This window comes from Megachile rotundata, chromosome 9 (assembly GCF_050947335.1).
Source record: "Megachile rotundata isolate GNS110a chromosome 9, iyMegRotu1, whole genome shotgun sequence".
NCBI lineage: Eukaryota > Metazoa > Arthropoda > Insecta > Hymenoptera > Megachilidae > Megachile > Megachile rotundata.
Genome location: NC_134991.1, coordinates 3389081 through 3677438, shown reverse-complemented (window position 1 = coordinate 3677438; position 288358 = coordinate 3389081). Strand labels below are relative to the sequence as shown.

At 31.6% G+C, this 288358-nt stretch overlaps 1 protein-coding gene and 1 non-coding gene across 7 annotated transcripts; both read right to left on the bottom strand.

The window, feature by feature from the left end:
• Positions 1 to 54543: 54543 nt before the first annotated feature.
• On the bottom strand, positions 54544 to 54627 carry TRNAL-UAA (transfer RNA leucine (anticodon UAA)). Its single transcript has one exon. It is a non-coding gene; the product is annotated as a tRNA-Leu (tRNA).
• Positions 54628 to 67806: 13179 nt separating this feature from the next.
• On the bottom strand, positions 67807 to 271486 carry kn (EBF transcription factor knot). Of its 6 annotated transcripts, none has more exons than XR_013039289.1 (14): positions 270289 to 271484; positions 254085 to 254238; positions 240197 to 240260; positions 223314 to 223369; positions 201948 to 202021; positions 200557 to 200625; positions 98338 to 98419; positions 91662 to 91794; positions 82773 to 82927; positions 81805 to 81931; positions 80697 to 80999; positions 78873 to 79115; positions 74826 to 75063; positions 67807 to 69843 (listed from the first exon to the last, which is right to left on the bottom strand). XR_013039289.1 is itself a non-coding variant. In XM_076535291.1 (13 exons), the coding sequence occupies exons 1-13, from the start codon at positions 270357 to 270359 to the stop codon at positions 69838 to 69840; spliced, it is 1551 nt and encodes a 516-aa protein (XP_076391406.1). In that variant the 5' UTR covers positions 270360 to 271486; the 3' UTR covers positions 67807 to 69837. The 6 variants fall into 6 exon arrangements, 3 of the variants coding, with proteins under 3 accessions (XP_076391406.1, XP_012146592.1, XP_012146594.1); XR_013039290.1 differs by having other exon boundaries at positions 69753 to 69857; positions 270289 to 271485; XM_076535291.1 differs by lacking the exon at positions 74826 to 75063 and having other exon boundaries at positions 67807 to 69857; positions 270289 to 271486.
• Positions 271487 to 288358: the final 16872 nt, after the last annotated feature.

The window sequence follows — 288358 nt, the reverse complement described above, 5'->3', positions numbered from 1 at the left end:
GTAAATAAGATACTCATACATTAGGGAGCTAAAAAAGTAGGAATGCACGGAATGTCGGTGGACATATCATGGGTTATACAGAAGTAGACGTTTACTGGGAGACCTCCACGATGGTAGCAGAGAAGCCGACGATCGTTGAAGATTTATAGGAAAGGAAGGAACATCGATTAAGATCGATCGATCAAGTGATTAAGACATAAACTCATTAGTCGGTGTCTATGTACACAGAGACTTGGTCGTTTCTTCCATATTGCCACGTTCCACGTTCACGGCTACCGACGTGCATTCGTTTTCGTTCTGTAATATCTGGTAGAAAGGGGATTGCCAGCGGATAATTTATTAGCATTCCAGACGAGCGCGAAGTTTATTGGCGACTTTAATGCATTTCTCGAGCAACCTGCTGCTTATCTTTGGCCTACCATTTAAATGCATATCTTTTTGACGAATAATTCAAATTATCGATATGTGCACATAAATCTTATTTCCAAAAATATATTAACGTGATAATTGCGAGTAATATGGACCATTTGATTTAAGTACCTGTTAATAATAGAATAAATAATTCCTATTTCGTTAAAAGTACCATGAAAACATGATAAAATTATTGCAAGGCGGAATTAAATAAACAGTTGCATAAGTATTAGAAAAGGAAAATATTAAGAATTAGTTTTGTAGGCAATTACTGAATCTTCTTGAATATTCATTATAGTACAGTTCCAGTTTTTGCATTTCTTCGTCGAAAAATTTTGTTCAGTTTTCAAGTAATTATTCTCACAGCGTGGAACATTTTATTGACGTTCTTTAAAATTTTTTCATCAGAACGAAAATATAAAAATCAAAAAGCGAAAGGTCTTCCTTTCACCTTCAATTATGGATAATTTTCAGTAAAGTTGCTCCTTTTTGCATATAGAAAACGAGGCACTGTGCAGATTTCCAAGTTGGCCATCTTTTACGACATAATTTGCGATAAGAAATTATTTTTTGTAGGGCAGTAAATAAAAGCGTCGAGAAGTAAGAAGATAAAGTCGGAGATCAAATCATTAAATGAATTGCAAATTTGCAACATCATATTTCATTTAATAATTTCTTGCTGGGTAAAGGATATTTGATTATTTTAATGTAGGTTTATTTTGTATCACTTTCCCTTGAAAATATACGATATTTTTCCAGAAAATGATTAGCAATTCTGTGTGTAATATAGATTTCCTTTGTTACTATAATTCATCTCCAACTTTGGGTTATTAATTTTTGGACATTTGAACCACTCAAATTTTCAAATGAAGATATGGTAAACCTTACGTTTAAGGAGGCAGCTTCGATGACCTTCACATGTGTTGTCAAGGTGCTCGTTTTGTATTAGAAATCTATAAAAATTAAAGTGAAAGTAAGACGTTATATCTATATTTATTTATCCATTGTTAACTTCTGAATTTTTTACAAATGTGAAATCGAAAAGATGTGAATTCGCATGTCTTATAGCATCACGCAATAGAAAGAAGACAAAAGGAAGATAAAAAGAAGTCGTGGAAAAAAATGAAGTCTCTAAATTAATTATGTTTAGGTACCTATTTCGTGTTCCACGCTTAGCTCACGTGCCTTTAGAATTGGACAATTATTGCAGCATTATTAAATTTAACGACTGTTGTAAATCAACTAAGCAAGGGTACAGGTAATAAATCCATCTAAAATTTATTTCGATGACGTACTCGTTAAATCTCATGCATCTTCCAATTCCATTACCTTAAAGAACCATCCAATTACGCACAGCGTAACACAGCAGTACAAATCATTGACGTGAAATCTCCTATCACATTAGAAGAAACATTCTATCGGTATTATTAACCAGAGGCGCCTTCTTCGTTTCTTTTTTCTTCACTTATTTATGAAAGAACGGTGTTTTGTTACGGATTGCACAACTATATGACACGATCCTCGTTAACGCCCAGCACGTCGTCCTATTCGGTACCGATTTTAAAAATAATCGCAGCCACGTGGGACGTTGGACCAGGGCCAGTCACGCCTAGAAGAATAAATAACAATGGTGTCCCATTGAATTCGATTCCCTTCGAGTTTATCCGGTCCAGCTTGTCCGTTCTGCTTGTGGGTGTGAGAGAAATTCGAAGGTGCATCATTGACAGCGAGTTCTTTCGCCAAGAAAAGTCTCTTCCTCTTATTCAATTCTTTTTTTTAGTTTTCTGCGACTTCCGGTGAAAACTACCCCCTTTTTCTTTAAGTTAAGTTAATTTGCTTCTGGCATGAAACCAACCGGATATGAATCCTTCTCGACAAGTTCCTTGAACATCTTCGAATTAAGAACTCGTCCTCCAATAAAAGAATTCAATTCCGTGTTACCGAGCTTTTTATTTCCTTTTTAGTGTCACGAGGAATTTTCTTCTTTTGCTCGCTTCCGTTTTTCTTATTATTTCCATGTTACGAAATAAAATTGCGCTGCGAATAATGGTGATGGTGTTTAATTAGTCGGAGATTTAATTATGACAGGTTTAATTAACCAATAATTTATTAGACAGAACTTACTTTTTTCTTTCTTTTATAATTCAAGGTCACATCGACTTCCACTTGATTGACTATACTAACAAAATTGGCGTGGTTACAATGGATGTTTAAATTATACTTGAATAAAAAATTCCGCGTTTTATAATTTTAATCTATACAATGGAACACATATTTTTGTTAGCATGTTACAATATTATTTTTAAAAATAATATATGTATTTAAACTTAAAATTAAATATTCAAACATAAGTCGAACACTATATTATAGAGTAAAATTTAATTATTTAATATTTATTACTCCGTCACTTAAATTTAAGTTAAGACTTTCGTCCAACCACCAACAGACGTCCGAATCAAAGAATAACTAACATAATCTTATATCCAGACATATGTATATTGCAGGTTACCAATATATTATGTATCAATAACATTATTAAATTAATTAAAGCTGCATCTTTCGCATATATTTAAAAAAATACCTCTTCAGTATAATAACTTGGCCACTACTGTGTTTTATTAATATATTGGGTTGTCGGAAAAGTTAGGACGCATTTTTGCAAACAGATGGACCTAATTAATTTCTGAGGTACTACACTCATTTGTTTCCATCTTTTTTGTTGTTATGCGATAGTCGGTTGTTCTAGCTTCATTCTAGAAAAAAAATACAGTTTCAGAGATTTTACAGCCAGAGAAACATGGAGGACCGCAATCTGCATTTTGCGCCACATTTTATTCTATTACTGCTGTAAAGGGAAGAAGGCACATCAGGTTTGTGCAAAACTTCAAAAAGTTTACGGTGAAAGTGCTCTTAAAGAACGCCAGTGTCAGCGGTGGTTTGAAAAATTTCGTACTGGTGATTTTGACCTCAACGACACTCCTCGGTCAGGGAGGCCCATTGAAGTTGATGACGATCAAATCAAGGCATTGATCGAATGAAATAACCGTTACACTACACGGGAAATTGCCGAAATGTTAGACATTCACCACTCAAGCGTTCATGACCACCTGAGGAAGCTGGGTTATATAAGCAGGCTCGATGTGTGGGTTCCTCATGAGCTTAAAGAGGTTCATTTGACGGCGCGTGTAAGCATCTGCGACACGCTCATCAAACGGCAAAAAAACGACCCTTTTTTTGAGACGGCTAATAACTGGCGATGAAAAATGGATAGTTTACAACAATATAATGCGCAAGCGGTCTTGGTCTCAACGTGAAGTACCGCTTCAAACGAGATCGAAACCAGAGATCCACCAGAGGTAGATTATGCTCTCTGTGTGGTGGGATTTCAAAGGCATAGTGTTTTCCGAACTCTTATCAAGAAATCAAACGATCAATTCTGACGTCTACTACCGGCAATTAGAAAGTTTGAAAGAATCAATTGAACAAAAACGCCCAGAACTAGCCAACCGTAAAGGAGTTGTGTTCCAACACGATAATGCGAGACCACACACAAGTTTGGTCACCCGCCAAAAATTGTTGGAGCTTGGATGGGATGTGCTGCCACATCCACCTTATTCGTCTGACATTGCACCTGTTTCAGGCATTACAGAACTCCCTCCGTGGTGTAACTTTTAATTCTGACGAGGCGGCACATCAGCACCTTGTTCAGTTTTTTAACCGACTTCGAAACAGGAGGAGGTTACTCAATTCGATCAGTATATTTTTTTTTTCTATGTGTACCCGCCGATTACGCCTAACTGGATGGACCGATCGGAACGAAACCTTTTGCATCTGGTAGGTTCTAACTCCCCATTGGTACCATTATCAAAAAATTTTTCATTTTTTAATTACAAAGTATTGTTATTGCAAAAAAACCGACAACTTTTGAAATAAAGTTTTCTCGATTTTAGTGCGCTTTTAATATCTTATCACGGACATGATTTTGAACAATTTTGTTCATATACAAATTTCGCGGAAAGCTTTAGTTTTCGAGATATTAGCGAAAAATTAGAAAAATTGTCCTTTTAATATATTATCAGGGCCACGATTCTGAACAACTTTTTCTTTATCCGCAATTAAGGAGAAGCTTTAGTTGTCGAGTTATTAGCGAAAAACTATTGTTACTAATATATTGAATTCTACTGGTGGTGTATGAATCAACATGCAGTCGCCGATTTTCTACTGTTTCTACAAACACGTCTTGTCGGCCGATAAAAAGCGCGAAATAAAATAATTTTAAGAAAAAAAATACGCCGACTTCGAAATGCACTAAAAAGTATAAAATAATTTCTATTTCCTAATGAAGTAATTTCTATTTCATTCAATCATACAATTACGTAACAGATATGAATGAAATCTATTTACTCGTTAGGTAGTATATTAAATACATTTGAACCTTTTCGGAGACGGCGGAAATTATTTTATACTTTTTAGTGCATTTCGAAGTCGGCGTATTTTTTTCTTAAAATTATTTTATTGCTGATAAAGACAACTCCTTCTACAAACGGGGGATCATGAAGCTACCCGAAAGATGGCAAAAGGTTATACAACAAAACGGGCAGTACATCATAGAGTAATTTTTGCACTGTATTCGAATAAAACATCATAAAACACATAGAAAAAATGCGCCATGACTTTCTCGACAACCCACTTATAGAATACGTCAATATTAATATTAATAATATTTTTGGATTACTATAAGAGCGAAATGCGAATCTAATGTGCAAATACACGCAATAAACATAATAATGCATGAAAATAATTTATTCTTTTAATCTTCTGTTAATATAATTTTGCGACCAAGGTTTCGTAACCAATAAGAGATGTATCCAAGAAATCAATACCAATATTTTTATTCTGTTATTCCGATAACAGTTTAATAGCTTAAGATTGCAATCAACAGAAGAATTTTAAGACTGGTTTATAGTTTGGGTCATTTCAATATTAATAGTTATCTTGTTTGAATTTTTTATTATCAACAATATTATATTTTATCTCTCTATACACTAAATTTAAAGTAATTCGTTATAAAACCAATCCGCAAAAATGACAGCGTAATTTCGTTTTAGTGGTTGTCGAAGTAATGCTCGTCGTAATAATCCTTTAACATCCACTTTAATTTAACTTATAATAAATTTACTTACATCATACATTTCGACTAGTGTTATTCTTTCGCGTTTTGAAGGTATACATATTTTCTTGGAATTTATAATCTACAAAATTTTATAACGATAAATATTTGTGAAAAACTAAAGTTGTACTGTGAATCGTGTCCACCTTTAATATCTTCATTCGATTCAATACCAATCATATTAGTCATTCTTAAATTAACACGTTCACGCCGACGTGATCCACCGGTGGGTCACGCTTGATTGTTCCGTGGGGCGGCGTGAATAAAATAAACTTATTTTTTAAAAACCCACCTGTGATGCACGTCGCCCCACGGGACAATTAAGTGTGACCCACCAGTGGGTCACGTCGCCCCACGGAACAGTCAAGCGTGATCCACCGGTGGGTCACACTTAATTGTCCCGTGGGGCGACGTGCATCACAGGTGGGTTTTCAAAAAATAAGTTTATTTTATTTTTTGTCAACATTATAAACAAAAATTGAGTATTATAAGCATGAACATTCAATATTTTAAATTGATAACAATTATTTATTTATAAGCATGCAACTTTTTAAAACATTCTAAACATAATGCGGGCTGGCCCTTACAACTTTCACAATATGTTCTTACTTCTTTACTTTTTTTCGCGGCGCATAATCTACCTAGTATTTTCGATGATTGTTTGTAACATTCTTTACATCGTTTTCTTGTTTTTCTGGCAGCCCCTTTGAACGATTTTAGAAAATGTGTGTGTTTTCTTGACCGTTTCTTCTTTTCTATTTCACATTCTTTGATTTCTCTGTGAAAAATTCAAAAAGGAAAAGTGCTAACCGCCCCTGTAGAAGAAAAGATAATTTTATCTACCTTTACACTTGATGCAAGAAATATGCGTTCTGAAAATCAATGTCAAAACTGTTTTGATTTCGTATTTAGCGCGTTCGGAGCTTCGAAGGAGCAACAACGTCGCGCCACCCCATGAAGCGAAACGTAAATATTCGCCCCGGCGTGAACGTGTTAATAATTCTATAGAATAAGTGAATTTTATTTGTAACGACTTAGTGTATTTTTCGCAGTGAATAGCATATTTTGAATGTGAACGGTATAGTTTGAAACTTCCTATTATTATACATTCGGTAGAATTCTAATAAACATACATGTATATAAACTGATTAAAATTATCTTCGTTTTTTAAATTACTCTATTTTGATTATAAATGGTCTACATGTATTATTGGTCCGTACTTCGGATTGTAGGTATTTATTGGTTTCCTATTGTTTGTGTGACCCGTTAATCATTATAATTATAATCGTATAATCGTATAATCATTATAGTTATTCCTTGAGGTGTGAGCGGAGTAAATGGGGGTTGGAAGTGGTGACGTGTGTTCGTTGAAAAACGCATCATTGCTGTGAATGTTCGTTAAATTTTCAGTCAGTCTTATGTTATGCTTAAACAGTTAAAAACGTGTGTAATTTCCTTTGAAAATCTAATTGAATGTTTTTAAAAATTGTTCTGTTAATTAATGTCCATTCAGTTAAAAGTTTCTACAGGATCACATAACAAGTTTTCTGTAAATCACCCTTTATTTGTTACTGCGAATAATAATATGTATTATGTAATGAAATTCTAATGAATTGTATAATGATATGCTTGTTTTATCAATTGCGATTCACAATTTTATTCAAATACATGATTTAAAAAATTGAAATGGTTAGGTATCACAAACACACTTTGTTATGAAGTTTCTTGAAAATTCAACTGAATGTGAATAATAATAATACACATACCTTAATTGACTTCAAAAAGACTATTTACATCTAAACTGAGATTGTTTGAAATCATACTATTGAATATACATATAAAACATAGAAAAAACAAATTAAAGTGTCTTCAAAAACTAAACATTTATAAAAGGACATCAAAACAAATACTTCAGAAAAATTAAATCAATTTAACATCTAATTTCATTTCTCGACCATAGTTTATATTTAACGATTGTCGGAAAAAAATATTTATTTTTTGTTTATTTTATAGTATTGAAGAGTTTCATTTATTTCGTACCATTATTATAATGAAAATTGTATTTTATGCAATGAATTTTTTAACTGAAATTTATCATATTTACAGTGCTTTAACTTCTCTATTTAACTGTCACGGTACAACCACCTTAATGAACATAACATAAAAACTGACTCAAGATACAACATTTTTACGTAACTTGTACCCATACTTTAATTATATTTTAACTATTACTTAATTGCAACAGAGTCCATTTTTTCAAACCTCATTTTTCCTCACTTTGGCATGACAAGTAAACTTATACCCATAGTTCACTGCCATTCTAAAGCAGTTAAAAATTTGATTAGATGGTAATTTTTATTTTTAACGAATCTTACTAAGCATTTTCACAACATTTTTTTATATTTGTTATTCACAGTTCTAAATACATAAGACGAAAATTTCCAATAAAGTAAGTGAAAGTGAAATTTAAACGCCATCCATATGTGGCATATCACCCATATATGTACACATATTAATATAACAAAGTGTAAATAACACTGAATTTTCAAGATGTTATTATAGTACATCAACGTAATTTGCTGATTATACATATAAGTGCAGTAGCACCCATAGGGTGTCCCAGTTTTTTACCGCCAAACTTCAACATATTCTATTTGTAAAAGTAAGAAAAACTGTAATATTAAAATAAAGTTTGAAACACTTTATTAAAAGACTATAACGAAAATACAAAATGTCAAAGACTTCTTTGATGGCCGATGTCACATGTAAGAGATTTTAATTTTACCCGTATATGTATAATTTGGTTATCAATTTTTATGAATAAGAAGAATACGAGAAAGTGTATATAAACATAAGCTCTTGAATATATTATTAAAAATTATTCAAAAAATATGAACGTCGATTATTCGCATTATTAAAGAAGAAAAACATCCATTTTTATTTCGTACATTCTTCGAACAAACTGAAAGACACTGTATGAGGCATTTAAACACAAAGCTGACCGAAGTCGTTTTGTACTTTTGTTATAATTTTTTAATAAAGAGTTTAAAACTCTATATTAATATAATATCGTTTTCTGATCTTTGCTAATGAAATATGTTGGTGAAGTTCAAGTCCTACATTAACATATTTTTATTTTCGTATGTGGAATATGATGATACAGTTTAACGGTAAAAACTGGAACATGTTATAGATAAACAATTAGATTCATGAATATGTTCGAGCATGCATTCATTACTGAATTTGTAAATGTCGATGAATGATTAGAAAAATGAAAATCGTTAAATGTGAATTCAATGAATGAATTTATGGTGTAGGTAAATGATTACAATATATCAGTAAAATTTGTCAGTAAAAAATTAAGACACCCTGTATATTATGTTGCAAAAATAAATTTCATTCTTCTGATTACACAACAAAATGAGCATTATAATGTGTACAGAGTCTGAAAGGGTTAAGTAATCTCCTTTTACCCTAAATGCAGATATGCCCAGGTAACTTACACAGCTAATAAATACACTGTTAGATAGGAAACAGTTGCTCTTTTCACGTGATATGTAGGTCCAAAGCGTATCAGCGAGTACCGAGAATTCAATTACCGTTCCGAAGCTCGACGCTCCGGAATTCGCGATAACAGGGACGATACAAAAAGAGCATTCTCTCTCTAAACCCTAACTGGAGATAGGTGAGACCATAGGTAGATGTATACCTGTATTCACCTGCGTAGGGAGTCTGCCAGACTGGCGCTTGATAAGCGGTTGTCGGGCGATAAGAGAGAACGATACACGAGGGTAACGCACTTAGTTCGCGTATGTATCTACTATAGAATGTTTCATGCTGGAAATATTTCAGCGAATATCACGGGCAATAATGTCGCGTACACCAGGTGCACATTCTGTAAGTAGAATGGGAATTTACGCTGTTTACTCAATTTATCATATCTTTGAGAGGTGGGTCATTATCGTATCTCATATTTTCAGTTCTCCCCAAATATTGTAATAGGTTAATAAATTATGAATCTGTGGTAAAATTCAATCTTTCGTTCTATCTACATTCATTTACTCCTTACTACGTAATTAAACGTAAGAGCAATCTACATGAAACATCTATTATCGAATGTGTATCAAGAATTTTTGCAGGAAATTATACAAAATCTGCAACTCGATCTTTTATTATCTGTTAACCGATGTTCTACTTCAACAATGGATAGAATAAGTAAAAGTAGAAGATGTGTACGGTGCGTGCATATTTCGAATTTAATTTAGAAAATTGGAGATTTGAAAATTTAAGAATTTACGCAAATATGGAAATAGAACTAAGGGATTTGGATGTTTCGAGATTTAGAAATATGGAAACTGAAGAGTTTTAGGATTTAGTAATTTAGGAATTCAGGTATTTCACAAATTTCGAAATTTCGAAATTAGAAAATTTGAGAATTTAGATATTTAAAGGTTTCAATACTGGAAAATTTGATTTCTTCATTCAGGAAATGAAGATTTGTAAATTATGGTATTTGTAGAATTTAAAAATATACAAACGCAGAAATGCAGAAATATAGATTTTGAAATTAAGAAGTTTGAAAATTATGAAATTAATTGTCAATTAAAATCCTGTTCTACGTAGATATTCTTCCTTATACAATGAAAACAAAATGATCATATTTCCTATTCCAAATTGGTGTTCTCACAAGAAAATGAAACAGAGATGTCATTAAAATCAAATAATTACAAAATGAGTATATACTACAATTCCGTTTGTGTTTCCTGTCATTCGTAAAAAATGATAAACTAAAATTTTTAGATATTAAATAGCACTAATGCAAAATCTGCAGCAATGAAAAATTTCAGGTTATATTATAAATTTCTAAATAGCATTTCTGTAAAAAAATTGCAATGTATTACTAAATAATAAACATATTGATTAAAAACAACGTGATTTTGATCAATGATTCTTATTTGTTACTCATTGTCAGTGCACTATCGCGTTTATGTTCCAAATTGATAGGTCGCACTAAAATTTTTGTGTTACATAGTGTTACCAAATTTTGTGTTATCAAATTTTTTTATATTACAAAATCTTACTAGACCTGTCATATGATAAGTTATTATATTCAATGTAACCCTTTTAATATTTAGAATATTATTTTACAGTATTCTATAATATTTGACAAATACTTTTACACATTTTGTATTTGGAGTATTAACAAAAAGTTTCATCAGTTATTTTTTTCAAAGCTTAGGACTTAAATTAATAAATATCCAGCACTATTTTGTAATAATTTTATGTTGTCATATTCTACCAAATTTATTATACAATCTTCTATACTCCAATTTTAATATATTAAAACACAGAACGTTATAATGTTAAATACTGTACATTGAACTAATGTGATGTTGAACGTATTTGATGCATGCGGCAGTCAACACACTAAGAAATGTTAATTTATTTGTTTTATTCGTTTGGTGTAACTAACAGTTAGTCATTTTATATGAAGATCATTGACGAAATAGTATAACTCTTGGGCTCCAAATTAATATCCCTTAGTAATTATTTTGCGTTATTTTAACAGTGAACCTACCAACGCGGTCATTTAGACCATTAACAATTATTTTAAGTTTAAAAATTTGCTAAGGTGGTTTTCTTGAAAATGTCGATTTTCAAAAAGATGTGCATTAATATACGCGTTACCATTCGATTACTTATTTTTTAACTTCGCTTTTATTTTCACAGCAAGCATACATGATACGTCAGTAAGTTTTGTATTAATGTCATTAAACTTTATTAGACTTTTTTGAATATATTCATAATATATTATCATTAATTATTTATTGCAGTCGACAATCAAATAATTCGTATTTATAAGCTTAAAGTTTACACTCGCATATGATACGTGCCATTTTGCATTATTTATACGTTATCAAATCACAGCAGACTTTCCATGTTTCGAAATCAGTCATCTGATATGACAGAACCTGATACCGATCTATGTTTGCAGCAGTCTATCATTCTCTACACTGTTAAGAACAAATTCCTGTTAGCATCGGCCAGTAAATAATTTTGGTGTACCGAGGGAAAATAAGAGAAAGCAACAAACGGACAATCAAAAAGACGTGGAATGAGGCTGAAGAAAGGATGGTACCTAAAGTGGTCACGGCGAAATACTGTTATGGAGTCGAGCGGTATAGTGGTCGGTTTGTAAGCGTGGGTGTATAGATGTAGCAAGATTACGCCTTGACTCTGAGTCGCGTGGCCTTCTCCCTTCTCCTCCCTTTTTTAATCTGACAACTATCCGTTTCCTTTTCTCTCGTAACCCTTTTCATTTCTTGGTACGCACTCAGTCTCCCTCAATTTCTTCTCCTCGTTCCCTTATTCTGTCCTCGTTCTTTTCCTTTATTTTTTTCTTTCATTCTTACAGTTTCTCTCGTCCTATCTTCCCTCCACCGGTACATCTCTTTCCCTTTTCTTTCTCTTGCACCGTGTTCATTCCTACTACCGGTCTGTGTTTCGTACCTTCTCGCGACGTTGCCCACCATCTCGCGCGCATAAAATACAGTCAGGAATTTTAATAAGCCCGCCATTGTGCCGCGCGGTCCCGGTTCCCACAGATTATTTCGACCCGGCTTAAGACCACTCGTGTTTCGGGTGTAAACGGAACTTTACGGTGCAACGCAACCACCCGCAGTTTTACGTGCTCGCAGGAGTTAGTTAAATTGTCGCGGAATTTTACGACGAGTCAAATATTTCTGGTTCCTGGCTTTTCCCGTAATTATAGACGTCATTCAATTACGGTTGACTGCAACCGAATACCGATCTATAAACCTTTAATTTGTGGTCCATTTTCAAAGTGAAACCACTGTTGAAATTTAACATACGGACGGTCGGATAGTATGTTTATTTTTAAGGAATATTATACATTATCTTTACACTATTTTTTAGCAATTTCTAAAAGATTTCTGAAATAGACGTCATTCAATTGCGGTCTACAGAATTTCGACTGTAACCGAATGCCAATCTATTAATGTTTAATTTGTGGTACATTTTCGAATGGAAATTATTGCTGAAATTTAATGTATTCAGAGTCGGACATTATTTTTATTTTTAACGAATCTTATTCACTATCTTATCTCTGTATAAGTCGCGTGTCAGAGCGGTAAAGCTTAGTTAGTGTTTTGGTACAGAGCATTGTAATTGCTCTTTCTTGTCTTTCCCGTACACAGCACGGGGCGTTCCATTAATATTAATAACAATAGTTTTTCGCTAATATCACGAAAACTAGAGTTTTTCGTCAATTATGCATAAGGAAAAACTCGTTCAGAATCATGCCACTAATAACGTATTAGAAGGACATTAAAATCGTTCGAAGTTGGTTTCAAAAGTTAACAACAATTTTCGCTAATATCTCGAAAACAAATGCTTTCCGCAAAATTTGTATATGAACAAAATTGTTCAGAATCATGTCCGTGATAAGATATTAAAAGCGCACTAAAATCGAGAAAAGTTTATTTCAAAAATTGCCGGTTTTTTTGCAATAACAACACTTTGCAATTAACACGTTCCGTGCCACGTGTACCACCGGTGGTACACGGTAAACTTGATCGTCAGGCCACGTGTACCACCGGTGGTACACGCAGTCATATTTATTCAATGTGCTGAAAACATATATTTTATTACAAATATAATTCTGTAAACTATATTTCTACCTAAAAAATGAAGCATTATACAAGATGCAGTATAGAACAAAACACATAAGTTTATTTAATTGTTATATATACAATAATTAATAATTACATTTAATGGTGCATTTTGTTGAAGCAAGGGAGGCATAGAGACGTCTTTTTCGGGCAATCGCTGTAAAACGTTATTACTCTTATAGTTTTTTGTCTTGTTACTTCAGTACCGAATTTTTTTACATTTTTTTTTATAGCAAGAAATGAAAATAAAATAATAAAAGAAAAATAATAGTAATAATGAAGTAAATAATAGAAACTTGTTTTCCAACAGAAACAAATGAAAAACAAAAAATGTTATCTCCGTATATTTACCTACTCCTTCTTTTATTAAATAATTTATTTTATTTCTCTCGTTTTTTATTCAACAAATTCGAATGCAGCAGATTTTTTACTAACCGAAAAGTTTCGAATTGACTGACTTTTGCACTCGAACTGATCGCAGCGCCACGTGTACCACCGGTGGTACACGATGTGATAACTGCTCTAAACAAGAGAACTACTTATGTATTGATGATATAATGAAATATTGTGTGATAATATATCGATCTTTAGTCAAAATATCAAATGGCCTGAACGACAAGTCAGGCAAAAATGGCTTGGCACGGAACGTGTTAAAAAATGAAAAATTTTTTGATAATGGTACCGATGGGGAATCAGCACCTACCATATGCAAAATGTTTCATTCCGATCGGTCCATCCAGCTACGCGTAATCGGCGGGCACACATAGAAAAAAAAATATACTGATCGAATTGAGTAACCTCCACCTTTTTCGAAGTCGGTTAAAAACTCACAAATATTCGATCTATAACGTGCTCTGTACATAGTATGAATAATATGTTTACAAACATTATTTCAGTCAGCTCCTGGAACCTGGAAACATCAGAAGTACGGCAAGTGTCCGAATATTTTCGTGACATGAAAATAAGCATACTTATCATTTTTGTTTAATTATTTTTGTAAACACTAATCGTAAATAAATATCTTTTATATTTTTGTTAACTGTACACTGCATAGTAACATATGTAAATCCTTTTTTTTGTTCCTATTGTATACATTTCTGAAGTACGGACTATAATAGTCAAAACTACAGTGGTGTCCGAATATTTTCGTGACCGACTGTAAATACGCATCTAATATAATTACAATCTGATTTCTGGTCACTGATGTTATTAATGCAAGTAATAAAATATAACATTCACAAATTTTCGCACAATTTACAAAAGGGCCATTTTAATCGCAATAAACAATAATTTAATAAAATAACTATTTCCCTTAAATAATTTTACTCTTTACCTGAATGCTTCAACATAAATATAAAATATATTTAGGATTTATTTAGAAAAGAGTATTAGAAGACATATAATTTACTAAAAAAAGCTTAAAGAGTTTTTTGAAAAAAGAATGGCGAAAAATTATATTAAATGCAGCGTAAATTTTACACATATTATGCAGAGATAATGAAAATGTGTATAAATTGAAACTAAAAATATACAGACAACAAGAAATGAAAATTAGTGCACAGACGAATGGATACCCATTAAAATATTGCTATAACCTATAATCTCAAAAGAAGTTTTTGTAGTCTGTTATGAGATATATAATTCGTTCCCTTTTTACATATTCAAATATTTCTATGTAATAACACGTTGTAAATTAATTTATAGTATATGTATGTATATTAACACGTAAGTATATTGTTTTAAGAAAATATTATTTATATTAATTAAGTAGGATTTTCTACGGGATGCAGAAAGAGTTCGAAAGAGCGAAAGAGAGCGAAAATATTAAATAATATTATTTATAATTTATTAACATAATAATATTTTTTTCTAATACTTGCAGATTTACTTCAACCAATTTTAAACATGTAAACAACTGACAACTTAGCATTTACAAGTAACAGTTTTATTAAAACATGTGATAAGTCAATCACATTATTTAAATTCCTAAAATATTAAATTATACATTGAAGTGCTATACATAAAAGAATATAAATTCGATAAATCGAAAAATGATATAAACAACATAATATAGAATAAAAAATTTTTAATAAGTATTGATACATCCTCCACACAATTCAAATTTTACAAACAATCATAAACTTTAGAATCTTCGCTTTTATATTCAGTTAAATAAATTCTGTCGAGCAATAATTTTCATTCTTAATGTTATAATATTGAGTGCCTAACAGATAATTTCGTTCTGAACATATGAAATATTACAGATGTAAATACGCAACATCTCACACAAATGCATTTGTTAATAATAATAAGAAACACTGCATAGAATATTTCTCTAGTATTAAATTTCCCTATTATTAAAGAGTATTAGTACAAGAACTATTAAACTATTAAACTATTAACCCCAACAAGAATATAACAATAGCCGAAACGTCAATTAAAATTAGGTAGTTAACATTTATAAGATGAAACAAAATTCTCCTATTTTTTACAACAGAAATTGCAACGCTTCCTTGAAAAATATTTCAACCAATAATTTCGTTCCATTGAATCTAACATTCGATAAAAACTATAATGTGTGACTTCCATACATTTTCAGCTTTTACTTCAACTTAAATTCAATGGACCGACCATGATTTCATCACTCCAGGATGCAAAAAACGGCACGCAGAATCAATTCTTCCCTCTCATTAACAGACCCACGTTAATGTCAAGTTGGATAGGAAGGAGAAGGCAGTTATGCCGTTCCGGAAATGCCGGTATGTCGTTGTGGCGCCAGAACCGTATATCGGCACACGACGAACCGCAAATCAATTTACACGTCCCTTTCAACCACAGCATGCCTCGTCACGTCGTTTCCTCGCAAGATTGAAATCGATGACTACGAGATAGTATCATATCTGAATGCTGTCATCGCAATTGCAGACGCGGAATGAGTAAAGCGATACCGGAAGACGAATGTGGGGCAAGTCTTGTCTCCTGATTTTGTAATGCGCGACTCAGGAAAAATATAAAGGCGTATTGAAGTAAATACAGTGTGCATTTCTGTCACTGCTTTTAAATTCTAACTGATAAGAACTTCGTAAACTTTCAAAAGACAAATTCCTCTTGGATTTCAATAAGATGTCGCGTATTAATAATTCATGTTATTAATCCCTCTATGATTTTTGCCGATAGCTTAAAATTCATAATTAATAACAGCATAATATTCACTAATCCTACCGGCATATAGTGCACATGATATACAATTATATCGGTTACATGGGTTGCTATATTTATACAATTTCATGAATAAATAAATGTTTGGAGAGGACTATTACATTTAAAACATTACAAGAATAGAAAACAATACGAGTTTATAACCTCTTCAGTTTTCCTTAAGAAGGAAAAAGAAATTGTAAATTAATTTATTGTACTTAATAGTTAATTTTTATATTTATATTTTTATATTTAAATGGCTTCAGATTATAATTCCCCTAAAACAGAAATCCGTTACATCACTGCTGATAGTCCTGGCGTCAACATTGTTATTCTCGCATTGATATAGGTATCGTGATATAGGTATCGTTATTCGTGGTTAACAACAGAGCTATTCGACGTCGAGTGATAATCACCTTTTTTTGAGTGGATGTGATTTAAGAAAACGACGTTAAAGACCATGGGTGGTGGTGATTCAGAGGGATGCAGCTGGTCCTGGGGCTTCTGGAATTTCGGACGGAGGTTGTTCGCGTCCATCGATCTTTCCATTTCAGCTCTTGAATCATCAGAGACAGTAGCTATCGGCAGAACAGAACAGAAGCAGTCTTTCTCCAAATGGAACCGGTAAAAAAACGAATGAAGGGGAATACAAAGTTCGTAAGGACGAAAATGGAAGGCTCAAATGATTAACTCGCGGCGCCGTAGAGGATCGTAAAGCCCGGAGGCTCCTGATGAACCTATTCGCAAGAAGCAGTGTTCCTTCATATTCAACAATCACCGTGGTCTTTGTTTCGACCGTAACGAACAAGATGTTTCGAATGAAAGCCACTGCAGTCAACTGTATCATATTAGTGGCAGTAATTACAAATCATTGGAGAAACTGGAACTGGCCATTCAACCTTTTCAGACTGCCGGCTTGGTAAGGATGATTTCTACTCGTACCTTCGTTTCTCTTTGTATTTTTTTTTCAGTTCGAGTACAAAGCTTATGTGCTGGTTTTGTCATCACTTATTGTGATACCGATAACAGTAGAGATTTATTGGAACTGAAAGAAGAGAATAAGATATGGTGTTATTTCGATTTTTCGGATTTATCTAAATCATATACAGAGTGACCCATGCAAAAGTAATAGTTCATAGTGTTTTTATAGATAGGCAGATATTGAAGTTATTTCAAAATCAGTAGTAAATTTTGTTGGTAATTTGTAAATAATTATCTCTTACCAAATGTTATAAAAATTTTAATTTACTTGAGATTTTTAATCTATATGAATGTTAACACTTAGATAAAAGGAATTTAGCAAAAAAAGTTTACTAAATGAATTCATTTGAAGAAGTTATTTAAATGTCTTCTTATAGTAATTTTATGTGTATTGACTTATGATGTAACTTTCTTCTGAAGCCGCATATGGTGCGCCGTTGGTGCATACGAATAACTATTATATATATGTATAATACACTCGACGCGTTATTAGTTTCGAGCAGATTAAAAAAAAACAGTTTCCTTTCCCATATCAGCCAAGATTAGGCAAACCATGAAATGTATTTGACTTCCTAATTTCACGAAGTAGATGTTTTTGTACCTTGATTTATTTGATTAAAGAAATAAGCGGAATATGTGAAAAATTCGCAACTAAATTGGCTTACAGCTGTATACCTAGAATAATAAACTTACTGAATGCACATTCATCTAATAATTCAATATGAAATGCAAATATCTTCCTGCTTGTACAAGATTTCTTAATAGAACAGAAGTCCTAAACAGGTATATTATAGAAATGCAAAACACAAGATTTGTTAAAATATCTAACTTTCGAATAATGTATGCTAAATAACGATTTCAATTCTTAAGATGACCTTCAACTTTGAATAAATATGAATCAATTGCCGTGTTTGAAAGAGATTATTCCTATGTTTTAGGCAAAATGTCAGTTCCTATTTCTTAAAAGTACCAGGTCTAAAATAATTCTTCGATAGTCGTGTTATAAATTGAAATTAAAAATAGATGGATAAAATTTACTTTCATGTGTTCCGGCTCCAAGAAAGAAATTGTGTCATGTTGCTTCGTAGACAGTATAAGCATAATACAGTATAAAATAATTAATAAACTACAGTACACTTAATATGTTGTTTCTTGTTGTTTTATATGCAAATATTAGATAAAAATTAATTTTTGTAAAAATATCGTATATGTATTTTGCCCTAATATCTATAAGTTGGAAAAATGAGATTTATTTTACAATATTTTAATCTTAACGCTTTTTAGCATAACAATGAAAATAGCGATATAAAAGCTGGTTACTTATAAAAGCTATAAATAATTGTAATAAAACATTAATCAATATTTACTAGTACTGACTTTCATATCAATATTCTTCTAATAAATAGAAAAAACGTTGTAAAAATGGCACTTATAATTCTTTTATTTCCACTTTTTAATTCATTAATTGCAACATATAAAAGAATTAATTGTAAAATTGAATAGTAATTTAAATTTTCCTGACAATAACAGCTAATTCTTTGTAATGCAGACAATAAAAAATGTTTATTAATTAAAAAAGTAATTATGTACTTATACATAATATGTCACATTGACATATACTATTAACATTAACATTCAAATTTTTACTCAATAAATCTATTAATATACATTTTAATACTTCATTGTCAAACAAATTAATTTGTTTAACAATCTAATAAAAAGTATAATTATTGTTATCTTCATAAATATTTTTGAATAAGATGTCCCTATCTATTATGTTAATCTCTATATAATAATAAAGCCAAGAAGTTGTCTAGCTGCGGCGAACGTGGTGAGATCCCCTTCCTGACTTTTGTTTACATTTTGTTTTAGTAGATTCTTGTGCTTCACCACAATAACAATAACAATATTAACAAACAACTATATAATAATACTTACACCACCACACACATTTTTATAATATTCCTCCAAATCCAATATTATTATTTAATAATTATTATCATCATCACCATCGCTCGCTACCTACCAGACCACCAAAACTACACTACTGCTGAAGCAAATAAGCACACACACTTACAACAACAAACAAGAACAGAGAGCTCGGCGGCAAATATTTTTATTTAAATTACATTGATAAATGATAAAGGCGTAATAGATGATTTTCAAAAATTTTGATAAAAATAATGTTTTTAATAATTAATATGTACTTTTTAATGCACAATCTGAAAGAGCATAAAAAATTACACCATTTATGATTGTTTTTATAGTTTTAACTTTTTGTAATTTAAAAATAAACTCTTTTTAAACCTAATCGGCCTACTAGTTATACATAAGCATCTGATAATTTCTTCTTACATTTATTTTATTTTGTTTCGTAAAACCAGTAACCTTAATGAAGGCTTGTTACAAGGGCTGAATCGCTGACCAACATTAATTAACAGCATGCACATAAGACTTGAATGAAATTGAAAATAAGACAGAAAATTCTTATTTTTTACAACTCTGTGATATTATTTTCTTCCGATAAGAATATTATCGTCTGAGACGATAATCATTCTTACACGAAATGCCGCAACATTTTCAATTAATATCATTTTAAATACTAAAAATTATATCCCAATTATAGTTTGTAGAATTATAATTAGTCTTATTCCCTTCCTCTTTATCATGTCTTATTCTTTTCCCAATATTATCATCTCAAATAATAATATTATTATCTCGGCATTAGATCTACGAACTACGATACTGATAACGTTGTCCCGGATAAGCATAGAAATGTAATGTCTATTAATATAATGAAGTTCAGATTACAGCCGTACCAAAATATATGCTCATCCATGAAGTGGTATTTCAACACGTTTACACATGTTTGAGTATCAAGATTCAAGTTTCTTGATAAAAAATTCCATTAAGAGAAAACCTTGACATTGTAAGCGGCGAAGGTTTTTATTGTCCCGCAATAATTCGTGACATTTGTTTCTCCAAGGAAAAGTGATTCGACGACGAAACCGGAAGCCTCGAACTTTACCATTGGTTTTCCCCGCATTGACACCAAAAATGGAATGTTTCTTCCTTCAGTAGAGCCTGACAAATGCGGCCTATTTGTAGCGGGTTGGGTTAAAAGGGGATTGATTTATCGGTTCGCATCTTCTCCCTGGTGATTTTTCGTATCGGCCACCGTATTTATGAGATGATACCGCATCGTATTAATGGGTCCTTCTGTACGGTACCAGCCGGTCGTATCGATACCACGATCTTGTCTCGAATCTCGGCCTATCGATACGTTCCAATCTGATCGTCCTACCTGCGATGGCCACCTTCCCACGCGACAACTCTGTATCGTCAACCCATGCGTACCTACAGTACGTCTCACAACAGCGTGTATGTTAGATTTACGAAATCTAAACAAATTGGGTTATTAGAAATTTACATTTTTTTCTGAGGTAAATGATTCAATTATCGGATATACGGACACCTAATACCAAAATACCTACTGTAAATATTTTTATAGTGTTTTGCAATTTTAATACAAACATATATAAGGAAATAATATTTCCTAGGATCCATGCTTCTATGGCAACCATAATTATTTACCAGCGTTCTCTACCAGCATTCAGCTGCAAAATCTTTCATTATGAGTAACTCACTTTTTCATATAATAGAGCGAAATATAATACTAAAATAATATACTATATAGAATAAATTACTTTGTATTATACTATTTGTAAATTGTATTACAGAACTTGTTTTTTACATATTTTAAAGTATGTAAAAGAATTAATTATCTCGTATGGGAAATTGAAAATAAAGGTCAAACATTATAATTCGACATTTTTTTATTTTAAATTTTAAAAACATCATTTTAGGAATTACAGAGAATACAAAATTTAATTGATTGTTCAATTCGGTATTAATATTATCGTATAATAAAATGTTTTATTGAAATTTAGTGAAAACCATTTTTAGCAGTCAATTTTTTTGTAAGTTACCATTCTCCTTGCCATGAGTGCTTTTCTGTATTTATGTAAGTAATAATAAGTTATTTGTGCAAATAATAGCAGATATTAATAAATTAATACTTATTATGCGAGTAATATTATAATACTAAGTTATTATTATGTTAAGATTTATAATTATAATTATTTAATTAATATAACTTACCTAAGTAAAAAATAAACAATAGTATGTAAATAAAAATTGATGATGTTATTTTAAAAACAATAATATGGAGTAGCCCAGAAATAATGGCGCAAGTGCCTAATATGGTGAGTCTGCGTACCAAATTAAACTAAAAAGAAACAAAAAATAATAGTTCCCAATATTCTTTTTCATTCATGAAAAAAATAAACTTCAACATTTTTCGAAGTACTGTCAGTTTCCCTAAAAATAAAACCCATTATGAAGAAATGTTACTTTCTCTTTTCGACTTCTTCCGAATAAAATCAAGGTTATTTTCAGCCCGATTTTTAGGATATGTATATTGAATATCGATGTAAATAAAGTTTTATTATTACTATTACTATTTAGTAATAGTAATAGTAATATAATGTATTTACATTATACTATGGATTAGTTTTTATTGTTTAGTTGATTTAATAGGAGTTAATTCAATACAGCATGATTTATTTGATGGTGAGTACTGATTTTTTATTATTTTTATGTGCTTTAATAAAAGACTGATTTGTTATTATTCTTACTCCTCTTAATAAAATAAAATATTGATTATGATGTAGATGTTCAAATGCTTTTGGTTCATTATTTTGATATTAACTTTGTTAATAGTAGTTATGTAAGTCAAGTTGTACAATAGCGTTTGTTATAATTAGCTAATAAAATTGAAAGTATTTTAATTCATATTTGTTGTTAAGAAATGTTATTAATCTAGAGTAAAAATTCCACTTCTGCGTAAATTATTTATCTATAAGAAATCGTTCGTGACCTTTCGGAAATTTTGATACCATCAATGAGAAAAAAAAAACAAAAATCGTAGTGCTGATAGCAATTTTGAGTACTTAATGTAATAAATAATTTATTAAAAATAATAGTTTGTATGACATATATTTAATTTTCCTTTTCAGAAAATTTTAAAACTGACAAAAATCTCAATAAGTGTTCATTGCAATAATGTTCTAGCAACTATATCTGCAGGAACAGTACTATAATTTTTATTTCCACTAATTTTATTTTTACTAAAGACATTTACATGTATCATTGTAACTATTTTTGCAGATAGTAACTTAAAAAGAAACTACATTTCGATTTTTTTGAGAAGAACAAGTTATTACTAAATAGAAAGAATTTAAAAAAAAAGTTACATTTATGTTCTTGTTATTCTAATGAAACGGAACAGCAGATGTAGAAAATAGAGCCAAAAAACTATAAATTGACTTTCTGTGAACTTAATATGAACCAGTTACAATATTAATCACACAGAGTATCGAAATAATAATGGGATCATTTTAAGATAATCAATGTTTATCAACATATACAGATTTTTGAATAAAATATTGATTAATGTTAGTTCTTTTGAGGTTTTAAGTAAAATCAGTATTCAAGTATAATCTTGAACATTTACCAAAAAAATTGTTAATAAATATTACTTTTAGTGTAGTGTCCCATTTATTAACCACCATATCTTATATTTACAAAAAGGAAGATTTATATTTTATTTATTATTATTTCATGTATTTTATGAAATCGAACAAATTGCCTTATAGATTCATTCATTTAATGGCCGAAATCGATGAGCTTTAAAGTACAGATGTATTTAGAAACTTATAAAATCGATAATTATATTTGTTAACAAACATTTTAGTGGAAGAACTGCCTCTGAAATAATCATATTATAATAATATTATAAAGATATTATAAAATAAAATTTTGCAAGATAAAGCCATCCTTAAATTCGCTATCTGTGTTGTTTGGATTATGTGGTGCAAAGTTTTTCACTTTCAATCTATGATAAACCCACGTGTCTTTTTTTCTTAATATATTTCTACGAAATCTATTTAAATTTTGAAACTGTAAGTTTAGCGTATTTGCCTCAGTACAAAGACTTACAATTAGTATTATACATGAAACATATTATAGTTTGTTAGGTATCGTTCGGAGTTTGTTCGTGAAAATTCCTGTTTTTGTTAACAACATAGGATATATATTCATTATGATATCAAAAACAGGATATAATAAAAAATACCTGAAAGTGAAATCGTCTTCTTATTGCACTTTATCGTTTAACTATACGTATTTCGCAATGCAGTGAATGCTGAAAGCAGCAGGAATGGTTTTTGCAAATGTAACTAAGTACGTATAAGTTGAAATAATATTTTAAAAAGATATGACTAAAGACAAATGAAGAAACAAAATGTTTCGTTAATTTTTCACAGAAATCCTTAAAGTGATTAATTTTCGGTACAAGAACCTTCAATACTATTGATAAGAGAAGTTTAATTTTGATTGGTAATCAAAAGCAAATGATATTATACTCGATAATAATTCGATAATAACGAAAAGAGATACTATACTCGATAATAACTATTTTTGAAAATAAATTTAAAATAATTTGAAGTGAATTGTATAATATTTAATAAATAAATTGAATAATAATTGGTGAAATATTTATTATTTAAAGTTGGAGTTGAATGATCTATAAAATATTTATTATTTATTATTATTACTATTTTATTATTATCAATTATTATATATAAAACATTGTTAATATAAAAAATCCTTAAAATACGACAAATACAACTCAGTAAATGTACAGATTAGATAAGTAAACTAAAATATAGAATTCCTTTGAATACATACGTAAAGTTGACAATTATAATATTTCCAAATTTTATAAACATTCAATTTTTCAAATCTTCAAATTCCTAAATTTGTAATTTTCCAAATCCTGAGTTCTCGAAAATTTCAGATTTGCCAATTCCTAAATCTTTGCATTTCCAAATTAAAAAATTGTTTAACTTTTATATTTTCAAATTCCTTAAATTCCTAAATTTTGTAATACCTGAGTCCTTTGTTTCCATATTCCTATATCACTACAGTACTACGTCGACATTGCATTAAAATTAAATATCAAAGATGTTAAATGGTTATATACCTATTTACGTAATACAGTTCGCTGAAAAATACGCAAAATGTTTTGGAATTACCCAATACGTTTGATCCATATATAGGGTGCTCCATGCAATTGAGAAAGATATGAAAAAAAGTTGAATGGTATTTTCCTATAACTCCGTAAACATAATTATTTGTATCAACTTCTAGAAATATTTTACGTAAAAGAAAATATTATATAATAATTTCAAAAATAAACATGTCATCTGGAAAGCGTAGTGATTTGGAGTTAAATTATATGATTTAAATCCAAAACAAATCTGTCGCAAATAATTGATTACAATGAATGTATTTAACTAGGTTGATCTGTATCATATACATATATCTCTTATTATTTACATATTATAATATTCTTTAAATTCATTGATATTAATATACTAATTTATGTAATAAATCGTCAATAATTAACTACTTTCATTTAAAAAAATTAATTACCTCTATTTTATTTACTTTAACTTACCTTTTATACATACGTCCACCATCAATTTCTATCTTAAAATGGATATATTTTTTTAAATCAGTTCTCATCAATATTTCAAATTTTTGCCTGATACTTCTTTCAATTTCGAGAATGCTTATAACTTTAATTTATTAGGTATACAAATGAATAATCCAATTTTTTTTGCTTCATTCAAGGTTTATTTTAAAAGTTACTAAATTGAATTGTTCAATCAAAGTAGTCGCCATTTCTTTTTATAACTTTAAGCCATCTTTCTGGTAGCTGATGAATTCCATCTCGGAAGAATGTTACGTCTTTAGACGCGATGAAGTCGTCAAGGCATTTTCGGATCTCGTCCACTGATTGGAAGTGCATATCAGATAAGGCGTGTTGCATCGACCGGAATAGGTGATAATCTGACGGAGCAGTGTCCGATGAATATGCCGGGTGCTGCAAAACATCCCATCCAAGACTCATTATGACATCTTTTGTATTGGAAGCAATGTGTGCCCTCGCGTTGTCGTGCAACAGTTTCACTGGTCGTTCTCCTTTGCCAGTATACGGTCGTTTTCTTTCCAATGCTTGACTCAAGCAGATTAATTGTCGCTGGTAGCAATCTGCAGTAACTGTTTCACCTGGTTCTAACAACTCATAGTAAAGCACGCCCTTGATATCCCACCAAATGCATTAATTTTATAACAGCTTAAAATAATTTGGATTATTCATTTGTACACCTAATATTTAAAATCCAGTTTTTCATTCATACAATACAAAAAATAACCTAATAAAATTTTATTCTTTCGCAAATAACTATTAATACATTTCTATTTTTTCAAATTTTTTTCTTAATCAATTTAATAACTTATTAATAAATTAAATAGTATTAGTGTTATCTCAAAAAATATGAGATATTACGCGAAATATTAATTTCTTATTGCACCTCAATACTATTTTACATAGAATATCCCACCAAGTTAATGCAAGTAAGAAGTAATATGCAATTTCGTTAAAAAAGAGGCTCATTGGTATTTTTAGAGTACGTCGTATTTATTTACGAAGATAAATAGACATGATCATATCATTTAATTTTTCCTTCAACAATTTTTTGGTAATGCTGACCAAATTTGAGGCATAACACGTTCCATTTGCATGACATACTCTGTATAACATTTTACACGAGAGATAAATTTCCACGGAGACATCGTGGGCACGCTGTTGTGAGACAGACTATAAGTACACGTAGAGACCTCCTGGTAGCGTGTTTTATCGCATTGCGTTATTTCACAGCGAATGACACCCGGGTATATCGTCTCCACATTAATGACGTTCTTACCGATTGTGAGATACGTCTTGTTTTCCATTCTCGCGGCTCTCCCCGTTAGACGTCCGAGAAGAGATTCGATAACGGGTTGGCTGGCTCCTCCACGAGGTGGTCATCCCGTCCTTACCAATTTCGGAACAACTCTCAATCACGAAGTTACATTGGTCGTGCAAAGGGAAAGGCCATACTTTTTCTCGGTTTTCAGGATCTGAAAACGATTACTCGAGCTAATGTTATGACTGAAGCTTATGAATATTCGGTTAACCTTTAATTACTTGCTAAATGTTCACAATTAGTAATGAATACCTGGATCCCGCCAAGTTATTCTATACATAAGTAGAAATCCAACGTAACAGTTATTTTTCAAATTTTTATGGAAATACTTATTGAATAAAAAAAAATTCTTATGTGAGCGAAAGATAATTTTTGTGGAAAAATTTTGGCTATCGATATTGGTTAGGTGATTACCGACAAAAATTTCTAGACACTGATACTAATTGCTAATAATCAAAATAAAATTTTAGTCGTCAATAATGGTTAACTAAAACCAAATTTTTGTTATCGACAAAAATTATTGATAATCGAAATAAAATTTCAGTCATGCAAATTTCGATTAATATTAACCAAAATTAAATTTCTGTGATTAATAGCTATTTGTCACTACAATTAATTCATCTCGTAATGACGGTTTAAAAAATATTTTAATAATTCATAAACGTATTACATCGAAGATCATTTTATTAAAAAGATTAACTGTTGTGCAATGACCTTGATAATTTTTGTTACAACATTTCTGATGTCTGGAAATACGAGATACTCTAGTGCCTAGACGTTAAATATTGTTCAATTATAACAAAATACAATCTTTTATAATTATAATACGTTCTAAACTTCTATAGCAAAAATAAAATACTTGAATAAAAATATCGTTAACAATAGTTATATCAAAACAGTTAAAAATAAAATTTTAAATTATCTAAATCATATTAGAATTAACTTGTATATTATACTAATTTTAAATTATAAATTGATTGATTCGTTACTTCATTATTAAAAACCAACAGATCAAATTGCCATAAGAATATTAAATACAATTGTTATAATTATTTTCACTAAATTTTAAACTCCAAATTGTTATAGTATAAATTCTATTTTACCAATACATTTATATTTTCAAATCGGATACAGTTAGCTAACCATTTCATGTTAGAAACATTAATAAATGATGTATTATTTTTATATGATATATTTTTTCAAAACTTTAAACTTTAAATAATATTAATCATAAATATTATAAATATTATTTTGGTGGATACACTTGTCAAATAGAATGTCACCATATTAACACTGTACTATCACATAGACTTTCTGTTTCAAAATTGGCCATTGATGCGATATCATCTATTATAATTTTAACCCATACGTTTCTAAATTATACTATTTTGTACGTTATGCGACAGTTTGAAATGAATCCTGTCTGCGTTAAAAGCAAATAAAATGAAAATCGTACGAGAAATCGTAACTTCATTGTACGTTTAATAACAGTATTGAACGCATTAAAGCATAAACGCGGTAGTATTGCCAGTTTTCTACCAAAATCGGTTTATATCTTTACAACACATCTATTTACAACCGCAACTGTTTTACAGATTACAAATTCAAATGAAGGTAACCTTCAAATAGTACAATACATTCGTTTCATAAATGACGAGGCGCCAGATTCACATAAAATTTAATACTTCTTTTCAAGAAATTATTTCATAAAAAACTTAAATGAGCTCAACAGTTTCATAAGTCTTATTATCTATTTTCAATTTTATCAGAAATATTTTATCGTAATTACTGTATGAAACAGTATAAAAGAAATGTCAAATAAACCTATTTATGAAGACTATTTTATTATTGTATCAGTTTATGTGACAGTTATTTCGTGTGACTCGAGTCACACGAAATGTTGTTTAAATGTTTATGCTAACAATGAATTATTTGAGATTTCACACAATTTCAATATTGTATTATTCTTCAAATGTCACCTAAAATTAATAATAAAATTACTTATTTTTATCACTGTAGGTTTTCATGTACAGAAGATGTTTATCCAAAGCAACGAACACAAAATCAGTTTCTTACTGGCACTACTATCTCACTGTTGTTGCATAGAGTTTTCACATCATACAATATCAGACATTTCACAATACTAAATTTTAGCAATACAGTTTAACAATACTAAAATTTTAGCCCTATACGTTCGTAAATAAACGAAAACGTTAGGTGACGCTTTGCAATGCTATTTTTTTATCGAGGTGAAGCAATCCAGACTATAATACATAGTTTGCGTAACTAATTACAACACGAAGCTGCGTTTCGAGTCGAAGCTAATTCAAGACGGCGCTAATTTACCGTTGTATTTGAACGTACTATTAGACACGCACGTGCTGCGTGTAATGCTCACGAGCGGATTCATCGGACTCGATGACACGCGTAAAACATTCCTCGACCACTTGAACTTAGAACTCTAAATTTTACTGGCAATGTACATAGAATATATATACATACTTACATACTGTTGCTTATGAAAGTATTCTTATAGCTTACTTAGGCATTAAACAATTGTCTACAATTATGAAGCTCTGGACGTTCATTAGTTTAGGTTATTATAAAGTATACAATTTTTTGGATAAAACAGAATGTACCCTTTCTTATTTGTGATACTTGTGAAATAAGATGTATCAAATGTACAATGAAAAAGAATGTCAATAGGTAAAATAAAATACAGTAAAATAAAATAGTAAATGAAATACATATAGAGACATAGAATAGATACCAAATATTATTATTTGTGATATATGTGAAATTAAAATGTTCATATTTAAATTAATTGATTAAAAGTTTTATATTTTGCAAATTAAATTAATTAAATTTTACTTGGTATTAATCTTTTATTTGATATTAATTTAAAAGTTTTCTAGTAATTTCAATTTTTAATTCCTATTGAAAACAATTTTTTGTAATCATGTAAGGAATAATAGCATTTTGTAAATAATTTTTTAAAATTTTCTTAAAGCCTATGAGAGTGTTTTAAGTAAATGCAGAAAATATCCATTTTTGAGTTTTTCTAATAGAATGTTAGTTGCTTTTGTAATAAACTACATACCAGGAACAAGTGAACGCCATATTCGTTCAGCGTGTAATTACGATTTGTTTTTACAATGGTTTCCTAGTGCGTTGTTTACCAAACGTTTACGATCAACCTTTATGGAAATACAGAAAAGATCATTACGTTTACAGATAAACTCAATATACGGGGTTACTGGCATCGTACCAACCATCACTGAAGATTATAGTTCATATGCTATTTGTACACAAACGAACATTCCTATAATATAATACCTTATATAACTATATTTAACACTATTTTTCTCACATAATGTTAATATTATAGTATTTCTTACATAGAATACTATGAAAAAATATAATGTAATGTTTAGAACTATTTTGAACTATGCGCTGTTGTTCGAAAATATTGCACTACGTAGATTTTTCAAAAATGGAACAATATAACTTGGCTCCATTAGGTCGTTATTTACAATTTAGAAAATCAGAAAACTAGAAAACTAGAAAACTAGAAGACTAGAAGACTAGAAGACTAGAAGACTAGAAGACTAGAAGACTGGAAGACTAGAAGACTAGAAGACTAGAAGACTAGAAGACTAGAAGACTAGAAGACTAGAAGACTAGAAGACTAGAAGACTAGAAGACTAGAAGACTAGAAGACTAGAAGACTAGAAGACTAGAAGACTAGAAGACTGGAAGACTGGAAGACTGGAAGACTGGAAGACTGGAAGACTGGAAGACTGGAAGACTAGAAAACTAAAAGACTAGAAGACTAAAAGACCAGAAAAGTAGTAAACTAGGAAACTAAAAAACTAGAAAACTAGAAAACTAGAAAACTAAAAAACTAAAAAGCTAACAACTAAAAGACTAGAAAAGTCGAAAACTGGGAAAACAGAAAACTAGAAAATTAGAAAAGTAGGAAATGAGAAAAAAAAGTTAGAAATTAGAAATTAGAATTTAAAAATTAGATCTATGTGCCTTATATTTAAATATTTCTATAAAATAATATCTAATAAAATAATTTTCAGAAAAAAAATACACCGACTTCGAAATGCACTAAAAAGTATAAAATAATTTCTATTTCCTAATGAAGTAATTTCTATTTCATTCAATCATACAATTACGTAACAGATATGAATGAAACCTATTTACTCGTTAGGTAGTATATTAAATACATTTCAACTTTTTCGGAGGCGGCGCAAAATTAAAAGATTTTCTTGAACATGTCAACCTTTGGACAGCCGAATATAGGCAAAGCTTGTATAGCTATTTTTTTTTCTATACATATAACTCGGTAGCACGCCGCGAAGTAGGTGTTAGTGCGTATAGAATGTAACTATGGTCTATCTAGCCCTTTGCGAACGGGACGGTTCGAAGTGAACCGTACCGTGGGGCCGAGCTCCTGCCGCGATAGTCATTAAAAATTGCCAGCACATATTTCTGCTTAAACGCGGTTTTCGTTCAAAGCATTCCAAGTCAAATTCTGGACATATTATATGTACATGCACAGATTTACGCGCATGCACACATGTACGCGTTTCTCGGCTTTATCAGTTGTTTTCGCGGAACGCATAGTTGTAAGTTTCTCGGCCATACCCACGCATTTACGTGGGACACATATATGCCTTTCTCGGCTCAATCAACTGTTTTCGCCAAACGCATATATGAGTTCTTCGGCCAATTTGATGATTTACGCAGAACGCATATATGCGGCGGTAGTCCGCAAAAGGCTAGATTCATAGAATATGCGACGGAAAGACTCGATCGCCGCATATACTATAACAGGGGTGGCCAAGCTCCTTGATAGTCCAAGCCATTTTTCAAAATTTGAAATGTTTCGCGAGCCGCAATTTTCGATGGCGCAGTTTTCGATGAGTCATATCATTCTTAACTTGGACGGAAATGAAATTTGTTACAACGTTGCACTTAGTCTTTCATATTTGTCGTCAGTAATTTCAAAGACATTTTGAAACACATACGGAATGATAATAATTTTTTAAAATATAGTAGCACAAAAATGAAAAGGAAATTTGGATACATTTATCGAGAGCCACAAATAATCCTTCAAAGAGCCGCATGTGGCTCGCGAGCCGCAGGTTGGCCACCCCTGTACTATAAAGATAGAGCCCATCTGCCGCAAATTTGGTAATTCCCGCGTCGTGAGCTCCGTTTATAGGTTCTTAGATCCATGGCTTCCACATGCGAACGAAGTCAATTTAATTTCATTTATATCAGAAACGTTGCAAAATGAAGATGCAGTCGTTTCATTTACGTATATTACCAGATATATCTATAATGGTACGTATTCTTTCTCAGGATTTATTAATTTCCAATACGCCATAGCACAATCAACTGGTTATTGGCAGGAACGTTTAGTGAGGTATTTTTAATTTTGCGCCGCCTCCTAAAAAGTTGAAATGTATTTAATATACTACCTAACGAGTAAATAGGTTTCATTCATATCTGTTACGTAATTATATGATTGAATGAAATAGAAATTACTTCATTAGGAAATAGAAATTATTTTATACTTTTTAGTGCATTTCGAAGTCGGTGTATTTTTTTTCTTAAAATTATTTTATTTCACGCTTTTTAGTGAAATGGGGAGAATTGTATAGAATACTGTGAGACAGTTCTTCCGGGCTTTTTTTTGTCTGCGTAAATGCCATGAGCATAATTAAGTAAAAGACAACATGGATATTCGTTTTTCAATTTTTTTTGCAACAATAATCCTTCGGAACTAAAAAATGAAAAAATTTTTGGTAATGGTACCGATAGGGAGTCATACTCTACAAGATGCGAAAGGCTTTGTTCCGATCGGACCACCCACCTAGGAAAAAACCGGCGAACATGCATAGAAAAAAAAATAAGGGACACTCTTTCAGGGACAAGTGCAAACTCATTACATCATGATTAAGGGTTCTTCATCCATTTGTTCTTTGTTAACTTTCTTTGCAAAAATTTATTGCGCATGTGTATCTCTGACGGTTTAGGACTGTGCAAGGGTCAAAGTATCCGTAAAATAATAGCAGATCCTGCGCAACAAATTTTCTAACAAATCAAATTGATGCATTTTTAGAACGATACGGAGACTGTACCAAGCAATGGGAATAATACACCATCGTCAACGTGAACTCATCTTGCTGTATAAGTCGCGTGTCAGAGCGGTAAAGCTTAGTTTAGTGTTTTGGTACAGAGCATTGTAATTGCCCTTTCTTGTCTTTCCCATGCATTGCGCGGGGCGTTCCACTAATATTAATAACAATAGTTTTTCGCTACTATCACGAAAACTAGAGCTTACCGCCAATTATGCATAAGGAAAAACTCGTTCAGAATCATGCCACTAATAACGTATTAGAAGGACATTAAAATCGTTCGAAGTTGGTTTCAAAAGTTAACAACAATTTTCGCTAACATCTTGAAAACAAAAGCTTTCCGTCAATTATGCAAGAGGAAAAAGTCGTCCAGAACTACGCCCCTAACAACATATTCGAAGGACATTAAAATCGTTCGAAGTTGATTTCAAAAGTTAATAACAATTTTTCACTAATATCTCGAAAACAAAAGCTTTCCGCAAAATTTGTATATGAACAAAATTGTTCAGAATCATGTCCGTGATAAGATATTAAAAGCGCACTAAAATCGAGAAAAGTTTATTTCAAAAGTTGCCGGTTTTTTTGCAATAACAATACTTTGCAATTAAAAAATGAAAAATTTGTTGATAATGGTACCAATGGGGAGTCAGAACCTACCCGATGCAAAAGGTTTCGTTCCGATCGGTCCAGCCAGTTCGGAGTAATCGGCGAACATACATAGAAAAAAAAAAAAAAAGAAAAAAAAAAGAAAAAAAAGAAGAAAAAAATACTGATCGAATTGAGTTACCTCCTCCTTTTTCGAAGTCGGTTAAAAATTTTGGAAAAGCTTTCTTTCAATTTCTTTTAGTTTAATTCTTAATTACAATAAATGTTAACGAACATGCAAAAATTAAATGGTTAAATATTTGTGTAATCAAGAATAAATGAAATCCTTGATCGATCTTTCGAATCTTTGAAACAACACGTAAACAATATTGAAACATTGTAGCAGATGCGTAATGAAAAAAGTATAAATAAAGTTCAATTATTAACCGACTTCGAAAAAGGAGGAGGTTACTCAATTCGATCAGTATATTTTTTTTTTTTTTTTTTTATCATATAAGATAAGGCTGAAGTTAGATTTACTCTACGACTTTTATCATAAAAGAATTTAATCGCGTGAAAGGAGGTACGTATAATTTTAGCGCAGCTATCAAAATCGTAGCAAATCATTTGTCAGCTAATAATCACAAAAATTATTTGCTGTTAGCATGTTATACTTTTTAATGTTTAAGTGTTACTGAATTTTAACGCTTAAAAGCTTTACTTTTACATTTAATAACAACTTCCAAAAATAACTCACATTTGAGAAATAATATGGAGGAATATCAAAAGTGTTCATACGAAAAGTTAAGCTTACATTAAGATGTTTTCAATACATTATTAAATAACTTCTTGAATGCTGAAAAAGAATGTTTTTTCAATACCTTGTTAAATAACTTCTTCAATGCTGAAAAAGAATGTCTTCTAGAAGTCTCATAAGCGAAAATAACAATAAACAAAAAAGAACTTTCTATCGTAAATATGTGTTTAAGAAAAATTATACATATATTTCAAATTTGCAATATAAAAAAATAGTAAAAGAAAAATTATGACTTTCAATTATAAGATATATTATTAATAACTTCATTAATTATTAAATTTGATACTTATTTATATTTAATAAATGTACGGATTTCATAGTACATTATTTCACGTAGCATATTCGCAATAATGTACTGAAAGTTGCATTAATAAAGACTTTTAATTTAACAATGTATGTAAATTAAGTATATTCAAGTACAATTGACGAATGAAGTGGTTTTTTAGCTACTCATGTAAGCCACGTGCCAAAACCTATTGTAAACAAGCGAATGAATGCAACAGACAGCCACCAATGTTAGAATACATTATCTTTCTTTACGAACATTTATTGTACGTGTGAAACATGTTGGGTGTAGTAAGAATTAGCTAGATAAATGTTATCCAGTATTGTAAATAATGATTACATTGGAATTAAGAAAATTAACCTTAGAGTATTTGATTATATCAAATCGATTTTGACACCCATAACAATAAAGTTTCATCTCAGAAAAATACTACAAATTAACGTCTTGATTTAAAATTTAAGCAGTATCCTTCAGCAATATCTTTAACAAAAAATGGCTGCCAATCAATAGATTTCTATCACTGTTTTGCATGTAAGATAGGTAAATAGAGTCTGTCAGAATGTAATGGCAAGAGTATCTCCGAATGGTACTTCTACTTTGCTAATTCAATGGCTAATGTTTGACCAAAATAATTGTCTGAATCCTTCATTAATTTCATGGACGTAAAATTGCAGTTTGAAGCAGAACATAACTACATCCAAAGTAGATAAAATCGTACAGGATTTGGGGACATAAAAGTATAATAAAATGGCACTTGCGGCATAGTAAATTAAAGTTTAAAATTTTGTGAAAATAATTACATAAATATGTTATGAATTCTTCTGGCAATTTAAGAATTCGTTTAGCTACTTGTTGGAATAAAAAACAAACACCCAATTAGGAAAAGAGATAGTTATAATATATATCAAACAATAAGTTAAACATTATAGTTTTTTCATATACGCGGTGCTCCAACGAATAATTATAATCTGCCAGATTTTAGTGACATAACAAATAAAAAATACACTGTTACTTTGATATATAACTAGTAAAAAATTGGATACTCGTTAATGAAAAATTTCCGACAATAAATTGTATGATACAGCTAAATGTTATAAACTTTAAAGTTATAACATTTGATTACACTTCTTATGAAGCAATTATCTCAGAAAACAGTTCTGAAATTCAATTGAAAATCAATAGTTTTGTATTTGTTACACTAGCAATAAGAAACATTTTGCATAATTTCAGAGTAATATGCCGTAAACGCCGTTTTACGGTACTTTTACGACATCAAATCTTATCGACCTTTCTGTATTTTGCAATCCATCATTTGATGTGCATTGGCCTAATATGTGCGTATTACTGTGATTGATTGGAAACACTGCCAATGGTGGTAGTTATAGAAAATTAATGGGCAAATAAATGTTCGCGCGAGAGTTCACTGGCATCAGCGTGGAACAAAGAGAGTGCTAGAGAATCCTCGTTTTCACTTCTAAATAAATTTTTAGATTGAAAAATTTAGAAATTTACGAATTTGATTAATTTTAAATATAGGAATTAAAAATTTAGATTTTGGAATTAAAAGTTTAGAAAATTTAGAAACTTAGAAATTTAGAAATCTGGAGATTCAGAAATTTAGAAATGTAGACATATCGGATTATTAAATTTACAATTATGCACATTTGGATATTTGAAAATTTAGAAATTTAATCATATATATTTAATGATTTAGTCATTTATCAAATTTACAAGTACACAAATTTGGAAACTCGGAAAGCTAGAAATCTAGAAGTTTGATTTGAAGATTCAGAAATTTAGTCATATATGTTTTTCAATTTTACAAATACGCAAATTTGAAAATTCGGAAATATATTAATCTAAAAGTTTGATGACTCGAAAATTTAAAAAAAAAAACAAATTTCAAATTTGGATATACAGCAAATGTCTATCCGTGAGTACGAGTGAACATGACTTTTCAACCATAATTGTGGAATATATAAAAATTCGAATGGCGAAAATTTTGAAATTTCTACGTTTCCATAACCCCACCTTAGCTCACTCTATTCTAATATAGAAAACAACAAAAACGAAAGGAACATGGTGCAATGGTTTTGCTGTGAATTCCAAGGAGCTAGGATGATTCAGAGAAAAACCTGAGCCTGAAGAGTAATCGATTTTTGATTCAAGGTGGAAAGCAATAGGTTAGCCATAAGAGGCTGCACGTAATTATACCATAGAGTCCAGTTTCTCGAAAGTGGCCTCCGTTTAGGAGGTTCCGTTTCGCGCTCCCGACGAAAGGAAAGGAGTGAAACTCCTGATGGAACGATGTGGGAGGTCTCTCCCACACCCACGTGTGACCACCGAAACCAGCGCTTTGTTTCGGATTAAAAGAATCGCCCAAATCCATATTGCGTTACGTCTCCAAGGCACGTATAATCACTGTGTAACGTGAAACCAAATTAGCATGGATTCTGATCCATTTACTGTCGCACGGCTATCGTCCTTTGCACTTACACTTTCACTGTGACAATACACGTGTTTATCTGAAATATTTATTATCCTTCTCTGTTTCACGAATTGTATTTGTCGCACTATTGCTTGTAGTTCTGCTAATATATTCTGTTATGCTTATTTTTTCGCACCTAAGGTATTTCCATATCCATGGTACTCTAGTGTAATAAATAAAGAATAAACTATTTTATTTACCATCAGTTTGTTTGTGAATAATTTTACTAACTATGGAAATCTGTATGTATTTGTTCATCGAGTTTATAATTTTTGTAATATATGAGTAACACAATATATCAAGCAAAACGAGAGGATAACATGTTTGTAGAGTTCTGATTGAAATAAGGTGTAATTTCCACAATTTTAATTTTGAATTAGGTGTTTAATGAAATCAGTTACTTTATAACATAAACTATATGTAATAACATTACTTGCATCATAATATGTATAATAATAACAATTTTTAGAAAACTGTTCAATTATTTGTATCAGAAATAAATTTTCTGTCACTGTGACCATATAGCTGCACACACTGTTTAAATAAAAATAATCCTGCAATTTTTTATAGTGTCATGGTTAGTAATAAGGGACAATGTATAATATATTGTATTGTAGATAATAGATAGTATGACGAATATTTCTTATTGTTAGACTTGTTACAATAAAATTACCACGGTCACTTAAAAAGTGAGAAAATTATAAGAATAGCAATGAATCGTAATAAATCTTTCATTGTATAGTACAATAAATGGAATTTTATTGAAATCAAAGATTATTGTAAAGTTTTCCTATAAGATTATTTTAAAGTGAAGTGTAAAGTGAAGGGTAACTTCGTAAATGGAGCAAGTGCGTATACAGGCCATCTTTATTACAATATGAGCGAAATTTCTCCATTTAGTAAGTTTGTTTCTTTGTTTTGTTTCACTATATCTCCTTTTATATTTCAGCTAAAACTACTTGTTTGCATTATAGAGTACTTGCATAATGCAGTAAAAAGCATTTTATAGCAGATTTGTTAATAATTCTACTCTTGCCCCATTACACCTAAAATAAAATTTCAAAGTATTTTAACTTCAAGTTACGCTCTTACCCCATTTTCGAGGAAGGCGCAGAGTAGCTGACGTTTTAAACAATTTTCTATCAAAATCAAAATATACAAGGAAAATTAAAGTCCTAGTTAATATTAATTAAATAGTAGTAATTGTGCAAAGCGTTCGATATCGACAGCATTAAGTATTTACGTAGCAGACTGAAAATACTTACGTTTAAATACCAACTTTACAAAAACCAGTCTGCACTTACCCCACTTTACCTTACCCATAAATATGAGGAATTATAAACATAAAAGTATTACAAGTAGAATTATTAATGAGGTAATAAAATCAAATTAGAGAAATCGATGTAGGTAGACAATCTATTAAAAGAATAAAATACACATATAATAGATATTGTCCCACAAAAGATATGAAATATTTATTGAGACATATAATGTTGTGAAAAAGTCTTCGAAACATCTTTTATTTCACAAGAAGTATAAAAATAAATCTTATTTCGATTTATAATCAATTTATTTATAGGTAATTCTACTGATTATCAAGAACTATTCGTACTTTCTTATCATGATTATATTTTTTTCGCAAAATATATAAATGAAATAACAGATCAAACAAAACTGTTTCTTTGAATTATGTAAAAACTGCGGTTTATCTTCAATAAATTCATTTTTAAGATGTTATCTATTCGTAAATCATAGACCCCTTTAATGTTAATATATCTGCAATCAATCGTAATATTTTGCCTTTTATTACAAAAAAAATCAGCAACGAATATTAATGACTTAAATTTAATTATAACAAAATTTAAAGGTTTTCAATAAACTTCCTCTTGTTCTGCTATTGTTTTCATTATTTTTTACATGTTTGTTGTTGTAGCATACTTAGCCGGAGATTGCGTAATTTATGGCTCGATCGTGTTTACGTAATCGGGTTTTATTAATATCGTAGGGCGATAAGTGACAAACATACCTTGTAATACATTTCCACGTTTTAAAGTAAATATTTTAAAAATATGATGCTTCAGCAATTTTTAATTATAGAATATTTTAGTGCACGCATTTGGTAAAATTTGTATATACATATATATCATTTATTTTATTGTAACAATAAATTAAAATAATATTTTCTGCGATCTAATTATGCTTCATTTTTGTATGATCTTTGCCTATATTTTCCATTACAAGTTGCGATTACAGATTTCGAAAATAAAACTAATTGATTCTCAAAAACCTTTGTAACTGATTTTCATTAACAAGGAACATCACCCAACTGATACACGCCGATTTTGATGAAATTTTTATATGTTATAGAACTCGAAAAAATATTTGACACTTATTTTTTTTTATCGGCAAACATCCACTCTGAAGTGGTGAGAATAACCCTTAAAGTTGGGGTTGAAAAAACTATTTTCGCAAATATCTCGGGAACTATTAGGCCTAGACAAAAAATTAAAAATGCAAATTTTTCTGTTTTTAAAGGCCAATAATATGGCCTAAGTGGAGTTTTGAAAAATTTATTTATTTAAAAAATATGTTAAAAATTAACATTATTTTGCAAATTTTTTTAATAAAACGTTGTACCATTTTGATCAAATTTCACATACATAAACTATGGGTCCGAAGAAAAAATACGGATAAATTGGAATTTTTAATTTCGCTTGCGGAAAAAATATTACTGTTGAAGTTTCGAACAAAGAAATTCTTTTTTTAAATGAATTAGAATAAAAAATATAATATAATACAATTGCCAGAATACTATGTATAGATGTCAGTCGTGAACCGAACGGAAGGTATAAAATGTACGTATAACTTCAACGACAGTAATATTTTTTCCGCAAGCGAAATTAAAATTTATCCAATTTATCCGTATTTTTTCTTTGGACCCATAGTTTATGTATGTGAAATTTGATCAAAATGGTACAACGTTTTATTAAAAAAATTTGCAAAATAATGTTAATTTTTAACATATTTTTTAAATAAATAAATTTTTTAAAACTCCACTTAGGCCATATTATTGGCCTTTAAAAACAGAAAAATTTGCATTTTTAATTTTTTGTCTAGGCCTAATAGTTCCCGAGATATTTGCGAAAATAGTTTTTTCAACCCCAACTTTAAGGGTTATTCTCACCACTTCAGAGTGGATGTTTGCCGATAAAAAAAAATAAGTGTCAAATATTTTTTCGAGTTCTATAACATATAAAAATTTCATCAAAATCGGCGTGTATCAGTTGGGTGATGTCCCTTGTAAGTGCAATACAATATTCGTATTACTATTCTTTTTTGTTCAATATATTAACAGTTCTCCAATTCTGTTGAAAAACGGAAATAACTTGTTCTAATAAAAAAACGTTTTCAAACGAAAACAGCCGCTGGTAGTGCACGAAACTTGCTGAATACACAGCTATATGAGAGATAATTTAACAGAGTGTAGAATGAAAACAAGCATAAAATCGAAACTTTGCAGCGGTATCGATATCAATGTTGACATGGGATAGCGAATATACAGAATGATTTCAGGAATTGGGACAAGCTATAACTTCTTTTCGAGTAAACATCGTATGTACCAGTAAAATCTATCAAATCGGAAAATTGACTAGGCAGTATATCAGTTGTTTTTCTTAAAAGCGAAACAGATTTTTCCATCGGTTGAAGTATTAACCTATCATGGCTGATAGGAAATATATCTACAAGATGTTCTAGGCATCTGAATAATATTTTTAAAATTATTGCAGATACAAAGAGCACGAGAGAAAAAAGCCATATGATGTAATGTATTCGGTCTTTTCATATTAAATTTATTCTTACTTATTTTGCCATTTGTAAAGATACAAAAAACATTCTTCAAGAACAAGCTGGTACATTTCCCTCCTACAAATCGACTGTTAGGATAAAGATCATTTCACGCAGTTTTATTGCAACTCTTGTTTTGTAAACGAAACTGCATGTTTCCTTTATTAAATAAATTCTTTAGAATATTAGTTATTACATTATATTAACTTTTTAATTATTTATTACATATTAAGTTATTAAATTATATCTTCAAAGTTAAGACGTTATCCATAGTGAACAGGTTAAATAGATCAAGTCAGATGAGATTCTCCGTACATTCTGTGCTATTTCACTTAAGTCTATATCTAAAGGAATAATAAAAATACGACTTTCGTCAGTTCGTAGCAATTGTCAGCTCGTTTTTTTATCTATATGATTTATTTTACAGGTACTTTTCAAGACATGATGAAAAAAAGTATTTGCGCCCTTAAGTATTTTTATTCAAACAATATCTTTAAAAATTTTTCCGATTCTGCTAACATTTTATTGCACACTACAATGATCTTTAGTTTCATCGTGATTCATTAGACATAGAAATTTATAACACAGTCATCAATAATCGTATTTCTAAATCATTTACATTTTGGAATTTAATATCCGTAAATTCGAGAATATGACCATACAAAAGTTGCAAAAAGAATAATTATTATCCGTTTAAACAATTATTCCAAATTTTGTCAATGTAATTTACTTTTCTTAAACGGCAACATTTTTCAACAAATGTCATATGTATCTTCAAAATAAATTTAAATATTAAATATTTAGCTTTAAATAAGCAATTAAATAATATACATAATTCTCGTTTAAAATAATGAAGTATTATAATATGAAATATGAAATAGCAAATCATGTAAGATGATATGAAATAAATCTAATTGCAGACCAAAAATATAATGTAAGATAATTCTACATGCAGCATCAATAAAAAATGTACAGTGAATATACATATGTATAATTTTATTCTAAAAAAAATTGAAAAAATGTGATGAAGTGTTTTTAATAGAATTTGTTCATTCTAATGAGATGACATACAATGTAATCTCCCGTTTAAGTTATTAGACATGTTATGAAAAAACGTATACGAAGAAACTGTCGTTTTTTAAAAATAACGTATTATATTATTTTCGTGTTAACTTGAGTATTTCTTTAATTACACATGTCGTATTATTAAAAGTGTATATTTTAATGTATACAGGGTGTTACCTGTAACGCTACTCACGATTTTTCTCCCACTTGCAGCCACCTTACGAAAAAAAGTTTACAATAAAATTTGCAGGGTATGAAGTGCACAATAGATATTAGTAAAGCAAATTTTGAAAACAGTTTGTTCTCTTGGCAAAGTCAAGGTCACCTTGGGTTTTTTAAATAGGAACATACATTTTTTTTTATTCATAGCTTTGGAGGAAATCGAGACGAATTCAAAACATATATTACATAATATTTTTATTAACATATTACTCGATTTACAGAAGTGGAAATGTGAAGTAAAAGACTGGAATATTACGTGATGGAAGGCGGCATACATTTTGAACATGTAATTAAATAAAGTGTATTTTTCTTATATTCTAATCGCGTGTTTACATTCAGTAATCTCTTTGGAACCAAATAATGGTTACCCTACCAAAGTCAAAAGCTAAGTACTTCACATTTTTCCACTTCTGTAAATCGAGTAATATGTTAATAAAAATATCATGTAATATATGTTTTGAATTCGTATCAATGTCCTCTAAAGCTATGAGTAAAAAAAAAATGTATGTTCCTATTTAAAAAGCCTAAGGTGACCTTGACTTTGCCAAGAGAACAAACTGTTTTCAAAATTTGCTTTACTAATATCTATTGTGCACTTCATACCCTGCAAATATTGTTGGAAAATTTTTTACGTAAATTGGCTGCAAGTGGGAGAAAAATCGTGAGTAGCGTTACAGGTAACACCCTGCATAATAAGACAATTCGTATTGCCTACGAATATCATTCGAAGAAGAACGAAGCTGTAAACACATTGATTATCTAATGTAGTCACTAGCAACCAATGGTGCTTGCAGCCTTAAAATCAATAATTACAGCGATTCGTTCAATTATTTAACAACGAACACATATTCTAAATTATAAATAATATTACTGTATTATACATTTAGTCAATATTCTTTACAATATGATTACTTAGTACTTGCTTCGGCAGTACATATACTAAATATGATTACTTGCACACATACTTATTAACAATTTTAACTAAATCTGTTACCTTATATACTAAAGCATCAACAATATCGTGCAGGATGCGTACCTTTTAGAAAACGTAAGAATTATATGTATTAATTTATAAATTTCATTAATTGTTAAGTCAACAGAAAAATTATCGAAGTCATTACATATGCCGTAAACAAATTACAAATGCTTTAAAAAAATTTTGAATGTAATTTTTTCGCAAAATAATGTTGCGTAAGAACTTTAGGTCTATACGTGAGAGTTCTTTCACTCTGGACTTTTAATTTATTTTTTTCTCATCTTCCCTTCACCAGTTGTACTATCGGTTATGAGACATTCTGTACAACTAAGAATTCATTATACTTTGATGGCTAAAGTTCAGTAAAATTTAAAAAATTTTCCTTAGTTAATTAAGCCAAATGAACAATTAACATAATTAAATTTTGGTGTACATTTCATTAAGAACGTTTACATTAATAACGCGAGAAGTTAATTCGTTAATTGACGTAGATAATTTTAAGAATGTCGGTTCGCCACGCCGTTACCGGTACGTGTTTCTGTCATTACCAAACATAGGATGTCTTCGATCTAATGGTACAGAAAGGAGAAAACTACGTAAAAGAGTAAGTCGAAAATATACCATGGCATTTTCTCATACAAGCCTTCATTTTCGAATAAATCGGTGTTACAGATTCACTGATTACGCATACATTTTTCACACAATTCCACCTACGCCTACACATAACACGCATCAGATGTGAGATATATAGCAGATTCATTACATTAGATAATAAGGAATAAACAAAGAAGTAAAATTATTTTTTTAATTAACACAGATTTCTAGAAATCGCTTTCATTTCTTGCCAATATAAGCGTGTAAAAATATTTATGCTTAAGGAATGTTCAAAATTTATTTATTTGAAGGTAAACAAAGTCCTATAAGTTAAGTGTCATCCTATATTTTCAACTTATTTCTTCACACAAATTCATTTGATTTCCTATTGTATCATCAGATAAGAAACACGTTGTACGTAAGACCACTTCAAGAAGTAATTTAGTACTTGAACACAATAAAAATATTCATAATTAGGTGTTGTAATTCACATTGATTAGTGTTGTATTAAATACAAGTGTTTCAACTTATCGCCATTATTATCAATTAGTTATACTAAAAGCTATAATCACCTTTCGTGTATGATTGATAATAAATATGATAAAAGGAAAATTCTCGTTAAAAGTAGTCGTTTCCAGACTATTCATATTTATTAAAAATGGTTATTATAAATAGCGATATTCATAATAGGCATTCATATATATCTTATTTGATTTTATTTTATTTTGTGAAATAAATATTTGATAAAATTTAATACCTAATTACTGTGTATATTTATGTAAAGGCACGTTTACACAAATAGTAGGGCTTGAACAGGATTCAATGTTATTATTAAATGATTTTAAAGATATGTTTCTTATTTTGCATACATTACAACTTTAGTTATTTATTTTATACGTCGTATGAATATTAATTTTGTGCTGTAATGACTCAAAGAACACTACCAAAATACATGGAAATGTTACGAAAGTGTTACAACAAAATGGAGAGTGAAATTGCGGTGATGGTGCCATTCCATTTACCGCGTGTCAATTTTACTGAAAAATTTTAGGATAAATTGAGAAGAAGCGTTCTAAAATAGTATTCCACGTTGAAGAAAAGATATGTGGCCATAAAACACGCAGAATCTATTTCAGCCATCGCATCGTTGCTAACTAAAGAGCGTACATTAAACTTACACTTATTAGAAAAAAAAGTATCGTATGCTTAAACACAACAATTCATTTCTAATGTTTTTCTAATAATGTCTTTACTGAATCAATACTATTTATTTACTATACATATTAGTTCTATGGAACATTACACATAATTAGAATAAATATTAGAATATCGTATTAAAAAATACAATTCATAAAACGTTTCAAAATTTTTTGATTAGTACCTGACCAAATACAAATATTTTATGAACTATTAATTTTTTAATACTGTAACCTCTTAAAGTTGTACGCATAATAATTGAACAAATTGAACTGACAATTAGTTATAATTCGAATTTTTTATGCTGTTTTCATCTAAACAAAACATCTATCTTGATAAAATATCTGCTTGTAATAGTATTGTGTTACGTTCTTTTAAATAAAACAATCTTACTTGTAACACTCGAAGGATATAATTATAATATAATTTGAAGGTAATAACACATATTCAATAAATTGGGACAGCTTGTATAAATATACATCTAATAAAATAATAATTCAAAATGGCAGAAAATCTTCCTCGTATTGACATTAAAATAGATGTTAAAATTTGAATAAATTACACTTATGAGTATACAATATGTATGTATTTATTTCATTCTCAAAAATAGTATAATATTTCTGCCCAACTAAAGTTATACTATTTTTATTTGAATTGAAAATTGCTTACGGTCTGTATTAAATTTGTAAAAATATTGCTTGAGAATAAACAGTTCTGTCTCATGTATGATAGTATTTAATACAAACATACATTGTTACGCTCCTGTCCCGATAATTTACATGCTTTGTGATTCTGTCCAGTAATATTATTCGTCCGAAAAAGGAGACGATAATTTATACTGGAAATTTGCGGATCGCAATTTGTCTGATCGATCGCGGCGTAAACATTTTCCACACCAGCTCTTTGTACAATGTTGCGAGAGAATAATGTTCTTATTAACGAGTCTATTACACGGTTAATTTGTCGTAATTGCCAAGGAAGCGGATTGCGTTCGTTGCGCGAACAGCGGCCCGATTTGACGTCTCGACATGATTTACACGCTGGAGATAAAGAGTCTTCGATTAAAGCGCGCCTCTCATCCCGAGGGCGTATTCAAGCGTTTATAATGTAATTACGTTTCGTCTCTGTCCTGACCTTTCCCCGCGGCCTTCTGTGATCAACATTTTCTCCTACTGTGTCATTCGGAATGGGTAGCTTTATTGCTTTATTGTGATTTGCTACAATCTGCTTCTTGTTACAAACGACTCTAGACGATTAAACGAAGTATCACAATGTTGACGTGCAAGGTATTAATCTACTTCAATCAATTATTCTCATTTAAGGACATGGACCTAAATCTTATTTATTATAGGGGCGAAAAGGGATCGATGAATAGAGAACATATATAATTACAAATGTGTTGTTTCTTAATATATTGTCAATGTACGACCACATTTAAGCATAACGTTTATGACAGTGCAACATTACAATTTGCTATTTTATTAATAATCATTTGCAATAATGAATTAGATTAAAATAATAATTGCTTATGCATCCATATTCATTTGATAGGACTAAGGTAGTTATTCTGATTTTTACTTTCAACTTCGATATGTGAAATACATTTCATTGTTGACAAAATATTAGATTTAGATAATTGTACACTTCAAAACTGATTGTCCACAGGAAATATTTATGACATCCTTATTAAGAGATAATGTTTAAATTCAATTATTATAAATATTTCTTAAACATTACAAATTATTATTTCTGGGCATATTAAGTAATCTGTGCATATCTTTATTCAGGGAAAATATTTATTATCAATAACTGAAAGTAGTTTTTGTTTATGAACTGCTTACAATTGAATTGACAATAATATAAGAATCCTTACATAAATAATGAAATGTAAACTTGGTTATTAAAGAAAAATTGGGTAGATAATATTGAGTTTTATTAGATAACAGATGAAAAAATTAAATAACTATTAGGTCGAGTCATAAGTAACTTCCGATGCAGCTAAATAGATTTTATTGTGTGTATGGTGAGATTATGAAGGTATAAGTCATCACGAGTTGTTGAAGTCAAATTTAACGACTACTGCGGATAAATACATTCAGCAATTGCAAAGAGTGCAAGAGAAACTCCTAGAAAAGCGCCCTGCACTCGTCAATCGCAGAAATGTCATTCTTTTACACGACGACGCGCGACCGCATACAGCAAGGGTGACTCAAGAAAAAATTTTTGAGCTTGGATGGTCTGTTTTACCACATCCACCTTACTCCTCAGATCTTGCCCCGACAGACTACCACCTTTTCTGTTCCTTACAAAACTTTTTAAATGGAAAAACCTTCAATTCTGAAAAGCAAGTCAGGCAGGCTGTTGAAAGCTTCTTCCAGTCCAAACCAACCACATTTTACAAGGAAGGAATTGATAAACTACCAGGAACATGGGAGAAGGTTATAGAAAATAGTGGTGAATATATAATAAAATAATATAATTTTGTTGTTTAATGAGAACGAAATAAATGTCTGATAAAAAAACGGAAGTTACTTATGACTCGACCTAATATATAACGTAAAAAAAATTGATAATTAATCGTTAAAGGTTGTAAAATAGATACGAATCTATGAATAAAATTTTGAAAGCAAATATGAGTTCTGTTCAATAAATTGCTTGATAGAAGGGGACATTTATATAATTTTTAGATAATGTGTCACTTAAATTTTCATAAAAATTGAATATATATTTATAAATTTTGTTACGACAGTAATTAAAGAATTAAAAAAAAAATTCTATATTTCTTTAAAAAATTGCAATATTTCATAAGTAATGTTTATATATTGATATTAGATAGATGTTCTTTTACGCGATTTTTGTTCGTTTATTAATCTTTGCACCAATCGCGTTCCTTAATCCTTTTACGGAAGTAAGGATGTTTCAAGAGTCGAAAATGCCTTTCCTTTTTTTTATAAATGAAATAATGCTTGAAATGAAAAACTGGAACTCGATTGATAAATGGAACTGCTCTGATCGCTAGACGAAATGCAAGTGATCGTCACTTTGAAAACCTTTTCACTCTGAATGTGTCTGTTCGCTATAGATTGCAATAGTAATATGCACAATTGTCTGAACTGAACTTGTTCTCTTATTAGTTTCTTGTAAACTGATTCATTTCTCTGTCCTGTCCAATCTGATTAGCGATTGAGCTTCCGGAAGTTGGTCTAGCATGAATGTCATCAAAGGTAACCAATCAAGTGGTTGTTTGACCTTTGAAAAGATATGACATTAGTTTTGATCAGCCGTAGACACTTCCATTGTATGCCCGCCATAAATCCTGCTGCTGTGGTGCACGTGGTAACTAGTATATGGTTCAAGCCCGATACATAGGGAACCCACGTCCTTGAAGTATGCTTAATGAGAAGACCTCTTGATAGGTCTCGTCTCTGACTTCACAGAAAGCACCACAGGAGGTTTGGTGAAGACACGGGACAGAGATTCAGAGATGGTGCAAGTCAGCTCAGAATTGCGAGTATCAATTTCTACATACGACGAACAAGACAACAATTACAGAGATTAAATAAATAACAAACATGAGTGGACTGTATTTCATGTTAAAACTATATATTTATAGCTCCACGGAACAGATAGATATTAATCAAAGTTTAATGGATTGGAAATATAAAACATTAATATAGCAGTAAGAATGTACGACAAAAAGGTTACGAATAATTTATGAATTCATGATTTTATAATAATACTTACTATTTATTTAAAATTTGACTACATTGTAATTCCGTTACATATTCTATTCAAACACTGTATTATTACAAAAAATATCGAATAATACTGCTTTATCGCTGGAGCATTTAAGTTTCAGTGTCTTCAAAACTCATATCATTTGCCGGTAAAGAAAATTATACAGTCGTACAAGCAATGTATTAACTACACTTGATAACACATATATGAGATCATAAATATGTATACATTTTTTAATTATTTATGAAGTATTGTGACAGCTGTAACATACAAAGTGTGTACACTCTAGTTTTGATTTTCTGAGGAAAATAGCAACTCAGGAAAACAGGTAACCATCACCTAAAAGAACATTCACTTCGTCCAATTCATTACAAGCATTTTTGAAATCGATAAATGACCAAATTTTTGTAAGAACATGCTTGCTTTTAAAAACAAGTTGTTCTAATGCACACATGATGTTTCAAATACATGATTTTAAAAATCACATCAGAATGTAACTTAAAATTTTTTATAATTAATTTTATATTTACAACAAAAGTACCTGAAAGGTTTAATATGAAAAAAGCAACTTATTATAGTGTAATTAGTTAAAAAATCTGAAAGTATCTTGGAAGACTTACTCTTAGGCCGCGTTTATATTACGCCAGTAAGCCGTGCCTGAGAATCGTGCAGTTAGGTAGTCGAATTTTTGCGTTTTTTACTTTGCCTGAATCTTCACATTTGCGTTAGAAAAGGACGGGTAAAATGACGTCGCGACGTATGTCCTGGTGGAAGGAAGGCAAGAAAAAACAGAAACCATTTTTCTTTTCCAACAATAGACCTGGTACATGCAAAGTCAAAAACGCAAAAATTCGACTACTTACTTGTTCGGGCCTGTGACACGACATACTGGCATAATATAAACGCGCCTTACTTTAAAATTCATATTTTCGCATGCGCTGTCCGAAATCAGTATATCTAATGCTATCTACCGATGAATTATAGAATTAACTGAATTAAAAATAGACGTAGAATTTAGAATGAATAGAAATTAGAAAATGATATTCTTATGTATTGCGGATGCTTGAAAATTGCTCAATGGACACCAAAACGATTAACAATATAGATTTATAATGGGTTTGACGTTTTATACTTTAAAATTAAATAAAATTGCACTTATGGACTTGTAGCTATCTTGTAGATAATATCAATTCCTGTTTTCCCTCAGTAGATAAAGTCAAAATGAAATTAATTTTATAATTTCGTATTAAAAATTCCTTCATTGTTGAATATGATATTCTTTTTGAAACCAGTTAGTTAATAACGATCCATCATTCTGAAAGCATCCAAAATATTTAGTATCTAACAAATAAATTAATTTGTAAGTAGAATTTAAGATTTCATATTTATACTTTAATAAAGGTAATTTGACTAATTCAAAATATAAAAGGAGCATAAATTTTGTAAATAAATTGTTAATTGAAATTTACGTCATATACTGAAAAATTTTTAAACAGCTACATGTAGGAAATGAGAAATAATAGAGCCAAGGCATTGATTGCAGATTCAATGACTAAACTTTGAATATAGTTTAAAGTTATTTAATGTTGCATTCCCAAATATACTGCAATATTGAAGAAAATCAATATTTATGAAACAGTAATGAAAGCTATAACTTGTGCCATCTGACAGTGAATAGTGGAGATAACAAAATAGGATATGGCCATACTTCGGAAAATCACCATGTTCCGATTCTGGCCAAATTTTGCAAACATGCTCCTTTTTTCAAAAGGAAACATCTGTAAAAACGGTTTTTGGCGACTCGAATGAAAATTTTGTACTGTTCCCATATTATTCCCAATATTACCGACGAAACATAATACAGAGGGCAAGCTGTTCTGAACAAATAATCCACATCTTCAGACCCGCGGAACACACATTTCAAACAGCATTTCTATATTGACAATATATACGTTAATGGTACTCAATATTGACGCCTCCACCAAATACTACACCGGACATAATCAGACAGTGTTCCTGCAGTTCCTAATAAATTAAGCAAGTATCTGAAATAAAAGATCCTTCATTTGCAGCTTTCTGGACTGTCACACTGACACACACGACTGACTCACTGACCGTTTTCCGAAATTTCGCCATATTTTTAAAACTATTTTCCACAGGTAGATAATATCAAACTCTGTTTTATCATACTTATATCTACTGGTAAAATCAATTTTTAGTTTTAGGAAATTAATTATGTGACTTTATAACTTTAATTCTTTTGTTGTAAATTACGATACTTTTCCTGTAAATAGTTAGTTAGAAAAATATCACTATTACGAAAACATGTAAAAATACTTTTAAGCTCATTAACACTTTAACGACCGCTCACACAACACATGTGTGATAGCCGGAACAACCGTTCACGACCGCTCACACAACATGTGTGTGATGCTACCGCCGAAGGTTGTTGTCCAGTGCCACACTTTCTGTGTGATAATTTATGAAAGTAAACAAGTGTGGATATTGCTATTGGCTTCGTATTTCATCGCCACGTCTTTGATTTTAGGTAATTATTGCCTATTTTTAATTTTACATTTTACACTACAGTGGTGTACCATGTAAATTATGGAGCAAATGTCGGCGCTCTACGAAATATTAAATTTGTTGTTAAATTGTTGTCGTTTTTTGTTTTATGTTAACTTTTTCGTGAATTTAATAAAGTTCTTTTAAATTAATTCTTCAAAAATACTGCCGGCCCCTGGCGACGTTTGACTGTGTAAACGTGCGGTCGTTAAAGTGTTAATCAATTAACTAATTAATTTGTAATTGGAATTTAGAATTTTACGTTTAAGTGTTAAAATAATTGATCTGCTTAACTTAAATTATTACAACAAAAAGTGCTATAAGCAAAAATTCTTAATCAAAATGCCCGCCAAAATCCTAAAAATGCTTAGTCATCTAATGGAACTATGAACTAATAGAAACAAATTTAAAATACATTATCATCTGAAACACAGACCGTTTTAATATATTAGACAATAGAATGCTTTAATAGCGCTATAAAATGGTTTTAGTGTTTCTCATGTATTTACTACATATATTTTTTTTTTTATATACTTCGTGTAGTTCTTTTATATCAAAGGTGTATAGAGCGAAATATTTTTCATTTTCCTTTTTAACGATTTTAGCGTCTTATGATAGTACACTTCCAGTCCTACTGATGATGCGAAATATTTTATTCGTCTCTGAAATCGTTAATTTTCAAGGAAACCGCAGTGTTTTACTAATACCGTCATTCACTGCTCTTAATGCTTTCAAAAAAATTCAATTAATATTGATTGATATATGTCAAATTGTTGCGAGAAGCAATATACATATAGTAGCTAAAATTGTATTGGAAATTTAGTTTTGTTAGTTTCGACCTTCCACTGCTGAATTTTTATGTTTACGTATATAGTCCTTCAAATCTACTACAAAGACGTTTTCCTGACTTTGTTGTGCCCGTAGAACAATTTGCAAACATCAACAAATTGTTAAATTTTATTCTATAAAAGAAAGGGAATTCTGTCGGTATATCAGTTCAACGTTTGACCGCCAGATGATACTAGCAGTACTGTTTTCAAACATGCTCGTGCCATGATACGATAATAAATAAAATTCACATACAAATGAAGCTTGCACATTGCTTGTAACATTTAAATTAATTACTTTACAATATGTTATTGTATTTATATCTTTCTGCGCATTAAATCGTTGAGGGATTTTCGTAATGAAAACAAAATATAATTACAAACCTTAGCTTACATTTTGATATACATAGTTCCTAAAATTACATTACTGAAACATAAAGTGCGTTACAAAACAACTTTTTGTTAAAAGTTAGCATATAATTGCGGAAATTTTATTATTTATTGTTTACAAAAATACCTTTTATAAATTAGGTACTGTTCATGTCATTGCCTTAAATATTGCGGATGGTGGTTAAATATGTTCTCGCTGCCATTTTTTTCCAAAGAAGTAAAATTTAAATTTTAATGTATAAGGTATACTATAAATGTATAATATATAGTTTATAACATACAATATATGATGTAAATATATAATGAATAATATTATACAGGGTGTATAAAAAAGGTCGGAACCCTTGAATTTTTCGAAAAATATAAGTTTTATCAAAAAATGGTTCAGACAAAAGTTGTAGGGTTTAAAAAGTTCTATTTACTGGCAATATAATTTTGACCTTGAAGGGTCACTGGAAGGTCACGTTAAGGTCACTTCAATTTTTTTAAAATGGAACACCCTATATATTTTTGCATACTCTTGTAGCTTACCTCGAGAGCTTTTTAAAACACTATGATAAAGTATTTTTTAATTAAAAACTTTTTGAGTTATTAAGGTTTGAAAGTTCCAATAATTTTGACAAATTACAAAATATCTTACAAAATATTCATTTTTCAATAATCTTACCCTAATACTTTTATGCACAGAATAATGAGATAAATTGACTGGCGTAAAGAAAATACACAATTGCTTAAAAAAAAATAAGTAAATAAATTTTCAAACAATTTTTTTTAAACAATTGTGTATTTCTTTACGCTAGTCAATTTATCTCATTATTCTGTGCATAGAAGTATTAGGGTAAGATTATTGAAAAATGAATATTTTGTAAGATATTTTGTAATTTGTCAAAATTATTGGAACTTTCAAACCTTAATAACTCAAAAAGTTTTTAATTAAAAAATACTTTATCATAGTGTTTTAAAAAGCTCTCGAGGTAAGCTACAAGAATATGCAAAAATATATAGGGTGTTCCATTTTAAAAAAATTGAAGTGACCTTAACGTGACTTTCCAGTGACCCTTCAAGGTCAAAATTATATTGCCAGTAAATAGAACTTTTTAAACCCTACAACTTTTGTCTGAACCATTTTTTGATAAAACTTATATTTTTCGAAATATTCAAGGGTTCCGACCTTTTTTATACACCCTGTATGTGTAGTACAGTATTCATTCCGTAAATGTTAAAAAGATCTCTACCGTAAATGTTAAAATTCTATCCCCACTACTGGGGGGATCCCCCTTGAAATCAGTCAAGAATGAAACAAAATCAATCGCCGAAACGACGAGGATCGAATATCGGTGAGACGCATCCTAATGCAAGCAAAGGAAAAGATTGTAACTTTCTTACTTCTTACTATTTTTTCATGAAACTTTTACTGTTCTTTTTGTCTAGATTTCCTGATTAAAATGACACCAAACATGATATAATTACGTTAACAATTGCGTGTGTAACGAGTGATTAACGTTTTTAACATAAAAGAGGATGGCGAATGGAAAAGAAAGAGAGGCAGAAGGTTGAAGCGTTCGGCAAACATGAAAGACTCGTGCGTGTTCTGTCTTTTAAATTTAAAAATCAAAATTCTTTATTTTTGGTTCTTCGCGAATGAAACTTTGATTATCGTATTCGTCTCGTTTTTCTGATTAAAATGGTACCAAACACGGTATAATTAAAATCACAATTACTTGCATAGCAAGTCTTTAGAAGGAATTCGCACCTCTACCGTAAATGTTACATCCCAAACTTTTATGGCTTGTTACAGAAGTAATTACGATCGTAATCATATCATGTTTGGTGTCATTTTAATCAGAAAAACGAGACAAATACGATGGTAAAAGTTCCATTGACGAAAAACCAAAAATAAAGAATTTTAATTTTTAAATTTAAAAGACAGAACACGCACGAGTCTTTCATGTTTGCCGAACGCTCAAAATTCTATCCCTCCTTGTCTTTTGAATCGCTGAATCTTTCTACGTTCAGCACACTACAAAAAATGTAGGACCTCTACCGTAAATGTTACAATCAAGACCGGCAAGAGTAACATTTATGGAGTGAATACTGTATACAGTAATGTACAATGTATAGCGCATAATGTGTGATGTATAATGTGTAATGTATAATATGTAATGCATAATAAATAATGTATAATACATAATGTATAATACACAATATATTATACAATATAATATATATGTAATGTAAAATGTGGACAATGTATATTATATCATTTATACGACAAAAGTACAATTTTTTACAATTTTCGCCAAGTAAAACATTGTACTATCTTTTAATATTATAATACTTAAGAGGAGTGTTAGATATTATTTGTGTGTACAATATATACGGAATTCAGGAAAAAAAAATGTTTTTGCCAGGTGTGGGGTTCGAACCCACGCTCCCAACCGGGAACCAGAGCTTAAATCTGGCGCCTTAGACCGCTCGGCCAACCTGGCTTGTTGGTGACAGATTTCTTGTAATGTTATATCCAGTACAGTTCAACAATGACGAAATACCTTTATTATTTATATATTTAAATATCAAACGTAATAAAGTATATATATTACGTAAAAAATTTTCCTTTCCTACATTTGTACAATTCTGTACATTTATAAACTTTTTTATGTTGTGTAATTAATCTCTTTAAAATATCGTGGTTGACTACTATTTCATTAATAATTAAGTATTATTTATTTTCCATAATATTAATCAAATAATAATATTCATAAATAATAACTATATTTTAAATGTATAGAAATTTTGTTGCATATAAAGGTTATTTAAGTTAGTGACCGTATGTTATACACTGCGGTGCAGAACTATAGCACCACTTACAATTTTAGAAGATTCTAACTTTGGAATAACAATACATAAAAATCATCTATATGAAATTGAAGGGTATAGTGAACGATGAACTTTAGTAAAAATTTGTTGATATTATTTTACTACATATATATGAAAATATAACATGAAAATTAATTTTTTCATCGTTGCATAACTATAGCACCATGTGAATAAATGTCAAATATATACACGATTTTAATATCTTGTAGGGCCTCCTTGTTTTGTTATAAGTTGGAAAATTCTATCTGACATGCTTTCGATGTGTTTTTGAAGAATTCGTTAGCTAATTTCATTACATGCTTTTAGTATTGCGTTTTTTGTTTCTAAAATATTTTCATACTGTCGATTTTCGACATAAACTTTTCGAACAATAATGGCTCAAATATTTTCCATCGGGTTTTGGTCTGGTGGTCATGCTGGCCATTTAATAACATTAATTTTGTTTCTTTCCAGCCATGATACTGTTTTCCGATTGGTATGTACAACAGCGTTGTCCTATAAAAGTCTTATAAAAGGTAACAAATTGTCTGATAAAATTGTGGTGTACTCATCACTACCCTTTTTTTTCGATGGAAAAGCCAATTACAACATGCCGTCAATGCAAAAGGCACCGCAAACCATAACACTTCGTCCGCCAAAATTTCTCTTTGAAAAGTATTGTTGCTCTTTTCGGAGATCTCGCCAATATGAATTATAGCCATCCAGACCATCAAGATTAAACTTTTTTTCATCCGAAAATATAACCTTATTATCAATGATAAAAGTTTAAGCAAATTGGTGTAAAAAGATTTTGACATCTAAGGTTAACTCACGCTTTTCCAGTCGCGATACATGTTCGCTCGAGCGTATTCAAGCCTCGCAACATTATGCCGTGGTAGAAGTTTTGGTGCAGATTTTAATTTCTGCCTCACCATGTTAGGATTACTTTTCAAAACTCGACGTACTGTCCACCGAGAAATATTTAAGTTGAGTTCCTTCTTAATTTGGTTACGGCTGTTTTGGCTGTTACTGGCTGCTTTTACAATTGCTCGTTCGGTGCGGGGACTGAATTTTTTCTTTGAACCATCCTTTTTATTATTACCATAATTAACAGAATTATTTAAGAAAATCAAAATGACTTTATGTAAGCACCCTAGCCTATGGGCAATTTCCTGTACACTAATTGTATCTTCCTTAAACGTAAAAATTTTACCCTTCTCCTCTTCGGTCAAATATTTACCACGTGGCATTGTTCAACAAAGAGTATTGTCAAATTTTAATTTGTACTTTAATAAAAAATGTAATTATTTAGCTTCAGTGAGTTTGTAATTGAACTGGATGGAGAAAAGTTAATTTAATAATATTGGTGTTATAGTTACGCAACAAGCCAAAATCACATTTTTGATTATATCGTTTCTAATAGAAGAACAACTGCAATGATACTTAATATAAAATTTATTGCGACCCATACCATTTCATCTCCTGCAATTGATTTTTTGCATTTTAACTCTGAATTACAGAACAACTAAAAAAGTAGATGGTGCTATAGTTATGCACCACAGTGTAGGTGGGTGAATAATTGCTTTTTTTGATACAGTCATTTATTTTAACATATTTGTAAAAAATAATTATTATATTTATACAAAATATGAAAATTGTTATCGCTGTTAAGACAACTAACATTCTTCAATTATATGTTAATTTTGTAGTAAATACGAAATTATGAAATAAAGGATGTTGTAACTGTAATTATTTAAAATATGATATTTTGTTTTTCAATTAAAAATATCTTCCAAGTTTCACTTAGAATTGTCTTTAAATGTATTTCGTTATAACTATTACTTTATGTAAAAGTAGTTGTTGAAAACGTAAAGAAAATAACAGAAACTAACAAACAGAATTGGGATTAATTTTTTATTTATTAACGAAAACAAAAGTATACAATTCGTAATACAGTGACGACGACGATAGTTAACAAAAATAATTGACGACATATAATATATAATAAATATAGTAAATATATAATATATATTATATATAATAAACGATCACAATACGTATTTTCAATAATATACCAATTAATAATAATACAATAATGAATAAATATTAAATAATCTGCAATAACTATGAAATAATAATTATGAAATAATCAATAATTTGTGAAAATAAGGAACGCAATACTTCATCAACAATAATAGTGAAAATTGGAAAAAGAAAATTAAATTTGTATCGCTTTGTATATGTCGAGTTCGAGGCGCGTGAGGACGGAACGACCGAACCGAGCGGCGGCTATCGAAAGAGTGATAACGGGTCTTAATCCATCGCGGCTCGGACCCCGCCGAGTCACGTGGACCTTCCCCCACTACGGACAATACCGATTCGAAAACGATTCGAAAACGATTCGAAAACCTAGTGGCTTTGCTCTTGGGTTAGCCTGAACATCTTGAAAAATTACCGAAGTAATTTCCGTCCGTCGACCCTCACAACAAGAGATGCCTAGTATCTCCCTAACGGAGTTTCATGAGGCCTCAGAGGGACGTTGTGAACGCCCCCCCAGCCGCGGTTTGACGGCCCCAGGTTCGCATAAAGCGCCCCCGTGCACGCAAAGAGATCACCTACCAGTCCATCAATTAACAATAAATTATAAACAATTAACAATTTAACAATTTAAATGCCTCTCGTTTCGACTCGTTATTCCTTCGTATCCTTCACAAACGTCCCCATAACTCAAATTATTATATTTAATACCAAAATCGCAATAAAATTAATCAATATCGGTAATTATAATATAAACTAAATGAAATATTCAAGCGTTCCTGCATTCAACAGTAGACATTAAATTTAGACATTTTTGTTTATCGATAATAGATATTTCGTCATTTTTAAGTAAAAAGTTTAATAATTATGACCAAATAATTTTTCTACTCAAAGAGCCAACAGAATTGTTAACGACGTAGAGATAAATTATAATACTTAATTATAATTATTATTCTAAAATCATTTTGAACACTTCCATAATAATGACAATGTTCTCTAACAATTGACAATACTGCTGCCATGGTGTTGAAAAAATAAACATAGAAAATATACAGTGAGGAATGCATGGATCACTAATTTTCATCTTTACCCAAATTATAAATGTAAATATATTAATGGATGTAGTTTGCTGTACGTAATTTTTTATACAACTTCAAAAGCATTAATGTAATGAAATAAAATATGTTAAAAATACTTCAAATTAATATATGTATATTATTAAATATATAATAATATAATTTAACATTGTTTTTGTATTGACCTAACAACTGAAAACACACGATTCATTTGAACGCATTATAATACAAAGGAAAACATCTAATTTAATAATTAAGTTATTATAATCGAAGAAAACATATTGAATAACAGAACATCTATCTATCTTTAGAAAAGAGCTATATTAAACATCACTTTTGTAGCTATTTGAAACTCTGAGTATTGCGTAAATTGCGTTACACATGTTGCGTAAACTCGCTATCGGATATACATCCAATAGTCAGATTCATTGATTATGACTATCAGTGACAGTATCTCCTGTTACATTTTATTTTTTTAGCTGAAAACGGAATGTCCATTTTGTAATTTTCTTTTATAGATTTCTCAAAAAGATCGATTCTTTCGTGTAGTACAAGTAAATTCTGCCTCTGACCCTTAATTTTGTAAATTCAACTAAGGAGTATCTCAAAAAGTGGTGGGTGACGAGTATTTTACTTGCTTTAAATAATGTTTTAATACATTTAAATATTTATTACAAAAATACATGTTTTTGTACATATGTATACAGGGTGTTCAGAAATTTACTAGCCAACGTTTTTTTCGTAAACGACTGGTACGAGAAAAAAATGAAAGAGGAAAAAGTGGTAGTGTTTTTTATAATCAACATAAAGAAGTATATATTTTTTTTGTGTTTATGCTATTTTTTGAGATTTGAAGGTAACCTTCAGTTTTTTAAATGAAATGGTATATATTTTTTTATATCATACGAAAGGGCGTATCGAAATGAATTCAATGATGTGTAACGTCCCGTGGAACCTTTTCTTTTTGTACATTACCCACCAACTGGAATGATTCATTTATCGACAGTACATCAGGTATCTATTACCATATCTATCAAATTCGACAGTCGGTAATCAGTATATATTATATATATTCATTTATAATAATTATCTTATGATTTTGATTTAGAGTAGGTAATATTTCCCGTAAAAGTAATTGAATATTAAGTTAGAATGCTTAAACCAAGATTATGTATTATTTTATTTTAATTCTAATAAATAGTTTTGTATGAGAAATTTCCGTTATGCTATGATGTGCCTACGTGCCGCGATGCACGCCCCGAAATCCTTGAGATCAGCGCTAATCCTAGAAAAAGATACAGATACTATTTCTATTTACGGCATTATTGGACATTAAATTAATTAATTAACTAAATCAATTTATATACTTAAAATCAACCAGTACTAAACTATTCATGGCCGGAACCAAAATTATTTCCTTCAATTAAAAAGCTGTAAATCGGAATAGATTCGGTTCACGTGGAATTCGTACGCAATTGATTAGAAAAGGACAGAAAATGTATTTTTCGCTAAAACACCATTTTACTATTATTTTAATACCGAATTGTTAGCCAGAAATTAAAAATCGACATTTAAAACATAATTAAACCATCCGATTTTATAACTAATGTATAATAACGAATTTATATGAAAATTTAGATATTCTGACGTCACAGAAATTTCAGGAATTCGGCGAACCTGCGAGTATAAAAGGGCGAGCGAAACCCGTCTACAAGCAGAACAGTTTTCGAAGTCGAGCTATTCACAAGTCTCTTTGATAAGAATAACTAGGAACAGTTTTCGCTGTCAAGAGCCGCAACGAATCTTGATACTTGATTGGTCAAACTGGTATACGCCATTTGGATACTTGGTCGTGGGTCGTTTTAGTAGCAGGCTAACGCAGGGCTCCCCATTCAAACGTTCTCGTATCTGAAACTCCTTTGGGAGAGAGCTATACTTAGCGCCAAGAAAGGCTAAGATATCAAAACGATAGCTCTCAGCTACTCATATTTGATTTTTCGTCGGATTGCTAACGCGCCTTCAGATTCTCGGAGCTCGCTCTGGGCTCCGCATTTGAGCGGCTTGGTCTCTGAAGCCCGTGTTTTTTGGGTAGCAGTTCAGCAATCACGACTTTATGTTAGAATCAATTGATTTGCTACCCTGTCAGACTTATATTGTTCACCTAATTCTGGTATCGTTGGGTCGTTTTAGTAGCTGGCTAACGCAGAGCTCCCTAATTAAGCGACCTGGTTTCGGCTGTCAGTATTCGTTTTGGCTAAAAGGGTCATGGACCATTAGTTGTCGAGTCAAATCATAAGAATAATTGTTCCGAAGAAATAATTCATTAGATACAAATAAATTTTGGTAGTTTGGGTTAATAAAAGAATACTGTTCTCACTCCAGCATAATCTTTGTAGTCGACTACACCACGTTAGATTTTGCGGAAGCGTATTTAGGTACACTCAGAGAATCACATTTAGGTCGGATTCCTCGCAGCGGTAGACTATATAGCGCTAATATTAATTTATATGTATAAATCAATCGTACAAGTCCAGTTAAATTTCGTCATTGCGATAGCCTCAAATACAAGAATCAAATATAAATGTATAAAGAATACCAAATTTAGTTACCTTTATAAAAGTAAAGTTAGCTTTATCAGAGATCAGATTTAGATACGATCCAATATAAAGTATTAATCAGCGAGTTTCATTTCGTTAAATTCACGATTATCTATTACATTTTGTTTAAATTCTCAAATTCTATTATTTCTATTATTATTATTATTATTCCAAAAGCTATTTAATTCTTTACTCTGATTAATCATTTATAATCTATATTATTTCTTTATTTTGTTGTTATTGTTGTTTGTTAGTTTCATTTCTTATCGTTTATTGAATAAATCTAATTGTTGAAAGATATTGACCTGTGGATTTCACTCGTTAACCGCACACCACACGAATCCCGCAATCTTAATTTGCGAAAACGAGTCGTTCAGTGGGTAAAAGCCGCTCTTTACCTTCCTAGCGCTTGTAACTATCTGAACCTAGGTTCCAGGGACGTTACAGATGTACCATATCATGACCTTGAGACTCATTCAGAGTCAAAAACAAACGAAATATTTCAAGTATTTCGTATTACTGTACTTACCGATAATTTTTACTGATATGTTTACATTTCGTGTTCAATGTGATTTTCATTAGCTAGAAAGCATATTTGGTGGTTTTATATTATGATTAAGTCATGATAATGGTGTTACGATAATGGAAACCACATTGAACACGAAATGTAAACGTATCAGTAAGAAATACCGGTAAGTACAGTAATACGAAATATTTGAAATATTTCGTTTGTTCTTGACTCTGAATGGGTTTCAAGGTCATGACATGATACATCGTTGAATTCGTTTCAATACGCCCTTTCATGTGATATAAAAAAATATATACCATTCCATTAAAAAAACTGAAGGTTACCTTCATATCTCAAAAAATAGTATAAACACGAAAAAAATATATACTTCTTTATGTTGATTATAAAAAAACACTACCACTTTTTCCTCTTTCATTTTTTTTTCGTACTAGTCGTTTACGAGAAATCTCTGAACACCCTGTATGTCATTGAAGCTAAACAGAGATATTTCCTAGGAACAAAATTTTGATAATTTTTACAATTCATGCATAAGAAATTTTTAACTTGAAAATTTGACTATTTTTTCAAGATATAATATATGAGAAATGAAGGGTGATATACAGAAACAATTTGTGTCTTCGTAATCAGCGTATGAAAATTTATAAAAACCATTTATCGAGTATTGCAAATCAGAATAAACATTGTACAGTGTTATCTAATTACCGTTTGCGTTGTGTGCGTAATGAAAAGGAGGTAAAACAGATATTTAAAGAGTTGTCTGCAGACCGTCGTAGGAGTTGAATTAGCGAAGGTCACTCAATAGAGCTGAATAAGGATTACCGGTAATCAGCAGATGGTAATATTCTTTTGTATCGATAAAAACACAATGGATTCGAAGGGTAACGTTGCCAGGGTACACAAACAGAATTCAAATGGAGCCGAATTCGCCGAAAGAGCAGATCTTATCGCGGTGAACTGTCAAGGGTGCATCACTGGATTGCTCCTATCCCTGCCGAGCTCGGCGGTTCATCCCCTTTGACGGCCGACTCAAATTCTACCCCGATATCGCTGTGACGCAAAAGAGCATACGCAGTGGCGTGTCAATATACTTTCACTATTCGAAATGAGCACAACAAAACTTAGATACATATATTAACATTTTTCATACACGAAAAGTAATTCACCGCTTCAAAAAATTTCTGTTCATGCAGAGCAGAGTTCTCAAATCACAGAGTTTTAAATAGGAATAATCTTTGTTAGATAATTTTTAAATATTGACTTTCCAATCATTTTTTTTTATCGATAAATTCATTTAAATATTTCATATTCAGGATAAATAATTCGTATTGAATTCATTACTTCGGTGCAAGTGGCGGATTTCAAGATATAGAAAATCTAGTATAATTTGATGATATAAAAGTATTATAAAATATCAAAATAGGAATCATAATTTTGGGCTTCTGTTATGTCGAAATATACTATTATGTCAATTATGTAATTGGGGAAATATACTATTATGTCGAATAAATGCCATTTTGAAATCCACTATTTAATATACAACAATCTAATACAAACGTATTTATTATTTACGATATTTTCGTATATGTATGATGAAATCGGTACAGACTCACCAAGAATTAGAAGAATCTATCATGGCCGAAATCATATAATATAATTCTTTATGCCATGATGCATTTGTAATTACTGAAAGCCGTTAGATTGGAAACATTTTTGTGGAATATCATTATTGCCGCGATTATGTTACCTAACTTATTCAAACTGTTCGTTACGTAATAAAATTGACATATAACTTTAACTGTATAAGTGTTTTGTTATAACCTATACAAATTGAATAAAATTAACAGCTATGTATAACGCAAATATAATTGTCTCTCATTTATTCTTAAAAGTAACATTGACTGATAGTGGAATATCGCCCGACATGATATCGTGCGGTGGGTCAGCGAGCGCACACGCGTATTGTATATGTATAATAAAAACTATAGGAGGCAATTTCATATCAATAAATTTAGAATAAAATTGTCTTCACTTTTTGTCATTATGTAAATTTGAATAAATTGTAAAATAAGCTTATGAAATATTTGTTTGTTATAAATATATTGCATTTTGCCCAATTTGTTAACATCGCGTTGTTATACGCAAAAAACCGTACAACCTAAGCGTACAACAAGACTAACTAAGAAGGTCAAAATTTCAAGAGATCGTTTCACCCCATAAACCGTCGTCTCAGCCGATAAAAAATACGTTCCTTATTTTTGGGTTCCTTCAGTGTCTTCCCTTGTTAGTCCATTTAGAAAAAGCTAAAATTAAGTTCACAAAGAAAAGTCATTTTATTACAATATATTTTTCGATGACTTCATAGTTTTTCTAGTAAAAATCGAAAGACTTTTTTTAAGAAAGGAATCGAACGATTGCCTTTACGCCGGCAACAAACGTTAGAAAATAATGGAAATTATTTTGTTGATTAGTATTTAAAATTTTTTTAATAAATAAATGTTTTTCGCCAGCAAACGAAATTTTGATTACTTCTCGGTCCCCCTTACTATTTAAGCATAGAACCTGAAAGAACCTAAAATAACAAGTTATTCGGTTTGAAGAGAAAATTAAAAAAAAAATAGTGAGAATAATACTTACAAAATTTAAGAAAGAACATATTGTGAAATATGAAAAGTGTATAGCAAGTGTTGTTAACGATAAAACGCTGTACGACGTTAGAACTAGTAATAGGGGTAATCAAATAACACACAAAATATATGCTTGCAAATAATTTAATTTGAAAATATACACATCGAAATATGAAGATTAAATATTTCAAAACCAAATTGATTGTTATATACAATACTCAACTTACTACAATAATATATACAATAATATAACATTTACTAATAAAAAAACGTTATCGATGTATCTACGTTGAGGAATCGTTAAAAAATTTCATCGTTTTACAAACTTTCCATAAAACTGTGCTCTTTGCTTTTTTTCCAGATTCCAATTAGATCGAGCACGATACGCCTCGTATGGAATTTTATGGGATCGCACGTGCCAAAAAACTAAGCTAACGGTTCGTGGTGAATTGGTGGGCAACAGGGTCCATGTTGTTTGTATATACCAGAGGGTAGAAACAACTGAGCGAAAAAGCCTATTAGTACCTACACTCAAATATAAAATGTACAACGTAGAAACGCTACAATATCATTTCTACAGCAATTTATTTGTTACTTTTTTTATCGATAAAATGCAATTTCAGTTACACAAATAATAAGTATTATTAATATTTTATTATGGTAGGTAACTTCTAATGCTACTTTCGATGTAATTTCAAAATTTAAATTAGAAAAGTAAGTTTCAAAGCACCCAACTGGATCAAAAATCACTGGATGATTTCTTTTGTCTATAAATTTTGTCATTACCATCCAGAATCTTAAATTTTAGCATAATTAATGATTTGAAAACAGTTTCATTTCAGAAATTGTAGAATGACACAATAATGAAGCTCAAATTATATTCTATATCAAATAAATTTTTATTAAAATAAATAAATATTAGATAAAAAATTATAGTGTTTATTTGAAAATCGAAAAAAAGAACAAGAAAGATGAAAATAGAAGCGTGAAAATAGGAGGTGACACGATTTATAAAATCTTTTGATATGGATCGTGTACGCAGGTAATTCTTATCAAACATTTATTATACTAATTTTCTCAAAGCTATTTAAGAAAAAATTACAGTTATATACTGTTAACACACTTTTACGCTTATACACTGTTATTGAAATAGTTTTCATTTATAAAACTGAAAGGATTAATCTTATTGATAGTATACATATATTTCAAAATATTTCCAACTATGTTCACCAATAGGGCACTAAAATAATTTATTCTGTAACAATGGTTACTAATCTGCAGTAAAAAAAGTAAATGTAACATAAAGTTTCATCGAAGAAATGATTCATAGTCGTGTTAATTAATAATCATTGATTGCGTCGGTAGCTTGTGGTAAAACAATAGCAAAATGACAAGTAGTTGATGAAAGAACATGCTTTTGCAAGGGCTGGCAAGGAAAGCAATACATATTACGAGAGAAACGATTTTATATTGTGCACGCGTTGTAACGTTTGCAATGAGACACGTGCCAGCCATGCTTTGTGCCACGTGCCGACCAATCTAAATCTAATAACACAAACAGCCTTACAATAACGTGGGTCGTATGTGCTACCGTTTGGCGGCCAGAGGCAATAGGACACCATGTGAACTAATCGCTCCGAAGTGGTCCTCGAGATCCTGTTTCGCTATTTGTTGATCCTGACGTATTCTCTCGTGGGAGAAGCCATACTCGAACAGAAGGTGTTCACAACGCTACGTTGAACTTGACATAATCGTTTTTATCGAAATTTTGTTTAAATAATAACAATATTTGTTGGACTTTTTGAGAGGTTTACTAAAACATACCACTCTGTTACTTAGGTAGCATATTGGTATATTTTTGCCACGCTTTTATATAATAATTTATTATTTAAAAAGAAGTTTAATCAGATATTAATTAATTTTACTTATCATCACTAGAGTTTATATCTTTAATTTTATAATTACTGAATTATATAAAATCGAAAAAAACCGAGAACAGAAAATTATTCACTTCACATCTTATATACCAACATAGTATATTATACCAACACCATTGTAATTAGTAGTGCATAATTTAAGTGCGATATTTCAGATTATTCTTTAGCATATATTTAACAGTATTCAAACAAACGAAGTCTGGCACCAGAAAGTTCTTGGAGTTACGTTCGATTGAAAAGAAGATTTAATTCGTAACATAATATTACCTATATTGTTGTTCTGTAATTTGGACACATCAATGTTTCATTAAAAAATAACAAGAATTCAATATGCTGGATTTCGTTAAAAAATGAACTGTTTTAACATTAAACTTACCGACGTATAATACACACTTATATGTGTTAAAGTTGTTTTCCCAGTGTATTTTTGATATTTAGTTTATCTTCTTTACAAATAAGCACTTTTATATAAATTTATTTTAACAGAAATAATGTCGCACGTGGTACATTGTTCTATACATACATTTGATCTAATCAGCTTACCCTACATAACATTAGACGGCGCTCTATGACATAGGTTTTGATCGAGAACTTGCGATGTCGCTACTTCACAACAATATGGAAATAAAAACTAAAAAAGAAAGATAAATGAACAAACGGAAAAATATAAAGTAATAAAACATGTAGTTCTTTATCTTTACAAAAATCGTCATAGACTTTAAGGAAAGCTTCTTAAATTTTGCAATTTGAAAATAAACTTGTAAACCGCTCACTTTAGCTGGTGCGGTAGTTACTAGCACTAAAGTGAAATTATTAATTTATAAATAGGACTCTAATAATTTGATTATTGATTTCTAGTCACTTGGGTTAATCGATTAATTACATTAGTACATGCCAATCTAGTAATTATAGCAAAAATATGATAATTTAATATCAACATCATAAAAAATTTTATTTCAGATCATATAAATAAATTAGAACTTTAGCATGCACGTAGAATTACTTACCATTAATTTTAAATAAAGTCCTCCAAAATTCAGCAACGAACAACAGCAAGGATAGGGTACACAAGAAACTAAAGACAATCGATTTTTAATTCTCAAAAATGTAAGTTTAATTTATTTTAATATACACCGACGAGTGTTTGTACGCGCGTATGCGTGCTCGTGTGTCTCCGCATGCATACAAGAACGATCGCGCCATGTAAAAGATGACAATATGTGATCGAACAAAGGTCATAATCAATATTATAATTAAGATCACAAGATCACAGAGCGTGTGGCTCCGGGACAAAGAGGGTATCTTCCGTAATGGAAGTACTTGTTCACCAAGTCGATATGCAAAAAAGGAACTCTTTACAATAATAATTTCTTTTAACGACACTCGTTCCGAAAGAAACAATACAATCTACGCTGCAAAATCTGGACTAATCGGAGATTTCAATTTCTTGCAATGGTACATATTTTCGTATACTTTCGTTAGATTCGTTTCGTGAGAAATTCCTTTTGGGCCGGCTTATCGAACGATTCAAATCAACTATACCGTTTATACAATTGTTGCGAACGACTCGAATTTTTTAACGTTGTTCTCCAATTTATAATTCTATCTTCCCATCTTTCTTTTCCATCATTTAACAATGCGAATTTGTGTGACATTGGAGAATACAGAGAGTTCCATGTAAATGTCGTTTTCCATGAAATTTCAACAGTTACAATAAATTCGACAAAAATTTGTGTCGGATAAATGTTCACTCGTATTTATGTGTATAACTTTCGTGAATTAGTGAATTCAAAAAAATAGTTCCTTCCATATTTAACTTCTTTATCTTTTGTACAATATTTTAAGAGTTACATACAAAAAAGAGGAAGTGTCTATTTAATTTTGGGTGTCACACCTTTAAGGGGCAGATGAATATAGTTAATGCATATTATAGTTCTTATCTTGAATTATAAACTACAAAGTTTAACTTTGCTGTAGAAAATATAAAACAAAATATATACACATATAAGACAAGATATAAAGCAAAATTGACTGTGACACTGCACAAATTATATTGGTTCGTTTATTTTTTTTTTTTTTTTAGTACTTACTAATATTTTCAGTATTAAATTTAACAATAAGTATTTACAGTATGCTACATTTTTATTTAAACAATATAATTAAATAACATTCCAGATTTAAAAATAATGCAAATAAGGAAATTCTGATTTACAAAAGTTATACGAATTTAACTATAGTTTGAATATTATTCGACACAATTTTTTGTAAAATTCATGGCAAAACTCTGTATACAGGTTAAAAAAAAATCGAATCGCCGCTTTACAATCATACAGATCAAGCTACGACGCTCTACGATTATTTACACCTATGTATAATTACTCTTCGCTCTACAATCACGTTTAATATCGTTTCGTTGGATTCCTGGAAATAGTTTTTGTTTTTTTGTACATCGCAACAATATTTACAAGAAAATTTACAAGTTATAAGTTAGCCGTTAGAGTCTACCTAGTCGATATTGGTTAGTCTCTTAAAACGTACTGGTAGGAAGTTAAAATTTCAAAGTTGAAAATGCTTTCTAAAACTATCATGTTTGTTATTCAATGATAAGCGATATGTCCGTCTTCTAGTGGTTCCTACAGATGCTACTATCAATAATGATATTAATAAATATTGATATTATCGGTATATCGTTAACTCGGCGAGCGTTATATTAAGATATATCGTCATACAAATTTTGAATCCGTAGATTTCGAAAATTATATCAAATTATTCTCAGCATTCAAATTATTCTCTATTTGTAATTTCTCTATACGATTCATTTCTGATTAAATAACAAATTATGATATCAATAACCACTTTATAATAATAAATTATTTATTTAAACTTTGTTATTTGTTCGTGAATTTTATTCTTAAAATTTTCTGAGATGTATTAGTAAAAGTAGTTATTTCTTTAGATATTTGTGTTGTTTTTTTAGCTTTGATTCAGCAAAACAATCCAAGCTAACTTTAATGAAATAACTTAATTAACTCAACGCTCACCGGGTTAAGTATTAATAAGTTACCGATAAATTTATTGATAATCGGTAGTAGCATCTCTAGTGATTTCCTCAACTTTCGATTAGCCTCTCTGCTTCGTTTGATATAAAATTGATCGACACCCTGTGAACGTTCCCCGTCTGCGTATACTTAGCATCTTGAAAAATTCTCAGATACGTAATTAGACAAATTATCAAAGCATCTTGCTACGAAATCGAAGAAAGACACCTCGAAAATATTTTTGCCGCTAGTTTGATCTGTTTTTAGCGATTTCGTATACGAGTGGAAACGTAGGGCAAAGGAGATATTAAAATCGATAAAATCGATCTTTTCGTCTTGGGACAGCTATGCGAAAAATAGCAATATCAAAGACACGAAAAGACGTTTTATAGTCGTTCGGTTGTTCCTCAAAACATTAACACGCATTTTCCTGTTAAAATAAACTCTGCATAGGCTTTCGTATATCGTAGTGAAATCATTTTTATAAATTCTTCGTAAATAGATAACATACGGCCGATTAATTGCTTTCTGCGTCAATCGAACGACTACATCAGTGGATACAGAAAACACTGCCATGTGCTTCGATATGTATCATTCCTTATCTTATTCGATCATAGTTAATCGTAAAACGTTATTAAATTTTTTTTGCACTGGTTTCGATACACTTCCAAACAGCTCCGACGAAAATCGCCTGAACACGTTTCTTCGCAGTATGTACGTAGTCTAAAAAAGAAAAAGGCGGATCGAGAGGACCGATTTCGATTCAAGAAAGCGATTGTCAATCACAAATACGACGATTATGATTATTTTAGAGCATAAAATCCTTCGTGATAATGGATTTCGCTTCCATGAATACACAGACTCTCGATATTTTCGTCGGAGCTTACATTTCGTAACACTATTTCCCATTTGACGAGAGCAACGGACTGGCGGCATTTGAATATCCTTGGGTGCAGGTGGGCAACATAAATGGATTCATGTTGAACGGTGATCCAACCACCTCTCCTAGTCCTGTAACATACCCACTGTCGATTATACGTTAGTGTCATTCACCGTGACTTATATAACTAACAAATAGTTAACATTCACGGTCAAGAGTTTAACCCTTTCGCTTCGAGCGCCGGATATATCCGGCATCCGCGCGGCGACTTGTGCGTACGAGCGCCGTGTATACAAGTACTATCTGTGGGCAATGACAAATTCTTCGTTATCGGCAGAACGTTTTGAACTGATTTTATTGATATATTCGATTAATCCAATATATCAATAAAGTACACCTACTCTTTGGTGTTATATCAAAACCGCATCCAAAATATCTATCGGATCTTGCGGTTTATATTCATTTTTCTACGAATACATATCGTGTTCTATAAGAATTAAGAATAGATCGGCTCAAAATATTATTCTCTTTTCAAGAATAAAAAATTGTAAATATGTATATAGCTAAGAATTTGTCAACTGTAATTAGTCTAATGTCTTTAGAGTAACTAATATAATTTTGTTTAACTGTTTTCATATTAAAATGTGAGGAATACATGCTATATTAGAGCAACAATTGTTTTATTAAGCATAGTAATTATTTAAGACTTAAAAAATGTATATACAAAAACCACGCGCACTGTGCACATTTCTGGCGCGTACTTCCGTACAGTGACGACACTTTGGCGGACCGGACTGCCGAAGCGAAAGGGTTAAAGCGGTTGCTCTTAGTTTAAGTTTTTGAAACAGTTACGTGCGAAATAGTGTTGAATTTTTTTTTCTTTTTCCAAACATAAAGTATTGTATTAAACACTCAAACAATTGTGATACATCGTATTAAATTATTCTATATTGTACATTAATATTTTTGGCATTAATGCTTCATACTTCTTACTTATTTACGTAGTGTGTTTCAAAAGAAGTAAATGATAAATACAAATTGTATAATGGTATGACAAAATTGAATAGTGTACTACATAATATAGGTAATAATCTTCTTAATAATTTAAGCAAATATAAGTGATTTCAGTTATATGTATATCAGTTAAAAAATGATTTCAGTAGTAAACAGGTGGGAATTAATAACGAAATATTGATTTTTAAATAAAGGTTTTAAATTCTTAAACAGCTACGTAAATATTTAGAATTAAACTATATCGAAAACATGTGAAGGTCATTGAGAAAGTTGAAGAACTAACTTTGATGTCATGTTTTAAATTCATATCATTTATTAAAAGGAGGCAATGTGCGAAAATCTTTTTGCTCATTTTCTTTCTAATGTAAGCTTTTATATTTTTTTTTTCGTGAAAAAATAAATTTTGTTTTGCAAAATAGAAGTTTAATGTTTAATTTTATATTATTAGGGCAATTAATGTAATTACATTTCACAAAAAAATTAATACGCAACAAATAAACAAATGAAATTAAAATGAAATTTAAAAAACAACATTTTTGTTAATAAATATCTTTCATGTCATAAAATAATAATTTTGTAAAAGATGCTTTTATGCAACTATTTGCACATTTAATGTCTGATATGTTTAATTACTATAAAATCGTAATGAGAACCAGTTTCAGAACAACAGACCCTTCTTTATCTGATTGTGATCAATGTAAAAAAGACATAAATGTCCGGGTACAACAAAATTTTGGTAATAGAGAAATCTTTTCTTTTGTAACCAGTTATTATTAATTTAACACGTTCACGCCGGGGTGACCCACCGGTGGGTCACACTTAATTATCCCATGGGGCAATGTGCATCACAGGTGGGTTTTCAAAAACTAAGTTTATTTTATTTTTTGTCAACATTATAAACAAAAATTGAGTATTATAAGCATGAACATTCAATATTTTAAATTGATAACAATTATTTATTTATAAGCATGCAACTTTCTAAAACATTCTAAACATAATGCGGGCTGGCCATTACAACTTTCACAATATGTTCTTACTTCTTTACTTTTTTTCGCGGCGCATAATCTACCTAGTATTTTCGATAATTGTTTGTAACATTCTTTACATCGTTTTCTTGTTTTTCTGGCAGCCCCTTTGAACGATTGTAGAAAATGTGTTTTCTTGACCGTCTTTTCTTTTCTATATCACATTCTTCGATTTCTCTGTAAAAAATTCAAAAAGGAAAAGTGCTAACAGCCTCTGTAGAAGAAAAGATAATTTTACCTACTTTTACACTTGATGCAAGAAATGTGCGTTTCGAAAACTCAATATCAAAACTGTTTTGATCTCGTACTTAGCGCGTTCGAAGCTTCAAAGGAGTAACAATGTCGCCTCGCCCCACGAAGAAAAACGTAAATATTCGCCCCGGCGTGAACGTGTTAAATAAAAATGCACAATCTTTTTTGTTATTAAATTATACAAAATTGTTATAATATAAATTTCGTTAAATAATCATTTAACTATTTCGGAGTGAAGATTTCTTTTTATTTACCGTTTAATTTTAAACTTTTTTAATGTCTCATAAGTTAAAATATCAGCTTAGGTCCATTTTTTTATTATTCGAACTACAGGGACGTAACAACATATATGTCTTTGTTAGTCGATGTATGTAATTTTTAATAATATAGTTCCAATTTTTAGTATTAGCAATTATAACTTCTTCCTTTTAAAACGACGTGTAGCTAAAAACAAATAATAGAATAGACAGGAGAAGCAATATACCAAAATTAATTCCGTTTTTGTGCATTCCTGTATGTCGTATAACCTAATAAAATTTGTACGTACTAAAGTGGTTGAATAATAGTTATTCGAATACAAGAGATTCTACTGAAAATAGAAACTTCGTGTTTGTCATAAAAGTTATTCGAAATTATCAAAGCTTCACCATAACTGTTTCAACCAAACTCTTTATATATATTATAGAGATTGACAATTATTTTCGAAACCGTTTCAACTCTTGTGTATCGTGATAAAATATTTCCTCTTACGTGTTTATATATAACATAACTTTAAATGATATTAAGAGAATATCATTAAAAGTCGAAAGTGAACGTTGGAACATTAGTGCCATAAATAAAAGAAACAAGAAATAAATATTTTTTCTATTTATATTGGATGCAAACTACTGACAAGAGGTATTTTTACGTATCTTCCTCTTAAGTTTTGAATTTGTACAGTAAATTAACTACGAATTTTTCAAGTAAAATATATTATATTTTTCAATAACACTCAATATTTTTAAATTACATAAAAATATTTTCATGTTACAAATAAGAATATCCCTAAAAATAAAATATTCTGTCTAATTTATACATGTTAATTGTTATGGTTTTATACTCAATTATCATTATTTCGGTATAATTGAACTTTCTGAAATTTTTCCAATATTTAGATGATATTATTATTTACAACTAGTTATATGTCAAAACATTTGTAGAATAAAATTCTGCGTTATTATTTTTAGAATAAAACTTTAATCGTCTTAAAAAAAAGTTATCATGTAAATGCAGAAATCATCTAGAAATAGCAACACTTATACTAGCTTATACTTGAAAGGGATTTCAATGAACTGCAATGTAGATTTGTATAGAAAGCTAGTGTATTACAAGATGAAGAACAAACTGTTTAGGACGTCGTTCAGACACGTGCCAACAAAACGACCACTTTAACGACAATAACGAGCTCGTCGACCAAGTAGCGCCCTTACAATCTATGAGAACAAATGATATTATAATATTTCTTTTGTAAGGTCACACCTACATTGAATTAATTAGAATAATGTTTATAAACTTTCTTTACTTTGTGAAAAACTAGTTTGAGTTTACAACACGGTGACTATTAGCTTTTTTTAGATTAAATTTCAACTGGATATAAATAATATCTAAATATTAGTTAAATTTCAGAAATGAAAAAGACCATAACAGAAAATAAGAAAAAATATTTTCTTAACTTTTGATTTTGCAAAGTTATTTTTAATTTTCTTAAGAAACTAAAAATTAAAAAAGAATATAATAAGATTTGCAGTAAAAGAAACGTGCAGATGATTTACTATACAATTTTGGAACTAAGCTCAAAATTTACATGAAAAATTTAGTTTAAATTTTATTGAATTAAATTGATTAAATGTAAAAACTTTATTAGTTTTTGGTACCTTTAACAATCGTTTGAAGTGAAATAAAATAGTATAAAAATGTTATGCTGTTCTATGTGACTTTTAAATGTCATTACCAACGATTAAAACGATAAATTTATGAAAAACAACATTTTTTAAAAAAGTAATGAATTCAATAATTGTTTTAGAAAATAAACTTTTTAAAATTGCTTTCGACATTTTAATTAAATCTTCATTTTTAGATCAGAAATTAAATTAGCAATCTAACCAATAAAAATGAAAATTTGCCAGAATTGCTCGAAGTCCATTGCAGAAGAATTGGAAATTTATTACAAACAAAAAGAAGTAAATTTGTATTAAAAATTATTATACGTTGCAGAATGAAAATGTAAAAATTAAGTGAACTGAAAATTTAACTGAAGTATAAAACAGTTTCACAAAAAGATATGTTCTAATACCATTTAAGTAATAAAATCAACAATAAAAAACGTAAAAGTACTAAACTATGTAATATGCCAGAGTACTGTACTGTATTTCGATGGTAAAATGCATCATATTGGCAAAAAGCAAATTTTTATACGGCTGAAATTATTGTTTAATAAACTAAAATGGAAGCGAATGCGTCAATAATACAGGAAGTAACTAAGCTATTTAATTAACCCTCAAACAATGGATTGTTAAGACATTTTAATTGTTTTAAAATTAATTTTACGCTACATTTTATTTACATTTCGTAAAAATTACTCTACTCGATTAGATTATGTTATTATTTCACACGTTTATGTACTATTTTACTATTTTACACGTTGAAATGCTGTTTCACTATAGTTGTACACGTTTGAAACTCTAGATCACGATTGACCCGGCTTCACCGTTCGAGGGTTAATCAAAGATGGAGGGTTGGAGGAGGAAGCTATCAATGATTCGTAAGTGAACGTGTGTACATACATTCTTGAATCTCGTCTCTTGTGCATGTTTCTCATAACTCTTTAATCGCAGTGCATAGGGTGGTTGTGGTGGTGATGATGGTGGTTGTGATGGTGGACGGTTAACGGTTACTGGGCGGCTGTGGCGAGGTGGTGCTGTGTGGACCAGTGCGGTGGGACTGAGGTGGTCGGTGGTCGTACTACGGGGGCGAACGCACTCCCATCCCCGGATGTATAGAAAATGCCATACTGTTCGTGCGCTAAAATGAAAATTTCACATAAAGAAAAATCATAAATGCGTGCATTGTGCATCCTAACGAAATGCTACTTGATATATGAATAGGATGAACCAGTAACCATTACCACCTTAATTTTTGAGTGAAGCACAGTGGCAAATTTTGCCAAAATCGTGGACAGAATGGACAAATTTTTTTTGTTTTTCTTTTTAAATTTTTGTGAAGTATCGGAACATTTTTTTTGTTGTTGAAATCAATTAGAAATATACGAGTTTGATTTTGATAATATTACAGTATTAATTACTGCAACCCTTTATCGTACTTTGACGGATCTGATTCATGCCTCACTCACGGTTCAAAAGTGATAGATTTTATTAAAATTTTTTATACCCATCATTTTGAAGTTTAATTTCGATAACCATGAATAAGGGATCGTTTAAAATGAAACAGATATAACATTTTAACTTCCTTCATTTGTTTTGATATTATGGTTGTCAATAGCTAGGCCCGACTGACACATAACTGACACATAACTGACACATAACTCCTACAGCAAGGGGTTACTAATAATTGAGAGTAACTTCAGTGATTTATTACTGGCCTATAATGCTTGCTTACTAATGTTGGTATTATCTATGTGTTTCTAAATTATGTATATTCTAACGGTATGTTTTTATTTGAGTTATTATAAGATATTGTACATCTTTTCTGTTTGTTTCATAAAATAGTTATCCATCAACCGCGATTAAGCAGACTTTTTTTAAACAAACTTTTAAGGTTACTGAACAAACTTCTCTTTCGTTTATCTGCGATAAATTGTGGTTTTGGTAACTATGATGGTAATGGTAATTGTGGTAACTTTTGCTGAATGAAATTATTACGCATTATTATTATGATCCATATAGGTTAATTATTATTATTATCCAAACTACTTTGATATAATATATCTTAATATTGATATGGTATTGCGAATATGTGCTTGTATTGTTATGACTAATTGTTGAAAAAAATGATCATTTTAAATATAAAAACTCACAAAGTATTATTTACAATTAACAGTTGGAAATATAAGATGCGATCTGTTTGGGCCAATCATAATATTTAATTATTTATTGAACGTTTAAGGTAAACTAATGAAACTTCTTATAATAGAAAAATAAATATGTTATATATACCGACAAAATCTACAAGAAACCTTTGTGTTGATACAGTTTAGGTGACTAAATTGTTGAATTATGACTAAGGAGGAACCTGACATACTCCACCGTACACTTGGTAGATTTTATAGCTTTTAAGATAAAAACACTATACATGTAAAACTGCTTGAACATGTATATCATAATTTTGTTAAAAGACAAATAATATAGGAATAGAGTATACTACTTGCATACAAAATAGAAAAGACGAAGAAAACTATTTGAAATAAGTGATATATCTGAGAGTGATGTTTCTGTGCATTAAGCAAAACAAATAGTTTAAAATGTTATGTGCAGCATTCGAATCTGGTGATATAATTGGCTTACTCAAATTTCTGAATTGGTTCTATTAAGTCAAAGAACTTAAAAATGTTTAAACAGTCAAACAACTGACTTTAGCATTTTGGCGTACGTATACGACTCATCTCTCTTAATTACAAATTAGCAACATCGCATAGCATTAATTTTTACCTTCTAAATCAATTTTCATTTGTTCTGTCCAAACTTTTACTCATTGTCAGTATGATGTTTGAGTTTGAAGTTAATAACTTTATAGTGCATAGTATCATAACAGAACAAAAATTAATTTTTGTACATTGTATAAACTATACATATAATAAGTGACTCCCAAAATTTATCGAACCGGTTGCATTTAAATTCACTAAACTAAGAATTGTGTCTTGAAAATCAAACTGCATATATACACTCAAAGACCTTAAAAATATCTGCAGTATATACAGATTGTATCTATCGGTGTTGATTACTTTTACTTTACTGTATTGTGATATTGTGCATTATTACCTTTAAACTTGAATATATTTCAAGGAGAAATTGAAGCATAACAAACGGATATTGACATAAAAGATGAAAAATTCTACTAAAATAACATTAATAATATTAACATTAATATTAACATTAAGTAATATATAAAGAAAACATTGCAAAAGAAAACAGAATGCATAGTTACTAAGAAATTATTATTTTTAAAGTTGCAGAAAACATGAAACTCCTGTAGGATTGTGTTAATAACAATTTTTTTTGCAACAAAACAGTATGCAAATATTTTCATCTCTTTCAGGGAGATTTTTTAAAAGTAATATTTTACATGCATTCAAATATTTTTCTATTTTCAGATAAAAATGAAAGAAAGTCACAAATGAATTGTCGATGAGTTAACAATACAATAATTATATAATTATCATATATAATTATGAAGAAGTTATTATGACATAATTTTGGCATAGCTATTCTTATTAGAGTTTAAATTTCAAACTCATGTACTATCGTTGCTATTTTGCGATATCTTTATTTCCCTACATCAAGTTCAAATTTTTATGTTTCAAGACCCATCACTAAGAAGATAGAAATAAAGGATTTCACCAACAAAAAATATGTTATTATAAAACAGAACATTATACATGTATGTCGAAGTAGAAAAATACTTTTCTTGTATTTTTCGAAATAATCGAGGTACTTACTGGTCCACCCTGTATACAAAAAGCGCATGCGTGTCATGATTTCTCGCGTATACATACAACATGCGTAATAGGATACAAAATGAAATGTATCCATTACAATGCAAGTGACTGAGTCAATGAACATAAATGATTTCAAATATCATAATGAACACCTTCAGTAAACGAGCCTTAAGCAAAAAAAAATTATTCGTCGAAAAATAATAAATTTACATTAATTAGCGTTTGTTGATCCATACTATCTATGATTGTCGAATGGAATGATTACAATAGTAATCACATTCATTATTAATATTTTATATTTACTGATTGTTCGCTTTCATTGTAAAACATTGTAAAAAAATGTATTATAAAGATTCCTGATTTTAGCTTCAGTTTCTTTTGTATGTACCCTTAGTTGTATGCAAAAGCGTAATAATTAGACCACAGATGTGTATGCACATATAATGTACCAAAAGTCATATAAATTACAAAGAAAATTAAATTAGTTGTTGAAAATAGTGATGAGCTGATTAAGCACCGTAGATTTCATAGGCACCGATGTACATGATATATGCAATGATCTACACGAATTTCAAATTTCAAATTTCTGAAATTCAGAAACACAACAAGTTTTACAAATCTGTAAATTTGCAGGTTAACAAATTTTTTAAATTTACAAGTTTGAATTTTCGAAATATGGAAATTTATAAATTTAATAATTCATAAATTTAGAATTTCGGAAATTCAGAAATTTCTAGATATATTAATTTTGAAGTTTTCAAATTTACGAGTTTACTAGCTAATAAATTTATAACATTACGAATTTATGCATCTACAAGTTTACAAATCTACAATCAGAATTTGAAATTTTGCAAAGTCGGAAATTCTAAAATTTCGAAACATGAAGATTTATTACTTGAGAAATTCGGAAATGTAAAAAATTAAGAAATTTTCAACTTGAGAAACTGACTACCCATCAGTACCTATAACTTCATGCCTCCTGCGCGTTCTACCACTGCACTTTCTGAGTCGCAGCAGCCCATCACTAGTTTAGAACATGCAAAGTATGCAAAATACAAAATGATGTAGCACTTTAAATCACCTGGACAATGTTATACGCAGTTATATATTTGCATAAACATCCGCAGTCATCCAATAACATTCAGAAATAAATACTTACGCGATGTATAAAGAGTTGGACTACCGGTGTACGGATTGGCCACCGAGTAACTTCCATTTGTGCTATGACTGTGAGGTGTACTGGCCGAACTTCCACAATAACCACCACCGGTTACGACCCCACGTGGACTCGCACTGCTGCTTTGCCTATATGCATCAGTGCTACCACCAACGCTTCCTCCAACGCTACCACCACCGCCACCACCGCCTCCAGCACCGGCTCCTGTCGTCACGGAACTACCGTCTAGAAATAGAAACCTGCCCGTCAGACGAACTCGTCAGTATTGCATCATTCTGATCATTTCGTGTTGCCTATTGCACCGAAACAAGAAGACAACGCCGAAAACACGGATAACCGCATTTAACTACTTTAACTATAGATCGTAATTTGCTTCTTTTGCGTTATTCCGGTGTAATGTAGGCTTCCTTTAGATAGCTACATGATTATAAACTCGGATGCAACGGAGCTTTACTTTAGCCAATTTTTTGTCAATTGTTTCGTTTAACTTTCATATTTACAAATTTTATAATGTACAATTTTTCGAATTTTCGGAATTTTCATATTTCTGAAACCTTAAATTTTCAAATTTTTAATTTTACAAATTGCTGAACTTCTAATTTACTAAACTTCTATATTTATCAATTCTTTTGTGTTCAAATTTCTGAAATCTGAGAGTTTTCATTTTTTAAATTGTTCAAAGTCTGAAATTGATTGATTTTGGTCCATTTCCAAATCCCAAATTCTTAAATTATCTTTTACTTCCTATTTCCCACGGTCATTAAATACCTATGTTCCCAATTCCTCACACTATTAAATTTTTAGGTTCCCATATCCCTAGGTTTCTAAATTTTGAAATTCCGTTTTCGTAAAATCCTCTAAATGTAAAATTCCCTACATAAGGTTTTTAATCTATGTCTCCAATTCTCTAGACAATCAGATCGTTAGTTAATTTGATCTTGTAAAAATCTGAGGGATTTTCATATCTTTGGATCCATAATTTCAAATTCCTAGTATGCCCAAACGCTTATGTCTGTGAATTCTTAATTCATCCCCAAACTTTTAAATTATCAAACATTTTTTAAGCCAAATTCACACTTGACTGTACAGGAGATTATTGTTTATTATGAGTAGATGATATGTAAGTTGAATCTCGTAATGTGACGATTTCAAATAACTTATAAATGGTAGATTTACACTTGTAACTCGTAAATCGATAAATATTTTTCAGATTAAAGCTGCATGATTTTTACGGACACTTGTAATTGCTTTTTGTTAGTTTGATATTTCATTGAAGAATGGAGGTCTTCAATCTTTATCAGGAATGCACGATACTACTTTATGGATTTGGATAAAATATATTTTACGTAAAAAAAATTAGTAATAATAATAAAATAAAGTAAAAAAAATAAGGTATGATACGCAAACTAGTTTACATAATGATTCTTTATCTTGACAAAAGTTAAAATATATTTTGACAAAATCTTAAAAATTCTTGCAATCTAACGTAAAAAATCTAAGCTTATACAATGATTCCTTATTTTGACATAATCACACAAGATTTTTTTAATAATTCTGCTAATTTAAAGTAAAAAACTTAAGTTTCGTCATTTTTATTGTAAATCTGGCGTTAGGGAATTTACTGTTGATAGTTATCGTAAATACTATAAATGTTGTGAGCGATCTAGCTCATTTGAAACTTATAAATACTATTTTTAATAAACTCAGCATGCATAGTAAAATGCTAATACAGTTAATATGCGCAGTGCAGTAATAACCCTAACAATGTCTTTTAATGCAATTTAAATTTATTATATCAATACTTACCATCTGTCCATTTTGCGGCAGTACCATTTTCCTGTACCGTCACTGCGAGCTGTCCTGTATACGAATTGAATGCTGTCGCCGAACTGGAAGTTGGAGGTGCAGGTGGGTGACCCGATCCTGGACTCCTGGGCGCACCTGTGATTCCTGCGTTTCCGCTTCTGGGCATACTGTACAAAGCTTCCGCGAGATCTGCCGCTCTTTTCAGTATAATTTCTTTTGGCAATTTCTCAGGATCGCCCGGATGTCGAGGAATAAGTTTCTGTAACCTTTGGAAACCGTAGTCGATTGTCGGCTCATTTAAGGCTGAAATTTAAAAAAAAACAATAGTTTGTTTCAGTACGTATCCAACAATTTTTTAAATATTTGTATATGAAATAGATTTAGATTATTATAAATTGTTACAAAACATGTTTGAAACATTACTAAATCTTAAGAACCTTACTTAATCATTTCAGGGCCGAAATTTTTTTAAAGTATGAAAATTTTATTTTATTTGTTATTGGTGAACTTAAATAAGATTTAAATGAAATTTATGTACCACTTTTGTACAACCTTGTATTTTATTAAATTAATTTTATCATGAATCATCTTTGGAACAGCCATTTTATTTGAACATTACATAATTATTGAAAACATTAAGAGTGATAGTTCTATTTTAACTATTGGAGTTATTGCATTTTTAATATCTATCGATTTCCAGTTATATTATGTCTTTCGAAGTATTTAATGACCACATGCAAGACTTGAATATTTTAATTTTTCATTACTCTTTTCATCTAAAATAACACTATCAATTGATTTTTTAAGCTGAAGATGCTATGATTCTATATAGTTTTAAAATTCAAGATTGACGATATAAAAAAGATTTGTTTTAAGAAATTTTGCAACTTAGCATGAATTTTAATGTTGCATATTTTGAATGAAAGTGGTGTTTCCAAAAAAGAACTATTATCAAAAAAATTGTGCGCTCATCAAGTTTATTACGGCAGTTAATTAAAATAATAATTTCTGTTATTGGAAAATTGATTTCGTGTGTATTAAATTGTAAACAAATTGTAGTTGAAGAATTTCTATTAACATAAAAGTAATGTGCAGCAATTATACTTACAAACATAAACGAACCTCCCAGGTGCTCCTTTACAAAACTGTTTAGTTTTATAGGATAGTGTAACATCAACGACACCAGGTATCTGTCGTGGTGGCGTTTGCACCCTGATTGCGTTCGGTGTGATTAACTGAACAAAAAGTAATTTTATATTATAACAAAATGTTGTATTCATTCTATGAAAATTATTACAATCAAATCCTTTTTAAATTAATATACTTCAGCTATTTGAAGAAGATAAGCAAGTTTTGCGACATCATATAGAGATGATGCTAATTCTTATTTTTTTAATTGATTCAGTTCTTTGAATTTTAAGGATTTCGTTCAGTTTACTGCAGACTGAGTTAAGTCCGATTTTATTCTATTATTTATTTTTTACGTTAACATTTCATTGTTCGGGCTTAAATTTACTAGAAGGAATTGGGTTAGGTACAAATTAGATTCAATTTTGTTACACTTTATTCCACTTCAATTTGCCAATAATACAATCGAATCTAGGTTAGGAGTTATTTTAAGTAGACACCATGCTACTTCAACTTTTCAATATCTAAGCTTAGGATCAGTCAGGTAAAATTAGGCGTATCATTCTGTTACACTCTTATCCCACTTTTATTTGATAAAAGGTTGAACATGTATAGGTATAATTGAATTAATTTTAATTTGTTTTATTCTATTTTAGCTTTGAAAAATTTAAGATTAGAGCATGTGAGATAATCTTACTAATGAAAGCTTATTAGCCCTAGGACAAAAGCGTTTTTCCTTACAATCCAAAGTATTTGATCAGTTGGAGTTGCCATTATTTTCGTACCTTACGAAAAGGATCATTAACCTGTTTTAAATCTTAATCTAGATCCGTGCCAGTACTAGTGAAGTTCAATTGTTATTTTAATTTTAACTATATTCTTGCTTGGAAACTATATTCTTGCTTGGTTTGATCGCAAATATTTCCCTAAACAAATAATATTACGTACCTCGCTCCATACCAACATCGATCCAAAAACTACTTGAAGTCCGTCGAAGAAGTTTTCGCCGATAATTATCACCGTGGAACCACCAGAAGTCCATCCTTCGTTTGGTGATATCGCTTTTATGCACGGTGTTTGGAGAGGTACAGGTGTATATAGACCTAATTTCCAGAAACATAAATATTAATTTCTCAATGAATAATCCTATTATCTCTAGATTTAAAACATTAATTTGATAGATGGATTTCTCAAATTATTAATTTCAGGACCATTTTATCGAATTAGATTTTCTGGATAATATTTTTTATGGGTACAAATAAATTGGTTGTATAATAATTAATAATTCGCTGAAATAATGGATTAGATGTTCGAGCAAGTACATCAACAAATATTAAGACACGCTTAGTATACAGTTTTGCGGAAATACTTCAGTTCCGTAAAAAGGAAGAAATTTTCATTTCGTTTAACATGCTAAAAATTCTGTTTCATCTTTCCTGTGGGCTGTTTAACGAACACTTAGAAAAATTTTTAATAAACAAATAGTCGTTTTAATAGTTCTAATCTATTTTTACTTTACAATGGAAGAAAGATTTGGATAACTTAAAAATTTGATAGAAGTCGGACAAAACTTACAATTAGTGAATGTTGTACGTATTTTTAAATTAAAATTACATGTTCCTTTGTATACTGATACTGCTTTTTTATGCGCAATTTCCATTTACTATGTAACCAGGCATTTTTCCAATTTAAAATTGCAGTCAAAAGTATTACATTTGATTGTAAAAAATGTGAAACGTTATTAGTAGTTGGGAATATTTTGTGTGTACAATTTTTTGTTTACATTTATTACTAACACTTATAACATAATTAAAAATATACAACATATTTTCACATCAAAGCAGAATTAATCAATTACCCAAATAATAGGTACTACGATTAGTTCAGATAATCAATGTTCCATTGTACTTAAAATCACGAAAACAATAACGAATGGATCATATAGGGGATAAAAACCCCGTAAAAGAGAAAGTAAGTCAAGAAATTACACGAATTTTCCGGATTGTACGAGGCAAACCGAGACAGTTAGTTGAAGGGTGGTTGGGACACGGAAAATTATCTGAAAATTCTGTTTATTCGGTCGAGGCCTCGTGGTACATATATTTTCCGTGGCAAACTCACGCTACGAGGATGTCGTGAAGGCAGGAAAAGGAGAACAACAGAGAATCTACGAAAGAGGAAGAGAGAAATGAGCAGAAAAGAGGATAGAAGGAAGAGACTGAGGGGTCGAAGTAGTTGGAGAAGGGTTGTAACAAGAAGGAAGGGGAACGATCGGGCTGCCGGTGTCTCTGCTTGGAATTTATAACCCAATGATATCATTTTGTACCCCAGCGAAGCCAAGCCACCCCCGGTACCGCCTCTGGCAGAACGGAGCCACGGCAGAGTGGCTGACATCATGGTATATTGCTCCCAGTGATGCTCAAACAGTTTCCACCTTGGGTGCTTACGCCTGCTTCAGCTAGTAAATCTTAATGCCTTAAGAGATCTCGATGCTGGATATTGTATTCGAACAATGTTTTCCCTCGTTGGGGAAACAATATTAACCCCTACGAAACGACAGACCCGTTACGGGTCAATCGTAACCTAACCTAATTCGTAACATAGCCCACATTTACACAACGTGTACGGAGCTGAATGAAATTTGGATAAAATATATTTAAAGTGCTAATTTAAGTGACAGATTCTGTAGGACTGAAATGATACTTCCAATAGGAAAATAAAATATTTTTTTTTTAACAATGTACCAGAACAACAAATTTCCTTTGGAACAGTAACTTCATTTAAACCTTGCATAATTATTAAAAATATTAAAAGTAATAATCCTATTTTAACTAATGGATTTATGGTGTTTTTAATGTCTACAGGTTTTTAACTGTTTTAATGTCTATCAAAGTATTCAACAACCACATACAAGATTTTTAATTTTAGTACGTACTGTTTACATGTAATAGGGTTAAAAATATTTCAAAATATCACCTTCATGGAGTTAATGATAAATAAAGTCCTTTTGTAATATTCATATCAATACTAAATTTTTTTGTATTACAAGCTTCAAAATTTTTTCCCAAATTTTTAAATATGTCGTATAATTTAATGCAATAAAAAGCTTTTCCCAGTTGGTATTTTTTACGTATTAATTTTTTTTTAATACGCATCGAATTTAGTAACGGAAGGAATTTTTCATAAATTAATGAAAAATGGTTTAAAATTAATTATTAAAAAAAATTTTAATATTTTTTAATGCCTGATAACTGCATTGCGTGTGCTTAATCTTTGACATAAAAATTCCGTATTATAACAAAATTTGTAGCACTATATATTGAAAAATTTTTATTTTTTCTAATAATCCAAACCGTCCACTGTACTAATATTTCCAAGAGCTTGAATATAATTTAAGCCTTTGTTATCATGTGCTTGTAAAGCATACAATATTTGACGTATAGTGCAAATGTTCATTACCCAAGATTAAAATTGTTCACTCGCCATAGTTACAATTAAGAAACCAAATGCCACAGACAGGAATAAATAGTTTTAATGAAATACGCAAATATTTTTGAAATAGTCTAATACTTTATTCATTCATGTAGCTTGTCCTTAGAAATTTAAGTACGCCGGTACGACACAAAGCCGAAGAATTGCAATTCGAGTGTAAATGGGGATTCTTGAATGGGACACAGGTATTTATTGCGTTCAATGTACAAGAAAGTCGTTAAACAGAGTCGGCCACGTTGGCAACCACCCCGTTGGAGAATTGTCGGTCGGAAGGAATGGGTATGAAGCGGAAAAGTAGGAAGAGGCAATGTGGAAAGAGGCGTAAGAGGAGGAGAAGGAGGGTTGAAAAGAGGGATTCAGTGGAGGAGGCCGGAACAAGCGTACCAACCCGGAATAAATAAAATCCCCCATGCCACTGGTGAGTGGTAAGGGGTGTTACCCTCTATCCCCTCGAGCTTCTTCCTTCCTCTCTTTTACCCAGCAAACCGTCGCCGAAGTCGAAGCGCCGTTGTACTTTAACACATTCGGCCCGATTCTCTCTGATCACTGTAGGATCGTGCGATAACTTCGTTCACCCCGATAAAGAGCCGAGAAGTTCTCCGGGCAAAAAGTTGTTTTCACTTTCACCACGAACGATATTATTAACTAAGTATAGGGTGACCCAGTTTAATAGATCTCTGAATTATTTTGTAACATGAAAATAATTACATTATTTTACGTATTCCTTTTTTTTTATGTAGATCGATTCTACAAAATATTTTTCGTAAAGGAACACTAAGATGATGAAAAACGACAACAATGTTGCAAAGGAAACGATATTTCCAATTAATGTACTTAAACAAAAATATTTCTGACCACTTTCAACCACTTCTCCTAAAAATTTAATAGTTTGAGCATGAGATGTATAAGTATCTCTGATACGAGTTTTCATCAATTCTATTTATTAAGATTGAAGATATAAGGTGAAATAGATGAGATACGTACATTCATGTGCAAAGGAGTAAAAATCATAGTTATTTAATTTCTCTTTCGAAAAATGAAGTGTAACATTGAACTTATAGAAAATTTGCTATATTTACATGCCATAGTAATTTTATTACGTATAGAAGTATAAATAAACCTACAAATTGCATCAGTTTTTTCATCAATAAACAGAAAATTACAGGTTAATCATCTCAGATTAATCAATAAGTATTGAATTTCATTATCGATTTGCAAAAAACAAAGGATAAAATTTTTCTTAATTCAAATACTTCAAATTATTGCAATTAATTTAAATAAAATCAATTGTTTATGAGATATTTTAAATTCAAAATGGAAGAATTGTATATAAATATTTTTATACTTAAAAATATGTCATTAGTTGTTAATTTTCTCGAGATTTTTCTACAGAAAAAAATTTAATAATCACAATGCATCACGTTGGGAACTCGCTTCCTTTAGGACACGGCTTACACCCGAAAGCCTCAACAGTAATACCTGAATCACAATGCAGATTCATTAATAGAAAGATAACAGAAATAACATTTCTTGAATTCCGCTATAGCTTTTCTTCCTTTTCCTCACATTACACTTTTTCTCAATTTCTCTTTCTAATTCCCGAAACTCCTTTGATGTGCTTGGTCTATTTATTCCCTTCATTTTACTTTATACTACTTTTTCTATTTTTCAAGCTTTCTTTTTTTCATATGTTTTCATGTTTTTTGGAACTTATACCTGATGTGTTTTTGGTTAAATATTTCATTCCTCGTATAGGTTTTTTGTAAATTATACTTTTTTTTATAAATCTATGATTTTAAAAATACGATTAATAATTTTCGCAGTTATCCACTGGTTGTAATAAATTTCTAATGATAATTTATTACTACTATTATCGGTCATTTTTCAGTAAAATTCTTCCATTTTCAATATCAAAGAATGACAAAGAAAAATGTTATAACATTAGTTTTGATATCATTATTTCGTCTCATTGTCACATGGTTTACAAATAAAACTAATAATAATTATTATTATTATAAAAATACATAATTTTATAGCCGGCATTTTTATTGTATTTTTACAAAAGATTTGCTAATTTTTAAATAATCGACAACTAGTTACATTTCAGAAATATTTTTCATAAGAATTATTTTTATTTTTTTTCTAAGTATTTATTAAACCACATTCTAACAAGAAAAGTACATTTTATTAAATTAAAAGGTCATTAATACAAATATTTCTAATATATTATACTCCCTCTATAAACAATTAAAATTTTTTAAATTCATAATTATCATTTCCTTGTGTATTGATCATTCAATATGCGGTTAATGATCAGTGAATTTACCCTAATAAATTACCAGAAATTTTTGGAAAGTGCACTATTCAATAGAACGAGCAAATATCCCGTTTCGTTTTGATTTACTAAGCTCCCATCGAGTTTCGAACTTTGATTTCTGAAAAACGAAGAAGCAAAATTCATCCGCAATGCCAGCAAAAGTTACAACACGTTCTCTTTGACCGTTCCTTCCCTCCGACTCTGTTCTTCCACTTTGTTTCTCCCCTTTTACTCTCATTGGTATGCTCGTTTCAGCGTTTTGGGAGTTACTCGCAAGGGGATTTGGAAAGAGTGGTACCGTCATGGCGTCACAGCAGTTGCGAAAGCCGAGAGGATGGTTCGAGATAGCTTAAACTTAGCATTCACAAACCAACACCCCACAGCAACCACTGCGAGAACAGAGTAAGGTTGTTGGAAAAAAAGAGAGAGAGAAGGACTGGCAATTCCAACTCGCTTTTCTCTTTCCCTCTTTCATTTTACCTTCGTTCTGCTTGCGTCTTTCCGCTTGATGGTAGCCAACCAGACAAAGAGAGGAAAGGCGAAAAAATACGGTAGGGTGGAAAGAAAGCCTGTGAGGAACGAGAGCAAGGAGATAGAGGAACACAGAGAACGTGGTGGATCCCTCGTTTTCCCCGCATCCCATTGATTTACATCTCGTCGCGGCACAGGAAAGGAAGAAAGGCTCGAAGAAGCCTAGGAGAAGAGGAGAAACGCGTTGTCGAGGGGTGGCCGCACGATATCAGCCGTTTGTATGCGCGGCCGACGCCAAACTTTGCTGAATTGCCCTATGACTCCTTATATCCTATCCTCCGAGCACACCCTCTCTTTCTTCCCTTACGATTCCATCCTTTGCTACGCCTCTCGAGTCGTTATACCGATCTCGAAGAAACCAACCAACCAAACCCATCCTACATTTCCCCTATCCTGCTCTTTCATTCGAGGATTCCGCAATGAGGGGAAACAGTGCACGGGCTACCAGAAACTTCCAATTCTAAATGGCGACAATAAATCGATTTACGTGCATATGATTAATTGTGTGTTTTATGAGAGTTATTATTGACTGTCTCTATTGCAAACGGCTTAAAAATAATAAGACACCATTATAACGAAAATATCTATTTTATTTGAAGAGGGCTTGGTGGAAATTGGGAGCCCAATTTGCAACGTACAAAAATTTATTTGGATTAAAATGCCCTCACAAAATATTGATAGAACGAAATTTATACGACTTTCAATTATTCGGTTCTATTAGACTAAACAGTCAAGAAGCTCATTGGCTCCATGGTGTCCTGACCAGTTTTCTACCGAATCAAACATTATTTCTCAACGGGATTCATTTTTGCGTCTAAAGTTATTAATTTTAAAATAATTAAAAAAATCTCTGTGTTTAGGAGTTTGTAGTGTTTCATTCACATTATGAAAAAATTGTTAGTATATTAAATTTCTGTAGTTGTCTTAATTGGTTAATTTGAGCAACACTAAAATTAAATTATCTAAAATTAAATTACATTATCTATTTGATACATACGAATATTGAATCGATCATATATTTGAAAAATAGTAAGACTTTAATACTACTTCTATGTCGTATTTTGCTGAGTTAAAGTACAGTGGAATGTGCTAGATCGAACGTAACTGGTTCGAGAATTTCATATATTACAGCATCTATTCATGGTATTATAGCATACGCTGAAATATATCTGAATTTCTGAGTCAGCGTGAGTTGAGGTAAACACGGGTGCTACGTAAGTTCCCTGTAGATGAATTTTCATACATAAACATGGCGATTTTTATATCCTCAAATTTTTTAACTCTCAAGTTCCCGAATTTTTGTATTTTCAAATTTTCCTATCTTATTATCAAATATAGTATATGCACTTTTCGCATTTACAAACATGTGGTTTTTTAAAAATACTAAGTTTTATTAGAATTCCTATATTCCTATATTCCTAAGTTTTGTAGTTTCTAAATTTCAAATTGTGCAAATTTTGAAACTCTCAATTTTTCAAATTTCTAGGTGTCTAAATATTGCAATTTCAAAACTTTCCTTAGATTCCTAAATTCCTAGGTGTTGAAATTTTTAGATCAACAAATCACTAAATATCTAAATTCTAAAGTTCCGAAATCTCAAGATCCTCAAATACGTATATCTTCAAGTTTCTAGACTCCTAAATTTCTAGATCAATAAGTTTTTCAATTCTCAAATTCCCAGTTCCTAAATCTTCAAATTTCAAGGTTTCCAAATAAATACTTCCTTAAATTAACAAACCCCAAGTTTCTAATTGTAAGTGTCGAATATAAGTATAAAAAATGCAAAAATATGTAAAATGCGTTAAAATGTATTTTTAAACACTGGTTCTGGTTTTCAGACATGACTTGGAATGAGAAATATGTTATATGAAATTAAAAATATGAGAGTGACGCGAAATTTGCTTATTACATTCGTATAATAAATTCATTTCTAGTATTGTCATTAAAAGACAGAATAATTCAAAAATAGATTCTCAGATCTTCATTGTCATTTGATAAATTCTTTTAACCATGTTAACATGTTGGTTGTCACGATAAAAATTTCCTTACCTTAAAAGCTAACTCAAATCACTAATTATTAAAAATTTAATCGGTATATTTCCAAATTTATGCTTTTAGGTTACTATCATTGACTTTTAGCAAGTTGATATAAAATTAATTATATTATTAGTATAACTGATAACATTATTAAAATTTCTTATTAATTGTTCAGTTACATTGAATTTAAGGCGACAGACATTAGTTACTTTTACACTTCTCAACAACTTCATAATAAATAATGTTATTGCTTATACTTATTGTGTTATTTTTATTGTAATGTACTGATATTATTGGTAAAAATTGTTTGTTTTAGAATACGCTACTCTATTTCTCTAGGGAAATGATCGAGGCATTTTTCAAGAAACAATATACGGAGCTTTCCCAAAGAAGACACCGCATATATTATGTATTAGTACAGTAAAGGGCAAACCGCGTGCTTATTGAGGCGTTCATGGGACCCGGTATTTATGGGACAAGTAGTGAGTAAGGCGTTACACATACGTTTATATCATAAACATTTTACCGGTTAAATGCAGAAATTACAAAATTTTTAATTTGTTAATATTGCATTTTTTTAATTTAGAGAATTCAGAAACTCGCAAATTTAGAAATATCCAATATTTAAATTTGGAAACTAAGGCATTTAAAAATTTAGCAATTTAGTAATTTAGTAATTTATAACTTTAAAAAATTACAAAATTTGGAAATTTAGACATATAGAAAATTGAAAAAGTGGAAATGTAGAAATGTAGAAATGAATAAACGTAGAAATGTAGAAGTGTAGAAGCGAGGAAACGTAGAAACGTAGAAATGTAGAAACGTAGAAACGTAGAAACGTAGAAACGTAGAAACGTAAAAACGTAGAAACGTAGAAACGTAGGAATGTAGAAACGTAGAAATGAAGGAGTGTAGAAGCGTGAAAATGTAGAAATGTAGAAATGCAAAAGTATAAAAACGTGAAAATGTAAATCTGTAGCAACGCAGAAACGTAGACATGTAGAGAAATTTAGAAATTTAGAAATTTAAGAACTTGCAAAGTCAGAAATTAGCAAATCCAGAAAAGTAAAAGTTTAGGAATTTTTAAAATTAGAAACGTGGAAATTGGGAAATTATGAGTTTAGAATCTTGAAAAACTAGAAACTTGGCAATTTATAAATGTAGAAGGAACTGAAAAAACTCATGAATTTAAAGTTAGGAAGTTAACAGATTTAGAAATTGTCTTACTATGCCGATAAATTCTTTCATTTTCGACTTCAGAAATTGATTATACATCAGTGCCCGCGGATACTCATCATTTTGTGAACACTGTTGACCATTACTGCACTAATATATTATACACTAATTATAATATTTCTTTACTACCACTTTTTCTTTCAAAATGAGATATATACCACAATTACTCTTGCGCAATAAACTATAATGTCATTTATTTTATGATTATAGTTAATGATACTTACTGTTGTACTCGCCGGGATCACTGGGATCTAATCGTTTCGCTCTACGACCATGTTTGCTGTTGTTGTGAACGAACATGTTGTCCGAGACTGCGAGTAGCGGCCCCTCTACTCCTACTTGTGTGGAAATGACCACCTGTTACAGAAGATTGAAATTCGTCCAAGTGAGATTTCCGTTAAAAGTTCGATCAAACTACGTATTTTTATAATATTATATCGTAATATATAAAAGTGAGGAAGTAAACTAATCCGAGGTAAGTACTATTCAAACATTATTATACGTATTATTACGTATCAAATGGCAAAGTTTTAAATATTAAAAGTCTGACATAATTTAATGACATAAAACTATCATAAAATATTTACGAAACGTAAAAACGACAAAGATACAACTTGTAAAATGTAAAAGGTGCAATTGGCAGTAATGACTAAAAGAAGTAAAAGATACAATTGGTGATAATAAGTAAAGGAAGCAAAAGATATAAGTTGATGAAAATCGCTACATAGATATATTACTATAATTTTTTTAATAAAATAAACGATAAAAAATTGAATACTTGCTAAAGCATGACATTAAACTGTAAATTGATGGAATCATTGTTCATTTTGAAGAAGAAAATACAAAATGAATTTTGTATTGAGAATATTAATCAAATATTTATATACTTATTTTCATCAAATCATAAAGTTCAATTGATATTCCGGATTATCCTTATATTCGTGTCAGATTTCTACTGTTTTTAAATCGGATTTTTAATTATGCAGCATAATAATAATATAGATCTATATTTTGTATACCTTATAAAGGTAGAAATAAGATAGTACACGATTGTGAGAAATATATTTCAAATTGTTTCGAACCTAAAAAATATAAACATTTACTAAGCTGTGCATGAACTGTACATTTATAATGCTTCTGTTAAAATAATATGCGGGAATTATTAATAATGAAATATAACACTAATCCTATTATGGATATCACTAATCCTATTATCGATATCGAGTATTTGTATGCTCAAATGCATTGTAAGCTTCCTTTGAATAAGAAGTAGTGTAGAAGATCTCAAATGTTTGATTTTGATTTTGGGATATCAAATATGTAAACTTTGAAATTTTCCATTTCCAAATTCCAAAATCTCACAATTTTTAACTTTCCAGATTTTCCATTTTACAAACTTCTTAAATTCCCGAATTCTTATCCTCCTAAATTTTCAAAATTTCAAAATTCCTAAACCTTCTACATTTGAAAGATTACTAGTTTATAAATCTGAAGATTTATCAATCAACAATTAATGAGTAATGAAGTATATTTTTTCTATGTCGCCATTTTCTATACAGGAGCCTACCGCGCTCACCGGTATACTAAATTTTCATTTACACAAATCTTCAAAAAGATAACATACTCGTGTGCCAGTTTTAACTTTCCGAACAGTAATTTAAATTATTTGAATCAGAATAAATATTAATAAATATTATAACAAAGAAAGGGGAATCTGATATTAAATTAGTCTGTTTTTACTGAACTTTTGAATAGACAGAATAAATGGAAAAGTACCAAAGATAAAATTTTAACACATTTACAAATAGGTATCTACATATATACCTATCTAATCTAAACTCTACTATCTAATCTAAAAAGAGGATAAAAATTAAAAGAATATAAATATTTATTGCAATTCGAAATTACAATAAGCATAACTTTGTTTATTTATATTTACGTTAATTGTCCACTTTAATGATGATTGACAATAGATTACTACAAACGAATTTAATTTTTAATCGCTCATTGAACAATAATTATTAAAATATATTTTATAAAAAAGTATATATCCATTTTACAATAGTTTTCACGTTCCGCAAATATAAGCTAGTATTATGAATATTATAAAATTGTTAGAAATGTTCAATGCAAACATTTTATTAAAATATAACACAATTCGACAACATTTAACAATCAGAATAATCACAGTAGAATTGAACGGTTTATTAAATAAAACCAAATATTTGTTTATATCATTATTAAAATGGATATTTCAAATAGTTAAAAGTATAGGTAATTGTATTAATTATATTTTCAAATTAGTTAAAATTTATATCCTTTTTTCTAGGTAAAATACATGTCGATATATTATGTGGCTGAATATATTAAATATTTAATATTATATAAATTGCATGCATTTACTGTCTGTTCAAATTCACTAGTATTTATATCCTCCTTTTAGGTTAAACACATGCCTATGTTTCGTTATTGTGTATATATTCAATTTTTATTTAACAGAAATTAGAGGACGGCATAATTTAATATCATATTTCATCTGTTTCTGTCATAATATTTGTGTATGTAGTATTTGCCACAATTTTGGAAATTCAAAGGTTTCTACGGAAAATTAAAGATAATACTGTGCATGCTATCATTTTGACTGAAAAGGTATTTGATAATTAAGGTCGTATTATCATAGAATTTTGAACTAATATATCTTTAAACTAATTCCTTTAATTACATGAAACATAACATTGTTCTTTATATCACTGTTATTAGCCGTATACTTATTCAACCCTGAAGGTACACGAAATTCCATTCTAATAGTATCTTATTTCGAGGTTGAACGAGGTGATAAGCAGTTTCGTGTCACGATGCAATTAAATTAATTAACGCACTGATAAGTATAATAGAATATCAAAGGGCGTGTACGTGGAAACTATGTCGCCAACTAAGTACATTGCGTAATTTTATTTACACGTTATGTACACTACTCTGCATATGTTAATCATATCTCTTGTGAAGTAGCAATGCAGTCTGATTTGGTGTATCGCGTTATGCGTATTCACCATGCATTCCGTGACTCTCGTGACCCCCTATTTGCACGTATCATAGATACAGTATCGTGCAAGCGTATGAAGATAATCTCATTAAAGCTGAGCCTTGGAATATATCCACGTCTGTATAAACCAAGTTAAATACCTATCGTATTAAATATTTCTTCTTATTTGAACATTATACGCTATTGTTTGACACTCGTTACCGTAACTATAAATAAATTTCTCATCATCCAATCAAGCACTAGTCTGTGTATCATGAGTAATTCTCAACATCTAATCATGTATAAACAATAATCTCTTTGTTTATAACTTAATTAATTTCTTAACCGTGTGAATTTTCAACAAGTTATTTATATATACTTCGTTGGAAAAGGCAAATCAGTACTTATGGCAAAAGAAATTGCAGCTTATCATTTTAGCGAGACAGACTGCATCAGTCCTTCAATAATATTCTGAATGCTAAATAGCTGATTGCCAGGTAACCATGGAATCTAGTATAAATTAGTAAAAGAAATCACAAATTTCACGTATATTATATAAATTTAAACTTCAAATAAAAATAAATTTGATATATTTTTCATAAAAACCAGCTAGTTATGAATGAAGTGATAAACTTCAAATTCTCTAAAGACTGACACAATTTAATGATATAACCCCATTGCACTCATTATATATCAATTTGAAGCTTAACATTTGTTGAAAGTGATTTTACCAATTTTTTGTTAATATATTTAATATAATATTTTTGATTGTCAGATAATCATTTTATTGTCCATTATAGAAAGTAATCGAAATCACGATCTTTTGCAGCCAGTTTAAGTTAAAAGCGTTTATAAAAAGTCATTTTTAGCAAACATTAAGATCCAAATTGATACATTAGAAGCACTACTTTATTTACAGCAACCTGACTATTTTAATAGCAGCAATCTGCTACTAATCAACCAAATGGTTCTCAATTTACGTTCACGTTGAAAGTCAATTAAAGATCAATACGCCACATGTAACTATTATTATAAATACGGAGGGAATTAAATTGCAATATATAACAAATGCATCGAAAATCAAAATCATAGTTATACATGTAATAATCTGCAACAATAATGAAACATTTCATAAAGAATACAACTAAAAGGAAACCGATAATGAAAGTACAGAAAAAGTGCAGTAAATAGTAAAACTCATGATTACGAAACATAGAAAATATAACTTTTTCTTAATTACTATAATAATATTAATATCTTCTTAGTAATAATATTGATAATAGTGATTTTCTATGTAACTACATAATATAGTCATTTATTTACTTCATGGAACACTTAAAGCACTGATTTATAATAAATAACAAATAATCGAATAAAAAGGAAAGAAGGTGAACATTTTCTTTCATTCTACATCGACAGAAGAAATTCTCCATTATCAATCGACTGATAGTCGCAACTTTGTCCTGGCTGTTTAAAAAAATATTTTTACGAGTGAAACTTCTGGTAAATTGAAACAAGCCACGTGGTTAGCCCCGAGTTGCAGGGGCGCAAACAAGGGGACGATGATTTTCGGAAGAAAGTAGAAAGAACGTTTATAAAATCGACTGGGCGGTCGGTAAATGCTCGAAGTTTTGTCCTTTCACAAGTTCGCAATTTTCTTGGCTGGTTGGCCCTATTACCTGGCGCGTAACGTCGTGCAAACTTGCCCAACACAAGGGCAAAGCGAATAAACCTGACGGCTCTCCGCGGGAGAAATTCCTCGAGGAAGGCGAAAGCGTAACGCTAAAATTTTAATTCGTAACTTCGAGCAATAAGCAATTCCTAAACAAATTCACAGGCGCGATAAGTACTTTAACTTTGGTTTGCCTTTGGTTTGAACATTTCGGTGAATGTGCAGCATGACAGATAAACGAACTCTAATAATTACATAACGGACCATATAAGCGCACAACTGTAATCAGTTTAATTGGCTAGTTCATGAAAAAATACATGGAAAATGGAGAACTTGGTAATCTCCTTCATCATTCGACATATAGAAAAATTCTTTAAAATAGCTAAAGTTTTCATTAGTAGGTGCACATAATTTCGTCCTGCCAACGTTTATAGTAGGAAATTTTATGCTTATGTTTAGGTGAAAAATATAGTACAATGATATGAGGGAAGAAATATTAAAGAATTTATAACATTATTCTCCATCTCCAAACGTTAACATATCATAATAATTTTTGTACTTTAATTGATTAATTTTATTTACTTTAATTAAATTTACTTCGATTTACTTGATTGAAAATACGATATTTTATATTGATGTGCTATAAATGCTAATATTGATGCTTTTATGTCATCAAATCATATTAGACTAATACTGCAAACGTAAAATATTCCTTCACTGATAACTTTTCAATTGATATCACCAATAATTATTATAAGTATACATTGAAAAGTAAAATATCCACTAATAATAAAGAAAAAATTTTCTATTAATTTAGCATGCACCATAAAGTGCCAACTTTTACTGTTTATATTACTAAATGTCAATGTTGCGTAAAAAAAAAAGAACAGTTCTAGTTTTTTGAACAAACAATTCCACTTGATTACTAAGTTTGGCAAAATACGTGATAAGACAAACGAATCCAATAGAAGAAAGAGCAAAGCTAGGATAAGAAAGTTTTTTGTCATTTATTTTTTAATTCTGCGTTTTGTCTCTGGAAATGGATACAGACGGGGTGGCGAGATATGGCTGTTGGTGAGTAGGAATGACCGTTATACGAAGGTGGGGGTGGAAGGGTGAACGGCTACATAGGGGTGAGTCGGTTGATGTTGCGCTGAGCTAATTGCCAACCCCTTGGATTACGTCCCTTTGGATGGGGATCTCAACTTTCGACGGCGGCCGACCATCGAGAAATTGCTGTCTCCTCAATGATACCTTTTTCTTTTATTTTGGAAATTAAAAAAGAATGCTTCCAAGTGGAAGCTACGGATCCGTAGACGAACTACTCTGAGTGTTGAAAAAAAAACGAAACCTTTCAGGTTTAGAATGTATGACCAAATTTTGGTGATAAAATTTAAAACATATTTTGGAGTTTATAGATGCTTATAACTATACAGAAAAATGTAGACACAGGTTTTTTATTAAATGGCAGAAATATGGTGAGTAGATGTCCGATCAATTCATCTAAAATTACACTACATTGTCCTACATATTGCTGATTTATTCCTATTAAAAATTCATATTGAAAAATTTATACCTTTTATTAGTGCAAAATTTAGAGAATGAAATGAAAAATTGCAATAGTTAAATTTTTAATGCACATCATTTTGTAGAATTTTGATTTAATTTTGTTTTATCTTAATAGCAATATATATAATACTTATACAGATTAAATACGATACATATTTATATGGAATATATATAAAAATGAGAAATTTTACTGATTATTTCATTAAGGTAAGTTGACTTTTCGACTGTAACTAAATAAACAAAAGTGTAAACTTTGTTCATTCAAACTAAAAAATATAATATTCCTTTAAAATGATCGAATTGTATAAAACATAAAATTTTCATTACAAACTTTAAATAAATTTAATAGAACATTAAATTTTTAGTAATTAATATTTCTTTTTATTGCTTACATTTATATCAACACTCAATACACTAGTAACCAGCTTATACTTAAGTAACAATTCATACAGAGTTGTCCATATTAGATGTCGATATGTATAAATATTTCATTGTTTAGACGTAATGAAACATTTTCAATAACGTACATTATATTAACATCTTCCTTTGTGTACTAAATAAGGCTGTATTTTCAGTGAACTGATAAAAGACTGAGCCTTAGACGATCTGCTCATTAAAGATTTATATGCTAACTTACCTGGAAGCGTCTCATATCGCGGGGATTGCCGGCATTCTTAAGGCAGTTTTGGTTGCACTTGAGGAAGAACTTGAGGAAGAATCTGAAAGCAGAAGGGACGAAAGTTAAACGGTTGACAAGGTGCTTAACACTTTTCAACGCCAAGAACTTAATTAAGACGCGAACTTGATTAAAAAGTGTAAATGCTGCAGTAGGTAACCGCAAGCTTCATTCTATTCGTCTGCATTATTTAGTATTTTTCTAGATTAAATCCCCAACCACGTGTTCTTCGACCTTTAGTAATATACGACAACTGAAATATAGTCTACTAAAATGCCAAAAGGGGCATTCGTCTAAAAATATGTGTTATTAAGGGATAAGGCCACCTTGGAGATTTTAAAATGATTGGTAGTTTCAGCAGTGTTTTTATATTAATATAAGTACCTACTTTTTAAGTAAATATTTATTTCGTAGTTATGGGCAATAGAGTGTTAAAAAATCACCATTTCGATATTAGAATAAAAAAGAAAGGTGGAAAGCAGTTTTCTAGTCTAAAATAGTATATTAAAATAAATTCTCACGATTTGAAAAAAATTGTTTAAGTGATTTTCTAAATTGATTTTTTTAAAAACATTTAAAATGTTCGGTATACTTTATTTGATAAAAAGATATTTATAAAATCCTAAAGACTCATATGTTTGTTATTTTTTATTTTGTTAGTAACTTTCGTACAAAAATTTTCGTTTGAAACCTATATTTGGAAAGTTATGTATCAAAATTAAAGTTGATAATACGGATTTGGCAATTGTCCGCATTCTATGAAATGACCTTGGTTTAAAAATAATTATGATAAAAAAGACATTGTAAATATGTGCGAAATTTATTTGAACAATTCTATATTCCACTGAATTTGAAATTAATAAAAGTTATATTGCTCGGTGCATAGTTTTCAAAATTCCCTAATACTTAAAGGTGAATAAATATGTTATGCTTCCATATAAAGAAACATTAATATGAACTGTAAGGGATAAGACGTGATTACAATACTATACAAATATAGAAAATAATCAGATAAGTGATTATCAAATGCGCAGTTAAATTTTAACCAGAAAGTAAAACGAAATACATTGTAATATTATTGTAAAAAAATCCGTGACGATTTCAACAGTCATATGAAATTATAAGTAGTATCATACAAAAATAAGTGTTTCTGTTTTCAGCCAAGTTTCAATTTTCTAGTTTTTCGGTACAAATACTCGACTATGCGACGGCTCAGTTTCCATGAATTATGTAGAATTTCAGAGGAATATTGAATTGGAGGGAATTTTTGTAGAGACAGAATATCCGTGTTCGTGTTGACGGGTATGAAAAGGGAAGAAAGAGTTCTTCGAAGAGACAAAGTTATGGTGAGAGTGAAACGCGAATATTCCTATAGATCGAGAGAGTAGAGAAAACTCATAGGAAACAATCAGGAGGACCGAGACGATGAAGAGGTTCGAGGAACGAAGGGGTAGTTTTCTGGGTGGTTGGTAGGCCTCTCCTCCCATGGGACGCCATTGTCATTCCCCTACGTGCGTCCATACGATTCGGGGCTCCATCGAAAAATCAAACGCATACCTTCTAGAAGCGGTGGTGCTTGCTTTCTTTTTTTCTTTCCTCCTTGTTTGCGTGGAACGTCGAAGTGAAACTGTAGGAGGAGTTCGTCTGATTTCCATTCGTCGCCTCGATTCGTATCGACATCGTATTACTTTGTGTTTGTTGTTTTCTGCGTTCTTCGCGTTAAGAGGTAAATATAAGCGGTATACATAAAATGTAGTAAATTCTGGAATGTATAATCTCCAAGGAAATATAATCGTTTAGAAAGCAATTGATAATCATGTAATATTTATATGAGTTTATTAGGCTGCAAAATATTACATGATCGATTTCAAAACATCAAAAATGTTTTATTTTTCGTTCTTCTTCTCCGTCTTCAACGTTTTCATTTGTGTCTTTAGTAAGATGTTATGTAACTTCATAATTCTGATAAGTGGAGAAATATATTTTAAGGGTTGAACAATGGTTCACAGTGATTTTTGAAAATTTTGAAATTTTTATATTCCCTTTTAGATCCGAAATTTATTAACTTTGAAATCAGTCAAATATTTGAGTCTTCTAATTTATGACAAGTGATATTAGTTTTGTTTCTATTTTAATTTTAATCCGCAAAATTGAATCTCAAAATTTATCTATAAATTTTAGATTTAGCTAGTATAAATAATCAAATACTAATTCCATTTATTTATTATAAGAAACGTTTTTATTGTTTTGAAAATTTTATTGTGTTGGATTTGAAAATTATCCAAGTTTCATCATCTACTCAGAAGATATCGATCAAGAAATTATTTAGGTTTACAAAGCGTTATTTTCCGCAAACGACTTTTTTCACAACTTTACATAAATTAATTTACAAATAATAATATTTGCAAAATTTTATCTCACACATAAATGTGTTTTGTAAAGAAACATTCAAACTTTAGAAACCAAATTTATCAAGTGCTTTTAAACATAAAGACTGTGCCGCTTCTGAAATACATATGCAATATAATAACTAATACACATCCAAGCGCAACTTCAACTTACTGACAGTATAACTGTCAATTCGTTCCACTTCGCGATATCGCACGCACCGATAACGACATCGAACCTGTGTATTATCGTGCATTACACACGGTCGACTATCTAAATGACACTTTTATCGTCGACTACGTTCATCCTGCGCAAGTTGTCAGCCGAGTCGGACGTTTGGCACGAAATCCATATAGCTCGAAAAGTGAAAAGTAAAAAAAAAAAGAAAATGAAAGCCGATCGGAATCCTCCCTTATTCCGTGTAAAGAGTACGGAAGGGAATGTTGGCGGGATATATAAAGAGGGAAGGTGAAGGAAGAACAGCAGCGAGGGTATAGAGAAAGAGAAAGAAAAGGAGGAAGAGAAAGGGAAAGAAACGTATCGATCTCCAGTTTCATGCTTTTCGTATCTATCCGGTATCCATGGACTCTATATACTCTAGGTTCGTGTTAACGGCTGCCACTCGGCTGCTTTTAGAGCGTCGAGCGAATTTAATTTCGTTTACTGTTAGAGGACGTTAAGATCTTATCAAGATGCTGGATGGGTATTCAAAGCATTGTACTTTGGCTTATCGCCTGCTGCGGATCTTGCACTAAACACGATGTCTGTCGTGCCTGAGGCGTGGAGAACGACGACGGCTTCTGGTCTTTCGCAGATACGAACCCTATCGACCATGCCTGTAAGGTACCTATGTACGACAAAAGGTACAAAAATATAGGGTATATAAACCGAAAAGCGGTAAATCTACATTAAAAAATAAAGAAAGCAAATGTTCGGCCGCGAACCGAAGCCTTTGTTGCGATTAAGGAATTTACAACAGGGTTCAAGTGGTTCGGCGCGCGGACCGCCGTGTGTAGTTTATACCTCGAAATACGGGTCACCGAGGACCCTTTTGTCTCTCAAATCCTGTCCGAATCAGTCGTACTGTAAACACGTGCGTGCCATAAATCAGCTAACAGCTGTACTTCTCTTTTTAAACAGTTTTAACGAATGAAAGCATAGAGTGTTTCTTAACTGTCACCTTCGGAAACGCGAGGGTATTTAGGCGATTTTTCGTACAACGAAACAGTCAGTCGAACATTGAAGCTCGGACGAGTCAGATCGACAGTCGAAAAGTCAATCGTGAGTTCGAAAGTTCCGCGTAATCTAATATAACATAACCAATGCAGGGTGGTTCGGAAATCAATCACAACACCATTCGAGCGGGACCCTGCACTCCTCGAATGGGCCACGGTAGGGTGGTAAGATCATACATTACACACTGTTCGGGTGAGTCCTACACTCCTCGAACAGACCACGGTAGGGTGGTTAAATCATACATTACACACTGTTCGGGTGAGTCCTACACTCCTCGAACAGGCCACGGTAGGGTGGTAAGATCATACATTGCAACACTATTCGAGTGAGTCCTACACTCCTCGAATAGATCATCGTGAATAATCTCACGCAAATCGAACAACATTGAACGAAATCCTGTTCTCCTCAAATCAATCCACAATCAACTTAACCATACACATAACGTACACATACTCGTACACATTTTCACCGTAGAATCGTTAACGAATACATATTTTTGTAAGGGGTTTTTTATGCCGCAAGGCTTTTTCCCCTAATTCGAATCACACGATCTAATAAATTATCATGATTTTTCAGGCTCAATTATGTCTATCAAATTTTTATTTACCCTCTTCCTCAATCGAATTCATCTATTCTTTGAAACACATAATTTCTACATGTTGGAAAGATTTCGATGATACAGCAAAGTTGCTTAATTTTGACCAGATTCTAAATTTATAGTATGTGAATAGTCTTTATTCACATATAAAATTAACTTTGGTGAAATCTTTTAGCTTAGGAAGGTAACTTACCTTCAAAACAAGACAATGAAAAAATAGTATCTATTGCGTAATTAATGTAGAATAAATAGTAACTACACCATATTGATACATGTAATTTTGTCTTTACTTTATGTTAATTGCAATTCCTCATTGATAGATGAATTTTTAATCAGGGTGTCATTTTTTAAGAAAAGTCATATCGTTTTTATTATACAAAATTATATAAGCAAAAAATTTTATTTGATACTGAATTTTTGCTTATTATACATTACTGTATATTTTGATGATACTCTACTATATTTTTTTCTATCAAACTTTCCGAAGAATTGATAGAGAAACACAAAAAAGAAATTTAAATGTACTTTTCTTAAAATATAACTACATATATGTTGTTGACATACTTTCATTTTTTGGAGTATTTTGTGTGAAAGGATATTACATTTTTGATGATAAAAAATCAATCACGCAGGTACAAAAATTAAATCGAAAATTGTGCCTCTAAAAATACTTCCACTTTTTCTCATTATTGTTGACCTAATCAATACTACTTTCGTACTATGATATTAGTGTTAACAATATTTATTAGTAACATTATGTTACAAATTATCGTCAATGTGTAATCGATGTTATTAACATTTTGAATGCTGCGGGAAAACAGGTACCACGAATACAATATATCCGAATAATTGAAAGCACAATGTACGTCAAAATTAGCATTAATATTATAGTACTTTCGTGAGCTACAAATGAAACGTTTAAAAATGAAGCGGAAAATAAAACAATTTTCGTCATAACTTCTATCAACATGCTAATTTTAATCTTCACATTTTGAATATTGCAGAACAATTACGGTTTGAATATAAGCATTTTTATAAACCTGCTTTTTGTTTGAACAGAAATACATTTGTGATCAGTTAAATTCTGCAAACAACGAAAGTATTCTGTTCGATAAGATCTATTTACAGAAATACTAATCTTTCATGACACCCTCTCTCGTATCTGTATCACTTTGCCCCTCTTTTCTTTTTTCCTTTTTAAACTCATTTTTATCCATGCTGTCCTCCGAGTATTGGCTGTTAGGAGCTAATGGATTGCGTTACAGACTGATTCAAATACGAACTGGATTTTATTCGGAGCTCGATGGGGCGACAGTATCGACAATGTTGTAACGCGAACGCGAGCAAGAAGGGTGGAAGGGCTAGTTTCTTACAGGGGGTTCCAATTCGATTTCGATCATCTATTAGATTTTTCTTCTTCAGCGATGCTTTCCGCGAGCATGCACCAGTTTCTTCGACAAAATCTATTCTCAATTGTCGCTTAACATTTTACGTATCGTTCACGAACGATATAGATAGAACACAATAACGAGTTACAACTATAAAATTAAATAATAAAGAAGAGAATAACGAATTACAGATAGAAAATTTAATTCGTATTGCAGAATTTCTTTTTACTGTATCACGTGTAATTTAATCTTTGATCAGGTTTAATTTTTCAAAACTTACGTGCCACAAAAAATTATATTTTACACTTCTGAATGATGCGATACTCTTATAATTTTCAATTGCTTTCTAGTCTTCATTTTTGAAAGAGGGATTAATATCAGCACATACAGAATAAATTTAAAAAAGTTGCAAGCATATAAAACGGCAGTTGTATTCCCAATTTAATTCGTATCATTTGTTGATCACTTTTTTCTTCCTTTTTTAAAACAATTTTTTTTAATTAAGAAGAACTTAATCCTTGTCCTGTATATTTTTATATTAAATGTAATATCTGAAGATACTGCTTCCTCTAATTTAATTTATGATATTCTCAAAAGATTTTCTCTTATTTATGATATTGTCAAATGTGTTCATTACTCAATGTTATAAATATTGAAAAAATTATAATGATTTGCGTGCGATAAAATTTTGATCTACCATAATACTCAAATCGAATACTTAATATCGATGGAAATTTGTTAAGCTTAAAATTACTTTCATTAAGTAATGAAAAATGTACGATAAAGATTAACAAATTAATGATGAAAAATATAAAGATTGATCTGTTATAGTAGGCAATTTTGTAGCGAAAACAAGCAGTTTTTCTTTACTTAATTGCAATTTGTTTTCGCAGCAAGTGATCACTGATATAGTAACGCAAAAAGCTGCACGTTACAATTAAAGTGGTTTGTAGCCCAATACAATCCAGTGAAACGGTCGATTCTTGCCGTATTGGCTGTTATTCGATTGCTAACGAATTGACACGGAATAAAATATACAAAGGCCGACCGATTGAGAAATCATTCCCAACCTGCCTTCCAATCGCAGCGAATACCTTCCCGTTGCTCCGGCTAAAATGAAAATAAAACGAAGCAGCGTGCAGTCGAAAGTGTAGGGGTTGCATGCGATAGAGGAGGGGTAGATGGAGTGGCAACGGCATGTAGCAGAAAACGTACACCGTTCGTTATTTCCAGTTTTACAATATACAAGTGTGGTTCAAAATTGACTTGGACATGCTATTTCTCCACCTCGTGTCACATCGTAACCTGTTATTTGCGTTCAAAGTTGAGATCGTCGATATGACTTTTCAATCAACAATTAAATAATAGTAATAATTATTTTTACGTATGTCGTCAATTTTAATGAGAAATTATACTTTCCTTCATATCTCCAGTTTTCTAGATAAAGTAACTATTTATTTTATAAATAAAAGTTTCTAAGAAAAAATGGAGTAGTAATGATTTATAAAGATTTAAAAAATCGTCCATTTACGGATCTTTGAAGCTTTAACAGATATCAGCTTGCGCTTTTTTCTAATTCAGTTTAATTGTCCATTTTTTTATCACACACTGATTATGTCGTATGCAACAGGTTTTTGCGGTACAACTATAAGAGATGAAAAAGGGACCTTCTCACTTTTTCTTTGAAATAAAGTAATATATATTATTCTTCTAGAATATATTATTCTATAAGCAGTTCTTGTTGAACTGTTTACTTAAATCGTATATCTCTATTGTAAATATTAAAATATTTTATTATATAGAAAATTATAAGGCAGAATATTATTCCGAAGTGAAACTTCGAGACAAAAACAAAACTTTCTTTTGGAAATCATTTTATTAAATTATTATTTTATTATTACTATATTAAATATTTACAACGATGTACATAACTGCAAAAAATGTTAGAACAAAACTCATCCAAATACATTAAAAAATTGTAATTTACTACTAGGTATACAATGTTGTGGACGTAATTCTGAAAAAGTAGTCACTCTGGTAACAATCATTATATGAACACGGTCGATGTGTAATTATTTAACCTCGATTATTTCGAAAATTTAACGTGATAGAATTCTCAGCGAGATTCAGATTCAGCACATAGATTTCTGTAGGCAAATAGTGTTTGATTCTTAGACCACAAGTATAGACCTCGTATCAAATATTTGTTATAAAATACAATTGTGCTTCCGATATTTTTTAAAAAGCCATACATCATACGTACATATCAACCCGTGTGAAAGAAATAAACACGTGATGAGAGAACCCTTTCAGGAGGTTGAAGTCAGCTTTGGATTACACTGATATACAACTTCACAACATTGGGGTGGATTAAATGAACGAGTCAGTACAAATGAACGACACCGATGTAAAAAAAGAAACTAAATATCGAAGCCTCGTGATATGTGTGTGAATGTATGTGTGTAAGGGAGGAAGAGGAACAGGTAAACAGAAGTGAACGAATTCAATCAAACCTTGCAGTAAATCATCGGCTCTTGTGCAGCGGTTTGTTAATACTTCCCTTGTACCAATTAGTAATACTCGCGTGTGTATTGAAACCGAATGTTGTTTTCCCCTTTCCTTCCGCCTTTCGTGAAAATAATTCCTCGACACTTTGAAGGGAACTTTGTAGCATAAATATTTAGTTCTTTTTTATCTTAATCTTTAGAGAATAGTTAGACTTTTCTATGATATTTTATTATTTTATTTTATTTTACAACTATTATACAGGGTATACTTCCTGTAATAATATTCACGATTTCTGAAACACCTGTAATAATCTATCAGGTGAAATTGTTACACCAAATTAATGTTTTAGTCCATCGTATATTGCAATAATTCAAATTTTTTGAATGTCTCCTTTCATTGAGAAAAGTAAATTACGGTCACTTTATTAATACTTAGAAAAATTCGTATCATATATCCTGAACAATCACTCCATAGTATTCTCAGTCGTCGGTGCTTGATAAAATTACGTTGCATGAAATAGAATTACATCAGGGATTTTTCTATGGGTCTAACTAGCCATTTTGTGAAGGAAAAATAGACATAAGACAAAATTGGTGGTAAAGAATTTCAGAACTTCGAAATTTGGCAATACAAAGATTTGGAAATACTGGAAGTTTGAAAACATAGAGAATTAGGAGGATTTGGATATTTGCGAAAACGGATACTTGAAATATTCGAAACTTGGAATTTTGAAATTAAAAAATTTGAAAATTAGGAAATTTGGATATTTAAAAGTTTACGAATTTACGAATTTTCTGTTAAAAGGTATTCCATTTAGGTATTCTAAAGGTAATCACTTATACCAAAACAGTAACAGTTCAAAAAATAGTTTGATTTAAATACTGCATGGTGGTATTAACAATACAATGCTTATCTTCAAAATATCTTCAAGTTTACCTTTATTTCTTTGCATGAAACTATATTATTTCTTTCTGTTTACATTTTATACGAACATTAAACAAATCTATATTCTAAATTTTTCTAATATACTATAACTAATAGTTATGCGACATGTAATATTATATTTCAATTTAGTGTCAATAATTTGAATAGATGTATTTAAAAAGTAATTGAATGTGACAAATAAAACTGTGATCATTGCGAGATTAAAGAATTCATTTTTTAAAATGTTTACACGTTATCAACGTGTTACCGAAGGGTGCTGAATTGCAAGTAAATACCTTCTGTTTTAGTAAATACAGATCTACGTCGAATAGGGGGTTGAACGGATATAGGGAGCTTACTCGGAGACTTACGCGTAATAGTTCCAAATAGGGTAGCATTACGCGTATTAGAAATCCATTTTCTCCTACGTCGAGAAATCTTTAATCATGTTTGCGGCTTTCGAAGTAAATTCCTTTTTTCCATCACAGTAGAAGAGCAAATAATGTGTAAAAAAAAAACATTCTGAATCGTCACTTTGTTCGCTGTTATATGAATTTCATATTGCTTTTATATGAAGTGCAGTACAATTTTTCTAATTATAGCGTCCGATAAACTTGAACTATTATTATATTTTCTTATCTTATACGTTTTTTACAAAACTTCATACGTTGAATACGAATTTGAAAATCGAGTTTTACTATGTATCTGTTTTTGTCAAATTCGATTTTGAACGGAACTCATGTTTTTGAGGTTTAAACAAATTTTATAACCCAACTATATCAGATACTTAACTTCTACTTATATAAAAATACATTCTGTAAATTTTCCTGAATACACCGATTCTAATTTTTAATATATTACAAATGTAGTATTACGTGTAATGTACATGAATTTAATATGTCATAAGTATATTGAAAAATACTCCAAAAACTTGTTATTTTGCAGCAAGTGCGAATATGTAAATATTTTTCATTTAAGAGAACAAAAAAGACTACTAATCATCTGACAAAGGTATATAAAAATTATGCATGTGTATTTTGAAAATGATTAATCTAATAATTTAATAGAAATAGAGAGAAAAAAGTAATGAAGAGAATAATAGTTTTTTATTCCCTTTTTCTATGGGAACACTTAAGTCTACGAATGGCATTAGAGGTTAGAAATTCTGTCTGTTCAGTAGAATTGGAAGCGCGTTCGATAGTGTACTAATCACCTATCTAAACGACAAACCCCTACTCAGCAATCGTATTAACAATGTATCTTGGTAGCAGGTACTCCTTGGGGATGTCTTCATTACGTTCATTGTTATCAAGCTCTAAGAGAATTCACGATCTCATTATGGCCGAAGATAACTTACACCACTATTTAATTCTCTCAACACAATAATTTTAATATAAAATACTATTTAAAAGTGTAGACAGATATTTCTGATTATATTCGGATATCATGATAATTTACATAAGTACTTCAAAACCATACAATCATATTCCCATTATAACCTCATATCATAGATTCATTTTTTAACAGATTCATTCATAAAGTTCATATTTAGCAATATTTGGTCAGCTAGTAATTTATTGTACATACCTAATAATTTTCACAAGAAAAATTTACCAGCATATTCGATATGCAAAAATCAGCAAGATGGTACATTAATCAGGTATAACAAAATAAAATAATTTTGGACTGCTTTGTTTCTCAACGTATAATGAGTCCTTCTTTAAAAAAAAAAGTTACATAAAATGATAATGGACGATTTTGCTATTTAATACTACATACAAATAATTGCCGACTTTTCTATTTTTGAAATTACTTTTAATAATGCATTTAAGAGTTTCAGTTCATACAAATATTTTTTATTATTTTTATTTATAGAATATACTAATAAAAAAATTCGAACAAAACTAGAACACTCTATATCCAATGGCGAACAACAAAGCAGTGCTGTGGTCATAACGTTTCTAATAAAGTTTTTGAAACCCTATGTTAATATAACATTCTTTATTTTCTTGAATAGGATTCGACAATAAAGTTTGACAATAAAAAACTCTACATATTCATTCTTATGTTGACATTAAGTTATCCCGCGATCTTTCCGAATAACCCAATAAACCACGAAAATTAAGAAATATCTCTTCAGTACAGAAACACAGAGCACAATGTTGACCACGCAAGGTAGCCTGTTGTTTCTTTCAGGAAGATACGGTTTTCGATCGGATATATTATTTTAGTAAGAAACCGCCGGGGAGTAATCGCAAGTGCATAATGCAGAAGCGCAGGACGTCAATTAGTAAGAATGTATACGGAGGTCCGTAAGGCATAGGAAACCACCTAGAGCTGTATACCTTGCATACACCTTAACTGAGGTTAGTAAGGGGTTAGCAAGGTATCAGGGGATGCTTAATGTTTAACTAGCCTCCATTACGCCCCCTGTACCGGTCTTCTTGAAACCACCCCCTTCCCTTCCTACTTTGCACCGCCGTCATCCAGCATCCAGCGGCTCGTTCCTTCGGCTCTTCTACACAGGAAGTATTATAGATAGGAAATGGCTAAGAAGGATTGCTCGATGCAAAGCTATCGGCTAATTAAGAAAATCATTTCCTGAAGATATAATGCAGGATTAAAAAAAATCTTCATCGATTCATTGGTAACATCTGATGTAATGGTAATATCTATACATATAAGCTCAGACAAAATAATAAGGTATGTGCGAAGGAATTAGGTTGTAGGATAAGTTATATACAAAATATTATTCAATTTTGAAATACCAAAACTTTTAAATCGAACTGTTCAATTATTTGAATTTTCTATTGATTTTACAATTAATTAATTTTACCAAATTTTTTATTTTATTGTTAAATATGCTGCATAATATAATGTACTATGTAATTTTTTAATTTTTCGAAAAACGAATATAAAACAAATTTTATAATTCATAAAATTGTTAAAAATATTTCTTATTTTCTACTGTACCATTTCCAAAATGTTAATCATTTATAGTATTGTATTATTTTCCAATAAATAATTTTTTTTTAATAGAAAGTGTTTATTTATTAGCCTTATTTGCACAGTTCAGAATTACAGTATTTCTAAAAATTGACAGAAATAATACAGCAAAGGGTATATATTTTTATTCAATGTATTATGATGTTGAAAAGTAAACACTATTTAAGTAGTAAAACCTACAACATCCTACAAGATACTATCTTCAAATTAACATTAATTTAATTTAGATGAATGTAAATGTGTAGTTCTAGGTAAGTTAAGAAAATAATCCGACACGTGGGCGACAGTACTAACCGGTCCTTATGATATCACTGTTTAATTTTCTCTTAGCTGAATATGGAGATAAATAGGAACCTGAGAGTGCAAGTAGAACAAATTTACGTATAAGCAGACCAGAAATGATGCAATGTCCTTAAGTCTTTTGGTTATATATTTCCCATGTTAAAAAGTTGAAATTAACGGTAATTCTTGACAACATTACTTTTTATCGTCAGTCAACCACTTTACGTATTTCTGAAGCTGATATTTCTGTATTAGTGTCAAGTAACATAAGACTACCGTAATTTTACCTGGTAATACACTATCAGTTAACACTAGATAATAATACATAATATTATATATTAAGCTAAGTTTTGTTTTTGTTTGTTAAAAATTAGCCATTGGGATCATTTTGATCTTTGTATCCGTTTGGAATAGTTAAGAAACTGCAGAAGAAAAGAAATTTTAACAGCATAAGATTTCAGAACTTTCGGAGAAATGGGAAGTCGAACTGATAAGTATGTAAGAAGCTCACATTTCTTTTGTTATGGATTCAAGCTTTTGTACTTTTGTTTGGGAAATAAAAAAAATCATTTAAACTGCAAATTATAATTTTAATCGTGAAAAAAGCTATAGTATCATTTTAATAGATGAAAATCAAAATCAACAAAAAATGTGTATTTCTAATCAGTATAAATGTAATAATAAATAATCTATTTATAGAAAAGTAAAATTTTGTAAATAAATTACATATTATTATTGAATAAATAATTATGAAAATTAACCTTCTAAATAGTAATATTTAAAATTTGTTAATATAAATCTCTGATTTCCTAGGGTCATTAGTATCAATGCTGTAATCGATCATTCTAAAGCAACTTTACAAACCAGATAATTTAAATAACATTTAAAACATCAATGTTATTTCCTCTACATTTCTAAATAATTCAATTTTCAAATATAATGTTCGTTTAAAAAATTATTAGTAGACAAAATATTTAAAAATTATTACCGAAGATTACATTCTTTATTAATCATTTAATAATTATATAAATAGAAATTAACGCTTTCTTATTATTACTTTGTTCATTATGACTCTAATTGGTACTCTTACATTAAAAAGAAGTTACTTCCTTTCTGTAATATAAGACTTACATATGTATATTACAAAAATAACACAAAAGAAATAGAAACTTTTGAAAAACGTAATTGACTGACTGAAGCTCTCAATTATACATTGAGTCAGTAAAGATTCTGCAATTCGTGGGTTAATTCACTTCACCGAGACGAAGGTACAGACTCAAATACTCTGCTAATCGTGTTTGTTGGGGCCTCGATGTATTTTGTATCGAGACATCCGTTTTCGTGTTTACAGAAGGAAATCAAGCGCTCAACAACGTGCAAAGAGGGAAACTTAACCGAATTCCTATCAGTAGAGAGAAAGAGACGGAGGAGGTGGCGAGAGTTCTGTTTAGCTAAGATGGGAGGAACCAAGGCTATTCGACTGGCACTACCAAGGTACTGCATAATTCATACGTAAGTAATACGTCTTACTAACTAGCATATCCCGAACTAACGTACCCTGTCTCGGGCTTTACGTTGGGTAGCCCTTTCCCTCTCCCAGCTCCTTGTACGTTTCACCGTCCCCTTCATCACGACAGCGAGATATCCCTAATGGCAGTCTATCATATTAGCTACAAGACGGCTTGAGAGGCCGGCAGCTATAACTAGATTTGCTTTGCACCTATGCCACTGTAACTGACGATTTACTATCTATCGTATGGTTGCCGTCGCATTATCCGGCTGTTAATATCAAATCTTTACAATTATCAACATTCCTTTACTTTCCGTTTCGGTGAATGTAACATTTTAATATATTTTTAGATTTTCTTTAAAATCTTAGTGTTCGGTATAATTCAAGAACGGAGGTAATCTAATGTAGAGTCCAATTTGTATTTAGATAAAACTACTCTCCTTACGAACATCATCAGTGGAACAACTGATTTTATTGGTCTTGTATTTTTAATTGATGTTTAACTTTGTATGATATTTGTATTTTTAGGGCAACTTCTCTGTTAAACATCCTGCAGTTATTTTAGTCTTTTCCTCCTTATTTAATAACTTAGTTTACGTACACGAAATTGCAAAAAAATAGATCAACATTTAGTGCAAAAATTTAAACAAAAATTATAAATTTTCAAAATATTATTTAAACAAATAAAGTTTATTGAAATTTTTTTACGCACAAAAATTCCCTATTTAAAGACGAACATTTTACAAAAGAAAGCATCTAATTATCTCCTTTAATTCCGGAGATATTCCCAAAAATATGATTTCAGCCCTTAACTTTGGAGGCTATTTTCACCCCTTCAATATGCACGATTGCCGATAAAAAAAAAATACGTGTCAAATATTTTTTTGAGAACTATATCTCACATAAGTTTCATCGAAATCGGCGTGTCTGGGTTGGATATGTTTCCTTGTCAGTTGAATGATAGAAAGAGAAAGGCTGGAATTATGATAATCTCAGTCAAATATTTCAATAATAATGGAAATAAACATAGTCCAATATATTGACTATAGTAATAATAATGAAAATAAAGCGGGAAATTCAGAGACCCCAATAAAGCGAAACGGTAAATCAAAATTTCATTATGTCGGTCGGTAACAATTATAAATTTAATTGATCATAATAAGAAATGTGTAAACTTTACACTCGAACTACGAAAATTTTGCTGGTTGTATGTAATGTAATTTTTTAATGTTTACTTTATGAAATTCGACCACAGTCAAATGCGGAATCAATTTTTAATGTACGTGCCATTAAAATATACACTCTTTTTATACTCACCATTTATAGTAAAATGCATCAAGTATGAATAACTGTTAAACTAAAGGCGCGTTCGTCGCATAGTTTTAAAAAGAAATTTCTTGAATACAATAATTTGGCCACTCACAGTAAATTCAGACTTTAATTATAAACAACGATTATAGAATCTTTTTCTGACCTACGTATACTTAATTTGTATCTTGCCGCAGTTGGGTACATACCTCATTTCTATTTGCAACGTGATGTTTAAACCGCTTTATAAAATTATCTACCACTAGAATGTATGTATAAATCACTTATTACATGTACGTCTCTATGTAAACTAGTAAGCAGAGTAGGCTTTCTTACAAAATATGATAATGTAAAGCGCAGATTTATAGTGGGAAACTTTTCGAATTTAAAATTCTGAAAATTTTCGAATTTGAAAAACTGAAAATTAGGGATTTTTTACATTTTAAAATCTAGATAGCTGAAACAGTTTAATTTGACAAATTGAAAGTTGGGAAATTTAGAAAATTGAAGGGCATAAAAATTGAGAAATTCGGAAAAACTTGATAATTCGAATATCTAAGCTTGGAATTTGGAGATTAGAAAATTTAGGAAATATAATAATTTTAAAGTTTTAGTTTTCAAAATAAGTTGAAAAATTGTCCTAAAAAATTAGTGACGTTTTTATTTGGATTATTCAAATATATTTTCAAATTAAATGATTGTATATTGATACAACAGTGACACGTCATTGTAGAATAATTTTCAAAAATATCATGAAGATTAAATTTTTATTCCAAATTCAAATTTCCAAAAAAAAAAAATGATAGTGTATGCGATACGCTGGTGTCAAATTCATATTCAACACACAACGCCTATCGAAAATTAATGGTACAAATACGTGTAACGCAGAATTATTCAACAAACGTGAAACAAGTTGTAAATAATGTATAAGCATATCAAAAAGAAATCAAATGGAAGAAAAGCGGAAAGTGAGAATCTTAGTAGCCGAAGGTCGAAGGAAGAGCACTGAAGAAAAATGACCCGAAAACCATTATAAAATACCAAACAACAAAATAATATTTAAGAAATAATATATTTTAATTTAAAAAAAAATTATAGAATTTTCATTTTTTGTTTACAATGCATTTTATGAATAAAAATAAATGAATACACGATGAGTAATAATTAAAAACTGATTCTAAATTTTATTAATAATTTTATTAATACTTTAATTTAATTTAATAATTCTATTAATATTTATTAATATTTTATTAATATTAAATTTGTATAAAATGATTTTTATATAAAATTAAGGAACGAATTTGAAATTCTTACATATCCAATAATGTCATTTACTTCAGTAGAATATATTGCAAAGATCGCAGTCAAAAAAATATTATTAATCTGCACAATTTTCATCTTTTCAGATACGAGTCCGAATATCCCAGTCGAGTAGGCGAGTATACGGAAATTGTGGAATTATATGGTGGTGCCTTAGGCATGAACCGGCCGAACAAGGCACGAGTCATTTCCATAAACGCGTCAGAACCTTCACCGGTGGCAAACTAACTTAACGTTGACGACGATTCGAATGCGGATGTATGTACGAATGTGGCCGCGATTTATTAATGTCTGCATTTAGATACAGAGTCCCCGAGGGTTCGATGGGGACGGTTAGGACCCTCTCAAGTTGCCGCTGTCAAATATCGACAAAAACGGTCGTAAGTCGCGCATGCTCGAGCACACATGGGTTTCTTCCTAAATACAGAAATGCCACGTGTATCAAAACATACTTTTTCATACAACTTCCGAACTGAATTTTGTACGTGCATGTTTTTTTTTCAAGGAATGGAAAGGGGGTGTGAAAAAAACATTTAACGTCAGTTTAATGGAATCTAATTGAGCATTTGATTCACCTCATATATCGTATATTCAGTTTAAGTATATGTATATATGCTGCTATCTAATTAATAAACATACACGAGAAAATGTGTTATAAGAAAGGTGTTTAATGATAAGAAGAACTTAATATAGTAGGTATATTTCTTTTTTAATTATTATTTTTAGGGATACTAACATTGATTCAATTAAAAAAAAGGTGCGCTGCTATTGATAAATACTATAACAATAGTACAATTTGAAATCATTTCTAGACATTAGTTTCGTTTTCACTTATTATTAAGGGAGAGGAGATGTACAGCTCATAACTTTAGAAATTGAAGAATTTAAATTTAAAGATTTAAAAATTTGACATTTCAGAAACTAAAAAATTAAAAAATATTGTACGTTAAAAATTTAAGAAGTTAGAAGCTTGAAAGTATAGAAATGTAAAAACTTAGAGATTTCGAAATTTAGAAATTGTAAACTTAGAGATGAGGTTTGTCATAAATTAAAAAAAATAAGAGATTTGCAATTTTAGATATTTAAAAGTTTAGAAATTTGATGACATAGAAATTTAGAATGTAATTACTTATAATTATTTATAAATGAATGTGTATCACGTACAAGTACATGTACTGCATCCTCGTAAACACAGTTACGCAACACTGAGAGAGGTACTTCATTGTCTAATAGACTCTAGATAAATCCATGTAATCAAGAATATGAAGCAAATATGGTTGGGAATTACTGTTCAAGCAGTGAAAAACAGCCAATCGACTTCAGTAACGCTTCAAAATTCATTGCTGGCAAAGTACTTAGCAATGCGTGTCTGCGTACAGTATAACAGAGTACTGCAAGTTTGCCGGAAGCTCGTTTAATCCTGACTAACCTTGTTGCACGATCATGCAGTTTGTCGTCGAAACAGGAAGGGCGAAAGGGGGCTAAAATGTGATTTTAATATTCGCGGCCCCTTTGAGGAAACTCGCGACTCTTCCTTAACAGGCTTACGAAGGGTACCTCGAGCCTTACCTATTCCCTTCAGCAAGAACGGCATCCCGCTTTGAGAAGCATATACCTAGTTTGAAACTCGGTAAAATCTGCAACTTTGTCTCTCTTGAGAACTTTCCTTCACCCTTCCTTCTTTCTGACATTCGACCGTTACATTTTTATTACACGCTTGGCATCAGAAACTTGTTACGCCTTTTTTCCTTCCGTAGTGTGGGTAGTCCCGGGCAGTTAAATGGTACACAAGGATTATACATATGTAATTCATAAGTTTTGATCAAATTACTCCCAGACAAAGTAAACAACAATTTTTCTATTCATTTACATATCAGAGTAAAAAAGTTTTCTTTAATAATTTTGAAGAAAAAATTAATTGTTTCTACTTTTAAGCAATTAAATGTCGAGTAGTTTCAAATTTTTTCAAATTATTTAAGTGTTCTTTTCATGTTTGGCATAGTAAAAATATAAATTTCTTGAATTAATAACTATAGGGCCCTCATGTAGGCAATTACTAATTTATTCTATAACGAATCCAACTTTTTTTACAGATTTCTTTAGAAATAACGCATCGAGTATTTTCAAGTTCATTTTAAATAAGTCGTTTATTATTAATCATTTTGAAGGTTTTGTTTTGCCTATGTTGGCTTTATTTTTTATAGCGAGTTCACTCTTATACGATAAGAAGATAGTATTTAAAATCGATACTAATATTTAGAAACACCCCACATATTAATAACCGAAAATATTTGGGCTATGTGACATGGTGATTTAAATATTATTTTTTGTGATGTTACTGCAAAATGTGGATTTCTGTTCTAACAAGGGACATTACCCAATCGCCAATCGCCGATTTTGATGCGCTTTGAATATAATATAGAACACAAAAAAATATTTGACACGTATTTTTTTTTATCGGCCATCGTCCATGCTGAAGGGGTGAAAATGGCCCCCAAAGTTGGGGTTGCAAAACATATTTTCTCGAATATCGCAGGAACTATTAGGCCTAGACAAAAAATTAAAAGTGCAAATGTTTCTGTTTTAGAAGGCCAATAATATGGATAAAGTGGATTTTTGAAAAATTTATTTGTTTAAAAAATATATTAGAAATTAACATTATTTTACAAATTTTTTTAATGAAACTTTGTACTATTTTGATCAAATTTTACACATGTAAACTATAGGTCAAAAGACAAAATACGGATAAATCGGAATTTTTAATTTCGCTTGTGGAAAAAATATTATTGTCTTTGAAGTTATACGTACATTTTATACCTTCCGTTCGGTGCACAACTGATTTCTATACGTAATATTCTGGAAATTGTATTATATTACATTTTTTACACTAACTTATTTAAAAAAAGAATTTGAAGGTCCAAAGGTGCCTCTATAAAAATATGTCGTTCGAGTCATATATCGCATTTGATCCGCGTTATGGGCGCGTACTGGTGGCAGTATTCGACGCACGGAGGATCTTAACGCGTAAATTGTACTTGTGTGAAGTGTAATATCTTCATAATGATGTAGAATACGTGCAATTAAAGGAATTACATCTGTTGATTAAGAATTGCTTCACGATTGTAAAATATATATTATTAGGTTGGGTAACTTTGAAAATATCACTTTTTTAATAATTTTTTAATTTTTTAAAATTTTGATAAGAAATATCATATCGCCAAATAAAACTTTGACAGTTTTAAGTATTAAAAAATCGCTACTGGATTAATACAACCTTCTGATGTATGTGGTTATAGAACATGGAAAAATTTCGCGTATTAAATAGTAAATCTTTTGCCTACGTTAGATTTATAAATTAACGTACGGGCATGGGACATAATTATCAAAATGTGTCCTTTAATTCATAATCAATTGTCCGCACCTAGGTATAAAAAACTGTTTAAGTACGCATGGTTACAGTATGGTTGCATCAGTAGCAGATTGGAATATTTTGATAATCCCGTTGACTTTAGTTTCAATCAAATTAAAACTATGACACTTTTACAAAATATACGCTGACAAATACTGATATCCGTTTCGATTTCATAATGCATAACATTACATCTTTTACGTTTACTACCGTTTATAATACATTAGAAAATCATTTCAAAATAAGAGACATAATTTTGAAAATTATAAAAAAACTATAATTTCAGTGTTACTATATATCTTACAATCGTGAAGCAATTCTTGATCAACAGATGTAATTTCTTTAATTGCATGTATTCTACATCGTTATGAAGATATTGTACTTCGCACAAGTACAATTTACGCGTTAAGATCCTCCGTGCGTCGAATACTGCCACCAGTACGCGCCCATAACGCGGATCAAATGCGATATATGACTCGAACGACATATTTTTATAGAGGCACCTTTGGACCTTCAAATTCTTTTTTTAAATAAGTTAGTGTAAAAAATGTAATATAATACAATTTCCAGAATATTACGTATAGAAATCAGTTGTGCACCGAACGGAAGGTATAAAATGTACGTATAACTTCAAAGACAATAATATTTTTTCCACAAGCGAAATTAAAAATTCCGATTTATCCGTATTTTGTCTTTTGACCTATAGTTTACATGTGTAAAATTTGATCAAAATAGTACAAAGTTTCATTAAAAAAATTTGTAAAATAATGTTAATTTCTAATATATTTTTTAAACAAATAAATTTTTCAAAAATCCACTTTATCCATATTATTGGCCTTCTAAAACAGAAACATTTGCACTTTTAATTTTTTGTCTAGGCCTAATAGTTCCTGCGATATTCGAGAAAATATGTTTTGCAACCCCAACTTTGGGGGCCATTTTCACCCCTTTAGCATGGACGATGGCCGATAAAAAAAAATACGTGTCAAATATTTTTTTGCGTTCTATATCATACTCAAAGCGCATCAAAATCGGCGATTGGCGATTGGGTAATGTCCCTTGTAAGTTGAACATTTTAAGTAAATTAAAACATAATATCACAAAAAACGAACTATCACTTTTAAGTGAAATAGTAAAAGATGTGAAAAGAGTCTAAACTTATGAATTTGTTGAAGGGCGGCCATTCAATAGATACAATTTTACATAGTAATTGTAAGTATGAAAACTATATTAGTATAACAATTTTTTAATACAAATTACTACTGATTTATACAAAAATGCTTATATTTATGTATACAAAATATATAGTCAAAAGAATAAGAAACTAACTTTCGGCCTATCCTGCATTATATGCGTATTCTATTACCTTACATAATTTAAAGTACAATTTATTTTTAAAATAATTTTTTTTTGATAACCAATTAATTAATAATTAATATGTACTAAAATATTTCTTTCCCTATCCTGTTCATATTAGCAATCATACACTACGAATGGTCAAAACCAGCCAAATCAATAGTATACTGTTACATGGTATTTCGAAAAACTATAGTAATATTTTTATTGTCGATAAACAATACATAAATATAACATATGTGTTAAAAATCTTTATAAGTGTAAGCTTCTGTCATTAATTATTCATTTGTAATTCGTTTACAACAATTAAAAAACGTTCCAAGGATCCATTACGATATCAAGTATCTAATGACAGCTCGCGTAATCACACAAATCTACTTTCGACACCAACACTAATAGGATCAATTAATTCACGATCACAGAACGAAGATTATAGACCCTTCAAAAGAGATATCAGGATAAGATCGAGTATATCCAAGTATCATTCTCCCGCGTTTCATTAAAAATCACTTGTCTATGGCAATGAGAATCGAGATCGCGTGTAACTGGTAGAAATAAATGTTGAAAATAAAAGTTAAGGGAAGCAACCTGAGGAAAAGAAAGAAGACTTCTATTATCGTCGACAGTGGAGTTTCGGAGGTTAGCAGTCGCCATGCTAGCAGGACATGGAAGCACGCAGGACACGACGCCGTGGCGGGCTGTACAGGGGTTGCCATGGTGATCTTATGGGGAGGGTATTCGCCCTCTCTCACCCTCACGAAGAGAAGATAATGCCTCCTGCCTGCCTTTCTACCGATGTTGCTACCAACTGCCGCGATATCAGAAGCCCCGGCAATAAAGCAAACGTCCATACTCGCACGGAAGTTTACGAGAGACCCGGTTTTCGAGACGCACGATTACGAGGCGACAACCTGCTCGATATTCGCATCTTTGTACTCTCAGGCTGAACTTTCAACAATCGCTTCTGCCACGAATGGTGCGTAATCTTAAACCCTGGATTAAACTTGGCTGGATACGAAAGTATCAGAATTTGAAAATTTCGAGATTTAGGTTTCTGCAAATTTAAATGTTTTTAACTTGAACAGTGAATTTGGAAAGTTGGTTTTGTTCTTTGGGTACTTAATGATGAGAGAATTTGTATACTTGAAGATTTGGTGATTTGGTAATTTAGTTATTTAATGATTTTAGAATTTGGAGATTTAGACAGTTAGAGAATTCAAGTTGAGGAATTGGTCATTTAGAAAGTTGTGAGTTTGGAGATTTAGAAATTTGAAAAATTCGTATTTGTGGAAACTTTATAATTTCGTAATTTGAAAATTTGGAAAAATTAAAAATTAAGAAATTAAAGATATAATTTTCCAAATTCCCATATCTCTATATCATATATTAGTATTCATAAATATGCGTAACAGTAAAGCGATGCAGTTTCACATTTGAATGCCACGTCACTTATATATGGCTTAAATTTTCATACAAATCTATCACCTATGTTATTCAAAATTTGTTTATTTACCTAATCAAAAGTACTCGTATTTCGAATTACGAATAACAAACACAATGAAGTACAAAAATTTTGGGTAAAATTTGTTAAAAATAAAAATTTTACCTAATCAAATTTTTAACTGCTTCAGTGTGATAATCAACATGCTAAATACATAATTTATATTTTATGCTAGAAAGTTTCAAAATTGCTAAGTGTGCATGACTTTTGATCGTGGGTGTACGTTTATAATTTATAAATTACGAAGTAAGTCTCGCAAGTATATAACATTCTCCACCTTTCCTACTGTCTGGCCGAATGGAACGTTAAATCGTACAGGACACGAATACTTCGACACGGTGTCGTCGTATTTTTTGATTTAGAGCGTCTGAAGGTTTTCGTGGAGAAAGCGGAAGGAGGTAGAGGAAGGAGGAAGTGGCTGCTGGTGTTTGTGGGTGTATACCTGAGCGTTTCAACAATTGCAGGGGTAGAAAGTGGGTGGTTTGGTGGATACGGGGAGTGATACCAGTCCCAAAGGTGTCGTTACAATTAGACAGTACTGCCAACTGCTACGGTCTCAACCGCTAAATAACTTACTGGTGCTGACAACCCGACCACACATTGTTACCGCTCGTCCTATCGCACATATTTAACTGTAAGTCTCTGTACCTATAATGCTAAAGTGTTCTCTGTTAGAGGCTCACATTTTCTTTCATTTTTCAAAGATATGTTACAAGTAATGTTTTCTGAGAATTATAGTGCATAGTAATATAATACATATATCAGCTTAAATATTGATTTTCAAATCTTATTTTTATGTACCAAAATTCTACTTTAAAAACATAGTTTTTGTGATAATACTCTAGCTACACAAAATAAAGAAAAGTGGTAAATGCTACTCACTCAGTTCAATGAGAACTGCTTAGCAAACGAAGAAAAATATATTATTTTATTTAACGAAAAGTGAGACAAAACCTGAGAGTTCCAAAAAAAACCTGTTGCATGCTACATAATTAGTGTACAATAAAAAAATGAAAGATTGAAATTATTTAAAAGGAAATGTAAATTCCTGCAAAACTTTGTTCATGAGAAATAAAAAATACAACAAATTCTTCATTAATTATTAAGATTTATAAAAGTAATACTAATCGGGTGCGATAATATTCTTGTTAGTTGAATAAAAAATTGTGTAAAATTACATAAAAAACGGTCTGTATCCCTTGAACGGTTGCAGCGGATATATTAAAGTACAAATTAACGGAAATTCGACTAAATTTCACATCAAATAAATGATTAAAATGCTCATAAGTTTTATAAGTTCAATTTTACTAATATAATAGTACGTACAAATGTACAGACGAAATGTAAAAAAATGAAGCGATGTTTAGAGACAACAAGGATGTTTTGCGCTTGCGCCGACTGTTTAGAACTCGAATGTTGGTAGAAAGAGGCGATGAAGAAGTGAAGAGAAAGAGGATGGACCTCTGAAGAAAGAGGACAGGGTGTCCCTGGAGTATCGACTTGCCCCACGGGACTCGGCAGTCGATAGTCCCGAGGGATTCGTGGTTTCTTTCTCGATCCTGAGCCTCTCTATATCCTCTCCTTTTTTAGCCCTTCGACTTTCTTCTTCAACTTTCGTACAGACTCTTTTTGTTCCTCTTCGCTCGTGGCAAACTTCTTATGGGCCACCGAGTCAAGGCGTCCGAGAAAAACATGTGACTCCATTTCGAAACATTTTTTGAAACAATGAATTCCAAAATATTTAATGTTAACGGTAAAAAATATGCATGCAGAAAACAAAATGCATATTGCATTGACATATAAAAATATGTGCATTTGTATACATTGACTTTAGACAATTCAAAGTACCATATAAATTAAAATTATAATTTTTATATTACATAAAAATGTGTATATAAACAGCACAAAAAGTATGCTGTAATGAATATAATAGCTGTTTTTTAGTATCTTAATAATGGTGATGATTATCAATTAAATATCAAGTAATATTTTTTTTAATAATTCGAGAGTATTTTGAAAATATGAACAATTTCAAATAAATTATTTATCAGTATTTAATGCTTTCTATTAGTCTCATTTTATGGCACATCTACATACAAATTGGATAATACTGTTGTTAAAATAATAGAAATTAAATTAATATAATAACTGTAGGGAATTTCTATATCATCCTGAAAGATTTTTTGCTTTGTAACGTAGACACCTCTCGTGCTTTCAATTGCCAACACTTTTCAAGCCTACCAACCCCGTTACCTCCTCTGTTCTTGCCTTCGAGAATTATCTGCGCAACTTATATCCCCTATTTTTTCCGCCTTCTGCAGATTCCTTGTTCCCTCTTAAAGAATAAAGATTTTCAAGCTCGTATACTAAAATGGAAAATGAAAGTGTAACGTGTATTACGCTAATACTTTATGCAATAAATTTCTGAAAAGAAAAAATGCGAAAGGAATTTGATCTTCAGAACCAAAATTTATGTTTCTGATAATTCCTTACCGGTATATTGATCGTCAAAAATAGCGTAAAATTTATATAAATATTTTTTCGATATTTATCGTAGTTTTAAGCCTATAAGTAAAAGAAACAACTTATATAAAAAGGTTATTTTTTCCCTCATAACGTAAAATACAATAAACTTTTAGGTTGATGTAATAAATACTATGTTATTAAACATATTATTCTGTCCTGTCTCTGAAAATATTTCATATTTTCTATCGTTGTCTTTATTATGAATAATGTACTGTAATATTATTGTGAATAACTATTCTATCATTTTTCAGGAACAATTTTATCTTTTCAATCTGTGCCATATTTTGTCATAGGTAAATGAAATTGATCGTGATTACCAGTTCAGATGAAAATACGAGCAAACGTTTAGCGAAACGATGGCCGTAGTCTTTGAACGTTCTTGAGGCATGAGGGTGGTCGAACATGGACTAGTGTACACATAGGGTCGCTGGTAGGGTGACGGGCGTCGGCCATGTTGTCTTGACATTCTCCCTCGAGGGTTGTCGGGGGTGGATATATTTAGCCTACCGCCTCCAGGGACTCTCGCCACCCCAACCGCCACCCAATCCCCCCCAAACCAGTCCCGACTTATGATGCCGTTGTCCGACCAACCCCAAACTTCGTACAACTCCTTACCACCAGGTTTATATACAATACTCTAGTAAACAAAGAAAACACGCAACCGTGCCTAAGCAATTGAAACACTTAACACACAACAGGTTAATTTTCTTTGAATTGTTTTGGTGAAAATGATTTTCTTTCATATTGTACGGAAGGCGGTCATTATTTTATCGATAAACTGCTTATATTGATACTAGAACTACCGGCGTTAAATGCACACTTACGTTTAAATTGAAAATAAAGTGGAAAAATAAATAAGTAAATACTGAAGCATCGACTAAGGTATACATTTTTTATGGCAACAAAATATGACAGACCCTTCGGCAACAAAATGCTAACAAAATTTTACAATGTAAAATGTAAAAATTGAAATCAGTTATTTTTATTGGGTTATAGTGGTAGTGTTAACGCAAGTACTTTATAAAAAAGTAAATAGACGGTAAAGAAATTTATTTTTCTATTATAATGACTGCGAGTACAATGATTAATTTCTTCCATTGTTAAAAATTATGAAGAGTTGCTAAGAATGCTCAGTAATGTTTTAAAAGTGATTTGCTGTATATTTATAATGCATACATATCAACAGTCTGGGTATCATACTGTCCTTTTAGAAAAAATGTCGGATTTTGAAAAATAAAGAATTACGACTGAGATTTTAAAGAACAGAATTTAACGTTTAAATTATACTGTTATCAAATTGAATCAATAAGATAGTCGAGGACCCATAAGTTACTTACATCTACGTTATAACTACTGCTCTTAGCACTGTTGACTGTTTCTTTTAAGTGAGTGAATAAAAAAAAACATCTAATACAAATTTATTTTAATGGAACTGACTATTTTATTAGTAAAAATAATTTTTTGTAAAAATTATTGTTGTTGGTATATGCTATTTACTACTATTTAAAAAAAAATAATGGAACTTATGAAAGTGATAACTGTATTTAATTTTATAACGAGTAAAATTATCGCTTTTTACTCGAAGGTATTTTAGTTATTAGCAGCTAGGAATTTATAACTTCCTAATTGAAATGTTTGATGAATTTTTTCGAAGTTATTATTTCTCTGTTATTAATTGATGCTATTGACTATTTCACTCTGTGCATGCATCACATATATAACTATAGATTGACTTAAAAATTACTTATTATAGACTGTTGTATTAAACCGATTGATCAGTCACCTTCTGAGTGCAAATGGTTGACATACAATGCGTATTTATTAATATACGTCGATATTAAAATCTTAATGAAAATTTGATACAAAATTAGAAACAGAGTCTAAATTTAGGATAAAAGACAAAACTACGTACCTTTATATTTAAGTTGAGAGAATGCTTAAAAAGAAACTTAATAAAAGTAAACAATTAGAAATTAACATAAATTGTTTATAGTCGGAATTCAAACGAACTAATTCCATAACCAATTCGTTATTGAACAAATGGGATCAATAATATATAAATAGAAGCAGTTACCCTGTACAAACAATTTGCTAGTAACAATTAAATAAAATTGCAGCAAAAGTGTGAGGATCGAGAATAGTGTTCTCCGATAAAAACATCAGAAAACTGAAACGTTCAACCCCTGAAGTGTCCCCAAGAAACGGCATTGGTCGTGAGCATCAAAAAATCGAAAGCCATCACGAAACGGTCTCCACGTGCGGGTGCAAGGTCGTCGCAGAGATATTGGCACGTAGGAAAGCGCGGCACGGTCGGAAAGAAAGGAAAAGAAAGGAAAAGAAGGCACCCTATTTCGTTTTTCAAGGGAAGATTCGAAGGGTGCGTAGGCAGCCCTCGCGATCCTTCGGCCACCCTACTAACGTCCGTTTCGTGTTGGAGTACGGAAATTCGCAAAATGTCCTCCTCGTTCGGTAATATGTTCCTCGGCTGAGGAAGTATCGTCCGTAACCACCCTCTAGTCCAGCTTAACCTCGTTCACGAGGGACAGAACTTTCGCCAGTAGGTCCGAAGAAGGGTGTCTCCAGAGACTTCCATTTTGACTCTGGGGATTAGGCGTGACTCCGCCCATTCGAGGCCAAAATTTTGTCCCTTGCTTGCTGGATAAAAGCGAAAAGACACGGGATATTGATGACTTCTTTCTTTGTTTGAAAAGGAGAGCCAAGAAAGAAGAAGTGATATAGTACGGTGAAAGTGCCCCACGAAGTACAACCACTGTATGGGCTCTACATATCCTAGCGATGCTATTCGGGATATGTTCGTAGAGATGTTCTACCCTCCTTGGTTGAAATGTCATACTTGAGGTATTTGAATATGTAATTGTCACGTTAGTGATATATCGTGTAAGTACGTATACGCATATTTCAAAGAATTATATTGAAATAAAATAGTAAGTGTAATTGAGTTGAGACAAAAGAAATAAGTACGAGACAAAAAAAATAATGAAACTTCATTACAATTACAAACAATTTATAATTATTAATTATCTAAATGTATTACAATTACAATTTATTAATTATCTCGAAGCACGTTTCAAGGCAATTTTAAAAGCACTTATCACGGCCCTGTAGACACTTTCGATGATTCTGAACGGCATACAACGTGTTGTAATTTTACACAGGGTGAAACAAAGGAAACTGCGAGGGGGTTGCGAGCAAAAGAAATATAGCAGAGATTAAAAGTCGCGAGGAGAACAGTGGCGAGTAAGCTCGAGAGCAAGGTACCGCTAGTTGGATAACAGAGAGAGGGTTGGCTCGAAATTAGCCACCCTCAGAATTACCCTGAATTAACAAATTGAAAAAAGTCACCTCCCCTCGCGCACTTCTTAAAGGAGGCCGTCCCGACCAACCGAAGATCACGGTCTACAATGGCTCAGAATGTTGTCGTCTCACTTCTTAAATAATTGATCTAGGATTTATAAAAGAAAAGATACTTTTTTAACAATATTTTTAATCTTTGATTCATTTATCATGATTATTTTCAAAATAATTTTGTTAAAGTTGGGAAATATTCGAAGTTCATCATTTGAATAGCGACAGATATACAAAATATACAAAACAGATATACAAGACAGATATACAAAAATCGTGTTTGTTCTAATGTATTGTTTTGTATATGACCAAATAATTAATTGTTTTATAGATAAAGAATTAATGGTTATATTAATTTATGGTTTATCGTTTGTTTATTTGTATCTGCATTTTATTTCCAACTTTAAAGTAAATATGTATTATAAGCTGGTAAGTTTAGAGCTAACCAATGACAATTTTTTGTACAACTTTAACCAAGATCAATAAATTCATGATACTTGTTTCTACAATTTTAAACAACATCGGTTTATTATAATTTGTTCTACAACATTAACCAAAATCAATAATATGGTGATTATTTTTTCTACAATCTTAATCAACATTAGTAAGTAAATTTATAATAATTTTTTTAGCTTATAAAGGTCGATTTTATTTAATTGTGAGCTGGTAAATCTTAATGTTAGACCATTATGCGGTGTCCCGAGTTCGGCTTCCTTCGGTTTAAAGCTCGATGTAGACCGGGATATCGGACCGACAAATTCATGCAAATGCTACCTTGGCTTCGTCGTAGCTGCGATACGTAGCTCCAGCTTGTATATTTGTGTAGGTACAGCCTCTGCTTGGGCGATAACACCACGTATACGCTGTGACGTTATACCACGTATACATGTGCCGGTGGCTGGAACTTAAACACGATGCGACTCGAACAAATTCACCGTGACGATTTTGGTAAAGAGCGGTATGCTATCGATAGATGTATTCAAGAGTATCGCAATCGATTACATTGTAAGGGAAACGCTGCTACAAAAAACAGGACGCTAAATTAGGAAATTTGAGTGAAAGTTGAAATTTTAGCGGAAAAACTTGACATATTACCTGTCATGCTGAAATTGTCAAAAATTACAATAGGTAGTATCTTTTACTTTTAACAAATCGCATTGAAAAATTGTAGTAATGTATTTTCACACTAAAACTACCAAAACGGTGATTCTTTTTAAGGCGGTTTTCTTGAAATCGATTTTGATTTTTATCAAAAAAAAGGATTAATGTATTTAGTGTTAATATGTTCTTGGACATCTTGCGTTTATAATTCACGTATGATATTCCTTATACACAAATATCCCGTTTTGAAAGTATACATATACACAGTGTCTTCGATTTTTACTCCCAAACTTTACCAACTCGTTCCATACGTAAAATTAAGAGAAAAGCGTTATATTAAAAAAAATTTTAATCACTTTATGAAAAGTTATCACAAAAGTACAAAATGTCCTCGGTCTCTATTGTATCTCAATGGAGTACAATCTCAGTTTTGTACGTAAAACTTTACCAGCACTATAAATAAAATGATAAAAATCTATAAATCTATAAATAAAAATGATAAAAAATATCATATAAATATAGGCATTTAAATATTTTATTAAAAGATTGTGAGGAATGTTCATATTATTTATAGCAACTTTTAATAATGCATTCAGGAGTCTCAGTTTATATTAACATTTTTTCAAATTTTCAATCATATGTTGGTGAACGTACATGAATAGAATTAGTACACTCGGTATGCAGTATCGAACTACAAAGCAGTCCATTGCCGTTCCGTATTTTTATTATAGCTTTTTAATAAAATATTTGAAACCCTATGCTGATATAACATTCTTATCTTATTTTCTCGAATAGAATATGCTAATAAAGTTTGGTAGTAAAAAGCGGGTACGTTCTGTATACTATGATACGCTTTGTATTGATCAATATGAATTGATGCACTGATAACAAGAAGACCATAGTCTTATAGAGAACGAGCACAGTGGCCGAGGATAGTGCGCATTCAGTATCCATGTAAATCCAACTAACCGTATCGCGAGGAATTCAATTCGAGTCGCCCGTCTACTGGGACGAAGCCAGCAGAGCGAAAGAAAAAGACTATAAACGGAAACAGAGAAAGGTTGATTCGAAATGGCTAAATAGAAAACGCAAACGACACCCGATTTTACGGCCACTCACACACTTTCCATTCCACCAATTCTTTTTCCTCTGCTACGTTGTGCAGCTCTCGCAATTCGTCGGTTGATTCTGTATACTGTGTAACATTTATCGCAAACTCCATAAATCCAAATCAGCAAGATTCAGAAAAAAACAGAAACTGTTGCTACAAACAAGGGACGTTTTTTACCTTTGAACGTGTCAAAAAACAAGTTAATGCTATCATGGTAATAGAATAACAGTTGCCTTCCAAAGTATCTCAATATCTATAATAGTACACGATTATTATAAAGTTAGAGTCTGTTACGTATAAAGTGGTGGATATTAGAATGGAGAATGTCTGATACAATTTGATGATGTAAAAACATTGGTGTAATTGGAGAGGAACTGACTTTTTCTTATATACAAAATTTAGAAATTATTAGTTACGAATTTCCAAATTGCCAACTTCAAATCTTTTAAAGTTCAAATTTTCAAATTACAAAGTTTCTATGTTACTAGTTCTTATATTTTTAAATTTCTTAAATTTTCAAAATCGGATATTTTTAAAATCCCATTTTGTAAACTTTCAAATTTTCAAATTTATATATATTGAAGATTTGGATCCTATCAATTTCCAAATTCCTCGAATTTTAATATTTTCGACCCTTAAATTTCCGACTCTTCAATGCAAACATTTACAAATTTTTATAAGCTGAAATTTTCAAATCTACAATGTCTAAATTAAAAAATTTCCAAATTACGCATTTCGTTATATATGGTGTGCAATAATAAAAGAACGTAATCCGAAAATTGTAGAATGTTTATAACATGACAAATTAAAATTTCACTTCCTATTATGTTACGATACGCACCAATAAGAATTTCAAACATGCTAATAAACTGATACCCAGCTGAAAATTAGATGAACAATTTGTTTTACCAATGAATCAGCCATTCCGTATTAAAAACACTGATAAAACACTTAAACACATACTTTCTCGAAACCAAAAGCGAAAAATTAGTGTGCAATAAGTATTTTTGTGCACTAGTTTCCAACATCACATGATGTCAGTCTATATGTATATCTATCTATACAATATATGTATAGCCGATAAAATATATCCTACTATTTAAATGTTGCTATTTTTCTGAACGTGTAAGAGCAAAGATTAAATTCACCTCATTTTTATTTAAATTCGGTACCAAAATTGGCGTGCTTCAGAGAAGTCGTTCGAATTGGCAAATGTTGTAACCACGAAGGGCAAGAGAATGTAGAAGGAACAAAATTTAGCCGGTCGGCAATTTTTAGAACGGATAACGACCTTAGGTATACGAAATATATACGTACGTGTAGCCATCTTACTGGTCCCTCACCTTACCCTTGAATACTTTATGCAGACAATTCGCCGGTGCAGTTATTTCATGCTGGCCTCACGAAAAAGATTCCGTACTCGTAGCACGTACCGTGAAAAGGTTCTATACAACAGTGTACTGTACATCGATTGTGGGTCACAATCACTGTACCTACTTTTGTCAAAATGAGCCTGTACTTGGATTCATTTCGGTTTTGTAAAATTAACAAATTATTGCCTTAATCGTGTTTCTTGCAATATTTTTATTATTTAAAAGAAACCTATAGCATACTATATTACATGTGTTATATGTTACAGTACATTATATGTACTATATTATTAACACTAAATTTACGGAACTCATAAAAATGACGTATCTTAAATTTCTTATTTCCAAATGCGAAAATTATTAAGATGTCTTTTGTCAAAATATATGTTAAGTTTGATCGAGATAAGGAATCATTGTCTACATCAGTTTACGTATTATCTATTATTTATTTATTTGTATAGTGTAGTTTCAATTCAAATATAAGTAGTCATTAATCCGTTCTTAAATCCGAGATTAATTAATTAAATGAACGATACAACAAATATTCAGTAAGTATAAAATAATTTAATACAAGTAATCTTTTATTATATGAATTCGAAATAAATTCTAATATTTTAATATTTTGATTAATCGAATTTTAGAGTTTATTACAGAACAAATAACTATTATTTGAAAATACACAAATACATCTTAACTTTTATATCTTTTCGATGTGAAATTCATATTTATAAAATTTTCTTTTCAGACGTTTGCGGACAGTAAAAATTTCAGTTCGGTACAAAGATAGACAGGTAATAAATTAGTTGTCATTACCAAAAACGTAAGAATATTGAAATTAAATGAAAACCAATTGGCTGTAAAATTTGAATGTTGTAACATTCGTGCCAGTTTGTATTACAATGAAAATGAGTGATATAGTAGTCATGTCCGAAAATATGTTAATAATTTCATCGCCGTAAATATTAAATACAAATTCGTCTTCATTTTCCTTATTTTGAGACATATTTTAGGTTTGTGAAATAACTTTTAGCGAAATTAATTTTAATTTGAGCAAATGTAGTACTTGCTATGTAGTGAAAGCCACTATATATTTACATTTAAACGACATAAACGTATATGTATTTATAATGTATTATATTGTACGATACTATATGATTCTCTACTATATTTTTATGAATGTACTATACAACATTATAATGTTGTAATTATACAAAAACAACGTCATGTTTTACCTATAAGAATCTAAAAATTTGATAACTTCTATTATAATCTTTAAATAAATAAAAGTTTTGCAGAATCGTTTGCATACTCATATTTGTTAATATAAAACAAAGGATACAACATCAAAGTTATTTTATATACACCATAAAAAGTTCTCAAGATACTGAAAATATGGGTCAAATAAATCTTTGAAAACTTCGTACTGTGTGTTTCATTAAAATCAATTATTAACACACGCGAAGTATCCCTTATCAGGTAACAGTACTTTTACCGAAAAATCTTAAATATGAATATTTTCACGAAAAACAAAATGTATCGTATCTGTATCCGTTATAAACAAGACTGTTATACACGTATTAATTTATTTTATATTACAAGTATAGAAAAAAGTACTTCTTGATGAAAAATAGAGCCGATTAAGAGGTTAAAAAAGTAGACAGGAGAGGCGAAATAGTGAAATTAATTACTACAATCTGTTCAACGGTATTTGTTACTCGTTATTCAATTAAGAGGTGTTCAACTCTGATGCGGGAAAGAGGAAAAAGGAAAAGTAAAAGGTTCAGTTGCTTCTTTTTCAGTTGGTGACATGGAGGACTAGCAGGCCTTCCTACACCCGAAGGGTGAACCTCCTGTATGTAAGGATGCCTATCGGAAACGCCGTTTGCCGTACATTTATTGCCTTCGCCATCCTCCCCGCTTTCTCAGGGTTACGACGTTATATTTGATATTGGGTAGACTCCGTATACGTATCATTGGTATCGTAAAACCGGCCGTAAATAATATTAAATAAATGTAATACTCCCAGTAAAATGCCACTTAGCTTCATTGACGGAAGTTCTTGTGTTACGCGACGATCCTCTTATATGGAAACTTTAATATTCTCAAAGATATAACATTTTGTAGAAAAAAAGAAACCTTGATCCTTCTTGTCCAACTTTAAAGGAAATCCCTGTGTTTCGTCCACAAGATGCTCATCTTTGATACAAGGAATACAAGGAAAATACTTTTACCTTCTTTTTTTGCCTACTGCTTTACAGTTTTCTATTTAGATAAACATAGACAAGGAGTACAATCTGCGATTGTACGCTATTCTATACATATACTATTTGTAGCAGAGGAAAGTTTATAATATTAAGAAATATATTGAATTAATCAACATTATTTAGTAGATGTATCACTTCGATTTATTAATTTCTTTTAATAATTTAAAGAAAAAAGGAAGCAATCAATTAATTATGTTTTCCTATTCTGATTATGGTTTTTTCTAACTTCTTCTTTTTTTCCTTTTTCTCCTCGAGGATTATTTGACTTCAGAATTAAAACAGTTTCTTGATTTCAACTCGAAGAATTCGTATGCAAATTATAGTTTATTTACAAGTTTATAACTATAAATATATAAATCGAATTTTACAATTATCTAATCATTGTTATGAACAATATTTGATTAGTTGGTCATTTAGTGCCAAATCGTCTTTGTTTTCAATATCGAAAAATGATCGATAAAAAAATTAACAGTTACAATTATTTGTATTATTCATAAAACTAATCTTAATAAATTATTTGTGTTTCTTTTCACGTTATTCAATTTACAAATGGAAAATATAGTTATTGTTCCATATCTAACAAAATAAAATAATAAATATAATTATTTTTATTGTAAAATAGCAAATATTATTATTCCATGTTATTATTACTATTTTGGAATCCCGTTTTCGCCAGTTTCTTATTAAAAATTAAATAATTCTAACACAATCGACGATCAATGACATTTCATGAATATTTCCTACAAGAATTATATTTAATAACACTTGCAGAATATACTTAATCAGAATATGTTGGATATTAAAGGTAAATACGTTCCATCCAAACAGTTAATCATTTTTATCTTCGTACTTTACATTTCTTTACATAATAGTCATTCGGTAGACGGCTAATGACTAATCCATGTACCCTAAATGGATTCCAAAATTATGCTCAAATTTGGTTTAAGATATAAGTTGTTTTCGAAAATAAGTCACTTATAGCACAAGAACTTACTTAATTTAATACTGCGTAATCGATTTCAGCAATTTTCTTCCGCAGCCAAACAGTTAATTTCATTCTGTATCTACCGTTTTCAATTATAGTACCAACGACCAAACGTGCTCTATAATCCGGTCACGTTGTCTACGTACGATTTAAGATCTCGTAAGCTGTTGCCGTTGCTGTTAACATTTTATCTTCGGCATCTCCTGTTACCGTCCATCGAGAACCTCCGTCATTTCCAACGTACAATCATGCATTTCCATTTTCCATGAAATCCATCTGCAGTGGCATACTCCGTCTCGCGGCGAAGACCTTGCAAAGTCCGCGCGGACAGTTACGCCATTACATGAAGTAAGAGCTCGCTTAAGGACACGCCATGCCATAGACGTAACGATGCTATGGAAAAAATCGTGTTTCATCCAAAACGTGTGCACGCGGTTAACTCGAGAGGATTCAGCTAAGTTTCCTTGTATATACGCACGTCGTCGAGAATGCCGGTATTAACTGCGGATACGATTCGCCGTGGAAGGTTCGTGCAAGCCTCGGGCTCGTCGTTAATTGCCGGTATAATTTGTAATTCGAGAAGCAGAAAGGAAGAGGGCAAAGTAGGAGAAGAAGATAGCAGGATGGGGATACAGTGAACGGAGAGAAAGAGAAACAGAAGCAGAAAGTCACTAAAAAGGAAACAAGCATCGTGCTCGTCTCCACCGGAAAGGAAATGTCTTTTGAGCGAGGAACGAGAACCAGATCACGAGGACGAGCGGGGCGCCTGGCGTTTGCCTGACCTGTTGACCCGTCTAGACCACCAATGGGCATTGGGGCAGGAACATGATATTTCAGAATCCAAACAAACACGTTTACGATACCCCATTGTTATCTCAAGGAAACTATCTATTACAAAAACTCCAAAAAATTCATTTTTGGAGTAGCGATGATCAGATTGTGCCCTTCCTATATTTATGATATATCACATCTGCAGTGATAAATAAGCCATGATAGAATAAAATGTTCGAATAAATCATGTAGTCTACGCACATTCCATAGATTACATGAGATACGCATTTCATAGATTACGTGATTTATTCTTCGTAGACTTCGACGTACAGTGAGTTGCATAAATATATTAACAACTCATATTTTCAATGACTTGAACTTTCGGTAGAAAATTATAGTCGGTATTGCTTAAATGCTAATTCATAGTGTGTAAAGAATAAATTATGGAAAAAATTGACGTATTATCATAAATATTAAGCTGGGTTAAGTAAAACTTGATTTTCAAAATTATATTTTATATATTTTTATAAATATATCGACCTTGTATGTTCTCTATATAATGACACTAATCAAGCTTCATGAGTAAACAAATTTATTGTGTTACCTTCATTTGTTTCATTTCATAAGACTCGTTTATAAAGGTTAGAAAGTGAAATGTCTGATGAACTGTCGAAGAGAATTATCAGAGAGAGAAAAAGCCCTGATCGATGCTTCTCGCATTGGTTATATTGCGAAACAAATAGGTCATTCAAAAAGTGCCATTGCTGATTATGCTAGTAAAAGACGTAAAATTCTATGATTAACTTCTAATTGTCATCATTTCTGAATGTCATTGGCTAAAACTGCGAGATAATTAATTAAACAAATTAAAGGTTACAAAAAATACCATTCACAGAATCATTGTAACAGTTCCATACATTTTTACGGCAAAAATGATAACAACATGATCGAAAAATAAAGAAAAATCAACGAAACTTTTACTCGCTAAAGCAAATATACAAATTGGCAAAATATTAATAAAAATATTTATTTTATAAGAAGCGAATATTTGGTAGTTACAATTTGTTTTTTATAAGTAATATTTAGTAACGAGAAAAAATTCAATATGGACGAGCCAGATTGGTTTAATTTGTATTTTTACGACATACGAAAGAATGTGAAATATTTTTTGAAACGCAATTTTGCTGCTGGTTCGGTTATGATTTGTACGTGTTTCTCCATTTATAGAAAAAGATTCATAGCATTCATTTGAACAGTAATAATTACATCGATCATTAGAAAATTATTTAAAATCCTACTGGATAGAATACCAGAAAAACATTTTATTTTCTTGCAGAATAATGAATCAGTTCATAAATCTGCATATACATTAAGATGATTTTCCGAAAATAACATTCTGTTATTAAATTAGCCTGCATGTTCTTTTGATGTTAATTCCACAGAAAATTTATGTTCAAAATTAAGACGTAGCTGACGCATGGAACATTGTAGGGAAAAATAGATTAAAAATTTTGATTGGTCGTATGCCGCATCAAATTTTCAATATAATTCGTTATAGTGACAACACGATAAATTATTAAATATATTTCTGTACATAAAATACGATAAAAACATTTGCCTTAAATGGTTGGTATATTTATGGGGCGCCTGACAGTTTGTATGCAAATTAACAAACTATTTACGTTAATGTGCTAAATGCTTTTTATATAAGTTGGTATATTTATACATATGTATAACGTACTGTCCAAATACTTAAGCATCCACAGTCATGTAATGAGTGACAACTACTCAGATTGAAATTATTTGATTGTTTGCATATAGCTCTGTTCTAAAGATGATGATGACAAATTACACCTAATAATAGTGAGAGTTAAAATTAGCCCCCAAATAAAAAACGTTGTCAGCGACGAGGATGAGATTCGATAAAACAGATGTAAGCGGTGTAAGATCGACAAACCTACTCTTCTCCTATAAGTAGTTTTAAACTTGTCCCAGGAACGAGCATTTATTAGGAACTATCAAAACCTCTCGACAACTGTGAACCTTCGTCAACTTGATCGTGTTTTCCGCAATCTGTCGTAGAACGACTTCTCAGTGGGTCGCCAGGACCCACTGAGAAATTAGCTGTTAAGTGTTTTATGTATCCGGCATCGCACATTGCATGACGCCGCGCCGGTGTCACGTGGCGACTAACGTTGATTTGTGGCGTGCGACTGGTCGATGATAATTTTTCGATCGGCTTTATGAACGAGTTGGACATCTATTTACGAACAACGATTAATAGACGAGGAAGATTTTCTTAAACAGTAATTTTAAATATAATAATAAATGGAATTATAATAATAGAATAATAATAGAATTTTTATTCTATAAAAAATTGTTATATCAAATTAACAATAGAATTACCGACGAGAAATGCATATTTACTTCTGAATTGAAAATAAAGTAGAGATAAGTAAGTACATATTGAAGTATCAATTAATATATATAATCATCCTTTATTTCAACAAAAAATTGTAGCATATCAATAAAAACTCGGCAGAAAAATTTTCTTTGCAAACAATGGCGAGTATACACGTTGGATCTAATGCAAATATTCCTGCAATAAATTTTACGAAATAAATAAAGTAAAATGAGGAAGGATTACCTTTCCTTTCAATAAGAAAGTAACTGTAAATTATTGGAAGATTATTGTCATTAAAAACTTAAAAACTGTAAAAAAATGTTAAAATCCATAAGTAAGAAAAAATATAGGAAACAAAACGAATTTATGAAATTTGATCAATTTCAGAATGGTATTTTTCAAATGTATGATACTTTTAAAGAATAACCAATGTATTTAGTAAAGTACATGTAACAATTCAGGGCATACCATATGAATTATAGAAAATAACTTAATTTTTAAAAAGCAATATATTGTATGGAGAATAGTTAATATACCGAAGAAAATAATTGAATTCTTTTTAATAAAATACACTGCAATTATTGATAACATAAAGGAAGCATTCAAACTACATTTTGATTACATCATATTGAAATTTCAAGTTGTTATAGTAGATGGTAATTTTTTGTTTTACACGAATTACATGTCAACCGCAGCGAAATAAAGATTTGAATCGACGCGTACATATGTCGAGTGCAGTTAATTGGTTAATACATATTAACATTTCTGTAAAAGCATCTATACAAGGCAAAAATGTATAAAAACCGTACGTGACACTATTTTATTTTAGAGTTGAAAAGTTGTACCCGTATTAGCTATAATGAGAACGAAATCTCGATTAAAAGAGCGAGATACTTGAACGAACACGAGTTCTACATGCTGTCGCCACTAATTGCACGCAACAGAACATTAACTGCGTTTTTTTATCCTCTCCCTCTCTACGCCCCTAACTTCTTTCTCGTTTAACAGTAAAAGGCCTGGCATCAGCGAGCAGATCACTTTGCCAGATGCCATCCGAGTCGCCCACCGTGATAACGGACGACGGTTAAAATGCCTCATAACTAACTCAATTCTGGCTCTTCCTAATTAAATATCTATCGTTTAATTAAGAATGATTTACCGACGGCAGTCAGTAAGCAGTCAGGCCAACCAACCGACCGACCAACGAACCAATCAGTCAGCCTTCTAGTCAGACATCCAGCCACTGCCTTGTACCATTCGTTGTGCCTTGGCAATCAATGCAGGAATTATTCTCATTAGGTTGATCTTCGGTCTTCCAGTTCTCCTTTCTGCTCTTACAAACGTCTCGATAAGAGAAAGAGGGGTGAAGAGTAGCAAGAAGAAGCAGGAGGAGACATGGAAGTGAAGGATCAAGAGGAGAAAGAGGAGGTTGAAGCAAGCTATTAGATCGAGAGCTGGTTGCGTGCAGTTGGAAGAAAAACTGGAAATCCGCGGGCTGTTGACGGACCGGGAGATCCCTGGAGGGATCAAGGGAGGGAACCCTAGGGTACCAGGGTACCCTCTGTCTCCCTGGTTTCCTTCTGTCTGGCAAAAAGGAGTCGCTGACTGTGAGTGACAACTTAGCGAGCCGGAGCTCACCTCGCCGTCCACTCGGTTGGCCACACACAGACCGTCCTCGCGATATGACACGTCTTTTCCTGCGATAGAATTCCTTCCGCGAAGGAAATACTTGTTGGTAGGATCCTTTCGTCGAAAGAGATCCAGTTCAACTCTTAATGATATCGTTGGGTCGCAACAGGTTTGATAGATCTTGTCAAATGTGATAGATCTGGTCGAGCAAGACACTTTACAGACGCTGAACGCGATATGCATATAAATTAGTGGTAAGTAAGATTTTTACCTGCTTCTATACATTGCTGGAATGCGTTTTTACTCGGGTAACAGATAATAAATAAGGGAGACAGATTAAATTTAATTTACCATTAACGAAAAAATATATCGAAGCAGATTAGGATTTATCTAAATAAGTATTTATTCGAGTAGGGATTATGAACAACTGTTTTGTCACTGCAAAATGCTTTCTGTCAAAAATGTTTATTTATTTTGACATACGCAATTGTACTTAAAATGAGAGTGGATGAATTGTTAATTATGGAAATGAAAATAATCGATAAATAAATTATACATTCAATAACTGAGGCATTCAAGTTTGCAATAAATTCAAATATGTTTATGAATAGTTACAACACGAATAACAATTTATTTATTGTGTTTATTTGTATTGTTCAATATTGTAAACGGAGTTTGTTTATATTATATAATAGATGAATAACAATGTTCAATGTATTGGATATAAAAAATATTATTTCTAATTTGACTAGCGCTATTTAATCGATCACAAAATTATTAGCATATGTTCTTTTAAACAAATTACATCTGCTAGCCTTTATTAAACGTGCTTAGAAATTCATTGATTCGTTCGATGTATGTATTAGTTATACTCGTACAAAAATATGCAAGGAAAGGACAACTAACGCGACCACATGTCAAGCGTGGAAAAGTTTGCGTTTACATTGCGACGCGTAGCAGTTCTGAACGACAAGGGTAGCGAATGAAATGCATTTTATCTCACTTCACTCCAATTTCGGATCCTACTTCCCCTCTATTTTTCTTTCTCTTTCCCTCAGTCCTCTACACTTCACTTTCTTTCTTTTTAGTCTATCGCCGCCAGAGCAATGGGTAATGTTATTTCGATTTACATATATGTTCCACGCTCCTTCCATCGACTTCGATTAGAAATATCACTCAACATTTTGACAATGCTTCACTGTTTTTTTTACGTACTTGATTTGTGATTATAAAATAATTCAGTTTTTTCGAACTTCATTAATACGTTGAGTACCTACTATACTCTAACAGTTGAAAATATGATTATATACATATTTACAATTAATTTAAATATTTAGTCAATAATATACAGATTGGTAAATCCAGTATCTTACATCTGACCTAAAAATTAATAACGTGAATTTTTTCCTCATTTCGAGAACTTAAGCGTTATGACTTTACAAAATTACTATTTTTTAAATTTTGTATTGTTGTGTATTTTACTTGTTAATATTCATTCATACGTATCAGATTTTCAAGTATACAACTAATTATTTTGTAATAAGAATATCGATATAACATACATGAATTTATTTTCAGCAAATTTTAAGTTACATATCAATACTCCATAAATGTTATTTTGTAATACTTCAAATTCTCAAATCGTGTTAGACTTGTAATAATTTTAAATTAGCTGTATGCTGTGCAATAACGTAATGGATCTCTGTTATTTGCTACAATTACCTATTATTAATTTTACATTAAAAATATTAGTGAAACGTTTATGTACATTTTTTATTAAATCTTAAACATCGAATTAATATGTGCTAAATACTACTTGGAGATACTTTTATAACTCTTACTATCTAATATGCTTGGTAAAAAGGCAACAAGTACAAATTCCTTGCAGTCTCAGTATTTAATAAATATGTTTAAAATAACAAATATTTGTGGTGTCGTATCAGTTTGTTAAGGGCTTCATATGACGATACAAAATACAGTATAGACGAAGATGAAATGTAAAATAGGAGTTTTTTCTTCATTTCTATTGGTATAGCAGAGAAAAGGTAAAGTGACAAAGTGTTCACAAGCGTTATGGTTAACTGCCTGGGGCTAATTCGGTAAACAACGTAATCTCCTTTGGCACCCAAAATTCGTAGACCGAATGACCGAAGGGTAATTCCTTGATCACGTTACAAACAATGAAACAACTAACACACAGTACACTTTGAGAACTGTTTATCTGTTGTTCCCTGCCTCGATTCTGTATTATTCTGACAAGTTTTCCACAATCCCACATTCAAACTCGTGTACAACGTTCAACGAATATACATACATTTTATGTATTTATAAAAATAAAATTACATCTTTATTTAACATTATTTTTGTAAAGTCAAATTGTTTGGAAAGTAATTTTTAGCTCATGCGTTACTGTTAAAATGTATACCCATTGTGTTTAAACAGCCAGTTATTAATTTTGTTTAACAATTCTATTTACGATATTTTAAAGAAAATGTTATTTCTGATTTCTTTTCGATTTTTAAGTTATACTACTCTTCTATTTACTGATACTTGTAAAAACTGTTTGGAAAAGGAGGAGGTTACTCAATTCGATCAGTTCGCCGATTGCGCCTAGCTGGATGGACCGATCGGAATGAAACCTTTTGCATCTGGTAGGTTCTGACTCCCCATTGGTACCATTATCAAAAAATTTTTCATTTTTTAATTGCAAAGTATTGTTATTGCAAAAAAACCGGCAACTTTTGAAATAAACTTTTCTCGATTTTAGTGCGCTTTTAATATCTTATCACGGGCATGATTCTGAACAATTTTGTTCATATACAAATTTTGCGGAAAGCTTTTGTTTTCGAGATATTAGCGAAAAATTGTTATTAACTTTTGAAATCAACTTCGAACGATTTTAATGTCCTTCGAATATGTTGTTAGGGGCGTAGTTCTGGACGACTTTTTCCTCTTGCATAATTGACGGAAAGCTTTTGTTTTCGAGATATTACCTGGAAGTAGTCATTTTTATAGGTTAGTAATTCTAACACCCAATATAATTTTCTAACTTTATTCATAAAATATTCTGATACCTTTTCTTATTGCATAGTAATTTCTGAAGCAGTCTCATTCTTGTGTTAATATCTATGTTTATTCGAGTGATGCCCACTTGGACCCCGACCGATTGGACGGTCCCGATTCTACGCGTTCCAATTCGAAGCGGTGCCGATTGGACGCGTTCCAATTCTAAGCAGAGCTTATAGAACCTAACCTAACCAAATTTAACAGTTTCGATTTGGGACGCGTCCAATCGGCACCGCTTCGAATTGGAACGCGTCGAATCGGGACGCGTCCAATCGGTCGGCGTCCAAGTGGGACACCACCTGTTTATTCTATGATAATTTTCGAAACATTTTCATATTTGTATTAACAATTATGTAAGAATTATTACATAATGAAGATGTATATTTTATAAACAAACTTGCTATTAATAGAAACTTGTATTTAAAATAGTAGTTTAAAATAATAGCATCTTTTAGTACATGTACATTTTTTTAAGTAAAAAAATAAGTATAAGAGATTAATAAATAGCGCTTCATTAACAAAATGTATACTTTCAAACAACATCGATGTTATATTCGTGTAATGTGAAATTGATCATCTAAATTTCATAAATTATTGAAAAATTTAATTGTAATTTAGCTTACTAACACTGACAACCCTTTCAACTCCAGATACACCTGTTTACCCACCTGTAATGACGATAAAGTGGTCGCGATGGGCCGAAATCCTGGTCATAAATCAATACAAGCTAGAAAATAACTTCGCAATAATTCACAGGAACGCAGGGATCTCCACGAAAGAGCCCGTTGCGTTGTTGGTGAGAAATTAAAATAAATCAAACTTATCTGTTGCTCCGACCACTTGCCGCTGGTGATCTGGTACGTGTGCGTTTCCACGTGTGTGCACATGAGCATTGACGTGTACGCGCATACGAAAGACAAAATAATGTGTGATACAGCCATTCTATAATATAATAATATTTCTTTTGATATCTATTACAACTGTGCCGTCTTTCTTAAATACTAACTAATTTCTAAATCGCGTAAATTTTATTTATTCGTTTTTCAAAAGAAGAAAATCACATGTCAACTATTTATATTCACAAATATCGTTTTACTGCGTGAACTGTAAAAAATAAATAGTAATAATATTATAAAATTTCATTATCAGCTATTTTCTTGGTAATACTTTCAGTTAAGGACATTATTTAAATAATACCTTAATTCGTTGTGAAAAGAAAAAGGGAGGTTGCATTTACAAGTAATCTTCCGCAAGTGTCATTCTCTGATTTTTCGGAAATTTTGATACGTTGTAATACATGAAAAATTAAGGTACACGAATTCTTTTTATCCGCGAAAAAGAATATTTAGGGCATGAAACGGTTCCTCAAAATAGGGAAATCGAATGGAAAAATTTTGATATCTTTGAGACCTATGAAGCGATTTTGATGATTTTTGGTTTGATAGTAATTTTTGCATAAAATAAATGCCGTCACTGGATTTTTCAAAATTTCGTTTTTTAGCTATATCTTTTAAACAGTTTTGTTATAAACAATTAATATTTTTGATAATTATCTTCACATAACTAACGATTAATATCAAGTTGAGTTTATTGTATTTTGAAAGTCATATGTCGAGTTACTGTCTATTCAAGTAACAGACATTTCCGTACATTTACTTGTCAGAAAATTTAAAGATGTATCGATTACGTGTATTAAATAAGTTCTGTAAAAATTCAAAAGCCACGCTACATTACGATTAGTAAAATTGATTGTATTAGTAATTAGATTATTAATTAATAGTTACATTTAATTATTATTAATTACTAATAATGAATTCTTAAAAATTAAACTAAATTTTAGAATTTTATCATACTCATTTTATATATATGCTAAGCTATTTTGTTTATACTACTTTACCACTTTAAGTTCCTGATTTCAATCGAAGTATAATTATATAATTTTCTTAAAACACGGTCAGTGTTAAATTGAATTCGCTATTTGAACGATTATAGACGGGGGAATATATTGGTTATAAGATTTAATTTAATTCCAACAATACCATGTAATTATACTGTGTCATATTATTTTCTATCTGCAACCATTTCAAAAATGTAGTTCGTTCCAGTTGCAAGCGACACTTTCCATAATTCATTGTTGCAGACTAAAATGTGCAACAAGACTGTTTCCATTTAAATTTCTTTCAAAAATTCATAACTCATTTTAAGATCTTCTCTAAATGTGTATATTAGGAACTAGGACAATATAACATTGATGATGAATGAAATTTATTCGCAGAAATGAAAAGTTGATGTATAAACCAATCGAGGATCAGAATTTGATTTAAATTCTATTCGAAATGTAATTAGTTAAGTCAAAATTCGTAAGGAATATATTTTAAAGTGAATTATTGCAGATTAAAAATTAAAAATCATTTGATTTTGTAACTGAATCTTTGTTGTAGGATTTTGTTTATTCTTCTAAGTATCTAAATTCTTAGACTGAGTTAATATTTTCGAAATCTAAATTCTCAAATTGTATTAGTGTAATATTTTCTAAATCCTTGAACCGAATCAATATTCCCTTTTCTAAGCTCAGATTTTCGAATTGAAATAGAATAACATGTTCTAAGCATAAATTGTGAAATTAAATTAGCACAGTATTTTCTGAGTCTAAATTCTCCAATTGAATTAACATAGCATTTTCTACATCTACACTCTCAAGTTAGATTGACATAACATTTTTGAAATCTAAATTCCCAAGTTTCAACATGTTTGTGAATGTTGAGTCAACTTGTGGAAGGTATCACAGTGTTAAGACGCTTCTCGCGCTTAAGGCAAGACTTATTTTCCGACGGTTCGGTAAATTCAGTCACCCCCGTGAATAAATACGGTTAGTGGCCAGCCAAGGCCCTTTAGATCCCTTTGACCGAAGGGGGCAGTATCTGGGGTGGTGGTAACTGGTAAGTGCCTAGGGCGACCATCTGTGCCCTTCTGTGCCTATGCTGCCACGTGAATCGCGCTATCGTTTATGCGGCATTTGTTGAAGCTACGTGCATGTATTAGCCGTTAATGTGCCGGGTAACCCAAAGTAAGACGACGCCTTAGGCACTGAAACACACACGAATAAGTCGAGGAACTTGCATATAACACTCCGTGAACAACAGTGGCAAGTTTATAGTTACCGTTAGTTCGTACCATAAGTAATGCCATTTTTCTAAGAGCTAATTGCAACATAGGATTTTCCGGATAACAGTTGCTGCAGTATTCACATACTTTTAATAATCTAAGAAAAAAAATGTTACGCAAAATAAAGACTCGAATTGCAAAAATAAATAATTTCAAAAAATAATTAAAAATTCTTTCAGAAGTTGATTAAAATGATTTGATTATCAAATTATAGTCAAACAATTATGAGCAATTAAAAAGTTACTTATATATTATATGTATAAAAACAATTCACGTTTAATAGTATGATGGAGTCAATAACAAAATTAAAACCGTTTTTTCAGTTATATTAAAATTTGATTTGTGAACGTATACTGTTTATCAACTTATCGCTTCAGTTAAAAATGTGTAAAGATTGGAATGCATCCAAAATTAGGGTAAAAATACGACCGAACTATAATTTAATTGTAAAATTGTAGAGTGGCCTTCAATTTTGTCCGAAAAGGTTATGTCATTTTTTTAACTTGTGGTTTAGATATTCGATCAAATTTAATGCTTTATATTTGCTTATTATTATTTTAAGTTATTTAGTTACAACAATGAAAAAATAAATTGTAGAAAATAGCGTGAGTTACTATATTTGTTACAGAGTACTGCTGATTAAAAATGTCATGTGCCTTAAAATCGTTTAAACGATCAACCCTTCGAATAAGTGAGCTCGTTTATGACATCTATCGCACGTCAGCGATCAACCCTTACAAAAAGTCGCCACTTACGATGTTGCTTGATATCTTTATCTTCTCGCAATCGCGTTGTAAATTATGTAGACACCAATTGTGACTAATTAACCAACGTTTCTAGGCGATATCGATCGGCTAGCTCTCGATAGAGGGGAAAACAATGGCTCGTACGAAGAATTGCGAACGATCGCGTTGTCCGATAATCGCGAACCAGGCCGTTACAATAATTTCACGACGCCTCGTTACCATGATAATCGGTTACGCTCCTCTCTTATTTTATTATCGGGAATTGCCTCTCCATGACTAATTCGTGGTGGGTAGATACACGTATACAGGGTGATTCTGGCAAACTATATCCCTGTTCCAAAATTAGGAAAAATTGTAAGTTAGAAAATATTTTACAATAAAATTTGTAATTTATTATATTTACTATAGTTTATTATATAATTTTAGTATGCTCTTCCCTTTCCCAATGCTTAACTTCCTAGCTTTGTGATACCATATTCGGAATTTAAAGCTCTAAGTAAATTCTAGGAGAGTCTTAACCGTTTTAGACTTTATCAACCTTATTTTTATTACTTTACTTTAGTAACATTTGTTTGTTAATAAGTTTTTCCGAATTTTCATTTTATTTGTACGTAAATAAAGATGTTTAACAATTATTTATATCCGAATTTAATCAATTATATTAGTTTGTTGTAGTGAGTGATCAGATTATTATAATCATCTTAAAGTTTTAGTTAATTAATGATATGAAGTATAATAAAGTATAAGATGAAATATGAACAATGATAAAATTTGAAATCTGATAAAATTTAAGTATTAAACAGTTAAATTGCGAATTGCTTCCTCACAACATTCTATGCAGGATACCATTAAAATATAATGACAAGAAGTCAACAACTTGTAAAATATTTCTAACTCTTATGTAAGATTTCTTAACTTATAGCTAAAAATATCTCAGCAACTTCTACTTATTTTACTTTGCATTTTTACGTACAGTGTTTCGAAGAATTGGACCACAACAAATAGAAAAGTGTACTGTTTTTGTATTTTGCAAATCCTACATTGCAAATCAATGCATCAGTATAGAAGACCATTGTAGTCAGATAGTTGATCAGATTGTTGTGTTCGTCAAATAATGTACAATTTTTTTAACGATTTTTTCTAATTTCACTTGTAACAAAGCTATAGTTTAGTCCAGTTGACAGAATCACCCTGTATACAAATACAAAGTACGTTGGCTGGCAATGGCTCGTCGATAGTGGCATGGTTGTGAACAACGTGTCTGAGAAGGGGCGTATACACCCTGTGTATCAAGTTACACTGGTACGGTTTGGTAGCTCCACGATCATACAATCAACCACCCCCTACATGAGTCCCTTTTCCATTGTCCAAATTTTCAGTTGCTATATGAGCAATCGTGTCTAAAAAGATCGCTACTAATAATTAAAAATACATAGACAAAAAAATTAATTTGTTTAAAGTAACTACAACGCGATGAGAAAAGTTGAAGTGCAATAGGTTAGAAACATTAAGTTCTTAATTTTTCTTATACTATTGTTACTTGTATAATATCATTAATTACACTAAAAAAACAATGGTCTTTTAGTTGTAGATTCCCCACAGATTTATCCATAAATAGAGTGGGACGTTTGAGATAGGTCTTGTATTGTAAGAGACGTTTTATTCCGATATTCCTATTTTGTATTCGATAATTTATTTAATGATAATTACGTCACTGGCAAAGATAGGACTCTTATGTGTAATGTTAATAGTAATGTTAATGCACGTGCTGATAAGTTTTTGAAAATTTGAAAATTCGTTAGAGGAAAAATGAAAAAATTGCATATTGTATAGCTAGGGAAATTCTGGAATTTGAATATATACAAGTAGATATTTGGATTTTTAAATTTGTTAATTTGAGAATTCAGAAACTTAGAAATTTAAAAATCTTGTAATTTAGGATTTTTAAAATTAGAAACGTGAAAATATAAAAATTTAAGAATTCAGAATTTGTACATTTGGTGGTTTAGGAAGTTTGAAATTCGTAAATTTGAAACTTCAAAATTTAAAACTTCGAAGATTTGTAAAAATTAGGTGAATTTGTAATTTGAAAACATGGAAATTTCGAAATTTTGAGGTTTAATAATTTGTGAACTTAGAAATTTAGAAATTTATTAATTTAGTCAAATGATGATTTAGATAATAGAAAGATTGAAAATTGGAGACTTAGATATTGAGAAATTGAAAATTTAAGATTTATGAATTGGGTGATTTGAAAATTGAGAAATTTAGAATTTACAGATTTGGCAATTAATAATTTTCCTGTATCCTACATTCTAGCAATCAAAGACCATATGAAATGTTTGATTTTCAAAAGTTCGTTCCTATTTTTGTAGGATATTATAAAAACGGAAAAATTACGATTGGAAATGTAATTATGATCGAAATATATCGGTACTGTACAGTCTTATAAAAGCTAAAAAACATTTCGTTTTATTAATATCAAACCGGATATAATTTATATTAAGTAATATAAGATTATAGGTTGAAATGATCGGACATGTAGCAGCGAGATCTAAACGTACATATGTATGTACATATAAAATGGGAATACGATGCAGTATCGGCATCGAATGAACGTACGACTCACCCTATTTCCACGCTCATACTATTCTCTACCCCTAAATTGCCAATTTTATCGATAATAAGGATCTAGTAATTCGATAGAGATATAATGCAAATTCAGTTAATTGTTCCTTCGAAAGGAGGACCGAACACGTCAAAGGGGAGCAAGAACGACCACACTTTTTGCCCTTTTGTTGCCCACAGGGTGGTTGAGGGTAACGTCAACGGTGTTAGGTATCTTACAGTTAGATTATATTTCCTTTTACATGTGTTCTCGATAAAGCATAAACATGATTGACAAAGGAACATACCATACAGTTGGGTAAACGACATAGATTTTCATAAAATGTAACAAATTCAAGTTTCACTTACTTAGAAATATGTATTAGTTTCGACTATCTATAGGTCATTACAATATCTTTGTAACATCCCGCGGAAACTTTTTTTGGACAATACCACACCCCAAATCAATTATCGACAGCGATTAGCTATTACCGACAGTAGCACATATATACCAATTCTATGTATCAAGTTCGACCGTCGGTAACTAATATATATACATATACATATATTCTTAATTTGCAATTATTATTTTATTATGTGATTTTGAGTTAAAATTAAGTTATATGTTCCTCAGAATCAAGCAAATATTAAGTTAGTTTATTTAAAATAAGATTCATGTAATATTTTATTTTCATTCGAATAAATGTATCGTTCTCTATGGAAATTTCCATTACGCTACGTACTACGACGACGCCCCGAAATTCTTAGAATCAGCGCAAATCCTGGAGAAGGATAGAGATACAATTTCTATTTACAGCATTATTAGATATTAAACTTATTAATTAACTAAATCATTCAATGCACATAAAGTTAACCAGTATTATACTATTCATAGCCAGAACCAAAATTATTTTCTTGAACTAAAATGCTGTAAATCGGAATATTATACTATGGAAAATCCACGAGCATTGTATGCTTATACATATAGACCCGGTCCTTGTAGAATTCGTGCGCAATTCATAGAAAAGGACAGAAAATGTATTTTTCGTTAAAACACCATTAGACTGTTATTTTTGTATCAAAACGTTAGCTATTAATTAAAGCGCGACGCTAACAATATAATTAAATCATTCGATTTCACAATTAATGTCTAATTATGAATTTATACGAAAATTATATATTTTGACGTCACAGAAATTCCAGGAATTTAGCAAACCTGCGGGTATAAAAGGCCGAGCGAAACCCGCCTAGGAGCAGGACAATTTTCGAAGTCGAACGCGTTAGAAGTCTCCTAGATAAACATAACCGGAACAGTTTTTGCTGTCAAAGAGTCGAAAAAATTCTTGATACTTGATTGGTAAAGCGGGTATACGCCATTCAGATATTTGGTCACTGGGTCGTTCTAGTAACCAGTGAACAACAGGCTCCCCAATTAAGCGATCTGATTTTGGCTGTTAGTGTCCGTTTTAACTAAAAGGGTCATGGACAATTAGTTGTGGAGACAAATAAAAAAAAGAGTAACTGTTCCGAGGAAAAGTCATTAACTTTAAACAAATTTTAGAAGTTGAATTAATAAAAGAATATTGTTCTGCCATTAGCGTAATTTCCGTAGTCGACTACACCGCGTTAGATAATAGATAAAATTATTAATCTGTCTAACTTTGCGAAAGCGTATTTAGATACATTTAGAGAATCACACTTAGGTCGGATTCCTGGCTGCGGTAGACTGTAACGCGCTAACATTATTAATTTTGTAAAGGCACATTTATATAAATTCATTCGCATATTAATCAAGTTAAATTTTGTCATTGCGCCAGCTTCGGAAAAAAGAATCGAATCAAATAGAATATCAAATTTAGTTAATTTTATAAGAGCGTAGTTAAGTTTATCCAAGAATCAGACTTAGGTACGATTTAACATAAAGCATTAACTAGCGAATTACATTTTGTTAAGTTCTCTAATTAAGAGCTTCCATTATTACTATTATACAATCAAAATCTGTTTAGTTTCTTTTGTTCTAATTGATCATTTATAATCTATATACTTTTCATTATTTGTGTTGTTATTGTTATTGTTATTTGTTAATTTTATTTTTATTATCGTTTTATTGAATAAACCCTATTGTTGAAAGATATTGACCTGTGGATTTCACTCCTTAACTGCGCACCACACGAATCCCGCATTCTTTACATTTAGTTATTTACGAAAAACGAGGCGTTCAGTAGGTAAAAGCCGCTCTTTATCTCACGAGCGCTTGTAACATCTGAACTTAGGCTCCAGAGTTGTTACATCTTGTTTATATTATCAATAAGTGACATCGTCAATAATGTAAGCAAAATTCGACAGTTATCGACAACATTATCCGTTACAGCTAATGTACTTATGGAGTATAGAATTTATAATTAAAATATTGGATAGTCATCAACAATATTATCTGTTACATCAATAGTAGTTTCATAAATATGCTAATTATGTTTCGTTCGATTTTATAGTTGATAGGTACTAGTAACGTATGGAATTTATAATTAAAATTTGACAGGTATTGATAACACTTTTGCAGCAACAGTAGTTTCATAAATACACCAGTCATGTTTCGCACAATTTTATAGTTGTTATATTTCTGAGAAAAACAAAATTTATCTAAAAAAATATATTTAATAACTTTTATAAGATTTTCTGACATACATATCTACAAATTTATGTCGTTCATACAGTACAAAGTATATTTAAAGAATAAAACTTAGTGACAGAAAAGCGGAAGATTCAATTGACAATTACTCGTTTTTGCAGTTTTCAACATTCTTTAGTTTAAAGTTGGTTTCCTTTATAGATGTAATTTTAAATTTTGATTAAAGCGTTACAACATTTCCAACATTCTGTTACATGCCAGTGCAAATGTAATACACTGTGGTCATAGCATGACGCATACTAATGGAAAACAGTAGATAGACGGAATTAATTTTACATAACATACCCATTGCTGTAATACTCTGCGCACCTTGACCTCCTTACTACGTACTCGATCAGTTACCTATCTCCTATCAAGACCCCTTAATTGTAATTATACTTTCAAAGTATAATCTTCATATATACGTATTAATAAGAAACGTTATACTCCTGCATTAAGAGTACACGAGTCATGCAAAATACGATAGAGTCTTACATTAAGAGAGAAGAATAGAGTAACTATATCAACAAACAATGATGGAGTCATACATCGTATATTGTATATTAATAAAAGTGCTGTAGCTATATATTAATTAAAAATAATATAGCCGTATATCAATAAAAAGCGGTTTAGTCATATATTAATAAAACGGGATACAGTAATATACTTCATTAGATATCATAATTTATATATTCTTTGTAAGTACATTTATGTTTAACTTCAGTTTATTTGCCATTAAATTACTGTGACTGCTTTTCCTCTATTTATGTAATAGAGGTATAACGCGTGGCAATACATCGCGTGACTGTACAATGCACGGCGATTGAATACAACACACATGATGATATAATGTACACGTTTCTTCGGCAAGTTTGAGGTATATTTAAAGAGAAAAGTTAGATTATTTGGAGTTGGAGTCTTCGGAGATTTAGATTATTGAAAATTAAATCATGGTCGTGAGAATTAAACGACAGGGGACAATCATTATGCGTGGCAACAAGCCTTCAAAACTTGTACTGAGCTCATTAGGTATTATCACTATGAGTCACAGTACATAGACAATATTATATTTTCACATAAAATAGGTCTATTTAATTGACAGTATAGTGTTTTGAAAGTGAATGTTATTAAAATACTTTGAGATCCTGTAGATGCGATAGAACAATTTAAATTATAAAGAATAATATTTTTGTAATGTATCGTAAATATAATTTTAAGTAGAAGATAATATCTAGAACGCTAATAATGTAAATGGTTGACCATCCATTGTAAAATCATGAATATTATTACTACTTCTATAACATAACAATATAACGTGTGATGATTTAAAGGAATATCACTTCAAATCAAAATCGTAAATACATGAATAGTTTACACTGAGTTTACAAATAAATAAATAAATGATTACACCTAATTTATATTCCATGGTGGTTCGAACAGATAGCGGCCGAAGGTTAAAGACAAAAAAGAAAATCTGTGAAATCTCTGCGATAAATTTCGATCCGCAACGGGGCGTGAAACCGCGCCAGTTCGTCTTCCGTGAACCGAAGCCAGATCGTATCCCCTAATTTTTGAAATGGCCATTTAAAGGGTTGCCGTGCCAATTAGCAATTAGCATGCTAATCGGAAAACCGGCTAAAAGTTGGAACAGCCAAGCTCCTAGACCGGAAAGTCCTGGTAAAAAACAGTGGCGAAACGTCGTTGGTGGCACACGTTACTTGGCTAGTGGTGTCGTGTGTACCCTTGGTGGTTGCTCGGAACAGATAAGGAGATAATTGGTCGCTACTACTCATTCTCACCACACCCGTGTAAACGACGTACAGATCGCGTGACACGTGTGTTTCCGCGCACATTTTCTATCCGCTTTTAATACGAAGAGGATAGACACGATCATGGGTGTATGTACAGTGCTTTCGATCGAACATCACAAGAAATAGATTTTCATCATATTTTTGGTAATTTCATAATGATTCGTTTTTTTAAATTAATAAGATTTAAGATTTTATTAGTGTAGTTTTTTTTAGTAATTCTATTTTTCTTAAGGGTAATTTTTTGTTTTTACTCAGCCCATTTGGCACAATTCTTTGCGACGTTAATCTTTGGATGAAGAATTTATAAGTAATGCAATAGAATCAACACATATGCGAAACGACTAGTTAAGGTTTAAGAACAAAAAGATAGTAATTCATATGCTGATATGATGCTTGAGAAAGGTGTGATCTTAATAAAATAGCCAGACTGAATAAATGTACATTTAGAACTGACAGGTTCTACATATTTCAGTGTATCAATAATAGAGGATAATCAAACAAAAAGCGTCTAATATTCAGAGCCGTGGATTATTAAATATAAATAATGTGACATAATTTGATAAGATAAAAATACTGAAAAAATGAGTAGATCTTTGTCTTAAATATTATAGGATTAATCGACATAATTTTAACATAAAATATGTTTTTAAATGTTCTGAATATGTAATTGGATATTACATAAATAATGTATAAATAATTTTTAATACATATATAGATATTATACAGAAAATCTGACTTGATATCATAATACAAAAGTATCACAAAGTGAAACTTATGTTATATCCGTTTGAAATTTAAAATTTAATATGATTGTCAACAATCTAATAAAATTTCATTTCACTTAAAACTTCTCCGTGATAAGTACTCAAAGTATTATGACATTTTTGCGTAGTTACTGTCATTGATATTTTTATCCTAACCTATGAGAACTTGTATCAAAACGAAAGGAACATTAATCATATTGTAGAGAATGCTCTAAAAATACTTGACTAATGTGGAATGGAATTTTTATTATAACAAAAACTAAACAGAAATGCTAAATAAAAATATTATATTTTAAACAACTTTTGTTTCCAACAAAACTTATTAAAGTTATCTGTAGAAATTTATATGGATCCTATTGAAGAACGTTGTAACAAGTAAGTAGTTTAAAACAAATTATTTAGCTATGAATATCAATATTAAAGTCGAAATAGTAGAAATTTATTTGAGTAACCTTAATTACCAACTTAGTTTAATCAATGTATGTCATTCATATTATGGCTCAGTGTCATTCAATGGAACAAAATAGATATTATACGCAAGCAACTATGAAAAACAAATTGTCTAAAAATGTTTGTGAAAGAGTGAAAAAAGCATGTTACTTTCTCTTTCACTCAATTCAATAAGTATACTTCTTATTTGCAGTTGTTTTGAATTATCATGTTTGTCCATACCACTGTAGAATTTGGATTTTTATGTCCATACGATTTTCCAAGTAACAATATCATTGTACGAATTAAATCGAATCAAGTAAATCAATACAGTGATCCTGAATTCAGTTACGTATCCGCTGTAGCGTGTATAAAATTTAGTCGTTTAAAACCCAACTTCGTTCGGCGATAGCAGGAACCAGTAGCTCCCGAAAATCGTTTCGAGAGAACTCGGATCATTCGATTCCGTATCACGTTAGCTATGGCGCAAATCTAATAGACTGCCTGCAGCATCAAATGTCACTACTAGTTGTAGAGGGGTCGCAGTATTGTAGTTTTTGATTGGCTAATCTACCCTAATCTAATCGAACGTTCACTGACATTCTAGCCGCTACAACTCTCCTGCACTGTCATTCTAATCAATCAGTATTCAATTACAAATTACAATCTTACGATAATCGGATTTCTAGTCCGCTCACTTTGATGAACGACGAAATTTGTAAATTATAAAAAAAAATATGAACCATTTCCAAAGTTGCTCCTGATACAAAATTGCTGATTCTTTATTTTCTGTAATGAATTAACTGTTCTTTTCTTTTTGTTCAAAATTAAAGCAAGCTTGTCTTTTTACATCTAACTAATTTCGGCAATTAAATTGATCATAAAGTTTTTTGGAATTTTTAGAACTTCAATTGGTACATAGATTTGTAAAACCAAATTTAAATACTTTTATCGTGGTATTTTATTTTAAGTCAAAAATCAAATAAGAAATCGTAGTTTAACTCAGAAATTAAACAATAAATCCAAGAATTTAATGAATTACATCTAAAACATTAATTCTAAGAAATTTTGTTAATTATATTGAATGTCATGTATATTTTTGGTGTAGTTGGTTTTCTCAAAAAGCAAAGTTAAAAATTTATTGACAGAAAATAATTTTTAACCTGACTTCACCATTATATATTTATTTATTTATATATTTAATTACATAGGTAAGAAGTAACACTTATTTCTAAAGCGAGTAATTCTTCGATAAATTATCACAAAGACAGACGATTTTGAATATTAATTAATCTATAAGATATATTTAACAGGGTCGTTCATTTAGAAATGTGAAATGAAACGCAACTTGAAATAAAATGATATTGAAGAATTAAAAAAATTGAATTTTCCATTTAAATTTAATCTCGAGTAATTTTTCAATATTCAAAATCTAAGTTAATATCATTAAAAGTTGAGTCAACAACGGCATGCCTTTGATATCCGAGGGTTGAATCGGAGGACTACGTTCAATCAGTCAATCGTAGCGGTGAAATGCATTGATGACGTATCGATCGAAAAAATATTGTATTATGTGAAACCGGTTTCTTGCTGCGCAGGTAGCTTCGATCACTCGTACGTGATTCGGGATTATTCCAAGTTTGATGATATCAAATCATCGCATACGTAGTTACTTCGCATTAAATTATTCCAGATTCCGTTAACTTGCTAAGCCGCTTCGGAATTCACCGTTCTCATTGCTTGTACCTTATTTGAGAATAGGAACGATTTTTCCATAAAAAATTATTTTAGGGCAACCTTGTATCTTCAGAAATAATGGAAGACTATTTCGCAAAATGAATATTTATGCACTTATGATGTCACGAAGTTTACAAAGTATACATAAATCATGTGATATGTAGACTGAATCTTATTGACTATATTATTCACTTATAGTTTGCAGGTCTTAATATACTATGAATGCATTAACATTTACAGTTTACTTTTAATTGTAAAAAAATCTCCAAATTCCCAAATTACTAAAGTTCTAATCTTTCAAATTTTTAATTATTGAAATTTGCAAATGATCAATTCTCAGACATCTAAATTTCCAAATTCATAAATGTTTCAAGTTCTCGTGTTCTGCAGTTCCAAAAATCTCTAAATTCTGAAATCTCCATAACTTTGCAAATTCCCAAGTTTGTAAATCTCCAACGTCCTAAATTCCTAAATTTCCAAATTAGTAAACTCTCCAATGGAAACCAGATTTGCTCCTGTCTACACATCTTTGATAGTATTTAATATGGTATCATAACTCGGAAACTAGAATCGATGGTATCGATTCGATATTGCATTGATCACCAATGAAACTGTGCCGACATTCACGGTATCCAAGTCCAATGATAATTCCTTGCTGGTTGTTTGCTTATGGAGGCAGAGTAGGAGCAAGTTTATCGAACCGAGATGCTGTACGGACACGAATATAGACATCCGACACACCCCTAAGACCGAGATATCTGAGTAGGACGTTGCATGCGAGGGTGCATACATTGTGTCGAAGCCACCCCTCTCTATAACGACGCCACAGTAACACCCTCTCTACCCCCTTTACGAAAGCCAATAATACTGCGTACTAGCGGGCTACGACAACGGCTTATTATTTTTCTACGGCTCATCGAACCCAGTGTGCTTGCTATCAATTACAGAACATTCCACGCGAGACCCCCTTAGTGGACTTAGACGGATCAGCCCAACCAGAATCCCATCTGGTAAACTTTTACGTTATGCCCATTTAGGCACCGCGTCAACGAACTAGACAGAGGATGACCAGAACGAAGTCGTACGGTAAATATCCTAATGCTTACACAAGTCCCTATAATTAACAACCGAGTTGAAAGTTTATTAACGATAACATTAATACTTATTTCGTTTTACTATATGTCACACTAATATATAGATTATAATTTAAGTATATCAGTATTATATAGATATAAATATGTTTCCATAATTCAATAGTTATATCACATAAAAATATTGTACAATTCTCTAAAATTGAACGTTTTTAAACTTATATTTACAATTATTCAAGCAAGGCAGTGCTTTCGCTAAATACTTTTGTACTTAATACTATTGCAATTAGGTATTGTATTTTACAACTAATACGTGATAACATAGTAATAATCAGTCATTAAATGCTATCGGCACTATATCATTTTAGTGAATCATCAATTTTAATAAATCAACTTTAGTAAATTTATTACATAGTTCATATGTATTGTATTAAAGTATGTTTTGTATCCGATACATTTATGTCGATAATAATTACACAAAAATATAATTCTGCTGATTCTGAAAGTCACCATAATATCAAAGTAACCTAGAATGTGCTAATACATTTTCAATCGTTTTTCTTACATTATAAAGTCATAAACTCTTCAGAATATTACAGAAAAAGAAAAAGAAAAAAGATTACACACAAAAAGATGTTTGTGCAGCAGTGAAAGTCATTAAAACAGGTACTTCGTTACAAGTTACAAGTGAAAAGTTTCATGTACCAAAATTAATTCAGGAGAAAAAACTCATTGTAATTGATTAAATGAATTTATTAGAAGTAAAATATTTTTACTGGTTAAAGTATAATCATTTTAACTTTTTATATTATATAATGACTGGAACATGCCATGAATATTGCTTTACTCTAGCATCCTGCGAATATTTTCAGATTTTAATTAATTTAAAACCTTTTCTTTCACAAATGTAGATTCTTATTACCTTAGCTGAAAATACATATTTTATCCTATGGAATAAACGTACTTAGTTATAATTCTATTGCTCATATTTAAAAATAAATTATTTTATTTCTGCGCTAATATTTAAAATGAGAAGAAGTACAATTACGTTGCATTAATTAATAGCAACGGGGTTAATCGCAAAAATATTGGCAATCTTTTTTTAATTCTCAGAAAAATGTAAGGTTTAATTTACTCATTCCTGTAATTTGTGAAAATTGAAGCAATGGAACACATGTTTACACGAATAAACTAAATTGATAACCTCGTTTACATGTTCAGTTTAGCTTGCACAATTTTTTAGTCTGCTGGTTAAATTTTCTCGGATGAAGTCCAAAATATATTGCTTATTCGACAATATCTACAGCATTTATTGTGTTACAAGTTGTTCAAGCGAACTAAAATGTATAATACTCGAATACTTTTATTAGTTGGTACCGATTTGTTTAATTAAAAGAAAAAGCAACTATTTGCACATGGACGAAATATTCTCTTAGGAGAATCGTTACAGATTCGCTTAACAGAAATTTAATAACACAAACAATTAAACGATATGTCGAGGTATTTCGTGATAAATAATTAAAATAAATAAAACATTTCATTTTTGCATTTTTCTTCGAAAAATTTAATAAGGAATTGTTTTTCCAGTGGCACAGTTATTTAATAATAAAACAATTTGTATTTCAAAATATGAATACTAAACTAGCACATTTCGTGATGTTATATTACAGTGTCAGAATACGCGTACGTTAAGTTTGAACAGTCGTTTGCGCGCTCAGTTATTTATGCCAATTTCATGCAAATTACCTGACAAAACAGATTTTACTCAGACCAAACATTTTGGTTTATACAAAGTTTAGAGTCGTTACAAACAATTCTATTCACCGAACACTATCTACCTGTATAAATTTGATCGCACGAGCATATAAACTGTAAACTTTATATATGTGGAGTAAAATGCTATTCATAAAACACTCTTGCCAGTTCTAAAACTTATTTGCCGGGTAACTGGTAATCCGTCAAGAGACTTAAAGCTAGTTCGACTTTATTCGCAAGGTGGTCGATCGGGAGGCAGTAACTTCCGGTTAAGTCAAACACGGCGTAAAGTCACAGGAACTTCAAACTTAGCAAGTCCCAATGAGGCGTGTAATGCCATTAAAGGGAATCTTATTACGGTACGGCACCCTAACACGCCGCGTACACTAGACGCATCCACTTTGCTGCAACAAGTACCCACCTAACCTGGTAATTAAGTCCCGATTAATTCTCCGCTTACTTTGTCCGCCAAATGGCGCGGGACGAGACAGTTACGAAGAAAATTAAAGCCTCTAGATGGTAAGAAACGTTCGCGATGGCATACTTCCTTTCATGCGATCGAGAACATGTCAAAACATCTTTTTTTATAATCATGCCAAATAGGGTACACCTCGCCGTTTTCAATGATGTTGACATATGCTTTTAACGTCAATGTCCTGAATAAGTTTGTGTAATGTAAAGTCATCGTTGAATACCTTTAACGAAATGTGACATTTATAATATGAACGTATCCAAAGATTACTCTCAACGGGAACGGGGCAATATAAAAAATGGAACTGTTAAGAATTTTGAAAATTATTACCAAATAGAAAGCTGTAATAATAATAAAATATTATTTTTCTTTCTATATTTTTCATTTCATTTATAAAATTTCATTGAATTTTGTAAAGTAAATGTTTATTATAGATCAATTTTAATTTAAGTGTTTTTCTGTAAACTTGTAATTCCAAACCATCTGTGTACTTAGAAGAATATACGAGGAATTTAAAGAATGCTTATTTTGTATTTTACCCCTTTGCGGACGAGTGTCGGCGTATAGCCGCCCAAGCCTTTTTACCGTTCCGGACGCGTGTCGGCATATAGTCGTCCAACATTTTCGGGATTCTGAACCTAAGAATCCTTCGACTTCTGAAACACCAGAAAGGCTGAACGGTCTTTTACATATTATTCGGCGAGATAATACAGGAAGGAGTAAAGACTGTCTAGTGTGTTCTAATCGAAATGTAAAGCATGGAAGAAGAGAGTCGAGGTATTATTGTGCAACTTGTACGGCCTTGCACATACACTACCGTTCATAAGTATCACGAAATATGCATTCGCGTTGCATGAAAGTTATTCAAGTATCTGCAACAGTAACTAAAACCGATTTTTTTCTGCGAAGGTCAGAATACTGGAACGATTTTCGATTGATAATTCTCGTTTGGAATTCATATCTCGATGGAAAAGAAGCTACAGACGAACTAAATCGAAACTGTCGAGTGCGTAGCGTTACCTCCATTCTTATCCCCATTGAGGGAACCTAAACATCTACCAACAATTTACAAACACTTGAAACATATCGAAGAACCCTCTGAATACATTCTGCACCATAGAAATGAAACACAGTAGAAAGTAAAATTTTTTTTAGAATCGAAAGCGTTTCATTAGATTCACAAGTTTGGACTTTGTACTTCTGGACATGAATTTTACTTTCACACTTTCATTGTATAATTTGTACTTAAAAATTAACTCTATTACGTTATAACACCTCAAAAAAGATAATAATAATTATTACAAATGATATGATAACCCTAAATACCTTTCGTACAAAGTTCAACTATGTTTTATGTAACGAAACGAAGTGTCCGGATACTTATGGACGGTAGTGTAGGTGACTGTTTTGAACGATACCATACAGTGTCGGAATATAAAACGTATACATAAACACAACCACAATCTTTTGTTGTTTTTTTTTCAATTTGTTTGTTTATAACTTTTTTTTGGATTTTATGAATAATTTTTTGAAACGTTCAAACGTATTTATTTTTCTTCCTGCGCAGTGCAATGCCTCTCGTCCACAGCGACGTTCGCTCGTCGAGCGGCTCCGTCCGCAAAGGGTTAAAGTATATAATATTAGGACATTGAAGTGTTACAATGCGCATGTACTAGGCTCGAATATCCGTTTACATGCTCAGGTATTTGTGTTAAATTTATGCAAATTATCTAGCAAAACAAACTTTATGGCTTATGCAAACTTCAATAAATTTCTCATCATACGTAATGATCTGTTTGTACAAACCTGATTGGACAGGTCAGCTTATGCAAATTCTATGGACCTATAAACTAAGTTTTAAGAAAAATATGATATCATGAACTTAACTTTTTTGTATGAATTAAGAAATGAAAATAAAAATTTTGCAAGTTATTTAATAAATTAACAAACAAGTGTTTATACATTTACCTTTATGAAATATGTTAAGATTAGTATACCAGTCGTTTCTTATGTATCGAATTTATACATTGAGAGAACGCTCGATTTCGATCTTCTCTATTCGCTTGCGTGCAGCGCTGGTGATTGCTATTGCAGCGGCAGCAGCTAAATTAATTGGTTGAATTTTGGTCTCGCCAAATGCCTTAATCGAATTCATATTGATTCCAGGCGATCTTAACTACGTTAAATCGAAAACGAATCAACCGTTATTACATCGCAAACTGTGTTAACATCTTCTGGATCGAAAATCGATCCGGGCTGGTACTAATTAATAGGAGTTTCAAACGTTCGATTATAAGTTAAGTTCACATGCTCACGCAATTTACATAAACTAAAATAATTGAACGTAAATTGGTCACGTTTGATTCAATACACTACGCATTGAAATCATATTAAATATTAGACGTTTTTGCAAGTGTTTTTATCATAAATAAATAAACAATTGATAATAGCTTTAATAAGGAAAAACATGTTAAATCATGTTCATTGACATTAAAATTAGAATAAAATAACTCATGGAATTGAGATACCCTATGGATAAATTGTTCGTGTATGATATTTTATACTTTAAATAATTACGATATAGCAACAGGTCATTAACCGGGTGAATGAATTAGGGCAAAATAGGTAGTACAACATATAATGCCTTAAATGGTTTGATATAGGCACCTCTCCCTTATTGCTAAAAATGAGCCTGCTTCGTTGAATTTATCTGTAACCTCAAATTAGAAAACCAAATTTTATATATTTATATTCATCGCGAGATGGAAAAGGAATGAAATTCCATACGCGTAAGCACAAGCTAAAAACGCTATTAAGTTCTCTACGGAGACTCTGTCATGATGGTGATCAATGTTTATTCCATGGAGATAAAACTTCTCAATTTGGTTGCGATGATTCCTTAATGACATTTCTTCCGTATCGATGGGATGCTAGTGAAACGAAAATCGTATTTGGACAATTGTGAGGAAAAAGCATGTCAGTGCGCTGATTAATTACGCCATCGAAGCCTGGTCGGATGAGCGACAACAGGCGTAAGAAATGCATGTCGCCAGTTAGGTCAGCAATTAATTAAAGCGTCACTTGAATTTACAACGAACGATCGGCTGCCCACCAACGAAGACACGATCAAAGCTTCATCTCGGCATTTACGATCTGCCAGGCGGCTGTCGACAGGCGCGAAGAAGCGAGAGGCGGGCAAAAAACGTCCTGAACGGATATCCAGGTGTCGAATCGTGCAAGGAAGGACGGCCGGGGACGTTCTGACCCACGAGACAGCCCGGCGTGACCATTGGTCCGGGAAACGACCTTTGAGAGGTCCTTATCCGAATTCAACTGTCGTTCGCGAAATCTCCGTAGAAAGGCCGATGGGTCCCGGACAAGAAACGCCCAACACACATTTAATAGCTTAATTTATAATTCTCGCCGCAAGAAGAAACTCGGTGGATGGCAAGAGGATCACAACGAAAGAGAAAACAGAGAGGGGTGGAAAGAATGCCTTGAGATTAAGCCACGTTCACATTGGTATAGTAGCCGGGTTAGTTGTTTTTATCAATAACTTACAAGTACCTGTGGCGGAGACAGGCAAGTATGACAGAAAAGGTGATTAGTGGAAGTACTATGGATCTAATTAGTTGCAACTCTATAGGACCATCTTTCCAGACATAATTATGAATTATTGAAAAAAGGATCGTATCTACTCATCGTATTACATAGCAGCTTATATCAGAAATAGCGAAATACATCGAAGTATTTCTAAGTAAGGCTTTTATTACTATCTCAACGTGTACCATTTCGGAAGTGTCAAAGGTGGGAACAGGTAGAACGAACAGAGTATAACTTTTTTCTCAACGCTATCTCACTAGCTAACTTGTAATCTCTACATAATAAATAGCATGACAGCGTAACCTTTTTCATTAGCAGAATTTCTTATTTATAAATTAGTTAAATGCGATTAATTATATAGATAGTGATTAAGTTGGTACAATATGCAGTGATGATACTCAAATAATTTGATACTTAGGTACTACGCATAAATTTTCTTTTCTCTCACTTCCAAGAAAAGAAATTAACAATGTCAGTCTAGTTATTAGACCAATATTTGGTCTATGTTGTTACCTAGACTTTGTTAAAATGCTGAAGTATACATGATCTGATTATCGAAACAATTATCTAGGTTAAATAAAGAAAATTCCCCTAATTATTTTAGAGGTGTTAGAAGAAATTGGTCCAGGACAGCATAATGTTTGGTAAAATATTATGCGTTGTAATTTTTAATGAATAATTTATAAAATCATAGCTTGCTCTACACTTTTGAAACGGAATCTTAACCCAATAGTATTGTAGCTCTAACATATAATATCGCGTCACACTGATAATCTATATTCAAGTTAAAATCTAACAAACTAGATCGGTATTTTCGTTGCAATCGAATGTTGGATTCAATTCTAATTATAATCTGAATAACCAACAACCTTTAAGTGTAAACATGCCGAACATTTTAACCTCTTTTCTTTATCTCAGCATTGTACTAATACTTATTTAGCTGTGAATATCTCAACTGTCCAAAAAATTGTAGGTTAAGTATAACGCACACTACAGGTCAAATTTGACTAATTAAATTCATATTTGCATCGTAATTGCTTTTTGAGTTAAATTTTAATTATAATTTGTATAACCAACAATCGTTAAAAACAAAACATGTCTAACATTTTAACTTCCTTTATGTTCCTCAACATCGTAGCAATAATTAGTTAATCATGATGCAGCAGCCTAGAAAGTTGTGCATGAAAGTGTTAAATTGGGCCGCAGTAGACAGTACTATCAAATGCTACTACATTACTCGATGTCGCATATTAAGGGTGTAAGTTACTAATCCACTATATGATGACGATTATACCAATCTGAACGTGGCTTAAGACTGAACTGTGCGGAAAGAAGAAACATCGAAGAGGGAAGACGATCGAAAGAAGCGCGAGGTATAGGAACAACGAAGTCAGCGAGAAAAACGAAAACGATGGAAAGAAAGAGTCGAGAGGAGGGCGGAAGGATTGTACGCCTAAAGAAGCCGGTGGAAAGAAGTTAAAACGGAAGGAATGCCGACGCCGTCGCCGCGCCGCTTGCACCGATGGAAACGGTTCGACAATGCGGTGTGACGATCCTGGACCTTTATATGGAGCGTCGTCCCCGTGGGTGGTCCCACGGTAGGACGTCTGCACCAGGCGTCATCCTGGATTCAACGGGACGATCGACGCGCGTTGAGAACCACCGATCGCTAACCTAGAAGGCATCGGAGAGTGAGATCGAGCCGCGACGCGCACTGAATCACTCATCGTGCTTAGTTGTCGTCGTTCGTCGTTCACCGTATATACCGGTGTATCCTACCAGAGGCGAGCTATTAACTCTCGAGCACTGGTACCTTCTAGCGTTCTACAAGGCTACATTATTTACTACACCGCTACTTGTCCACGTAAAGTTATTATGGAACGTCCCGGCACAGATGTACACGTTGTGTCCTGCGTTGATTCGAACAGATTGTTACGATCGGAATCTCATCCTCGTTCATCGGTACTGTCAGGCTTTCTACAATGCAGGAAACGAAACGGTGATCACCGATTTAAGGCGAGTTTATATTAGAGTAACCTCATTCAAATGAAAACGTTCATTCACATTTTCTCTCCCTGTTGTCAGGAAACAAGGAAATCACCCCAATTATCGGATTTCGGTTTTAACGGATTTCCTTTGATGATCACACACAAGTTGTTAATAATATTAATCGGTTGTTATAATCACTTTTACTATTTTGAAAGCTTTTATTCAGGTTAACGTTCAAAGTATGTGATCTGCAAACATAAAATGTTCCAGAAGGAATGCACATGCAATTGGTTACGGTTGTTTCCGGCCGTAGTGTATTATTGGTCCAAGCGGTCGCATCTATTATACTAATTGGGCTCGTATGAAACTAAAGAACCGATCAGAATGCGTGGTGTACCTCTCTTACCCCTATTATGTCTCGGTAAAACTTGTATGCTGCAACAATCTCTGTTACCCGTTCGATGAAGTCACATATCAAACAGTTCATGAGTAATAATTCTTGAATTATCAACTGTTCTTGACCTATATTATACTAATTAAAAAAGAATTATTATCTTAAAAAATTTAAACATATCACAAGCAGATGAATTCGTTAACAGGTGTAGTATTCGAACTGCAGTCACATCTAATTAAGCTTTAGACCATACCGGATAGAAGCGTTATCACTATATTGCCATTGTATTACCATACTTATTATTGTACTATCACACTATAAAGATGCATTTAAAAAATGGAGGGAAACCCGGTGTATGTTATAATAAAGCAAAATCTATTATAAATGTGCAAATATAGTAACAGAATATGAAAAATGATAATGTGTCGAATATAACAATTTTTAATATATAATAAATATCCAAATTTAGTTATTTTATATCTTTTTGAAGCCTCATATTCTTATTTTAATCATTTATCTGCCAAATTTAAGACAATGTACCGACCATGTGTATATCATACGATATCAGAATACTATAAATGTTGAACAACCGTCAATATTAAATTTTAAATTAGCAACTTTTTTTATACATTTTTCTTAGCATGGATTATATATATGGTACTTAGTAACTGATCTTGTTTAATGATCTTTTGATGAGAGTACAAAAAATTTTAAGCGAGGTTAACGGGCATGTGGGCACTTGGATGTTGACATAAAGAGTGTTAAAACATTCTCCAACATGCAGTTCAGGTTTTCTCTCGCATGCTTCGCACATAAAACACGACTTTTCTCTTCCACCTGACACTTTGCGGTTAAAACATACTGCGAAATTTAAGCGTTTTTGTTTTTGGATACAAAATAATAAAATGTAATTTTTCGTTCAATCGCTGTTATTGATTAAATAATGATAGCTGATTACATTATATTTACTGCGAGTCACATGACTGATCAGTTTTAACATCATCTTGTTCCTAAGTTTTTGATTATTCTACTATTTACGGAATAATTTCGACATATTATGCAGATATGATAGCTTATGCGTAATCTCTGCCCATTAAGAGATGAACCTGTGAAAATTACAGAAGCAGACCTATTTTTTTGTATTTACTGTTACTTATACATGTATTACAATTACATATGGTTATACAGCATAGAAGAATTACGAAAGAGAACTTTTTTAAGTGAACAAAAAAGAAATTTTTCTATACAATTTTTTGAAGATTGTTTCTATCGTACTGATGCTTATGATCCGTGACAGTATCATGATCAAATAGAACAACAAATTTTTGTAGAGAATAGGTTTCTTTATATCTATTGCAAGTAATGAAAAAAGTACCGCTTTCGTTACCACATACATAGTTATGTTGAACGAATTAAAAAATTAATAAATTCAATTAATTTCCTGCTTTTAATTTTTCAAATTTTTATACAACTTCGTATTTTTGTTGTTTAATAGTTTCAGTACCTTGTTCGTATATTTTCTTTTTCACGTCCAACAAAACAAATGAAGGTATAAAAGAATCATGAAGACGAAGATTTATCGCCACGACAAATCTAACACGGATACTTCTGATTAACTCTTTGGGGCACGGTGGGATTAAAAGCGTCCCGCCTTTTTTATGTATTTCACGGCATGGTGGGACATTTTTAGTCCCACCATTTTTAGTTTCTACTGCAACAAATCTTGCAGTAACTGCATGTGCATAGGTTCATATTTCGCCTTATTTACGTAAAGCAGTTGGTAATGTTTTCAAATAATGTTACAAATGTATTTATTGTGTTGGCAACATTCAACATGCAATTACCGGAAAGTGTTATAAACGGAAAGTTTATTGCACTCACATTTTTTTCTTACAATTAGTTTCATGTTAAAAATCGCAGAGGTAAGTTAATTTCTATAAAAATTAGTTCTTTATAAGCGAGTAACAATTTTTATAATATAAATCAATGGCTAAATTTGTTTGCAAATGATAAAAGTATAGGGGGGGTTTCATTTGTCCCGCCATACAACTTGTGGAGTAATACAAAAAACAATTTTTCTTTATTGTTTATGTTGTATATTCTTAAAAATTTAATTAATTGTTACTATTTTATTTTATTTTTACATAATGTTATACCTTTATTAATAAAAATATATCAATTTTGTTTCATTTAAAACCCGATAAAATTCCTATGCAACATGGGTCTATTTTTGATCTGAAATCCTGTGCCTCAAAGAGTTAAAGAAATTAATAGTTGATCAATTAAAGCTTCTCTTCGATAACAAGGAACGTAGAAGAAGTGTTCCCCTACTCGTCTCATTAAACCATGTCTTTTATATTCAAAGACAACTGATTCTAAACAGGATAGGCACTTCTTAGGCCCTAGAGCCTAGAATCTTTCCACAGTTTGTCTTTTCCTTAAGAAGGCTATGTTGCACATAAATGTATCATTTAAATCAAACTGACTTCACGGGTAATATGAAGACAGTGCGGTTGTACTTAGGTGAGCCTGTATTCTATGTAGGTAAGTTACGTTAGGTGGGCGAACAGACACGTGGTTTTTACTTATGTAAGACCGCTATTAGTTGCATCGATAGATGGAGCCGACCGATGGTCTTCTCTTTCTAGCTTTGGCCGGTCACCAGTAACCAAGGAAAGAAACAGCAGGAACAAGAAGGAAAGAAAAGAAGAGAAATCCAGCGAACTGGTCGAAGCTATTCTCTGAAATCCGGCGATTCTTTCGGGTGTCTTCGGAGATGATATTTGCTCGGATCAATCCATATGGTCGCCATGGCAACCGGTCAGCCTGGTTTGTCCACCCCCCAAAGCCCAAAGTCTGGAAAGCCGGCCGGCCCAACGAATGGACGAATGGACTCAGGGGTGCGGTGCTGATGGCCGATGCTTCAAGGGAATTCGCGTTCCGTGAAGGGTGGACAACGGCTTTTTCTCTCTTTCTTTCTTCGGTTTGCGTACTTTCCTCGCCAAGAATCTCTGTATTCCTCCAAAATGTGTACGTACACAGCATCCCTGTCTTCTGATCTCGCCACTTGTTCCAGCAACCTATGCAGATTCGATCGAACGAAATCCAATAGAAGCAAATGTATTCATGAACCGTTGTTTACGAAACTGTCCACGCAGCTGTCTTTCGTCCCTCTTACTTTTTCGCTCCTTTTCTTCCAATCTTCCTTCCTCAACTATCGTTACATTGCCTATAGTAATCCTCTTTCCACCGTCTCCTTTTTACGTGACTTTTTTCCTTTCTTTTGTGGCCGATAGAAAATGTTTCTTAGTTTCTGTATCTGTTTTCCGACTTTACATTTGTATTATAATGCCCAAGATATGCCAACATTTAACACTCTGTCAATTTCTACAAATCTTGGTTGAAAATCAATTTCTGTATCTTTGGATGACGGACTATGGCGACAATTTAAATTTAACACTTTAACGACCGCACGTCTACGCAGTCAAACGTCGCCAGGGGCCGGCAGTATTTTTGAAGAATTAATTTAAAAGAACTTTATTAAATTCACGAAAAAGTTAACATAAAACAAAAAACGACAACAATTTAACAACAAATTTAATATTTCGTAGAGCGCCGACATTTGCGCCATAATTTACATGGTACACCACTGTAGTGTAAAATCTAAAATTAAAAATAGGCAATAATTACCTAAAATCAAAGACGTGGCGATGAAATACGAAGCCAATAACAATATCCACACTTGTTTACATTCATAAATTATCACACAGAAAGTGTGGTAACGGTTGTTCCGGCTATCACACACGTGTTGTGTGAGCGGTCCTTAAAGTGTTAATGTTGAACTTTCTTCTATTGTTATTTTTATAATTCCACAGAGAAGTAATTCTTTAGTATTATATATAGTTCATTCGTTTAAATATTTAATACTTAATTTCGGTCGGAACATATTTCATGCATTTTATAACTTTAGGTCATGATTTGGTTCTGCCGTCTGAGAGTTAATGCTAAAATGGAACTATAACCAAGTGATAAATTTGAACCATGTTTCCGGTGTTTTCTCCGGAGTGGGATACGTTCTAATGTGCCTTAACTGTATAGCGTGTGTTGATGAACCAAATCGGAGAGAGCCGACGAAAAAAAGAAGCATGTACAGGTCTCCTATGTCGTCTCCAATTTCGTGTAAGGAAAACTGACTTCTGACTATGCTTAGGATGAAATTAGGCGATACAGACATCTGGGGAAACGAGAGTGTCGGAAATGTGCGTCGACAGATGCGATAGGCCACTCACTGTCGTGAGAACCTCCGTGGGTATTCTACATGCAAATTTATAGAGATCCTTCGGACACCGGCGCTTCGAAGGGAGATGTATCCTCCAGGGACCAAAGACACCAGGACTAAGAGCGCTTCCTTGTACTGTCACTCTGCTCCGTTCGAATCAATCGCATAAATCTTGACGCATCGATCGTCTCTTTCGGTAACACGTTCGCCTACGAAAAATTCGCTTGTCCCTGCTACCGTTTTGTGAAAAAATGTAACAGTGTCCGTCGATTGAAACATTTTCAATTTCTAAGCGTTACACTACAAATCTTATTTATTGCTGACCGTTCATTACTTTGTATTTAAGGAGTTAGAACATCATGATCAATAAAGAAGTATTACACTCTTGAGAACTCCTTTTTACAACAAAAACACTTCTCGCGGTCAAATATTTTTAATTAAGGCAGAAATACGTTTAAATATTTCTTCATGCAACTGGGACAAATTGTGTCTTTAAAAATAAACGAAAATTGTAGCGGAAGAAATTGAATGGTATAAGATTATATCTTTACCTACGTCCTCATTTTTTATAGATGCAAGAATACAAGAAAAAGATATATTCCACTTTTAATGAAGTTGTATACTATCTTTCATATATATAGATCAATTTTTTAAACCAGTCGAAAAGCATTAAGTCAATTCATATGAGAACTCACCTGCGAATTTCACTACAAAAAGATTGAAAATTTGCCTCAAATATAACAAAACATTGTCGTCTTGAGCGATATTGTAAAATTCACTTGTCGAATTTTAGAAAGCGTAACTATACAGCAGAGAATATCAAACTTGTAAATTTTCTTCCCAATCTAATAATTCGTGCAAAACATTGCAGATTTGCTACACATATTTCACTACACCGATCCAGTGATTAGCATAACAAAGATACACGCATATGTCAAAGATTCAGAGGATAAATTTGTCGAGATCCATCACGAAATAAAAATACCGTCGAGTCAGCGAACTTTGCTACGTGACTGATCGACGAGCCACCGATACTGATCGTGAAAAAAAAAGCATTCGAGGTCGATTGAAAAATTCCACAGTTACGAGAACCTATGAGTTTCGCAACGACAATCGTGCTCTTACTATTTTCATCGCGACCTGGCCAGACTATGCGGAGCTGGCAGCCTCACGATCCTGACGAGATAGAGCAGTGGATCATCATTAACCGGATGGTCGCAAAACCATGGACGGCTGATTGACAGGCGCGCAAAGACTTCCCGTTTTTCCTAAACCTGCTTTTTAGTTCTCGGTACGGCGAAACCCTTCTGCGGAGCCAAAGGACGATGTATACGTCGGCCGATGATGAAGGACGGATGAAAAGAGGGCGGGAGAGAGATTCCGAATGGTGGGGATCGATGGGGTGCCAAAGAAAGAGGAAGGCGCTTCAGCAGCTCCTCTGGAGGGGCTGATGGACAGCCAAGAGGCGCCAAGCTATGCCAACTATTTGGCTTTTATTTTATGCTGCTCTCTTGGACAACTTAACGAGATTGTGGTTGTGCCAGCCAACAAACGTGTGAGTGTTATTTCTGGGTCCTGCCAGTGAACAGACTGTATATGGGACTCCAAGCTTAATGCTCTGATTGGTATGTGATTATATCACATATACACACTATTTAATGAAATTAAATGTATCAATTCGCGATCATTTATCCGATAGTCACCGATCGTTTATTTCGTTTAACTGAAAATTGCAAATAAACTGATTTCTTAATTAAAAAGTTAAAATATTTAATTTATATTATTTCATTCATTATTTCACAGATAGCTTGTATTAAGATACATGTTAATAAATAATATAATACATTTGAATTATTTTGATAATGTAATTTATAAATCTTAATTAATTCAATAATATAATTTATCAAATATAATGTGTACTTTTATAGACATTATTCAATAATGAGATTAATGAATTCTGATGATGACTTGTTATAGTTAATGAGAAACCAATAATTAAGGGTGAAATAGAAAGAACGCGTTAATTTTATTTATATAATTATAAACAATCGTAATGGTTAATCATTACAATTGAAAAGTAATTTATTTAAAAAAATACAAGGATTAACAAAATTATTGATATTATCAAATAATACAAAAATATTCATAAATATTATTACAATATATTAAAACGTAGATAATTAATTAAATGCAGAAGGTTATACTATTAATTAATACAAAAATGTGGAAAGGGATTACTTTACGGTTTGAAAAATGGAGCTTTAGAAGAAAGACGCCATTTTTGTGCATTACCGCGCGCGTTCGCAAGTGTATAGTTGCGCATACGAAATGTGTTATGCGTCAGTCCTTTAAACGCACCACCGCTTATCAATAATTTCTATCCAATAGTAAGCAGAAATGATATTTATTTTATATATCGTTTATATTGTTAAAATATTTTGCATGTTTTACAATTATATATTGTTTAATATGTTTATTTGTTACAGCTATTGGTTACACTTCCTTAGGAATATTCATGAAATATTTATACATATACGTACACTTAGTTTCATCAAACATTAAGTTATTGGTTAGGTGGTACTTTATGGTACCTTCGAGTCATTAAAATATATTAAACCGTTTAAAACTCAAATTAGTACGGCGTAATTATTATTTTATAGTGCTATCATATCATCATTAGATATTTAAAATTCAGTTTGATACGTTGTAATTTGTATTGCAATACTTTTATATAATCAAAGCGTATTCGACATTTTATAATCTGAAATCCGCCCATCATTATACTAAATGAAAAACTCGTATTTGCAAAAACACTCGCGGTTTAACGATCAGCAATGCAATCACTTAAGCGTATAATCTTAATCGACTAATGGTACAACCAGTTTGGTGAAATCACCGATGTTCGAGAACAGATTTGCACAATAAGATGACACGGCTGTCTCATCGAGTTACGCACGAGCCTAAAGCACTCAAGGCATTAGTGCGTGGCTGGTGTTTAGAGGTCCTAGAAAGTAATTGAGTTGGCCACGCGACTCTTCAAGTGGTTCTCCCTTCCCAGTGTGTGGCACAGTGGGTTCCCTCCAACTCTTCTTCTCATTGGTAACCACCTGTTTTGAGTGCAGCACACTCTCTTTCCGTCCGCTCTACGTCTCTCTATCACTCCTTCGTTCACCTACGCAACCGACCAATAAAAAAAGGTACACACACGTACGCACGTGTTGGTTGGCCACTCGAAATTCACGTTATTCATTGTACGAAGGGTTTGACATACGGTCGATGGGCACCGTCGTTTTCGAACCCCCGAAAATAATGCACCACCACCACCCTCTTTACTCGTTGTCGTTGTCATTCTACTATCCCCGTACCTACTGCACGGGATGCTACCCCGTGATCTGTTTGCTCGTTTTCTTTATCGAAATAAATGAGTCCTTCAGTGCGCTTGTGCGATTTCCCTTTGGATCGTATCCTATTAACGAGGGTGTCATGATTCTTTGTTTGAATACCCAGCTAGCTGGCGTATATGATTAGGAAATTAGAAATTTTAAGTATACTGATGTTTAGATTGATATGCTATATTTTTTAATAACTATATCTGAGATATCTAAGAATAATTACTTAATTATATTGAGATAGTTATAGCAAAGGTGGTACACTTTCAGGTTCTTAAACAATTACATCACAAATTTAGATTTTTCGTTTTATTTGTTTTTCCTTTTATAGATATGTTTATGCATGTATCGTTACATGTTCTCTTTTATTTTTTAATATTATTTTCTATTTCTGTTATTAACTTTTTCCTATTTTTTATTTTTTTTAATTTACTATAATTTTATTATACAAAGTGTTTTTATCCAGGTAGTATAAATGAAAACAGGATGGATCTATCTGAAAAAATAAACTAAAAATTTAAAATTAAAATTATTCGCATGCAGTATGTTTAGTTTTTTCAAATTACTAAATTTGTACAATATCGAAGAATTAATACAAAAATTTGCTTGCATAAGTATTAATGCATGCGATAAATTTTTCATTAATGTAAGGATGCATAAATGTTGATAAATATATAAATCCAATCATTAATACCACTAAAGTTTATTATCAATTTTTCTTCATTACATTATTAATGTAGATATATAATATATACTGCGATGAATTTCGTCGATAATAAGAAATCATATAAATAACAACATGTATTATAGGAAATAAAGGTGGATATATTTTGGTGATAACAATAATTATATTTATCAATTTATATTTGCTGGCTGCGGAATTAACAACCAATGTGTTAGTTTGTCATTCTTTGTGTTGTAAACAAAATTATTTACAAATACCTGAAAAATATATAAATTTAATTTTCTCGAAAATAAAACCATATCAAAAAAATTGTATATCTTATTTTCGAATTACTTTTTCATGTAAATTGAGCCCTTTTTCAATTGTAACACCAGATGAGAAGACATGCTTGTATTGACACAAAATGGTCAAGTACAAGTTGCCTTATTATTAGACTCACTAAAAAGATTTTATCAATACGAATAATCCAACGAGTGTAATTGTATATCGTTATTACAGCAGTCGATGCAGCTAATGCATTAAATATAACAGTATTTATTACAGGATAGAGTTAGGTAAAAAATTGATTCGGTAGAGAAGGAAAGGGAGACAACACAGAGAAGCGAATGATATTTAGAGTCATCCTCCTTGTTTCAATGCGTTGCAACAGTAATTACTACAACAGTGGTAAGTGAATTATCAAGTAGTCATAACGGGACCACAAAATATTGATAGAAACAATAAAAGACAGGATAGAGTTAGGTAAGAGATTGATTCGGTAAAGATGAAGAGGAAGGAAGAAGAGGGAGACAACACAGAGGACCGAATGGCATTTAGAGTCATCCACCGTGTCTCAATCTAGAGCCACCCTTCCAACTATCGGCGAGCCGTGACGGTTAGCATCTGCTCTGCGGGCCGAGACCCCAACGAGAATGGCAAAAGCAACGTGGCCAACAGCATATAACGCTACAAAATGCCAAGGGTCCCGTCGCTACGTCTCCACGTGCTACAACGTTGAAAATGATCCAGGAGCCGTTGTGCCACACGATGCTTTTCCGAATGATTTCATCTACTACCAATCAAACAGCAGCCCTCGAATCACTTCCTGAATAATTGCTTGCTAGGGTTTTTATTGACTGTGACTGACACGGGAGGTTTCGCAAGTGTTAACTGATTTTAATGTAACTTAAACAGTAGTTTTTAAAAAATGTTTTAGATAAATTTTGTTTCAATCCAAAATTATCCATACTTAGGGAGTAAAACAGCTCTCGAAGCTATGGATGGAAAACATATTTTTTTCAATATCTTAAAAACTTTAATAATAGGAAAAATGTATATGAAAATTTTCTGTTCCACTTCCTAAATATAGATTACCGATAGAAATAATATAGGTCAAATATGTTTTTAAGAACAGTGTACTTTTTGTTATATAAAAATAGGTTATTAACATTTAGAAAACTTCCCTTATGAATATAAGGTGTTACAGTGAACTAACAGGATATCAGTCGTTGACCTTTTCCCTGTAGTCCCTTCTAGCAAACATTATTCCCTTACGTTCACTCGTCATATTACTAAACTCACTATTTATACATAAATAAGATGACATTTTTCATGCAATTTTAATTACAATAAGAACTCTCTTAGCGTAAGTATTTTTGTACTTCATCGCTGTACTAAAATTATTGCATATCCCATTTTGTGAAATGTAAAAGCTTTACATTAGGTGACCATAGTTATATATAGCTGTATATAGTTACATTGATCTCTACGGGGGGAATGACTACAGTTCCTCAAAATAGTAAAAGGATTAAGCTTTTGAACTGATTTTTTAACTGCAGTGCTGTGTCACAAAAAATTGCCAGCCTTATATAGAGCAGTTCTCTAATCACGGTTGTTGAAACTGAACGAGAATGAGACATAGAGTGATGCTAATATTCAATGTGATTCGACGTTTCATAATTGGCTGCGTTGCATTTCTAATTTATTGTATAAAAGGAACGAGTTTTTTACTCAAGTTATGAGATGACTCCAGATGATATGAGAAAGAATTCTAAATTCTTCACGATGTGCTGACTTACGGAGTTTTAGAAACAAATATTTTGATACGTAATTTAAGACACAAAATCAAAATTTCGTAAGTTGGACGCACATTTTTTCTTTGCCTAATGATATGTATATTTTTGAAAATTCCGTACTTCATTTGACATAAATATTTATTGCATTACTTTTCCTAGTCTAACATTTTTACAGACGACTATAAGGATGTAAAAACATATCGAATAAATAAAATAAAAGAAATTTAATAAAATTTTATAAAATAAAAAATTTGCAAACTTGGAATTTTTAAATTTAGAATTTTGGGAAATTTCGAAATTACAAATGTTTAAATTTGAGATGTTGGGAGTTTGTAAATTTAGACTTATGGAAACTAAGCGACTTAAGAATATAGGGCTTCAGAAATTTGGGAATAAGGAGCAATAAATATTTTAGCATTTGAAGAAACCGAAAAATAGAAATTTGAAAATTTGGTGACTTAAGAATTTGGATTCTTGGATATTGAAGGATACAAAATTTGGGATTTGAGATATGACAACTGGAAATTTGGACGTATAACAATTTGCAGATTTAAGATTTGAAAATATCAAAGTTTGAAATTTAAAAAAAGAATTGAAGATTTAGAAATATAAGAACTTAAGAATTTCGAGAATTAGAAATTCGAAGATTTGGAAATTTGGTTTCTTGGATACTTAAGAATTTGAAAGTTGAAAGTATAACCATTTGGAGATTTTTGAATGTAACAATTTAGAAATTTAGATATTTAGAAATTTAGAAATTTAGAAATTTAGAAATTTAGAAATTTAGAAATTTAGAAATTTAGAAATTTAGAAATTTAGAAATTTAGAAATTTAGAAATTAGACGTTTAACGAAATTACAGATTGATCAAAATTAATCAATCGTTCTTTATCTTAAAGTAATTTTAATATTATATATTCGTCAAAAAACATGAAGTATTTGTCTTGCATTAAAGTAAGTATTCGACATCCAAATAAATGTTGACCCATTCACTTTTATTAAATCTTGATACTCATTTTATACAAAATTTCAAGACTAAATTACTCGTAATGCAAAAGTTTATTAAAACCAGTTTAAACATTACGCACATGAACAAACTTTCTAATAAAATTACGCAAAATCGATTGAAATCCAGGATTTAGGAGAAATCTCGAAATGCTTTCGGGTGCCGCAAAGACAGGGAAAGAAAACTGGCAAGCGACGGGAAGAAGAAGAAAAAAAGGAAGAATACCTCCGCCTTCTTGGAAGGTAGATCGATGGCGATTTTTCACTCACTTAGCTCGGCTCGCATCAATATGCATTAAGCTGATCGGTTCTCCCTATTGGCTTCTTCTTTTTAAAGAGCAACGAAGAGCAAAAAGCGTAAACGAAGAGAAGAGAGACGAGGAAGAGGGTTGTAAAAGAAGACGTAGTTTCCTCTTTCTACCCCTTTCTTCGACAACCTGAGGAGAGAATAAGAAACAAGCGCAGTGTGGGAGGCTGTTAAGATATTCTTCGAAAATAAGGATACCGTATCGGGGGTAATTCTCGGTAGGTAGAATAAGCGTAAGGGAATCGAACCGAGTTCTCGTGTACGACTAAGATTTTGCAGCTCTACGACACTCTTGGGTACATTTTGGTATCTGTCTAGGCTGTTCCACAGCCAACGGCTTTGGATATGCTCACCACTTTTCGTACAGACGGTGGGCCAATCAGCGTTCACTTGTGTCAGGACTTCTCAGAAGTTGTGAGTGTTCTTACTAAAACGATGCGATTTTCTCCGTCCAAGTATCAGTACATTAAACTGCTTTAATACTTTTAGTTTGCATTTAAATATAAGCATGATGAACAGAATTAAAAATGCAATCATTATAACATGTAGTACTAACTGTAATATAATTATATAATATAATTGCAATTTATTATAAACGTTACATTTATTTGAGCCGTTTATTTTTAAGTTCATTTACTTTAAAATCGAGATATTTAAAGATTTGCGTTTTAGTAACTGATAACATGATAGTATAATGTTCGAAATAAAAATTATCATTCTTTTAACCAGTTAATTTTTTTTTCTTTACAAAATCTTAGATTTTAAATTTTTAGTTATAATTTGCTTCAAAATAAACAGATAAAGTAAAAATATAAATATTATAGTAGCTAGCTTGACTTTTACCGGGAAATGGATTCATTCAAAACAAATGACTCGTGCGTAAAATAATGTTGATGTAATCAGCGAAGTTTCCATAACTGCATTATAAATTTTTCACGTTTCCTATTATCATCGTTTAAATTTTTAATTAATAACAACTGAAATAATGAGATTTTTTATTTCAATTTGAACTTTGCTTTGTTAGTATAGATTTTAACAGTAAATTTACATTTGTGCGGAAAGATTCCATTGTTTATTAATAATACAAGTTTATAATTAGTTGAAAAATGCGATAATAGAGACAGTTCTCATTTTTCCAATTTCATATGGATCCACGGAGAAATCAAATTAGTCAAAAGATTCGCTTCCCGTCACAAATACAGCTAAATGGTCTTGCATGATAATATAATAATATTAAATAAGTATGTATGAAATTTGTATAATTTATAATATTTTGAATGTCTGTATATTTTAGAGTACACTATCATTGTTACTTCCATGTACATTTTTTCTGTTCATATCAGAGAATGATTTGGAAATGTCAGAGAAGTCACAAATGTAATATCTACTCCAATTACCATTTCTCTTAAATTAATTTTGTACAGTACTGTTAAAGGAACAAAACGTCGACAACAAAAAGAACATTTGAATGGTACAATAATGAATTAGTTTCTTAAATCACGTTATTAATCCACCATTTTAACCGGAAACGATAAACAGAATTGTCGTCACCCTTCAGAAGTACACAGGGTGCAAATGTTTATTTTTGTCAGACATGTGCCAAAAAACGTACCAAATGGTTCGCTTAAGCAATTCCAGGACCGATTCCGCTGATACATAATGGATCGACAGGGGTTAGTTTAGCATAAGTTTTCCATTAGCAGGCTGAATAGATCGAGATATCGATAATATCCAATATAGATTCCAGTCGTATTTCGCGAGTGAAGCGAGTGTTTCAGGCGTCTTCTTCCTCTCAGGATTCGCTAAAAGGATCCCCCACATATTTGTCGACCGGTAGACGGTATATTCCGTAAATTTTTTGGTGATTCGGCTAATTGGGCGAATTTACGAGGGATCCGGACATTTTAAGCTTCCGCGACTCCTTTTGTCTCCTAACGATAGAAACGGAATCTCTCAGAATTTCAAAGTTCCGTATCGAAGAACAAGGAAATTTAAGTCATTCGCGTTAAGATTCATAATTGAAATTTGATAAATTCAACCAATGAAAAACAGCCAGATGTTTTTTGAGAGAACACGTGGAAAATGTTCCTCCACTTCAGCCAAACTCGTATTAATGTAATGTTAAATTATTCCACTTCGTATACGGTTATTTTATGCCGGTACTTTAATCAATTCTCGATTTTTGTTACGTACCTGCAATCTGACGCACATTTATTAGCTTAAATTTTGTGGCCGGTGTAACAAAAAAAAATAATTAGCCGTTCAAATATAGCGTTATTTATCCGACGATTTCCCGCTCGAGTGATTGGTCGTTCTCGTTTCTATAGAAGAGCAGGCACGCGTACTTTCGTCCATTTATTTTAGGGGCATAACCAGAATGAAGGGTGTGATACCCCCAGCAACGAGGTCCCATATGCTTCGTGTACGGAACGTGTATTGCCACCGAGTGTGTTTTGATTTTCCTAATAGCCACGTCAGAAAATAGTGCTTCTATGATCAGTCAAGCTGAAAAATGCTGATTGATTTAACATGGATTGGTACCCATTTTTCTTTTATTCGGTGAGAATTCAGCGTAATCAAAGTTAATTAACGAGCCTGTATTACATATGTATAACAATATTTAACGAAATTAAGCAAATTCTTAAGTAACAGTAAGTGAATTTTGATGTATACAAGTTTTAATTTTATTGATAAAAAATTAATACGCCTTGAAATTTTGGCATGTGCTGAGATTTATGTATCTGTTTCGATTTTCAAATTTTTGGATTTTTCGGAGCCTAGAATGTAAAATGTATGATATAAGACACATCTCATATTAATAATTTAAAAATTTTCTGAATTTCCAAACTCATAAATTATTAATTCATCTTTGTTCTACATTTATATATTTGCAAATTTTCATATTTATTAGATTCCAAACATGTAAATTTCGAAATTTTCGAACTTTTAAATATTTAATTTTCCAAATTTTTAAATTATTTAAATTTAAAATTTGTTAAATTTCAATATTTCTTAAATGGAAGTTTTCACATTGTAAAATACATCCTCATATTTCATATTATAATTTATTTACTTCAAAATTTCTTAATTCCAATGTTTTCCAATTGTCAAACTTCCAAATTTCTAAATTTCTTAATTTACAAGCTTGAAAATTAAAAAATTCTGTAATTCCGAAATTTCCAAATTACGACATTCCAAGATTCCTAAAATTCAAAATTTACAAACTTTCAGTTTCAAATGCCCTAATAGCAAAGTTCTGAAATTCAAAATGCTGATATTAGTAGTAAAGCTATACGGTTTAGCCGACTCTAAAAGTCATGGTTGCACTAATATTTGTACGGTAGCATATTTTATGGATACTTTGAAATTTTGAAATTTTGAAACTTGGAATTTAAAAATCTGAAAATCCAAAGGTTTATAAATGTAAAAATTTCTGCACCTAAAATTTTTGACATATTAAAAAATTGTATTTTCTTCTATAATATAGTTCAACAATTTGTGTTTATACATTGTAACGCAATATACAATATATCATGTTATGAAATTTAAATATGTATAACACATATATTACATATAATTAAAATGCATATTATAAAAATAATATATTGTAACATTACAAAAAAGATATTAGTGTTATTCCATCGGCTAACGTTATAAAATATGGAACATTTTGGTTGATTATAATAATTAACCACCCACTGTAAGTATAGAAATGATCACGACAATATGCCGATGGATCTCTTAACAATTTCGATCCTATAGGTCCGAGCAATAAATAGTTCAATCACAGGAATGCCTTTCTACTTTTCGTACTGTTTTCTAAGCGACCAAATCAAGCCTCTTGAATAAAATCAGTAAAAACTAGAAATGTATTATTTTTCTCCCCATTTCCAATTGCCGTAAGTTCTATTTTGCGATACGTTTAAGTCAACAAATCACGTTAAACATTCTGCGCTTACTCTAATACTTTTAACCAACAGTAGGAAACGTTCATTTATTACTGTTTACTTCATCAACTTACGAGATCGATGTATGGACAGAATTGTGTTTTCACATCTTAATTAGCGCAGCCAACGACATACATAAAAGTGGAGATAACCAAAGGGCGTAGCCGGTTAAGAGCAATGGGTGAGAGAGATTTCCCACCGGATCATTGAATGGTAAACCTATTTCACTATGTATCGTGTATGTCGTTCGCTTAATAAGTTTTCCCTTATCGATGTGTGTCATCTACGAGCAGGCAACCGAGACCCGTCATTATCGTCCCTATCTACGCTTGACAGTTTTCATCATTTTCATCGAAAGCAACGGTGCTCACTTGTTACATGGAAACATCATTAATGCAGTGCGGTCTAACATGTGTCGTTGATTGCACGCACTTTCACCTGATTAGCTTTTAACGGGACGTCAAAACGTTTCCGGTTTTTACGATGTCTGACATGTTCCAGTCCCGGTTTCTTAATGCATTTGTTATATTAATTATTTCTTCCTGTTTTTTCTCCAGTCAATTTAAAGTATCTATTGAATACAGGGTATCTCAGTTTTTACACCAAAATTTATTAACATATTTTAACCGGGAAAATATAAATCGAATCTTGTATGAACATAAGGTTTCAACACTTTGTTAAAAAGTATTAACGTATTTATGACGTACATAAGGCGATGAATATAACATATACACTGCCTTCTTGTTCCGTATCACATAAAAGGTACTGCAGTTTTGCTTGTATAATTTTACTAGCATATTTTATATATAAAAATAAGGGTAGATGTTTGCAGAATTTTACAGCATTCATAGAATTTTGTAGAAATTGTATGTTATAAAGTACAAGTTTCTTTAAAATTATTATCTCTTTTAAATACTACGAGTATATTTATCACAGCTAATATAAACTATCTGATTTTATAAGTATTATAAATACACGTCGTATAATTTTAATCCCAATGCACATGTTCACGATTTGAAGTCGAGAAATATTTTTGGAGGTACAAAAATGTAAGATTTAAAACGATTCCTTTTGAAATAAACATTTTGCTACGGTAAAGCATAAGAATACAAAATGCAAGTAAAATATTCAATCAATTCATAAATCGGTATTTAAGTCGAATAGCGGAAGAATTTCTAGTATTCTGCAATAATAACTGCAACAGAAATTCTCTGACCGCCCTTGATATCGAATCCATACTGATGGAGACGCGGCAAGGGTGCGAGACAACATAGCACGATTCGGCCAAATTTGCATGCATTAACGCCACAAGCGCGACTGATTGACAATCCGTGTGTCATTGTGACGTCAGTCAAATCGCTCGAGCATCCTCCTCCACCAATCGCAATCAATTAAGGTAACGATTGATTGTTACGCGTTTGGACTCGACGAAGGGAATATCGCGAGCCGGTATTTATATGGATGATAGATGCCCCATTGAGAATCGTAATAGCGCCATCAAACGAGATTTTTCACATATTTAACATATTTAACACATATTACTCTTTTTCTATCTCACTGTCATATCTGTTATTTAATATTTTCCTTACAATTGCAAAAACTTGAATTATACGTTAGTTCGCTACTTGCGCACCGTTTCAAAAATATTAGACATTCGTTTTGAATTAAATTAACAGCAAATTAGGGTTAGAAAATAGCATTCTCTTTTAACTTCTTGGCTAATAATGGCGAGTTAGACTGCAGACGCACATCCCACTTAAAATGTGACAAAGCTAAATTGTATTTGTGTAAGAATTGAATTTTATGTTCAGTACCACTTATAATTTCTAGAATTAAAAATTTATAAATGGTAAAAAACATTTAACATTTAGACTTTTTTCATTTATATTAACATAATTCTCTAGTTATATCTGCCTAACGCAATTGCCGAAAGAATATTTTATTCGTTGAGTTTTAGGAACATCTGAGGATTGGAAAATTTGGAGATGAGATAATAAGAATTTGAAAATTTTAGGATTTTGGGTTTTATTGACGTATCAATAGATATAGGAATCTAGGGATTTGCTAGTTTAGAAATTTAGATGTCTAGAGACTTGAGAAACTAGGAATTTAGGGAAATGAGTATTTGGGGACGTTAAAGTTTATGAATTGCGAGATTTGGAAATCTAAGAATTTAGGAACCTGGAAGTTTGGATATGTAGAAATTTAGAGGTACAGATATTCGAGAATCTAAGGATTTGGGGATTTAGAGAATGTGAAGGTCTAGAAATTTAGGGACATAGTTATATCTATTAAAGGATTTAAAAATTTGAGAATTTAGGAATTTGTGAAACCTAGGAACCCTAGGAATTTAAGGATGTAGCGTAAAAGAGATTTAGAATTGTAGAGATTTAGAAATCTAGAAATGTAGAGATTTCAAAATTTTGAAATTTTTATCATTTGGGTCCGAAAAATTGAAAATTTCGAAATTTAAAAACTAAGAAATTTGTAAATAAAGAAGTTTAATAATTAAAAATTTTTTAACCTACAAAGTATAAACTTAAGAATTCAAAAATTTGGAAATTTGGAGGTATGAAAAATCGAGAGTTTAAAAATTATCATGTGTATGTGCATGTCCTTATTGAAAACCGTTTATAATATACTTTACGAACGAATTTATTAATTCGTGAGACCGATTTAATAAAAAAGTATTCTGAAATATTATTCAAGCTTTTTAATGGATCTTTACATATCTATAGATATGAAAGTACTGGAAACTACTAATATAGAGTTCTCTACCTATATAATTCGAGTACATAATATTAAGTATTAAATATATAGGTTAAGAGATATTTAGTGTTAAAGTTTTGTATTAGACTTGTATTAATTTAAGTCCAATTAAAATTTTGTCAGATGGTCATGGTGAATGACTTCTGGTGGTGAACAAGGATGTATGAAAGTTTGAGTAGTTTTAGCCTACATCATAGCAATATGTATGGATGTTATAAAATATAAATTTATAATTGATAGTGCTGTTACAGTACGTGTAAACTATCTATTCAATCCAACACGAAGTTCTAGACAGTTCACTGGTCATTTTGTATCACTTCAGATTAAACGCGGATAAAAGCAATATTTTTTCGATAAATCATCCACAATGATCATCTAAAGTGAAAAGGTGTACATTTATCTTTATATTTAGCGACTAGCATACATTTAGAAAGAGTATAACGAAGACAGCAAGATGGCTACTTGTTGATACCAACGATATTTTGCACACAGATTAGAATCACGATTTCATCTTTTTTTCAATTTATTCCGTTACCGAATGTACTTTCTCTATTATGTACCTGTATATAACTTACAAAACAACCATTTAAACAATTCTAAAATAATATTTCTTTTAAAATTAGAAAAAAATGTCAGCAATCTAAAATAGTTTTTTTCGAATATCTTGTTATTTCGCAATATTGCGATAATATAGTCTTTTTTAGACAATACTGCGTTGTATTGTCTTTTTTCATAGTAGGAACCATTTCGGAGATAATATATTAATTTGTAAGTTATTACTCGCGTTTAATTACGCATTTATTCTCCAATGCTGAGAGTAAACAATGAATGACATTTTGAAACTGATTATGATTTTTTTATAATACTGTAAACATTTAGTCATTTAGATACTCCATACATTTTGTTAAAAGCAATTTTTTACAACTACTTCATAGTCTGTGGATCGAACTAAAGTTGTAGAAAAACTATCTTCCATCTTTTCGGCAATACATTATTGTTACGGCTAGACTTATGTCGATGCATTCAGTACAATTAATTAAAGTAACACGGACAATTATAATGTGGATCTTGTCAATTTCTCAGCGGAATCCGTCCTAATCGAAAAAAGTGACGTAGAAGCAATCGATATCGAGCTGAAGATCTTGAAGAAGAAGAACAAACATAATTTTGTTATTTCCAATAAGAAGCGTATAATTCGACCTACTGAGAATCGTATTTAAAAAGATCTTCTTACAATTTTAATATCTGACTTCCAAGGCGATCTGAATATACATGTGGAACTATTTTCGTAAAGAATTTCCTCAGTTCGAAATTTGATAAGTATTTTTATCGTAGAACTGATGGATAACATGATATTCTTGAATAACTGCTCTTTCTTTACTTCTGTTAAAAATGTCAGAATTAGCGTTAAATGTTAACTGTCTAATTTTTAGCAGAAGAAACCTCGACAGAGACTTTTAACGTGAAAGTAAAAACGATGAAATAAAGTTTTATAGAAAGGTACAATTTTTTGAAAATTTTGTAATCAGATCCTAAAAAATTTCATTGATGTTATGATCTCTGTGCATAATAGAGGGAAATAAACTGCTGGTGGTTAACGAGTAATAATAACCACTGTCGATATGCTAAAATGAAGTATGAGACGCAATTTTTTCGCATCCTGTAACACAATTCGTTACATTTTTTAATCGATTTATCAAGTAATTACTCATTCGAGCATAAATATTATTTGTCTCTACATGTTATCACAATTATATTTTATGCACAATATAAGACACCGTAATAATTTGAAAGTTTTTTCTATTATTTAATTTTATATAAATATAGTTATAAGCAAAAAGAATTGGACAAAATTGAGAATTAATATATTTCGTTTAAGTATTGGACATTTAACTTTAGCAGCTAATACATATTTAGTTATTGGTAAACCTCTACTTGCAGTAGATTGCAATGTCCTTTTTCTGCATAACATAGATGTCATTATTTGAAATATAACGCGATTTTGTTCTTTTGGATTAACTCCCGCACTTTTCGCGTTTCCTTACTCCTTTTACGGTAATAAGGACGTTTCAATGTGTTATCAATGCTTTTTTAAAATGAAATATTACTTGGTAAAAAAGATGTTGTTGGAAGCTGAATGTAAGATAACGCTGCTCCGTAACGAAAAAACTAATCGATCGCAAGTGATCGTCAACTCGAAAACTTTTAACTCTGAATGTGCCTGTTCGTTATAGATTGAAGTAATATTTACAATTGTGTAACGTCCCTGGGAAAGTCAAACGGTCCTGTCGATAAATAAAGAAATATGCTAATGCGTATATCTTTTTCTATTGTATTACTGACCGCAAATTACCGACTGCATCATAAAAATTCGCGTGGTAATGAGATGGGGTGGCTCACGCGTGCAACATTGTTTAGAGTAGATCACCGATCGATGGCGCGCGCGTTAGTTAGAAAGAGACAGGAGATATACTTCGAAACAAAGTTATTATAAATTATTATTTAAATGTTTATATTATATATATTATTAATTATTCACTCATTATAAATTGCGTTATACTTTTAGCTATTATTTTATGTATTGGTTGCGATTAATTATTTCTTCTACTGAAATACTAATTTGCGTATCTAAAAATGATTAAAAATACGATTTAACGGGAAAACTTGTGAGAAACTAATTAATAATAAATCAAGGCGTATTTTTATTAATCAAACTAATATATATTTGCTACTAAATAAAGCGTAATAAAATAATAACTACTTTTTGAGCGGGAAAAACCAATGATAAAAGGACGTGCAGCAGAGGCTGCGAACACAGAACAATCTTTGAAGAACTACGTGCCGGACCTCTTAGGAAGCCACGAAGTGGAGCAGTTTTAACTGGTAAGAGCCTACAAGATTCTTAGTTTTGACTGGACAGCGGGTATCAGCCATTTGGATACTCGATCGTTGGGTAGTTCTAGTAGCCAGCTAACGCAGGCTCCCCAATTAAGCGATCAGGTTTTAGGTGTCAATTTGTGCTCTGACAAAAAGGGCCATGAACTAATTAGTTTAGAGTCAAACAAGGAGTAACTGTTCCACGTCTAATACAAATTTTAGAGTTTTTGTAATTAACCAAATATTGTTCTGTCAGTTTTTTTAGGATCTAGATCCATTTTAAAATTACGTTATACTTTTGCGTTGCGTATATCATTATAAAACCGCGTAATTGAAGTAATTAGCTACCGTTCTGCGATTTGCGACAACAACAAATCTATTATACTCCAATTTGCTTACAGAATTCAGTCAAACATACATTTTTATATTCGCTAAAGAAATTGTTAATTATAACGCTCTTTCTCATCATTACTTGAATAAACCTAATTAATGAAAGGTATTAACCTGTAGATTTCACTTTAACCACACGCCACCACGATCCCACACTCTTTTGGAATTAGTTATAGTAAAACGAGTCGCTTAATAGACAAAAACCGCTCTTTGCTTCATAAGTGCTGTAAAATACCTGGTTCTAGTACCAGGGACGTTACAATTGTCTGAACTGAACTTGTTCTCTTATCGGTTTCTTGTAAACCGATTCATCTCTCTGTCCTGTCCAATCTGATTAGCGATTGAGCTTCCAGAAGTTGGTCTAGCATGAATATCATCAAAGGTAGCCAATCAAAGTGGTTGTTTGACCTTTGAAAATACATGACAGGTTAGTTTTGAACGCCCGCCATAAATCCTGCTGTTGTGGTGCAGGTGGTAACTGGTATATGGTTCAAGCCCGATACATTGGGAACCCACGTCCTTGAAGTATGCTTAATGAGAGGACCCCTTGATAGGTCTCATTTCTGACTTCGCGGAAAGCACCACAGGAGGTTTGGTGAAGACACGGGACAGAGATTCAGAGATGGTGCAAGCCAGTTCAGAATTTCGAGAATCAATTTCTATATATGTACAATGAACAAGACAACAATTACAGAAATTATTTGAAAAAATGAATGGACTGTATTTCTTGTTCTAACTATATATTTGCAACTTCACGGAACATTACTGAATGCAGATGTAGTTAGGTATTTATTAGTGTACAACGAAGATAGCGATATGATGCCTTTGGGCCCAATGAAAAAAATTGTTCTAAAATGCTTATTGCGATTATCTGCATATAATGGGTAATAACGATCGAAAGAACTTTTTCTTATTTTACTATATACAGGGTGTTACCTGTAACGCTACTCACGATTTTTCTCCCACTTGCAGCCACCTTACGGAAAAAAGTTTACAACAATATTTGCAGGGTATGAAGTGCACAATAGATATTAGTAAAGCAAATTTTGAAAACAGTTTGTTATCTTGGCAAAGTCAAGGTCACCTTAGATTTTTTTAAATAGGAACATACATTTTTTTTATTCATAGCTTTAGAGGACATCGAGACGAATTAAAAACATATATTGCATGATATTTTTATTAACATATTACTCGATTTACAGAAGTGGAAATGTGAAGTACTTAGCTTTTGACTTTGCTGGTGTAACCATTATTTGATTCCGAAGAGATTACTGAATGTAAACACGCGACTAGAATGTAAGAAAAATTCACTTTATTTAATTACATGTTCAAAATGTATGCCACCTTCCATCACGTAATATTCCGGTCTTTTACTTCACATTTCCTCTTCTGTAAATCGAGTAATATGTTAATAAAAATATCATGTAACGTATGTTTTGAATTCGTCTCGATGTCCTCTAAAGCTATGAATAAAAAAAAATGTGTGTTCCTATCTAAAAAAACCCAAGGTGACCTTGACTTTACCAAGATAACAAACTGTTTTCAAAATTTGCTTTACTAATATCTATTGTGCACTTCATACCCTGTAAATATTGTTGTAAACTTTTTTCCGTAAGATAGCTGCAAGTGGGAGAAAAATCGTGAGTAGCGTTACAGGTAACACCCTGTATAAATGATTAGTTTAAGATTATGTACAGTAACTTACATTAAACGTTTCATCAAATATTTTAGTTTCACTACAATTATTCTTTAAGTAACGGAAAATTATTCTTTAAGTTAACACGTTTAACACATTGGCGTTGGGGAACTTGTTAAATAACGAATTTATTCACCATCCGTTGCCGATGTATTAATTACGAAAGAGCCTCAAGTCATCTATCAAGTTTTTTCTATCAAATCAAACCATCATATCAAAGGTTTCCCTCCACTTTCGATAATTGGAAGAATAAGAGAGTGTACATTCGAGTGTAATACTCAAGCTTTTTCATTTTTAAATTTTCCAATTTTTAAATTTCGGGATTTTCAAATTTCACCACTAACAAATTTTTAAGTTTCCAAATTCTTACATTTTCAAATATTTTAAATTTCCATATTTCCGAATTCGTATGTTTTACAAATTCCCAAACATCTAATTCTCCATACATGTACATACATTTATAAATTACTAAATTTTTTTTCTGAATTATCAAATCCATTAATCTTCAATTTTTGAATTTCTGAAATTTCCTAAATTTATAAATTCTGAATTTGTAAATGTTCATATCCATAAATTTGAAAGTTCTCAAATTCCTAAATTCTCAAATCCTTAGGTTCCCAAATACGTTTCTCTCCAAATTTCAAGATTCCTAAAAATTTTAATTTAATACTAAAGTTTTAAGCCAAATACTTAGATTCCCTTATCCAAATTCTCAAAAACTCCCAACAATGAACCAATGCAGGTTCTCTTCATACTTGGTTACCATACATTCTCTAGGAGAGCCAGATTTGCTGTCGACTGTGCACACGTAAACTGGGCATACAGTATATTCTCCCTTTGGAGAACGAAGTAACGTTCATCGCGGCATTAATCGTCCTCGGTTGCCATTTTCCTCGTGAAAAATTCCCTCGTGTCGTCCCCTCGAAGAGGCCATACGTCCAGGGAAACGAAACGATCGTCGTCGCGCGCCACCCGAAATGGAATCCGTCAAATTGACGGAGGGTATATAGCGGAGAGACGCTGAGGGTCGCGAACGAGGAAGCGGTTGCAACAGCGGAGGGCACACGAGGGCTATGATCGATGCTTCGAAATTAAGGGTTTGCCCCGTCAAGCGAAATAAAGTTAACCAATCGGGCCAACAAATGGCCTGTTCGAACGTTATTGGCTGCAGGCAGTTCCGGTCTGGGTCCACGACGACCCGATGCCCGATTTTTCTCGCGCTGTACTGTGTTTTTCAAGGAGGGTTATCGGCATGCTGATTGCAATTGGAGAAAGAGTGATATAGGGTGGAGGGACACGGTGAATCGAGGAACCTGGTTGTGGATGGGGGAGGATTTTCGTAATTATGGAACGGCGTTAGTCCCAGGGGATTCGTCAGTCGACGGCAGAGCCCCTGGAGCTGTACGGCCACGACAATGCCATTTTAATTATGCATGTTAATTGGTTTCCGAGTCCAGCGTAGCACTAGCTTCTCTACGACTATTCTCGAGGTACGTCTCCTCATTGTATTGGTGATTGATGCAACGCGTGGATCGATCAACTTTGACCAGTATCTAAACGTAACTTAAGCCCTTATAGTCCTATGTCGAATTCTATACTGCATTTGATATTATTCAGAGAAAATATGCCTCCTTATTGTTCTAATATACTGTAGAAGAGTAAGAAATCTATCAAATTGATAGCTTGGAAGTATTTAGTAAAGTTAACTCTAGAAGTCAGTTATTTGTATCTAGTAAAAAGGATAACGACCTCACAGATTTCAATGAGACTTCGTATGTATTAATCTTGTATGTCAAATGAATGTATCTACATATAATTCTACCACAAGATGGCAAAGGAATTGTAAGAAAAGTGTATTTGAAGTTTAAACAAACTACACATCACATAATAGTCAAGTATGACACAATTGCTCCAACATAATGATAAACGTTTCGGGTCTGAAATATTTTAGCCCGAATTCGCTTTCACATTGGGGAAAATTCTAGAATAAATTACATTATTTTCTTATCTATTTTTAATAAGGCACTTTCGTAGATGGTACACTCTTATATAAGCAGTTTTACTAATAACAAACAAAATATAATACAAAATATTTCAATAATAAATAATATATATACCTCGATATCGAAATATCGAAATGTGCATAAAATTATTCAAGACTATTACATTACAATCATTAATAAACGATTCGTTCTAATATTTATATACTTGGTGACATACAATTTTTTCAAACTAAGTGTTTATTTTTACAATTTGTTGACCACCTGATTCCAAAACGACAGGTACGTTTGTTTTACCTCAAAAACGTAAACAAAACTACCTATCTCTTAAAACTGTGCAGATATTGTGAAAATTACATTAATTACGAAGTAATTAAAACAATTAATTAAAATAGTGGACCAAGAAGTTCTTGTACAAGTAATGTTAAATGACAGCGATTAGCGACGTGGTTAATGATAATTTTAATACTATAGTGAAATAGTTAAATAATAATTATCTAGTTGTTCGTTGTTAATATCGAGGCAATCATTATTTTTCATATACGATCATTAAGTCATTGTTAAAAAGACGTTTAATACTTAATTATAATAATTTTAAATAGAAAAGAGAAGTATTGTAGTTGCATATTGACTCTGTAACTATGGCAACTATAACTGTTCAATGGGAAACGAACATTGTATTCTGCATACTGTGAGCGACTATTGTAATTCAACACAAAGCACTTAGACTTCCATATAGCGCGGATGCAGCAGATATTTAAAAATAACAATTAAAAATAAAAACGTTTCTGGTAAACTAAACAGTATTGCAAATGAACTTAAAAGACGAATTTTTAAATTAGGAACAAAATTGTTTCATTCGCATTTATACAGTTTATTTTTCTTAAGTAAAACGTTTAAATTATTATTATCTCAATTAAAATTAGAGACAGGAACTAATAATGATAATATAATTAGAAACAAAAATCCTAAAACCATTTAACCTTTTATCAATTACTTGTCTCTACTATCAGTAACAGAAAATTGGATGTTGATACTTAGCTGAATTAATTATTTTAAAATATAAATACACGTAAAGATTAAATATTTTCTAATTGAAAATTGTGGAAATGAATTTTTGGATTAGAAGTAAGTTGTTGACGTAATAAATGTGAAAAATTAACTTTAACTGTTTAAAGAGGAGCTCTAATTACTACTTTTCCTTACATTTACCCTTGCTGGACTGTTCCCTTCAACGTTCATCGAGAAAAAGTGATGGGGTGAAAAAATGGCCACGCTTAGGCATAGGAACCGCTTTTGTTTTTTGTCCTTTTTTTTAGTAGTCAGATATACACGATTGATGGGGTCTGTGCTGTACTTTCTGCACAGTTGAGTGAGCATGTCACAATCGACCAGGGCCACCTCAATCAAAGTGGCATTGATACCCTTCGCTCGTTCTCTCGATCGGGCCCTCGCGCTTTCCATTGCGGTTTTGTTCCAGACCGAAAATCTATTAGCCCATCAATGTACACATGTAAAGTGTACATACACCTATGTATAAAACGAGTTGTAAAAATATTAGGACACCAGTACGATGTTGACTTCTACAACACGTATGCTGTCGCTTAAAAGTATTTAGATACACGATTGCTTTTTATTGAACTGAATTTTAAATTTTAGTGATATATACAAGCAAAACGTTATGTATTTTAATTTCAATTACATACTGATTATTAAATGAATTCGCTTCAAGATTGATATTAAAAATATATGAAATGTTAAATTAGAATAGTAACTATGAAATAACATGCTAGTTCAATATTATTTAAAAAGAATTAAAATTACCAAAAAGGAATACTAAATCGGAACATATATAACAGATTTGTAATAACATATTCAAAAATATTTATCTTAACGAAATTGTAAGAAATAAAATAGATTTATTTCGTCGATTTTTACGTGGATAAAATTAATATTTCATGGTTAATTTCATAATTTATAGAAACAAGTTTTTGGTATTAAATTTTAAATAGCCGTAAGCAACAATTTTGTTCAATCGCAGATACATAATGCAATTATTCTCACATAAATGTTTATAAAACAATCATTTGTTCATTTAAAAATAAAAGTGAAATGGATATAAAGAATTAAACATTTACACAAAAATGTATCGGTAAATGTTCATATTAAAAACATATTTTACATTTATCACAGATAACAAACAGACAAAGTCATTTATTTAAACGTTTTAAAGCGGAGGATTACAAACAGCGTTACCACGTTTACTTCAGTACATGACAGCTAAAGTATGGATATGTGTTCAATTACAAACGGAAATCCATTATTTTACGATATATAATATTATGTTTTATAATATTTTATAGCAAATATATAAATAGATAAATGGATATTTATTTACTAATATACGAATTATAATACATACCATATTTATTTATTATCATATAAAGCATAATATTGTTATGTACTGTTGACAAATAGTTTTTATAAAAAAAACCATAAAAATAATAACACATATTTGCAAAAGTATGCTTCATAAAATGTTTTAAACGTGGTTAATTAATTTCACTGCTATTGAAAATAGAAAAATGTTACTGTCTATTTATGTAGTTTAATGACGATGAGATAATTTGTGCCAAGGTCATCGTGAATATTATTTGATTGTGAAATTCTATTGACATATTTAACTCAGAATAGCTGTCTCATACAGTCTGCTATAATTGTTTTATAAAACAAAACTTTTAAAATATCTCATTTTTCTTTTTTGACCAAATATTTCTCTAGACTTGTATCATTTTGTTACGAACTGTTAATAAATAAGTGTGTTATTGTACGAAATTATTGCATATTTTAACACTTTGACTCTTGCATCATTTATATATGATATACTCATATTAACAACATGGAACTATGAATAGTAAATATAACAAAATATTGTGAAAATATTTGGGCAAGTTTCTTAAAAATATAAATACTACCTAATCAAATTTTCAACAGTATTTAAAAGAAAATACTGCCTAATAAAATTTTCAACTCTTCAGTGTGCTCCGTTTCGTGATATACGAAGATTTTTGTGAATAACTGTAGGTCAGGATTAAACGCGAAAATCTCATGATAAATATGAAACAAACATTGTATGCATGTGGACGCATGATAAACATAGTGCGTATGCTAACTGAATCTTGTAATCCCGTGAATCGTTCATTTACTCCACGCTCGACACGATCTACCACAAACCAAGCAAGAAACGTAGTTTAGGGTGGCGCTCGATGCGACACGCGACCACAACGTGGTTGCATTTACATTACATCGCGGTTTATACGATGTTACTTACGTTAGGTGCGTGCGTGTCTTCCACCGAACCAGCATTTTCGAGATTAATTTTTCTAATGCTACCACGGATAAGTCTTTCGATATAAATTTATTATCGCTCGATGAACATAGTAAATTTACCTACCGTAGCAGTTTTCATTTGTAAAGAGAAGTAAATAAAATTAACGTTTGATAAATCGAATTTTCTGTACTTATTAGAACAAACGACACATTACCTTATAGACAGCGGAAAATCTATTTCCAAATTACAAATGGTTTTCATTCTAAAATGGTATGGAGATATGCATAATAGTTCCTTGATTGATAAATTCAAATCTATTGTGAAAATATTAGAAATATCTTTCTCATAATGATTATTTCGTAAGCATTTGTTATCATACTTAATTCACGAAACTTTATATGTCGTCAGATATATTCACTTTGTATTAAAATTTGATCAAACTGAGTTTTTTGCTCATAAGCAAGCAATTAATAATACAACACACACGTACAATATTGTTTCCTGTACCTGTTACAGAAGTATCATATTTGTACCGTACATCTTTTAAAAAAAATTAGTAAAAGATTTGTAGTGTATTTTAGCTGCGATTCATTGCATGAATCGCGAATATTTTTTTTGCTACTTCCGATCATATTCCATTTGCATCAGTAAACGGAATATTCTGCACATGAAGATTGTTATCTATCTCCAAGTGTGGATTATACCGCGAACAGCGCTTTCATTTATCGCCGTTGTTTGAAGTCGGCAAGTATTTGAAGTCATGGGTAAAATCATAATGCAAATGACATATAAGGGTTTTGCGTAATTTTTCTGTTTCTGTTATCGTACGAGATGAGGAGACTATTTTTATAGTCTAAATATCCAGTACGATTTTAGGTACTGAGGCAGACAACTATTCTTTTTTAAGTAAAAATCGATAGAAATGACAGATAAAAATATCATGTGGTATAATACGTCCCAACGTTCTATGAACTTATTTTTTATAAGGATGCACGGATATACTCATCAAGTGCAATTACGTTTTATTCTTTCATGCAACTTAATTTGTTTGTTAAACTAATCGATCCTTTTTATTACTCTGTATACAAAAGTGATAACCCAAAGTCATCGGAATGTTAATAGTTCATTAGATATTTTACATTTTATATTAGAAACGTACTTCATTATAATAAGTATTCAAATACTTTGCCATTTTAATTTAACGATTTTCTGAAGCGATGCGTTAAAAATTGACAGACTTGGAAATTTCATATTTTCAGACTGAGAATTCGGAAATTTAAGAACCCGAAAATGTGGGCCTTTAAAAACTAAGAATTTGAAAATATTTATGTTTAAGAATTTGTGGAATTTGGAAACTTGAACATTTTTATATTTAGGATTTGCAGATTTGAGATATGAGAAATTAGGAATTTGGAAATTTAAAAATTTGAAACTTGAAAATTTGAAAGTTTAAGAAATTAGAAATGCGGAATTTTTATTTTGGAAATTCAGGCATTTGTGGATTCAAAAATTTGAGAATTTGTAAATATAGGAATTTAGAATCATGGAAATACGGGAATTTAGGGATGTTGATATTTGGAAATTCGAAGACTTGACAATTTGAAACTTAGAGTATTTAGAAATCTTAAAACAAGACAATTTGAAAATTTGAGAATTTAGATATTGGGAAATTTATATAAAGAACTTTTGAATTTTCAATCTGAGAAATTTATTATTCTTTAGTACTCTGTACATCTCATGTGCCCGTTAATGCACTGTAACCCTACGGGCACGTTTATTCATCACTGAATTATGTCGTAACATTAATGCCTATTTAAATATAGTTATTATTAGACCTATGAATTTCATGTAAATATCTATACAATTTTTACATAACATTTCCTTTTATACTAATTAACAGTATTAAATTAATTTTTATATTTTACATATTCAATATATACAGTGTGCCTCATTCCCATTACGATTACAATTATCCTTAAAATTATCCATTAATAACAAAACGTTTTAAACAAAACTTGATCTATTTTGAAATGGGAATAATTTTGCGTAGTTAATTCCTTTCAGGTGAGCGCGTGATCACATGAAGGTCATTGATGTCTTTTTAAATGGATCTAATGGATTAAATTTGAATTAATACAATTACTAGGAAATGAAAGATGACACTTTTTGTGGTACTCTTATTAAAGTAATAATGTAAAGTGCTATATTAGAGACTAATTATTCAGTTTATGAATAATTCATTCTATTGTGTACGTTAATGTATGTTTTCGTATAAGACGCTAAAAGCGATTCGTAAAATTACTAAAGCGATCAAATAGCTATTTTACAAGTTCTCTTATTAAATTAAAAAATTTGTTAAAGTGTTTTTTTTTTAAATCTGTGTCTTTTTTCTTCAAAGTAAATAATTCAGGTTTGTACATTGACTTACGTGATATTGTTCACTCATTTAACATATTTCTTAATTGCATTTTTAATTAAAAATTAAATGTATTTTCTACGTCGATCGATTCTAAATCCAGCGAAACTATATGTGAATTAAATATCTCTCTCATTGCTATTTACAGTGGCGTAAGTAAGGGCACAAATCAGGTCACTGTGCAAAGAAAAGAAAAATGTAGACAAGACACCTCTATACTTTATACTATTTTATTTTCACACACTAGTCATGCAATATCGTACACCATCAATTGAAAAGCCTATTCCTTCAACTGCAATAAATAACTTTTATAGCAAGAGCAGGCTACTTAAATCCAGTGTATGAGGATTGGAAAAGACTGCAGGGAGTAGAAAAATAGGTAAAGGTACAAGCCCGTTAGGCTTTTCTTGTCACCTACGTGAAATACATATCCTCTGGATGAGGATGAAAGCTCCAAGACATCGTTGTATCGAAAACCGGGGGGGTTGAGCACCTCTGAGCACAAGATGTCCTCCTGAAGACTATCTCGGCCTGGGTCCCGCGGGAAACCTCTTCCTTCCTACCGTTCCTATCTCAGGACACTCTATAGCCTATTCAGATACCAGGCTCACCCTACTACTCCCAACGTTAGTCAGGTTTCAAGAGAGAAAGAGACAGGCACCATGGAGTAGGAAGAGAAAGAATGTATGTCCGTATTTCTAAGGACAAGCAGTACCATGTAGAATGTGAAGGCGGTATAAGCACGACCAAAGCATTCGAGTGCTCTTACACCTACTAGTCTCACCACACCTCGTACGAAACGTATTTTGCAAGCCTAAATATCCCTGGTTCCTAGACGCTATCTTGCAGGTGGGTACCTGCAAGAACGAGTTATCTGGTTCCCTTACTTTGCAGATCTTTGAGAAGAACGATAGCGAGGGTGGTAAACTGATATCACGGTCGTTGACGTTTCTATGAAATCGGACGGCTTATCTGTTTGTCTACAAATGCTGAAGAAAATATCCAATAGAGCTTCTTTACTCCGCCCTCGATCTTCAATTACGATTCCAGTACAAACAAGCTTTTTCGTACTTCCTTCCCGCTTTCCACACATTGGTATTTATTCGAAAGTGGTGAATGCCGTTAGCTTCTGTTATGTTGAAGCAAATATGTGTGCTGCGATTATTCAATTTTATCAAACATTTTATGTACAAATTCATAGAAATTATTCGCAGTACATAATTATAGATATACTGAACATAGTGCATTCTTGTCATATTGCAAGGACTTCAGATCCTTGATCTGAAGCAAATCTGTCCCATAGAGAAAATATATCAAATAAAGGGAACAAGGTCAAGAAATTGGTTAAGAATTCGGAGGTATACGAATTTAAGAACCTTAAGAAATTTGGTCCTTAAGATATTTTATGATTTAAAAATTTGCATATAGAAATTTAGAGATAAGAATTTGTGTGTTCCGGGATTTAGAGACTTAGCAATATGTGTAGATAGAAATTTGAAGACTTAGATATTTAGGGACATTGAAACTTGGGAACTTTGGAATTTAGAGTTGTGAGACATGGATAACCAGGGGTTTGCAAGTGTACAGGGCGTAACAAAATGTTTTATCGTGGCTTCACCAGCTGATTCTACTGCTTTTAATTGGTGAAGATCTGTAAAAAAAAGTTGCCGCAAAATTGAACTTAACGAAAAATTTCAAGGTCAAATTTTGTTATTGCATCGTATAGTGCTCACTGGATAGAACAAAAGTTTTAAAGACACCATAGGTCGCAAATGAATCCTGCGCTTTCAAGACTTGGAAGTCACTATTAATCGTGGATATGGAAGGGCAGGACGACCGCGCGTTCACTGGAGGAAAGAGGAGCGTATTATGGCACTTGCGTATGCTCATCCCGTTATGGGTTTACGCAATATTGCACGTCGGGTTGGTGTTTCTCATATGACTGTTCATCGTATTATTCGTGACGAAGGACTATGTCCATATCGCGTTCGGAAAGTGCAAGCACTTCAACGCCAAGATTACTCCATGAGACGCAAATTTTGTCGTTGGATGTTGAGAAAATTAGATCGCGATCCACAATTTCTTGAGAATGTGTGTTTCACAGACAAAAGTAACTTTTCCAACACAAGTTACCAAAATTCGCAGAATACTAGAATCTGAGCACGTAGAAACCTACACGCGATGATTCAAACATTTAATCAAGGCCGTTTCTCAATTAATGTGTGGGGAGGAATCATTGAGAACCATATATAACTCCTTAACCGGAACACGTTACCTTAATTTTCTTCGCACGCGATTCATAACATGGTTGAGACAAGTTATACCACATCATAGACGTCATCAAATTTATTTTATGCATTATAGTGCCCCACCGCATTTTATTAGGTCGGTACGTGAATTTTTATCAGAAATGTTTGGAACTAGGTGGATAGGTCGTAGACCAGCACCTCATTTGTAGCTGCCTCGCTCTCCCGATCTTACACCTATGAATTTTTTCTTTTGGGGAGCAGTAAAGAATCTTGTTTACCGGTCAGGCCAACAAATTACAAGTATGGGGCAATTGAAATTGCGAATAAAAAACGCTTTTCGCCGTGTGGTGCAAACTTCCAATATTTATGAAAATGTTCGCAACAATTTGAAAGAAAGATTGAGGACGTATCTACGCAATAATGGTGGACATATTGAAGCCGGTAATCAAGTACGATTGTTAAGGTGCATAAATGTCGATAGTTCTATACTGTGATAAAGAAGAAACCACTCAAGACGCAGAGGACAACCCTAGAAACGGTTAACCTCGTTTTCCAAGTGCAGAATTCATTTGCGACCTATGGTGCCTTTAAGACTTTTGTTTTATCGAGTGAGTACTATACGATGCAATAAAAAAATTTGACCTTGACATTTTCCGTCAAGGTCAATTTTGTGGCAACTTTTTTTTACAGATCTTCACCGATTAAAAGCTGTAGAATCAGCTGGTGAAGCCATGACAAAACATTTTGTTACACCCTGTACATATTCAGAGACCTGGAAATTTTTAACTTTAGGCATTTGAAGATTTAGAGCTTGACAGTTTGAGAAATTCGAGAAATAGAAAAGTTAAAATTTCGCAAGTTGGACATTTGGGAAATAAAGTGAAATATAAAGTATAATATAATTTGCAAATGTAGCAGCTCAGTAATTTGGAAGTTTGTGGATTTTCAAAATGACAAATGGGTATTTGGGAAGTTGGAACATTTATTAATTAAAACAAAAAAGGTTATTCAGCTTTTAAAAATCTACTTAAGTAAAGAGTCCCAATTCAAAGCGAAAATTGTAAAATTGGCAAAATAGCGATGGATGGAAAAATAAATATTAATTTTAAATAAAATTTCATTTTTATCAGTGTTAAATATTGAACATTTTGTTATTTATATTGTACGGTAATTTGAAAATAGGTGATTTAAAGAACACATTTTTCGAGCACATACTAGCTTTTTGATTAATTTTTGAAAACCTATGGTTGTTCAATATCAATCTTCATTATCAAGTGCATACAATTTTTGTGATGTTAAACCGACAATGTATGCACAAAAAGAAATCAGTCCTCTTGATCTGGTAACACATTTTATCGCAGAACACACTTTCACAGAAAGTAATAAAACATAATATTTAATTCTTTCGCGTCATCAAGTTGATGCACCTGATGTTGATATTTGTGCATTTACAAAATGAAGTTGGTTCAATTGTTTGCGATCCGCAAATGTTTATACGAGGACATATTCCCTTCAACAATTTTCATTATTTTCATTTATTTATATTACGTTTATTATCTTATTTGTATTAGAAATAAGATTAACCATACTAAAGCCATAAAAATGTTATAATATCCTACAAAACTAAGTATTTATTAAGATTCTGTGTATTTGTATAATGTACAATTAAAACAAAAAGAAACAGAAAACCTAGTATGTTAAAGTCGATCAAAACTCAATTCTCCTAAGTGATTTTTTATGCATACTTCTTAGTATTGTTATAATTGTGGGCAGTCCGGATATTGGGCCGCCGACTGCCCCCAGCCCTGCCAGATACTTCGTACTAAATGTTAAAGAGCTATCCAATAATATTACTTGATTATTTTGAGGTGTTGAAAAAACAATCCAGATTTATAAGGAAACTCATGCCGTGACGACATTCTTTCATACCTGCTCATAAATTCTTTTTAAATTAAATAAATGGAAATAATAGTCTCAATTCCAGAGATATTTTGTAACTGCATGTCCTACAGTTGAAACGCATGTTTAATGAGCTACAAGCGTAATATGTTTGTCTTCATACTAAATTAAAAAATAATATTTGTTGTGATATTTGTAAATGAAACTAAGCACAATCGTATCATTTTGTTAAAATGTCACAATTTTTATTAAAATTGTATTCGACTCGCAGTCAAAAGATTTTTACTTATATTTAAATCGTATTAAAAAAATATTAAAAGTATCACTCACCGGTCGATGATCACAGGATCGCTGGGTGTTTCATTTCTGTTTCCACAACTTTTTTTATCGCAACACCGACTATAACAAAACGAAACAAAGTAATTAAAGAGTTAGATTATGCATTATTTTTCTTCGCAATATATTTAAGAATTTAATGTCGATTAATGCATTGAGATTTTCTGATTCTATCGTTTAAACTTAAGTATCGGTAATTTTATAAAGAAAAATTTACCACAGTTTTAAATTCCATAATATTTGACTCACATCTTAAGATTCGTTTTAAGCTTTATAGAGTAACTATGTAGAATATTTTCTTGATTAAATCTCTATAATTTGAATTATAATTTCGTAATTCTTCCGGTACATATTTTCGATGTCGAAAGTGTGCTCCTTCTTGAACCTGATTCGAGAAGGGTCCAGAAGGGTCAGGCCTTTCGAGGTCGTGTAAAAACTACCGGAACCCTTGGGACTTTGCAAGTTTTGGGGGTGTAGAGTAGTCAGACCGAAATCCCATGGGCCAATGAGTCAGCCACCCCCAGAGAATGACTGCAGTCCCGTATGTCTCGTTACGTTTATAGTTTAGCCACCGCAAGGGAGGTTGCTTGCATGAAGAGCAGGAATCTTCTACCACGTGCGTACATATTTGCTTACAATAAAAGTCTGATCTTGAGGTAGATACGCCGGTAGAAATTTTTGTGCAAACATACAGTGGATGGTTTTCAACTATCAGTCAAATAATAATTTCAACACTTCATCAACAACGTTTTAATAATTTTGATTTTGCATTCTAATTTATTTGTAAATTATGTATTTTTGATTATTTATATCTTAAAATTACCGAATATTTGTACTTAATGTTTCATACACCTTCCAAATCTGAGTAAGTAGAAATTTCACTGATTGAGACATTTAGATTTTCAATGATATATAAGACAATTTTTCTGAATAATGTTATTGACAAATCAACAAAATATACTAGACGTGGTGAAAATTTCATACTGGAGGTATCATGTATAATCGCTAGATACAGCTGCGTTACGGATGCGTTTTCCAGCAAATTGGCGATAAAAAAAATAACAAAAGTTCCTATTCAAAGCTTTTAAACATTAATTATTAAAGATATAATTAGTTGATTTTTAAATTTCATATATCAGTTCCCCGTTGGATATTTTAATTATTAATAAACAAAAGTTTAATATGCGTGTCATATTTACAATATTTTATAACCATTGACTACATTTAAGAATTTTATTGTTGAAAAAGAATGTTATAATTTGTTAATGTAAATTAAGAGGTATTTACAATATCAGATGTGTAGTGACAATTTATTTAAGGAGTTCTGTTGACTAGATGGATGTGGGCAATGAAATACAAATTGCTATGATTAAAGAGTAACTCACCTGCACATCACTTCGTGAGTCAAAAGGACCCTGCACATCTCAGGATTTTTATCTTGTCCCTCGTACATGATAGCCTAAAACAAAAATATTATCCGCTATTTATATATTTCAGTATTATTCTATTTATAAAGTAAATCACTAATTGTAAAATATGTTTTAGAAATATCAAATCATTAATGAACAATTTGCCGAAAATTTCCTAATGTTGTTTTATGGACTGGCTAAAAATATAAGAACCATAATAGAAAGACTTTCCGTGGAACAATATCGGCAAGAATTTTTCTAAAAGAAGCATATCATATGCAGAAGTATATTCTTCCGAAAACGTACAGGAAAATTAATAAAAATTATAAAATGAAAATTTTTACGATGATAGTGAAGTAAACAAAACCTACTTTAAATTCAAGTAGGTAACTTTCAGACTTTAAATCCGCATAATTCCATTTATTTTTATAAATGTATGTTCACGATACAAATATAGTAAGTGAATAAATATTTTATGTAAACAGGCATAAATTATAATTTACCCTTCATCTTATAAATGAGTCGAGTGTTTGAGAAATTCAGGTTTCATTTTTTCATTATTATTATAGGTTCTTAATTCGTATTTTGTGATCGTATTAATATATTATCCCGGTTTTAGCAATTTTGTGCTACCTCGCATAAAAGGTTAAATACTTCTCTATTTTCTTATATTGCCATATGCGTTTAATACCTTTATTCATTCACTGTATACAGAATAGAGAATTATTTTACATAATTGTCAAACTTCGAGCGAAGTAGAGAAATTTGAGAAACAAGAACAATTTTTATTTCGAATAAAAATTTATTTATACATATTAAAATAAAAATGTTATATAAATAAAAATTTTTAAAAATAACGAATTTCATATGAAAGCAAAGTTTTAAAAATAATGAATTCTGCATAAAACCAAATTTTGTAAAATGACAAGTAATTTTTAATTCAGACATTTTTATTTAAAGTAAGATTTGATTACAAACACAATTTGTTGCCATTTATTATTTTGGAATACAATTTGAATACCCAATTATTCATTGTTATATTCGCCTAAGTTATATTTCTAGATAAAAATTTATTCGAATAAATAATATATTCTTTATTTAAAAATATCTTTGTTCTTTGAAAGTGCCATTATATTATTTCAAATAATACTCAATTCGACTGTACATAAGTAGCAACAATTAAATTGTAAATGTGTCAAATAAAGTAAACATTCTTAATCATTGTTTTTGCTGTTATTCAATATAATCTAGGGACCGATGGAAACCGTGTAAGAACATACATAACACGTTAGAGAACTATCTACATGGGTGCAGGTCGCGAAGGGACCATTTCCCCTATAACGCTACTAAGCTGTGGGCGACCGGGCCTAAGCAAATCCGTTAAGCCTCCTTCACGACCTTCTGATTGATTTTTATTTAATGACAACACGATGTTACCCTGTATTCATGCACTTGCAGTTGGGGAATGAGACAACTCGGATTAGCCTCAGAATAATACAGCACTGGTAGATAGCACGTCTTTGATCTTACTGAATGAAATCCTTAGAACAGTGTTTAATGCCTGTTGAAACGTTTTATTCGCACGGCAACGTTATTAAATTCAATCGAATATATTTGTTCTTTTTGTTTGAAGATGCATCTTGATTTAAGACAAATAAAACGGTATTATTATTCAATTCAATCAAATAATGATTATTCAATGATATTCAATTCGTTTCATTTATTAAAAGATATGTTTTGATGTAAGACAAATAAACTTGTTTAAAAATAAAATACGAAACCATGAAAAATACTGATCACGTTAAATAAATAACTAAATATAAATTAGGTGTTCTTTACGACATTCTGACTCTTTTTAAGGTGTTTTTCAAGCAGATATTTCGAAGGTAGAACATTTTGATGGAAAATAAGTCTTGAATTGATAAGAATGATTTTCAAGAAACCAAAAAGCTAAACCAAAAGATTAAGAACAATCAGATTTCGATGCATTATAACAACTTATAGATATTAGTTAGATAAAAAATAGGCGTAGTTAATTTTCAAGGTTAACTTGTAAAATTTGCAGTGTTCTTTAAAAAATGATCTATTAAATTATAATGAAGCAAATGAAAATTATGTTTATAAATCCATTGGACTTATTTTAATCGGAAGAAGATTAGGTAAGTAATTTTAATTACTATCATTATTTGTTTTGTCCTACAAATGTTATAGATACATGCAAATTATACATAACTAATTCTATTTATACTTCGTAAATAAAGTGAATTGTAAACATGGACGACATGTCACTCAAGGAGTTAAATTAGTTTTCTGCAAACAGTTACTTATCTACCTGTTGAATTAGTTCTATTTATAGTATTATATCGAACAGTATTTAGACAAAAAGTAATTTAATAGTAAAAATTTAATATGATATTTTACCAAAGTTCCAATAAAGTCAATGACTTATTCCAGTCCTCAGACTATAATCCGCATTCTAATTTAAACTTTCATTTACGGATAAAAGTAAATGATAATCATTAGTGAAGAGGATTTATTCCTCATATTTCCTATATTTATTTACGTCAGACACCGTTAATCGTATCAATTTTAGAAAACAATTTATGCCCAAATTACGTCATATTATGATCTAAATTGCTCGAGTTGGCGAAGAAGCGATAAAATGTAAATACTTTGAAATACAGTAACCCTGGGAATTCGTTTGGTTCCGCAAGAGCAGTTGAATCACGATATCAAAATACATTTCATTCGCCAGTTAGGTGCGACTTTCAGAACGGCATCAAATATTTATACGAACAAAATAACCAAATTGAAACGTAAACGAACTACGATGGCTGTCCTACGTGGCGGTAGGTAAATCAGAGGAGAATCCCCGTCCTTATCCAAGTGGAAACTTCAAGCCCGGAAAATAGGGGGATGAAAATAAACATGAATAAAGAGGTAAGTGGATCGAAGAGCAGAAGAGGAAAAGTACTGTGTTCTTTATTGAAGGAAAGCGAAAGGGAGGATAAAATCTTACGTGCCCTTCGGTTGTTTCCTCCTCTAATAGACGTACAACACGCGATCTTATTTGTACCGGGAATAATTAACATAAGTGTCTACCTTGTACGCATTAACCTTAGCAGACACAGGGGTCGTAGTTACTTAAACAAACAAATTTTTTTCCTCGTGACTTCCATTAACGTTTCGGCAAAAGATACTTGATCTTAACTTCAATTTGGGTTACTGTTAAATAAAGTCTTGAATTAAGAGACAAATATTGCGGCAGTCGAGTTTAAAGGAATTAATGAGCTGAAAGCGAATTAGGAAATATTATGTAATTTTCAGGTTATCTTGAAGTAATGTATGAACACAATTTATGATTAGATATCAGCAAAATAAAAAACTATGATTTTACCATAAATTGCAATTACAAATTAAATATACATGTGCTTTGACGAGTACACGTATGTTTTGATGTTTCAAAATTGGCTTAAACAGATGGCTTAATGCAATTTATCATCAAAATGTAATAGATATACATTTTATATGTATGTATACGTACATACATATAAAAGTGAAGTATAGTTTTTTTTTAGCGGTTTCATATAACTATTTTAAGTTCAAAGTTTTCACAGTTAAATTTTTTATACCGTAAATATTAAACTCTGTACGATAGCTTGAGATGTAATATTACTAAACGGGGAAAACAAATGCTAATATCCGGGTGTTGTATATCAAACATGATTCTGAAACAATCAGTGTAGTACGATTTAATGACATTAAAATAGCTCAAAATTTTGACTAAACAAAGTAAAATCTTTGTTTAGGCCCGTTATTAAAATTTTAGAATTTAGTTCCATAGCGAAGGGTCAGACCTTCGGTTAATTTCTTTACCTATAGCAGCAATAACACCCAAGGAGTCGTTACATTGTATCGAGTATTTTAGTTTATTGCCTTACATCTGATTGCCAGAACCTTAAGCTTAACAGTAGAGTCCGTTATTTTCATTTTCTATTCATGTCGAGGTACTGCTTGGTTTTATTACTTGCTATGGTCATTTTTTGGGAAAAACCCATGTTCTTCATACGTCACAAGCCTCCATTTCCACCCCATTTGTACAGCCAATAGAAATTAAGTATTTTTCCCTCACCCTCACCATGTAAAAACTGTAAGCGTGTAACGTACCTTCATGTTCATAAGAAAAATGTCTTTCGCTTCTCAATATTCGACATAGCAACATCTTGTATTAGTTTGTATATTCTCCAAGTTTTGGAGTGGTCCTTCGAGTAAGGAAATAGTTATTTACTTTAAAATAAACACGAATTTAGTCGGCACACCACGTGCAATATTCAACAAAGCTCGAACGAATTTATTTCAATCACGAGCGTTAACAATCTTACATATTATATATGCAGGTATTACTCAACATGTATATAAATGAGTATAAAGCAGAAGATTAAGAATACTCTGATTATACGTAGCAATATATTACGGTGTTAAGATTATGAAGATTATATAGCAAAGTATATGATTAAGGCTCTTTCATTTTGTAAATTTTTACGTGGTATAATTATTCTAATGAACCGTAATATACTTGAAATACGTCTATTTGCAAGACATATCTTGATCAGTTAACATTTTGTAATCTCATATTTATTATTATCTTCAGAAAATATTAAACATTATTTTAGAATAAGGATTAAAGAATACATGCAAATTAAAACATTTCGATATTCGAATTTTTTTAACTACCGATGTTTTTATCTTAAATTCTTTAAGCGATATTCTTTTTGTTTTCGAAATAAAAACAGTATTAAATACTGAAAATAAATATTTCATCGCCCATTGTTCTATTTTTTTTTCAAACAAAATTCAAATAGAACTGACTGACGGTACAAATAAAGCATTTTCAAATGATCCCTAATTTAGAGTGATTATCCACCAGCAGTAACAAATTAACAGGAATGAAAAACTTAATACATGCAATACAAATATCTTGCTTAACTTCTGTCACGTAATTTGGACTAAAATGTTCACATACTTTTAACCAGCACTGTACATCCTCTACATGGTTCATAACATATTGGTTAACTGTACTGTTTATCGAATTTCGATAGTATCGTTACACGTCAGTTAACTGGAGAAAAGTAGTTCAAGGTTGTAACAGGTCGAATTCGCTGATCCCAAAAGAGATTTAAATGCAATTAGTCGAGTAACGATTTGTTGCTTGCGGGTCTGGTCTTTAAAGCGATACTGTTTAGAGTTACATCTCTTTCATCGACACAGTTATCCATTAAATATCACGTGGTTATGTCGTCGAACGTCTCAAGGGGTAGCTGGTTCAAGTAGGTAGAGGGTGGCAGACGACTCGTCCTGAGGGTGTAACCAGTCAGCATCAACCCCTAAGGGGCCTTTTTTCCGTCGCCTTTTAGTCCCAGTAGAAACGTTTGGGCCTCCTCCGACCCTCCAATTCCCACGGGAATTACTTACGAAGGACTAATAGGGATAACATAACAACATTTCCCATATTAATGTTTAATAACAATTCTCATTTCGATGTTTGGCAACGTATATTTAATCAAACTTATGTGTCCCCACTAACCCTCGACTGAATAAAGTTCAAACTATTTGCAGATTTCCAAGTCCGTAATTCTTTCTTTGAAATTAAAAATTTCTTTAATGTAATTGACTAACTGATGATGCATTATGTATTGTAATAAAAATAATTCTCTCATATTATATATTACGAATTTTTAAAAATTTGTGTATTAAATTATCATAATTATATTTTTAATTATATTGGATTGGGTATCTATTTACTTCTTAAATTAATATAGTATTATAAAGTAAATATCATGTAATGATTATTAAAATGATGCAACTTGAAACTACATTCTTTGAGTTTACTTTTCAAAGAAGGATGTAGCAAATGAAATGTTTAGAAATTTTAAACACTTCAAAAACCTTTTTAATTCCAAAGAAAAGAATATTTTGTTTATAAAATTTTATAATGTTCTGATAATTACGATTATAATATTTCCGAAGATGTTAATGAAATTGTATTATTTCGAAATTTAAAATATCATACGATCAGCTTCTTCTAGAGAAGTAATTAGTGCATGATAAATAGTTAAGTGTATTAATGTACTTAACCGATCACATTATCATTAAAAGTCTATTAAAATGAATTGTGGAATGGTTATTAAGCGAATTCAATATAAGGAAAAAATATCACTTAGTTTACTATAGTAAGTCACAAGAATATTCATGATCATCAATTTTCAGACTTACACATGGATAAAATAAGTTCGATATTAAATATTTATGTAAATAAAATATAATAGCAACAATAATTACTAATAAAACTACCTAAAGTAGTTAAAATCATCAGCTGAATAATGAACTTATTGCTTAATCACCTAAACATCGAAGCATTTTGTATTTTTAATTCAAGGCAATATCGGATTGAACAATGTACATTGCATGTATTGGCCAATGAAGTATATGTATATACAATGTGTGTATGTATATACAGTGCTATATTTTAATTATTTCATATAATTATCTCAAGAATTATTTCTTATTTTTAAAAAATCTTTTAAGTAAAGTCCACAAACTTATTACTATAAGAACTTCTTATTGAACATATTTTTTATCCAAATAGATGGAGATACCTCCATGATTTGAAAATAATATCTACTCTTTTTAATGGAACATATTTTCTTTAAACAGATCGGTTCCTTCGGATAATCTGCATAAAAAACTGTTTCAATGTTAAAATAATCAGTATTTACAAAATGTTTTAAATTCAAAATTGAAGTAATCTATACAAATATTTGAAATATCTTTTCAATTGTAAATTTCGTCATATTGTATCCTAATATTTTTGGTATGTACAATGTTTCTACAAAGCAATCTATAGAAAAGAATATAGTATTATTTAAGAAAACAATAGTTACCTTCAAAATATTTTAGGCATATACAAAATTTATATGTATAATAAAGTGTTAACATCATAACTATTTTAGTTGAAATACTAATAAAGATGGTAATTTAAGATTAATGCGAAAGATGAAGATACAAATTTTATCATAATGATTATAAAGAGATAAATTTCAAAAACTAAACAATTGACAGGCTACAAACAGTATTGTAACTCATCGTATGTCTGTTAGACACTGAATATGATACAAAAATAAAGCAGAAAATCGTAAAGAAAACTACAATTTTTGCATAATCCTAATAAATACAGAAATAAAAGTTGTTATCGAGCAAAAATAAATTCGAGTTAAGTAACATAACCGTAACATTGTTCTCGATGAACCCTCGAAGATGGCAGTAAAACGAGGAAGAAAAGAAGTACTAGGGAGGGCGGAGATAAATTCCGAAGATAGTCATTCAAATCTGCCGTAATGATTTCCATCCCAAATCGATTCCAAACGTCCCCTGGGAATCCCCTACTAGACAGGCTCTGTGCAACGCTCGTCGTCTGACTATACACCACCAAACAATGTGCATACAATGTCAGTCTCACCCTCTGAAAAGATGTCCACTGGCGTAGGGGTTGGCGGCCTTCTCTCTTTTTCATCTTATCTGCCAAGGATTAACTTATCTCCAACTCATTATTTCCTTAATCTATAGTTAAATACTCATATTTCAGTATTACACACGACTGTTTGACATTCAGGGGTTGGTGCTGGATTCGATTCAGTTACGTTTCGAAATTTATGGTGTCCTATCTTGAATCATATTTTAGGTATTTTCTAGCATACGTTCCGAAACAGTATTATAAATTCAATAACATTTTACCACTGTTCCAGCTCTCTACCCACTATTTAGTCATATTATTTAACATTTGGATGTAATCATGTTTATCGGTGATCGATATCATGAAATTAATGATCAAATAATTAAAGAAAAATTTTTTTTCGGGAACTACATCGACATTACACCATTAACGTAATAATTTGTAGTGTATTGTGCAGCATAAGGTAGTTTTCTTTGAGACATTCCATGTACTAATCCTTAATGATCAGACCAGGATATGAAACGACCCCAGCCAATTTATCCACTTTATATCCTAAAAATCTGAATAAAATTAAAATCAATTATGTCAATATTTCGAAACATTCGAAAGAATCAAGACTCCATTTCTCTCCATGTCGTCCATATTTTTCTCGATTAATTTTAAAAACGTAATATTTCATAACTGTCTATATCATTCGTTTAAGTATGTATTCGGTTATAACAATTAATTTAATTCTTCAAATAAGTAATTTTAACTATGAAGAGCAGAATAAGTATGCACGAAATCTTCTTAATATCCTGAAAAAAGAAAGTTTAGACCGATCATGTTCAGTGGTGGATGGAAGTAGAAACTTAAAAGGGTTATGTACAATTTCTTGTTGTTTATTCATTTAAAATAACGAGGGTGCGCTGCATCCTCGATACCCTCAGCCTGTAACTGCTTTTTTATCCCCGGAACTAATTACCATTTAGCATTTTTAATCCCGCGAAAAAGCGCATTCCAGCCTTTCCACTTTCCTCTCTTTCTGGCCGGAAGTTCGTTCTCGAGCGCTTACAAAACGTACGTTGTTAGCACCATTCAGCCGCAGCTGCACGCTACCCTTTGCTTCCGTGGAAGCTGCTCGTATTTTTCTGGAAATTTCAACGAGAAACGCACGGCAGTTCTCGACATCCTGTATTTTTTTTCCATCCTTCCCTTCCTCTTCTTCCTCCTTCTACTTTCTCGTCGAGAGTGCTCCTGGTACTCTGTGCAGCTCCGCCAGGCGAAAGTAGATATAGATACCCACCTACCTTGAAGCTAGGAGCGAAGAAATTGAAGAACAGCTTAAGAGTGGAAGAGCTTCGCCATGGGCTCAGCAGCCAGCTCAGTGTAGCCAATTATTGCGGATTTATAACCGACCACTTGATTCAGTCTCGAGGAAAAGTCGGTCGCATTTCCGAATTGGAATTTGTGAACCGTACCTCCGCATTCTTCTATGAAATTTTCTTCTGATATGGAGGTATTTTTAACTTACTTTTAGTATTTAGAACGTTTATGGATCTTTATATTTGCTTCTTGTTAATAACAAATGTATAATGGCCTAATATACAATTTTGAATGGTTATAAATTTCCGTTACCACCAATTTTAAGTAAGTATGAGAACGGTGACTTTGCAGTGGTGTACAGCACAATAAAATATTAAAAATGTGAGTGACTATTGTTGGTATAATACCTTCATCAATCGCGACTATAAAATAGTAACCCAGCTTATGTATGATAAATAAAATGATAGATAGAAAGTATAAGATAATTAGATAACATGGAAGTATAACAAGATGACAGTTATGTTACGTCAATTGAAGCATAAAATTCAACACACGCTCGGCATTTACTAATGATCCTATTATAAAACGCATGATTTTCACTGGCAGTAAGTATTGAACGTTAAAATCAAAACTGACGGAGCAAATTATTCTTGAGTGCGGAATTCAAAAATGTTTTAACTCAATAGTTTATGTATTTTGGAATTTCATCATTTTAGAATTTAAATATTTCGAAATATCAGAATTTAGTAATTTGTGAATTTGGGGATTTTGAAACTTAGAGATTTGAACATTTGAAAATTTACTTGCAAATCTGAAAATTCGAGGAGTTGGGGATTTTGAAATTTTGATATTTAGAAATTTGATAACTCGCTAATTAATAGATTTGGAAATATGCACATTTGAAAATATAGGAATTTGACAAATTGGAAATATAGAAAATTAGATATTTGAAAGTTTATGAATTTTAGAATAGAGTAGTAAAATATTTCCTAAATTCCGAAGTATGGAATTTTACTGCATAAGAAAATCTTAAGATTACCATACATTCAACACACTTTATACTGAAACTTTCCAAAATAGTGGCTTTTAGTGTATTAGGTAAAAAGACTAGTTGTATTCTATTGGCACTGTATTTGATTAGATGGTACAGTTAAATCAATTATTTGAAAAAAATGGAAAGAAAGTGAAAGTCTTGAAAGTCCATAATACTGAGTCCCTCATGTACACTACCAAATTAAAAAATAAAACTGAAAAATATAATATCTACATTCTTAATAATATGTACCATTATAAGTATGTCTGACCATATAGATAAATTTTCACTGCGAGAGTAAATTTGTTAGAATTTGATGATAGCGATCAAATAAATATTTAATTAATATTTGTCATGCAAAATAAAAACAAGGTACAATTCTTGTACGTAAATATTTAATTGAAAAAATCAAATTTATAGTAAAAATAATGTCATTAATGAATTATAGTCAAAGTGAAATAGTTAATTAAAATTATTAAATAAAATTATTCTAAAAACCGCTCTCATTTAGCAAAACGAATAAAATTTATTCGTTTCCATTTATATATTATATTTAGAAGAAAGATTGCTAAGCTAGATTTAGAAAGGACTGAATCCAACAGTGATGCTTCTACGCGATTTATTTTCAATTTGCATCCGTAACCCATTTACGTATTTTTTCTGTATTTAAGATTATAAACAAATAATAAAATACTGAGCTTTATATTATTTCCATATGACGAATTTTTTCAAACTTTGTAATAATTATAATACATTTGACAGTGTTAGTTATTCGTTTTTGTTTCGAGATTTGCGCTTATTAATTTTCCCTATTAATTATGTGAAAGTTAGTGTAATAATGATTACTTATTATTATCTTATAAAATATTAGATTAATATTGTAATATTTTATAGTAAAATTTTAGTATCATAAAACTTTTTCATTGTTTTAATATTTCACATAAAAATTTTAGAATTATAACATTTTTTAATATTTTAAAATATTAATTGAACACTTTATATCTACACCAAAACAATTTTACATTGTTAATTCTACAGTATTAGCTTGAATCGATCTACATTCGATAAGAATTTAGACAAACAATATGTGCAATTTTATAGACTTTTTAACGTTTGTAATAATTTTTGCAATAATAAATTTTACAGTGTTTGTTTGAATATATATTTAAAAAAAAATTTTTTAAACAATTTTCACAACTTATACATTTTTTCATAGAATCAATCACTTTGGCAAATGAATAACCCATTCATTAATAATATGTTGAGTGTCATAGCGAAAATAGTTCTGCATTTTATGTCCCCGTACAATAGCAACTGTTCAAATTACAACCTCCTTTTTTGAATTTCATATTTTTACTATTTTTTATTTCGCCGCTGAAAGAAAATACAAATTTTTCTTTTCTCGAATGGGATTGCATATTGTCCGTTTACACATGAAATATTTCATTTTTAAATGTTTCGTGAAGTGTCGATTTCTGTAAAACCAGTTTTTCATTCACGTAAAGTGCAATGAAGAATCGATTTTACATTTTTCAAACTCTTCCATTATTAAAAAGTAACGAAGTATTCAGGTTCTATTTTCGACAGAAAACTCTGTATGTCAGCTTTCTAAAAAAAAGTTTTTACTGAGACCATTTGCGAGTTATCTATCGCGAACGGCTTTAATAAAAATGTGAAAAATGTAAGTAGCTAGCTTTGGTCTCCGTGGAAACATCGGTAAACGAATGAAACGGAATCTTGAGCGAAGTAAACGCCTCGATAGTTCTCTAGAACGATTGTCCACGAGGAAAAGAAAAGCGGAAGTGATAGATGCCGGGATACCCTTTCCGTCTCTATGGAGGAATCGTGCCAGTAAAGGGAGTAGAAAGTTGGATGGGGTGGTGGGATCGAAAACGAGAAAGCTGCAATTTATACATCAAAGCCTCGATTGAACGCGTCTCCTCTATTCTGGCAAAGCGAGAGGAAGACATACCGACACGAGAATCGATATATATTTACTTTGCTCGTGTATGGACTTTCGCGCAACAACTCGTACGAAGTGTTTAGCAAATCTAGCTTCATGTGTTCTTACTCTGTATCGTACCCTGTGAAATTAACAAACGTTGAGAATTATGTGGATTAGAGCTTTCGCTTGAGTAAAAAAGCCAAATAACGTTTAGTTGCCCGCGAAATATTATTTCAGAATCGAGGGAAAGAATTTATCAAATTGATGCATTTATATAAATGATTAAATCATAAAATTTCATGACACAACAGGGTGGACAAATTATTATACTTAAACAGAAAGTTTCATATTTTATAACTTTGATCGATGTAATAGAACAGATATTTTTATTGACATGTTAATATATATAATTTTTGCAATGTTAAATATGGTATAGTGTATATTTTGTTATAATGTATTATTTTTAAACAGTAATACATGGAATGAAGAGTAAAAGTTGAATGCTTTAGCGTAAGTCAAACACTATATTGTACAAGAAAATACAATTATTTAATATTTGATTACTACGATACTTTTACTTATACTTTTAAGTAAGTATTTACTGTCATATATTTTTGTAAATAGATCTCTAGTACAAATATTTAAAGAAAAAATTCGAACAGGAAAATATATACGTATTTGCTAACTATGTGACATGTAAATATATTACACGGTAGTAAAAATATCAGGTTGTACAAATTTAATGAGCAACTTACAGAACTCTCATTGGCTGCAATTGCGTTAAAAATGTTATTGATTAAGTAATCTATTTAAACTCTCCAAATTTAAATCAGTGAAAGCCTACTGACCATTAGTAAATAATCACCGTTTCAACAAGTTAACGTTTCATTTTTTGTTTGTATGTAAATAGCAGTTATATAACAGTGAATAGCCATGATCACAATTTTAAAAGGTTTTACGTTTGTTTGTATTTTCAATACGAATACCGTTAATATAAGTATGTCATTGAAGAACAAATGAATAGTTGCTGTTTAAATTAGCGAAATAAGGGACTAATTAAATCACAATAATAAATCACTGATTAAATTAGCGAAATAAGTCATTAATTAAGTCAGTAAACTTTCACTTATTTGAGCAACAAAAGTTTCATTGATTTATGTAAGTCTTAAATCTCAATCTTAATACTTGACCTGTCACTTCAATCAAAAACAGTTGGTTCATTAAAGATCTAGTCACTAAGAGTATGTTGTTCAACAGAAATAGCAAATGAACTTAACTTTGTAAACGTGCTAAATGATGTTAAAGAAGACTTAATAACACGAACTCAAATTGAATCGGAACAAAATAGTTTACTTTATTTCTCACCCATTTTTTATAGCAGCTATATTCAGCAGTTATATGATATATTATTATATAATTATATGTATAAATATACATACATATACATTATTATACATATAGCGAATCTGTAGTATCGAATTCTTTCTACGGTTAATGTATCTCGTTCCTTTGTCAGTACCATTATTTAGAAAAATTGCTTTATTTATCACTGAAAACCAGTGAATGTAGATGACAAAATCAATTTAGCTTAAATGAATAAATCAGTGAAATTTCCACTTATACAGCTTTAAAAAATATGTGAAACATTAAATACAGGCGGTAAATATTACAAGGATGATTTTATCAATAAAAAGATATTATTATTAATCAAAATAATTCTTTAGAATTGAAATAAAAATTTAAATTTGTATGTCAATTTATATGTCAATATTAGATTTATATGTCCAATAATTAGGCAGATAAAAATATGTTTCATCTGCCTTCATTTTACTTCCTGTACTTCTTAAACACTACAAGGAACAATTAAAATTTCACTAATTCCCATCAAACTAACAACAGTTATAACACCAATAACGAATCAATGAAATATATAATATTTGTAGCTACATACTATAAATATGTAGTATTTTTTACGAAAGTGTTTTGAGCTTGTTTATAAAGAGTCAGTGGTAAAGAATAAGTGAAATATCTAGTTCACATTCTGTTCCAAATTGCTACATTATGTACCATTATTTAAAATTATTATGAAGTGAAGTTCATTTATCACGTTGACTCTACCTAGCTTCATTTACTAAATTGTACGCAGTAGTACCAAAATACCAAGAAATAATAATATAGAATTTCCAAAATGAAGATATGAAAGTGCATTATTAAATTAGATTCTTTTACGAACCACGTGTTTTCACCACGATATTATAGTTAAATGGTGTAAATCGCTGAAATTATTATATTATTATTTATGTAGGATATAGCAATATAAAAAGAAATCGGTGAAACGCACTAATTTGGTAGCTAAATAAAGCTGACTAATAATTAATAATTAATTATTACAATAACTGGATCACTTCCATTAACGAAAGTAGTGAAGCGTTCACACATCAAATCAATAATTTATTTAACTGATTGAATCAGCGACTATTTTCTGTTCTACATATAAGCACATAATATGCTTACAACTTAATAAAAGTGACTAATCACTGATGACCAATTCATTTTCACAGATTTAGATTTAGAGAGTACAATTTAAGCAGATAACGTCATTTTTATCACAGAGATTTACGAGTATCGAATAAACAACAATTTTATTTCCACAACAGAACTTTGATATTTTTATATCACATTACATACTCCTAACACACTTTGACAATATGTGTCTTTAATTGCTTACATTTCTCACATTATCTGGTGTCCTAATTTCGAAAATAGAATAAAGTACCAAGTAAAATACCTAACAAAGTACTTAATAAAATACCAAATAAAATACCTAATTTCAAATAATAAAAAAAAGTTACAAGAACATTAACTGTGAAGAACGGTCATTGTTCTTTAACTACGTATTTCGGGAAAGCTAAATTTGGATTAAATGATAGACCAATAAATGTACCTTCGTATGTGCATAATTCTGCTTTCGATTTCTTTACAATATAATTAGCATATGGGGCAAATATAAAAAATGTTACTCTTGTCCATGCTCTGCCTATATATGTAATAATAGATACGTAATGGAGCCCTCGCGTCGTCTTAGAAGTATTTTCGATGGCTAAAGCACTAAATCTACTGTCTTATAATGCTCTTAATTTGAGGTAAAAAACACAGAAGAAAAATAAATACACAAATGGTAAAAAATAAAGTAATATATGCATTGATTCTTCATCTCGACAAAAATCATAGATTAAAAAAAAAGCGTGTTACCAAATTTTTAGTGGAAAATAAGAAACTCGTGACCAGTCATTTTAGCTTTAAGGGGTAACGCCACTCTAGAGTTCGAAAAAGAGGCCTAACTTTGACAATTTATTTTGGAAGAACGACAAACGGAAAAGAATTTCTTTTCAGAGGGTTTCTTTAACACATATTGAGCTACGACAAAATAATTTTTTATTGTCATTTTTGTACAAAATGGAGGCGACAGAGCCGATCGGCGGAAACAGCTTTTGTGAAAACACTCCCACGGGATGACGGATTTCTCGTTATGTATGAGTCGTGGGATAAAAAATCAAAAAAATTTAGAATCTGTATACCATTGGATTTGGAAGTACGTAGGGGTTTTTTGATTAATCAATTTTTGTGGAAGTTATGCGTTTTTTAAGAAATGAATCGCCTTTTTGCATGAAAAATGAGCACTAAATTGTTTATAAAAAAAAAAGTTTACATTCAATCAAAAAACAGCTACGTACTTCCAAAGACAATATTGTTGTGAAGCTACTGTAAAAATTTTAATTCAATCCATGCAATAGTCACCTAGAAATCCGTCTGCCCAGTATGAAAAAACTGATTTCGAGAAAAACGCATTTGAAGTTTTATGAATATTTTAATCCTTAAATTCTCTGTTCACCGCTAATCTGCAATGCATGTACCATACATTTGGCTATTCAGATCAGTGTTTGCCACCTTCTTTAGCTTTCTGGATACTTCTGTTTGTTTTGTAGGTAACAAGTAAACTTATTATTTTAAATGATAACAATAATACGAAAGCGATGAATTGCAGCATACCGCGCGAGTACTCAGTGCGCGCTCTGAGGCACTGCGGCAAAATTGATAATTGAATCATTCAAAATTTGTTTTCCACTATAAATCAAACGGCATTCTGTTCTCAAGACCCTAAAGTATTGTTTTAGCAAAAAAAAAAATCGACTTTTTGAAAATCCTAGAGTGGTGTTACCCCATAAAGGACCGACGCAACGCGAAATGGTATTTCGTTTGTCGATTATTATACAAAAAGAAATTATTAAACATTATATTATTATAATTACTATATAATTTCGAATTACTGTTAAATATTATATTACAATTATTATCGCATTTCTATACAGAGTATAGAATGCGCACAGAATAATGTACATATATGCATAACATTTGATATCTTCATAGTATTAATATATTCAAAAACCCTGTAGCATTTTAAAACACTCTCCAGCCTTTCTTAATTTTCAATTATGTCATATTTTCGTATTGATATGCGTTATGAATGTTTTATACATTAGATTTTATATTCTACCGTACTTTTTCTCTCCGTCGCGCTCTTTTTTAAACTTAAACTTAAATTTATATACTCTAATTTGTAACTTTAATTTGTAACTGAAAAACCTGTCAAATCTTCTGTTCAACCTTATATTTCTTTTGTATAACGAAACTTACCCCGTAAACAAATAAATAAATAATATTTATTATTAGGTCATTTTACGACCTAAAAGGAAGTTATGTTTCATGAAATTTCATTAAGAATCTCCTAAACAATCTGAAATTTCCAACACAGATCTAAAGCAATAAGAACCTCGAACAAAACACGAACTATTTCCAATTTTATTTTCTCCTTGCCACTAAGTTTGTTCAAAACACTCCTTTAAAAGGATTTACACATTTATATATAGTTGCAAATACTATATAATTCACTAACTAGTTATTTGAATTAAAGATTGTAGAACAGTGTAATTATAATTAATGAACAATCTGTTAACACCAGCGTTATTGACGCGAATCTTATGACACATCAATCCGTTAAGTTCTCGCGCTTCATTCCTCATGGTTACTGTTTCCGCACGATGGAACTCTTCCGAAGTAGTCATAGTGACGCGTTCCCGCCGCTGAGAGTGTTATCATTTGAGCTACAAGCACTTAATTTTCCGGGGGGTTGATTCCTACCCCTACGGGATACAGCCACCGGCGTGCGTCTGCTCCATTCTGTTATCTGCGCCACGTGGCGAACCCTGCGCACGGTCCGCGAACCACGTGTTGTTACCCTGTACACAGTAGCGTAGATCCTGGTGCACCGATAGTGTGCAAAGAAGGATCATAACCTTCGATTAAACGCAAATACCCCGATCACGATCACGATAATGCCTCTATGTGTTCGAGGGCGTTGTTTCGACTACTAAGCATTCCTGTGAACCACCCTTCAATGGCTAACGAAAAATAAACAAACTCTTTTTGCTGTCTCAAACTTTCAGATTTCCAAATTTGTTAATTCATAACGTTTCATAACGTAATTTCTAAAAATTACTTTTTATTGCATAATGTAGGTCGTTGATATCAGTAGAAAAGTTAATATCAGTCGTTGATATGTAGCGTTTGTATGAATTACCAAATCAACAAACTTCTATATAATAAAGTTGTAGGAGTTATAATATATAAAGTTCTCAAACGCCAAATTCTGGAATTCCAGAATTCTCTGATGCTGAATTCTAAAATTTCTAGACTTCTTAATTTACAAATTACAGAATTTCCAAAATTCCTGACTAAAAAGTCTTGAAATTTCCAAATTCCAAAATGTCTAAATTAAAATTTTCTAAATTCTTCTGTTTCAAAATTCTCAAATTTTCGAATTTTCTAATCTGCTAATTCTTAAATAGACAAATGTTTAGATTTTCTAATTCTGGACTTACCACATCCATTTCCAAATTCTGGAATTTCAAAATTCACAGAAATTTATAGTGCTCACACACCTATATTTCAAAATTTACAAATTAAAGAATTCTTTAATACTGACATTTTGAAACGGCCAAATTCATAAATTTAAAAATTCTTCAATTTCCAGTTTCTAAATTTCCTAAATTTTGATGTTATCAAATTTTCAATTTTTCTTAATTTTCTGAATTCCCAAATTTCTGAGTGTCTGAATTTCAAAGTTAAAAATCCCTCATAGTTGCAAAGTTTCCAAAAGTTACAAATTTCCGAACGTTTAAAGTACTAAATTCTCTAAACTAATGTTCTATAATTTTTGAATTTCCAGGTTTCTAAAAAATATTTTCTCATGCTTATTACAGGTTGTTTATATCAGTAGTAGAGCTCTATGATCAGGCCGACGCTAAAAATCTTGGTTACGCCAATTTTTGTACTATAGCATGTTTTATTAAATTTTCAATGAAATAGTGCGATGTATTAAAAGCCATTGTGTATCTATAAATAATAAGATCTCCATAAGACACAAACTGTTTATTTAATTTTATTAGAAATGACAAGTAAGGTCATGTATTGGCTAAAACTTTATGACATTGAGCTCAACATAATTGTGTCATAATATACTCCACCTTTGCTTCCGTGATGTTTCAATATATGTATTTATCGACAGATACTAAATTACAAAGAAAACGGTTTCATGTGACACTTATATCAATAGGAATTTTACTACAAAGCCCGGAACTTTATTTTTATGGACACCATTATGTTTAACGTAATTTTAAGGCTGCATCTACCTATTCGGTTACTAGCCGCAATGACGTTGTTGTCGAGTATATTTATATCAATTGAAATATATTTATATTCTTAAGAAACGTTTAGGTAACCTTTGCCAAGGTAATACTGTTCAAGATTTTATATAAATTCTAAAGAATTTTCTACGAATCGATTATAATTATTAAGTATAGATGCGTGAGGTTCGCATATTCTTTGTCTGATTAGAATAACTTAATATCGTCTAATTAGAAACAAGACAGGCTTTGTTCGATGTGTACAAAGATGTATTTATGACATTGGAATTTTCATTCCGTTATACCATTTTTCTCCACAATTTTCAATTATAATTTCTTATTTCCTTCTAACAAATTTTGATATTATAGATACTGTTATAAAACGTGTTGATAAAAGTTTTCATTTAAAAATTATAAAGAAGGTCTCAAAGTATACCATCAAAAAATAAACTATAGTACATTTAAAATTCTTGTCTCACAGAAAAAATGGTGCGCAAATGCAGTTTTAAACCAGGTTCACGGCATAATTTAAAAAATTAACCTTAAAACAGATTACGAACAATGCGTGACAATTCATTAATTGAAAGGGTATAAATACTTTTGCGACTCACTGTACATAAGATGAAGTAAAGTGAATTTCATAGTATATACCTGTATGTCTATTGTGCAAGAGATATAGTTACCTTTTTGAATTATTTTGTTTCGTGTCGCGTCCCCCGGCTCGTAAGTGCCTATAGGTACCTGCACCATTTTAGCAGATTAAATTATCTTGGGGTTGGTCGGTTACGGAGGTAAGAAGAGCAGTAGGGAGAAGAAAGAGGCGACCGAGAACGAAGAGGGTTGGGGAAACAGAGCTGATGTTAGTTTTAGCTGATTAAATTACTAAGCTGCGGTGGCCTTGCGTCGGCAGAGACCGTTCCTCAATTCCTTTTATTAATCGGATCCAAGTTGTCGTGAGCTTGAATATCTTTCAGAGACAAACGACTGAACTATGCGTTAAACTACACTTATACGAATATAAAAGATTGTTTCCGTTCATATCTTGAATATAAAAGGATCGCTAGGAAATCGCGAGTCTATTTTACAGAATGTTGGAGTCAAATTTTAGTTTATAGAGATCCTCTAATCAGAGTTACGAAATAATGTATTAATTTCGATTGCTGGCATCTTTTGATGATGAAGTAATTATAATTTGTAGTATAAATAAAACCATTCTTTACAATTCAAATTCAACGGTACGAATTTAATTGAAAAGTGGCGGTTTTAACATTTTTTACACTATTTCGGAACTTTAGTGGACTATCTGTTAATTTATTACTTACGATTTCAATTTAATTTTAAATACCTTTTAATTTTAATTTTTTAAATATATCTATTTCCCGATGTACACTGTAAATAGGATTCCCAGAAATCCGCGTATATCGAAATTATCATCGATTAAACCAGTAAATTTCCAAAATCACCAATCGTTAGTTGAAAGTAAATATTTAATTTATATTGTGGCGGACCGCTGCCGAAAATTCTCGACACGCGCGCGAACGCTCGCTATGCGGCACGAGCATGAAAGAACATTCGCGAACGCTCGCTATACGGCGCGAGCGTGGAGAAGCATTCGCGTGGCCAGGACAATTGACTATATAAATTGGCCGGTTCGCGATCAATCAGTCAGTCGATGTCCAGCTCTCACTCCAAAAGCTTCGAAGTTCAACAACGCGCGTTTGCAAATACTTGTACTAAGTCGGATTTTATAATTTATAATTATAGTTATAGTTCCTAGTTCATAGTTAATTACTTTCGTCTGTAAATAGTTAAATGTTTAATTTAATAAAGTAGTTAAGTTATTTAAGTTAATTAATCCACGCAACCACTTCAATATAAAGCTCGAAGTTCAAGCTTAAAAGTTTCATAACAAAAAAATAAAAAATATTGGACATCTATCCTTACATTGGCATTGTTAAATGTTTGCTTTTAACCAGTCTTTTACTAAAACTGGACGTAAACCTGATAAAAAGAGAAATGTCTGAAAATTGTATTTGCAATCGTTAATTGTTCTGTAACACTTAAATTAAATCGCTTAATACCACATTACAAAACTTTATATTACGAAAAAGATAGGTTTGATGAAAACAGTGAGAATGAATCCATAAATTTGCGTTAACGCACACATAATATAGATCAAATCGCGAAAAGTTGTAAAACTATTATATACACTGAATTCTTTGTTAAAGACTTATCGTAGAATTATTTAGTTTTATTTAGTTTTTAAGTGAAATTGTATAAGTATGTCCAGAGTAGGAGATGTCGAAAATCTCCGGTAATAAGGGACAGTGGACGGAGAACCGCCAAGCGGGACCTTTAGGCTGGTCCAGGAGCAAAGCCGCTATGGTAGATAAGAGTAGAATTCGAGGAAAGTCGGAAAGGCCCGAGCGTGTCGCGAACATTGCTTGAGCGAGGTCCGAATATTCATTATAAATTTGTCGATTAAAGAAGCAAGACGTATCTGACTCGCTCTCACAAGAAATATTATATTCGCGAATTAATTAATTATTTTTACTAGCGTGGTTTTGTTCGTCAATTACTGGTAATATTTTTGCGTTCTATAAATCCTGTAACTTTCATCTGTAACTTTCTTCTATAAATACGTATAATTTGTATTCAAATTATTTATATAAAACTTGTTAACCAATCCCGATTTTGCTTTCTTTTATTCATTGTTAGTTTATCAATTAACATCCTTTAAATATTGTATTATTTTCACGACCATAATAAATATGATATATTTATTAAAAAGGGCACTGAACTTTACCTGTTTCGTCGCAGAGTCGATGAGTCTCACGTAAATATCCTGCACCTGTCTAACACCTGTAACAATGATAGAAGAACTTTAAGTTTCACGTGAATATGTATGAATTTTTTATTTGTGCTTATATATATCAAAATATTAATTAACCCATTAAAGTAAAAGCAGCTTTAATTCTGTTATCTATAATTCTCACAATAAAGGAGTGCAAGAACCAGGAAAAGGTAAATATAGACGCAAGAAGAATATCGAAAAGAGAAAGAGATGCTATTGAATAGATACGAAATATTTTGGCAAAAAGGAAACAAGTAGGTGAATGAAATATATAGGGGTTGAAGAACATATATTTCGTAAACTTTGTAAAGTTAGTATTACTAGAGTATCTACTAATACCTAGATAAATGTAACCCCTGTTTTAAAACCGAAACGCACGAAATGAATCCAGTACTATTATATATTTTATTATTATGTATAAAATTATATATGAGAAACGAATTTATCATTTTCCATTTTTAAATAATAGTTTATTTGTAATTTCCGAATTGTCATCATACTTAAATTATCTACTTAAAACTAATCTAAAATTTAAGTCTAAAATTTAGCTTAAATTTATATTTATAGAAACTTATAATTATAAAGAAATTTATAATTTATAGAAACGTAATTAAGATACAATATAGAAAAAATAAATAATTTGTTAAAGATTTCTATTTATATCAAATTTTTCGTATTTAAATTTAAAATATCTTATATATTGTAGTCTTTTAGTCACTGTACTTTTTCTGCTGCAAATGTAAGTACATAGATAAATATTCGAAATAATTTAAATAATCTGTTTATATAAAAAAGGATATAGATACAGTTTCATTTTGAAAACAGAGACTAGGAAATCTCGAAAAATACAATTTTCGGATAACTTTATTCCTATAACCTAATTCCTACTCAAATATACAACAAAATCTCTGACACGTAAGTTTTGACAATTAATTAAATAATGAAAGATAGCAGAATTAGATGGGACGGCTTGTAATAATTGTTTCTTATCACGTACAAAGAATAGAATATAAATTTAAACACATTGAATGCTTCGCAATAAGATAGTATACTATTCTTTCTCATTTCTTTTTTGTATAACAAAATAAATTTGCATAACAATATTTTCTTGTTTATAATGTAACACAAAAACCGATGTTTCTTACTAATTATAATACTAATACAACTAATCATTCCTTTTTTAACAAAGAAGGAATGGTATCAAACACATTTGAAATTTAAATGTTTATGAAGCATTTATCTGACTTAATATAGAATTGTAAAACAGAAAATTAATGTGCTGGCTTTACAATCATTAACTCAGCTGTAAACTTATTCTGTACCCATGCAGTTTCCATTATTTGCATATTTTAATTTATTAAACTGAAATTACACATAGTTGTGCAGAAAAATATGTTAGTTATAGAAAATGAGTATGATTTGAAAGTAAATACAAAAATATCTGTATATTGGTGGCAAACGGCATATTATAATTTAATTACGGTAGAACGTGTTACATCATACCTGACCGCAGCGCCACTGAATTATGGAAATAACTTGGGATTAAAAGAATTAAGTACAGCAGAGAGCAATATCAGCAAACGAGTACATTTTATATCCATCGAATCAGAATCATCTGCAAGAATGTTAATTTTCTGACGACTATATTGCAAATAGCATAATTGTTAAGATCTATCATTTTAATTACTTAAATTATTATTCAATATACAGATAATTATAATATTTTATTATTTATTGTTCCTAATTTATACAACTGATTTTTATACAACAATGGAAATTATAAAATTCCTGAATCGCCAAATTTAATACAACACTTTTAGAGTCTATTTACTTAAAACACTTCACTATATGTTAGCAGTTACCATGCTACTCAATTTATAAACAACGATTTTTTATATTTGATACAATAATAAAAATATATAGGCCTTGATAAAATAGCACCATATAAAAAAGTAGTATAACAATTTACAATATAAATTATTAACCTGTACATTCGAGAAATCTAGATTAAAAACTTCCGCACTATGTTTATTTATTACCATACAGCATACAAGCGGAAACAAATCTACGTGGTTCCATCACTTGTTGATATTTAGTTACTAAACATGCAAGCTCTTTAACTTAAAAATTTTCAAATCGAGAACATTTGAAATTTGGATATTTGGAAACTTAAAAAAATATGTAATCTTGTATGTTTAGAAATGAAGAAATTTCTAAATTTGGAAATTTAGAGATTCAAAAAATTGGCGATTTAGGATTTTCAACTTTAGAAACTTGAGTATTTGTGGAAATTAGAAATCAGAAGATTTAGAGTCTGTAAACTTAAAAATTTGGAATATGCAATATTTAAAAATGTTTTAATTAAAAAATTTGAAAGTTTTGTAAGTTTAGAAATTCGAGTATTTTTAAATTTTAAGGTTCAAAAATTTGGCAAGTTAGAACTTGTAAATTTAGAATGTTAAAAATTGTAATATTTAAAAACTAATATGTAGAAGCTTGATATTTGAAAATTCTAAAGTGTGTGAACTTAAAAGGATCAACTTTATATATTTCCTCTACTTGTCTTCCTCCCTCTACAAAATAAAATTCACATCACCGACGCTATAGTTGTAACACCTTCACACGTACATATTGTTTTGAAGCGAGTTAATGAATAATATTAGAACCACCAGTATTAAATGTACACTTATTTAATTGAAAAATGAAGTGGAAAATTAAATCAATACATACTGAACTATGTACCCATTCATAGTTTCAAGATATATCAGACATTTTGATGTAAACACGTGAACAAAAGTGTGCAATTTAAAATGTGAGACCTGGAACCAGTCATTCCAACCGGTTGGTAGTTCTAACACTAATAAACCTCTTTACAAAAGTTCTCTAAAGCCATTCGATTTGGTTAAAAACACGAAAACTGTTGAAAATATTGAGTGGTCCTAATTCGATGTCCAGGGGCTGTAGTTATGCCCTTTTTTGGAACCGAAGACAGTTTCGTGTAGTGTTTTTTCTTAGGTTAATATAAAGACAACGCTGCTCTTTATTTAATTTAGCCCAAGTGTTTTTCAATGATACGGTAAGAAGGCCCCATTAAGTTAAGAGCGTTGCGCGCAGGCATTTGCTACGGATGTGCATGGAATACGACGAATACGGAAACGAGTCCGAATTCTGACAAGTTCGGCGCCGCTGAAAGGATCTGTCGCAGAAAAACATACATATTAAGGAGCATTTAAGGCTGACGACGAGGTAAGCGGGCCCGATCGCATCCCCGGGGACGTATGCACAATCTCCGTTGTTTTTGCATGGGCCCAACCCGTACTTTGTACCCACTCGAGTACCGACTTTACCGAGCAGATCGCTATGCAATGAACCATGGTAGCAAGGCAAATTCTTGTACGTGTAGTGCGTTAATTATTTTTAAGACTTTAGTTACGCGAAACAAGCCGTTTTCGCCGCTTCGAGGAACTTAAACGCCGCCTAAACGGATACCTCTTGATTCATGGACGTGTTGTTATGGCTGATTAATTACACCACCGCTGTATACCCCAACATTTTTTATAACCGGTACCTTTCATCAATTCTTAAGAAACTTTTGTTGTTAATTAACCCCTTGCCATACTTTGACAAGTCTGACTCATGACGCACTCGCACTTCAACGGTGATAAATCTTACACGGATTTTGAATATGCATCAATTCGAAAGTTAAATCCAATTATAATTCGCTTCGTTAAGATTTGCTGACTGTAAAACGGACATAACTTTTATTGGAATTTACATACATTTCTTGTAAATTTAACGTTTTTGTGTCTATAAGAAATTTTTGTTATTAATTAATATAAACTATATGAATCAAATGTAAGTTATAAATAAATCTTATTCGAATTGCCAATACACTTTAAGCAGAAGTAGAAGGCCAATTATGATTTGTATATTCAAGGATCGTTAAATGAAAAATCGATATGACATTTTACCTTTTTTTATTTATTTTAATATTATAGCAATTGATAATTAGCGAGGGCTAAGGCATCTGACAAATAAATTGTATGTAAAGGAGTTAAGATTATAAAAACAACACCTGACTCAATAATTGAGTATTAGTTAATTGAGTATGAGAAGTCTCACGTGTGACCAGTTTGTAAGGTACCTTAGGGTAAAGTTACCCAACATGGAGATCTCTCCTAATATGAGATCCAACTTATCTTGGTTGCAGAGCTTTTAAAGGTCATAGGGATGCTGTTTTATTTCGTAACTAATCGTGTATGTTTTATCCGCACATTGACTTCGAAACTAATTAAATGTCTTCTTGAGCAATTAGATATTTGTAAAACATGCTGCAGACAGTGGTGATTCAATTAAACTACAAATACCTCAAAGTGCAAGCTTATAATTTTTAAATATCAACGTTTATCAAACGTCCAAAATTTGTTAATTTCTAAATCTTCAAATCAGCCAATTTTCGAATCCATAAACAGCTAAATTTCTAAATTTCTAAATTTCTAAATTTCTAAATTTCTAAATTTCTAAATTTCTAAATTTCTAAATTTCTAAATTTCTAAATTTCTAAATTTCTAAATTTCTAAATTTCTAAATTTCTAAATTTCTAAATTTCTAAATTTCTAAATTTCTAAATTTCTAAATTTCTAAATTTCTAAATTTCTAAATTTCTAAATTTCTAAATTTCTAAATTTCTAAATTTCTAAATTTCTAAATTTCTAAATTCCTAAATTCCTAAATTCCTAAATTCCTAAATTCCTAAATTCCTAAATTCCTAAATTCCTAAATTTCTAAATTTCTAAATTCCTAAATTCCTAAATTCCTAAATTCCTAAATTCCTAAATTCCTAAATTCCTAAATTCCTAAATTCCTAAATTCCTAAATTCCTAAATTCCTAAATTCCTAAATTCCTAAATTCCTAAATTCCTAAATTCCTAAATTCCTAAATTTCTAAATTTCTAAATTTCGTTTTACAGTGTTATTAATATTTTATACGTTCTAGAATAAATGGTAATGTTCTATATTTCGGGTCTCTGTTAGTAGTTGGACGCAAACCTTAATTTCAATTTAAGCGATGCGACGTTATACTTGGTACTAGATTACTACTCGGATTAGTATTCAATACTGTATTTTTACGTATTTAACACTAGAAAGACTGAAACTTTGATTCATTTTGACTGCTTTGGGGCAATATACAGTCGGTCACGAAAATATTCGGACACCACTATAGTTTTGACTATAATAGTCCGTACTTCAGAAGTGTATACAATAGGAACAAAAAAAGGGTTTACATATGTTACTATACAGTGTGTAGTTAACAAAAATATAAGAGATATTTATTTACGATCAGTGTTTACAAAAATAATTAAACAAAAATGGTAAGTGTGCTTATTTTCATGTCACGAAAATATTCGGACACCATGAAAACTATGTTTATAATAATATTTATAAATCTTGTTTTTAAAAATTAATATTTTGTTGGATATCCCATGCGTTTTATGACATGCCGTAATCGCGTTGGCATATTACAAATTATTTTTTTTAAATAATCTTGCCCAATACGTAGCCATTCTTCTTGCAACCGTCTTTTTAGTTCATCTTTTGTGTTTATGGGAGTTGTTCGAATTCGACGATCTAATTCATCCCATAAATTTTCATTGGGATTTACATCTGGCGATTACGGTGGTGGGTGGAGGACATTCTTGCAAGTGTATAATAAGAATTCTTGCACAATACGCGATTTATGCTTTGGATCGTTATCCTGATAAAATTTTATCCCACTTTGTAGTCCCATATTATGAGTACTTTTTTTAAAATTGTTTTACAAAATGTGCAGATATCTGTTTTTATCGAGCATGTCGTTGATAAAAACTAATTCTCCTACTCCATGGGTCGAAATTCAGCCCCACACCATCACAGAACCACCACCGTGTTTCATAGTCGGCTGCAAATGTCTCGGATTTAGTTCTTCTTTCGATTTCCGCCATACTCTAATCCTTCCATCGCTTCCAAAAATATTAAACTTGGACTCGTCCGCGAAAATTACATCTTCCCACCACTCACTTTCTTTCGAAATATAGTTTTTTGCAAAATTCAGTCTCTTCTTTCGGTTGTTCGCGTTAATATACGGCTTTTTCCGAGCTTTTCTTATTTAATTCAGCTGCTAACTTTGGAGCACTTATCCGAGGATCACATTTGATTCTTCTAATTATCGAGCGTTTGTCCCGAGTATTGAGGATCAGTTTGCGTCCACTTTGAGGGATAGATTCAATTCTATTTTCATTTTCATAACGTCGCACAATATCCCATACCGTGCTCTTACTAATGTTTAATATATCCGCAATTTTCCGAATTGATTTCCCCTTTTGCCGATGAAAAATTACTAATTGTCGCATATTAAACGACGTATTCGCACTTTTGCGTCCCATTTCGCATAAATTTTGAACAAGACTGACAAATATTCGATCTATAACGTACTCTGTACATAGTATGAATGATATGTTTACAAACATTATTTCAGTCAGTTCTTGGAACCTGGAAACATCAGAAGTACGGCAAGTGTCCGAATATTTTCGTGATATGAAAATAAGCATACTTACCATTTTTGTTTAATTATTTTTGTAAACACTAATCGTATATAAATATCTCTTATATTTTTGTTAACTACACACTGCATAGTAACATATGTAAACCTTTTTTTTGTTCCTATTGTATACACTTCTGAAATACGGACTATAATAGTCAAAACTATAGTGGTGTCCGAATATTTTCGTGACCGACTGTAGGTATAACACATATATATATACCGGAAATGAAGGAGGGGGGAGGTAACTACAATTATTAATAAACGCATTTATATGTTGTACAAAAGTCACAAAATTCTAAGAAGCTGTGTCATTCTATACACAATTGTTTTTCTAATTGAAATTGGAAAGCAGTCAAAATGACTGCCTTAGGCAATCTAGTGTTAAGATGATAAATACATAAAGGTGGTATGAAAAATGATCAAATAATTCTATTTCCGTGTATGATATAGTGTTTGACTTATGTTTAAATATTCAATTTTTGTTTTTAATTACATGTATTATTCTTAAGAAATAATACATTATAACGAAATATACAATGTATTTTATATTATTTATATTGTAAAAATAACATATTACAACATAACAATAAAAGTATCTACTATTCCATTCATTAAAGTTATAAAATATGGAACTTTGAGTAAAATAATTTGAGCATACTCTGTAATGCAGATGATGAGTTCGTATGAATATTCAAGTGTCACATATACATATATGTTATATTAAGTGTATTAAATATAAATATTATGTATTAAGTATTAAATATTAAATATTAAAACTTCCGGATGTATATAAATATTCTGATAATCAACACAGGGTCTGAACTTATAACGAAAGGTTGGATGATGTTAATCGTAGCAAGACTTACGCAACTCGATCCTTAGTTCATGAATAATAGGGAGTGTAATCTCTCGTTAAAGTTGACAGGAGGTTGTAATTACACAAAATTGCCACCATTAGCGACAGATTAATTTCACAGTTTATTAATTCGAGTAATTTTGTTGCGTGATCATACTTCAGTATGCATCATATCGTTTACTAACCATTATAGATAAGCAATGTTTACACACATTCCTAGGTAGCAAGTTTTCGGAATAGTTTCTATCTTACTGAGGAAACAACGGGTAATCCTGGAGAGTATTTTGGACAGGCACCCTCGTGGCTTCCGGCCTCGTGTGTCCGGTAAGCCAAGTAATCCCGACATAAGACTCCCAGACCCGGCGGCTACCTATGGGGCCAGACTCGCACCGCATAACGTTACCATGGATTACGATACTACGCTCGAAACTAGCTCACAAATTACCTGGAGAAACCGTCGTGGCTTTACCAGAAGTTAGTCGCGTGTTCCGTCGGTTTTACCGGTCTCTATATCCGGTTCGAGAGTACCGATGTCAGGATTTACCGCGTACAATGGAACGTCGATTATACGGCTTGATTGGAAAACAATGACGATCAATTCTTGCTGGTTTTGTGACCGATCAGGAAGGATTCTTGTCGTTAGAGTGGAATGTTGGTCGTAATTATTAGAGCACGCATTTATATCCTGTTCTTCGAGTTCTCAAGTTTCTTCTATGATCTACAGCGAAGCTTTTAAGTGACTGTTTTGTTATTATTGTTGAAGTTCTAACATTTTCTGAATCTTCTCGCAAAACTGAAGTAGATTGTTGAATTATTAGTGATTTGATATTAACGATACTAATCGTTGCAAATCGTCAATTTAAAATTTAAAGTTTGATGAAGCAAAGATTATTTATTAATGTTATTGTAATAAGACAGGTTCTGTGACAGACAATCTGTTTACACTAAAATCGCTAATGATTTATAATATCTTAATTTTTAAACTATTAAAATATAAATGCTATTTTACCATATCTATTTTGTGTTATTATATCGTTTCAAATTGCTTGAAATCGAATATTTAATATGCCACAACTTAATAATACCACAACAAGTTGATCTCCGCGCCATTACTACTTCGCTGTTAGGGTACGTAGATAGGAGCATGCAATATGAAACAGCACCTAATGCGGAGTAAAGTAAGATCTCAATAAATAAATAAGCCCATCGGTAACTAGACAGGGTGTCCCATAACTGGTGGTACAACCGAAAAGAAGATAATTCTACATAAAAAAATAAGTCGAAAATTTGTTCACATGTGTCTTTGTTTTCGAGAAAAATAAGTTTGAAAACTTGTCGAGTTCGCGAGCACTTTGTCTACATTCGGCTTGACAGACTTCGTTGTAAACTATCTTTATTCCCTTTTATAAGGATACACAATATATGTACCTAGAATATATCGATAATTAGGGCTATAATATTCAGGAGTAATTCCGCTCATTGTCAGTTCATAAATTGCTGGTAACGATTTCCATGTTGTTGCATACATAATAATACTCTTAACAAATTTCTACGAACGTGTTCTAACATTCCATTATGCAACTTTAATTGTTCAAACGCCATAATAACTTTTTGTCGTAATGTAACGACCCTAGAACCGCGGGACGTTACAGTAATTGTTCGGGACTTATTACTGCATCACTATACACAATAGACTTAACGTAAGTCCATAAATAAAAATCCAGTAATGAAGGTTCGGGAGATAGTGACGGCGGAGGAATTCTGCCACCGCGACCGATCCAGTACCGATAATTTTCGTTTAAAAACTGCCTTACATCGCAGTTAATGAAGATCAAGGTACAATGTATCTACAAGTTTCATTCAGGATACAAATAATGGAATCCTAATGTGCAGTATTCATGTATTCAACGTATGAGATTCAGAAAATTAATATAAATTTTAAAAAAAGACTAATGTTCATTTATTTATAAATAGTTATGATTAATTACAAACAAACATCCCTCCGAATAAAATTTCATCTCTTTATAACAAAAAAATAATATTTACCAAAGTGTATTTAACTGGACCTGAGCACCTGTATAATAAAAATTGCATTTCAATTAATACATAATTTTTTTTTAATTTTCCAAGAATCGTATGTCGCCGTGTAGTCATCTAGTTTTCCGCTGTTATCATAAAAGGCAATACTACACAATGGTTTTTAAAATGTTCCAAATTTTTATATCGATTCGATGCACCGTGGTAATGAAGGAATGCAGTATTACGCAAAAGGTATCCGGTTCACTGGCTAAGTAAGATTGCCTCCATTCTCGAAGTCTCGGGTATGTAAAGAAGATTCCGTATAAAATCACCCTCGATCGGATTCGTCGATGCATCTTAAAGAATCACGATTACCAGCACGAGTTAGTGACGTGTCACGTAAGCGTGTGTACATTTATCACAGACATTGGTAACTCGTGATCACTGGCTTGGAACCGTGGTAATAAAAGCAAAAGGAAGAAGAAAGAAGCGAACGCAAGAAGCAGTATCGCGTGCTAAGTCCTGCTGAGAAGAGTCAGATAGATCCGTTCGTATTAGCATAACTAGGCAACCAACTTCGATCTATACAAGAACTCATCGAAGAAGCGAACACCACCCATTTTATTCCTTCGATCGGCATTCTTACCAGCCGTTAATACTCTTCGCGTATAACTTACCCGTTCACTCTATTTGCGCGTCTCGTTTCTCTTTGTCCATCTCTTAAGAGTGCAAGGACATCGGAAAAGAGAACGAAGAACAAGAACGAAAGAATGACAAGGAAAAGAAGAAACTGAAGGAGAGAGCGATCACAAAAAGAAGTAGAACCTGATACGGAGAAACTCTGCCGTCACTTGGACAGATAAACTATGTTCCTTATTTATTATTTAATTATAGATTTATTGGCCGGACGAGTGATCGGTGACGTGACAATGTGCCGATACGATTACGTAACGCGAAAGAGTAGAACGAAAGAAGATGGGACGTGCAAACTCGCACCAATTTGTCTTCGGTGATATAAAAGCGGAGCGGCTAAAGCATTTCATGCATGAAACTTTTATAGAGTGCATCTTGGCAGTTCGAACAGAAGACCAGATCGAGGCATAAATCAGAGCCGCGCCGATCTGCCGATCCACTCTTAAAGGACATAAGCGGCACTCCAATAGGAGATGTATGGACCTCCGTTACATCTCGATGTTTGCTTCGAATTTTTACTTCTTTTTTGTTACTTCTTTTGTTGCCCCAATTTTTAACAAGACTAATAAATAATAATTAAACTGAGAATGCATTTATACTATATCGAAGTCTATAAAGTAAACAAAACACGAGTAATTTGTAGACGGCGGACCTTATAGATTACATAATTTGCGAACAGTTTGCAGATGTCGATCTATTATAAGTGCGTAAACATTTGGTGGTAATATTCTGGTGATAATTATGAACAGTTTCAGTTACACAGTGTGTTTGCGTTAAAGTGGTACAATCTCGCTATTTCATGACCAGTAACAATACAAATTGCTTACGAGGACACAGAATGATAACATAGGAAAATTTTCGGCAAAAACAAATATTTTGGGCGTTAAAACATATGAAAATCAAGTTCTGCTTTTTAAATGGAACTGTATGCATATTTTTTAGACTATTCGATGTTTCTCAAATTTAATTCAGTAATATGTACTTGTAGTGAAAAACACTGTGTTTTTGCAACATATACACTTGTATGTGTACCTGTACACTTGATTTTACTTGATTTTCAAGGTATAACATTATACATGTGACGCTTATACATATGTAAGTAAAATTAATGACTGTCGTTTGTATTTGTTATTTAAGTATTTATGGCCATCTCTGCTAACAATTCGTAAATATATAAACATTATGCCTTGAATACCAGTTAAAAATCAATAAATTACATTACAGATTGGTAAATTTGTTTTAAGAGGCATTATCAAACGAACAGCTAGGCTAATTCTCATAAAATAGATCACTTAAATATCTTCGTCTTCTGTGACAACCGTAAAAACGATGTATTATCATTGATAGAAATGATGTTTACGTACTTCATGTACCATATCTTGTATATGCAATTTCAAAGGTAGAACTCATAGGATTATGTTATGATATAAGAAAAATAAATCAACAAAGAAATAGAATATTTGCACTATTAAATTTGAAGCATTAAATTTTCTAAAAAGATGCTGTTATTAAGCAAACATATATTTTCTGCTGTCAAAATCCTATTCACCTTCCACATGACTTTTTAAGGAAAAGGTATAAGTTTCTTTTAAAATATCTCGTATTTTCAAATCGATTAATGAATGGAATTTGTTATTTGGTGACTGATTTATCAAAATATACTGATGATTATCGTAAGCCTTTTTATAAAACATGGCGACATAAGGGGAGAAGATTTTATCATTAGCTAATTTTAGATATTTGGAAGCTTTCAACCTCAAGAAATTAAAAATTAGGAAACTTTGGAATTTGGGAATTTGAGAGTACTGACATTTGAAGATCTGGATATTGGGAACATAAGAATTTGAAATTTTGAAGCTTGGGAATTTTAGAGTTTGGAAATTTGAAATTGGAAAAATATAAAAGTATCGAAGTAGGAAGTAGAGAAATTTGGAATTTTAGAATTTGGAAATATAGAAATTTGGAATTTCGAATTAACGATTTGAAAACTTTTGGTATTTAGGGAATTTTAGGAATGTGAACAGATAGAAATTTGAAAAGTTAAGGGTTTAGAAAAATTTGAGAAACAGAAAATTTAGAAATCAGGTAATTCAGAAATTTTCAAATTTTCAAATTTACATATCGAATCTTTCAAAAATAGAAACAAGTTGTTGAAGATTTCTTTCCCTAGACTTGTTTTCATGTAAAAAAACTTAAATTACATCCATTTATAGTTAAGAGATTAATATATAAATGTAAGAACCATTTTGATATACCATACGATTTTTTATTGCCCTTGTATATTAATTAGTTTCAACTAATTGATGCTACTGGAATAGTTATTACTAAATTCGATAACTGAGGTATCAAGTATTGTTTTGTTATTTCCATTTTGAATGATCTCATATATTTTCCATGATAACTATACCTCGAAACATACTAGCCATTTTAAATTTAAAATACCATAAGTTTCAAGCCATGTTTACATACTCACATTATGATAAAAAGAAACATTATTTTGTTAAAATTGAAATGTTGCTTAATAATATACTTCAATATAAGAAGCTAATGTAACTGTATACACTCTAGATATTCTTCATTGTTTATTGTAATACTAATAACAGTAATTGTGAATTTCCCAGATACATTCAAAGCTCCTCGTGCTATTACATAAAAATTCTCTGTAGAATTGCAATAACGCATTCTTTATGTAAACATTGCAAAATTCAAGTGGTAGTATTATTATCGTATTCAATGTGTATAATTTTTATTTAATTATACATTTTATTTAATGTTACTATGAATCAGCTAAAAATGAGACGAACTTTTAATATTGATCAACTTTATATGCATGTAGATTCCAAATCAATATGATTTTTATTGTTAAACTCTAGAAACTGCAATTTAATATTTCAAGTTTATTATTTCATAAATTCCCATTGTGTAAGCCGCAATTGCAAATAGAAGAGCCAGTATGCAACCTAACTGACACATAAGCCGATGGACAAACCTTCTACCTTGAATTCCAACATACAAATATGTCCCACTGTACGTCGAAAAATCGTGTTCTCTAATATACTGAATAAGACGAAATTGCATGATAGTGCTTGGAAAGAGCTCGCTGTTCACAGGCAATATTGCGAATGTCATTGACGAAGAAGTTTCCAAACACATCATTAAACTAACTGTAAGAACCCGAAATGTACAGATTCTGAAGATTTCGAACAATTGAGAATCATTTCAACTTGATTAAGATTTTATTTACATAAACGAGTTTGGTTGATTCCACTAATTGATCAATAGTTGTCTAACATTATCAGGACTTAAAAGAAAAAGAATATAATTTAGTATGCACTCGAACATGCATTGCTTCGAAAACCTAAGTAGATTTTAGTGAACCATATATTGAAAAAGATAGAAGAATAGGGCAATACTGATAAAACATTCGACTGTAGCTGGTTGAACGTGTATATATGTATTTTGACAAAGTATATATACACGCTGCTATACATACGAAAAATGTGCTTGTGAAAAATATTTGAAGCATTTTGAAAGTATGCTGCTCCTTTCGTTCATGCGAAATCTCAAATTCACGTAGTGTCTTTTCGTGCAATTGTCAATCGTGAAAATGGAATTCGCTTACTCCTATGGGTATGATGATCTGGTTTATATCCGGAAACGTCAAATATGTGATGTTAAAGGAACCCATTTGTTTCGTATCGTACTTGGTCGCGTAAAACTGAAACCGCATAAAAAAGTACCGCATGAACGTAGACATTTTTTGCGACGTAAATGGAGACACGTGTATAAACCTGTATGTGTGGTGCACGTGTAAAAAGTGTAACACATAAAGCGAGAGACCAACGTGCCTGTCCTGTTGTTGAAAATACTCATAAAAGGATCATCTCTATCTCGTTTAAGTTCAAATAAATACTGCTACTTACTAATAGCGTTTTTCTTTTCTCAAGATACTCGATATAGTGCTCGAAGCTAACTAACAGTCAGATTTTAACCTTCTTGCAATGTACGTAAGTACTTGGATCCCATTTCTAGTACCCACCCATAGGTATCCCATAGTTTGCAACAGTTAGTTGTTTCTTGTTGGACGATGTTGGCAACATGGTTTAGCGTCCATAGATGGCAGTTCGGCCCCTCCAGTCAGTTCTGCCAACGCAAAAATCTCACATTGATTGATCGGCTGGCAACAGCGGAGGCAAGAAGGTTCTGTCGCATGAAACGACGGTAAAGAGAAAGGGAAAGATAACGGGTGAGAGAAAGAGGTACGAGAACCAACAAGAAATGAAGATAAAGAAAGCATCACGGGAGGTTGGCGTTGTTTCTGACGTACGAAGAGTGAAAAACCGATGGAACTGGAGAGCCAAAAGATAGCGCCTTGCGACTTTTTAATATGTTCATAATACGAGCATGTTTTTGAGGAGTTCTCTGTTGCTCGGACCACCTTCGGATCATCGACTTCTTCTACCCTCTTTTCTCCACGTTTCTCCTTTCCTTCCCTAACGCTCACGCACAGACGTTTCGATGCTTCTTCAGGACGGAAGCTGGAGTCTTTTTGTCGGGACCCAGCCCGAACCAGTGACATAAAATATGTCTCTGTTGCGTTCGGGCCTCGAAAGTTCCTGAGATTTCTAGTGGCCCTGAGAGACTGGGTGTCTGTGCGGAATGTTGATGGCCCGTCATCGTCACTTCGGATAGGACTATCAAATGGCCGAAACTTTGAACATCATATGTTTACAAATTGATTCACTTTGAACACGACATTCTCGCAAATACGATAAAAGGCCCAATGGTCAAACGATTAAGGAATCGGTTAAGATAATTGTAATTTTTTGTATTTAGACAGTATCAAAATTATAACTAAATATGTTTATTCGAAAGGATATACAGGGTGTTCAGCGATTTACTAGCCAGCGTTTTTCTCGTAAATGACTGGCACTAGAAAAAAATGAAAGAGGAAGAAGTGATAGTGTTTTTTATAATCAACATAATGAAGTATGTATTTTTTTCGTGTTTATACTATTTTTTAAGATATGAAGATAACCTTTAGTTTTTTTAATGGAATGGTATATATTTTTTTATATCATATGAAAGAGCGTATCGAAACGAATTCAACGATGTATTATATCATGACCTTGAAATCCATTTTGAGTCAAAAGCAAACGAAATATTTCAAATATTTCGTCTTACTGTACTTACCGGTATTTCTTATTGATATGTTTACATTTCGCGTTTAATGTCGTTTCCATTACCATAACACTATTATCATGACCTAATCATAACATAAAACCACCAAAAGTGCTTTCTAGCTAATGGAAACCACATTGAACACGAAATGTAAAGATATCAGTAAGAAATACCGGCAAGTATAGTAATACGAAATATTTGAAATATTTCGTTTGCTTTTGACTCAAAATGGATTTCAAGGTCATGATATAATACATCGTTGAATTCGTTTCGATACGCTCTTTCATATGATATAAAAAAATATATACCATTCCATTAAAAAAACTAAAGGTTACCTTCATATCTTAAAAAATAGTATAAACACGAAAAAAATACATACTTCATTATGTTGATTATAAAAAACACTATCACTTCTTCCTCTTTCATTTTTTTCTAGTACCAGTCATTTACGAGAAAAATGCTGGCTAGTAAATCGCTGAACACCCTGTATATCTACTTTAAGATAAAATACTAAGAATTTTGTGTAAGGAAAAATTATAAATTAGTTAAAATCTGAAAGTGCTCAAAGACTCAGTAACTAAAAACTATTGACATGTCCTAGTCATTAATTATTACTGCTATTAAGTATGTATTAATTTAATTATTTCTATCATATAAAAAAACAAAATCAAGATTGTATTATTTTGTGGAATGAAAATATTTTATTTATAATAAATTGATTTAATCAACTTAATCAATGAATTAATTTTGGTACATGAAACTTTTCATTCGCAACTTGAAACATGTATCAGTTTTAAAGACTTTTACTGCTACACAACATCCTTTTGCATCAATCTTTGTCGATGACGTTTAATGACTTATCAGTATCATGTTATCGCGTGAAAACGTAAAAAAAACACAATTCTTAATTTCAGTATTTAAGCATAATTAATAAGAAATAAAATTAACTTGAATTCACTACTATTTAATAAATTTACAACAAGATTACCGTCTAAAAAATGGTACAACGTTAATTAAATTATAACATAAATTGAATTATAAATTATAATTTAATTCAAACTAATTTTATAATTTTGGTTGATATTTAAACATAAATTATTTACATAATTTTATATATACTCTTATGTAGTGTATAACTTGATTTTATGCTTATAGTCAATTTCGCATACAATTTTAGTCGTCCTATACGAAAATTTTGCCGAATGAAACTTACTATGTTTCTTCTAAATTAATTATAATTTGTAAATATTAATTTATTTCAGGCGTGGGATAAAAATGTGAAGTCTATAACACATCTGAACATTTTAACACAGTATTTAAAAAAATTATACAACTTTAGAATCCTGAAATTATGCATTAATTTTATTTATTTATTCGATTAATTCATTTTTTTCTATTAATCAAAAGTACTACATGTTCATTGGTACTCTTTCATAAGCGTCTGTTCATTTTTATTTCAAGAATAATCAATTTGTATGCTAATAAACAGTAATTTATTTCACTTACCATTAGAGTAGAGTAGATGCAGGCTGTATTGAATTCCATTATTCGTTTTTTGGCCCTCGGATTCCTGGAAAGCAAGCAGATATTTCGCTATAAATATATATTTTCTTAAGCGTTGTGTAACTTGTAAATTACACAAATTGATAAATTACAATTGACAAAAACATGTAAATTAAAGGTTCTGGTATTGAACGTGTATTAATAGCGCATATGAATAATCATACCTGGATAATCATGTAGTATTTTATTGTGTAACCTACTTAAGATAGTCATATTTTAATTAAAACTATACGATTCTTAGTACATAGATGCTAAAATATTTATGTATATTTGCTGAAATGATTTACAAAAAAAGTATGACTTTACAAGTTTCGAGGTTGCACATATCAGTAACAAATTACAATATAATTTTGAAAATTTTTTCTACGCACACAGAAATATTAGACACTCGCATTTTCTAATAACATAACACTTCTTTTGAAGTACTGTCTACGAAACTCTAAAATTTTCGTTGAGTAAAAGGAGCATCTTAAAATATAGTCATTTTTGAGTTTCTTAGAATGACAAATTTTTAAAGCGTATTTAAAAATAAAACGTGTTATTAGTTTAAAATATGCGATAGTATTTATCTTAAATATGATAAAAAGTTGATAAAAATGAATATAATTTTAACACTTAATTTTGTTCTAATTCTTTAAAAATACTACTGATAAATCAATTGAAGTTTGAAACAGAGCATATCCGAATTACCATCAGATTGTTGCTACATAAGCGATGAAGATGTTTGCTTGTCCATACGCATGCATATACGGCACGTATCAAATGAGACAGCCACCTGGATGTTATGCAGACCATATTGACGAAAATGGGGCTGTGAATTCCAAACTGGAATATTCGATTCCATTGATTACCAAGAACATTAAATTGAGGTACACCCTAATAATAACATTTAAATTAAAGCAAACTCTCTTGGCGTTCAAATAATTTTGACTATTCTATAGCCAATAACATTAAAATCAAATCGAAAATACTTGTAACACTACATTTAGATTGAAAGTTGAAGAACGTGCTATTTATCGCTGTTTACATCTAACGACGATTTTGTAGTACTTGGAATTTTTGAATTCCGAATTTCAATTGATTTACCAATTGAGTTTCTGAAGAATTATTACGTACGAGGATCAAAATCTGAAGAAGATAAAGATGAAGTATAATGCAAAGAAAAATTCAAACACTATCACTTTTTTATATTTGTACTCATTTTTAGAAACTTTTTCACGTTTCGAATAAATATTCAGTAGATAATTTTTGAAACAATACAGAGAACTACTAGAAATTAACTATATATATCCCTAACGAAAATTTCGTACTAATACTTGTATACTGTAATGGATTCCGATTGTTCATCTACGTTACATAAATAAACAAATAAATTATATATGTAGGGTTAAGTCAGGTAAAAATTTTTCGTTCAGTATAAAATCCAACAATGACTATCTTTTAACTTTCAGCTTTCGAGCTAAAAATTTTGTTACCTTTTGAAGTTTTAACTTTTAAACGTCTCAAGGTTGATAACTTCTCTAATACATATGTACCTAAGTACTCGTAGGATGCCATCATTCGGTATATGTACTTCAACCACGCTATTTTCACGATTATGCACTTAGTATCAACAAAACCATTCATCAGGCCTGTATAAACGATGTTGATCGTTGTTAAATCTCGTTAATCATGCCGAATTTCGTTTAAATCGTCCTAAACGAACTGTACACGAAGGAACGGAGATTCATTGCCGCGTTCTTCGCGCCCCGTTCTATTTTAATTAAGTGCACTGTGACGCAACTCTTGGTCTGCTCCACCTCACGCTAATTATTAATTTCTTGATGTGCCGGTAAGAGTCGCGCCATTACGTATGGCGTGCGATGCGTAATTATCATGCTGCCCCGTTGACGAGTCATGGCGTGCATCGTGCCATATGCCGCAGCCGCGGTAATGCATTTTCAACTACCCTTGGAACACCCACGATTCAACAACCCTCCTAACGTTGCCACGATTTTTAGCTGTGCATACAATCTTTTGAATCGGAAACAACCGCCAAGAGACGAATCGATTTTACGGGATATTAACGTAATTACCTAGACTAATCACTTGGTTACGCGTCAGTCGGTCAACGAGCGCTCGAAATTTTTCTATGAAATATGTATGACATATTAATTATAGAAAACATCTAGAAATTCATTACTGAAACCTTTCAGCTAACTATGAAGGAGAATAGTTTCATTTGCTTTGGTTGACAAGACGCGAAGATTATTTTGTCTATTAAGAAGCTATTTTCATAACTGAACAATGAAAGATCAGTTTATACTTTACTGGTAGTTCAGTTTTAAACAATTCTATCGACAAGATTTGATTTTTTATTCTACAATCTTATTTTGCTTATGCAATAGTTGCTATACTGTTTATGCACATTCTCAGAATTATTTTTATTGGTATAATAAATTAATTATCTCTATTAAAGCTAGTATGGCAAATTTACTAATAAATAACCGACTTAATCAATTTATATATATTTCAGATTGACACCTCAATATTTACAACAAAATTTATCTAGAAACAGTTAATAATTTTTATATTCATAGTTTACATTTCTTTCCGTAACATCATTGAATGATTTATGCTCAATAATTAGTCTATTTACTCAATTACTTAATTTATCTCTGTAGTTTAACTCTAGATGGAGAAGAATGAGATGTCAAAATAATAAAATAACTCAACTACTAACCTTCCAATAGTACGTCGATATATTAGCGCTAATATATCGTATTATGTACTCTGTACATGTAAACTACACTTTGCGGACAAGTTCACTAGCAAAAATTTTTCTCCATATCTCTGTTTCGCAGCATCAGAGAACCCTGATTACGGTACAGTCGATGATCGCGTCGTTAGTTCGTCGTCAGATTGACATCATTCTTCCCTTTTTCCTTCGACCGTGTGCACGCATTAAGCTCTTTCCTGTCATCGGCTTTCGTCACAGCCATTAATCTCTAAATTCGCAGTCGTACGATATATACGTGGGTCACTTGATCTGCTACGACTACTTTTTAATTAAACACATAAAAAGCGGAGAGAACGGAGAACGGACGCGGGGACCCTGTATTTACGTAGGACACAGTTTCCTAGAACTGGTACGCCTGCCATCGTGCAGAGACACGCTCTATTTACTGGCTTTCATGTTACAATTCGTGGCCAATGATAATAATCGGGCGATCGATCCATTGACCGTGCATCGCTACTTAGCATGTTCCCTGACAAGTCGTTTTTGAGTATTATTTTCAAGCCGCTCATTAAAAACGTAATACGCTATAAACTTTAATATACACGCGACACATCTAATTTTTGCTCTCTGGTATTTGAGAATTTATTTATCAATAATGTAACTGTCGAAGTTTTAAAACGCGTAGTGTAAAAAATAATTAACTTTATTTTATAATAAAAAATATACAGGAATTGCGGACAAGTTATAACAGCATGAGATAGAATGTAAGAAAGATGTAATGTAATATCAATTCAAAACTTAATGATTAATCATGAATAGTGCTCACGAGTCAGATATATAATAATTTATGATCAATTTTATGATCGTAATCAACGTATATGGATTACATGTTTTAATTATGCCAACATGCATACAGTCAGTTTAGCATTAATCATACTGTGTCTCAAAGCAATTGGAAATTATGCACGCAAATTATAATGTCAGTGACATATAAGTACGTGTTATTTTTCAATCCTTAATAATGATTTACTTAAAGATATACAGTCTAGGCCAAATCTACGACTCTTACAACAAATATGACAACCACCACAAATATGGTAGTTGATTTATACACATTTTTAGAGTTTTATAAATTTGCAAATGGGTTAAAAATTTGAGAACGTAAAAATTTAGAGACACGAGTCTATTGCTAAACTCTAGGGGTTTGATAGTCATAACTTAGATATTTAGAAATTTGAGAACGTAAAGATTTGAAACTCTAAAATTACGGGAATGTAGTGAGTCGGAGATCTACAAGGGCATGTAGAAATTTGTAAACTTAGGAAATTGAAGAACTTTGGGATTTAATAGTTTAGGGACTTAGAAATTTCAAAGTCTTAGAATTTGGGGTTCTAGGATTACAGAAATTTAGTAATTTAAAGATAAAAAAATTTGAGTATCTAGAAATTTAGAAATTTAGGACTTTCAGAAACTAGGGACTTTTGATTGAGGAATGTTTAGATCACATAGTCTTTATCCTAAAAATTTTTAAATCTGAAGATTTGGAGAGCTACAAATTTCACAACATAGATATTTGGAAATCTAGGATGATGCAAAATTTAGAAATTTGGATATTTAGAAATCGAAAAATTGGGGGATTTATATATTTGGGAATTTGAAGACTATCAAATTTTCAAATATGTCAGTAAAAGCTTTCAGGTTCGCATACGAGTCGCTATCCAAAGAAAGCCTACGTTGTACTCGCGTCCAGCTAACAATTACACGATCGAAGTGTTTCATTTTGCAATAATAATAGTGGAGAATAGCCATCGTTATTCCTTTTTCCCCTACACGTGACAGAGAATATATTAAATAATTGACTTTCGTAAAAATATGTTAATGTTTCTCTATCTCGATGTAAATCCAACGAGGGCGAGAATAGGCATAGGTGCGTTCAGGCCACAAACGGCTACTCGACACCGGGGCTGATCTATGTCCGCGGTGCATGACCCTAATTAATAGGGAGACTATGCAATGCAACTGTCCTGTTCGTGTGAATTATACATAGACTTGCTCTTACAAGGGACGGATAGGAATGGAGATATCTAGATAAGCAAATCGAAGCTAAGGAATAGGAAATACACTTGTTAATTGGTTTATAAATAAACTGTTTTAATAATCTGAGTTTGTGAATGAATTCAGTTATCTTTGCAATATCTGAATTTTGATATTTGATATTGAACTTTACATGCTTTTAAATTTGAAGTTGAAGATATAAAGTAAAGTTAGTACAATATAACTAAAATATTCAAATGGACATAGTAAAATAGTTACTGATTACTATACTGTAACACTAACAATAAGTATTTTATTAAATGATTTAAAATAAAACATTGAAGTGTTTTGCTAGGGTAAATAATTGTAAGTAAAACAGTGATATTGCGTCTTCTCTTATTTAAAGAACGGAAGCATTTTATTCTAAAACATTTCGTCGTTCATTTAGGTGAAAATATATTTTCGAAAATATATGAAATTGTAATGCACTTAGTATAATTTAATTGTAAACATTTTATAAGAAAACGTGTTATTATTGATAAAACATAACGATACAGAAACACGTTAGTTTTATGAAATACGTAACTATAAACGTATACGTGTTTTATGCACGTATAAAGTATATTATACCACGAGAAATGTTAATGAAATAAGTACATTGAAATTTGTTACAATTACTATTATTTAAACACGATACTTCACATATTTTATTGTTTTAAACGCCTTTAAATTATTAAAAATTGAATGAAGCTATTTAAATATTTCAGATATTAAAAAATGAATCGTTTTAATTTGCAGTTAATGGAGAAACACATTCCTTTTGATAAGTGAGTTTTAAATAATCAATTTATGTATGAATGTGTCATAAAACAGCTTGAAATAAAACCACTTTTTAATGTAAATGTTTATTATTTAAACAAGTACGCGATAAACGGAATATCGAAAGTAAGTGAATTATTTTTAAATATCAATAGCTTAATACGCAAATGATGCATGTTCACGTTTTAGTATTTTCAAAAGAAAATTTACAAATTCCATGGTACTTTATACTAAACGAATACTTTTTGAACGTTAATTTAATAAGCTATAAAAGTTAGAATCCGCAAAGATATAAACATTTGTACAATCAGAATAATAGATTGAGGGGCTTACAATAAGTCAAAATATAATTTTTAGGAAATTTATAAAATAAAGCATTAAACGTAGTTTTTGCTAAAACACGATTACAAGCTATATGTTGCACATAAAAATTCAAATTTTATCAAAAGTGGACATGCAATGCTAAACTATCGAAATAGTCATATGACAAATTCTTTTTAAATTAAATATTTGTCTTACGTCTTATCTTGTTTGTGTCTCTGCCAATTTCGATGCAATATCTAATGCATTTTCAGCTTTACTTTATCCTCATGTTGTTACCATATTCTTTAGCAACGATAAATAAAATAATATTATCATTATCATCCATAACTGTGCCGTTAAATGCAAGAATATTTAATGGCCATTAAATATTTAATATTTATAGCTTCATTATTGTAATCGATATTATGTAATAAATTCATCGATACAATTAATTTTAATATTTATACATTAAAGTAATTAAATCCATAATTACATGCATGAAGCTTGGAAATGCTTTACTTAATCTGTTCATGTAAAACCTATAACTTTAAGGGAAGTTATTTTCGGTTTGATACTATCTTCTTAAATTTCGCTCATATAACAGATATTTCGCCAATTACAACACATTCAATCTAACCTTTCTAAATTTAAGCACATATAATATAACTCATTTTTGTAATAAAATGTGCATGACAATATACTTATCAAGAAGTGATATTGGTGTACAGCAATAACATCGGTTCAAAATTTAAGATTACTAATTTGCTTATTAAGCGAGCAATTCGATGTACTTCTTTCATTATACAGACAATCACATCTGAAAAAGTTATAATAAATATAATATCAAAACAAAACAAAATAAAATAAATAATAAGAAATATGACATCAAAATGTAAACACTATCGTATAGATTAAATAGACATTTAATTTCCTATTCAAATTACTAAGCTCTTCATTTATCAAAGTGCTGAACTCTATAAAACAAAAATACTACTTTACTTTTCCTTTCTTTGCATTTTGCTTGTAATCAATTATTATGATGCTAAAGTTACAGAAAAATTCAAAAACTAAAGTTAGATATCATTTAAGTACTGTATTTACCGAAGTACAAAAGCAGTCCATACTCTAAAAGAATTGTTTTGAACAAAAGAAAATATTAGTATATTTCTAATCTACTTTATTGATAAGCACTGTATTTTTATTGTACCGTAACTGGCATGTGCTAAGTACTAAAACAAAAAATAAACATAAACCGTGTAGTAATTCTTCGGCAGGAAGGGATTCACATCCATTCGCATGTCCGTTTGTCCATTCGAATGGTCTCTCCCTGTGTAGAGAGTTTTCTTACGCAAGAATGAACACTGAACCGTGTGTGGCAGTCAGCTTTTCCTTAAATAGCTATACTAATTGACCAATAGAAAGTGGAGTTCTAACGATGACCGCGCTGACAATCGTGTCCCGTTCCAGACCGTTCGCACGGGGTCGCAATAGGTCTTCGAGCACGAGTCAAATATTGTTTCCATTAATGACTTGCTACCTGGCTACTTTAATTCTTATTATAAACGAAATTTTCGAAATAACCTAACGCAAAGAGGGTGACTCTATATGAAAAACTAAGTCAGAAATAAGTATCAAATAAAAGTTTTTCTTACAGTTTTCTTTTCGATTGATTTGAATTTAAATATCTTTTAAGTAAAATAAATACCCTATGGTTGGAACGAATTCCAATAGTTGACAATTGCATAGTAAAATTGTTAATAATAATATTTATGTTTATTCTGAACGTTTACATTAGTGAAAATGTAATAACAAAATGGATTATCTGTACATAGATATAATAATGTTTCTATAATTCAGAGCTTATATCACACAAAAATATTATTGTGCAATACTCCATGATTCAACATTTTAAAATTCGTTTTATGATTCAAATAAGGAAGTACTTTTACTTAAGTTGTAAATATTTAATATTCCATCGCGTGTTGAATAACAAAGTGGTCTTAAACTTATTAAATAATAGAAAATTTAAATTACTATCTTTTTTGTGAAATAGATAACATAACTTCAGATGATGTTGCTCTTCCAGGTTAATACTCTTCTTCAATTGTTTTTGCAAGAAAATTCGTTTTGTATACAGGGTGTCCCGCAATTAGTGTAGGACCCGAAAAGGGGTGGTAGGTGGGGCGATTCTGAACAACTTTTTCCTTTGCCAAAATATTGGTTGAGGCTCCATTTTCGAGTTATTAGCAAAAAACAGTGACCAATGAGAGCGCGCATAGACCGGGTGCGCGAAAGCGTGAGCAAAAGCTTCGAATATGACGGCCGATCGTCGTCGTGAACAAATGTATCGATACTGTCGGTATAACGTCGGTATAACGTCGGAATAACGTCGGTATAATAGAAAGCTGTTAGATGAAAGTTACATTAAATAATGAATAAAAAAATCTGGATTATTGTTGAATTATCATTTATTCATGAATAAGAAATAACAAAATTAGTCTCTACTCACGTAATCAAAGTAAATCGAATTTATTCGATACGTTTATTCGTTATGGCAAAGAAATAACGGATAAAATATGGAAAATTATTTTCGTTCGATATTGTGATGATGAAAAAGAACAAATTCTCATTTTTAAAAAATTAAATAACTTTTCTATTCAACAAATAAAAATTTGAATTGAATAATTAATAAATTTAAATGTAACTCACCCATTGAACCGCAAATAATCACGATAAAAATGCGTCTCTGTCACTGGGCCAATCCACCGATCCCTACTGTTCTCATAAATAATAGAAACTCTGAAAAATCTCTCAAGAAACTTCACTGTCACCTATCACTATCACCCTTCATTATTAGTTTTCATTATCACTTTTTTCTGTCATTTTTCACTAATTTTCACTAATTTTCACTGTGAGTTCAACACATAAATACGATGAATGAAAACACATAAACAAATATTCATAAATAATTTAAACTATATTATCTTGAAGGCAAGAAAACAGAATTTTTTATTAAAAACAACGATACATTTTATTTCAACACGTATCTTTCGACAATAAACGATGACTGTCGATCGACGCCGCAGTCGTTCAACAGATCATCGTTGCATGGCAACCGTTCGCGACGTATGCCTCGCGATCGAGAACGAAACCGCGATCCGTGGCCAGTCTAACAATGTCTTCTAATAAAATACAATATAATATCGATTCCTCAATTCGGATACCTTATAATGAGAATATAGCGTATCGTTAAACATACATATCTATGAATAATCGTTCACGCGTTTTCATTCGGTCCGTTTACCGGTCGTGCTTAGGTTGTGCAATTATTAGAAAGAGACAGTGAAATAAATTGAGAGTTCATTGACCCTGCCAGGATATCAGCTGTTGATGCTCTGATCGGTGGATCTACCCGGTGACATAAATATTTTTTATCGAAGCTAGTTTTTTCATGAATCAATGGGTAAGTTTTATTTAAGTTGTTTCCATATTTTTAAAATTATACGTACGCAGCAATTGATTTATTTCACTTCAATGAGGTACTGCATTAGATATTTTATTCCAATTTTATCCCATTTCGTAGGGAAGGTACTCATTCGTCTTGAAACGTGAATTTATTCATTTGCTTCATTGGAATAATCGACAGAATGAATTTTCGTGAATTTATTCTTTTTCCTTTTTGAAGGCTTAAAATAAATACAAGATACTTGGTCTGGGTAAACAACAACTAATTGGTTTATCTCCCATTCACGAATTACGAAGAACTTAATATTATTCTTAACTTCTTAATTCATTATTCAATTTAACTTTCACCTAATAGCTTCCTGTTATACCGACGATATACCGACGTTATACCGACGTTATACCGACGGTATCGATACGTTTGTTCACGACGACGATCGGCCGTCATATTCGAAGCTGTCGCTCACGCTTTCGCGCGCCCGGTCTATGCACGCTCTCATTGGTCACTGTTTTTTGCTAATAACTCGAAAATGGAGCCTCAACCAATATTTTGGCAAAGGAAAAAGTTGTTCAGAATCGCCCCACCTACCACCCCTTTTCGGGTCCTACACTAATTGCGGGACACCCTGTATTAGTGTTTTTCTCAAGTCATAATCTATGGCACAATTTCAATTCCATTCTTAAAACACACGAATAGTACAATTAATTATACAATAATGTAATAAGCTGTTAATATAACACCAACATAGTACTAAAAATTTTTTTTTATCGAAAAAAAAACTGGTATTGAATTAAAATAGTCAATCTTTTATAAATCCACCCCAAAATTAACTCAGCACTAACTAAAACTTACAATGAAACATGTCGAAACGAGACACACCGATTTTAATGAAACTTGAGTGAAAGATAGTTCTCAAGAAAATATTTGACACATATTTTTTTATCGGCCATTGTTCGCATTGAAGGGGTGAAAATAGCCCTCAAAGTTAACAGCTAAAATCGTACTTTTGGGAATATTTGCGGAATTAAAGAAGATAATTGGAAACTTTTTTTTATGTTATTGATCTTTAAATAGAGAATTTTTGTGAGCACAAAAATTTTAAGAAACTTTATTTGTATAAATAATATTTTGAAAATTTATAATTTTTGTTCAAATTTTTGTACTAAATGTTGAACTATTTTTTTGCAACTTTGTGCACGTAAACTATAGACTAAAATAGAGAATACATGTTTTTGGAATTTGTTGTTTGTAACAATGTTTATTAGATATATAATTTAAAATCATCTCGTGTGAAAAGGGGCAATCAACATTTTTATTAAAAATATCATTATTTTTATAATCTATTACAATTATTTCTTACTAATTATTGTAAGCGTTGCAGGTATGAGCGTGATGCGGTTGTAATCACCGCCGCAAGGAACGTTTATGTCCAAAACTGATTTCATACTTTTACAACCATAGTCTTCAGTCCAAATAAAATATTTAGAACTTTTGGGAACTTTGAGGTTTTTAAGAAATTAAGAAAAAAAAATTATATTAAATTATGTTTTAACAATATCGGCCATAAAAGTCTACGTTGCATGCGGTGGTGATTAGAACCGCGTCACGCTCATACCTGCGACGCTTACAACAATTATTGAGAAATCAATTAACGGCATATGAAGAGCTATATGTATAATGTCCAGAATATTGTAAAAGATTGTAAAAATAATGATATTTTTATAGATATTTTTATCTGAATTCTTGATCAAAATTATTTCCGCTTGCCTTAATACTTTTGAATCCTACATTTTTTCTTGTGAAATATTTTTATGTAACTTTGTATTTTATGCAGAATTTACAAATTGCTAATTATAATTCAGAAAAATCAAAACTAAAAAGTTCCATAAATACACGATTTCATGCTAATACATAAACATACGTAAAATAAATTTCTTCTGCAGTACATTACAGTTTATTTATTTATAAAATTCGATTTTTTACACTTTACAATAGATAAATTTATTAGGTATCACTATGTTTCAAAGAAATAAAAGAGGCCACTGAGTGATTAATAGCACTCTATATTGACGTAATTTAGACAATTAAAACTTTCAATAATATAAAAACCGACCATAAAAATTTACTTGCGAATAAATATAAGAAATATTTAATTGTCGAATTATATTATATTTAGTCCAGTATGCATTTGCCTTGAAGGCGATCGTCACGCCACAAACCATCGTCGAGACAATCTTTTATAATCTATAGTAATAAACGATAAGTATGTTACTTTGAGGGGATGAAAAAGTTGGATTCTATCAGGAAGAGATATCCTACAATTATAAAATGTTCGATATGAAGTTATGAATCAATCTCAAAGGAAAGTTGCATACTCGAAGAAATGTACGTTTTAAATTGATTGCTCTTAATTATTGCATTCTGAGAAAAATGTTGTGATCAAGAAATCGGAGCACGTATAATAACTTCATTTGCGGAAATTCCTGTTTTTATTTCTTTCAATGAAAATACATTAGGTTGTATCTGAATTACGACGTGATCGAACGCAGTCAAGTTAAACATAATTCAACTTCCATCAATCGGTCATTATTATTATTTATTAATCGTTTATTGGCCGAAGAACACTTCTAACTTAATGTATATAAAATAGTGCCTTGTTACAACTAAATACAACTACAAATTCAATTTACTCAAATAACTTATTCGTCGGGAACCTACATTTCCTAGGGTTTTTATTATTATTGTAACAATTATTAACTATTTTTTATGTGTGCTATTTATATTATATTCTATCTTTAATTTAGAGATCTGTATATAGATCCTTATGCTTCCTACCATTTCCAAAACTAATTTCTGAACAAAGGATCTAGATGGTTGGGCAGTCGGATAATTTTCAGCGAATTAAGAAATAATAACAATAAAATAGATTTCAACATTATTAAGAATATAATAATCAATGTTATAGCAAATAGAAACATTAGATTATTACATATTAAATGATTAATGTTAAAACATAAAATGTTTGACATGCTCTTTTGTTTAATTAATTTGAATAAACCTTATTTATTATACGATGTTTTAGTTATATCTTCCTATTATTTTTTATATCGTTATATACGGATCAGTTTATTATATATGTATATAATTTTTTTTATTAAATTAAATATATATTTTGTATCGCTATTTTTATTATACACGCGTATGTTAGTTTTTAGCTACAAAGCGTTAACTGATATTAGGAAGGTTAAATATTATTTCTAAAGTTTTCATAGACGTACAACGATTTCAATAACAAATGCTCGGTAAGATAAGATCATCGATAGAAAGGGAAACCTATTATTTGTTTACCGGTTCGCGTGACCACATCGGATGCTCTTACGACGGCGTCCGTCCATTTCTCACACAGCCAATGGATTTTCGCTTGTCGGCCTAATTGCTGGAAAAGCTAGAGGTGTATCCTGCCGACTATCGATACGCATAGGCGAAGCCGTTTAATATTTGACGTCACCCCCGATGGAAACGGCAATTATCGAGATAAGCGTACGCTCGCATGATATTCCCCGATGTCATAAAGGTCCACCTCACCTTTTTCCATTTAACCTCTCGAGAAAACTGGGACTACCAGGAACATTGAAATTCCGAAGTTATCGACGTCTTTTTAATTTGATAACCATCAACGACATTTCAATTAATGTTCGAAAAATTGACAGTAACAATTTAACGTTACAATTCATTAATTATGAAACTGTATTACAACCGCTGTTCATCGAAATCAGATCATTTGGTATTTTCAATTTTTTTTTGAAAAATTCATAAACGTAAATGAATTTTAATAAAGAAGTTTATTAATTATTATTTTTCAAAGAGATTAATATATAAAATTTATATTTTCCTAAATATCTTAACTTTTTAAATTATCCTAGCGTGCAATACTCATAAGGAAAATGCATATTGGTTATTTAAGGAAGAAAACATTCTTTTTTATGTTATAATCAAATGTAAAATTCAGTCTTGAATGGCGCAGAATCTGCCATGCAAGATTTAAAATATTTTACTTATATCCGCACTTATTCAAATGATATTTGATATGTAAATATTATTATCGTCTTTTAATTTAATTCAATAAAAACTATTTCAAGTACTTGCTGTGAAGAAATGTTCATCGAGTGCATTCATAAAATGTTATAATTTAACTAGGAAAAAGATGATTCCTCCAATATAATTAATTGAAATTATAAAGTAAAGATTTGTATTGATGAAGTATGTTTTACGAATACATATTCGACGCATAAAATAAACAGAGAAAACTGTATGTATGCGTAATGAGTTAAAAAATAGCGAATTCATGCACTTTTCATACAGCAAACATTTTATTCCATAATTTCGATTTACTTTTTCAAGTGGAATCAAGCACTTCTAGCTGTACCATGATTGCTGAGACACGTTGTACGTTATATATTTATTGAATGTGTGCAAGATGTCAAAAACGTTACCTGATCTTTTTCGACGAAACCCATGAAGGAGGTCCTTTCTATCTCGATCGGTTGACCGTGTCGATCGTAAAGAGCGATCACGAAATGGAAGAAGTTACTTTTTCTCAAATTACTTGGTGGTTGTTTCTCGAAGTGTGCTCTGCCAACTCCAACTCTGAAATTCAAATAAAATACAAATTTTTTATTATAGATACTGTTTCAAATTTATAAATTACATAAAATACGTTATTTATACGGTGACTGCGATGGTAGAAAATGCCGTTCGTGGTGTGACATACTTTAGTCAGAATTATTAAAAATACAACCGCTTCTTTCTTTACTTTAAACTTTCGACTTCCTATTCTTCTTATTATTAAAATATTAATAGTGTCATAAGTTTACGTTACTATTTTTCTTAAATACTTTATTGTATTTAGATTTGTGACGGTGACGAATAATCTCCATAATCGATAAATTAATTAAAAACTTGAATGCCTTCCATTTCTTATTAAATAAATATTTGGAATAGTTACATAAAAATAACCTATTGTATTGTATTGTGTAAGTATAGATTTGAGTGTAGATAAAAGGTATTGTTAAGTCTCTTATAATGCTGTTTTGAAAAAAACATCAAATAAAAAAGCCTAATGAAGAAAACTAATAAATTGAAAGTTATACCAATTTTTCATTCGCATTTAAATTCGCCTAAAGAATACTGTTAAATTTTATATTGTTTCAAATACATATTTTCTACAAAACTTAATCACTTAATTTGACTACATCATTCATAGAAAAAGTTTCTCATGAAATAAGGTAATTATTTTTCTCATGAAGGTGATATCATAATTACAAATGGCAAAATCGTACCTGTATGTCTACAAAAAAAAATGTCATACAAGCTTCGTTCTCTAAACTGCAATTCTTTAAAATAAATTTTCTACGTTGCTTTCTATTTTATTTTTAGCAAAATATACAAAATCATACATAAATATTTAGCATATACTTCTGAAGTGCCTCATAAGTTTCATAATTTATAGTGCCCTTACTTTTACCGAAAGTATTATTTAAATCTTGTGGAATCCTCTAAATCGTAATTTTTTTCTAATAAGTTTCGTTTGCTGTATTATTCATGAAGAATATTACTCAATGAGTTCTGATGACCATACTTAGGTGGCATAATTATTTCTTTTTTATAAGAATGCGCTACATATGATAAATCAGCTGTTTTGGCGGTCAATGAGTTATACATATGGTAGTACTATTGAAGCAACATGCGGTTGAAAAGAAAATATTAATAAAGTTGCATTATTTTGCTACCATTGAATTAATACACGTATATTGGCTGTATTTCCTTGCTATATTATAAAAACAAATATACATTTTTTCATTTATACCACTGCACAACAATGTACACGTCACCCTAGAATCGAAAATATCTCGGTGTGAACAATGCGAACAATGCACATCAAGTTCTATAAAGGGGGCGGACACCAAATTCGGATGTCAAGGACGAGATTCGGTATTGTAGGGTCAAATAGATATGTCCTACACGGCCTTGAATGCAATAAGAATGCCGAAACTAGTAGAGAGGAAAGACAAACGAGATTGTCCGTGGGGGAGCACGCAGGTGGCCTCGACGCCTTAAAATCCCATTAAGGTCTCATGTGCTGAGATTAGGCCACCGGACTCCAATGCCATCTTTGAGTAATGGCACGGAAAGTCCCCCTTTTCTGGTGTGCTGCTTTTACACGGTTTATGTGTACAACTACCCTCGGATTGATCTTCTAAAACATGACTTTTCACTGAGCTTTTGCCACCATTCATAGTACTATGTCTCTGCAGATTATTCTTAAATACACACAAGCGACTGGCTTTAACGGCCATCATTGTATGAACTTCTCGGAAGCCGAAATAATCAACATCATTTTCTAAAAATTTGTCAATTTTATTACACAGGTATGCAGATAAATTTCTACGAATATGCAGATTTGTAAAATCTTCAAAAGTAGAAACATGTATTTTTTCATCTGTCGAGGTTCGACTTTAAGGATTAAAACCATCCTTTGAATTTCGACTAACAAGTGGTATTTCGAAAACCAATGAAAATACATGAAAACTTTTATGGTTTCTTATGTATGACAACAAGATCTAAACAAATTGGACAAAATACAATATAACAAAATTTCATTAGGTTATGAATCACCAAAATTTTATTACCTTAGTTTTAGACTTATTTCTGCTTTCACAATAACAAAAAGTGACAAGTATTTTATTTTAAATACACTGAATATATGTATGTATAGTTTCCCAAATAATTTCCCACAGTTTTTCAGATTGTTATTGTTTCTGCAAGTCACTGCACGATACTAAATCGAACTACATCGCATAATATTACCATCAATTAACGTTATATGTATAAGTGAAATAGTTTTTTAGAATATATAATTATTGACTTTTTTAAATTTATATCGTGTGGCACAAAATACTTAAAGCTCTAGGTGTTTTATAGGGTATGAATTAAATTGATTGCATTAGTACATAATGAATACTTTGAGTACAATAAGCAATATTGTCGTGACAACAATGGTATTCTTTGTAAAAAGTTTTGAACAAAGTTGCTTTCGACACCAAGCACAAGTTACATTACCACAGTGCATGCCATCATGGATCATTATCCAGCAAATAATACATACTTCTATTTTTTTTACTTCGATTCTCTTTTCCGCATAACCGTAGAAATATTTACTTAATAAATCGAACAACAAAGCTGCCAGAAACAGGACGTTGCGTAAAAAAAATGCCTTACAAAATTTTTCCCGATGACATTATTATACAACGTTTTGGTATCTGTAGCGTTCGTCAGCTAGATGCTGATTTTATGTCATATCACATAATAGTGCGTTACAATGTTATATGATAAATCGAAATGGTGCGGTACATTAAATATATCTGACGACATTATCTCCGGTAATAACAAAAATAATAATATAACAATTACAATGTCCATTTTTCCGAAAGTTTACGTACCAAATGATGCGATATATTTGAATGTACTTACAATCTTTTTAATAATTTCAATTTCAACTGTAAAGTGACATCAAACTTTCAATGTTTCCCTTCTCTTTGTTACAAGATCAAAATTTGCTATTCAAACATATTTTTGTATAATAAGTTTGTATTATTTGTTAATACAAAATATTTGTAGTTTATTAAAATTTATAATATTTGTTAATTTTTCGTTCGCAAGTGTGCATTAAATCATAAAAGAAAGACAACTAACCAAAAATGCTACTCCTATAGTTACAAATAATTTAAAATATGTAATAATAATACTTGTAGTGATAATATTGTATGGTAATGATGCTTCAAACAATTATGTCTAAACATTGTTTAACTTGTAATATTTTGACTTTAACTTTGTTTCAAAACGAACAAATGGCTTTGATCTCAAGGCACAGTCCATCAAATATTTCTATATGCAAGAAGTTTCAAACGTTTATCTTCCAGAAATTGTTATTTTGAACGATAGCATTTGATGTATTCTGACCTGGTTTCAAATAAAAAAACTTGAAAAACAAATTAGCTGACAATGTCCAAGTCCGTGAATTACGTGCAGGCAAACTTATCTCGTCTACCCTAACTTCTAATAATTTTAATTTTTGATTAATAGTACTGTTACATCATGGCTATTATTATTGTACTCATCTTGCACCTGTACAACTAACTTCAGTTCTCCGCACAGCGTTGTTTATGTTCAAACATCAAAGGATTCGACCAAGTCCGTTACTCGATGCAAAAGGTATGTTACCTTTGCAGTTATGAGTGCAGAGAGGATTAAAAAACAGTGTGGAGAAATCGCATTATCGGATGGGATGGTAAGGACCCGTCGTTACCACCGCGATTGGGAGGCTGCGGTAGCGGTGGTGGCGCTAAGCGATAAAACGATCGCGCGGGTGCGCAGTGGCACATCAGGGCGGACTCTCGGAGCGGAAAACTGAATCGACTGGACCGAAAATGAATAGCGGCAGTTTTGCAGCACATTTGCGAAATAAATGATGGTATCGGCGGTGCGTTTGTCACGGCAGGTGGTGGGATGTCGGTCTGCCGGTAGGCAGCAGAAGAGGAGGAGTAGGAGGTGGAGGAGGCTACAAGGGGTTCGTCAGCAGGGTATTCGAGAGCGTTAGGGTGATAGTGGTGGTGAATCCAGTGCAGAGAGGGTATACTGAGGGGGAAAGAGAACGGTGGGGTGGCCGAGAGGATAGGAGGGGAGTGATGTACTGCCCGTGTCGATAATTATCGGTGGCTGATTAACCGGCCGCCGGTTCGCGCCCCATAACTCTCAACGTCCGATTATTTTGCCCCGTTTGCCATGCACCAATTCCTATATAACGTGTTAGGCACGTCCTGCCACACCGTTACATTATCACCTGCGGTGCAATACTGTCGCACACATTTTTGGAAACTATTGCGAACTGCGGCGGACCGCAGCTATGCGGTTTCAAGATCATACTCGTTAGAATAACAATGACGGTTTATGAAATAATCATATCTTGCGTAGTTACTCCATAAGTGATGCATTTTCTCTCAGAATTAACAGGTCGGACAGTGATATTTTGTTTCGATTCTTGTTTTCCCTAATGAACGGTCGTTACTAAAAGATTTATTTGTCTAAAATGCGCGTTTTAGTGCTGGAACTACCAACCAGTTGAGTGACTGATTTTAGGTGTTGCATTCTGTGTTACAAAATTTTGTTGTGTTTTTGTCGGAGGGTCTGTCATATTTTATTGAGATACAAAATGGTTTTATATATATCACTTAACATAAAATTAAAAGTGCAAGAGAAGAATACATTAACAAACGGTAAAACATAAAGTAATATACACATCAAATTTTTATCTCGATAAAAATTATTACAGATTTCAAAAAATTTCTAACAAATTTTGTAATTTAAAATAAGAAACTTGTAAATCGGTTATTTTGATCGGTTTGGTAGAATTAGCGTCGACCTATTTCGAGGAAACCAAATTGTAGAATTATCGAATAAAATAGATTTTATAGGTAATGATTTTAGCTTAGCAACAAATACTGGGCTATTAGAAAAAGAAGATTACGAAGACAAATTTAAATAATGAAATAAGTGCAAATAATAAATGTTAAGTTATTTACAAATAAATTAAATAAGTATGTAATCTGAAACAGTGCATAAACGCGAAATCTTTTTGTAGTAATTCAACAACCATTCGCATAAAAAATAAAACAAGGCAATGGTTATCAATATAATTTATCAATGTATAAAAGTTCATTAAAATTTAACCGGAATACTTAGCCAGTTTTCATTGTACTATAATATAACCATGATATAATAAATTACTATAAAGTAAAAGAGGCAGGAGAATAGAAAAGTGAAGGAATATACTCAAAGAAAGCCTCTTCACATAAATATTTTTGAACACTTATTACGAATGAAATATTATAAATACTTATTGTTCGTCAAAAATTATAAAATCAATAAATATAAAAAAATTATAAAACTATTATCCATAAAAGATCAAATGATTGTATTACAATCCAAAATTTACTGCTATAAAAATACGTATTCTCATATTTTGATTAAAAAATCTACCTAATCTATAAATGAATATAGAATAATATAAATAACCAAATTTAATTAGGTGAAGTACATGTTTGAATCTGTTACTAGAAACCTTCTTATTAATAATAATTATTATTTATTATCATAATTAATTATATAAATAATAATAACCTTGTAATTAATGCGATGTAAATAATAAATAAAAAGTAAACGAGAATTTATCAGGTTATACAATATCACAATCCTAAAAAATTATTAGGAATTTATAATAACTTTTATAATGGTACTACACTTTTAAAATTAAATTTCGGATAGCACAATTGATATAATCAGTTGCGTAAGTGTTCACATCAGAGATTCAATAAATGTCGTATTTTATTGTTTTAATAGTCGAAGTATAAATATGATTGAATATTGTTGTATGTTTTAATTACTAAAGTTTGTGGAGAAGTTCAATTTCAACTTGACCGAAGTACAACAATGTGGACAGGTGAATAGATAATACAACCCCTAAATGTTGGACACGCTTAACAAGCGGCGAGAATATGAAATGACGCGAAAAATAGCCGCTTAATAGAGGAATATTGGCTTGAAGCGCTCTCTCACCGCGTGATTATAATTATACTGTGCTGTTAAATTGCCTCGACCCCCTAGATACACTGTCCATCCGCGTGTGTTATATATTTTCCAGTTTTCCTCTTTTAAGCTGCATCTTTTACCGAAACATCACAAACTGTTTGTGGTACTGTTGGGAGCCTTTCAACGAAACTTTTTTCTCCGCAAAGCTAACTTATGTTACTTATTTTTTTCTTTTATTATAGATATTTAGTTAAAAATATAAATATTTTATATTAAACGTCGATGATTATTAACAGAATAATAACATTCTTACAAATGTATTTGTAACATTTTAAATTTCCTAAACTATCAAACTATCAAAGTATTCAAATGACTGTCTTACAAGTTTCTTATTTTAAGTAACAAAATTTATTGAGGTAATTTATACATATAATATGGTTGGTTTACGGGAATAGTAATACACATGAAAATCATCAATTTTGAGGTACCCAGGAATTCCTCTAATCTGAAAGCGTTATTTTTTCATTATGCATATTGGTCGTTAGATAATATTAGCGCCACTGTTCCTATTTTACAAATAGCATGAAAAGCTGATTTATTTCTTAATTAGCTACCATTTTAATAAAAGAAAGCAAGACAAGTATGTAACTACTTTAGAAACTGAGCAATTTGGAAAATTTTGTAATTTTCGTTTAGAAAATTGTGTTTAGAAAGTTTAATAATTAAAAAGTAAAAATTTGAAAATTTAAAAATTATCAAGTTTGCATACGCATCATTTAGCATGACGTCTGAATATAGATGCAGTCAAAAACAAATCCAGCTTCCTTACGAAAATATCGCAATCAAGTGTGGTGATATCAATTGTAGATTTTGACAAATATTTGAGAATTTGACAGTTTTGGGATAAGGCCATCTAGGAATTTGAGGACGCATAATTTCTGGGTTACAAGGAGTTGAAGATTTAATAACTGAGAGGTGGTCTAGGGATTTGGAACCTAAGCAATTTGGGATTCGAGGATTTTTGTAGGGATTCTGGAATTCAAAACTTTGAAGATGATGAAATGTGAGAATTTAAATATTTAGAAATATCAGAATTTGAAAATTCAAAAATTCTTAAATTAGCAAGTTTTTAAATTAATAAAATTTCTATAAATTTTGCAAATTTAAAAATTTCAAAACTTGAAAACAAAGATTAAAATATGTGAAAATATGAAAATTGGTAATAATTTACGAACTTTCAGTCTCTACATGTGTCCTCCTTATTCGACGGAAGCCTACGCTGCATCCGCGTGTAAATGGGCTAACTAATCGCAGTTCTATTCATCGATGACCAGTTCTATCGTAGCAAAAGAGTTAGGTCAACGATTACAGCTAGCGCGAAGCAAACACAGAAGTGATAATTACAGGCTCGATTCCCGTATGCGGGATTCGGGGGTACAATTTGCCATGCGCTTGCTTTCGGATAGCAGATAACGTTGATCGGTAGCGGGTAACGTGCTGGCGCATTAGGGCTTCGAGGCGTTGTGATCTCTGCTGCGTTACTTTTCTTTCGCGACGACTGAAGCAATGCTGCGTTTCGATCCGATCCGATCTGATCGGCCGACAAAGATAACCAAATACGCGACCCGCGCACACCAAATAGGCAAATGAAGATGTAGGACGCGATAGGACTTTTCGCGCGATACCAGTTTTTCGTTGCACCCATCCCTGGGCTCAGATGTTACAAATAGTTCTACCGAGAAAATGTCAATTTAAGGAAAATGGTAGTAGGAAAACAAGCTCGAAATGAATTAACTAATGAGCGGTCTATACATTTGATGGAATCACAGAACCAGTACCAGTTAATAAGATATCATGCTTATGATAATTTGAAAGGTGATTAAATGGCGGATATTTGTATATTTATGACAAAAATTTAATTTGAATACTTTTTAAGGATTCATAAAACAGTTGGTTTACAACATAGGAAATGACAAAATCTGCAGACTATATGTTAATTTTACAATAAAAAATATTATAAATTAAGATATGTAATTATTAATATCATTAAAATATATTTATCTTCATTACTTATAATATGTGTTATTATTTATGTAAAGAATGTCTAGTAACAAATTTTAGTGACGTTAAAGATCAGATGCATTTATACAATTAAATTAGTGAAACTTGAATGATTGAAATTAATAAATTTTAAATTGATAAAGTTAATGAAATTTGAATCAATAAAATTAAGGGAATGTTAAATTAATGAAAATGACGTTGCATTTGTTATTTTTTTGTGATGTAAATAAAAGTTCTTACATACACTTACAAACTGTTCGAATTAAATTTATTCCAAAAAATGAAATTTTATGTAAAAAAAATTGTATTCCATGTTTGACTTATTTTTTCACGTAAATATCCCACATGTATATCTCATTTTCGGTTGTACGGTCGGACCGGGAACATCGTCCAAATTGTGTATTCTTTCACCTACTTGCACATGAGATAAAGACTAAAATATAAATACTAAAAAAATAAAGCTACTAAAATAGTGCGTTTGTAGTGTAACAAAGCTTGTTTTTAATTTTGTCATTCCTGTCGCGTTCAAAGTCGCAGTACTTTAATTTCGATACTATTTCTCCTTTCCTAATTGCTATTGATATCGTATCAATGCTTGTGACACCATGAATGAAATTATTTAAATATACTAATTACATATTTTTATTTTTAATTATTTAAAAATAGATGCTCCAGTTTCATAGTTCGTCAAATCTGAAACTTATTATTGTTTATAGTTCTATTAATTTAAAATAATAGACTAATAACATTATCCAACATTTCTCGATTATCTAATCTTGTAAATTTTTTAAATGATAATTCACAGAGATAGTTATATTATCAATTAAAAACAATCAATTTTTCAAATCGTTTCCATTCAGTGTAATAGTGGATTCTTATAGATAAAAGTTTTGTGTGTTATTATTTCATTGCTCGATTTTCAACAGATCAAATGTATACTCGAAGACTACAATGAAGTTGAATAAATTCCTAATTTGACAAAAAAAATACAATAGAAATTATGCAACAAATTAAGTTCGTCGGCGAAACGAATTTTTTTTTTTTGTTTATCGGTCGCTGAGTAAATATTGGCACGCAGGCAATTTGAAAATGCAGATCGTCGAATTAACCAGTCGAGGCTAGTCTATACTTTATAGGAGGGTCGCAACCTATGCTATTTGCGCACAATGCATTACGGGCGAAATATGCGGATAATACGAAGCCACGGATACGGTTACGAATTCGTGGATAAAGCAATCGCAGAGAATTACAATAAATCCGCAGTTAATGTATACCATCCGGCCGTTAGTTATTACGAGTTGGCCGAAGCGCACTCTATTTACGCTCGCGCTCAACGTGATTCATAATACGCGCGGAGATAATGAGCAATTTGTAATATATCCGAATGTAATTCGCGACCAGTCCACCGTGTCGCGGATGCTGTTCAATTTAACGTCATATTTCACGATTTCGCCTGACAAAAATTTATCAATGCGTTTACAATTATGAATTCTGTATCAATTCGTGGAACTATGAAATGAAATAGACAAACATGATATTTTAAGTTTATTAAAATATTATGCCACCCTAGACTTTAAAAAGATGTTTTTTTCGAAGAGAAAGATACAAAAAGTATTTTTTATAGATGTTTATTCATTTTTATCAAAAGTCTTAATAATAAAACTGCCAAAGCGGTCAAAGGTTTACTAGTTTCTTATTTTGAGTTACAAAATTTGTTAAGGGCTTTTTGTTAGAAATTTGTATTAATTTTCATCAAGATAAAGAATTAATAAGCATGTTAATTTATATTTTCTCATTTGTTTATTTATTTTTCAACTATATTTTTAATTTTGCAGCGAATTATACTCCGGCAATATACACAAGTAGGTTCAGTGTTAAACTGAAGGATGTAACGAGAATACAAAATGGCAATGCCGGTGCTTAAACGACTGAACTGTGTTGAATGTAAGCTTTTATAAAGTAAATAAAAAATTGCAATCGTTGCCTAAAAGAAAGTTATAATTTTAAATGTTTACACTACATTTTCTACCAGCAGTCACATGGCTTTAGAAAAATGTTGATGAAAGTGAAAATAGTGAACATGTTAAGAAAAATTCTTATTTTGAGCCTTCAAATTTTATATGACAAACTATCTATTTTAATACATGACAAAAAGTGTTATCTACTATATTATACATAAAAATATATTTTCTCACTTGTAAAAGCAACAATTGCTTCGGGACTTTTTCCCGTCGTACGTTGCTTTCACTTTCATCCCCCAAAGTTACAGGAACGTCATCGTTTTTTTTCACGAGCGACACACCTCGTCCCTTCGTCGAGCACGATAGTTTACTGCTTCATTAGGTGGATAACTTTTTTAGGGGTTTTTAAAAAGCGTGAGAGTTTATGTTTGTTTGCCGGGAGTTTTAAAACAGTTTCGCCAGTCCCTCTCGCACCCTCTTTTCGAGTTGCGGCACAGCTCGTCTGTGTGTCACGACCGCTTTTCAAGAAGGAAGAGAAACTTTTCACGGTAAATTTGAACAGAAACGATCCTGGTGCTTTAACGTTTTATCTCAAATTGCTCTGGAATGGTTTCAATTAAGCTTTGATTAAGAAGAAAAAGTGACGATCCTAATTAGTTTCTCCTTAACCTTCTTATGCTTGTTGCGTATACCCAATAGTGTACAGTACATACTTCAGTTTACAAAAACTGAGCCATAAATCTATTCTATTATAAAGCTAATTTCATACAATGTAAGGTTATACATATAGTATATCTTAACTTCATTTAGATTTTTATTATTAATAATAAATAAACCTATTCACGCTGTCCAAAAAATTCGGTCTAGAAAAGATTAACTTCGTTGAACTTCGGGATATACTATGTATTACATTTGCTCCCACTCCCGTTTTATTTTGCGTTTGTGTTTTGTCAATTTAGCAATAAATGCTTTGGAAAATCATTTGTGAGTATTACACGATAAATATGTATATGTGAAAAAATTGTTAACACTAGACCTGATAGTAACATGTACCAACAATATTGATTCGTTATCAAAGTTGCCGGATTTTCACGAACTACAAGTTTCTATTTATGAGGTTCTTTACTGACAAATATTTGCATTAACATACCTAAAGATTTACATTTATAGATATTGATGAATCTAAAATAAAAGTATTTGTCAATTTAAAACGAATATATTGTGCACAGTATTTGATACAGTGATGTTCATCGGAGTAAAAAAAGCTAAAGTTTGTCTTATCGTTAAGAGGTGCCACTTTACCAATATTTTATTCCAATAATGTCCTAATGATTCTTCTAAATATATAAGATGTTAGTATCTAATAATGATTTCTGATGTTTCCTAATTACTCTACATGTAAATCACTTGAACATCAACAAAATCTGCTGCACAAAACGCATTAAAATTTATTTTAGATTTACAAAATTAGTGTAATTAATTAAAAAAATGATATTAACTGTGTTTAATCTCAACAACTAAATTAAACACAAACAGTATTTATCAATCAGTTCATCAGAATCTTTCTTTGAACTTTAAGTGATTTTCTAGTTTTATTTAAGTCCTATATTGTCGTTATATTTTAGTCTTTTATTATCTTTTATTATAGTCTTCCAAATTTCTCAAACGTCTCCATATAGGAAACGTTTTAGTTCCAAAATTAATACCTATACAAAATTTGGTGTGAGTAGAGTTTTCTTTGATGTAACAAAAATATCACAGTAGCACATAAACAATAACCTTACCGCTAATAGTTGCACCAGATAGGAAAGATCATACAGCTCGGTTAAAGATCGCATTAGTGTTCATTAGGTTGGAAGAAATAGAGATTTGACTTGTCGTACTTGACGTTCAATGCCTCTATTTGTATGGTCCGCATAATATCCAGATGCTTATTTCATTTCCCTCTAAGCGATTATTCTTCATTTAATTTATACGACCTTCTCAAGTTCAAGTACCAAGAATAAAAAAGATTTTATATTTAAATTTTGGAATATAAATAATGCTAGAGTCTATCAATTATCGAAAATATCTTAATGATGTAGGTATACTCATTTTGTAAGATTAAGTTGCACTTTTGGCAGACAGATAAATTAAAATATTTTGTTTACACATTAAGTGGCAAAAATAAAATGAGATTTGAAGGTATTATAACACATAAACTTAATGTTAATAAATATGTTAGTTGCCGTTTACAAGGAGTAACGGTCGTATGAAATTTGAAACATGTTAATTGTAGGTTATCCGCAATTTACCTACAGATTATTTAGAAAATAACATTAAAGATGAATCAATATATAAAAATCATGAAGCTGAGATCTAATGCATACGTACACAAGTGCGATTAGTGCCATTTTTTAATATTTGCAACAATTTCTTTCAATTTTCTATTACACGTCAAACGATGGGTACATTCTTTCCTTTGGAGGTACTTCTAAATCTTCTACATGAATTTTTCGGTTACACACGGAGTCAAAAATGACAACTTTTAACATTCTTCTATTCTGGGAATTTTGTCTGATTACACTATCCGATTTTTTAGTTTTCCTTTCGAATGTAGAAAAGCTGGAGCCGCGCGATGAGAAAACAATCGAATAAAAATGGAAAGAGAGGAGTGTAAAAGGCGCTAAAACTCTCAATTACATTAACTCGATTCCGGTCGTCCGTTCCCGTGTCACGCCACTTGGAAGGGGTTAGTTAAGAGAACCGCTATTGGATTAGCGAGCCCCCAACCCGGTCGATTTACCTCCTCGAGTCCGCGTATCTGTACCTTCGTCGTTTGCACGTCGTACAAATCCCTTAAGCGATCTTGCAATAAAGCACGGTTTATCGTTCGCCAAATGCAGCTACGTGTGAACCGCTTTGAAACGATCGGCTTTCGAAGATAAACCGGCTATTTGTTCCTCGTGCCACGAAATACAAAGGCATCCTTGCTACCCGTTGACGCGTCAAAGTTCGAACGTGTTCTCGGGTTTAATGAAGGGGAAGAAAAATCGAAGACGATTCTCACCTTCTTCTTGTGCGACACAATGTTTTAGCGATGAAGGTGTTTTCGGCACGTGTACCAGATTCAGAGAGAACCGAAAAATTAAGTGTTTGAGTTTTCGAAAATATCTGAATATCTTAGGTCGATTCAAGATCTCGAGAATTTTTAAATACCTAAATATGAATGGTAGGATACATGTAATTTTGGAATTCATTTTTGAAAATCGTAGAATAGTTTTTACAAATAATATACAACGTCTTGATAAATACAGTTTTAATTGTACGAGCAGATTTTCGACACAGTGTGATTAGAACAAAGTATGATTGTTATGGGTGAAACGAATCCCTGTCAGCTCAACGCTAACGTACGGAATAGTTGCGACGTATGATTGCCTCTCAAACTTTACGAAGAAATTTATCATAGAAATTAGAATTAATATTAAAAAATAACGTAATTCATATATCTAGAATTGTAATTTTACCGCCCACGTAATATTCTACACGCGTAAGTATTTACGTTTTCAAGGCGTGCATGTATTTACTTACATAAGTACGTTTTTCAATGTGAAAATATTAAATATGATTCTGTCATATAAAATGTATAGTGATCATCCAAAAATGGCAAGTGAAAGCATTGATTCAAGTGACTGCACATAAAGTACGATACTTTTAGATCATACAATGGTATTCTTGTTACTTTTAATAAATTTCTGAACAATTATTTAGGTATATATAACTTTTATCGTTCCTCTAACGATGACAAGTCCTCTTAAAAAGTGCAATTTGAGGCAATAATATTCCGTGGTAAAATGTTTGATTCTTATAAATTATATTTTGGATTGATCAGTTCGGAAATAACTGTTATGGAAAATTACGTTCAATAGTCATAAAGAATAAAAACGCAATATACAAAACTGGTTCCAACAAGACAAACATTCAATTGCCACAATTATTATATTATTGCACAAACCTATGCATACAATTGTTTAATACTAGCAAGGATTGAATGAACTATTAAAGAAGCATCCATTTCTTCCGTTAATTGTTATATTCTGTCGTCAATAACCACACACAATGTTGACTAGTTATATGACACATATTAAAATAAAATACAAGATAACAATAAACATGTAGTACAAGTACTAAAATGAAGTAATAAAAAATAAACTGAAATTCAAGAAAATTCTGTATCTAAGTTTAAAATAAAATATGACGTATTTTACACTGTTGATTGTTCAATATTTGTTTCGCATTTCGGATTTTTACAAAATTTGACTCATAAAATGTTTCGAATGGAGATTTAGCACACCTGTAGTGTTTACAAACTTTTGGGATTTGAAAATCGAGTAGAGCTGATCACTTTCCGACAAAAACCGAGGTTCAGTTAGCTACAATTTCGAATATTTGCAACCCACTAGAAAATGCGCATCAGACGATTGTTGGTTTTTCAAATATTTGTTACCTATGCTTTTTTTATTTTTGTGTCGGTTTTAAATAAAAGTGTGAAAAAGACGGGGGAAAGGAATGGATTTCGCTATCCGACGGCTTACGACACAACAAAGGGAAGCTTATTTTTCTACTTTTTTCTGATGTTTTCACTAATTTCAAAATAAAATTGATACCGAAAATGTTTTCTCGTGTATCTTTTTGGAGCAACTATTTTTATTTACGATCATTGTTCAAATAACTATGCTGACAACAGTCGCAATTTTACTATTGACACAGACGCAGTTTTATTATTATTCCATTTATGTTATTAGGGAAAATAAAATACATTTTGTTATCAATTTGATTTTTAAATGCGAAATGCGATTAAAATTTTACCTTCCAACTTCAATATACCTATCTATATACCCTTTATTCGTCACTTTAAGTTAATTTCATGTAAATCTAATCAGTTCGTACATTTAAATAAAATTTTCAAAATAGAAGTAATAATTCCTTCATGTTAATGTCAAAACGAAAGCGTTACATTTTAAATCACTGACATAGAAACGTCGAAACATTTTCCCCGAAAAATTTAAATATCTCTTATAATAAAATTACGTGTATTTTAAGAAGTTAGATTGATACGATATCACCGTTGAGGTAAGAAAGCGTAAATAAGCATTCTGTAATAAAAATATGCGCATTTTAGAATTGCAATATGAGCGTTAGAATTTCATTGCTGTACAATCAAGAATTTCCGTTAAAAAAATGCAAAATTAACTTAAATAATTGAAACACAAATGTCAAAATTATTTTAGCACAAAATATAAATTAAAATAACTTTTCCATAAAATATAAATTTAAATACCTTCTCCATAAAGTATTAACTTAAGTACCTTTTATAATGAAACTACATATATATGTTTTAAAAATTATGATTTGACTAGAATAAGAATGAAAACTTCGTACATCCAGTAATTTTACATGAGAAAAAAGTAAAATTACTCTGTGTTGTTTAAATAAATATGTCAAAAGGCGTACTCTATAAAATACAATTTAATACCTTTGCATAATGAAACTTGTATTTTAAAAAAACAGGTTTTACTTCTGGAATTTCAATTGTATTGAATTTTATTGAAATTTTCTTCAAATTCTAATTCAAAACTTCAGAAAAAAGGGAAACTGTTCACGTCGTTTAAACTCAGTGTCATAATCCATTCACCATAAAATGTAATTCGATTTAGGACCTTCTAACAGAGCTACATATTAAAAATATATATTATAACTTCCAGAATTAGATTAGAACTAACATTTCGATTTCGTACAATCAGAAACTTTGCTCAAAAATAAATGGAAACTGATCACATCGCTTAAGTAAGAAAACTAAAGTAGATATTTGAAAGTAATATTGAAATATAGTGGACTGAATCACAATTAGAATTTTAATTTTGTGAGACGAGGAATTTATTTCAAGGAAAAATGAAAATTGATTGAGAATACTTTTCTCTCCACCTCAGGTTGCAAAATGGAGAAAATTCCGGCAAGAAAAGAAAAAGAGTATATCCGCAGGTGTACTTACGTTCCGTTGTCAGCGAGCGCGGGCTGTGGCCAAGCACGTGGCACAGGTTCCTCCTTGAGTATCTGCCTCATGTCCTGAGGCGCGAAAACGAGAGGCGCCCGCGGGTGGTGATGAGGGGGTGGTGGTGGTGGAGCTACACTCGCCCCGTACAGTTTACGTCCCCAGTGGCCCTCGAGTTCTACGGGGCTTCCGCCCCCGGTGGTGGCCCCCGTGCCACCCCCAGCGCCAAGTCCGAGCCATGGCGACCCCCCAGCACCCACGATCGTGGAGCTGGGCAGGAGACCACTCCACTCGTCGGACCGCGTCGTGAGGCCGTACGGACTCTCCTGGGGCAACAGGCTTTCACCTTCTCGTTGTCACCCTTCGCAAAGAACCTTAATCGGCTCGTTCGAGAGCCCTTCGCGGCTGATCGAGAGAGAGACTGCTCGCCTCTCGGTCAGGACGCACCTGCGTCAGCGTCACGCTTCTTCAGGAACAGGCATCAATCGTGTCGTTTGGTGGTGCTGACGCCTCGTGGCTGCGCATCAATATCTGCACAACCTGTCACCCTGTCACACCATGAAATTGGTGGCCGACCGCGTGTCGGCGCACACGCGTCCCGCGTACGACCCCCTAGATGATCACGAGCTCACGATTGATCGACGCCACGATTGCTCTCGTCTCCGCCGTTTGTTCCACTGAACCACTGTTTATTCACTCGGTTTTGTTTACAAACCGGTCCACGGTCTCTCGTCCCTCACGGTCCTCACTAAACTTTCGTCACTCTTGGTATCACTTGCTATTTCCGTTAACGCGCGATCAAGAAACGCCGGACAAAAATGGGTGATCTCAGTTTTTCCGGAATCTCGAGACGTTCGATCGCTTCACCGGCTTCTCGATCGTGGTCCCCAGCGTGTACCCGCGACTCCTTCGAGACGTTCGAACGATCCACTTGGGATGATGTAATCGTGGTGGATACGCGTAGAGCAGCGGTAATCTGAGCAACGGGCAACGTCGGTGCGGTGCGTATATCGCCGGCACGAAAGTGTCGGTAGGGTGTCTCGTAACCAGAGGAGAGGTCCTTCGAGGTCCCCAGCCGCGCGTTGCTTCCCGTTACGGCGCCGCTTGTCGAATGTGTCAGGGCCGGCACGAGCGGCGTGCCAGCGGGTCCCAACGGGGACGAACCTCGAGCATCTCGGTGGGTGTGGCCGTTACTGACACGGCGCAACGACCAGCCTGCCGCGTGTGCCTTGCCCATTCTCGATTTTCCTCCAATCCACCGTCACCCCTCTAACCAATCAGCTTCGCCGTTTCTCCCGCTAGTAACCGCCCACCTCGGATACCAAAGACAGTGGCGCCTCAACGGTAACGTCACGAGACTGTTAATCTGGCGCGCGCCGTCGACGCTTTAGGATAGGGCTGTATTCTTCTCCGTTCGTTGCGATCCTCGATTTATAATTATCGAACTATACGAATTTGTTCTGACTTAAAAACTGCTCGTATTTAGTATTGACTGTATATTTGAGAAAAAAAACGAAACTGGAGATTAAAAATTGCTTGTACGTTCCAGTATTTTCTTATATATAGCGTTATTCTGTATTTTATTAACACTAACTTTGTATTGCATTTGATTTAAAATAAATTCTTTTGCTCTTCACTGATGGCATAAATATATATTGTAAAAGCAATTTCGCAAGCGTATATACATTTTTTTAGCTCTGATGCAAACAATGTGCGTGTACAAGCATTTCGCGGTAATTTTAAATAATTTGAAAGAGGATACATCAAGTTTTATTATTAGAATTGGAAAACTGTTAATTGTGAAGAGTAAGAAAGAACATTAAGTTTTGATAACGCTAAATTACATTTTTTTATAAATTAATCTTACAATTTCGTGCAATCGGTGCGTTCGAAGCGGCGCGATAAATCGACAGTCGTAGGCGTTGATCGAGTTATTCAAAACAAATTCGCGACATTGTTGAACAACAAATTCCTTGTTCGAAGACATCGAATCATTGTAAGAACGCAGTACAAGTGGAGTATAATGTATTGCTTACATTCGACGGTGAACGGAAACTTGGTTTCAATGGCCACGTGTTACAGTTGTTCGGACTCTCTTCCAAATTTGGAGGCGTTTCTTTACTAGATAAATTCCATCGACATCGCGATACGAGGCGACAAAACGCGCGAAAAAAGAAAGCATAATCGACGACGGTTGAAAAGAAAATCGCTGCAATGACTGGTGTCCGGATAGGTATTTGTAAGCTGGTATGCTGAAATCCACCCCAATGGCGGAGCAGAGGTGTCCTTACCGGGAGAGACGTCGACGTCTGGTGAGGAGAGCCTATCTTGACGTGCAGACATTTAATGGCAGGAGCGTCACGTACCGCGAAGAAACACCTCACTGTGATGTGGAAGCTGCTTCGAACTCGCACCTAGCCTGCCCCAGTTTTTATCGAGCTGCAATCAAGTACGGGGAAATCCGTGGTCTCTCCCTCAGGAGACCATCGAGGCTTACTAGCAACTGGTCTACCTGATCTTCGTCTTGTCGGGTTTAGCGTTCTCGGTAATTTCCTACACCTGCTTATCACTTGTCTTCAAAGGAATAAACGTTCAAAGAAGTTGATGTTTTTTATTCTTGGATTGAAAATCATCCATTTCCCAGATCATCGACTGCCATGGGCATTATTGGCTGAAGGAATTTTACCCTTAATGTTATCTTCTCAGTTAATCATTCAAAAATTTATAAATGAAACTTGTGCATTTCATGTCCATGAATAAAATTATATTACCTGTATCAATGTACTAGTACTCTTACCAAAATACATATATGAAAGGAATGAAAACTGAAATATAACACATAATGTAACATTTATTTTGCATGTATCAATAGTAACATTAAAAATTGCAAAATATAAACTTTACAGATTTAGTCTACGTTGATTTTTGGTTTCTTTGTAGTTTCTTTTTTGGTGCTTACATTATTTACGATTTACACTCTTCAATTCTAAACAGCAGATACAAAAATTAAATTTAAAACGTCACTCCTTAAGATAGCAAAAGTAATATTGTTGTTTGCGCATGTTAAGGTTTTAATAATCACTGATAATCTCTTACTTATTTCAATTAATAAGAACATCATCGATAACTTTTTGTGATAATGTATTTTTGTGTCAGTTCGTAAATAAGCTGCTTGAGTATCATTACGCATTGTAAGTACAGTTTTCTTATATTTACGTACAACAATTATTCAAATGTTGTCAGTGAATTAATTACACAGAATCACTTTCTGCTAAAAATGTACATCGTCATACAAAAAACTTAAGTCACAAGTTGCAGCAATTTATTAAGATCATTCATTAAAAAAACTACAATACTATCAAATTATGCAAAACTATAGCTTTTTGCGTCTATTTTTATCAATTTTGTAATAATGTCGTAAAAATTAATTTTTAGTATATTCGGTTCAAACGATAACTTTGCTAAATAGGTTAACTGTTTTATTTGTGCATTGACTTTTGCATATATTTATTTATTTTAACACGAAAATTGATTTTTCAATTTAACATAGTTTTTTAATTTATCTGTCGAATGTTCCGTATGTACAAACATAATTAACTCTCTGGTGCACGGTGGGATTAAAAGTGTCCCGCCTTTTTTATGTATTTCACGGCATGGTGGAACATTTTTAGTCCCACCATTTTTAGTCTGTACTGCAAGAAATCTTGCAGTAGCTGCATGTACATAGGTTTATATTTCGCCTTATTTACGTAAAGCAGTTGGTAATGTTTTCAAATAATGTTACAAATGTATTCATTGTGTTGGCAACAATTACAGTAATACAAAAAACAATTTTTCTTTATTGTTTATGTTGTATATTCTTAAAAATTTAATTAATTGTTACTATTTTGTTATATTTTTACATAAAAAGTTATACCTTTATTAATAATAATATACCAATTTTGTTTCATTTAAAACCCGATAAAATTCCTGTGCAACATGGGTCTATTTTTGATCTGAAATCCTGTGCCTTAAAGATTTAAATAATTCTGAGCAAGTCGCTTCAAACGATTTCTTAGAGAAACTTAACATTGAAATGGGAACCTCCTTGAAATGTAGGACGCGGGTCTTAGCCCCATGTAGCTCCTCCCCCTAAACCGAACCTGGTAATTCATCATATATTTTCTATTATTCTTTGTACTCAGAGGTGTTCCTTCAGGGTAGTAATAAAATATTGGTGACATTCAATAATAATGTAAATAAAAATCCATTAAAATAAAGCACCACCAGCAAGCAATAACGCACAATTAGGTGTCTTTTTATAGTTCAAATACTTTTCTTGTCATTGTTATTATTTGAATGTGAAATAAAAAATAACATGTTCTTGTATTTGCAAAAATAACGAAAGCGATTCAGATGACCATAATTACTGTCCGATGTGGTATATAAAAATATTCTTAATAATATTTGCATTCGGAAAATACTATACACATATACAATATTTAGTAATATTTGATTTTAGGACTGGGTTTACGTTAAATAGCGAACATTAAAGAGAGTTACAATAAATGTGAAATTTTACTGTCATACTCTAACAAACAGTATTAAAGAGTATTTCACTTAAATGTCAAGTAAATGCAAATCATAAATAACTCATAAAGTACAATACAATTAATTTAAAAAATATTACTTTTTTTATAAATAGTCAAGATTATTTTTCATAATTTTGCAACTGTCAAAGTAGTTTCAAGATTGTAACCTTGAAATATATTTTCAAAACCAACATACCGTGATGATCCGTAGAACCAACACAGTATACATATATTAAAGACCAATACCTCCGTATAGGTGCTATGATTTTTATGTGGGGACGAGCATGTTAAATAAGAATTACATTAGAATTCTATTTAAGAAATCACAAATCGAATGGGATTTTGATTGTGACATATTGTGTGTTAGAAATTGTTTCTATATGGTATTTCAATAACTGCTACAAAGCAATATTCTTGTTACTACATAATGTGAAGAAATAATGCAATCATCTATTTAGTTTGAAATATAAGTTAGTGATTCAATTACTACATAAAGTATAACAATAATTATTCTTTTCTATCATTCTTTGTCGTTTTTACGATGTATCTTATAATTAAAGATTTTTAATTAAAATAATTCTTTTACTTTAATCCTCTATATTTATAAAGCCAGTATTACTATATTTAGAAATCCAGTGCATTTTATCTTAAAATGTCAATCCTTCCACAGTTTGTTATAATTTAAAATACTTGCACCTAATTTAGCAGAACAAATTTTAAAGTGACAGAAACAGTAGATAAATTTTGACGTACGCAACAGTCGGAAAAGTAATTATAGAATTTGTTTGAATAAATTTACGCGTTAGAAGGGACAGGGAAATTGTAAATTTAAGAGGGAAAGAACGAAGTCGGTGTCTATGGTGTTTCTCAATTTTGTTACCTTGCCGTCGTAAAGCAATCTATTACTTTTAAATTCGTTTCGGAGGAAGATTCATGACTGAGAGTCACTGGCTCGAGAGTGTGAGACCTATCAAGTAAAGATAATGCTTTCTGTGTCGGGTAATTTGACTTCCCTCCCTTCTTTTTCCTCGATGGCCTTTGCAGGTACACTTTTCTCGACTGTTTTGCATTTACAAGCAATTGGAACGTCTTGTACTTGACCTTTCCTTCGTTAAAGGTCATTAACAAATAATAAAATAATATACCAAATATTTTTAAACTATTATAGAGGGTGGGGGAATATCAGCCTCTTAATTCAAAGTCACGATATTTAATTAAACGTTAAATATATGTATAAAAAATATTTATTTTATTAAACAAATAACAGCATGTGCTGTGAACTTGAGTTAAAAGAAACATTAAACGAAAATCAAAAGACCTTAGACAAAATTCATAAAATAACATTTATAAAATATAATTTTTTCTTAGAATAAAATAATATTTTCTTAGAGATTGTTCTTTTTAAAATAAGCCTGGATAGATTTTGCAAAGTTTATTTTTTTATGAAATTATAACAATTTCAAGATTAATAATTATGCGATAAAAATATTTTGATTTTTATTACCCTGTACAGGGTATCCGCGCCAAAGTGTTACACCTTAATATCTCATGAACTATTGATGTCACGAAAAAGTGCTTATATGGAAATTGCAGGGTAAAAGAGGCCCTATATTTTGGCAGAAGCAAAATTTTTTTATTGTTATTAATGTAAAAGATATGATGGTGAAGTTTCGTTTTTTTAAATGGAACTATAATTTTTTTCTCGATCAGGCGATAGTGCTTTTCAAGACGAATTCATCAAGGTTTTATGTACTTACCCGATTTTTATTAGTTTTCGAGATATAACGCTTAGAAATTTACTGATTTTCAGCAGTGACATCTCGGTTTGACAAGTAAGTCATAAAAACGTTCTTATTGTTACGGTAAGTGCCGCTGGTTTGACTCTGCTTGCCGAAACAGATAGGCGGGGTGTATGGTCAAAATGGCAGGTCCGAAGAGTAAGAAACGTGAAAAGTATTGTCCATTACGGTTTAAGTTTTCCGTATCGAAGATGATATTAATTGTAATTTGGAAGGTTGGGACATTTATTTAAACGTTTCAGTACAAGGTAGGTATAAAGACAATTTAACAAAAAATAATATGCAAAAAATTTATTCCACGTGCTTTCCGCTATTTGAAATACAAGTTTGTATACGTTTTACAAATTTGTTCTCGACGTTTTCCATAATTTCGCACGGGATATTTACGCATGCATTGTGTATTCTATTTTTCTATTCTATTTTACGCATCGATTGTGCAAACTTTTATAAGATGTTAGCTATAACATTTTCTTAGGCAGTTCACTGGACTTCATTATACATATATTGCAGTTTATACATTGTGTTAAACAAAGTGCTATGATTATTATAATATTCGTTACACCGTTTAATAAGGGAGGCAGAGTTTGTGTGCCCCTTATGCTGAGCGCCCTGCGCAGTAGCTTTAGTGGTAGTGCCAATTCCGTACATGTATACGAGGTGTGACACAAAAGTAACGAGACTAGTCCAATAAATCATTGTACCTACAGAATCAGTTCTCCGTGACATTATCACCTTCAAAGTAGTCCCCTTCAGCATTCACACACTTATGCATTCGGCGCTGCTATTGCTGGTAACAATTCTGGAACGAGGTTTTTGGAAGTCCTTTCGGACGATTCTCCGTTTTTGCCTGAACCTCTTCAACTGAGGTGAAATGGGTTCCCTTTAAGCAAAATTTAACTTTAGGAAATAAAAAAAGTCGCATGAAGCCAAATCAGGCGAATAAGGAGGATTCCCTATCACAATAATAATTTTGCTGGTCAGAAACTGCTTGACAGATAGTGCCGTGTGAGCGGGTGCTTTGTCCCGGAGCAACAGCCATCCATCGCTTTACAACTGTGGCCTTTTTTTCCTAATTTTTTCACGAAGTCTTTTTAGTATTTCAATGTAATAGTGTTAGTTAACAGTCTGACCACTGGGAAACCACTCAATCATTACAATTCCATTAATGTCGAATTTTGATTTTGACATGCGTTCTTTTTTGGATTTTGGGGATCCTGAAGACTTCCATTGCATCGACTGGCGCTTACTTTGTGAGTCATAGGTAAAAATACATGTCTCATCACATGTTACAATAGATTTCAACAAATTTTACAAGAAACTTGATGTTTATTCGCTGTTCGGTTTTTACGTTAGACATTTTTCCGGCAGAATGCAGTTGCACGTGTTCACTAAATAACGCAATATTTCCAAATGGTATGACCGATTCAATCGAAATTGGCAACATGGATAGAGGAGGTATGTGGGATGATGCCACAAAAACAATTGCTGCTAATTCCATTGTTTTTTCAAGTTACAGACCTAGTCTCGTTACTTTTGTGTCACACCTCGTAGAGTAGATACAAAAATAAACATTTTATCTGCATAAACGACGTTCACGGCTCTATTAACAAGTATACATTGCTGGCCAAAGAATTAGGATCGCCTATAGCGTGCCTTGTAGACTCGTATGTCTCTTATTCTGCTATTCTACTATTCTACTATGGGAGGAGGACGCGGCAGGGAAAAATAATAACTATTTTTCGCCTTTGGCTTTCCGTTTATTCGGTGGCAGGTCCACGACCTTACTCCTTGACAAGCAGCGATGAACTAATTAACTTTCATGCTTACGACACTCACCCCCACACACCCTGATGCATTCTCGCTCGGAATCATTCTTTCCTCGTCCAAACCGAATCGCTCTCACTCTAAACCAATCATTCAACGATACACGCGTATTTCACAGGCATTCCTCGAACTCGGACACCCAACGCGACACTCGACCCGATGATCCAAACATCCTCTCGCAAACGCTCCGCAGCATTCACTCGGACTCAGGCAAACAACTCGCTATCGCATCTCATTCACACCGAAAATCTTAAGACTAGACTAAATATAATAAATTAGACAGGGACGTGGCGGCCGCTAAATCGACGCCACATCACCCCCCTGCCAGTGATTGACAAAATCACGATAATTGCAATCGATCCGGGAAACGGACTCTTCGTCCGGATCGCGTAACGCGAATTCCCGCATTCGGTGTCACCAGGATGGACTGTGGCCGAGGCGGCAGCGCCGTACTCTCGGTCGGTACAGGTGGTGAAGATGAAGAGCCTGATGAAGGGGCAGGTGACACTGGCCGCGTCGCTTCCTGCGAAGTTGGAAACTCCTCTTCATCAGCCAGCAGGTATGCTGGTTTTAATCGGTCGATGGTGACCGTGGACGATTTCCCTCGGATGTCCAAGGTGAAAGTGCGAGTACCGCGACTCAGCACTTTGTAAGGGCCATCGTAAGGGGGCTGCAAAATGCCTCGGACGGTGTCGTTCCGCAGGAACACATGCTCCGCCGTTGCGAGGTCCCTGAAAACAAAAATTTTCTTCGCAGCGTGGTTGCTGCCAGGTGTTGGAGCCAGGGTCGCGAAATGCTCGCGTAGCTTCCCTGCGAAGTCTCTCGGCAGTGGTTCCGGGTCCCGGTTCCTCGGTGCCAGAAACTCCCCTGGTAAACGCAGCGTTTCGCCGTAGACCAGCTCTGCTGCGGTGGACTGCAAATCCTCCCTCCAGGCTGCGCGTATGCCCAGCAATATGGTTGGGAGCACCTCTGTCCATGTCGAATTTTGATGGCAGCGGATTGCCGCCTTGAATTGCCGGTGGAATCTTTCCACCAAACCGTTGGCTGCTGGGTGGTAGGCCGTTGTACGCCAATGAGTTGTCCCTGTTAACTTAGACAATTCACGAAACAAGTGGCTCTCGAACTGTCTGCCCTGATCCGTTGTTACGCGCAACGGGGTTCCGAAACGTGCGATCCAACCGTCATAAAATGCGCGTGCCACGGTCGAGGCTTCCTGGTCCCTGAGTGGAAAAGCCTCAGGCCAACGCGTATACCGATCAACGCACGTTAAGCAGTACCTGAAACCTTCCGACGCTGGCAAAATCACAATGTCTATGTGCACGTGTTCGAATCTGCCGGACGGCACACCAAAACTACCTAACGGCGCGGAAACATGTCTGTTTACTTTTGATCGTTGACACTCAACACAATTACGCGTCCATTTCCGGCAGTCACTTTTAATACCCGGCCACACATACCGCTCTGTTAAGAGTCTGATTGTTGCGTTAACGCCCGGATGCGCTAGTCTATGCACTGAATTAAATACCGTTCTTCGAAAAGGTTTTGTTACAAACGGCCTACAAGTTCCCGACGACACGTCACAAATAATGTCCGTGTTCGTGCCCGGTAAACGTACCCTTCTGAGCTGCAGATTGCTGCTGGTCTCCCCACGCATGTACGACTGCAGCTCGGCGTCGTGTCGTTGATTTTCGGCGAGGTCCGTGAAGTTGCACTGCTCGGAGACTTCCTCAAGCCTAGATAGTGCGTCGGCGACGACGTTTTCCTTACCGGCGATATGGCGTATATCCGTCGTGAATTGCCCGATGAAGTCCAAGTATCTGAATTGCCTTGGAGAACACTTCTCGGGTTTTTGCTGGAAGGCAAATGTGATGGGCTTCTGGTCCGTAAACACGGTGAAGCTCCGCCCTTCCACCATGTGACGAAATTGTTTGATCGCCAGGTATATCGCCAAAAGTTCTCTGTCATACGCTCCGTAATTCCGCTCGGTGTTGCTGAGCTTTTTGGAGAAGAAAGCTAGCGGCTGCCAGCCCTCTCCGACGAGTTGCTGTAACGCGGCTCCCACGGTGTAGTCGGAAGCGTCGCAAAATAACGCCAGCGGTGCGTTATCTACCGGGTGGGCCAATAACGCTGCATCCTTCAGGCTCCGCTTCGCCTCGTCAAAAGCCGCCGAAGCTTCCGGTGTCCATTTCAGCGGAGTGCGACCCTTGGCGTTGTCGCGCAACAACTCGTTCAATGGAGCTTGTACCTGTGCAGCTCTGGGTATAAAACGTCTGTAAAAGTTTAACATACCCAGAAACTGCCTCAATTGTTTCGCGGTGGTCGGCTGCGGGTAGTTGATAATTGCCTCCACCTTGTTCTCCAGCGGTCGAGTCCCTTCCGAAGATACGGCGTAACCGAGGAAGTTGACCTGCGACTGGCCAAGGTTACACTTCGCCGGATTAACCAGTACGCCGTACTTGTCGAGCCGAGCGAAAACCTCTTCCAGGTGCTGCATGTGCTCCTCTTCCGTTGACGAAGCCACCAATATGTCGTCGATGTACGCGTACACAAAGTCTAAACCGCGCAACACCTCATCGATGAAACGCTGAAACGTCTGTGCCGCGTTTCGTAGCCCGAACGACATAAAGGGAAATTCGAATAGTCCGAAGGGAGTAGTTATCGCGGTTTTCTTAATGTCTTCCGCGGCCACTGGGATCTGGTTATATGCCCGCACTAAATCTAACGTCGAAAATACAGTTTTTCCGTGAAGCGCGTGAGCAAAGTCCTCAATATGCTTCACGGGGTATCTGTCCGGCACTGTACGCGCGTTTAAAGCCCGATAGTCACCACACGGTCGCCAAGTGTCCTGTCCTTTTTTCGGCACCATATGGAGCGGCGACGACCACGCACTTTCCGACGGCCGCGCGATACCGAGACGAATCATTGTCTCGAACTCTTTACGAGCCTCTCGTAAAGGAATCGGCGCGAGACGACGGGGTTTACACGAAACCGGCGGGCCTGGGGTCGTACGAATATAATGTACTGTTTCGTGTTTCACTGACGCCGGAGTTCCTCCTGGCCGCGTAATACGCGAAAACCGTTGTAGGAGGTCGTGGTATTTCGAACTCCCGAAAATTGTCTTCACGGTCGGTGTCGACGGTCCGCACTCTTGCGCTAAGCGTCCATTCACTTTTAACGTCGTCACCTGATCTAATAACCGACAATTCCGTATGTCCACTAATAACCCGAAGTGCGCTAAAAAGTCTACACCGATAATGGGCTTTGACACATCCGCCACCACGAATCTCCACACGAAATCACGGCGCAACCCCAAGTCCAGATTAATCGTAACCGTGCCGTACGTGGCGATTTCTGTGCCGTTCGCGGCGTACAACGCGTATGACGCCTTGTCACGGAAACCCCGTAACTTCGATCGAGGAAAAACACAAAGATCGGCCCCTGTGTCGATCAAAAATTGCGTTTTTGTCACCCGATCGACCACGAACAGACGGCGCGACGACGGGCAGGAATCGCTGGCCGTCATTAACGACTGCCCGACGCGTTTCCCTGCATTGTCCAATTGCATGGCATTTCACAGCGATACGCGTTTGCGCCGAATTTGAAATGGTAGTAACACCTACCACCGCGCTGTTCGAGTCGACGTTGCCGGGATCGCGATCGCGAACGTTGACGCGCGCGTGACGGCGACGGGCCCCGACGGGTAGCCTCACGTCGCGAAAACTCCCGCACTTCGTCGCGAATCGCTGCCACTTCTTGTCGGAAGCTCACTGTAAGCTGCGCCATTTTCGTGTTTAACAGCGCTTCTAAATCCTGCGCTGCCGACGGCTGCTGAACGGGCACGCTCGTGGAGGTCTCGGCGATGTGACCGCGCGGACCCATTGTGTCCGCGATTGCGTCTGCTAATTCTGCTACCTGATCCAGGTCAGTGTCCCGCTGTGTCGCCAAAATGACCTGCATGCTGGATGGTAGGCGACCCATCCAAAGTGACCGCAGGATTTCTTGTGACACTGCGGCGCCTCCCAGAGTTCGCAGGTGACGAAGAAACTGCGACGGTTTTCTATCGCCGATTTCTTCGTGCTCCAGCAGTCGGCGCGTCTTCTGTTCTTGCGACGAACTCAGCCTCTTAATGAGCTCGCACTTCAATTTTTCGTACGGCTCAGGGGGCGGAGACATAATAATGTCCCGAACCTCTGCCGCATACTGCGGGCTGAGAGCCCCTAAAACATAGCCGAATTTTGTCGATTCGGCCTTAATACCACTCGCATCGAAACTGCGCTCCACCATACCGAACCACAGTTCCGGATCGGCAGGTGCAAAGTCCGGTATGCGCACTGAGACCCGATCGACGGCGGGTACATCACCCCCGATCGACGATTCACCGAGCGACATTGTCAATGTTCTGTCCTTACGTACTACACTTAACACTAAACTTAACTAAGTAAGTGAGTTCTAGTCACTGCTAGTCTTTAAATTGCACTGGCACTGCTCGCGTTATCACGCGTCACCTCAGTGTCACTGGGCGGTGCCTTAATTCGGAAAAAAACGCGTTAAAACAACAATCCCACACGCACACGCAAAACCTGCACTGTGCACTCGACGGATCACGTCGGCGGTCACCAATATATGGGAGGAGGACGCGGCAGGGAAAAATAATAACTATTTTTCGCCTTTGGCTTTCCGTTTATTCGGTGGCAGGTCCACGACCTTACTCCTTGACAAGCAGCGATGAACTAATTAACTTTCATGCTTACGACACTCACCCCCACACACCCTGATGCATTCTCGCTCGGAATCATTCTTTCCTCGTCCAAACCGAATCGCTCTCACTCTAAACCAATCATTCAACGATACACGCGTATTTCACAGGCATTCCTCGAACTCGGACACCCAACGCGACACTCGACCCGATGATCCAAACATCCTCTCGCAAACGCTCCGCAGCATTCACTCGGACTCAGGCAAACAACTCGCTATCGCATCTCATTCACACCGAAAATCTTAAGACTAGACTAAATATAATAAATTAGACAGGGACGTGGCGGCCGCTAAATCGACGCCACACTACTATTCTACTATTCTACTATTCTACTATTCTACTATTCTACTATTCTACTATTCTACTATTCTACTATTCTACTATTCTACTATTCTACTATTCTACTATTCTACTATTCTACTATTCTACTATTCTACTATTCTACTATTCTACTATTCTACTATTCTACTATTCTACTATTCTACTATTCTACTATTCTACTATTCTACTATTCTACTATTCTACTATTCTACTATTCTACTATTCTACTACTCTACCATTCTACTACTCTACCATTCTACCATTCTACCATTCTACCATTCTACTACACTACTGCTCTACTACTCTACTACTCTACTACTCTACTACTCTACTACTCTATTACTCTATTACTCTACTACTCTACTGTTCTACTATTTTTGCATTCCATAATTCTGCAGTTCTACGATTTTACTATTTTTATCAATTTACTATTTTGTTACTCTACCATTTCATTGTTCCACCATACTTCTATTGTGTAATTTGGTTATTTTCTTCTATTATAATACTTATTATAATTATATCACCATTATAATAGTTACTATGCATTGTTATATTATTTCAGTATTCCGTTATTCTATTATATTACTATTACAGATTTACTATTATTGTACTGTTCTATATGACAAAAAAGCGACTCGAACTTGTAATTATAAATGATGTATAAATTGTTAATGTGTATGCGTGGAATGCATTAATAATTAATGAAATCTATAATCAAATTCCATTGAGGCCTACAAATTTTACAAGCAGACGGTGTCCCAGCTTTTTGTCTCTAAACTTTATTAACGTAACGTGTTTGTAAAATTACGAAGAGAATGTTGTATCCATATAGGGTACAGATACTTCACTAAAAAATTATAACAAAAATACTAATTAACCACGGATTGTTTTTTTGCTCGATATCACGTATAAGACGTTCCAGTATTGTTCACATAAGTGTATTGGCAGATTATACAAATATAAATAAGAAAAAAGTATTTACATGATTTTAGGTCCTGGAAAGAGTGATTAAACTTTATTAAAAGAAAATATTCGTATATAGTACCGAAGTAGGAAATCGTCCGTTACTATTTCGTATATTCCTCATAATCTTTCTATAAAACATTTAAGAACTTATGCTTATGCATGTATAACATCTTTTGATTGTTTTTATGTATATAACACTCTGGTAAAGTTTTAAAGATAAAATTTTGTAGGTCTACAAAATTGAGGCGCACTGTATATGGCACTGATAAACAAAGCAGTGAAATCATTTTATATGAGATCTTTTTTTTATTTTCGCGTATGGGATGTTGGTCTAGTTTGGTGGTAAAAAACTGGAACAAATTACACATACTCTGCGCCTGAAAGATGAGACTTGACAGGATAACGAAAATGTAATTGCTTAAAATTGAAAAATGTAATCAATATACTACGTAATTAAAAATATCGTAAATATCTAATGAAGAATGTTTTCGAAAGTTCTGAACGCGGAAATCGATGACTAACCATTTTTATTTTATAGTGTTATAAATCCTGAATTTAAGGGATGATCCTGAATTATGAGGATAATTTTCACTCTAGCGTGTAAGAATGATCCAGGTTGAATACCTATCGTATGGCTTAACGAAGTTTAATGACTGTTAGCAGGAGTCGTTATAAAGCGTTCGAGATGTGCGCGTGCCGAACCGGTTTAATTCCCTCTCCCTTTTTTCATCTTTTTTTTTAAAAGCTCGTCGCTCTTTCGGAGTCGTGATTCATGAGATCCCTCTCGGCTGCCCAACGGCCTGTAACATTGCCATCTTATGGCAATGACGCGAGTAGTCTAGAGCGTGAAAGTCCATCTAGAAGTGGAGCTACTACTTTTTACTTCTTGATTGTTTGATACGTGAAAAAACACTTTTTGTCCGTTTGCGACAAAAATTTAATATTCCGTGGTTTGATTCTATTATTTCCTTCGAAAGCTATTTTTTATATACTTGCGATGATCTTTATATTACAGCCATCTCTCGAACAACATGGTATTTGAATTACACGAAGTCGCAAATATTACTGTAGGATCACTGAGTAATCAATTTTATGTAATTAAATTTATTAAAGAATGATAAAATAGATGAATTGAACAGAAGAGAACCTGTTACAGGAAAAACTTTATTTCAAATAATACGGAACTAATTAACCGTGTTATTTGAAGGTTGCCTGTATCAATCATTGAAAGAGAGACGCACAGTAACTTATGCGATAGATGGATGTAGATCGTTTTCATCTATAAATAAAATAAAATTTTTTATTTGAAAAATCGCATTCAATTTAAAATTTTATATACAGGGTTTTTTTAATAAAATGTGCATACTCTTTTTCCTTGTATAATTCAACAATTAAAACCAGAATGGAGGTAGCAATCGTAACACTGTAAATGTTCAAAATGACTGCCATTATCCTCTTGCTTATCATGAAGCAATTACAGTTGAAATGTGATAAGTCTTACTGAAATTTTGAATATGCTTCAATTTGCAGTTTAAATCCAATTATAATATGTACAGTTCATGATCGCTGAATACGAGGCGACATATCGTTTTAATTTTCCTTATTTGTGTTAATATTTGAGTAATGGATAATTAGTGCTGGCTGACGCATCTTACAAGTATTAGTTAATATCAATGTTAGTTTATATCAATGTCACATGTAGGTAAATATTACAATGTGTATAATATGCAAGGTGAAATCTAAAAGTTTAACATCAAATATCTTGCAAATGGAATTGTATTGCAAAATGTCTGAAATAAAAATAAATTCAATGAAAAGATGATTTAATAGAATGAAATCTTTTTACGTCTGTGCGTGTGCAATCAAAGATTAGGTTTGTTCTTTTAGGCAAGATTATATATATTTCTGTTTATAAGTTGCTTTAGTTCGCTATTCTATATAAATAGGTACTAAATTTTTATAATATATAAAATTATTAGTTTGGAAATTATTTTAATTTTAATATTGTAACGTAATAATGATACACCTAGTATTAAACATATTAATAAACCGATTAACAGATGGTTAATAAACCATCTGAGAGTTAGTATTAATGAATTATAACAAAGAAATAAAATGTAAGAAAATTATAATAATACATTTATGATCTATGCATTTATACGAAATAAAAATAAATTCCACGCCTAATTTTCTATTCTAGTATTAAAAATTAAAATATTTCCTAAGGTAATAGTTTGATATAAATAATTCAATACTATTCTGTAAGAAATAAATTCTTCGATTAACGTATAAAAGATGGTTCTGTGCCGACAGAAAATTGTCGCGTATACTGAATGTAAGAAACTTTATTTCATGAAATTGTTTTATTTTCGTCTAAAATATTTTCCAATAAAATTAATAGCTTAAAAGTTACTTCAAATTACATTAAAAGTTTTAGGTGATGTACTCTGCACATTGGTTCGAAATGGCGTTATGTTTATTATGCAAGTGAGTTGATAAAGTAAACGTAAATTACATATTTTAATAGAACGAGAGCTATATTTTCCTGTATATTATTTTTCATACTCTCTAGAATAATAAATATTATTAAACTTCGGAATTTGTAAATTAATCAAAATTAATATTAATATTCAACTAATAACCGATAAAATTGTTTAATATTTCTTATAATATAATCTATAAGAAATTCGAATGTAAACCTATATTGATGTAAGATATACGTACATTATAGATGTAATAATTGACCGGATGGTGGATCTGTTTAGAAAATAAAGAAAAAAGAAAGATGTAATAATTAATTTAGTAAAATGCAAATATATGTTTACATATGTATATGTATTGCATTACGCTCATTAGAATACGCATTTATACAGCATAAATAAAAAAAATTGAATAAACGATTTCTATATATGTATCTATTAACTGTAGGATAGAAGAGTGAAGGATAAAAAAAACACGGATATGTTTTAACAAAGAAGAATTAACAATATATATTTAAGAACGCACACAAAAACACACAACACTTCAGACGACATTGCTTTCCGCAGAAGCTACTCGTAGGAGCGCAAAGCTACGATTGCCTCGCAAGCATTTCGCACACGCAAAGCATCGTTAAACAAAAGACGATCGCTCGTTAATGGAAAAAACCATGATACCGGTTACCCTCGTGGAAAAAACCCTACATAACCATGTCCCATTTCTGTACTTACAATAAGTTTACGCATACATTTTAAAAATAACTAATACTTATTACACCTGTACATTGCAAAAAAGTTAGTAGAATGTAAATAAGAACAAACTTTGTTTATTTTAAGATAAGATGATCTTTAACCTGAATAACAGAAAATGTACCGCAGTTTGGATAATTGAGGGTGAAGGGTCACATTCATACAAATGTCTTAAATATTCGGCTAATCCGATGGCAAACGGTGTCAACGTAGCTAAATGTCTCAATGATGTCAAATGAACATCACTGCACCGACCAAATCCAATTACAAATTGGTAGGGTCGTGAGATTCAGCACTGCTATGGTTTGCAGTTGCGATGCACCCCAGTCCACCATAGAATCGTGTTCTAAGTCTATTATTGAGCTATGATAATATTTCGATTCTGGTTTCCCTGTTTGTTCTGTTATGCACAGAACTTATCTCGACATATGTCGACTTAAATACAAAAATTTCAATTGTGTACGTTCACTCAATCATTGAAACAGAAAGATTGATTTTATTTAACATTTTTTGTATCATCAACTTTTTGAATTTGATGACTGTTGTTTAATATCGCGTCAGTCTATTTTGTGTGTACTTTTAACAAATTTTGAGAGATTACATGTA

Bases quoted from the DNA above. Each gene is read 5' to 3' on its own strand.
- kn (XM_012291202.2), bottom strand. From the start codon at position 270,359: ATGAGGCAGATACTCAAGGAGGAACCTGTGCCACGTGCTTGGCCACAG. The intron at 223,370-240,196 runs GTAAGTGAAATA...TCATTGTTACAG, and splicing joins GCATCTACTCTACTCTAATG to GTGTTAGACAGGTGCAGGAT. The intron at 91,795-98,337 runs GTAAGTTAGCAT...CTTCTGTAACAG, and splicing joins GCGATATGAGACGCTTCCAG to GTGGTCATTTCCACACAAGT.